The 288,358-nt window shown below is 41.7% G+C and overlaps 11 protein-coding genes across 28 annotated transcripts; 6 read left to right on the top strand and 5 right to left on the bottom strand.

The window, feature by feature from the left end:
* Window positions 1-7,790: 7,790 nt before the first annotated feature.
* On the top strand, window positions 7,791-20,543 carry LOC141793130 (UDP-N-acetylglucosamine--peptide N-acetylglucosaminyltransferase 110 kDa subunit). Of its 8 annotated transcripts, none has more exons than XM_074673543.1 (23): window positions 7,791-8,163; window positions 9,748-9,898; window positions 10,566-10,809; window positions 10,931-10,999; window positions 14,292-14,408; window positions 14,599-14,678; window positions 15,007-15,202; window positions 15,319-15,459; window positions 15,549-15,649; window positions 15,758-15,911; window positions 16,024-16,125; window positions 16,213-16,410; window positions 16,697-16,855; window positions 16,967-17,056; window positions 17,190-17,315; window positions 17,428-17,598; window positions 17,690-17,806; window positions 17,912-18,082; window positions 18,204-18,245; window positions 18,449-18,601; window positions 18,713-18,965; window positions 19,112-19,235; window positions 19,320-20,543. In XM_074673543.1, the coding sequence occupies exons 1-23, from the start codon at window positions 8,127-8,129 to the stop codon at window positions 19,492-19,494; spliced, it is 3,171 nt and encodes a 1,056-aa protein (XP_074529644.1). In that variant the 5' UTR covers window positions 7,791-8,126; the 3' UTR covers window positions 19,495-20,543. The 8 variants fall into 8 exon arrangements, with proteins under 8 accessions (XP_074529644.1, XP_074529641.1, XP_074529646.1 ...); XM_074673540.1 differs by having other exon boundaries at window positions 9,718-9,898; XM_074673545.1 differs by having other exon boundaries at window positions 7,792-8,163; window positions 16,213-16,392.
* Window positions 20,544-21,296: 753 nt separating this feature from the next.
* On the top strand, window positions 21,297-25,428 carry gcna (germ cell nuclear acidic peptidase). 3 transcript variants are annotated; one of them, XM_074674195.1, is made up of 14 exons: window positions 21,297-21,586; window positions 21,764-21,875; window positions 22,208-22,403; window positions 22,495-22,567; window positions 22,647-22,696; window positions 22,805-22,871; window positions 22,968-23,038; window positions 23,114-23,530; window positions 23,630-23,795; window positions 23,958-24,102; window positions 24,219-24,354; window positions 24,467-24,671; window positions 24,786-25,052; window positions 25,130-25,428. In XM_074674195.1, exons 2-13 carry the CDS (start codon window positions 21,780-21,782, stop codon window positions 25,015-25,017), a joined length of 1,854 nt encoding a protein of 617 aa, XP_074530296.1. In that variant the 5' UTR covers window positions 21,297-21,586; window positions 21,764-21,779; the 3' UTR covers window positions 25,018-25,052; window positions 25,130-25,428. The 3 variants fall into 3 exon arrangements, with proteins under 3 accessions (XP_074530296.1, XP_074530294.1, XP_074530295.1); XM_074674193.1 differs by having other exon boundaries at window positions 24,786-25,428; XM_074674194.1 differs by having other exon boundaries at window positions 21,299-21,402; window positions 24,786-25,428.
* A 1,029-nt stretch (window positions 25,429-26,457) lies between these two features.
* On the bottom strand, window positions 26,458-29,328 carry cetn2 (centrin, EF-hand protein, 2). Of its 2 annotated transcripts, XM_074674936.1 has the most exons (6): window positions 29,183-29,314; window positions 29,000-29,080; window positions 28,618-28,782; window positions 28,383-28,511; window positions 27,352-27,489; window positions 26,458-27,231 (listed from the first exon to the last, which is right to left on the bottom strand). In XM_074674936.1, exons 2-6 carry the CDS (start codon window positions 29,000-29,002, stop codon window positions 27,142-27,144), a joined length of 525 nt encoding a protein of 174 aa, XP_074531037.1. In that variant the 5' UTR covers window positions 29,003-29,080; window positions 29,183-29,314; the 3' UTR covers window positions 26,458-27,141. The 2 variants fall into 2 exon arrangements, with proteins under 2 accessions (XP_074531037.1, XP_074531036.1); XM_074674935.1 differs by having other exon boundaries at window positions 29,000-29,328.
* Window positions 29,329-31,068: 1,740 nt separating this feature from the next.
* On the top strand, window positions 31,069-34,201 carry nsdhl (NAD(P) dependent 3-beta-hydroxysteroid dehydrogenase NSDHL). Of its 3 annotated transcripts, none has more exons than XM_074674343.1 (8): window positions 31,069-31,176; window positions 31,330-31,366; window positions 31,450-31,611; window positions 31,853-31,999; window positions 32,096-32,224; window positions 32,547-32,689; window positions 32,880-32,982; window positions 33,097-34,201. In XM_074674343.1, the coding sequence occupies exons 2-8, from the start codon at window positions 31,346-31,348 to the stop codon at window positions 33,427-33,429; spliced, it is 1,038 nt and encodes a 345-aa protein (XP_074530444.1). In that variant the 5' UTR covers window positions 31,069-31,176; window positions 31,330-31,345; the 3' UTR covers window positions 33,430-34,201. The 3 variants fall into 3 exon arrangements, with proteins under 3 accessions (XP_074530444.1, XP_074530443.1, XP_074530442.1); XM_074674342.1 differs by having other exon boundaries at window positions 31,133-31,212; XM_074674341.1 differs by having other exon boundaries at window positions 31,164-31,366.
* Window positions 34,202-39,801: 5,600 nt separating this feature from the next.
* On the top strand, window positions 39,802-49,238 carry znf185 (zinc finger protein 185 with LIM domain). Its single transcript, XM_074673645.1, has 25 exons — window positions 39,802-39,881; window positions 39,966-40,543; window positions 40,605-40,950; window positions 41,818-41,883; window positions 41,999-42,070; window positions 42,209-42,283; window positions 42,526-42,600; window positions 42,812-42,892; window positions 43,227-43,286; window positions 43,426-43,479; window positions 43,721-43,783; window positions 44,273-44,323; window positions 44,438-44,482; window positions 44,703-44,750; window positions 45,259-45,324; window positions 45,464-45,535; window positions 45,662-45,724; window positions 45,993-46,082; window positions 46,309-46,356; window positions 46,664-46,699; window positions 47,451-47,519; window positions 47,612-47,686; window positions 47,780-47,836; window positions 48,711-48,816; window positions 49,123-49,238. Exons 1-25 carry the CDS (start codon window positions 39,802-39,804, stop codon window positions 49,222-49,224), a joined length of 2,478 nt encoding a protein of 825 aa, XP_074529746.1. The 3' UTR covers window positions 49,225-49,238.
* pofut4 (protein O-fucosyltransferase 4) lies at window positions 48,669-54,544 on the bottom strand. 2 transcript variants are annotated; one of them, XM_074674778.1, is made up of 6 exons: window positions 53,975-54,544; window positions 52,944-53,160; window positions 52,318-52,656; window positions 51,853-52,233; window positions 50,853-51,475; window positions 48,669-50,690 (listed from the first exon to the last, which is right to left on the bottom strand). In XM_074674778.1, exons 2-6 carry the CDS (start codon window positions 52,944-52,946, stop codon window positions 50,540-50,542), a joined length of 1,497 nt encoding a protein of 498 aa, XP_074530879.1. In that variant the 5' UTR covers window positions 52,947-53,160; window positions 53,975-54,544; the 3' UTR covers window positions 48,669-50,539. The 2 variants fall into 2 exon arrangements, with proteins under 2 accessions (XP_074530879.1, XP_074530880.1); XM_074674779.1 differs by having other exon boundaries at window positions 54,409-54,544.
* Window positions 54,001-58,317, top strand: rab9b (RAB9B, member RAS oncogene family). The gene is made up of 2 exons (XM_074674783.1): window positions 54,001-54,132; window positions 55,053-58,317. The coding sequence occupies exon 2, from the start codon at window positions 55,100-55,102 to the stop codon at window positions 55,709-55,711; it is 612 nt and encodes a 203-aa protein (XP_074530884.1). The 5' UTR covers window positions 54,001-54,132; window positions 55,053-55,099; the 3' UTR covers window positions 55,712-58,317.
* Window positions 58,318-58,366: 49 nt separating this feature from the next.
* Window positions 58,367-67,456, bottom strand: plp1a (proteolipid protein 1a). 3 transcript variants are annotated; one of them, XM_074674781.1, is made up of 7 exons: window positions 66,546-66,634; window positions 64,948-65,134; window positions 64,677-64,833; window positions 64,156-64,324; window positions 61,256-61,329; window positions 61,086-61,151; window positions 58,367-59,215 (listed from the first exon to the last, which is right to left on the bottom strand). In XM_074674781.1, the coding sequence occupies exons 2-7, from the start codon at window positions 65,115-65,117 to the stop codon at window positions 59,051-59,053; spliced, it is 801 nt and encodes a 266-aa protein (XP_074530882.1). In that variant the 5' UTR covers window positions 65,118-65,134; window positions 66,546-66,634; the 3' UTR covers window positions 58,367-59,050. The 3 variants fall into 3 exon arrangements, with proteins under 3 accessions (XP_074530882.1, XP_074530881.1, XP_074530883.1); XM_074674780.1 differs by lacking the exon at window positions 66,546-66,634 and adding an exon at window positions 67,082-67,456 and having other exon boundaries at window positions 58,383-59,215; XM_074674782.1 differs by lacking the exons at window positions 58,367-59,215; window positions 66,546-66,634 and adding exons at window positions 59,223-60,701; window positions 67,082-67,448.
* Window positions 67,457-70,024: 2,568 nt separating this feature from the next.
* On the bottom strand, window positions 70,025-73,112 carry pcdh20l (protocadherin 20-like). The gene is made up of 2 exons (XM_074674777.1): window positions 73,065-73,112; window positions 70,025-72,559 (listed from the first exon to the last, which is right to left on the bottom strand). Exons 1-2 carry the CDS (start codon window positions 73,110-73,112, stop codon window positions 70,025-70,027), a joined length of 2,583 nt encoding a protein of 860 aa, XP_074530878.1.
* A 1,528-nt stretch (window positions 73,113-74,640) lies between these two features.
* LOC141793650 (regulator of cell cycle RGCC) lies at window positions 74,641-78,294 on the top strand. The gene is made up of 5 exons (XM_074674463.1): window positions 74,641-74,766; window positions 75,592-75,756; window positions 76,343-76,423; window positions 77,099-77,161; window positions 77,703-78,294. Exons 1-5 carry the CDS (start codon window positions 74,745-74,747, stop codon window positions 77,708-77,710), a joined length of 339 nt encoding a protein of 112 aa, XP_074530564.1. The 5' UTR covers window positions 74,641-74,744; the 3' UTR covers window positions 77,711-78,294.
* A 10,106-nt stretch (window positions 78,295-88,400) lies between these two features.
* nlgn3a (neuroligin 3a) lies at window positions 88,401-253,027 on the bottom strand. 3 transcript variants are annotated; one of them, XM_074674908.1, is made up of 8 exons: window positions 252,687-253,027; window positions 219,653-220,363; window positions 218,521-218,580; window positions 203,361-203,420; window positions 193,135-193,284; window positions 150,483-150,668; window positions 106,075-106,864; window positions 88,401-93,573 (listed from the first exon to the last, which is right to left on the bottom strand). In XM_074674908.1, the coding sequence occupies exons 2-8, from the start codon at window positions 220,122-220,124 to the stop codon at window positions 92,715-92,717; spliced, it is 2,577 nt and encodes an 858-aa protein (XP_074531009.1). In that variant the 5' UTR covers window positions 220,125-220,363; window positions 252,687-253,027; the 3' UTR covers window positions 88,401-92,714. The 3 variants fall into 3 exon arrangements, with proteins under 3 accessions (XP_074531009.1, XP_074531010.1, XP_074531011.1); XM_074674909.1 differs by having other exon boundaries at window positions 252,691-253,027; XM_074674910.1 differs by lacking the exons at window positions 203,361-203,420; window positions 218,521-218,580 and having other exon boundaries at window positions 252,687-253,026.
* Between the last annotated feature and the right edge of the window lie 35,331 nt (window positions 253,028-288,358).

Raw genomic sequence — 288,358 nt, 5'->3', positions numbered from 1 at the left:
TTTATTCATCAGTCGATTATGTGCAATCATTTTTCACTAATGTGCAACTCATTTTACTTGTCTGACTGCTCTCACATATTTGTTCATTTATTTTATTAAGGAATTATTTTCTGGGTTTGATTTTACTTAGACACTTTGTTTTTCACTTATGTAATCAGACAGTTGCTTAATACTATATTTTTATTTATCTGTTTAATATTTTACCTACTAACAGTTGTAGTTTCGTACTTCTTAATTCTGCTTTCACTCATTTTGTACTCTGGCAAAACAATTTCCCTCGGGATTAATAAAGTTGGTCTCACCTAACATTATCGCATCTACATGAATGATGTGACACTTAACAACACCAATGTTGAATGTCAGTCAGCAGAAGTAAACATGTTGACGGCCTGGTACCAAAAGCAATTTGGCTCCAGATAGCCTATTTCACTATTCATACCCACTGTGCAAAGGAGTGAGGATGTTTTGACAGCTCATTTGTTTTGAAGGTTTCAAGGTTACAAGTTTTGCATATTCAAGAGAAGTAGGAGTATGCCTGACATGGCTAAAAGGTGGATCCTTGGTAGCTGTTAGTCAGCGGGACAAAAGGTCTGTCTTAATCCTGGCTCTTTGTCTCTTGATAGGTTGACTGAAAGTTTTGGTGAGTCAGATTTTCAAATGAGGCAACTGCCATGACTGAGCCTCAGAAAGTAACAGGTTACATCACTGGGCCTGCGTTTGTCCAAGAGCTATGTTCCATACAGGAGCGACCTGATTAAACAGATAATGCTAATGCTAATAATGGGTGTGTAATGTGCAGACAGTGAATGATGCTATGGTCACTGTACACACCTAAAAGCTTAATTTAAGAACAGGTTGTTTTCAGTGCAGCTTTGTTTTGACTAAAGTAAAAATGTCCTTAGCAGAGTAGTAGTTTTACACCAGTGATTACTTTCTATGTTTTCTTGTCCTCAGTCAAACCACAGTCATTACTCTGTGGATTCAGCCCAAAATTCACCCATCAGTTTTGTTTTGACATGACATTTTACAAGAGGAGGTCAGAGCACCTCCAATAATTCTCTGCTCTGTACTTTGTCATTATGGTTTTCCTACATGCATGTGTGTGTGGTGTGTGTGTGGGAGTGTTAAGTTGTCTCAAATGTGTTTTATTGCACCCGGTGGTGAGCACAGTGGATGTGGTGGTCGACAGGCAGCAGTCACGCCTTTTCCTCTGGTCTCCTTCACTATTCCTTCCACTGCTGCTGTGGTCCAACCCGTTTCCGACCTGTGCAGTGTACACACAGAACAAACACACACGATTAGGCCGACATGACTGCACATGTACACTGCAAAACACCATAACGCCCTATTAATCTCTTTAAGAACCAAACGTGCATGAGTAAAGATCGACTCGTGAGCCGAGTGTTTTTAGAGTGACAGTATTTACAAAATGCTTTCCTTCAGACGCACATTCAAATCAAGTGAGTATTGTATCTTGAAATAAGTCTAAGTTTCCGTGATATTTCCACAACTGTGTGTGTCATATAAACAGGATACCTAGAGAGGAAAAGAACAGGGTGGGAAAAGACGGGGACAGGCTGAGATTGGAGCTAAACTGTTGGGTAAAAAAAAAAACGTATGAACAAATGAGTGTACAGAATAGTGAATCACCAAAGCTGAAAAGAACAAACAAACTGATTCAAATGAGAAAAAGGACTCCACACTGAACTGCCTTACTTGTGCATTGTTGCTGGAAGTTCAAACCAGTGATGGTGAATGAGATTAAATATGAAACACAAACACATTAGAGTTCTGAAACCCCTCTCTGTGCTGCTGCTGCTGCTGCTTATTATTATTATGAAGCTTATCTCCTCAAAGTTGGTCTAATCCTTTATTGTGGCATAATGTGCAGTTACATAACTTGAATTGGCATCAGTGTGACAGAAGAGCAAAAGTTCTCACACAGAGAAGAAGACCACTGTAAGATGATGATGACGTCAAACGTGTAATGTGCAGGTGCAATAAGTCGAGTTCAAACACACAAGCTTCCTCTTTAGCTGCTAATAAGAAGAGAGCAAGTGGAGACCTTTGGTTTTTAGGGTGAACAGTGGTGTATTGTGCCCTAAGCCTGGTGATTTCTACACCCCGGTGGTGACCCTCTTTCCGGACAAAATGTTCTCCACACCATGACTGACTCACAAGGTACGGCTGATTATTATGCAACCAGTGGGAGGAGAGGGGCTACGAGAGGGAGTGGGGTTTGTGATGGATGATCCATTTTGCTGCATAAAAGGTTTTACAAAGTGGATGACTTCTGCGTGAGAATGGGACACAACACGAGTCCTATTTGCCCAAGGCTGGACACAGGTCAATTATGCTGTAACTGTCAGTGGTGGGGAAAGTCATTTGAAAGATGCAGAGGGACCAGGCGTGAAAGCAAAATACATAGAAACTGGCAAATGAGCGACACGGCTCCACTAGCGTAAAGAAAGTGGGCCATCGTATGGAACAGGAGTTAGTTTGTTTTCGTGGAATCGGGGTGTGTAAGTACATCAGGTCTGGAGAGGCATGCTGATCTCTCTACTTGTTCATCAACTGAAATCTCAGTGTTTACACTAGCTGTACAGCATGCAATTATAATTTAAGCCCTGATGGTTCATTCCTAAATTAAGGGATTTAAGTTTCCACCTCAGTTCAATCTTAGACAAACAAAGGGATGGGCAACAACAAGTGCTCTGTTTACAGTGGAAAAAGAGGACAGAAAAGTCACGTATGCATGTTCCAAGTGGAGACACCAGATTGGTGCCAGATCTTTTGAATAAAGAATAAAACATTAAAAGGGCTTTAAATGAATGATAAATCCCCAGAAGAATTACTTTGTAATGCTATAAAACAAACCAAAGATGAGGCATGGAGATATTTTTAAACGCAGTATTGAAGTGTTTTAACAAGCAAGTGAAAGCAAACGAAGCACTAATAAAACAGATGAAAACAAGCGTGAGAGAAAAGCTAGATGGAAAAGTAACCTGGTACATAAAAAGAATAAAGGACTCGAAAGACGAGGGATTTTAAAGAGCTAGTGATCATGCTGATTTGAAACTGTCTGATCTAAAGCGGCACACCATTTTACAGAGGGTAGAATCCAACAACATCAGAAGATCAACACGCTCATCCACATAGGCAAACAGGAGGGCCTCTCAGACAGCCCAGGACCCCAGCCAGTCAGCCAGGGGGAGTCTCCTCTAATCCTTCCCCACCCCAGACATCCCGTCTCTGGGATTGCACGCCACCCGATGCCCCCTCAGGTGGATCTAAATGAGATCTGGCAAAGCTGGGATCAGTGGAGTTTTCCACCCGAGGAAACTTTTTACATGGGGAATTTAGTCCAAACCCTGGGAGGAGGCATATATTCACCGTTAAATTGCAGCTTAAAATACAGCTCCAGTGACATCTTTGAAAAAAGTTTTCTCATTCATGTACCACTCCACTGGAAAAGGGGTGAAACTGCTCATTGGGGTGATGGGCCTTCATAGTTGGATAGAGATTCTCAGATGAGCAATACTGAAGTGGGTGTCACTCAGCCTGTGTAATTGATAGGAGAGACTGACAGCAGCTATCATGTGAGGTGTCACTAGGTCCTCCACTTTGCCACTCCCTCCTTGCAGAGGGAGGAGAGAGGAGGGACACAAGGAGAAGAGGAGCAGGCAGGGTGAACCTAAAGGGGTCAGAGGGATGACAGGTGATGAATGCAGAGATTTAAAGGAGGCACCAGGCAGGCCCTGACACCTTCACTGCCAACACCAGCCCTGACCTGTCCACTTTCTGCTCTCTGACACTGTGATGAACACAGAATCAGACAGGGTTAAAGTGTTAAGTAACCTTGTTTTCTGTTGGGTTTTTTCCACCTGGAGAGATGAGCATTAAAAGGTAACTTCAAACAGAATCAGAGAGTTTATAAGAGTGCATTTTTCTGCATAGTTGTGTTGTTCAGACACAACTTCCAACCACAAAATGTGTGGCTATAAAACATCAGTCGGCACCTGACATATGTCTTAAATAAAGGCCAGGAGCGTGAATCAAACTGCTCGTACCTGATGATTAACCCAGCACACAGCTAGAGATCCGAAATCTGCTTATACCTCTGTGTCTGTTTTCAGTTCACTCACTCTTCACACACTTCAATTATGTGACAACTCATCGAAGACAAAACAGGGACCGTAAAAACCCAACATCACTCTGATTTCCAGCTGCAAACATGGAAGAGTGACTCAGCTTTATCTCACTGTGTTAGTATGTCAACAGCCACAGTAGGAATGCCGACTAGCTTCAACAGAAAAGATGCTCTTGAGGAAATGCCTTTGTTGCCTCTGTTCTTTTTCTAACACAGTGGTAGATATAGTGACAAGTATGTGCACTGCTGCAGGCAATCTGCTGGCAAAGCAATAAAGAGTTTCACTCGTGCTGACAGGATGGTTGTATAATGTCTGCTTTTCTGACACCGATTTTAACCCAACCTAGTTTATTTTGTAACTAGTTCTTAGAGTAAAGCTGAAGATAGACAGGAAATGTGAGAGCATGAGGAAAACATTCAGTGATTGGTTGATTCCAGGAGTCGAACCAGTGACCTGCTGGTATGAGGACTACAGCCTCTGCACATGAGGTACACACTTAACTTGGCTTGATTTTAAAATTTCTTAAAAATAGAATAGTGTGTCCATACAAGAAACAAAATGAGTCAATTTTTTTTTTAACTGATTTTTTAACTCTTAAGGGATATTTCAGGTGTTACTTTTTGTCTTTTAACATATTGAATTAAGACATTTTCCTGGACTTGTCAGCAAATCATGTTGAGTCTAATAAGACTTTTTTCTTTTTGCTAATAATTTTTGCAGTGCTCTGCTTTCGATGTATCATCAGAAAATCCCCCTGGTGGATTATTTGTGTATTGTCTGTATCCAGATGTATTAGTTTAAGAAAAAAACAAACCACAGAAATGAAGAAGATGTATAAAAATTGATAACAAATGCACAAGTTGCTTTACAGGTTAAAGAGATAGTTCCACATTAAATTATTTATCTACAAACATGATATAATGTTGGGTTTTCAAGCTTTAGAAAACTCGGTCATCAGTCAGTCTGAAACCATAGGTGAATGCTGTGCCAAGGGTCCAGATGTGCGCAAGCAGAACTAAATTCATCCATCACAATGCAACACGTTATTCTGACCTCATAGTCTTAAAACACAAACACATTCTATCTGAGTCATTGAATGGAGCTGAAAAATTAAACTAATGAACTAAATAACTCCCTGTGTATGCCAAAACAGCCCCATTCAAGTTTCTAGGAGAGCATTCCAAAACATTACAATTAATGTGGGTCATCAATTTGAATTGGATCTTCTCCTAAAATAAATAGGCTGCAATAATTTAGGCCACTCATTTGGTAGCGGGATATTCAGATCAAGCAATTAAACGGCGACAACAAACTCCCGACATCTCCAGGCTATGCTGAGATTTTAATAGCGACTGGTCTAAATTGACCTGAGAGTGAATGAACCCCTTGCTCTCACGTGTTTCCTAAAATAGCTTGTGTGAAAGCAGGATTTGTTGTGGAGTGCTGTCACTGACCCTTTAGGCAGGGGAAGATGTGTTTGCCCTGACTGCCTTCCTAGTGACTGTGGCCTGCACAAAGATAAAGCATGTCAGATGTGATTGCCATAGACACACAGTGCCCCATGACATCATTCTGTGACCACTAAGCAGTGTGAAGAGTTAAGAGAGCAAAGTGTGGAAGAGTACACAAACCCTGCACCCTATGCATGCTTTGAGCACACAGAGCAATGCCAACATGGGCAATGATGTCAACCACTTTCCCATAGATGGACTATGGGAAAAAACTGGGGTGCAACAAGCAGAGCCCCCTTTTCAACATCTTCAGGGCAGAATGGCACGTTAATGACTGTCACTTTGTAGGCCACATCCTTCAAACTGAGTTCAACTTGAATGAATTGAAGGGATTCATTAGTTGAAGCGATATGTTGTGCAAAATGAGAAGAAAATGAAGGGTCTGTGTTTCCAGTAATTTAGACTTCCAGTGAATCAGAGTCAGAAGTTCTAACTGCAAAATAATACTGATTAATGTTTACATGTGTTTTTGTCCAGAAAGGAGAAGGTACTCTTCATTTGGCCAGATAAAACAAAAACCATAAAATATCTAAATTCAACAAATTTTCATTTGTAAGTCATTGTGCCTTATAAGACTAGGTGACTTTCACAAACAAGAGCCTAACCTAGTGCAAAATCATGTTGAAGGACTGTTCTCCACAGCACCAGAAAACCCTGCAAATGTCTTTTCTGAGGTTGCCCTCTGTTGGCGTTTATGTATATTGCACAAGGGCTAATGCACTTTCTTCCCATAAATGAACTGATTGATTATCCAAATTACAAATTCCATCCACTAATTTCTGAAATACATCAACTCAAATGCTCCACAATGTTGCATTCTTAAACAACATTTAAGAACAAGGTTTGGCACAATGCTGTGTTCACAATAAGCTTTTCTGGCTCGTTTTTTGTTGTCTTGCAGTCCTGGAGCTGATTCTGATCATAGGTAGTATTGGAATAATCACCAAAAAGCTATTCTTAATTTTTGGGTGCCCACTCTTTATAATATGCATGGTAAAATATGAGGAAGCTGTAATGGTGCATTTAATGCACTCAAGTTTCTACAATAAGTGTAAAAAGGGCATAAACCAAATTTTAAGATACAGAATGCTAAACGTAGTATTGGACACACTGTATGTTGAATCAACAGGAATAAAGTTTCTTTACTTTTTGTCCCTATACTTTGCTTAAACAGGAATAATTTGGTTGAAAAGCCAAAGTTTTAGAGTTTCCTTAGGTGGTACCTACAGAATACTATGAGTTGCCCCAAGCTACACCAATATCTTATATTAAAGTGTATGGAACCACATTCCACAAGCAGCTTCTCTGTTTTCTTGTCACATGAAAAGAGAAGCTCAGCTGTCATCCACAATTTTGGTTAAAGTTTTCCATGCCCCAGTCGAATTCCTGTTAAATTTAATATAGTGAATTTTATCAATATGCATATTAAGCAGATAACCACAGTCCACCACAAAGGGTGAGTGATAAACTTCTGTGCATCTTTTATAAAGTTATGGATTTTTTTTATTTGGGTTTTTTGTGTGCATTTACCCTTTGCACCCATAAAATGTGGATGCCAAGATATACTGTAACATATAATGTAGCTGCTAAAGGGGCCAGGAAGTCCTCTGCACAAATATAGGACTTTCAGTGTAAAGGCCTGTAACATTTTTTTTAAATATCACCTACAGTCCCACACAGAGGACAAAATGTGAATTTCTGGCTCAGGAGGCTATAAGCTTACACATAGGCGTAATTTTATCAACCTAATGATAAATTACTTGATTTTTCGCCTTATATTTACTGATTTGTTGCCTATCAGGCTGCATACTTTGGGTTGGTACCATTTTAAAGACTACATTGGAAAGTCATCATTAGAGTCTCGGGAGCACTGATTCTCGCTTCTCTTGGACACCATGACATCATTTGTGATTTGTCCCACTGCACCAGTGTGTTCTTCCGCGAAATCTCATTCGTAACCGGTGTAATTTAGGCAGTTAACCATAGTGTCAGATGACTTAACAGCATTTACTCCCTAGTTGCATCATACACAAGATAACCCGACTTATGCGACGTTTATTTCAATTTCACACGTTATCTCGCCATGGCGATGTTGGGATCTAGTTTCCTACAAAATGTAGTTCCACCCACTTCGCCATTTTATGGTCCATCCATAGCCGCTTTGTTGTGAAGAGAAGGCAGCTTGGATCATAAAACAGGGGCAGAACATGTGCCATTTATAATTTAGACTAGGCTAGCGGATGATTTATCCCCCAGCTACACACAAACCAATGCAAGAACGCAAGTAAACTCTATAAGGGGTGTGGGATATCCAAGATTAGGTTAGTCACATAGCTTGCCCGTGACGTGTTTGGAGGCTGCAGCCGACAAGAGGCGAGTGCTTATAGCACATTTTTTTCTCTGAAACTGTTATCAACCAGAAGACACATTGACGACCACCGTGCAAGACACCAAGACTGAGGAGATGGCGACCTCAGTGGGAAACGTGGCTGACAGCACAGGTTGGTTGCTCTTACTCGTGTCAATGGCAGATAACGTAGGACTGAAAGCCGTGATGGCGATTGCCTTTATCAGCGATAGCGGTTGGTAGCTTGTTAGCTTGACGCAGTTGAGCGAGGGGCTAACAAAATGCCAACGTTCAAGGGTGTGACAAAATAAAACTAACTGCATTGACTTTCGACAACCAAAGATTCTGCGCCGCGTTATAAAGCGGAGTTAATTTGGTAACTTTCGTTCTGGTCACGTTTCCTTGTCACGCTGTTCGTCCATACCGAGCTCATGAAAACGTGCCGTTAGCATCATGTGTAGTCGTTGGTTACTGTTGATCTACTTAATGTAGTTAACGTGTGTTGATTAGACAATATAATAACGTGACTGTGATGTATGAACATCAAAGTCACGTTTCCCCCTCGACCTGTCGGTGGCTCTGTTACGTAACGGCTCGATGTGTTGCCCAAGTTAGCTGAAGAAGGCTAGTATTGATGCCGGAGCGGTACCAAGATGTCGTTGTGTCTTGTAGCCTCGGAGTAAGCAGACAAAATGGCTTCCTCTGGCTAAAACGACACTGCCCTGGCTTCATCGCAACTGTCATTACTATAAATTTTAATGTACACAGTTCTCTGAGGCGTACAGCGGTGAAAAGGGGGCTCTGCCATCATGTTTGCTTGGAGCAGATGCTCAAGGTGAATGACAGTTTCTTTTCTGCTGACGTTGCTATCAACCAGAGAACAGGACGATCAGCTGTCGTGTTTGACATTAAATATTATCATTTCTGTGGATGAACGTAAAACAATTAATGATGGATGAACCTGATCTGTCTGATCTGACATTCAGGCATCAGATCAGGTTCAGTTGGGTGTGGGTTCATTTTCAACCAGTCAACATTTTCAGTAATCTCTCAGACCTCCTCCACCCTCTACACACCTACCAACATGCAAACCATGTTTGCCCTGCTCTGCTGATAGCAGCCTGACTAAACTGACCTCAAATAGCACTGCAGGTGCATCAGGATGTAACATTTAACTTGTGTGGATACATAGATTTCTAAAATATGGAAATTAATTCAATTGATGCATTATGTGTTTGAAAAAGTATGAAGTAAGTTGCCTACATAAAAAGAATAGAACAACAATGAGTCATAAAACATATTTTCCCTCTCAGCTGTAACCTTAGATATCTGCAGTGAGGACTCTGTATGGTATTCACATGTGATTTATGACATATCAGCACTTAAAGTGACATTTCAAGTTCTAGTTTCTGCCCGTGTGTTCTCCCCTTCTGTTTGGTTGTTCATCATGTGTCCCTGTGTTGCATTTTTTTCCCTTTTCTTTTGTAGATAAAACATACACATTACTATGTTTTATACAGGATTGTACAGTGTCAGTGAACCTTTAATCAAGCCCATCATTTGCTCCTTGTTGAGTTCAAATGTTAAGCCATTGTTTGTTGTTGACAGCTTCATCACTTTGTTTTTGGTTTTCATTGTCTGTTTTAAGTTCTTCCATCACCTCTAACATGTTGTTTCCCCCCCTCCTTGGGCTGTGTTGGTGCTCCAGAACCGACAAAACGTATGCTTTCCTTCCAAGGGTTGGCCGAGCTGGCGCACCGGGAGTATCAGTCAGGAGACTTTGAGGCAGCCGAGCGCCACTGCATGCAGCTATGGAGGCAGGAGCCTGATAACACAGGCGTGCTGCTGCTCCTGTCCTCCATCCACTTCCAGTGCCGAAGGCTTGACAGGTGAGGTGAGGGGAGGGGTGCTAACGGAGCACACTGAGCTTGTGGCGTGGAGGTGGCGGAGAGTAAAGGGTCTTCTGTGGCTTTCACTGCACACAGCTGCTTTCAGCAGTTAGACGCAACAACTGCACTGGCCTCTGGGAACCCTGCTGCTTATTCTAACACTATCTCAATCTTTTCCCTGGAGTCTCTAACAACCTTTTGGTGGTGGTTAAATCCTTGCTTTACAGGTGCCATGGTGAAGGACTTTGTTCTGTGTAGGTTCAGGTTTAAACTCACACTTTTTACTTTTTTTCTGTACTTTGTACCACTCTCGAAGCAGTTTCAGTGTTTGAATGTGAAATGGTTCTGATCAAGTAGATAAAGTAGCCACTTGACAACAGTTGGTGTATGATTCTAATGCTTTAAGTATGAAGACAGAATTTGTGATGTGTAACGGTCAAAACCAGATTACAGGTGTTGTGTACAAAATAATCCCACATCAGCTCAAGAGCTGTGTTGCCTGCCCTCAAATTAAGATTTTGTCCCATTCATGCTGATTAGCATTAATATCTTCCTTTTCGTGCTCCTAACGCTGCTGCCTTGCCTTAGTGCATTGAGCCACTAGTGCCAGGTGCTCTTTTTACCATTGTCACCATATAACATATAACAATCTTCTCTTGCCTTTCAGGTCTGCTCACTTCAGCACGTTGGCCATAAAACAGAACCCCATGTTGGCTGAGGCCTACTCCAACCTGGGAAATGTGTACAAGGAGCGCGGGCAGCTGCAGGAAGCCATCGAGCATTATCGTCACGCTCTGAGGCTAAAGCCAGATTTCATAGATGGGTACATCAACTTGGCAGCAGCTCTTGTGGCCGCAGGGGACATGGAGGGAGCAGTGCAGGCTTATGTCTCTGCATTACAGTATAACCCTGTAAGTGACCTTTATGTGCTTAAAGTAACTTAAATCCAACGTGGAAAATAAAACAAACTGTGCTTAAACTGTAACTGCCAAATACAGTTACATCAAATGACTAATGTCTTGTTTTTTCCAGGATCTTTACTGTGTGCGTAGTGACTTGGGCAACTTGCTTAAAGCTCTCGGGCGTTTGGAAGAGGCTAAGGTACGTATCGCTGGGTTGGCCTTTGTATAGATGTCTTGTTTGTCCTTTGTGTTATTTTGTTTTCTCCCCTTTATACAAACATTTTTTTTATTTTAGTCTCTTCCTTCCAAAAAGCCATAGATGGTGTTCCTTTTCCTTCCTTTTGACATTTTTCAGCCAATTTGAATCCTTTCCCTTCAGCCCCCTTGGCCAAGTAAAGGGAAGTGATTAGCTTTTGCTCATTTTTCAGAGCTTTAAGAAGTGATCTTTTCAGGCTGACTAAACACTTAAAAACTGTTTAACTTTATTCAGGTTTCTGTATTTTTTAAACCATTACAAAACTTTCTGTTGAATACTTTTTAGACAGCTTCATGCTTTTAGCACAATTTGTTTAATACATTTGTCCCCAACATGTTATCAGTCTTCGTCCTATTGTCCTTTGCATCACCTCGACCTTCATACCAGAGGTCAGCCCCTCCCCTTCCAGGAAGAAAGGCTGGAGTTATTAATTTGCTATTCTAAAACTGTAAAGTCATTTCAGGACCTAAGCCTATGCATTTTCATATAGTTGACTTTGGAGGGAAAATGCTGGCTCGGCCTTTGAAGAATACATGAACTGATGAGACACTAGTGAATCTTTGCAGTGCAAAAGATAAGATGGTTTCTAACCTAACCACTGAGCTCCAGTACTATCATTGAGCGCCCGATGACAAGCTTTTGGTGTCACTTCAATGTTAGTACGTTTACTGATAATGTGGGTGTTAGTTTTCTCTGTCAATTATTAATTTAAGTCTATTTTTGGGGGGGAGGGGACTTTCTGGGTTATGGGAAATCTGGAGAAGTGGAGTTGTCCCACTGGTTACAGGCCATCTTATTTTGTGCTTGAGGGGGGGTTAAGGAGTGGGGAGGAGCATCAGGGAGTCACAATCTCCCTGCTCTGTCGCTCCACCCCCCGCGCGCTTGCTGAGGATTGGTGGAGTGCGCGTGCTCAGAGCTGTTTTCCTGACCATTCAGTTAGTGTGAAACACGGGGCGCCTCGTGCACCTCTGCAATGCTTTTGTCTTTTGACAATTGTCAGGAGCTGCTTATCTATTCTGATACCCACTGTCATTGAACAGGGTCTTAATCTATTTTTAGGGGAGGGGGTTAAAATTATTAGTTACCAAGTGCCAGAAAATGGTCAAAGTTGTGTCAGGCAGACAGCTCACAATCTGCACCCCACCGCCTGCGTCAGATGCTGGGTTAGAAAGAAAGATGCACGCGCAGCAACAGCGATGACCTCTTTATTTCAGAGCTGTGGAGGCTTCTAGATCCCAATAATTACACCACAGACTTCTCTCCCTATCTCATTGGCCAGGACTCAAGAAAGCAGGCCAGGATAAAGAAATCAAAGCTTTAAAGATGAAAATGCTAAAAGATCAAAGAAGAAATGATTGATACGTCTTCCCTTTTATGTAATATCACTCCCAAAGAAATGGGATCAGTTCATTTGGGCAAGATCAAGCCAGTAACTGCCCTCCTGTAGATTGATATAAAAAACTGAATTGATGTACATCTAGATCCTAACCAACTGAAAACTGAACAAATCAAAGCCTTTCTTTCCTCCCAGTTGCCCTTAGTGCTTTTTTTTTCTTTTTCTTTTTTTGATGAAACATTCATTGCATGAATGAAAACAAAGAATATATTTTTTTGTGTGTTTGTTGTGATTTGGAAGAGCCTGTGTTAAATTCCATAATAAGAGAAGAATGTATTGTTTGAAAACTTTTACTAACGATCTTGTTTTCTGATTTTGTCTCTTTTGGTTTTTCCACAACTGATATTGTTATTTAGAAGGTTTCAGGTGGGTGACACTACTTCTGCCTAGGTGCCTGGCGGAAAGGAACACTAGGGCAGCCTCAATCCTCTCCTCTTCAGCCAGCCAGCTGCGGCCACCACTCTGACAAAGTCCAAAAATATGGTAACGGGTTTGTAAATGCCAACAAAAAAAAAAATCACCTCACTTCATGCTTGAGCTCCTCTATCTTGTGGCTTCCTTCTGAAGACCAACTGAAAAAAGTAACTAAACAATTTACAGTAAGCATTTCTCAAAGTATACTTTACTAATTACCCAGTTCTGTATTTTAAAAAAAGAAACTAGGATTTGGAAGCAATAATCATGAAAATCAAGTAAGAACCCTCTAACTCTTACATGTTGTTTATTTTTCCTATTTTGTTTTGTTTTTCCTTCTTTATTTGGAGTTGCAGCGTTCTGATGATGATGCAGATAGTGCGCTGTGAGTCTGCAGTAGCGCACGGGCTGCGCAGCGATTTCTCCAAGCTACCAAAAAGGCGGAACGCGCAAGCATGCGACACCCACCCCCCTTAATCCCTTTGGCCTGTTGGTTGCTGACCTCTCCCCACTCATAACCAGCCTCGCTCCTAAATGCCCCCAGATCTCAGACACAACTGACCTTCAAAAAAAAGCTTCATGTTTAATGCATACAGTAACAGCTTGACTGATTGGCTGATCAAAATGCCCCACATCTGAGCAGCACAGTGTTGCAGATGGTTTGTCCATCCATCTTCCAAAATTCCCCCCTTCCCTCTGAGACCCTCTGTGGGAGCGGAGTGTGTGCCAGTCTGGTGTTGCAGTTGTTCTGCCAGGGGTTGTTGGTCTGCAGCTGTCTCATTTGGCCATCCAGCGGGCGCAGCAGCAAAATTAATGATCTTTGCCAGGAGCAAGGTCACGCAAGCAGCGTTATGGTGCACTGTTGAAGTGGTGACAGCAGACAACCACCGCGCGCGCCAGCGTTTGTTGCGCATGCATTACAGGGACCGCCACATGCACGAACTGTCAAGCATCCTAGGTTGTGAGGTATAAATCACACATGAAATTTGTAGCATCAATGCTGTAGCGTGCATCTATCTATAACTATTTTTTGTACATGTTTTAAGTAATGGGCTTGGTTCTTGGTGGGCAGCAGTATGTACTTGTCATGGGACCACTACGCTTGCTCAAAGTGGTCATAACTGAAGGATGAGGGCGTTCGTGTGCGTGTTGGTTGGATCTGCGCAGCGTAGGAAAAAGCAATGCAGCTTAGCGCGGCAGACTTTTGCGCACGTAAGCCCATACTGCAGACTCACTTTTTGCTGTGATGGAGAACAGTTACTAATTTTGCTCTCTCTGCCCTTTTTGTTTTTTCTTACTTTTTTCTCAATCTTCTATTTGTTTTTTATTTTACAATCCCTGCCCTCCCCACCCCTCTACATACTATACCTCTCCTGCTCTACCTGTTCTCCTTTCCTGTGGTTTTTTATTATAAACCCACTAAAGGCTTGCTACCTGAAAGCCATTGAGACTCAACCCAACTTTGCAGTGGCTTGGAGCAACCTGGGCTGTGTGTTTAATGCCCAGGGAGAAATATGGTTGGCGATACACCATTTCGAAAAGGTTAGTTGCACTGTTTCCTTTTTTTCCACACCTTTCTAAGTCCTACCAGGGCTGGCCTCATGTTGAACAAATGCAAATATGAAACATGTTTGAAATGTATGGTCTCATGTCAGACTGTGACATAATACCCACAGTAACCAATGAGAGGAGCAGGCTGATCTAAACCTTATATTTTTTATTGTTTTTTAAGGCAGTAACTCTGGACCCAAATTTCCTTGATGCATACATTAATTTAGGAAACGTTTTGAAGGAGGCCCGAATCTTTGACAGGTGAGTCTGACATACCTGACTGTGTAATTCTAACAATGTTAAACCCATTGTCTTCGAAAACACAACCCTACCACACCCACAGTGGAAGTCAATGACTTGCTTGGTCACCTTCATTATTAACTTGTTGGTGTGGATCCTTTGGTTGTGTAATGGTATTGCAATATTTGGGCAGAGCATAAATGCTGCAGTCACAGGTCAGGCCTGTAGAGTGACTTTTTAAACAGGGTTTATTTTTAGCAGCGAACATACCCAGTTCTACGTTGGCTCTAATTTTACTAAGAATCGTCTTAGAGAGTAACTTATAGCTACATCTTCTGTGTCTTTTCAGAGCTGTGGCTGGATACCTGAGAGCTCTGAGTCTAAGCCCCAACCATGCCGTCGTGCATGGAAACCTGGCCTGTGTCTACTACGAACAAGGCCTCATTGACCTGGCGATTGACACCTACCGCCGTGCTATTGAATTGCAGCCCCATTTTCCTGACGCTTACTGCAACTTGGCAAATGCCCTGAAGGAGAAAGGCAATGTACGACCAGCCTTCCTTCATTTGCCCAGTTGATCGAAATGATCATAGCTTGAATAACTTTAAAGTTTCTGAAAATTAAAAAATGTTCTTCTTTGAAACACTTGTCTTTTTACCAGGTGTCTGAAGCAGAGGAGTGCTACAACACAGCCTTGCGTTTGTGTCCAACGCATGCAGACTCTCTCAACAACTTGGCCAATATCAAGCGTGAGCAGGGCAACATTGAGGAGGCAGTTCAGCTCTACAGGAAAGCCCTCGAGGTGACTTTTTTTTTTTTAACTTGGCATTGTTGACTTGTTTCCCCTCTTGCTCTGTTATTCCTTTATTAATTCATTAATTCATTCATCAGGTGTTCCCGGAGTTTGCCGCAGCTCACTCAAACCTGGCCAGTGTCCTACAGCAACAAGGCAAACTCCAGGAGGCCCTCATGCATTACAAGGAGGCAATAAGGTATATACAATTAAAACAAAGAATCTTGCATAACATCATATTGTAACATTACTCCCAGCCTCTCTTGAGTTTGTTGCAGTTGAATTAACAGTTTTCCCTTATTTTTAGAATCAGCCCCACATTCGCTGATGCTTACTCCAACATGGGAAACACTCTGAAGGAGATGCAAGATGTACAGGGAGCGCTCCAATGCTACACCCGTGCCATCCAGATCAACCCTGCCTTTGCTGATGCTCATAGCAATTTGGCCTCAATCCACAAGGTAAGAATTACTATTTTTCTTTGTACAGATTACAAACTTTTTGGATGTTCTGTTTTTTTTTGTGAGATAATTAATTTTATTTCAATGCTGTAATATTTCCCTCTGCCCTCAGGATTCTGGAAACATCCCAGAGGCGATTGCATCTTACCGCACAGCCTTGAAACTCAAGCCTGACTTCCCTGATGCTTACTGCAACCTGGCACATTGCCTGCAGGTTCATATATATTCATTATGATATCCATAAAGAAATTGCAGATCGCAGATGTTGAATGAGAAGTATAATAAATTATTATTTCTGCAGATCGTTTGTGACTGGACAGATTATGATGAGCGCATGAAGAAGCTTGTGAGCATCGTGGCCGACCAGCTGGATAAGAACCGCTTGCCATCAGTGCACCCACACCACAGCATGCTGTACCCACTCTCTCACGGTTTCCGTAAGGCCATTGCCGAACGCCACGGAAACCTTTGCCTGGACAAGGTACACGCAATGATCAAAGCAAGTAACCTTTAATTATTTTTTGGGGGGGTGGAAGGTGGCTGGTGAAGGCAGTGGCTCTCTGCGGGGATATGGGGAAGGTAAGGGATGGGGAAGATACTGGGTAGTTTTAGATTGAAAGAGAAACAGGTGAAAGCAGGTGGTGAGGTGGGCTGCTTGCAGGGGTTGAGGGTGTGGTGAAAAGCTGGACAGAGTGTAAATCAATCCATGCCTACTTTGCAAGTTGATTATGTGAATTACATCAAATGCTGTGGTCGTATTCTAACATAAACTGCTTCTTTAACAGATTAATGCACTGCACAAACCTGCTTTTGAGCATCCGAAGGATCTGAAGGCCAGTGGTGGACGTCTGCGTGTTGGCTACGTCAGCTCTGACTTCGGCAACCACCCTACTTCTCATCTGATGCAGTCTATTCCTGGAATGCACAATCCAGAGAAATTTGAGGCTAGTTGAACAATAATGTACAAATTGAAAATACTTAACCTGAGCAGTTTATGTTACCCTCACTTTTATTGCACAAAGTGTTAACATGCAGTGCTTTCTTTCTTTCCCTAGGTGTTCTGCTATGCACTCAGCCCTGATGATAGCACTAACTTCCGTGTGAAGGTGGTGGCTGAGGCACATCATTTCACAGACCTCTCACAGGTGATTGTTATAAGCTGGTCTAATTATTATTTTTAGGGTAGAGGATCCTTAACTGAGAGGGCATTGTTACTTGAATGCTTTCTTATGGGAAAATGAAAACTCAAAGTATCTTGAACTTTTCCCTCTCCTTAAGATTCCTTGCAATGGGAAGGCAGCTGATCGTATTCACCAGGATGGAGTCCACATCCTGGTCAACATGAACGGATACACAAAGGGGGCCAGGAATGAGCTGTTTGCTCTCCGCCCTGCCCCAATTCAGGTGAGGGTGTAAAATGAGATTGCACATCTACATTTATGCTCCTTTAACAACTGGGTCATTTCTGAACATAAAATGAAGAAAGCACAGGTAATCGTTTCTCTTTTTTAAACAGGCCATGTGGCTGGGTTACCCTGGAACCAGCGGGGCTCCCTTCATGGATTACATCATCTCTGACAAAGAGACGTCACCTCTGGAAGTAGCTGAGCAGTACTCTGAGAAACTGGCCTACATGCCCCATACTTTCTTCATTGGAGACCATGCCAACATGTTTCCTCACCTCAAGGTTTGTTAATCCTCACACTGCTGCCTCTTACGGACCAATGAAAACCTTTCGTATCAACCTGTTTCTAACGCTTTTCTGTCTGTATTCCCAGAAAAAGGCAGTGATTGACTTCAAGTCGAATGGACACATCTTTGACAACCGCATCGTTCTCAATGGTATTGATGTAAAAGCCTTCTTGGACAGTCTGCCAGATGTAAAAGTGATAAAGGTGAGATAAGTGAATCAAGTAACCTGCTGGTTCTGATGGATTGACTGGTGGTAAAATTATTAAAATGTCGGAATAACTGAGGTTAAAACTGATCTCTGTGGCCAGATGAAGTGTGACAACAACCAGGAGGCTGCTGGGGACACTAATGGAGCTCTTTCCATGCCTGTGATTCCAATGAACACAGCAGCTGAGGCAATCATCAACATGATCAATCAAGGCCAAATCCAAGTCACGATTAATGGATTCACAGTCAGCAATGGCCTGGCCACCACTCAGGTATGTCTTTAGCCCCACTTTTCCAAATTCATACAAGTCTAGAGGCTGTATGGCAGATATAAGACATCACAAAATGAAGAAATAGGGATTGAGTGATTGAGTTTGATATACTGCTTTTCAGATCACAGATGTGGTTGTAGTCTCAGAGACTCTATCTCTACAGGTATGAGGTTTTTAATAAAGTAGAAGGCACAGAGCGGTTGGTGGGGTGGTGGTAGCACAATGGATTGGCTATGAAATGTTACCCTGTTTTTATCACAAACATGCTCAGCACTGTCAAGTGGTTTGAGAAGAGTCTTCACAGCTCAGAGCTGAAGCACCTAGCTAGATGTGTTGCTAAACAAAACTGTTTGCCCTTCTCTTCAGATCAACAATAAAGCCGCCACTGGAGAAGAGGTGCCACGCACCATTGTGGTGACAACACGGTCCCAGTATGGCCTCCCAGAGGACTCCATCGTCTACTGCAACTTCAACCAGCTCTACAAGATTGACCCGCCCACGCTTCAGATGTGGGTCAATGTGAGTACATTTGATTGGTTGATCATCTGCTTGGAGTTTCTTCAATAGCTCACTTCCTAATAGTTCCCTTGCTTAATCTGTGCTTTGAATTACTTTGGAACCTTCCTGCAGATCCTAAAGCGTGTGCCAAACAGTGTGCTGTGGCTTCTTCGTTTCCCTGCCGTGGGTGAGCCCAACATCCAGCAGTATGCTCAGAACATGGGTCTTCCTGGGTCCCGCATCATCTTCTCTCCTGTGGCTCCAAAAGAGGAGCATGTCAGGAGGGGCCAGCTGGCTGATGTATGCCTAGACACTCCTCTATGCAACGGTCACACCACAGGCATGGACGTCCTCTGGGCTGGAACACCCATGGTCACCATGCCAGGTGAGGACAGCAGGGCACCAACACCTAAAACCCTTAGTTACTAATTGGCTGAAAGAATTTCAGTTGTCTTAACTGTAAAGTACAATCATCTCAGTATGAGCACATATGAGAATTTTTTTGATATATCTTAAAATATCCTTATGTAGGTGAGACCCTTGCCTCCCGAGTGGCTGCCTCACAACTCCGCTGTCTGGGCTGCCCTGAACTTATCGCTCACAGTCGCCAGGACTACGAGGACATTGCAGTCAAGCTGGGTTCAGACATGGAATAGTGAGTGATATACAGCTTTACAAGAAAAACTAATTGAAAATGAATGCAGACTGGAAAACTGACTGTTGTGTCTCTCTTCTTTAGCCTAAAGATGATGAGGGCCCGAGTTTGGAAGCAACGAATCTGCAGCCCTCTTTTCAACACCAAGCAGTACACAACGGACCTGGAGAGGCTCTATCTGCAGATGTGGGATCACTACAGCAATGGCAACAAGCCTGAGCCTCTGGTTCAAACAGTAGAAGCCAGTGAAAATTCCTGAACTGGAAGCAAAGTGATTTTTACAACTCCCCAATCCATATCCAGCCATCTTCCTCATCCTTTTTATTTTAAAACATTTTCTGAACCATATTCTGGAATGGTCAGTTCTTTCTCATCAGCCCTCTCCCTGAATGATAGTCTGCACCTCTCATTTAATGGAACTCTTTGTTTGTGAAAGAGCCAAAAGATGTACCACATTTCCCCCCAACACATCCATCATTTTATCACACACACCTGCATTTTTGAGCCAGGTAGAGCCTGAGTCTTTCAGGCAGCACATCTGAGACTCTCTAAAACAGTATATTTGGTGAGCATGAAAGGATTGTGAATGCCCTGCTTACCCCTTCACTTCTTGGATCAATGGATTTCTTTTTTCTCGTCAGTGTGCGACGAGACTTACTGCAGCTTGTGGAGAGAATGCCCCACCGTCATTACTTGTTGATCTATTTATAAATGGATTAAGAGTGTTGTGTTTTAAAAGGACAATGTTGCACCATGAAAATTGTAACTGACTTAAGTTTCATCAGCTTTAACGTGCAATTGTAAAACATAGGTTGCAACTGCTCTTTAGTTTGTCTTAAACTGTTATTAAATTACTCCAGTGATTAGATGTGCAAGTTTTGAGGAAAATGGTCTAGATGAAGATGTCTCCCTTCACCAAATGCCAGCTTTTTGGATTTTTTTTTGCTAAACAAGGAACATGTTCAGTAGCTGTTGTCCTGTTTGATGTCACACTAAGCTTGTAAACATTCTTGGACAAAGCTGGACAGGAGCTTCAATCCATTGTAAAGGGTCTAAGTCCCAGTTAAAGCCCTTTTTAAATTTCAGAGCTGCACACAAAAATTGATCTTGTTTTTTAATCACTTAAACCAGGATCGTTCTAGGTAAGTATTTTCTATGCGTTTTTCTTTTTGTATTGTCCGTTACCTGTATGCTGTCAGCAATGCCACAAGGCTCAAGATATTATAAAAAATAAAGAGATGGCAAACTCTGTATTGTCTACTGCACTCACTTGGTTTGATCATTGGTGATATCAATAAAGAACTCATGCACACAGCCTGCTTCTGTTTTTATATTTTTAAGTATGGGAAACGTGATCACTAGTTTTAGAAATTTGATTTAATGCCAAATCACAACACACTTGATAGAGACCAATATCAAGACGGGAAAAGGAGTCCGATCTCATCTTAACTTACTATGATACCATGAGCACAACACTGGTAATGAGTAATTTGCCTTTGCCATTTTCTGTATTTGCCTGAAGAAACAGAGAACAGACACACAGAGTGTACTTCGTCGTTGTAATGATGATGATGGTAAGACTATTAACTTGACTATGGCATGTCCACAGCAGCAGGCCATCTACAGCAATAATCTAGGCTCTAGAGTAGGTTCCTCTGCAAGAAAAGTTAAGGTACTTCTAGAAATATCTATCATCAGTAAATTTAACGAGTTAACAAGAAATGACTAGATTTTGCAAGGTGTGTTGGCATTTACTGGGTCCCTGAATAAGACAGTATTGTGTTCTCATGCCACTTTATATAAGGAAAAGAAACTTCTAGTCAAAGCTGGCATTAATTCTGTAAATAAAAGAGGCTTTTTTCAGTGTTACATTTATAAACACATCTCTTTATGAAAGTAGAAGAACTGAGTGGCGTTAAGAGTATTCACAAAATCAAAGTTTAACAGACTGATAAGTTCCTGTGCACTTGTAGAAGGTTAACATCTAAATATATCTACATCTGGCGACTTTATACTCCTTGATCTTCTCATGGCGTGGGGCAGTTATGTGCGTCACTTGAAATCAATCCTGATTGGTTGAATGTTCAGTTACAACTTCCGGAATCAAAGTCGTACACGGTTTGAATTTTTCTCCGCTCAGGACCCTGCACCTCCTGATTTGGATTTGGTAACCAAAATTCATGTGAAGAATGATTTTATATAATGTTTCCAGACATGATTGAAGACTAACCTAAATTTAGCCAGCGGAATAAACCATAAATCACTTCGGAAGATTGCGGCCGTCCAAACATAACGTTTACATCAGCTAGCCTGTTGCTAACTGCGACGCTAACGTTTCTACTACAATACATGTATGTAAGGGTCTATAGCCCCACATTTCCTGATAGCTTCAGCTGAAATACGAAATAACATTTAGGAAAACCCACTTGCCAATCACATTTGATGGTCTTAGTAATTAATTGGTACTGCGTTGGCGCTGGGCTTTAATCGTTAAAAGACTGCTATGTTGTTTGATGCACCATTTACAGAGGGCAGCGTTGAAACATGAATGATGAAAACCGCAAACTGTTCGAAAGAGTCTCTAAAAAGTTGGGTTGGGTGAAGGATGGCGATCTGGACCTGGACACAGCAGAAAAAAAGGTTTGGTTCACTTTTAAAGAATAGGCAGTAACATTAACATCTTATCCATGTACACAGTTTATCCCTCTGGTTCTTTGTTCACAAAAACATAAACAATGACAACATAAGAAATCCGTCATTGTGTTTGAGTGATCCATTAAGCATAAATTAAATGTTTCAGGGAAGAATCTGTGTTAGTTTTTTGTAATAATCTTTTCAAAACTCCATCTCTAAAATCAAAAACTTTCATTAGCAAATTTGTTAGAGATTAAATTACTCAGGTTACTTCTCTAGTTTGCCTTAAAGAGATGTAATAATGGTTCTAAAGTCAATCTTTTCTGTTGTTTGTCAAGCTGATGAGTGCAATTGGCAAGAGTCGTCATGCTGCAACCAGTGGTCATCAACCTGTGGATCCATCAGGCTCTCCTGGACAGTTTGCCCTCTCTGACAGTGATGCTGACTCAGACAAGGAGAACCAGCGCTGCATGGGCAACAATTACAGAACCAAGTCTTTGATCGAGTCCAGTGATGATGAGGAGTTTGAGCAGTGTGAGTAATCTTAAAATGAATTAATAGTTTCCATCACAATATGACTTCAAAGTCCAATTACTATTTTATTCTGTCATTTTATCCCCTAAAGTTCTTGTTGGGTTGGAAACACCAAAAACTAAAAAAAGCATACAGAAACCGCTGAGTACCGCCAAGAAAGAAAGGTAAACATGAAAAAGCTCAATTTGTTTCTGATTTTAGTTTGCAATTGGTATAATTGTTGTTGTTTTTTTTACTTACAAGTTCCAACATTCACGTGGTAAGCTCAGATGATGATGGCAGCTTTGAGACATGTAAGTGGCTTTTGTCTCCTCATTCTATCTGATGTTACCAGGAATATTTGAGTAAATAGAGAGAAGAAGACAGAAAAGATTTGACCTTCATTTATCTTTGTGTTAAAGTTCTGCAACGAGTGAAAACCCCTAAAGCAAAGCCTAAGGAATCATCAGAAAGTGCTAGTGAAGACAGGTGGGTCTTTATTTATTTTATTTTCTCTCCTCACATGTTTTTGCTGTATTGAGACTGAAGTTGTGAAATATGTTTATGCTCTCTTTGTTATTTAAGCATGAAAAACTTCATAGTGGATGATGTGTTATCAGATGATGACTTCATTGAGCCTAAACTATCTTTTAAAGGTCAGTTCATATGTCTTTATCATTAGTTCATTTTAGTTGAAGTCAGTATAATTAACCCAAGACTTTATTTTCCAGTGCCTAAGAAGAACACTCCAGCACCTCAGCATCTCCCGAGGAGGCCTGTGATTCAGTGTGACTCACCAGTTTTTGTTAGTGACAGTGATGAGGACGATGACAATATTGTGATTAAGAGCACATGGAGGACTCGTCACTCGAAACCGAAGCCCCCACAGAAAGCTAAAAGGAATGATACTGTGCTTTGTGAAGACGAAGACAGTTCCCCGTCACTGCCCCTGCCATCCAACCCTTCCCCTTTGACATTTCCCCCTCACAGAACTCCCACAGCACTGGCCTCCTCAAAACGCACACTTTCAGCACCATCTAAGCTGGAGGGGTCAGAGAGTTCAGAGGATGAGTTCACATCTTTGCTTGAGAGACTGAAAAGGAAAAACAAGCTCATAGGCACATCGTGCTCACCTCGGAACAGTAATGGTAAGAATTCAGATTTTAGCTTTACAACATAATCTAGCTATTGTTGTTGTGATGCTCCTGGGAGTAATAACTGTTTTCTTATTTCCCTTGTGAGTTTAGAATCCAGAAAGGAGCCCCCTGTGTTGGATCCTCCTGCGAAAGGGTTCAAAATACCAGCTCCTAAAACCTCAGTTGAATCACCTTTGCAAATGAAGACACCAGTAAAACACCCTGTCTTTAAGCCCACCATCAGTCAGACTGAGCCCAGGCCAGGTCCCACCAGCAGGTACAGCTGGAAGCCACTTTTTACAGTACGGACTTGAATGTTGAAACTTAAAAGAAAAAAAGTAATTTGATGACAAAAGCTTTTATTTTTCAATTTCTTTGTTTTTATTAAACATGCATTGACATTTGCCTCTTCTCATCCAACCTTTTCTTTTCCATCCAGGGTAGCATTATGTAAGACCCCAGGATGCTTCTTGGAGTCTTTATCAAACCCTGGGGCCAACTATGGTCGCAATTTCAAGCAGAACAAGGAAGAACTCACCAGCAAACTCTTCCTGCTGTACAACACCAGTGTGTTTGACAGTAAGGTGAAGAAAACCTTTTTTCTTTCACTATTCACATTTTAGAGAAGTCATGCTGTTTGTTATGTGTTTGAGCTTCGAAATATATGAAATGTCTGCTTTTTCCTTATCTCCACACGTAGCTCCCCGCCAATATGTCAGTCACCTGGAATAAGAAGATGCGTAAAACAGCTGGTTACTGTATCACAGGGCAGGAGAGAGGTGGGGGGAACCGCTACGCTCGCATCGAACTGTCAGAGAAAGTCTGTGATTCTGCAGGTAATGCTTTAACACATAAGATGGTTTGTTGCATGAAATGCTGACTGTCATTGTAAATACAGAATGTTATGTGAGAATTTAATCTCTTAACATTCTTCTTCTCCTCAAAAAGATCGTCTCAGGGACACCCTGGTTCATGAAATGTGTCACGCTGCCACCTGGCTCATTAATGGTGTAAGAGATGGGCATGGAAGCTTCTGGAAGCTGTATGCACGCAAGGCCACAGTGGCACACCCTGAGCTTCCCATGGTCACTCGCTGCCACAGTTATGACATCAAGTACAAATATCAGTACCAGTGTACCCGCTGCAAGAACACGTACGTAGACGCTCTTAGATTTAATTAAAATTATTAACACCACATTGTTCTCTCTCAATCACGTTCAATTGATGCACCATTTGTTTATCGCTCTAAAAGATTATTCTGTTACAGAATCGGGCGACATTCCAAGTCTTTGGACACGCAGAGGTTTGTGTGTGCTCTCTGCACAGGACAGCTCGTTTTACTGACGCCTTCCAAGCCTCGTGCCCCCACACCCTTTGCCAACTTTGTCAAAGAGAATTATGGGACTGTGCGTCAGGAGCTGGCTGGACAAAGCCACGCAGAAGTGATGCGTAAGCTAAGTGCAGACTTTGCCTCCAAGACTAAACTCAGTCAGAGTTGAAAAGAAAACCAGTTCTGATTCTCCAAATACCTCAGGTAACCAAGTCTTACATTGGTGAGCTGCTGTGATTGTTCTCATTCATTCTGTTCAATCTTTGTTTTGTTTTTGTCAGTATGTGATTACAGACTGGATTAGCTGCCTGCTGGATAATCTGAGCCTTGACAGCAAATTCAGGTTCCTAAACCTCTTAGTGTGTACTCAAAGTGTTTTTAACAGGGCATTTCAAGGGATGAAATTCATACAGCATGTTATTTCTGGCATCTTTCGTGCTTGAAATCAGTTTTAGAGGGAATTGTTATTTTCTGATGAAAATGTTTGATAAAGTCTGTGTTGTTTTTATTTGTATGTTTGTCTGGTTTTGTCATGAGCTTTATAAATAAAACTGAAATCAATCACTGCGACTAACCTTACCTGCTGGAAATTATACACCTAGGCCAACTTCTTTACAGATGTGTTGCTTGCCACAGTTAAATCATTAGTAAGCCACAGATGCCAGTAGAGTTTGTACCAAAAAGTCCTTGACATCACAGGTAACCCAACCCACCTATTGTACTCCCAGTTTAAATTGCCCCTGTCGGGTAAATTGGGAAAGACGCCAGCCTCGGGTGGCATCAGTTAAACCACTTTGGATTCAAAGCTCTATTTTTACCATCAAGTAATACTCAAGAGTCAGTATTAATGGTGTGTTTCATTTTTACTCGAAAGTCTGGATTCGCAAGTTCAGAGTGAGAAATTTCAACTGGAGCTCCCCCTAAGGTTGGAATTTCCTTCTGGGAAGTGGCAGATCCAAGCCGTCCCCTGAGTTTATAATCAAAGATGGCTGCCCTGGATGTAAACTGTAACAAAGCTCCTGTTATACTGTGTTTATTTTAGCATTTCTGACTTGTGTCCATCGAGATAAATCAGCCATATACGTACTACTGTTTGATGTTAAAATATAGAAATATTGCTGCTTTGGCAAGTTTTTCCAACTTGGGAACTGGAACGGTTTTGATTTAGAGATGATGTCTTTCCCACTTCCCAATTCTGATGTCAATGGAAGCACACCATAATGTTTCAGCAGCTCTGTCAGTTGGCATGCTCTTCTTTTAAATCCAGGGAGAGTTGAACATCTGTGACCCTTGGTCTGATATTCTGTGCTATCAAGGTATCGGTACATTTCTTTGGGCACATGTAGGTTTTACTGATACACCAGTCTTGACAGTCAGTTGTCGTTTGCTGTTCTCTTGAGGTTGAAAAGGCACTGATCATGTTTCAATCTATATCGATAAGAAATCAAGAGTAGCACAGCAAATCAGATTATAAACAAGACCTCACTGATGTCCATTAACTTGCTCTCGTGGTCTTAAATGTGAAAGCAAAATTCATTCACCTTCTTGTTTCCCAACCCCACTCAGAAAACCTACACACGGCGGAGACAGTAATGATAAAAGACAAGACTAAATGCTTCAAGATATTTAATCTGTACTTCAAACACATAAGCTCTGCATATCTGCTCTTTAAAGTCACTCTGTATTATACAAAACATTTAGAGGAAAAGTTACAATTAGCAGAGGGATAAATACTCATGCTACAAGAAAAAGAAGGTCGTGGAGGTTCAGGCTGCTTCCCTGATGTAATGATTCTCCCTTTAGAGAGGCACAGGCACAAATCCACAGGTAGCACTGAGGTGAGACGGCACTTCCAAACCATCAGTGCTGCTAATAAACGGCTTAAAATAAATACATCTGAAACTCCTGCAGATATGAACAAAAACAAAAAACCGTGTATGAACAAGGATAGAGCACAGTATACACACAAATGAACTTTAAAGCTCACACTGCTCTCTCCAAACAAAAGCAATGGAATGTATTGTTTGTCACTGAACTGACACAGGCACTGAGTATTTCATGGTGACTCACATTTTATCAGAAAGATTATCAATGTGCTCTTCATAACGGTACGAAGAAGTGTACTCTTGCTGTTCCAGTGAAGTATTTTGAACCTTGATCTGATGTAAAAACATATGGCACAACAATACGATGATGAGAAAACACAAATCTGTAGATAGAAGTAGATCTATATGAGCAGCATCACAAGTCGAACCAGCAGCAGCAGCAGCTCCCTGCATGTCATGCATTTCTATCAGTACAGGCAGGTTTTCTTCATGATTCGCAGAAACTCCTGCTGGTTCACTTCTCCGTCTCCATCCCTGTCTGCTTCATCAATCATTTCCTGTAGAAAACACCCCCAAAATGAGAGGAAATTAAGAGTCTTGAATGCTTAAAAAAGAAAAATAAGACTTCTTTGGAAGCATCAATGAGGATACTTGCATTGCTAAGTTAAGTGGTTTACCTGCAGCTCTTCATCTGTGAGGTTCTCTCCCAGTTCTTTAGCCACTCTCTTCAGATTCTTGAATGAGATCCTGCCCGTCTCGTCATCATCAAACAGGCGGAAAGCTTTCAGGATCTCTTCTTTGGAGTCTTTCTCAGCCTAGAATCGAAAAGGTTGGAGAGCAGTTTTATCAAAGTAAGTCTTACCCTCACTTTTGAATTCAGCTTAGAGAACAATTTATTGTACTCATGTTGTAGTGCCACAACACAAATTTGATTTGATTCTGTGAAGACATCAGTGGTCAATTTGACATATTTCCAAAGGCACAGAGTTCATGTCAAGTGAAGTCAACGAGCCTTGTGGGCAGGGCTCGACATTAACACCGGCCAACCGGCCAAATGCAGGTGGATTTCAGCAGTGGCTGGTAACACCGCCGCTCCCACTGGCCACTTTGGCGGTTTGAATTTTATTTCAATCATGGAGCAGAGAGATAAGCAAAAAGATGACTCTGAGGAAATTTAATTTACCTCTCCTTCATTGTCATTCTCATGAAAAAAGAAATGATTTTCTGACTACAATCCTTAATAAATATTTCAGCAGACAGTGTCTCTTGCTGAGTTTTTATCAGTTCAATTAATCCCCTTTACCATTTTATTATAAGCAATAACAAACTACTATTTTAATTACTATGTCTTAATAGACTACATATTTTCATATGAAAGGAGCACAATGTTACACACAACTTTATCAGAGCTGAATACCTGATTAAGGACCAGTGGATTTTAACACTGATGTAGTCTTGTTTTGAGTGTGCATAGGGGTCATTTACATTTAAAGAGGTTGTAAATCTTTTTTAAGTTAACTTTAGCATGTCATCATCGGCTTAAATCATATTGAACATAATTATCCAACAACAAATTGTGGCCAGTGAAAATACTGAGTGGCTAGTAACCCAGGGATACCACTAGCCACAGTGGCTGGTGAGCTAAAAAGTTAATGTCAAGCCCTGCTTGTGGGGCAGGAACGTTGTATTTCTTGACACAAATCCCCACCATTTTCTGTGTCATGACAGCAAGGAAATCAGCGAAGGATATCTTCCCTGTGCCGTCCTTATCCACCTCACCAATCATCTTCTTGATCTCCTCTTTCTTGGGTTCAAAACCCAGAGCTCTCATTGCAACCTGAAACGGTGGAGTGAAAGATGGAGAGTCACACACACACATACAAAATGTCACGTCTCTTTGCATTAGACACACATTGATTGGTATCCTTGTTTAATACTATTACCTTGAGCTCTTTGACATCAATGAATCCAGATCCATCAGTGTCAAACAACTCAAAGGCCTCCCTGATCTCCTGCTTCTGCTCCTCCGTCAGCTCTGGTTTAGGGGTTGTCTTCTTACGGGGAGGTGGGACGGGACCCTGTAGGGATGGTCTCTTGGCACTGGTTGCCTGGATGCGATATCAGAAAGGAGGCAGAGAGAGAGAGAAAAGCACTAAATGGCAGCAGAACAAAGAGTCACGACCTCCCTGTTGACGGCAGCCTATGGTCAGTTGTTCCACACCTATGAAGGGATGTTTCCCTCTAAAAGGAGGAACTGTCAAGAAATATTTGCTCAGATGCAACAGACATTCATACATTAAATCATTATTAAAATATCTTACTTACCATTCGTCTCTATGCAGTTGATGAAGATAAAAAAAAAATCTATTTTTAAATCAGTGGGTTTTCTCAGGCGATGCTGCCTCCCTATTATTTAGGGAGGGGAAAAGGTTCAAACGGTTTACACTTCGCATCAACTGCTCGCACTGGCCTTTTATTTACACTATTCGCGGTATATTTTTTGTTTACCCCAAGACTCGTGTCCTTCTTTGTCCCGGGGACATCCACAGATCCGTGCAAAAATAAGAAAACGTGATGATAACCTGATAGCATGCACAGGTTCTGCTGCTCTTCAAACAGCTGCTATCATGGAGTCAGGACGTTAGATATGTTTGCTCTTTGTGCCCGGAGCCGTGGGAGCACCGCCAGACTTGGAGGGAACTCGAATAACGGGACTAATGAGAATTGTATTCGAACGCACCAGTCGGGCAAAAAGCTGATTGGTGTCAGCACATCACGGGGTTTAGACACGATCAAAAATACTGAGTATTTAACTATAAAATCTTCACTAAAAATACTTGGTTAAAGAAAATATTCTCCTCAATATACAGCTTTTTTTATTTTTATAATTATTTTTTTTTTTTTAAAAAAATTTAAATTTTTTTTACCAGCGCTGCTTGTGCTCTTGTTACTCCGGAAAAAGCTCAAATACACCATCTAGTGTTAGAGGTCAAGAATGGTTCATATTCAACGTAGTGATAATAAAGATTAAGACTTTAATCGACTTTAATGTTTAATGAGACTTTAATCTTTGAATACAGTCTTCTTGCCTGCCTCAAATAGTGCACAGTTTATTTGTGCATCACATAAATTATAAGGTCTAAGGTGAACCTATCATAATTATCACGACCAGGGGAAATTTCAGAATCAGAATTCAGGGTTGTCCACTGCCCAACTCCAAGAGATTCGATCTACAACTTCAGGCAAAAGTTGAAACCTTCTGCTTAAAACAATTTATTCATTAAACATAAAAATTAAAACAATATATGTTCCTCAAGTTTATATTTGCAACATTATCACTCACCATAAGAGGGAGCATGCTGTTTTCAGAATCAGAAATGAATTCACTTATTACAGCTGCCCTTATACACAAAAAGGAAGAATATTGGAATAGTAATGAAAAGATAATAAAATCAAACCAGTTGTTATTTGTCCTCACCATTTCAAAAATGTCTGCCCTATTTTCTCTTAAAAAAGTTACTTTGGGTTTTTGTGATAGCATTTTTTTCTTTGTTTTGTTTTCTTCACATTTCTGTCTGTCCGTCTTTCTTTCTTTCTTTCTTTCTTTCTTTCTTTCTTTCTTTCTTTCTTTCTTTCTTTCTTTCTTTCTTTCTTTCTTTCTGTCTTGTGGTCGTTGTGTTTTCTACTGCAGGGCCACCACAGTGGGCACATATCTAGCGTTTTGAGGGCGTCTTATGCCCATACCCTGAGGGTCAAAAGCAGCTGGTGTTGGGCCGCTCACATTTTATAGTTCAACCAGCTTTGACATCAACACGTTTCTTGTTTAACTTGTTTGATATCAACATGTTTTTTGCTTACTTTCTTTAGTTTTGTAGTCATTATTATTATTCATTTATTTGACTATTAATTTTAACATTATTATTTTTGAAAAGATTTAGTTTGTTTGTTGTTGTTGTTGTTTTTTTAAAAATAGATTTTATTAACGTTTATTAATGTGTAATTTCTTGTGTTTTTATGTGATGTAATTTATTGTTTTATGTAATGTAGAAAGGCCCAACCAGGGACAGGAGTTGAGAATAAGCCTTGGCTATAAACTCCACTTGCATGGCATCAGCTGCAAATAGTTTCTTTTTTTGTGACTATGTATTATTGCAAGTCCATGCCAAATAAACGAATAAATAACATATTTTTTTCTCTCTTTTTTAGGTGAAGTCACACTTATCTCAGTCTCCATTCTTTCTCAATACTTTACACGAGTCACAGACAATCTATCCTTTACAAAATCAAATAGTTAACTGTTTCCTCCACTTTTCACTGGCTCACACAGGCTGCACATATAGAGGGCGGGGTCCTGGCACGAGAGACCGGTGGCATATCCGTATCCTCACTGATTGGTTAAGAGTGTGGCGTTCTTTGACGTATTCCAAGTTCTATTGGCTGTTCCCGGGCGTCACCTTTGTGGCCTGACCAATGACAGGAGACTTCTGCTCAGCTCATTGAAGGTTCGTACGCGGTTGAATTTCTCTCACCGTCTGCAGGTAAATAGTGTTGCATCTTGTCCTACATTTTTATCCCACGTTAGTACCACGTAACTTTCCACCATCAAAATTGTCAAAGTACACGAATCTGTTCTTAGAAGTTTCTTTAACCTGTAGGTTTATGTGACTCACCATGGCCACACGGGTTCGACCGGTGAGTTTTTGATGCGCAGATCTACTGAAGCTATCATTCTAACTGTTGCACTGTTAACACTTGCATTCCCGTGTGTTGCACAGAGTTGTAAGAGGTGTGCAGTCATCGGAGGGTCTGGTTTCCTGGGCAGACACTTGGTGGAGAAGCTGCTGGAGCGAGGATACTCTGTGTCCGTGTTTGACATCCGTCAGAGCTACGAGCTGCCAGGTGTCAACTTCCATCAAGGAGATCTCTGCGACAAACAGGTAAGACTCCCCTGCTGAGTATGTGTTACATCTGTTACTACTTTTCTACATGTTGCATAAGAGAATATTCTTATACGACCCCAAAGTTTATTTTGCAGTAAGCTCTTAAAAAACTTGCACCTGTTTTGCATGCTACTCATGAGCATTTAGACTTTCCCTTATGAATTATTCATGTCCTGGTCTGGACCAGTGACTCTTCTGATGCAGCTGTCATAAGTTGTGAGGTGTCTGTCCGCTCCAGGCTCTGCTGCCAGCTCTGAAGGATGTGTCCTTGGTCTTCCACTGTGCCTCCCCAGCCCCTGCCAGCGATGACCGTGGGCTGTTTGAGAGGGTCAACATTCAGGGCACACGCATCGTGATTCAGGCCTGCATCGAGGCTGGAGTTCAGGTGAGGCAGCCAAGGGGATAAGACAAGGCTTGAACCCTAGGATTTACTTTCTCAAGGATGACACTGAAGTTTTATTTGTCTGTTCCTTTTTGACAGAAACTTGTTCTCACAAGCAGTGCCAGCGTGGTGTTTGAAGGGACAGACATTAAGAATGGGAGGGAGGATCTACCTTATGCCAGGAAGCCCATCGACTATTACACAGAAACTAAGATTGAGCAGGAGAAGGTAGGAGGACAGTATTTGTAGCCTGGTTTTTTATCAGTCTACCTCACAGTTATTTTTAATTTCTTTGTGGTCAGTAATTATTCTATAAGCATTTATTTGTTTCTTTACCAAGTGAGCTACAGTTGAATAAAGCTGTAATTCTCTACATGCTGCATCCTAAGCATCACATAACAGCTAGGTATCATCCTCAGTAGTTGGTACATCTTTCTTGGACCCCTTTTTTTTCTCCCGTTAATCATCAGTCATGCCAAAGAGAAAGGAAATTGTGAAAGCACTTATACATCATCATCATCACCTTCTTTCTTTTGCCTCTGTGTTCCAGTTGGTCCTCAAGGCATGTGACAAGGAGAAGGGTTTCCTCACAGTTGCCATCAGGCCTCATGGCATCTTTGGCCCTCGGGACCCACAGCTGGTTCCTATCCTGGTGGACACAGCTCGTCGGGGTAAAATGAAGTTCATTATCGGGTAAGTCACAACAGTGTGAAGATAGATTTAGCTGTTTGGTCAATTTGACAGCTTACTGGATATACAGTTACTGTTCTTGTTCCAGCTGCACTCATCGTCAAAAATTTAAAATCATATTGATGGAGAGGGAGCCCACCTTTTTTTTTTTAAGCTTATTCTTCTGCAAGTTCACTATCTTTGTTTTCTTCAGTGATGGAACCAACTTGGTTGATTTCACCTATGTGGAGAATGTGGTTCATGGCCACATCCTGGCCGCTGAACGCCTCAGGGCGGACTCCCCCATATGTGGAAAAGTAAGTGAAAAACGAACAGATTTGACCCATGGGCATGGTCATGCAAAGATTCTGCTTTACAAGCTTAATTTTGTGATAGCCCAGCTGAACTCTTTATTCTTCTCTTGATTTCAGCCATATCACATCACCAACGATGAGCCGGTCAGATTCTGGGACTTTATGTCTGAGGTGCTGGTGGGTCTGGGATACGCTGCTCCTCGCTACCACCTCCCGTACTGTCTTGTGTACGGACTGGCTGTGCTCCTCTGGGTGCTGTCTCTGATTCTGCGACCTCTGTTCTCTTTCAAACCCACATTCACGCCGATGAGAGTGGCCTTGGCTGGAACCCATCACTACTACAACTGTGATCAGGCCAAGCAGGACCTGGGCTACAAACCGGTAGTGAGTCTGAAGGAGGCGATCACACGCACGGTGGAGAGCTATCCTCATCTCCGACAAGCAGCTTAATGGTAGATCAGAGGTGAAGACTGTTCAGACACATAAGCCTTAGTAAAAGATGGAGGGGTCATACTGAATGGGCAATTCAAAACTATGGGGGAAAACTCCTCGATGTAGAGCATTTGTGCCTTTTCTCAACAGTTATGTACTATTTTCCCCACCAGATGGCAGCATGGGGTCTTGGATTTTGTCAGCACACCTAGAGCCTGTTATATTTAACATGAGAACTTTGTAAAAGGGGCGATATACTGATCTGACACTGAAAACTACAAAGCTGTACAACACATTCCTCTTTGGTATTTGTGTTTACCTTTTGTTCTTGCCTAAATACCTTAATACATTCCATTTAATGTTGAAAAAACTGCTTTCTGGCCTTTGACTTGAACATGTCTGAAATAAACAAAGAATATACCCATCCAGAGATTTAAGATAAATAGATAGCAACCCCAGGCAGTTTTTTTTCTTCTCAGAACTCTGCAGTAAACTCCTGCAATTACACCACAAACATACTCTGTATTTGTCCATTAAAATGATTTTTTTGTCACTGTAATTTTCTATACTGAAACACTGTCACAAAAAATGCTCAGTTTTGTTATGTTTCACATCAACCAGCACTTAGCTACATAGTTTGCATTCCTCATACATAATTAAAGAGTCAGTCTTGTATCTTAATCAGCCTCCCTGGTCAGGTCTGTGAACACATCCATGGACTTTGGCTCTGTTTTGACATTGTTCATTCTACCCTATTTGCCCTTTGTTCTACTCACACATACAGTATTTATAGACCTGTAAATAAAGATATATGCATGGTTATGTAACAGGCTTCTTTATACTCATGAGGCAGGTGGATGTAACTTTTTATTGAATATGTAGAGCATGCCTGGATAGTGTGACAGCGAAGATGTTTATATAACACATTCAGGGTGTTTTCAGATAAAGTAATGCAGGCACAGTGGATATTTGTGTCACAGGAATTCTTCCTGACACATTTTGACTTGAATCAGGGTGACAGCCTGAGGGGAAAGAACTGTTCATTTGTGTGTCTGTTTGTGTGTGTGTGTTGCTTATAAAGCCCTGTACTGCCCACCAGAGGGAAGAAGTCAGAACAAGGTGTGTCCATGGTGCAGCGATGTTCCCTGCCTGTTCCTGACTCTGACCATGAGTGAGCCCTGGATGGAGGGAAGGTTGGTTCCAAACACACTTTATTCACTCACTCTGATTCTGTGGCGTCACTGGTTTTACAAAGTGGATGTCACTGGCATGGCATGTGTTTCTGTGAAACTGCTGAAATCCAAGGCCTGTCAGCCAAATGACAAATGGGATGGATAGTGACACATCATTGTACGATACAACACTTTTATTTCCTCTTCCCATCCGTCTCCTGCCATAAAAATGACAATCTTTCAAGACAATGGAGTGTCTAGATTTCAAAGTATGCTTGTTTAATGTATTAATTAGCTCTTACGCAGGTTTGACATTTCTAGGTGACACATTTTTGTCATTCCGTGTCTTGGTGTGGTGAAGACAAGGTGGAGGTTAAGTTTAGATACTTTGCATTCTCCTTTTATTCTGCACCAGCAGCACCCTAATGATTCACTACAAGAGTCAGCGCGATCGGGCAAGGCCGTCCGACTGGTTTCTTTAGGAGAGAGAAAGAGGGAGAGGGATTTGGGCAGATGAAAGGCCTCAGCGTTTACACTAGCAGAGTGAAACTTTGGCTCTTATGACTTGTTAATTTCCTGTCACTCCTCCTCTCAGCTGTGACATGTTGTGAAATCTACTCACACCCTTTTCTGATTTGAAAAGGATTTGTGGATCTATGCACAGGACAAATGTCAACTCTTGTTGTATTCAGAAACTGGTCAGCTGATGTTCTCTAAGGAAAGATATTAGAACTTTACACACTCTTTTTCCTACAATTAGTCAAGTCACAAAACATGAATATAGGCCATGATATGCCTTTAATCCACAGTGGATACTGTCAAAGCTTCAACCATGTCATAACCTCAGATTATTCATGATGTTGTTATGTATGTTAACCAGTTTTGAAATATTTCTTAATATAGAATCACATTTCAAGACATTTCTGTTTAAATGTTAAAATTGGATTCAACACAACTCTTATTGATCTTGGGGCAACTGTTTGACATCTAAGTTCTATGTGTGTTGGTCTTGATCTTATTTTTAATGATGTGCATGTTTACTTCCTGTATTTTCCTACCCAGAGAGCATGAAAGCTGCATTCCCACAGGAGCTGTTGCTGTGAGTTGCTTCATTTTCCCATGCCACCCATGTGCCCCTCATCTCCCCCGTCCTCCCTCTGCCTTTACTCTTTCTCAGGATCAATTCTCAGACACCTGCAGACAGGTATGTGCTTGCTAATGACCTCAAACAAAGCGGAGAGTAGTAAACAAATATGAGTTCTTAGCAACCTCTATCATGTACGCACGCATGCAGGGGCAAATGGGTAGACAAACACATTCGGCTCCACCCCGAATGCACCCTCAACGACTGGCTCAGCTTGTTAGAGCTCACGCCCGTACCTGTTCTCTGCCACAGACACCTGTCAGACAGAGAGGGACTTTCTCTCCGATCGCACCAGCCACACAAAGAGGGACGTTGTCACAGAGCTGACTGAACATTGCTTTAGTGGAGACAGGTATGTACTCTGGCAGGGTTGAGTAAATTGTAGAACCTCAGTTTACAGCAGCTGTAAAACGAGAAACTGTAAATGTTATCAATCGTTCTTCATAATCATTTTCTCAGAGTTGTGAAGTTGTGATTATCTGCTCGCCCTCTCATTGCTGTAGGTGTTTCCTCTTTACAATGATAGCTGCCTGTCCTGCTTCATGCTTGCTTTAACTATTACTGCTCTTCATTAATCATTTATCTTTGCTGGACGGATGGTAAGCCTTGGATAAATATGCTTTCTGAGCCCTTTGTGTATTTGCTCTGTCACAAATATGAAGGACAAATTCTTCAACAGAGGTTTGTAGACAACGTGGATTCACAGCCATGGGAGTTTCAAAATGTATATTTGCATTACAATTTGGTAGTACTCCTCAATTTTTGCACGAGCTGTAGCGTGTGCCTACTTACAGATAAAGGAACTCTCATCAGTGTTTCACCTGTGCTTTTTGTCCTCGTTTGTTCCCTCAGGGAAGTGAGTTTCCCTGTGAGCCTGAAATAACTGAAGGGCTGGCTGATTTAGATATATGTAGAAGCAATTTACATTTACCAAACCACATTTACTAGTCTGAGCTGCAATATTTTGAATCCATACGCAAAAAATAGATATATACATTTGAATGTGGACGTCCATTCATTTTTGGGTAACAGCAGAATTTTTTGGAAAGTGGTAGGACAGGATCATCTGCATGTCTGAAGGATGAGGCGGAGGAATGTTTCACAGAGCACATGTTCCTTATTGGGAGGGAGCATAGTGGGAAGGCCTTGTCTGAAACTGAGTGTGCCCTAACACATTGCTGTAAATTACGCTTCCCCTAACACAATCTCTGTCTTCATTTTGATTTAATGTTCAGGTATAGAAAAGTGAAGAAAAAAAGGGAGTGAAACCTCTGGAAGAAGTATGTCGAAAGGTAAGCTGGCTGACTGATCACATCTGAATGTGAGATGACGTGTTTCCTGCGCTGAAAGAAGAGGGCATCTGAGGGTGTGTCTCTGAGCCTGACTGATGACTCTGTAAATTCTGATCCACTGACACTGTCCCCATTTCAGTGCTTAATACAAATAATTGCTCATGTGGTGTGTGTGTGTGTGTGTGGGCCCAAAGGGGGCTAAATATTATGGATGCGCCGAAGCAGAGAGTGATTAAAGATGTCATTAAAATCCAGACCACCTTGTGTTTCATATCCCAGATGTTGTGTGATGTGTTTGTGTTTCAGAGGGGGATAAAGCAACTGTGTTTCGAACCACCAAAGTGCGAACCAAGCTGAGGGATGATGGCAGCTGGCTGCAGCGCCGCGCTGAACCCGAGGCTGAAACTGAGGAGGAGAAACCATGGTACACTATTCTTCCTCTGCTGTTCACATTTACCATAACTCAGTCAAGTGAATGGGAATAGAACAAAACTGTTTCTGTGAATCCATGCAGGCTGGCGGAAGTGAGAGCAGCCCGTGTCAATGGAGCTCCTATTGAGACCAGCCCAACGCCATCACCAACAAAACCCACCCCAGCACCCATAAAACCCACCCCAGCACCCATAAAACCCACCCCACCACCCACCAACTCAGAGACTCAAAAGTAAACACAAGTTTCTCATATCACAGTTGTTGAGATGAAATACTTTAAGGTTCCCAGTTAATGTAACTGTTCTGATGATAATTCTTTTCTTCCTCTAGAGCACCATCAGGGTACATGATCAGGTAAGAGTAGCATTTGCAAACTCAATCACAGAATTCAAAGCTACAGAAGTTGGGTTATTCGAATGCTGAAAACAGAAATGTACCATAGATTACATTAAGGAGAATTTTCATGCTTCATTTCTCTTTCAGAGGCGTTTTCATGAAACTAGATAAGCCTGAATCACCCACAAGCGCCCCCTCGACTAACGGCCCAAGGTAAAGCTTCTCTTATTTAAATACCGTAAAAAAGTTTGATGCACTTCTCTGGTTTACACTTTAATGTTCTCTATTTTTATAGCAGTGGAGCAACGCAGTTCACCAAAAAACCTTCAGAGAGCTACAAGAAGATGTGAGCACACAATGAACAGATTTGACTTAAGCTGCTGGCAGCTGAACGTATTGTTAAAGAAGTGTCTGTTTTTTTCCCCTGTTCATCAGAGCCCCTTACACTGTGAGGCCCAGTTTAGACAGCCAGGAGAGCCAGCTAAGCCCAGAGGAGCAGGAGAAACGGTAAGACTCTCCTTAAGAGGTGAACACCATCCAATTTGAGCTCACATACTCAAAGAAGAGATTGCATTAACATCATAATGATTCATTTTTACAGGACGGAGGCAGCCAGCAGTGTTCTGAGGAAATCTGCTGGACGGCAGCGCTCTTATGTGCTTTCTGCAGCTAAGAAATTTGAGTACGTGCGTTTTATGTTTTTTTTTTTTTAATTCTTCTATCTAAAAACTACTCTGAAAATTCTTTGTCATTAAAAACTAAGCTGGCATAACTAGGCTGGCATTAACACGTGATTATGAATGTCAGGTGTATTTCATGGGTTTAATACAGTTGTGTGTTTTAAAATCACAGGTCTCAAGCAGAAACACCTGAACCCTTACCCGTCAACGACAGCATTCTAGCATTTGTTGCTAAAAGGTAAACTCTTCCTCTGATCTTTGCCAAACTGAAGCAAAAAGAAAAGACCAAGAATTCAAGTGTGTGATCAATTTTTTCTCTGTGCTGGGCTGTGGAAATACAGGGTGGAGGTTACAGAAGATAATGAGAGTGCTGCAACTCCAGCACCTGCTGCAACACTAGCACCTGCTGCAACTCCAGCACCTGCTGTAACTCCGGCTCCTGCTGCAACTCCAGCACCTGCTGCAACTCTGGCACCTGCTGCAAAACCAGCACCTGCTTCAACTCCAGCACCTGCTGCAAAACCAGCACCCGCTGCAAAACCATCACCTGCTGCAACTCCAGCACCTGCTGCAACTCCGGCACCTGCTGCAAAACCATCACCTGCTGCAACTCCAGCACCTGCTGCAACACCAGCACCTGCTGCACCCACTGTAACGCCCACACCTGCTGCAACTCCAGCGCCTGATGCCTCTCTGCCTCCCAAACCAGTCACCCCCATCTCATCTGCTGCCTCTGCACCTCAGCCGAAACCACGAACACCGTAAGTCCTGCACTGTGTTTCTGATATCACCTCAACAACTGTCTCCTGTTCCCATGTTTTGTTCACTGTAAGTGTGGCCCGCAGAATCAGCACCTCTGTGAAGCCCAACGTGGATGTCACTGTTAATGAACCAGCAGCCCCAAAGGTGGAGGAGAAGATTGCCATCCCAGAGCCTACCAAGGAAGAACCCGCTCCAGTATCTGTGCCAGAAAAAGATCCTTTTGAAGGCATGACCCCAGGGTGCACTAAGGTGGCCACTCCTCTCCCTGAACTCATCCCCCAGCTTGTTGAAGCAGTCCACAAAGAACCAGAACCAGAACCAGAAGATACAAGGCTTGCAGGGAAAGTGGAAACACCTCTGGTTGACCTTGCCCCAGCATCCACAACCCCAGCATCACCTCCCCCAGCAACCACTGTCCCAACTTCAGCAGTCCCACTGTCACCGACTCCAGTCTCAACTACCCAAGCTCCAGGTCTCCCAAAGTGGCCCCCTCCTGTTTCTACTTCCCCAGAGCCTGAGGTCCCACTGTCTCCCACTCTAGCATCCGTGGCCCCGACTCCAGGTCTCCCGAAATGGCCTCCTGTGACCTCCCAAACCCCAGATCCAGTGGTCCCAATTTCTCCCACTCAAGCAACTGCTTCCCCCACTCCAGGTCTCCCAAAATGGCCCCCTGTAGATTCTTCCAAGCCAGATGCTGAAGTCCCACTTGCTCCAGCTCAAGTGTCCCCTACCCCAGCACCAGCAGTGCCACTGTCTCCCACTCCAGTGTCCCCTACCCCAGCACCAGCAGTGCCACTGTCTCCCACTCCAGTGTCCCCTACCCCAGCACCAGCAGTGCCACTGTCTCCCACTCCAGTGTCCCCTACCCCAGCACCAGCCATCCCACTTTCTCCCACTCCTGTGACCTCCCCTACCCCAGCACCAGCAGTCCCACTTTCTCCCACTCCTGTGACCTCCCCTACCCCAGCACCAGCAATCCCACTTTCTCCCACTTCAGTGTCCCCTACCCCAGCACCAGCAGTCCCACTTTCTCCCACTCCTGTGACCTCCCCTACCCCAGCACCAGCAATCCCACTTTCTCCCACTCCAGTGTCCCCTACCCCAGCACCAGCAGTCCCACTTTCTCCCACTCCAGTGTCCCCTACCCCAGCACCAGCAGTCCCACTTTCTCCCACTCCAGTGTCCCCTACCCCAGCACCAGCAGTCCCACTTTCTCCCACTCCAGTGTCCCCTACCCCAGCACCAGCAGTCCCACTTTCTCCCACTTTAGTGTCCCCTACCCCAGCACCAGCAATCCCACTTTCTCCCACTCCAGTGTCCCCTACCCCAGCACCAGTAGTCCCACTGTCTCCCACTCCAGTGTCCCCTACCCCAGCACCAGCCATCCCACTTTCTCCCACTCCAGTGTCCACTATCCCAGCACCAGCAATCCCACTTTCTCCCACTCCAGTGTCCCCTACCCCAGCACAAGCAATCCCACTTTCTCCCACCCCAGCCCCAGCTCCAGTAGTCCCACTTTCTCCCACAGCAGCATCCCCTGCCCCAGCTCCAACCCTCCCAAAGTCCCCTCCTCCTGCTTTACCCACTCTCCTTTCACCTGTCCCAATCTCACCAGTCCTTGTGTCTGCTGTATCAGAGATTACAGTAAATACAGAACCTGAACCAGAGCCTGAACCAGAGCCTGAACCAGAACAAATCCCAGAACAATCTCCAAAGCCAATGTAAGTTTTTCCCTACAAATTGTTCTTACATTTGATAATTGTGATTATTGCCACATATCATGGCACAGTTCACTTGAGGTGAATAATAACAGACTGAAGTATAGGTTCAGACACTTGTCATTTCCTCAAATGTTTTTTCATTATGTTTTTTGTACTTGTCCTGAAATCAAGCTGTGGGTAGTGAACTCAACCTCAAGATTCCTTGACCTCAAGTTCAGTATTGTGGCATTTTACAATAACTATTAATAATATTACACTTAATGGGACAATATGACACAGATTAATTTAAAGATTATGACGTGCAAAGACAAAGTGAAGTATCCACTTGTACTTTACTTTGATTAAGAGTAAATTAGTGTTCTGTTTCCTTTGATAATTTTTTGACTTTTTTGTCTTTTAGTGAAAAAGAGCATTTTATCATTTTAGAAAATTACAGAACATTGTGCCTTGTAATTGATAAAACCATTAAACGTTACATAAGTTGGTTTAAAAATCACCAGCCCAACTAACAGTAAAATACATTAGTTTGAATTTAAAAACAGTTATTTTTAAGTACATTTAGTGATTTTATCACTTCTAATTGTGTACACGTCAATACTTAGATCTGACCTCTTTGACATATAGAGAGGATCTGTAAACATCAGTGTGACTTGTCTGACATCGTGGTATAGATATATATAATTTTTTATAATGATTTTAATGTGAATATGTTTCATCAATGATCAGATATCATACCTCTTAATTTATTCTTGTGCTTTCAAACGTTTTTTCTGTATGTCAATGGTTTGTTTGCTCTTATTCTCTTTACATGTGTGATTGAATGCTGCTCTGGAATGTCATGTGTTTGCTCTCCATCTATTCTTACAGCTCCAGTGTTGACACTCTCACCACTTTGTCAGACACCCTCATTTCTTTCAACACAAGGTCAACCAGGTATTGGAAAAAAGATAAATGACACAAAATAAAGACAGAAAAACAAGATTATCATGTTATTGCCTCCAGCCATAGCAACAGACCATCTGATAATTAAAGTTACTCTCCTCCTCAGTTTGAGGGATGATGAGCCAAAGCTGGATCTGGGAAATGGAGGCCTCAGAGGCAGTCTCACCTCAAAGGATGGGTATGAAATGAACAACTTCTTCACTCATGTCAGACCAAAGTTAGCTAGAGAACAGGCAGCAGCAGGTGGGGTGTCAAGAATCAGACTGGATTAAATATGGTGATGTAATAAAGAGCTCATATTTGTTTTCTCACACAGTGATGAAGAGGAGCCAGCTCCAAAGACCAGTGACTGTATTCCAGTAACTGAAGATCTCCTTCCTCTCACTGACGGGTTTGTTATAAATAAAATCTTACCCTATTTGTGATTCTCATGTTTGAAAATCTACAAATTTTATCCACTAGGTGGCTCTGTTGTGCTTCTGATTATCTCCTCCCTCCACCTCAGTTGGCCTGTTCTTCTTCTGAAATCTCCTCTGAATCCTAAATCCCTTTTTGTTTAACACATTCTCCACTTCCTCCTCCTCCTCTCCTCTTTCCTCCCCCCTCCTCCCCCCTCCTCCTTTCCCCCTGCAGTCCCGAGGCGCCCGCAGAGCCTGTTCCCCCCAGCCCGGGACGCTGGAGTCAGGATCTGCTCAGTGGACTAGACAGGTATAAGAGAAGCTCTTTCCCACCCAAGCCCCAAGTACAGAGTTACCCAAAGAATTATCCTTTCATCAGTGGGAAATCAATAACTCCCTTGTCAGTAGCAAGCGCAGGCTTTACCTGAGCTCACCTCACTAGAGGTGGTGTTGCATTTTCAAGAGAGCTTACACACAGCCTCCTCTGCATTTGACTCTTGTTTCATGTCTGATGTTTGTAGAGACTCGAACCCAACAAAGACAAGTCGCACCCTGGGTCTCCTTGATGATGATGTCATAGTAAGGAGCACAGAGATACGCAGGTGAGACAGACGCACACCACTGCTCACCATCCTGCCTCTTTTTTCTATCATTCATTTTTATCCCCGAAGATGAAGGGGCCAAGCTTCCCTGAGGTGTAAGATTTTTAATAAATCCCATCCCGCCTCAGGTTTGATCCATAAATCAGGACTCCCCCACTTCTAGGATTCTATTTTAACCCACACTTCTTTTCAGATAGAAACAGAGTCACACTTCCCTGAATTGACCGAGTAATACTTTGAAACAGAAAGCCACGTCTTATCTGCGGCTCGACTGGAAATAGAAGAGAATGTTCTGTACTGATTAGTATTGCGGCTTTGTTTTTCTCTCCCCCAGCCTCAGCGTGCAGCCAGAGGAGGAGAAACCGACAGATGAGGCAGCCAAAGAAACACAAAGGTAGAAGGAGATGACAGGCTGATCTTAAACAATTATCCATCTATGCAGAGCTCTTCTTACACAGAAATGCCTTCGATTCAGATATGCCTTGTAATGATTTATACTAACTCTGCCCGTGCTGTTTCTCTATGCCCACCAGCTCCACAGAGACAGTCACTGTAACCACCAAAACTGTGATCATTACTGACAAAAGGTAGCATTACACACACACACACACACACTCACACAACCAGTCAGCTGTGTGCTGTATTCAGATGCTTTTCTTGCCCGTTAAATAGTTCAGTATGTTTCAAGATTTTCTAATGGACTGGTGTTTTAAATAGTTTATGAGAAGAACCACACTAACCTTTATTTGCCCTCTTTTTTTCTCTCCCAATGGTGCCATTCATCCGTACCACCCTCCGTACTTTCCTTTTTTTTCTGCCTCTGTGCAGTGAAGAGGACAGTGTGGATCCCTGGCGCTCGAGAGTGAAAACATCCAGAGTCACTGAATCAAGGTAGTTTATTTACTACTGTGTCCCATGGACCTTAGCTTCAAAACATGTACTAAGATGTAGTTTACCGCATTTGCTATTATTGAATTGTAGTTTTATGTGCTTCAAAAAGAGTTAAAAAATACAAGAGCTGTGTATAAAAAAGAGAAGGTTTCTTTATTTGTCAGTCACATATCTGAAAATGTACTTGATCTATTTTGGCATTCCATTTTAGTTTAAGTAGACTTAATGAAATCTGCGTTTATTTTGTGTGTTTACGTCATGAAGCATGCAGATTTTTTGCCATTCAGCTGCCAAAACGTCATTCCATTTGTCAAAGACACCCAGATTCTGACTTTGATTGAGTTCATCTCCGACTCCCTGCGTGTTTCTGTTTACCATTCAAACTGCATTAAATCTTTCCATTATGAGTCAATGTGATCAGAATTCCTCTGACACAAGATGGGCCGTGCTGACAATTGAGAGTGAAATCAGTGTGAAATTGTTTTTCAGCTCGGCTGATCCGTTTGATCCATATCCGATAGGGACCACATCCCTTAACAGGTAATCATATTGGTTTGGAGCTGTGACTGTTTTTTTTTCCCAGCCAGCCAGATAGCATCTCAGCATGCATAATGCAGAAGTGCCTGATTATGAGCCACTTTTCCTCCATTGCAGATCCTCTGACCTGCTCCAGCCTCTCAAAGATATTTCCATCAACAGGTACTGGAATGATAATGCAAATCCCCTCTTTTTCTATATCTTGGCTTCTGTTTATAGAGAAATACTGACGTGTTTCTGTGTCAGTATATTTTTACCACAACTCTCCAGTTTGTGAGCTGAATCTTTAATTAATTTTTAATTAGAAGCTCTTACATGAGATCTACTGAGTACTGCGCCTATGTCTCATTGTTGTGATTAATTCTGTGATATCATCTTTCAGATCATCAACTACTTACACTGAGAGGAAAGACCCAAGTCCAGACAAACCGTAAGTTACTCACACATCAAGTCACCTATTAAGTGAGATAGAGCTGTGGATAGCAATTTTCTGTGACTTACCTGATTTTTGAATCATTAATTTGCAATTAATGATTCAAAAATCCTTTTTGTTTTATGAATTATTTTGTCCATAAATTGCCAGAAAAAGAAGAGAGAATTGTCAATCCTTGAAATGCTCTGTTTATCTGATCAACAGCGTATAACTCAAACATACTCAGAATTATTTATGGTGAAATATGAAAAGGAAAACCAGGAAATTTTTTAGGTTTGAGGGACTAACATCACTGAAAGTTTGGCTTTTTGTGCTTCATCGAGTAGGTGATGTTTCAAACTAATTCATATTTTTTATTTCTAAGAAAATGCTGAAAAAATGGGTGTGGTAGCATGATTTAAAGTTTAACTCCTGGACTTAAACTGATGACATCACAGTGCTTCAAGACCTCCATTATCTTTTTAATCCTTACCTTTAAAAAAATCATTTCTTTTTTTTCCAACAGTATGAGCAGGTATGCACTGGAATCCCTTGCAGATGAAGTTATCCCCATCAACACAGGAGCTACCAGGTATTAAACTGTTTTTTTGTATGTAACTGTGTTCAGAGTATATAGTGAGAGATGGAGGAGAAAGAAAGACTGCGGTAATTCTCCGATCATGCACACTGCTGTCTGATATGCCTGATCTGTCATAACTTTGTTTCCTCAGCCTCAGCACTAATCGGTCATGGGCACGCTCATGGGAAACCACCACAACTCGGTCTTCTTACACAGAAGAGAGGTGCTGACACACTCTGACTCACTTTTACACTTCCACTCAATGTCCTGCACTCTTTCATCCATTCACATGCAGCCACCCATGTGCATTTTAAAGCTAAAAGCTTTTCAATGTATGTCCCCTTTTCAGCCAAGACACCAAACCAAGGATCCAAACAGAAGATGAAAACACAATGATCATGTTTGAGCGAAAGTAAGTCATGCTTTTATTAAAAGCTCAGAGTGCGTATCCTGTCCTTTTATCCCCATAACCTCCTTCCCTTTCACGATGGGAGAAGCTTTTGCTGCATCTGTTCAGTGAGCCAGAAAACATTGTGCAGTGGTGCTCATAAAAATAGGTCATATATATATATTTGTTACAACTTTAGCCCACAACTGGAGTAAGCAGATCCCCTCTCAGTCTATTTTCTTTACAAATTCAGTGAATTTGTCTCACCCTGTCATGTTTGGTTGTGCTCAAGGTCCAAGGAGAATGACTCCCCTTGGGACAGGTGGACATCACCCACAGTCTATACAATCCCAGGACAGGATGATGATGATGAGGAGGAAAGGTATCTTTGTTGTAGCTGGGCTCATTAAATGCATTGAATGCTTTATCTTTCCTTATTTTCAACAGATGTGTTTATAGCGTTGTAATTTAGTGCCTGCCATGCATGTTATTGAAGCTTAGTCTGCGAATAATCAGCTGCTTCCAAACTTGTACACTTTGATTTTTTATCATACCTCTGCCTGCTCCGTCTGACTTATTATAATGCAGGGATGTTTTCTGTTTTGCAGCGCCAAGGATACACAGACACAGACCGTCACAACCATCACCACCATCAGGTCAGAAAACATTTGTATTTTCAAATTTCGCGTCTTTAGATCAAAAACCAAGAGTTGGAAAGGAAATGTAGGTTAATGTTTACAATAAACAAACACGAGAGGCAGAGGATGAGGCGATGCTGCCTCAGGACAGAAACCAGAGCACACCTGGTCAATAAATCCCCACCCCTCTGGTGCTGTGAGTCAGAAAGATCAGCTTCATACACTTATAAAAACTGCTGAAATCTTGTTCACTGGATAGCATCCAGCTTATTGACTTCTACAGCCTACAGTAAAAAAGTCTAATACAGCCCTCCTTGCCTTCCAGGGAGAGACACAGCGAGCCAGAGCCGGTTATGGATCGGTAAGTTTATGATCTTGTTAACGTCAGACAGCATAATGCAAGAATAACTTCTCCAGAGTGTTATTTTCTACTATTTGGTCTGTTGATTTTCCTACTTTTGTGAAGACACTCTCCTCTTACCAGGGCTTTTTTTCTGTGATATGACTGATCATTTTTAGAAAGAACATGGTGATGCAGGGAAATTAAATTTTCCTGTGTTAATAAAGTGAATGTAATATGAATCTCATACAAAATACAAACCCTTGGAAAAAGAAGGCAATCCTGGCTTGTTACTCACTTTTAACTACCAGTTCTGTGTTTGTTTCCACATTTGTAACATTGTATTTTTACAAGAGGATGTGAGATTGAGGCCAAACCCTGTATGAGCACAGCTGCATCCCTCTTAAACTGCAGCTGAATCTAAAGTTACATGACCCTCTTGTATGATACCCACTGAAACCTACTCTTAGCCCAACTCTATTACTGAAATCAAATGACAAGATCTTCTCCCCCATTGTCTTTCAATCTGCCCTCATTTCCCTCCCTCTAATTATCAGTCTCCAGATGTCAGATTAATGATGTGTATTAGAGATGTCCTTTTGTCAAACCACCGCCTGCTAAGTGACGTGCCATTAACAAGCGATGGCAGAAAATGATTATCTCCTGAGTTACATTTGACAGATACGGAGCCCTCTGTGTAAGCAATCACATTGTCATGCTGTCGTCAGTGAGTGAGAGATGAGAATAACACTGCTACTGCTCTCTGTCTCAGATATAACACCTATACCAGGACTGTGGTGGAAGAACCTCGCGCCCCAACACCAGAGCCAGAGACTAAAAAGTGAGAGACGTGGCAAACCAGATATTTGCTGCCGAAAGTTGCTTTCTATATGCATTTTAACTCACTTTCACCTTTGTCTGCCTCTGCTTCAGGGGTTTTGTGTATTTGAAGGAGTACGTCAATGCAACAGAGCTGTCCCTGTATAATGCCAGAGACATGGCTGACAGGTAGGTCTGTCATATCATCAACATAATTAAATAACAGCATTGATTCAAATGTGCTGCTCCATTGTTGATCGATTCCCTGCTGGTTTTCCACAGTGGGTCAGATTATTTGACATCAACATCTGCAAATTACTCATACAGCACCCCCTCCAGGTAAGTCACAGGCCAGAAAGGTGTTTCATCCTGACCCTTCAGCTGCTTTAAGTCCTTCCTCTTTAAAGGAAAATTAAACTGCTTTCACTATTTAGAATCTAGAAGCTGAATTAAAACTGCATGTGCCTGTTTCCTCTCTACAGACTATTTAATGCTGCTTGGACCATCTCGTCAAATCCTTTCAGATATCAGATTATCAAAACTAACTATGAAAAACTGATTCTACGGCTCATTAATAGGCCACTTGAATTACTTTTAGTGTAAACAGTAAAGCCAGTACTAAATTAAAATGCTTAAGATACTTAATCCTTATCACTACATCACTTACATTTGACATTTTAACTCCTTTTAGCACTTTCCAGCACCACCTAGCACACTGTGACACTTCATTTACAGTTGTATCTCTAACAAGCTTAACATTTTTCAACAGTAATATTTGGGTTGAAACTGCCACTTCACACCTTTTGCAGCCTTTTCTTCGTAAAAACGACCTCATTTTCACAGTGGATCAAACATTTCTCCATATTTGACATCATAGTTGTCGATTCCTCTAATGGTGGCTCCCCCAATTAAAACTAGCAACATCACAACTCCCTAAACCCGTTTTAAAGCAGCTCTAAGCCTGACCCCTTCCCCTCTGCCTTATTATCTCCCGTTTTTAACGAAACCAGTGCAAGCAGCAGGGCAGAAATTCCAGCAAGCCTGCTCATTAGGAGGCTAAGTGGGGACATCAAAGGATTATTTACACTTATTAGGTTTCCTTGCACAGCACAGAAAGGACCGCAGGTTGTTCTTGCAAACAGAGCTGCAGCTGCATGAGAGCCGCTCGGGTCAGCGGCCAAACTAACTTGTCTCACTTGCTGTGTCTCCCCAGTGGCCCACTGTCATCCACCTGTAACTACTGTGGAAGGCCGGTCGGCAATGATGCCAAGATCTCCATCGAGCACCTCAATATCAACTGCCACCCTTCCTGCTTTGAGGTAACAACACATACTCAGCTCTGGGCATGGCACTATATTGCTTAGGAGATTTTTTTCTTGAAGGTGAAACATATTGAAAAAACATAGTTTCCACTTTTTTTTTATCTTGGACTTCAGTTAATGAATTTTGGGCACTCTCAAATACACAAATTAAACTCAGCTGTTGCATATTGCCCGCCTAGAGCTACAACCACCACTGTCCTGCGGTGTGATAAATAAGTACAAAAGGGCATTTCTTCAGAAACAACCCTGCCCTTTGCTGTTTTCTCAATAATTTGATTCACTAACACTCTTCTTGTTTTTCAGTGTGGCGTCTGTGGAAAGCCAATGGGAGACCTTCTGCACAGTATGTTCCTACACGGTGGGAAAGTCCACTGTGAGAGCTGCTACTCCAAAGCCTTTGACTGATTATAAGAGCCTTTCAGCAGCCTCTTATCCTCCTCCTTTTCACTTCGTGTTCATTTGCATACAAAGTGAGAACTGGTCAGTCACATAGTTTGGACTGCCCAGGTTTAAACTTAGCTTGAAGATGAGGTTAAGGACAATCAAAGACGCCACTATCATTATTTTACGTCAACTCTTACAAGAGGTGAAATTTCTAGTTTCTCACGCATACGAGCTTGTGATGTGTATTCCTGGTGGTGAAAGCTTTATCTGCCTCTGTAAACTATGAAGGATGTGTCTGTGCAACATGATGCGCTACATATAACAGAATAATACTGGAAAACGGGGTACTATATTATCATCTAGCAGCATTAGTTATGCAAGGACATGACTTTGTTACAAAATGTTTACTTTTTTTGTTCTTCATACAAAATATGTGATGTATGATGCTTTCCTAAGAAAATAAAACGATTTATAAAATCCTTGTACAAATATGTGGTACAAAATGGGTTGCTTGTTCAAACACATGGCTATCAGTTGAGTCTTCTGTAGTAACATGTTTTAAAAAAGCATAATAAAAAAAATATTGCACATAAACATGATCCGAATGTAACAGAAAACAGTTATGGGACATGTTTTAAGTGTTTGGCACACAGATTCATCAGATGAGCATTAGCACTGCTTTGCAATTACACTGGAGATTTTTCCACAGGGAGATGTGCTTAACTCTACATTTTCCTGTCTCCACTCCTCAGTGGAATCATATTTTCCTTCCATAGTCACTTAAAAAGCTGTGCAAATAAATGTGACTTTTAATGACCATTAGCAACCTGCAGAGTAACTGTACAGAAGCAAATGCAGCTCAGTGCCCACTGTCTTGATAGTCTTCACACACAGTTAGGCACAGCTCCCTTGATGCTAGGGACAAGTCTCTGGCTCTGCCACAGTCCAATGAAAAGCTGCCTCCCATGAGAAACTGCCGCTGTGGAACAACTGCAATACATGCAGTTAATGTTAACAATGTACAGCAGAACACGAGCCACAATGGCCCTTCAGTTCTAGTGACAAAATGACTTGGGAGTATTAGCATTTAGCGCTTTAAAACATTAGTTTCTCATTACTGGAGTTAGCATAAAGGACAAAACCATCATGTCAGCTCAATACAGTATCCAAATTCCTTAGTGTAACCAAACGGCATGTAAGGGTAAAAGAGGTTTGGCTCCAGTGCAGAAATATGAGTAATTTCTGCTTCATTCGTCTCATTTTAACAGTGTGGATGCATAAAACGGGACACTCCTGTAATCCTGGATGTATGCCATCCTCTGTTTCAAGGCCTGTGTCAGTGTTGTCCTCTGGCTCTGCTCACAGCAATGTTTTGGATGTGCTTCCACAGGAGTGAAGGGTCTGACTCGTTGTGTCTTATCAGGGACTCCAGCCCCTCTGCTTGGTCCAGGCTCTGCCAGTAATCCTGTGGCCATATTTGCAACCATCTGCAGACAGATAAACAGATTAGGCTCATGATAGAAGACATTTTAATTGGACAATTAAAACAGGTTGATAACCCTTCCCTCAGGACATTATTATTCAAATTAAACTTTAGAATGTAGAACTGTCCCACATGTAGCATGGTAAATGACTTCAGGCAGACTCACCCATCATCTGCAGGTAGATCTTGAACACTTCCGTACCCTGGACTAGGCAGGGGGCACCCCATGTGAGAGTTGTTGGCCATTTTGGGCTCAGGAGGTTTGTTCTTGGTAGGTGCTTTCCTATAGGCTCGTTCAGCTGCCAGTCTTGCATTCTCCTGATCACACACGTAACATTCAAATCCATTCAGGTAGTTGGGCTTACTCATGTCGTTAACGCCCCACTCGCGTGTCTCCAGATTCTCCAGCAAACGGGCATTAGTTATGCTTTTCACGTTCTTAAACTCCAAATATTTTGCATACTCGTCATCATTCTCATCTAGACGTCTGAGGAAGTCACCGAGAGCTTTGGGCGAGGGGAAGTTATCGATGATGATAGCAGAGTGGTCATTGGGCATCCAGTCTGACACTACAGACGAACCACGATAGACGGGCACGCAGCCTTGATGGAGGGGCCGCCACAGCTTCTCAGTCATGTAATCTGGACACAAGCCGTTCTCTAGTGCCAGGTGAAACTTGTAGCGAGCTACGAAATCCATGAAGGTGCGGTCTTCTCCGGTAGCTGTCGAAGTGTCCACCAGATGGTCAGGTAGAGGTTTGTTGTTCAGGCATTTACCGTAAGAGTCCACCTACCAAAAAACAAAAACAAACAAGGAGGGAAAAAATGATTTAGTTTGGACATAAATGACTGTTTATTTTGTTTGACTAAGGTCTTTGCATAAATAAATCTAATACCCCAGCTCTAGTTGAACCTTTATATTTCCTCCTTTATGGGATTGTTGTCATAGACGGCTATAGTTGGCATCCTTCAAAGAGCACAATTTCTACCTTCTAACCTGTGTGTTCATTTTTTCGTGCAACTAGTGACAAGGCAAACTTTTGGTGCCTGCAAGACTACTGATATTTAAAGTAATTATTGGTCATGGTCAGTGCTAAAATTTTAAGAACTTACTGAAAGTTTGGATTGAAATTTATGAAATATATACTGAACACTTTCATAATGTACCTGAATGTATTTCATTAGCTCCTGTACATATCTGTTTCTGTCCGACGGCACATCGCAGTGAGACTGCATATAAAGAACAGGAGCCAAGCCCTCTCTCCTCAACCGGTTCTTCTCCTCCAGGGTCACAGCCACAGGCTCCAGAAGATAGTCAAGAGATGGCAGCCACTGTAATGTCAATGGATAGTCTGACTCTCTCCGAAACGTGGCTGTGTAGTTGAACAGCCTAATTCCCGGGCCATGGGAGAGGAAGTAGTTATTCATAGGTGACTCTTCATGGAACAGTGCCCAGGTCTGGTGGCGGAGACGAGGGAGTGGAGCCTCATATGCCCTGAAGTCTGTTCCATAAAAGATGATGGATGCTGTCCGTTTGTACAGCTGGACCTTTCAAGATCAAACACAAGATTACTGCCAGAGCCATGTCAGATCATAATAAGTATAAATATGAGTGTCTTTCATCTGTGATACCTTGCGGTTGCTTGTGACCAGGCAGGATGATGTGGCACAGTCGATGCGTTCAGTGTCTCCGGGAAAATGTGGGAACAGTCCTGCACTCCACCAGAGGAGAATGGGCAGCTCTTTGTTGCTGCGACGGTCACTGTTGCCAGGTCCTGCGTATGAGCCGATGGAGGCAAACTCCATTTCTGATAGAACACTATGAGGCTGAAAGGCTCCTCGGTCCACTGCATCCCAGCCCTCGAGGGGAAGTTGTTCATCTGGAAAGGAGGCAAAGGAGACCCAGACCCAGCAAAGGACACCAAACAGTCCCAGACACACACAGGGCACCAGCCTGCCCCTGCCTGCCATCTGCAAGGAGGAAAGGCAAACAAAACAACGTCTTACAGAAGAACTGCCAAAACAGAAGTAGGTCAACATTCAAAGGGACAAACCAATTAGATTGTTTTTGCCAAAATGTAGACGTGATTCTCTAGACTTCAAATCAAGTCACTTCCTGTACAAAACACAGTGTCTTTATCACAGTGCTCTTGATGCGGTAAGTCATCTGGGCAAACAGGCAACAACAGATTTTAACACATACGTGTCAGTGGTTACTTAGCATGCACTTCTTTCGGGTCATATTAGTTGTTTCTCACCATCAATTCTGCAGCAAACACATGAAGGTGAGTTCTTCTTGATTCTTCACGCAAAAATCCCTCTGCTAGGTCCCACAGGGCTGGGTGTTAGATGAGTTGTGATAACCAGATGCTGTGTGACCATAAAACGGTTTACTGTGGATAACAGCCGGGTTCTTCTTCTACAGTTCTGGTCTTCTCAAGTTGTATACTGCCACCTGTCGGCACGGTGTGCATACTGCAGCACATGAAGACAAGTCGGATGCATAAACACAACATAATTGGAGTTAAGTGACTGAAGTATAACCAGATTAAAAGAGACAACATAATATCTCACGAATAATAGCTTAAAGTACCTATAAAGTCAACAGATTTTGTAAAATATTATTTTGCCGCTGAATTTTCTTCGATTGTGTAGTGCTCCAATAAAATTTCTTCACCCCCCTTTTTTAATACAGCCCTAGTCATGGGGTGGGATGGGCTGTTCTCCAGGGATTTTTTTAAATTAACTTTTATGTTTTTTTAGTTTGTAAATATAAATATGAATGTGAGTATCCATAAATGTTTATTTATATGTATTTACATGCATTACCAGTGTCTCGTGATTTAGAATGAATTGTGGTTGGCATATAGTGCATCTTCACAAAACGTTTGAATTTTATAGGAGAAATCCCCCAAAAAGTACAAATTACCACTAACACAATGGCAACAATTAAGAGGGCACAGCAGAGACTATTCCCTGAGACTCTTCACCAGCAACCACTAAATAAATAAATAAACCATAATAATAATAATAATAATAATAATAATAATAATAATAATAATAATAATAATAATAATAATAATAATAAAAATAATAATAATAATAATAAGACATCACGTTTGAACTATTATACAGATCTCATTTGAACTGATGCCCTGTGGCAGAAGATCCAGAACAATGTAAACATACTTCAGGGCATTTAAATTAACATTATTAACTATAATGTAAGGATAATCAATTTGAAATAGAACAAACACATGAAAATGTTATCACAGTAGCCTCAACTCACGTTTTGTTGACATGACGCATTGGACGGACTTTAGGACCATACTGCTCGATTGTGTGCACGTGCAGCCCCTTGATCGGGGCGCGCACGTCACGACACTCAATCTCAGTCAGATGTAGGGGAGCAGGGCAGACCACGCAAAATAAACCATCGGGAACAGGGTGAGTAACAATGCATATATTTGCATCTGTACGTAATGAATCATCCATAGATGTGTGAACTCTCTGAAATGTTAGCTCTCTAGCAGCTCAGAGCGCTGTCTGAAAACTGTTTAGATTAGTGAGCTGCACTGAGGCTAACGGCTAGCATGACCAAGGATGGAATGTCAACAAGCATCACTTTGGCTGGCTAGCTGCTAGTTTGGCGAGAGATTTGCTAAGCCGCTGCATAGAATAACAGCTCTGTGTTTCATTCGAGCTTTGTCAGAAGTCTATTACCTGTTTCGGTTCTTGTCTGCTCTGTAGTGCTTTACGAATAGTTTCTCAGATACTATCGACGAAGCAGCTCAAGCAGAGTTTCTTAGCCCCCAGCCACATTGACAACAAGCTGCTGCATGTTTGTGATCTGCGCAGGTGCAGTGGTCGTTTCAGAGCCACTTAACGATCGTGACTCGCCCTGTTGTCGTGGCTTAAGGCAGTTAGACATCACCTGTTATACATGCATGCAACACACAAATGACAAAACATGTCGCTACAGTGTTTTTATGGTTGTGACTGTGACTTGAAAGCCTAGCATTATGAGTTTGTTGCTGTGTCGTGTAGTAAATAAAACGCTGTAGTCAGCAAACCCAGAGCTGCTTCCAGAGACCTTTGGCAGACTTCTCGGTCGTCCACCCCAGCTATTATGCTTCTGAAACTAGTCAACCATTAAAAATCTCTCAGCCAGTGCTACGAAGGTTCATTTCGGGTGGAATTCAAATGTTGCTGGACTTGCAGACTTTCCCCAAAGTCTTCAGTTGTGAGTCATCAGAATATAATTCTCAGAAGTCAGTAGATTTAGTTTTGTGTTTCCCAGTGGTGTTTTGCATTTCCCTTGAAACAGTGCAGTGACTTTCGTTTTTTCTATTCCTTCCTCTTTTCAGGTTGAATACACCCTGGTCTGCCACCTGGTGAGGGGGTGGGAGGAAATATGATGAGCGGGAAGAGCCTGCTGCTGAAGGTGATCCTGCTGGGGGACGGTGGAGTGGGCAAGTCTTCCCTTATGAACCGGTATGTCACAGACCGTTTCGACTCTCAGTCCTTTCACACCATTGGCGTGGAGTTCCTAAACCGGGACCTGGAGGTGGACGGCCGCCTGGTCACTCTTCAGATCTGGGACACAGCTGGCCAGGAGCGCTTCAAATCCCTGCGCACGCCCTTCTACCGAGGCGCGGACTGCTGCCTGCTCACATTTGCAGTCAACGACTTGCAGAGCTTCCAAAACCTGGGCTGCTGGAAGAAGGAGTTCATGTTCTACTCAGACGTTAAAGACCCTGAGCGCTTCCCTTTTGTGGTGCTTGGCAACAAGGTGGACATGGAGCAGAGGGAAGTGGGTGCAGAGGAAGCTCGGGCATGGTGTGAAGAGAATGGCTGCTGCCCTTACTTTGAGACCAGTGCAAAGGATGACACTAATGTCACAGCTGCATTTGAGGCAGCGGTACGGGAGGTTTTGGCTGCTGAGGACCAGATTGACCACGCACTTCTGAGCAGTACTATCGATCTCCATGGAAACCGCAAAACTTCTCGCACATCCTGCTGCTGATTAGTCAGTTGTAATTCTGCCTTGTCTTATTCTGGCTTAATCTTGCACATGGCAGGTTTCAGGGCCAGTCAGATATAATTTATGGTACACAAACTGTAGGTACGAAGGCACAGAGTGCAGTATCACCTAGAGATAATGCGGATAAGATACAGCTGCTTCCAGGAGTGTGATGTCAAGGATACAGCTGGTATCTCCTATGTTGAGTAATGTCCTGACCACAGTACAGGAACACTGTAAGAGGCACACTCATCCTTAAAACTCCTTCTGCTTTGTTGGTGTTTTACAGAAACAGTTTTTACACAGCCTCAGCTTTGTTTGCCTGCCTTCCAGGAGCTCTTTCAAATAGTGTTTTAAAGCATTTATTTGACTGAAATTATTCAAACTAAAGTTCACACATTGCTCAAGAGGATTTGCCAATCCTCTCTCATATAGCACACTTTTACATTCAGCACAGTAAGCGTCGCTACTCCTCAGCACTCTGACCATGAACTGATTTTTTTCCCCAGGTTTTAGAGTGACTTTGAATACGACATGAAATTTTTCTGTTATCTGATATTTGAGCAGAAGTGGAGAGCTAATGTATTTCCTGGACCCAGAGGGTGTCTGAGAGTGACAGTGTTACCAACCCTGACAGATTAGAGGCTCAGGAACTCCCAGTATCGGTATGATGACTGATAAGTTTGAGGTACAAAGAAATCAAATGATTTCTGCATCAAAAAGGGAGATTATATTATTCATCAGATGAAAAGGGAATGAGGTTTAATTTAGCTGCTCTGACTGTTTGCTTTTGGTACAAGTTATTGTGGTTGTTTTGTTATATCTATTACCACTACACTGCAGTGTTGGTGGAGAAGTCAGGAATACGAGTTAGCCTTTAAAGGATCATTTGAATTATCAATGATTTATAGCTGTTGGCTTGATCACTGAGTGAGACTTTTCTAAAGTACAAAAATAATTCTGCTTTTTGCTGCTCTTGTTTATAAACTGCTGTTCATTTTTTAAAGTCATTTCCATTGGCCAGCATGTTATTTCTCTTACAGACGTGTGGTATTTGCTTGAGTGCGTCAGTGTACGATAAAGGGCTGATCAAAGTCTGCTTCCCTAATGTAAAGATGGAATTTTAATGATTTGAATTAACAATAATTCTCCTAATTATTTCATGTATGTAGTCTAATCTCTGCCTTGTTGATTGTGTAGCAGGCCTTAATATTCCAGTCCTTTACTTTTTCCATTTCTGTCTCTCCCTTGCTTTACTGAGATATTACATATGCCTTGCGCCGACAGTCTGCTTGGTCATGGTCTCGGCTGAATATGAAATAGCCCGAGCACAAGGATATGACTGTTTGGACTGCTAATGTGTGCATTGTGCATCACCTCTCCTCTCTGTTTATACAGTATTGAATGAAACTTACAACTGAGTATTCAGACAACCTAACAATGTGTGGTTGTAGCAGAGGGATGGTACTTCTTTTTTTGTTTGTTTCTTTTCATTGTTAATCACCACGATGTATTCCTGCTATCAGCCAGGGGGCAACGTTGTTTGCCTGAATATTTGAAGAAACTGTCTGAAACAAACTGAGGTACAAACGTACGAAATAACTCCCATCAGTGTTTATATTTCCAGACTCGTATTTTAAATCATATTTATTCAAACACATACGACTAAGTTTATTTAATCCAGCCTGATTTCTGAATGCACAAAGTTTCTATGGTTCACACTGTTCTTGCCCCTTTTTCTGTTTTGTTGGGAGTATTGTGTCTTTTCTAAGCTTGAGATCACATTGTTTGCCTTTAAAGTCAAAATGTGCATCTTTTGTCAGTCTGCGTGCCGACACATGGTGGATACTACAGGAGCTTCACTGTGAACGTTAGCCAAATCAAATCAGGTACAGACATATTTACTTTTAGAATGGGTCTCTGGTTTCATACAGGCTTCTGATAAATAGATATAATCACTGTTAGAGTTTTAACTGGTGGGTTGGGTACTTGAACTTATGTGAGATTCCATACTGTGAACAGAGTGGGGCATTTTAATGAAATGAAGCAGATCATTAACTCTAAAGAAAAACAGAAGGCTATTACTTTGTCAGTGTTTATAAAATCCAGATTATTCTCCTTTCTTTATTGTTTTAGTTTATCCTGTTCAGATAATGTAGCCTTCCAGACTGTTTACTATACACCTGACTTACCTAAGAATCAGAGGGTACTCACAAGCAAGGAGAATAATCCTGCAGTACATTGCTGTATTACACTCATTGCAACCCCAGCTAATATCAGTATTTTTTAATGTTATCATATTTATGAATGTAAAAACACATCTTTGGGCTGTCCATATTATTGGCTTATGTACATTGCAAAGGGCATTGCTTTTATAATGCAAAAAAAAAAAAAAAAGAGACACCGGACGTCTGTTTCACTCTCAGCGCTGAGTGATTAAAGCCGTGTGAAAGTTAGACTGTTCATCCTGATTATGTGTTGATCTAATGGACAACTTCCCTTAATCCTCTTTTTGCACTACGGAGGATGAGACTGGGTGTGCCAACATGCTGGCAAAGTGGTTAATACTCTCCAGTGCTTGGCTACGAATAAAACATGCAACAAACCAAACAGAGACTCTTATCATGTCTGTGGTCTTTGTGCTCGTGCTTTGAAAACTCATGAAAGTGTGTCGCTTCATATTGACTTTAATTGTTGGCTTGAATGGTAACCAAAGCTCTCCAACTATTTTTAAAACTAAAATAGGTCACTCAAACTTGTCAGTATACTTCAGCTGTCCACCTTCCTGCACTTATTTTTACCAGCAGGGAAAAGTTTGCAGAGTTGAAATTGAGCACAGCTCTAATCCTGAGTGAGATCCCAAACTGCAGCTCTCATGAATTTCATCACACAAGACCTTGAACGTCTTTGAATGACCAAGTATGTGTGGGAACCTGAGGGACAGTGAACACTGTTTATTTCCTCTTCATTAAAAAGGATAATAAGCATGCACCGCATACTGCCAAATTAGAGCCAGGCAGGAAAATAAACTTAATGTCACCTGCCAATGAAACTACACATCTTATTCCCTGTAAATAAAGTAATTATTTTATAGTCAGTGCTCACATGTAGGTTACAGAAAATGCCTGAAAAAATGAAAGTACTCAGTAAGAAAAAAAACATTTGCATCATTACAATTTTTAACTAAAGCACAACACAATCTGTATTTAGACATAAACAGCCTTAAATAACAAAGGCTACTAACTCAAATACTAAGTTGTACCAACAAATTCAAACACTTTCTAGCTCTGGTGTGATGTGAGTTTGTTGAAAGGAGCTCCTCCAGCAGCACTGGAGGCGCTGTCAGGAGGTGTCAGACATGTTCGCAGGGTACGGAGAGCACAGTGTCCCCCCTCTGTCTCTCTGCAGCCTCCCATACAGGTCGTAGCCTCTCCTCTCCTCTTTCGCCCTGTGCCTCAGCTTCCTCAGGTACACCTGGTTCAAAGCCAAGTGCAGGGAACAGTGCACCTGTGGACACAGGAAGGGAGAATACAAAACACCTTACAAAATACCTTGGCCCCCTGAATGTGGCGGGAAGCCAAGGCTGGAGAGTCAGTTAAACGCTGACACATTTAAAGACTACAAATAGTTATTTTCACAGGCACTCTGCACAAATGCTTAAAAGAACAACCTTTTATTATCAAACTGTAAACAACACCAAAAATAATCATGAAACAGCCAAATCTACCCCTCACAGCTTGATGGAGCTTCCACCAGATAGAAGGATCTAATTATAACATTGCTAAAATGTTTTATTAGTAATAAATCTAAGTAAAAGGATGTGTTATACAATAACTACAAAAAAATCTTAAAGCATTAGAGACAAACCAAAAGTGTCATATCTCTATAAAAATACCTCAGTCATGTATCAACAGCAGGAAGACTCGCATCTCAACATGTTTTTGGCTAAATAATAAGGCCACTTGGTAAATTAGCACCTAGTGCTTTTGCTATCTCAAAATTATGAGAAACATTTTCAGACCTTTTTAGATCAGACCTTAACCTAAATGTTCCTTTGTGGAAAGAAACTTTCAACCTACTCTAAATTCCTTCAGTAGTTTACTCTGAACCTATCGTTTCTGTATTCACAGGGAGGCGGTGTTCATGCAGCAGCATGTGGATGCAGTTGTGTGTGGTTTCCATCTCAGATGAGCTGCATTGAGGCCTCAGAGGGGTCTAACCCCTTCTTTGTCCTGAGGACCCTCTCCCTTGACATGTAATATAACCCTTGGCAGAGCCTTGTAATGCAGGTGGCCCCTGCAGCTGCCTCCCTATCGGCTGGCTTTTCAAAACAGGCCTGACTCCATTGTTGGGGTTTTTCTCTGGCTCGTGAGAAAAGTCCTGAGGTCAGCGTGAGGCTGCAAATGCATGCTTGTCTGCCACCATGGCAACCAGATGTGAGGAATGGTTGCCATGGTAACCTTTAATCCCTATTCTCAGTAACAGCTGCATCTAAACTTCCTTTTTTGCAAATTCATGTTTATTTCTCTCCTTGTGTTATTGTATTAGTGGTGCATTATTTGGATTTTGAGCACAACAAAAAGTAAAAATTAATTCTGGACACTAACACGGGCAACAAGAAAACAGAAATGATTTACAAATATTTTGGTCTTGTGGCTTTGAAAACATAGAAAAAGAACTTGCTGCATGTGTAATCAGCAGACAAACATCAGTACAATGTATAGTACAATTAAAAGAAAACATAAACAAAACTTTCCGAACAAGAAAAGTAAAAATATGAAGTCAACACTTAAAAGAGTCTGACATCAGGTGGTTCTGTGCTGATGATGTGGAAGGAGTGGATTGTTGTTGTCCATTTTTATCCCCATATTGTTGGCGAAGTAGTGACAGAACAGACAGGAAGCGGGTGAGCCTAACACCGTGCATTTATACCCTTTCTACCCAGATACCGCAGAACAGCAAAGTTATAGGTGGTTGACACAGTGTAGGTGAGCTATGGAAAGACAAGGAGAGACAGGGAGCGTTAAAACAGGAGTGAAGAGAAGAAAAATGACACCACAAGTAGGAAAAAATATGATAAACTGCTTATGACATTAATTTGATAGCAGATACCATCCACATAACAGCTTCTGTAATGGAGCATGCAAGTATAATGGCTGCACCATTTGGCTGGCTGGAAAACCACCAGACATTACAGCATTATTATGATGTTTGTGTCAGCTGAGAATGAGGAACAGAGAGCAATAGTACAAAAGTCATCAGTCATGGAGGCCTGAGATGCCTCACCGCCTACACTTTGAGCGTCACTGAGTCACATGAGCCATAGCACTATTGTTGATGCAGCCAAATTGGCCCCAGTTTAAGCATAATCACTCACCAGAGCCAAGAGAGTGATGCCCGCGCCGGCGAAGGCAGCAATGTAGAGGTCATAGGTCATCTGGTACTGTTAGGAGAGGATTTGCATTAGTGGAGAGAACATGTATTTACTCAATCTAAGACACAAACATGACAGCAGAGCTTGAAGTATTTTCTGTTTTTATTTCTCACCTCTCTGGTCTTGCAAATACTAGACAGAGTTATACCACAAGCTTTCCCTGGTACTGCGTTCCACGGCAGGAGCCCTGTTGAAAGTCACATTCTCTGTTTGACTCATTGTCTTAGGCAGTGGGACAATTAAAGGATCAAATTATTCAACATTACATCATTTTCTACTAATCATGAGGAAAAAAAAGAATTAACCATTTTCTGATTACCCTGTGGTGCTGAAAAGCTCACTGATTAACATTAAAGACTTTAACATTTAAAACAGGTCACAAACTCAAAGGTTCATTTTTATAAAGGCTTGAATAATTCCCTCAAACAGCTTGGCTTATTAAATTTAAGCCAAAGCTTCCAAAACCTGGGTAAATAGTGCATTAGTTGGAGCTGGGGATTTATACATATTTGATGAGCAAGTGGGTATTTGCATAGTTGGGACTGTGCACACTGGTTGATTCACAAATAACAGCACCCATGTTCACATTAAAAAGAAAAGAAGTCACCCAGTGCAACAGTTTGACTCACTATGCAACCAATTTGGTTTTAGTTACACTTCAGGGCTCTGAGTCTCAGTGGGTCTTTTAGTCACACAGAGAGAAATATTTATACCAGCTCTTGGCTGGTTTTCTACAAATTAAGACATTTGTGGTTAATAATCTCATAGTTCGTTACCCACACACTTTTCTTCAAGTGCTGTAAAACTGTAATTATTTTGTTCTCAGGCTGTCATGTGTGGACTGATTGTCACAAAAGTTGGTAAAACCATTTATAGTTTGACCAAAACTACAAACTTTGGTGCAGTTTTTCATCAAATACCCTACTTTCTTATGTCTCGCTTCCAGCATTAGCATGATTTTGCCTGCTAATTTATCAACATTGTTAGCATGCTAACAAAGTAAAGCAGTGGTAAGCATACTTAGCATTACTCTGCTCTACATCAGCCTTGTAATTATAGAGTGTTTGCACTGACGTCACGATTTGGGTATTTACCCGGATGTGCGGCCACATTGGAGGTACACAAGCCACCTGAAAAACACTAAGTTTCACTCATGAACTGCACTGCCTGGCCCAAAAAAAGTTGCCGCTGAAAAAAAAGGTCACACTCTAATACTTTGTTGGGCCGCCTTTAGCTTTGATTACAGCACACATTCCCTGTGGCGTTGTTTCGATGAGCTTCTGCAATGTCACAAGATTTATTTCCATCCAGAGTTCAATTAATTTTTCACCAAGATCTATCATTGATGATGGTAGAGTCTGACCGCTGCGCAAAGCCATCTCCAGCACACCCCAAAGATTCTCAATGGGGTTAAGGTCTGGACTCTGTGGTGGCCAATCCATGTGTGAGAATGATGTTTCATGCTCCCTGAACCAGTCTTTCATAATTTGAGCCAGATGAATCCTGGAATTGTCATCTTGGAATATGGCCGTGCCATCAGGGAAGAAAAACTCCACTGATGTAATAACCTGTTCATTCAGTATATTCAGGTAGTCAGCTGACTTCATTCTTTGAGCACAGACTGTTACTGAACCTAGACCTGACCAACTGCAGCAACCCCAGATCATAGCACTGCCCTCACATGCTTGGACAGTAGACACTAGACATGATGGGTGATCACTTCATCTGCCTCTCTTCTTACCCTGATGGCCCATCACTCTGGGACAGGATCAATCTGGACTCATCAGACCACATGACCTTCTTCCATTGTTCCAGAGTCCAATCTTTATGCTCCCTTGCAAATTGAAGCCTTTTATGCAGTTTGCCTCACTGATAAGTGGTTTTCTAAAGGCTACACAGCTGTTCAGTCCCAATTCCTTGAGTTCCCTTTGCACTGTGGGTGTGGAAATGCTCTTACTTTCACTTTTAAACACAGCCTGACTTTTCCTGTCATTTGTCTTCAATCTGACATCACCAATTGTTTAAATGATCACTGATCATGAGCATTCAGGATTTTTCCGGCCACGTCTTCCTCGAAAACAATTGGGTCCTCATCATCCTTTCAGTTTCTAATAATGCATTGGACAGTTCTTAACCCAATTTTAGAAGTTTCTGCTTTCTCCTTAGATGTTTTCTCTGCTTGATGCATGCCAATGATTTGACCCTTCTCAAACAGACTATCTTCTTTTCCATGAACACAGGATGTGTCTTTTGACATGGTTGTTTAAAAAATGAGAAGCAACTCATTGCACCAGTTAGGGTTAAATAACTTGTTGCCAGCTGAAAGATAATTGCCTATGCAGTCATTATCCAACAGGAGAGTATTACCTATTTGCTTAGTTAAATCCAGGTGGTGACTTTTGGGGGGTTAGGCAGTGTATTGCCCTGAATTACCTCTTAATCAAAGTTATATTCCGTCATAATATATATACTTAACTAAAGAGTGATTTTTATATGCTATGGACAGAGAACATGGCCTACATGACAGGAAATGCTGTGAACAGGGACAGACCAAAATATTGAGATTAATGACAGATCCTGGTGGAACTCAGCTAGCTACAATGTTCTCCGTTTGGACAATTGTTTGCACCCCTCACCCTGATTTGCTATCATTTTTGATAGTCAAAAGCATTTGAAACGTTTTTTCTGATTAAGCGCAGCCAAAGAAGCAGTGATTATTTACCATTTTGTGCGACAACAACCCTAGATACCTGCAAGCTCCATCTGTTCTGTTGTGAAAGTACCTCCAACATGGTCGAGCTCCATTTGGTTACGTCACAGGAAAAGACTCATTTGCATGTTAGCATCTCTTTTACTGTACATATTCTGAAATGACTGTACACTAGTCCTGTAAGTGTTACAGGGGGATCAATACAGCTTTTAATAGTATTAATTGAGGTAAACAAACATGCTATCATAGGGAGCTGGACTTAATTGTTGCTGTTGCTGTTGATGACTGCTGTTTTTTTCCTACCGTATTGCCTTGCATCCACACAGAGCTGGTTGATACTGGCTGGGGTCTCAGTCAGAACATCAATAGTGTGGCAGGTGGCGTCCATGTTGTAGAAGAAGTACACAGGCAGGGCTGAGAGGGCGAACACCAACAGCCACAGCACAGCTAGCACATATGTCATCACTATAAACTGTAGATGAGAGCAGAGCAAATGTTGGAGCACATCATTGTTATAAAATGATGCACATAAGTAATTTAAAAGAGTGGCTTTATGAGCAGTGACTCACTTAGTGACCACATTTACTTTTTCCCCTGATTAGCTTCACTTATTATCTCACTCTCTGTTCTCCTTCTTGTCTCCCAACCACTCAGCTTGTTCCCCATCCACTCAAACACACACTGTATGCTTATCTTTGCATGTCCCCAAAGGTTTTTAGCAGCTTTAAGATTTCCAGCTCAGCACCCACTAGGGAGTGATATGTGTATTAATCCCATCCAATCTCTCCAATCCCCTTTACTTGTCCCACTCTGGGCCCTCTCACCGAGGAGCTGAGGCAGCGGCCACACATGGTGCTCCTGAACTCTCCAAAGGTTTGCTTGGCAGCGCTCGTGGTGTAGAAGCCCTCAGCCAAGAGCACAATGCAGTAGACGAAGAAAAAGGAGGCCAGACCGTAGATGACATACTGGAAATACTGAATGCTAGAAAAGAATAAAAAGATGCAAAATTCAGGTTTTGAAAGAACCAAATAGGGATAGCAACTACTGCATGAAAATTCAGTAGGAATGATGTAAACACTCAAATTCAATGCTCACAGATAGGCGAGGGTGATGTAGTCCTGAAGATTACGGGCAAAGTAAGTCTCGATGAGTCTCTCTGTCTCTGTGAGTGCTTGGTGTCCACAACCACAGAAGAGGGCAATGCCAGAAAAGCACAGCAGCGTGGCAACCAGGGAGCAGTATGGCACCCCACCCAAACAGCGCATGCAGCAGTCATAGCAACCTGTTTATAAGGACACAGCACCGTAAGAGTCAGAGCTAATTATCAGCTAATGCAGTATGACAAAAGAAACACAAAGAAACTGTGCTGGAAAGCACAGATATTGCACAGTTGAACAAGGATAATTGCTCTCTATTTGACCATTTCTGTTATAATAAATTCACATGGACATATGCCTGTGCTTTTTTAAAGGTCACTTCCTAAAGTTTTAAAACAGGAGCAGAATAGAGAAACAAAAATACTCTTTAAGGAGCAAACTTCTGGGCATTCACGGGGCACATTTAAAAAAAAAATCTCTCTGTAGCATATTTTTTTTCATGGTGGGAAAATACCCGAGACTACTGATTGTATTCCTAAAAAAGTTTCTCTGATCTCTAGCTGGCACAATTTGTTGACAATTAATCCTCTAGGAATACAGACATCAATTTAGCAACTAATTGTTAAAAAAAACCTGTACTTTCCTGTTATATTAACAGGAAACCCAGCACAAGGGTCACAGGTAATCCAGGGTATCTGGCTCCTCAGTTTTTAGGGAGTAAATAAGTAGTTTAAGTGTAAACGAGGAATTCTACTCAATTGAAGGTGGCAGAAATCAGAATGATTTGCAGAAAATCTGGATTTTAATATTTGAAACACACTTTCAAAGAGCTAGCGTAACGTCTCAATAGGTTGTGCTGCATCTGTGAACATTTTGCTCCCTCAGTAAAGCATTGCATTCTAACAAATGGTCATGTGCTGTTTGAATGGATGCCAAGAGCCAAGGGCATGGGGATATGTCTGCGCTGACCCCCGCTCGCACCCTGCCTCCATTCAGCACCCTGCATGGAGAGTGTGAGAAAAAGGGGGAGGACAGAGAGGAGAGACAAAGTGAAAGAGAGAGAGAGGCTGCTTTTGTGACCGCAGAGACAACAGTCTTTGTCCCACAGCATCATGGGGGTACAAGGGCCACCAATGTCAAGCAAACAAAGACCAGAGGCACCTCTATGCCTTACACATACACACACGCCCACGCACACACAGTCCTCCTTCCTTCTGGGGAGACACAGGAACTAGAAAGTGACAGTGGGGATCTGTCTGTCTGTGCTGGAAGAGGATGGAGGCAAATCTAGAAACAAACAGTGCAACTGTGTGCATGTGTGCCATTACACGCTCGCATGCCTGCAGTCTCGTAAGCACATGCACACACAATGGAAGCAGACAGACTGTGGTTGGTACCATTACAGTAAACACAGATGGCAGGAGGGGCAAATAGATGGCTCTTTAATTGAACACACATCTCCACGGCTGTGCGCGAAAGTGTGTGAGGGAGCAAGAGGGGGAGACGGGCATAAGAAACAGTAGCGCAACAGAAGTAGAGTTCAAAACATTAGGTATTCTATTATTATAGTCACATGTTGTTTTAAAAGGGGTTTACCTTTACGTCTCAATTTCCTCTAAAACTCGATAATTCTGTTTTCTGTAGCACCCTGACACCGTCACGTGACGAAGACCAGCCCTTATCCCCCGCGTGCCTCCACACACACCTGGAACCAGTTAGCTAATTAATGACATCACTAACAACTGCGAAACCCACGCTGTCCACCGTCCCGAGCCTTGTCTCTACCATAATAATACAGGCCTGGCTCCAGTGAAAAAAATTGCAAAGCCGAGGCCAAGTTCGCCTCTTTAAAAACTGAGAAAGATTGCGACTGAAAGCAAATGCGACAGGGCTGTTCTGAAAGCAGTCCAGCCATCTCAAGCATGAAATAAATCTCATAATATCAGTGGAGCATCAGCCGGTGAGTAGCCGACCACTACAGTGACAAAATACTTAATAAGTTCTGATGCCCTCTCACACCCTCATTCACACCAGCCTGCTATCACATAAAATAAAATGCAGATTTGATATAATGAAGTATCCCGTCTGTTAAAAGCTAATAAAGGTGGATTAAAGGTGCTGGAGTTTCTTACCCATGTCTGGAAGGATGCGTTCAGGACTCGTTGGAAACTGCTGCTGCCGCTGCTGTCTGCTCTGCAGCTGGTCTGATGATGATATGCACAACTTGTCTTCGGCCCCCGTATATCAATCTCAACTCGCTTTCTGTTCTCACAACAATGCACAGAGCTGCTGATGGCTGCAAGTGCAATCTTAAAGAAACAATGTCGCTTTTCAATGAACTTCAAGGCGGAGTATAATGAAGAGGTCAAGGTTCTTACGCTTTCAGAAAGTTTAGTTCATTGTTTTCATGCAAATAGCAGGGAGGTTTTTTTTTCAATCCCAGAGTTGTCTTCTTTCTCTTGTGGTTCAATACTAAAACTCATGAGTAGTCCTGGGCTCATCAAGATGAGAAGGTGTGAGATGTGTTGTTTTCTCATCCGGTGGATGATCACAAATAAGTGTTGTACACCTCAAATAAACAAAAATGATCAGCATCCATGTACTCTCTGGTATCTACTAATCACACTTCATGTACTCAAAGTACTTAGCTCCTGAGAGGGACTTTCTGTTTCAATTTGGCCTTCCCTTTGCTGTTTTTCTTTTTGTTCATTTGAGTACAAATATTTGCTTTAAAAAATTATATAAAATCTATTTTTAACATTATGTATCAGTCTAATATCCTCGCTGAGAGAAACTGGCTGATGGCTGCTTCTGTAGTATTCTATGAAAAACTGCTTCTGACACCTGACGCATAACAGCAATTTCAGGCATTACAAATGATTGTAGAGAAACAACAGTCGTTATGCTGCTGGCAATATTTGCTTTTGTGTCTTTGACTAAAAGCATAAGTATTGAGCAGAATATGTTTCAAAAACTCCTCACATGAGAATTAAATGTCAAACATGAATATTCTTGTACAAATTAACAGATAAAGTACTTACAAAGGAAGAATGTGCCACAGGTCTGTTGCAACACAATCCAAACAGCTGATTTTGACTCCCACCAATCACAAGACTTTGAGATTCTTTGAAGCAGGGTCCAGGCCACCCATTGGATCTGCCCCTGTAGCTTCCACAGACCAGGATTAGCAGGTAAACCAACTTTTGATAAGTCAGATGGTTGTTGATATACAACAAGCTCCTGGGTCAAAAAAACATCACTTTAGTACTGATTATTTAGGGTTGTTATGTCATTTGTAGCGTTAAACATCCTGATGTGTGTCACAAGAATTGTCTACTGGATATTTTAGAAAGGCGTTTGTGTCTTTGTTCAAAAAACTCTTTACTCCACAATCAAATGTTCCACTTGTGGGGAAAAATATTAAAATGAGAATCACTGTGAGTAAAGGCGAGCAGCAGGAAGCAGGGAAGCATCACTGATCTCAGTCGACCTGACTGTGGCAGAGTGAGACATGGTCCTCTGATTCATCTCCACCCTCTGGCCAAAACATCAGAAGGGAAAAAAGTCACATTTTAGTCTGTGTCCAGCAGATGGCAGGCTTTCTCCTACTACAGCGTTTACACAGAGGCAGGCACATGAGAGTTTTATCCGTCTCAAACAAATTAACATGATGCATGAAATACAGTCAGTACCATAATTAGATGAATTGTCATCCAGGTCATAAGTGTACCTCTGGAACTACAAGAGGCCTGCTTTGATATTTATTCGTCCATTTTTTAATCTAATGGAATCTGTTGTTCCTTCTTTAATATGTAATTTTGTTATGGGCCTCTTTATTCCCTCTCAGCTAATGTACTTAGCCTCACAGTACAACCATGTTAGATTATTTAATTTTTCAGCCGCTAGCTCTGAAATCCTGGGAGAAACACCTCTCATGATGTACAAGCCGTGTTCTTCACTAACCAGATTGTTGTACATTGTGTTTAACAGGCTCCTGGCTCCTGGCTCTCTTCTCTTCTAGGACAGGTGTATCTTAAAAGGGTTGTTCAATAGTTTATGATGTAAAGGCAAAGAAAAGGGATTTCTTTTGCTGAAGCTAACACCATTAGCCTGGCTTCTCAGAGCATGTGTACGTTAATAGATTTGTAAACACATTTTACCCAGACTCATTCATATTTTATGCATCACTTAACCTGATTTAATATCTCAATCGTTCCCCTTCATGCATATCAATGTACCAGTAACACACGAGAGCAACTTCCTTTTGTAAAGATTTCTATGAACACAGTATGATTTAACTACGAACATCTGTCATAACAAGAAGAAGCCTGTTGGGTTACTTCAGACTGTACAGTTTTTCTCTCTCCTGCCTTTTGGGTGCCACACAGGGTTGCGGTTGAATCGCAGCGCTATCGGGTAACAGGTGTGAAGCTGTGACTTGAGACGGCAGTGTTCCTTCTCCCTGCTGCCTCTCACCTGTCCACAGCACATCTCTGCCTCCTGTGGTTTGTCTCGGAGCTGCTTCTTGAGAGACTTTCATCACCTCCCCACAGCAGGAACATTAAACCCTTTTGTGCGTCTAAACACTTTGGACTCCCCATCACTTAGAGTGGGAAATCTGAGTATGGCCCAATCAGCTTAGTGGACCATTACCTCAATCTTCTTCTTCTTGCTGCAGGGGTTACAGAAAATAATCCTTGCAGACGATGACTAAAACTGGTATTTTTGGAACGCATTGCCATGTAATGCTTGGATAGTGTGCACATCACCTGTTTTAACTCCCTGTCAAACACATGAAAAAAACTCCTTGATGATAACATCACATACTTTAGTCATCAGATCACATTTTATGCATCACTGGGAGCGTAAGCGTTCATGAATCAACTTTATTTCCACAGAATTTTTGCAAAATAACTGTTGACAAATGTTGGGTACACTGGATCAGAATAATTCAACAGTAATGATTATTAATATGCAAGGAGCCTTCCACAAATACTCCTATCTTTAATTCAGAGGCTGATTCCATCCTTGAAACAGTGTGAGTGAGGATTATACACTTCGCTCGCTTCATTCTGTTAGTCTTCAGAGTAATATTTGTTTTTGAGCCTGAGTGGAATCTCATTCTCCTCGCTGTGCCCCCTCTTCCTCTGTCGCAGACTTCCTCTCCTCTGTTTCAGGTACAAAACAGCCGACACCACCAGCAAACATGTGGACGCCAGTATCATACAAAGACCTACGAAGAGAATCAACTGACCTGATCTGGCATCCTCAGCCTCACAGATGGGGGCCTTTGAAGGGGTTTGACCCAAGTCAGGTGTTCCCATCCAAGTGGGTGCTCTGTCCAAATGGCAGGGCTCCATGCTGTCATTGACCAGCAGATTAACCCACACAGTTGTGTAAAGTGGAGCTGGTTTCCCTCCATCTCTGACTACAACAAACAGGTGATGCATTCCCAGGTCTTTTTGTAGAAGTTTCTGTGCTACAGTGATGTTCCCAGACCTTGAATCGACCTGAAATGGGCTGTGATTCTGCACTGTTTCCGGCGCCGCTATGGTGTATGTAATCTCAGAATTTAGCCCTGAGTCCTCGTCAATTGCGTAGATCTTTGTTATCATGGTGCCCGCGATTGTTGCTGGAGATACAGTCAGGCATGAGAAGTTGCTGCTGGGAAGAATCACCAAAGGCTGGTTGTCATTGATGTCCTCTACAAAGATAGTCACTCTGGCAGTGGATGTCAGAGTGACCGGGTGGCCGTGATCGCTGGCCAGCAGGTAGAGTTCATAGCGATCCTGTGTCTCGCGGTCCAAGTTGGTGGTGGTGCGAAGCGTCCCGTGGGTGTTATCCACAACAAAGGGTCCACTGCTGTTAACAACATGCAACTCTGTGTTTCCGTTCTTCCCTTCATCTGGGTCTGTCACCCCTACACCTCCCACCTGGGTGAGCTGTGGAACATTCTCAGGGATGAAAAAGATAAAGTGAGGGGTTAGAAACACAGGTGCATTGTCATTCTGGTCCAGAACACGGATGGATACCGTGGCCGCCGACTCCAATGGAGGAGAGCCACTATCTCGTGCAAACACGGTGAGTCTGTGCTCACCCTGCTGCTCTCTATCCAGAGAGGCGGACACAGACAGTTGACCTGTCACCGAGTCAATGTTAAAGATGGTGGGTGTGTGTTTGCCCAGCCTGTAGGTCACCCTCCCATTGTGTCCGCTGTCTGCATCCAAAGCTGAGACCTGTAGTAGTAGCATTCCAGGCTGGTTGTTTTCCTCCACCTCCAGCTGATACTGAGACTGGAGGAATTGTGGAGTGTTATCATTGACATCTGCCACCATCACCCTGATCACACGCCTGGAAGCAACGATCACAGACCCTTTGGCGGATCTCTCATGCACTACCACAGAAATATGGTGTTCTCTTTTCATCTCATAGTCTAAGGGCTTTGATGTGGAAAGCAGATATTTACCATTCTGCGGGTTCAAAGTGAAAGGCACCTCGCTCTCAATGGAAAGAGATGAGCCTTTAAAGCTGCTGTCACCCTCCAGCTCTAAAACAGCTAAGACAGTGGGGGGCTGGTTCTCTTGTAACACCAGAGTTTGGTTTTGATGCTCAGCTATGAACCTGATCTTGATCGTCAGCTCTTGGTGCGCCTTAGGGAGCATGGTTACAGTTACCTGAGTGTCTGCTGGGGGGCAGTGACGGCTGCTTGCTAACACTTTCAGCAGCAGCTCCTCTGAGTTGTCACATTGGAGGTCCTGTGTCAGTCTGATGGACCCTGTGAGGCTGTCAAGGCTAAAGAGCTCCTTGGCCCGCTCTGAGACTTTGGGACTAAGGGAGTACATGATGGCAGCGTTAAGTCCTAAATCTGGGTCTGATGCTCTGACCTGAGCAACCAGGGTGTTCTTCGGGGCGTCCCCAGGGATGGTGACGTTGCGTGGACTGTCAGGGCTAAAGCTTGGACAGTTGTCATTAACATCTGTCACTATGACTACAAAAGTTGCTGTAGCACTCAAAGGGTCTGAGCCGCAGTCAGAGGCCACCAGCGCCATCTGATACAGGTCCCGAGTCTCTCTATCCAGAGCTGTTTGCACAACCAGCATGATGGCTGAGCCGTCGCCTTCCACTTTTAAACTGAACGCTCCATCAGAGTCTTCCAGGTGGTAATGCAGCTCACTGTTATATCCAGCATCCCTGTCCTGAGCTGTGTCATCCAGTAAGAAACTGGTCCCCACTGTGACATCCTCAGAAACCCTGAGGTAGATTTCACCATTTTCAAAATGAGGTGCATTGTCGTTGATGTCCTCTATGATCACAGGGAACTGAATGAGGTCTCCTGAGGGCCCCACAATGGCATTGTGTAAAATAATGCATTCCTCAGCCTTCGTCTCCTGGGGGCACAAGGCCTCACGATCCATCTTTTGCTCAGTGGTGTAGAAATTCCCTGTGTTTTTGTCCATCCACAGATACTCCTGGGTCAGGAGCTGGTACGGGGGTGGATAGTGTTCACTAAGTGACCCGGCCAGAGCACCAGGCTCCTGTTCCTCTGGGACAGAAAACCAGACTGAGGAATCGCATGTGATCTGCCGGAGATGGAGCACAAGCAGCAGATTCTGACAGGAAGAAACAAAGTGTGAGCAGTTGTTAAAGCACCATTTTGATCTCAGTTATGATTTCACACCCGTTTTTTTCTTGCACTTGAGACTGACAGAGTCTAGAGGTTTTCCCTGGTGGTGATAAGGTTTAAACTTCATGCTTCGGTGAGCTCTTTTAGCAAAAGCAGACAGCAGCACAATGTAGGTAATGTGAGGCCCCTTTCTTATCTCCAGCCAATTACTTTCATACACAACACAAACAACTAAAAAACAAAGCAAATAGCAAAGCATGAAATTGGCATAACAAAGTAAAATATAATTTGCATATATTTAGCATTTTTATCAATATTTGGCAGTAATCAGTTTTTATTTTAATCTTTAAGAGGCTCTGAATATTTTTTCATGTCTCTAAACTCATACTTCATACAAAAGAAAAATATAAATTTCTCAGCTTTTCACTCAATCAGAAACACTGAAAAAACAGCCGAACGGATCGTCCTCACTCTGCTTTCGACCTACTGACCTGCAGCAGTCCAGCCCAGTTCATATTATCAAGAGTCCCATGGCCCATCGCCCTCAAACATGTTACCCAAGATCCCCGGCAGCAAATGAGCTGGAAGGACAGAAGCTGCAACCTAAACCTGCACAGCTGAGGCAGAATTCATCACATGCCCCTCCTACAGCACTTACCTTGCGTGTCAGAGTGACACAGGAGAAGCCTGAGGAACAACAGGTTTACCTGCATGAGTGGAGCACATGCTTTCTTTTCCTTTTTTTATGTTATTCATGCGATGCCAAAGGATAAAACAAATGAGTAGGCATGTAGATAATACATATCTTTCTACTAAACTGTACTGGATAGGATTAATGTGCAAATGCCTAATGTGCTTACACACCTGTTTTTATTAGCACACCTGCTGTCAGCTGTTTATTTTGCTACTTCATAATCTTTTTTGGAGAGCATCTGAATCATTGTTCTCCCACATATTTATCATCTGGTCGTGTTTGCTTTGTTACAAATCTCAAGAGTGGTTTCTATAACCCCGCATATCAAGTTTCTGTGAATGACACATGTGTAAACTGTGCTTAGATTAATTACTGCTTCTCCAAATAGCTTTGTGTTTACATTAATGGATTCAAGCCAGGAAATATGAGCAATCTGATGAACTGAAAAAGTACATTGGATTGGAAATGATAATTATTCAAACCTCAGTCAGCTTCAACACTGGAATTAAAAAGACTTTTGCATAAATAAACATCAGCTCCATTATATAATACCATAACACTGTGAAAGGGGCTGCAGTGTGATATTTACACATGATACATTACGTATTCGGTACGTTTAATAATTTTACACAGTGAAATATGTATCAAAAAAGGAGGGCTTAACAGGAAAACATGCATCACCACTTCTGTGAAAATTACATAATAAGAGCCACAGGGTTGAACAGCTGTTCCACAGGGATTTAAACTGACATTTCACTCCAGCGACCCCTACTGATGGAGGAGGGTACGACATATATGACAGGAAGACTACAGACGATCTAAGTTTTTCATTTAACACAGCGACGAGCACTTTCTGTACAGGCTAAGCTCTCCTCTCTTGGTCTGGGGTTGAGGAAGAAATTTATGTGAAAGCCGTGTACTGTGGTACTAACCAAGAAAAAATGTCGTGAATTTTTAAAGATAATTTTAGGATAATTTGACAATCATTTCCCAGTGAGCCAAGCCTCTCAGGAAGCACGTCCGTTGGACCATCATCACAGTTTATTATACTAAAATAAAGTTTCATTCAAACTCAGAGCGACTCTTCGAGGTCCTCAGTAAAATCTTAATGCAGCAAGCTCTCTGTGCCAGAAACAGAAAACATCCTTATGAATACTAAACGAGTAACTGTAGGAGTCCGCACACACTCTCTCCTTTTAATTTGAAAGCATGGGAAACGCTGAAAAGTCTCGACCTGAGTTACGTAACGGTTTATTTCAGTCTGTCTCATTTGCGTGATGGTTTTCCTTTCAACTTTCCGCCCACTTTTTCCAGCTTCAGCAGACGCTGAGGTTTTCTCTGCGACATGATTGGCTGCTCCTGTCCGCGAGCTTAACGGATGTGGAGGGCTTTGTATAAAAAACACTACAGTGCTACTCGCCAGCTTTAAACTGTCGTAAACTTTCCCAGACACACAGCTAAACTTCACTGCTTCAGTATGTCCTCAGACTTAAACACAGGTGAGTCCAGAATTACTCCTTACTGGTGTTTCTCAGATTTTTAACCAGGTTGTGACTAAGTGCCAACTAATAACTCACTAGACTGCTGGGCGAGGTATTTACCTATACTTAACGTGTTCCTTCAAGTCTCAGACCTTTTCTACAGGCCACATTAAAGTTATTTTAACAGTTCATTTAAATTCACCCCCTTGATTAACATTTTGTATAGGATTCATAACCTATCAAAGAAATGTTTTGTGCCTGAGTTGTGCTGTATCCTGGTAATGTTTTCTTGTCTCCTGTTGCCTCATAATTTCCAAAGGGAGCTGTTTGTCATGTACATGTTAGTATCAAAAATTTAATTGTGATAAAACTGTCTGTCCGTCCCATCCTGCAATCTGTTGTTTTATGGCAATGTGGTTTTATTGAAGAAAATATTTTCTCTCAGCCTAAAGCGTAGAACTTGGAGTTAAAATGTAATATTTGTTTATCACAGTTTGCAGACCAGTTGTTTTACAGGCTGTTCGATGTTTTATATGCCTTATGGGCTGTTAGTTTTATATTCACACGTCAAGTTATCGGATACAACCCACTGACATAAACGCCGACTGCAGGCTTTTGCATTTAGTTTTTTTTATGTAATCTAATTTTTCACCCAGAAGATATTTTACATTAAGATCCATTTGCTTTCTTTCAGAAATAAACATCTTACATTTAATCAGGGCTCATAAATGTTATTTTGATGCTCATCTGCCCTCGCTCTCTAAAATATCCTAGGACCATATGAGCATTTTCTTTCAGTGAAGTAATGTGATTTTCCTCCAACTGCTGTCACATTTTCCACAGGCTTGGAGCTGGAGCTGGACGAGCTGCTGCAGGAGTTCCAGGATGTGGTGGAGGAGCTGAAGGCCCCGTCCCACAGCAGAGCTCATGTGTACCAGCGTGTCCTTCAAGAGGCCAAAAGCCGCACAGGGCTGGCAGACGACAGCGGGGTCGATGACTCAGACTATGGTGCGTTAATGTTCAGCCTGACACAATGTTACTGTTATTGAGGTAGTGTAAGTGTGGTGTTAGGAAGGAGCCTGAGTACTGGTTGGGCTCCTTTATCAGCCTGAACAACTGCAGCTCGACTCTTCTCATTTGCATGAATTTAGCAGCACGAGGGCACTTCCTCCGCTGCTTTTCCCACAACAATATTGTAGCTGTGTACGGAAATGAACTGCAAGTGTGGGTAACCTGTCTTCTGTAATTGTCTGATTTTCTTTTTTGTTGTTGTTGTTGCCGAGTTGTTGACAGTTATGAGATAAAAGAGCTCTTTCTCTTTCCCATGTGTCATCATTATTGAAAGTATTTACCTCCCTAACATTTCAACAAGCAAACCATTTAAAAAAAAAAAAAGACACCTGGGAGGCACTAACAGTGAACATGAGTTTACCTATTTTATATTTAACGTTATTTATCATTTGCATCCCTGCATTGTGTTAAATTTGTTTTTATTGATCATTTTCGCTTCATTGCTTGTCTTCTGTTTATCTGCTGTAACTCCCCCCTCCCTCCCCTCTGCCTCCCCCTCTCCCTCCCCTCTGTGTCCCCCCAGGCAGTGAAGCTTCTTTGGGAAACAGTCTGAACACCAGCGAGGAGGAGCTTCACACAGCAGGCATCACGCTGGCACCGAAAGGTACTCGAGGCCCCCATCAGCTCCATCTCCATCCAGATAGCCCCTTGTTCTTACAGTGATTGCTATCGCTTTCTCTCTGATCACTATCACAGCCACACAAAAACTCCACATTAGCCTGGGAGCTCTTTTGTTTTTGCACAACAAAGCTTTGCTGCTGTGACTGTGACGTCTCGCCCCCCCCAAAAAAACTCCTGCAGGGGTTATTTGTGCTCTAATGTAGTGGTAAAAGTGGCTCAGGTGTGTGCAAATGAACAAGAGTGGGTGTGCTTTTGTTGCATGCAGACACACAGACTACTGTTAAATCCTGAAAAGATAAAACAAGAGGGCGACCAGAGGTTGCTTTCTCTCAGTCAGTGTTTACACTGAATACCTTAAGATGTTTACAACAAAGATTCTGCTTTAATGCATCAAGCTGTCAAGTTTTCTTTCCTTTTTCTGTGCTCAAGATCAGCTATTATCTCGGTTTGAAGGAAGGAAGCTGAAAATGTTTTTACCCGCTCAAAAGCAGTTTGCTTCATATGTAATTCTGGGACTTGGATTAGTTTTCAGCTACTGGTCCAAAGGAAATACCATGGCACTGAGCCGTATTCCTCCACAAAAATGTTCCACTGCTGTTTTTCTTTTTTCTGTAATATAGTTTCTCAAATTCCATTTCTCTCTGTCATCTGTCTGCAGCCAAGCTGGGAGACACGAGAGAGCTGGAGAGTTTTATCAACATGTTGGACCAGGAACTTGCAGGTAAGTCTTTAAGAGAATTACAGCCCATATCACTCAATCTGCCCTTTATTCCTTTTCCACTTAAGCTGACAAGGCAGCAGGCTACAGTGTGTAGTGGTGGAGGAGAGACTGAGTGCTTTTCACACAGTGAAACACACGGTGTGATGTGGTTGCCACTTTGTTTTTACCTTGTACTACAACCTCCCCATTACCACGTTTATCTCTGAGCACCTCTTATGTGTAAATGCCATGTCTAGGGATTCAGGTGGGCTATCTACACGACCTTTAGTAAAAAAAAAAGCATGCTTGACTACATGAGCATCATGAGCCCATTATCAGCACTAAAGTAGTTGTGTGGACCACTCGTGCATGGCCCTGAGTTCATACACAAACCACACTACAAAACAAATCCACTGATCTCTGAATGGAAAGAGAATGAATGCTCCTAATAAATCATAACCCTTTGCATCTTTATGCAGCTAGTAACATCATGTATATGTTTGTCAGGTGCTTTTTCTCTTAGTCCCATACCTGACTTTACAAGTTCTTTCTTCCTTTACAGAGATGTGAACGCAGCAAGTGAATGAGCCCTTCACATGGACAAGTGGGAGAGAAAGAGGCCGAGGGCGACACAGCCGAGCAGACCGTCAGATCGACACCAGAGCAGATCTGAGGGAGCAAACGCTCCCCAGGCTGCTGCAGGGGGGAAAAGGTTAACATCAGAAAATTAAAAGGGCACTCCATTTTCAAAAATTCAAGACCACCATCAGACCCTCGGCGATGCTGCGCCCATCCGGCAAGGCAACGTCCCTGCAGCATCCAATCCAAGATGTTCGGCTGACTCCCTCAACTAGCGAAGCTTCCATCTGTCCGGGAAGAGAAAGAAAACACTGCCTGGAGTGCAGAAATCACGTTCATGCCACATTTAAAATTCCCACAAGAACTTTGCCAGTAAAGGGCCCCAAAGCATCTGTGCCATATTTTATAAGAAGGCAGATCTTTGTTTTGCTCTAAATTACAAATGGCACTTTAAATTCTAACTTATTGCAAGTCCAAAGAGATGAAATCTGCTTATCAGTTGGTGTCTCCGGTGTACAGTTCTTGTTGATATCATTTTTTAAATATAAGTTGTTGTACAGAAGACTGTGTATTTGAATAAAGCAAAGTTTTTTGATATAATTTTGTTGCACTTTTCATTTTTGATTTATAAAACCACAGATTCGGTGCAGAGAAACTGGCGCTCTAACAGCCACATTTGATTCCATACTCTCACACACGTTGTTAAAAGCCTTTCACTTTCCTAAAGCCCACTCCTGACGGTCCTGACAAGAAATTATCCTCAGCGTGCCTGCACCTCCACTGTGCCCTAAAATGACTTCTGCTACTTTCCTGTCACATGTCTGAGGAGCCCTTCACCCATTCCTCTTTGTTTGTACCGCTGCTTCCTGTCTGCCTGCTCTGATCAAGCTGAGTTTCACTTCTACACTTGAATCAGCTAAACCACAACTTTAGCTGAAACGCTATATGTAGACAGCCGAAAGCAGAAGCACGCCTGAGCAATGAACAATGATGATTTAGACCATGTGCTGATTCTTTGACTCTTAGTTATTTTATTCACTCCAATCAAAGCTTTGAACAGAAGGTGGACAGCTGCACGGTTTGAATGTCTTAAATCGTTGCAGTTACCAAGCTGCCTGAGTGTCCATCATGTCTGTGTTTATACTCTGCTGTCATTTCACACCACTTTAGGTCCACCCAGTCCAATCCACTGAAAGACGTCTCCTCCTTTTTATAAGCAGCACTGCTGAGAAACCCTAACAGACAGGCTTGAGGTGAATTTTGTGGTTGTAACATGTGATTTTTCACTTGTGACTTATTTTACATTGACTGACATCAGCTGCATAATCCAGCTGAAGTATGCAAAATTATTTTTAGCGTGCTGAAGAGCTGTCAGACTTGAGTTGCGTATGAGGTTAGACGAGGACCTACAAGCCAGAGTCGGGAATCTCTGAAATATTTAGCTACACTTTATTGTAAGCACACACACGACTGTGGTTCAGGGGTGATGTAAGCCAAGGAAAAGTTTTGCCTCCTTTGAAACAGACTTGTCAGGGATTGGCAGGTTATTGAATTGACATTGTTTTCTCCTTAAAAATCCTCAGACAGCTGTCTGATATGACCCGTCACCTGTACCACCAGCCTCTGTAATATATCATAGACAGACTGCTTGGGTGGAGCCGCTTTTTGACATCCAGTCATTCACAGCAGCCAAAGGAAGGAAGTCCAGACATTCACGGCTCTGTTCCTTGTCTGTTTATGTCTCATTAAAGGACACTTTGTTCAGAAAGTTCACTGTTCTGAACCCTGGCCAAGTGTTTAACCCCGCTGACTGGGACGAGAGCAGCCCCCTGGTCCGTGGAGAAAATGGGGATATAGTGAGAGTAAATGAGCTTAAAATTTGACGAAACTGCACAGCCCAGAGGAACAGAGGGAGCAGAAAGAGACCAAAAGGAAAAACCGAGAGTGTTCAAACAATGGGAAAATCCACAGAGGAGGGGTGTAGAGTAACCTGCTCCTCCTGTGTTGTCTGTTCCATTTAGAGAAAGGCGAAGATGACTGATTGAGGCCACAGCTGTTCAGGATAGTAACAAACAAAGTTGGCTTTGACATGATGGAACTTCCTTCACAAACGAAGGGCACATCCTGTTTTCTGAGACCGTAGGTGAGGAATTGCAGCAATGCAGGAAATGTGACGGTGGAGTAGAGATGAAACAGAAAGGCATATGATTAGAAATCTCCCTTATGTGTGAGTCCCATGGTGGTTTTGTCACAATATGTTTCAAATCCTGTTTGGCACTTGACATTGCTGCCACACTTACCTGCTCTAATCTACATTGTCATTTCATCGTACACAAAAAGCCACCAGCTGCTAATTATGCTGTATGATTCTTATTAGATTGCTCTTCAGCGGGGTCTTGGTGTAATATATCAGTTTGTCTTACGGGAACACCTCCTCATTGTTTAGCTAATTACTATGAGACCAGTATTTGATTGGCATCGCACCAAAGTAGGAGGCCAATATGTCAGCCATTCGCCTTGTTTAGATAACAGACAGCGTAAATGATGAATGAACTGGCTTCATTAGCTGGTAAATTAGAATGAATAGATGTTATGATGAGAGAGTGAACGTTCTTGAGATTTGAAGACTTAATAAATTTGTTGCGCCCCTTTTGGCCGTCACCTATAGGCTCAGCCATTGTGGTAATAAATGTCACAAGGACTTAAAATCTCTCCACACAATGCTGGTTTGTTTTAAGCGAGTTAGAAAGCTAATGAAGATGTAATTGAGTATTGCAGGAAGGAGACCCTTGTTATTATCAGACGATGAGTAAATGAAGCAGAGATATGGCCTGTGCAGTGAGGCTATCATGGCCGAGTTGAGTTGCAGCATGCAGAGCACGCAGTCTTCTGTCGTCTGCCTGATGAGAGAACAGAGCGACGCCTCTCCCCCGAGAGCTCCCCAAATGGTCCAGGCTAACAACGCTCACCCAAGGAATGAGCTGGCTCAGCCACCACACACAGACACACAGACACACAGACACACACACAAAGCAACAACACAACCCAACACACACAAATAGGCACTCAAATTGACAGATTCTGGCTGGGTCTTACATAACTGAGGCCTATCCCTGAGCCCAGATCAAGGACTCAGATCACTGCTTTGTTATTCTTGCAGAACTCGCTAAAGGCAGAGCGAAGAGCCTGGACCATAAAAGGCGTTAGTGTGCGCATTATGAAATAAAATCTCTCCTTCGACAACACTTAAAGGCTGTGTGCGATTTTTCAGTTGCTTTGATGTTGTGACATTAGCCATGCTATGCTAGCAGCTTTCATCTAAGAGGGCAACATGAATATTGTTCTGACTTTGCTGAAATTGAAAAAGCAACATTACATGGCTGATATTAGACTCATACCCACCTGTGATTCAATGTCCTTTTCTCTATGAGCATCACATATGGCATTTTAATGACTGGGGACCCTGAACTTCTAAAGATGGTCCACAAGATACCTGTCCAACCACATGGAAATGAAAAAAATGTCAAAACTAAGTCTTTTTCAGAAGCTCTGTGTGGTTGATAAGCAAATGTTAACAAGCTAGCACTCTAAACTGATGGTTAGATGCACATTTCTAAGAATTTTTTCAAAACCAGGCCCTTAATTACCATTTTTCATGAATTTGTATCAGATTTTAAACCACCTTTCTCCCACTTTGGCAGCATAGTACACCCAACGTATCATCTAGTAGTTGGACTACAGATGGATTGTAGCTTTTGGCTAATTCTGGTGCGTCCGTCTCTTTGTTTATTGCAAACATGTAAGTGCACATTGTCCTTCTAAATGAACAAACTAAATTAAGTAGCACAGAGGCCTCACATTGACTAGCTTCCGGTTTGATCAGCCAATTGAAATGCAGCAACTGGCCGCAAACCATAGTTTACAGTCCATCAGTACCTCTGGAAAGCTGGGTTGGCATAGAGAGGGGATGCTCCTGGGATGCTTGGAGTCAATTTGGATGTGGGAATAAAAGACCAAAAATTGAAAATGTCCTAGAAATGTGAGGACAAAGGGCTGTGGGAACACAGTGCTATCCCGCTAAATGTAGCCTGCCAGCTACATAAACAGTACTACTCTCTGTGTGTGGTAAATTAATGAATGCTAACTAGCTTAAGTGAAGAGCCATATTAAAACATGATAAACAATAACCCTTTAAATACCTGTTATATAGCATGATAGGTGCGAGCCCAGCATGCTAATGTTACCTCAAAGTGCTGCTGTGTTTTCAAACAGAGCTGCTACCATGTCTGGTAAACTGAGGCAACACTGAAGCACGAGTTAAACATTATTACTAAACATATTACTATAGACTAGCCTTTTATTTTTATTTTTTTTCCACCAGTCAACTTTTTTAAGTTAAGCCCTTTTACCTGTGTTAATTTTTCTATCATGTTTACAGAAACTGTTTAAAGTAATCCATTTCATGGCATCAAAAAATGTCATTTCAAGCACTTTGTGGTTTTATTGTAAATACTTGGCTCACTCAGAGATGAGGGATGAAATAACCTCATATTTTCAAGTCATTACAACGAAGGAAACATTTATATGTCTATGGGTTTTTGAGGTTGTTGACGTACATCCAAGTCTCAACCTATAACCATGTCATTTCCTGTTTTGCTCCCTGACTCTCCAGGCCTCATTGTATGGGAGAGGAAACCATTGCAATTACTTTCAGAGGAGTTCATTCCCAAAGAATGTGACTCATCCAGCCTTCCCTGGACTTCAAATGAGCCATTACATCACTGCTGACTGGGGATTTCTTGACGCCACTTCACCCTTCCTCTTTCAAGTCCGACAGGCAATTTACGAGAATTCATTACTGAAACTCAAGCAAATAATGTATAACAAATCAAAGGGCTCAAATATATCCAGAACTCCAGTTTTGCATTGGCACTGTATTTTAAATTATGTTCAAATTAGAGCCTGGTTATAGGCTGGGAAATACAACCTGTGAGGAGATGTAGATGCTTGAATAGGAGTGACAGTGAACATAGCTAGAGCAAATGCCATGGGCTACCCAATGGGCATGAAAAGCTGGGTTTTAATGTTGCTGGGTGAAGAGCTGTCTTTCACACCAGGAGGTTTCAGCGCATCTTTACTACTGTGAGTGTTCAGGGGTGACAGTGCTCTAACAGACTCAGTGAAACTTCTGTGTTTCAGTGACATGAAGCACTTTTGCTACAACTATTATAGAAGCCCTGAATGTGATGCAGAGCTGGGTGTATGAAAAGGCAACAGTCTGACCATAATTTGAACTCTGCATTACCACTGACAGCTGGATAGCCTGGGATTCTGTAATAGTTTGAATTCCCAATAGTAAAAGAAATAATATATAAGGACTTTTGGAGAAACGTATAAGAGGTTAAACATTTATTAAATTTTGAATTCAATATTAACATCATGGGTCTTTGTGAGCAAAAACTCTGATGCAAACATGTTCACTTACTGAGAAAATTGGAGAATTCGCTGTACAGGACTAACATTTAGGCCTCGCTGACAAATGAACATCTCTGCCTCTCGGGGTAAAAAATAGGCTTAACTTCAAAGGATGTTTCAGGAGGAAAAAAATAGTGCATATTTTTTTTGGAGTGAGCTCAGATATTGAAGTCAAACTCGCAGTGTATTTGATCTGAAAGATCTGTGAAAAAGCCTGGTGGCCTGGATTAGCACTTAAGATCAAATTGGTGCCACTGAGAGTCATTGTAATGTGATCTAAGCGATAAGATACTTTGGTGGAAGTCCTCTGGGAGTCTTCCGCAGTCTGTGCTGCAGCAGTAGCAGTGTAGGCCAGCAAGTTCAGACACCAAAGATCCACTGACGCAACCCCTCCCCTGCCACCCGTAACCCACATCTGAGAAAGGCATTAGTGGACTGCCATCTGATGGTGAACTCAAGCTGATGCAACTGGGAGATAGCGCCCAGCTTGGTCTCAGCCGGTGAGGAACGACTCTGCAAAATAGCTCTGAATCTGCAAGATAACACTGTGAATTATATGGGACTTAGAGCACAAAAAAAGCATTGTGAAACTTTTTGACTATCACACTTAGAAGTGGACCAACCCGCAGGAAAAAATGAGCAGTCAACCAACGTCTAGTGGTAACAGGGCTTTCTGGACGGGAAACAGGACAGATACAGTGTTAAGTCTCAGAATTTTCTTGTTTCCTGCTGTTGTAACTCCCTCACACACACTGGGAGCATACACACTTTGGTCTCAGCAGCCTCAGTGGTATCTCCAGGCCATCCATCTTACACAGGCTGGATCATTATGTAGTCGACAAGCAGCTTTGGGCTGGGGCAAGTGGGACTGCTTGTACTAGATGAACTATAGGCTGCTACTGTTCTTTAGAGGACCTCCATAAAGCCAAACAAGCATCCTTTACTGTTGAATAGTGCATTACACTTGAGCTTAGTCTATTCTTGCAGTGCTACAAGAGTTTGTTACACCCAAAGCAGCATTTAAGAATAGGTCTGGTGTTATTTTATCTTTTGATTTTTACCAACAAATCCCATTTAAAGCCCCAAACAGCAAAGAATTTATCCAGCTAACAAGAGCTGCCTGAGTAACCACAGCTTGCAGTTCCTGCCTTTTTGTGCCGCAGAAGTCACTCAGCCTCCAGAAACCATTAAAAACATATAAAACAAACTCAACCATTGGGTGATACTTGAGTTTATTTTAGAGGCAACTCTGCAGTAGTGTTTTCTCTGGACAGCAGCTTCATGATGAGTGAAAGTCAGTGAGCATGCTGTGGGATACGACTCCCTGCTTTGCTGGTTTGACGAGCTATGAGTGAAACTGTCTGTCCGTTGTAATTAAAGAACATGTCACCCAATGTGCCAGTGAGGCTCTTATTTGGCTCTATTTCCTGTGTTTGTAATGGTTCTGGGATGGCTGTGAGTTCATCAGCGCAGGCATATGCTACATCTGGCGGTGGCTCCGCAGTCATCACTTGTTAGCAGGAGAAATTCATTGTTGTTTTTGGCTCTCTTTGGAGCATTTGTTGATAGTAACAATGAAAAAATGAAAATATGTCCGAATTATCATTTTGTGCAAAATCTGCATCTGTGTTTTTCTTTTTTCTTTTTCTTTTTTTATTTTAAGAGCAGAGGACTCAAACATAGCACTTACAAAGATGCTCTCAGATTGCACTGCTCTCTCTGTAATCATTCTGTAGGATGAAAAATGAACAAAACACTACTATCAGCACCAAACATGTTGGTCGTTTGCCAACAGAAAAATGAATGTCATGCTCTATATTCATGAGAAGCACAATAAGATACAGAAAGAATAGATATTTTATTTTGTTGACTCCAGTTCTCGCGATTATAAATACATTCTATGGACATAAACATAGAAGTAACAGGGCATCTTTAGTAATCTGTACAATAACACTGAAATAACAGAGATTTGCCAGGATGTATTTTAGCTCAGAGAACATTGTTTTGTTAAATTCAGTCCTAGGTTCTGGTGAAAAATGAGTTACAGTATCTGGGTTTGATGCAGCCGTAAAAGCTCCAGTGCATGATGCTCCTCTTTAGGAAAAAACCTGAAAAAATATGCCAGCGATTTGTCAAAGCTCTGAGGGAACTGAAGAAAACTGTCAAGAGTGTTTTTCACATGGAAATGACTGATTATTGATGTTTTGTTGAAATGCAGAATGATTTCCCTTTAGAGAAAAACAGGCCATTTGAATTCAACTAAAAGAGTTTTTGGTTCAGTGATTGGCTGTACTCTATAAGTGATGTCAATTAGCCTCTTATTCAGCAGAGGAATGTAGTAACTCAGGAAAATTAGACCCTAAATAAGTGGAAATGAGCAACTAGTCCAGATTATGGCACTTACAAAGCAGCAGAGGGAGAAAATGGGCGAGTCATGTCCATGCGAGACAGAGTAATAGCTGGTCAGATTGCGTTCTGGGAGGATAAGAAGATGGCATAAAACAGACACAGAAGAAGAAAAGATGATGAAAATGAGATACAAGAAGAGAGGGATGAAGGTGAAGCCATGTTGGTAAGAACACGTTCACAGCAGAAGAAATAAAACACTTAATATCTGCAACACACGGACACCCTCAAACACACTAACGCACACACTCTGCTGCAGCTCTCTCCCAGCGGGTGGCACTGTGTAATTTGGCACATCCATTTCCTACTCTGGGTTTGTCTTCAGTGCTGTCGAGGCAGTAGCAAACCCCTCTGGGATATTCCAGTCAATCCTTGAATGATGTCACGAGAGACTCACTCACTGAACTGCAAACAACTGGAGTGTGGAAAAATGTCCGGCTCCTAACTGTTCCATTTTTCTCCTGGTGGCGAGGCTTGTCAAAAGAAGTTTGGACTAATTTAATCAAGCCTACATGAGCCTGATTGCTGAAGAAGTCCTGACCCTGTTTTCTCTCACTGTACTTTCTTGGTCATCCCCTTTGGTCTGGGTCTTAATTATGTGGCTCTTCACAGACCCCTGTGCATCTCAAACTGTGTCCCCGGGGCTAGACCGTCTCTCCCTGCCAGCTCTCGGTGACATCTGCTCTGCTTTAACAGCATATGGGAAAATTACATGGCAAAAAACAAGTTGCCCTCCCATGACATTTCTTCCCTTTGATAGTTCACTCTCAACTGCAGCACTCAATTTTAGCTCAGTGCTGCTCTATATTTATGTGTGTGTGTGTGCGTGTGTGTGTCAGAGCCAGCGGACACTGACCTTCCACCACTGCAGATGTGTGAAACGAGGGGACAGTCTACTTTGATTCATATCAATTTTAAAGAGATGCTTCCCCCACGTTACCTTAAAAAAGGACAATAAAGTGAAAAAGTTAGACCCTCCTTTTTTAGCCCTTCCTGATTTATTTATGCATTTTTTTGTTTATTTATGTAATCTTTCATTCATATAGAAACCATGTACAATATAAATTGCTTATGTTGTTAAAAGCTATTTTACATCTGCAGTCCTATGGCAGGTCACAATTAAAACAATAAATGTATCTGGAGGTGCTAGAGCAGGGGTGGCCAACCTGCGGCTTGTGAGCCACATGTGGCTCTTTGCCTTTCGGTCTGCAGCTCTTCTATCCATTATATAGTCAGTGTATGAGTAACAGTGTGCAGATCAATCTAAAATATTGATATACTGATGCCAAAGCTGGGCTCAGTATTGATCCGATTGATACTTGGGTGATGAGATTGATACTTAAGTATCAGTTTCTCTTCTCTACATGTGCTCCTCTCAATAGCTCATGTGCTCATATCTATCTATCTATCTATCTATCTATCTATCTATCTATCTATCTATCTATCTATCTATCTATCTGTCTATCTGTCTATCTGTCTATCTGTCTATCTATCTATCTATCTATCTATCTATCTATCTATCTATCTATCTATCTATCTATCAAAGACTATTTAACGATAGATAGATAGATAGATAGATAGATAGATAGATAGATAGATAGATAGATTAATAGATAGATAGATAGATTAATAGATAGATAGATAGATAGATAGATAGATAGATAGATAGATAGATAGATAGATAGATAGATAGATAGATAGATAGATAGATAGATGGATGGATGGATAGATAGATAGATAGATAGATAGATAGATAGATAGATAGATAGATAGATAGATAGATAGACAGACAGACAGACAGACAGACAGACAGACAGATAGATAGATAGATAGATAGATAGATAGATAGATAGATAGATAGATAGATAGATAGATAGATAGATAGATAGATAGATAGATAGATAGATAGATAGATAGATAGATAGATAGATAGATAGATAGATAGCTCTGAATGCAAATTTAAACACTTACAAATGCAATTCATCTCACTTTGAAAATTGGAAAGTTATTGATTTTTCATTTTATGTCATTTCATATATATTTGTGGGAGGAAGTGTGTTTGTACGACCACGTGTGTGATGTGGCTCTTTGTAGTACCATGGTGATTTTTGTGGCTCTTGGTTTCTGACTGGTTGGCCACCCCTGTGCTAAAGAATAACTCACATTAACTAAAACTTAATAATGTACATTCAAAAAATGGACACATTATTGTTGATTGTGCTAAAAGAAGTAGAATACAGACATTTCAACATGTATTTATAACTAAAACAAATTCCATAATTTCTTGGTTTATTTCATTCCTGTTTCTCTGGTTTGTCTCAGTTTCACTGTAAGTAGTTGCTCATTCAGAGGCTCCACTCTGATTTGTTGCAATCATCTGGTCTTAAACTCAAGAAACAACACCCTGTATCAAAGTTTGAGGAGTTAAAATTAGCATTTCTTTAAAGAAGAAAACTATTTAAGTTTAATAAATGGAGGTTGCTTCGATGACATCTGATGCATTCTGGGAAATCTGCAAATGTAAATCCAGATTGGCCTTGAGATTTCTTTCTCTTTACAGTCTGCTGAAATGTAATTGATGCACACTACAGCCAGAGCTACATTTCTGTGTCAGTTCTTTAAACAGAGATAAACCTATATGCAAACAGCTGCCTATAGACAAACACAACAGGTTTATTTTCTGTCAAGAATGTTGACACCTCATGGCGTCAAATATAAACAGCAATTGTTGCTGTTGTCCACCAGCTCCCATGGAAATATCACAACTCCTGTTGATCCAATGTTCTAATCAGACTCCAGCTGTTTTTGACTGCTATGAGGTATATCAACACTAACTTGGGTTGTTTTGGAAATGATGCAAAGAACAATTAAAGGAACCAAAAATAAGAAAAAAAAACTTCCAAAGCTGAGTAGAGCTGCAGAACCAAGTGATAAATATCCTCAGTGTAATCCCTGTGAGCTTATCAAGTCACTGATTAATGCAGCTACAAGGAATTTAGCAGGCAATTGTTTTATTTTACTTTTTACTCAAAGAATGATCCTGCTTTTCTTATTCTTTAACCTTGCTGTGAAAATTTCTTACTGGAACTCCTCTATGCCAAAAAAAAAATAAAGAAAAAACAGAAACGTCCCTGAAACTGTTGCTCTGTTAGAGAAATGTGTGCTGTGGATTATCTATGCTGGAAAACAAAATATTTTATTTCTTGAAATTAGATGTCACAATTTTTTTTTCAACCTAGAGAAATACCACATTTCACCTTTGTTAGCTTCAAGAACAAATTCCAGTTGCTTCCTTTGTGTTGGGGATGACTGAGTGAGGGCATGAATTTTATAGAACCTTGAGAAATAAAATCGAAGTTAAGCTTTTAAAAAATGGATGTGTAGCAGAAAGAGACAGGCAAACTGATACTTTCTCTTCACGTTAAATTATTTTGTGGAAATACAGCTGCCACAAAACATCTCTCTACAGCTGCTGTGTGTGTTTTGTCCATTCTGGATAACCACTGCCCCTGAAAGATACTGACTCGAGCGATCAGAGGGGATGACCAAGAGTCTGCTTGCTTTTGACAGCCTGATCCCTGCATTCCTGTCATTTAGCAGCACTGGTGTATGCAAAGAAGTGCAACAGCAACATCAACAGACAGGCACAGCAACAACGAGGAAGTTGTGGCCTATAAACTGTAAAAATCGAGTTTCAAAACGACCCTTCAGTGTTCGCAGTCTGCAAAGTTATTACCTGGGCATCAAATCATCCACAGGGGTCTCCTCTTCAAAACAAAGAGGTCTGATACGTTTCTAACCGGTAACAAGCTGAAGGAAAGGGTTTTATGTTAAATCAATGTTTCTCGTATGCTCCTCTGTGGACGGGGGAAGTCAGCAGCAAACTTACACATGCTTGTTAGAAAAGGCTCAGCTCATTTTCAGGTGAGGAGTCCTTGAGAGTTCATCTAGACGTGTTTTTTTACTGGAGCCGAATGATCCACTGAGGCTTTCTCCTCACCAGAACAAATGGACCTGGTTACTAAAACCAGTGAAAGCACTGCATAAAGCAGCTCAGATTAAAAATCAGTGTTTCTCTAATGCTCTTTGGAGGATTTGGATGCCCTCTGCAGCTGCTACGTGCTGGGCAGTTGCAAGCTAACTAAATTCCTTTATCTATTAAATTAAATTTCGAAGATGAAAGTGGCATGAAACACTGAGGAAGGAAGGAGTTGGTTGGAAATGTGTTAAGTCTGGCTGGAAGCAGCAGTGGACAAGTAAAAAAGGTGATGCTTAAAAACACGAGTCAAGAAAGCTGAGTTACTTACTATCTAAATGTTACACAGCTGTCCTTTCAGTCGTCTGGATGATTCTAATCCTCGAGCACAGCTACCCGTAAGAAAGTTTCACATATATTTTTCAGTCAAGGGAATTTTTCTGCTACAACACATTTGACTATTTGTATAGTCTCCTCAGAACATGAGCAGCAGCAGCACAGACATTATTCGATGTTTCTGTATGTATGAGACAGCACCAGGTAGAAACCGACTGCTTATTTCTTTCTCTGCGGCTCAGCTGAAGACGGTGGCTGGCTGATTATGAGGTGAGCCCCATGTATGGCAGGAAGAGCGAAAACAAGATGACTCATATAGATCAGTCTCCAAACCGTTCCCCTCAAATAACCCTTTTCTCCTCCTGCTGGTGGCAGCAGCAGTGATGAGCTGACCAGACTGTGCTTCTCACTCTGCTGCGGCTCCATTCTCTAAATACCAAAGGAAACTCTAATGAGATCATTTATAAAAACATTGAGGTTTATGTGCACAAGGTGTCTAAATTTTGCAACATTTTTCTCAAATAGCAGGTCAGGTTGCATTACCGCTCGTTGCTGTAACACTAGAAACAATCTGTGCTATGCCAAGATGCATAATGAAAATTGTCAGCTTTACTCGCAGAATCAATAACTCCAGTTTTCTCCCCGAGAATAACATATAATAGGATGCAATGTGAGTACATCAAGGCAATCTTTTCACAATCTCCCATCGCTGCAGCACTACTTTGCATGAATTACAGTAAAATCTGGAGTTATGCACGCAGATAGGCCCCAAGCTGTTAGCCTGTTTTTCTCAAAGGTTTCAGTGAGACAGAGAAAAGGAGGGAGGGAACAGGAGGAGGAGGAAAGAGGAGGAAAGAGGGAAGGAGGAAGTCCTGGGGGGAGACTTGCACTCGCTGCAAGAGTCTTTTCTTTTTTTTTTTTTTAAAGTCATTCAAAATGGAAATAATAGAAAGTCATAAAAAGGTGGAAAAGAACTTTGATCAAGAGAGAGAAAAAGTTTTGTGAAACTTTATATTCTTAATTTTTACAGTTTTAATTTGGCACATGGCACAATCAGCATGTATGCATCTGGTATACATAAATAAATATTAAATATTTTATACATAAATATACATATAGAGCTCTTACAAAGACACCAGGGGCGGTTTTGGCTGAGGATGTTTTTCAAATGATTACATTACACAGGTTTTCTTTCTTTATTTTTTTTGAAGTCTGTAGATTTTTTTTTCATTTTTTTTTAAGTGGGAGTGATATCTCCATAGAAGCCCTATACATATATGTATGTATGCCCATATTTATATATATATTCAAAGAAATACAGGTGTGCACTGATGTAGGTTTATCAGTGCAAACAGGCCACTGTCTGCTTTTGAGGAGGAACTCTTACAAAGTCAATGGAATCATGTCAGTTAGTTCAGTTGAATCTTTAGCTATTTTTTTTTCTCTTACACGTAAAATAATAGATTTTTATTTCGTAATCTTTAAGCAAAATTAGACATATATAACTTTGAAAATAACAAAAGTGCTATTTCGCAAAGACAGACACCCAGAGACGCAGCAGAAACACTACTGGTGGTGAACCAAATTCAACAACATGAGAAAGTACTCAGCTCCCAACCCCCCCCCTGAAACCACATTATACAACCTACAAACAAAAAAACAGGTGCACGGACACACACACACACACACACATTCACACACACATTCACACACACACTCACCCATACGCACACTTTTTCCTCATGTGCTCTCACACATACCGTCTCAGTCACTCACCGCTCTTGCTTTTGCAAGTTCCGACAATGTGTCTCTTCCTTCATCTCAGCCTCTTAGCCACTCTTGCACGCAGGGAACTGGAAATCATTTTCTCATGCACACAAACACACCGGTGCTCTAAGCAGCATGTGTACGTGCACACTTTGTGGAGATAATATCAGATAGCTTAACAGAGAAGTTGGCTGTAAAAGATGCACTTTTTTCTTAACAAAACAATCACAGTAACATAGTATTTATCTCTGCCCTCTCATCTCCCGGCAGGAGCTGTCCCAGACAAATTCTTCTTTACGAGATTAAAAAAAAAATAAGATAACACCATTTGTGTTGCTTTTGTGTTGGTATGCAACAAAAAGAAAAAAAAAAAGAGTTGCCCATAACGTTTTTTTAAAAATCTCTACATCTGCATATCCTCCCGTTTCCCTTCCTGGTCTCAGTCTCTCATCTTTGAGTCTCATCTGTTTGTAACACACTCCACTTGGAATAGTCTCAGGGAATAGAAATCATGACAAAAAAGAACAAGCTTTGTAAGGCATTGAAACGTAAAACAAAACAAAGAAGCAATTAAAAACATTTTGCGAATATTGACGTAGAGGCCATTGTTCGAGATGTGTCTCCCGCAGGAGGAAGGGATGGGAAATAAAAAGCACTTCTCTTTGTTTTTGTTATGAATTCAAGAAAAAAAGTGTTGATATCTCCTCAGTCTGCTTAAAAAGGCTTTTAAAATGATTACTTTAGAAAAGAACACTGCAGAAAGACCCCCTCCCCTGATAAGGAGGAGGCAAGCAGTTTGATTTTGGCAGCTCTGCACAACTTGACATCCATAGAGAGCTCTCAGCAACTCTCCTCGTAGTAAAAGTCTAGTTAAATCTCTTCACGTTTTAATCCGACTCATGCCCTTCCCCTCCCCTCCCCCTGTGGCCCTCCCCCTCCCTGTGATATTTATAAAACACAATCCTCTCCTCCGTTCGTTCATCCTCCCGCTCCTCCTCCCCCGCCTGCGCTGGCTGGCCCCTGGCCTCCTTAAAGCTATACGCGGGTGGTTGAGTGGGAGTGCGGCAGGCCGGTGGAGTTGAAGCCGGTCGTGAAAGTGTTGTAGGGGTGCAGGTTGGGCATGCCCACTAGAGAGTTGGGGATCATGGTGATGGTGTTGGGGGTCATGAGGGGTATGTCGTCTGGAGAGCGCCGCAGTGTGAGTGTGTAGTCTGGCAGCGAAGCTAAACGCAGAGCGCCCTCGTTGCTGTTCCCCGCCTCACACTCATGGTGTGTCTGGTTCATCTGCAGCGACATGATCTCCTCCTCGGGCGCGTGATGGCCGATATCGTTGGATGTGGTCTGGCGCTGTGGGCTGGGCTGCCCGTGCCCGGAGTCCTGCCGCCGCTTGTCCTTCCGGTAGTAAAGCGCAGCAAAGGCCAGCACGTTGAGAAACAGAAGTGAAGCTCCCACGGCGATGGTGACGCTGAGCTCTGTGGAGTAATCCCGTGGGTTCTCCACCACCAGCGGCCCTGTCTCCTCATCATCGCTCCATGAGTCCTTGTCCTCGCTGTTGTAAGCCGGCGATATAGGGGGCCGCTTTGTGTTGAACGGCCAGTTGGTTTTCCCGTTGGGCCTCTTGGTGGACAGGGTGTTCTGGGTGGTCTCCGGCGGGGGCACTTTGGTGGTGGTGGAGGTGTAGTGGAACATGTCGTGGAGGTTGTACAAGTGGGGCACGAGGTGTTTCCAGAAGGCCACTTTGGTGGCACGGTAGTGGTCTCGCACTCGCGGCTTCAGGCCGATGTGCAGGTACAACTGATCCTGAGGGTTGTACTTGGACCAGGCCACCTCCTCAAAGCGGTTCGCCTTGGTGTGGATGAACTTTGTGTCTTGTGGAACTGGTTTGTTGGGATCACTACAGAGGAGAGACAGACATAATAGAGTGTTAAATTTGATTCTGGCAGTACATTTAATAATTCATGCTCCCACATTCATGGAGGGATAGAAAAAATAAAAGTGCTGAAAAGGAAACATAACAGTATCAGTCACAGCTTATACTTTGGCATGAAAAGGGTTCAGCCACTACAGGAGAAATTATTAATCTTGCTTGGCGAATCCACCAAACAGACAAATCCACAACAACAACAACAAACAGGCTGCAAATAATTGATCTAGGTGGATGTGGTTGGAAATGAATTTCTACCGCTACATTTCCGGACTCTGATTCATCCAATCAATTCACTCACATTTCTATTTTCACCAAAAACATCTCCACATCTCTCTCAGCCCCCTCTGTGTTGTCATATTGTGCCTCATCCCCTCCTCTGCTCTGTCCCCAGATGTTGCTCCTAATTCAGTTCAGATGCAGCCCACCCACAAAAACCAGGGCACAGGCTTTTAAAGTAAACACATATGAATAAGTCAGCAGGCTTTAGGGCTCGCGTCAGGAGGCATCTTGTTGTTGATAATCCGACGCTGGTGGAGCCCCCTCCGCTAATTGCTCAGGGAAGGCAGCACAGTGTGCATCGGCTTCCAGCGTACTGATGTAAAGTGGACCATATTAATCAAGACAGGAAGAGGAAACCACAGAGCCATGTGCATGTATGTGAGTGCTTGGACATGAGGATGTTTGTGTGTGTGTGTGTGCCTGAGACTGAAAGCAGGAGACAAAAAAAGGATGTGTGAGACACAGAGTCTCAGGATGCAGTTCCTCTTTTAATCTACAGAGTTCACTGTTCCACTTTTCCTCAACACCAGATGGTTGACCATTTCAATTACAGTGAAGCTATTGATTTATTGAACAAATTAACATATAGCAATCACACAACTCCTTGTTGCCTTCTTGCCCTACAATGTCAAGAATGGCAGCTGTGCAGCCCGTGGTGTTGCTTTTGTTCCTGATGAAATGACTTTCTGCAGAGGAACCCGAAGAATCGCGCCACAGCCTTGAAAAACACAATAAATGATGTTAGAGCTGAGGAGTTGAAAAAAATGTGTTGTTGCAAGACGGGCAGGCTCTGTGCGACATTTCTCTAAATGTCAGGAAATATCCCCTTTGTGGGTCTGAGTGTGATGCCAGTTGTAAGCAAAGTTCACATTTAGGGATATAGCTGCTACAATGATTTTTTTATTTTTTTTCCCCTTTTTGGCCCGTGCTGAAAAAACTCCAAACACGGCCAAGAGAATTAAAAGCCGTGCCAGAAGAATTCACCCTCCTGTTCGTTCCTCTGCTGTCAATTTTTCTTTTTCAGGTCAGTGCTTCTGGGAGAGGTGAGAGGGAGAGGGAGAAGGAGAAGGAGAGAAAGGAGGGAGGTGAAGCAAATTGAGATGGCTGGAGCTGAATCCCTGGACCTGGGCTGGTGTCAGCAGAGCAGCCCGTAAATAACCTCTTTTATTAGGCCCGTAATGATCCCCAATGAATATTGACAGCCAGACTATGATGACTTTGTAGCTGAATATCAGTAATTAAGTTTCAAAGGAGTGGGTGGTGGAGGTAAGGTCATATTGATCTCCCCGTGCACAACATGCCAGAGAACAGGATGTCAATGGAGCAGCCTGAGACGTGGTTGTCTGCAGCCTGCGTGCCTCATGAATCTTCATAGCGGGAATGTTTGTGCCGTCACACGCATACACACACATTTTCTGCCCCCCTCCACCATCTCTCTTTCTCACACATGTATGAATACACGCACGACAACAATAGCTGAGGTTGCTGCAATCTGAGTTAATGGGAATTCCGGGCATTTCCATAACACTGCAAATGCTCTCTTTTCAGGAGGGTCAATTTGCTGAATTGATGTGGTGAAATATTGAAAAGGTACTCGGACAGATCTCACTAAACAAACGATGTGTGTGTGTGTGTGTGTGTGTGTGTGTGTGGGTGCGTACAGGGAGCAGAGAGGTTAGAAAAGCTCTTTTGTGGCTGGCTGGCTGGTTCAGTGCAAGTGAAGATGAATAATTTAGGGAACACAAAGAAATCAATGTGGCATCTTTAGTTAATTTGATTTGCCGCATTAGAGAACAACTGGCTGCCTTATCTAATTACACACACATATGCTTGGGTAATTGTTGCAAAGTCAATAGTAAACAGGCAACATTCCTTTGAACAGTTTCTACCACCGCTGCTCAACTTTGGGCTGCACGCTGGCTTTGAAGTGCTGCCCTGAGCTGTGGAGTCTGAACGAATGATCTGAGCTCGGTGTGTTTGCTGCTCAGCGTGGTGAGGGCTTCTAGGTTACCCTGCTCTATTTGTACTGGGGGCGTACTGGGTACTGTGTGATGCAATGTAGTCAGATCCACTTTATAATATTTCCTGAGTTTCTCTGGTGTGTTTTTACTCCTGAAGACTGGAAAAAAGAGCAGAAGTTTTGTCCAGATTTTGTAGGAGAAATACAGGTAGTTAACTTAAAACCCTTGCATGACCCAACACGGTGGGGATGAGCTCCATCCTTAACACGTTTCTCAGCCTGGCTCTATACTTTGTAACATCCCTCAACAGACTCTTCTTGTGTTGTTTACTCTTCAACTCTTCTCTATCTTCAGGACTATGAGGGAGCAGGGGGAGGTAGAGCATACAGGCTGACCTAACAGAACTCTTCGCTATTTTCTCTCTTCACTTTATTCTGTCATATCATTATAAAGGGGGAGTCGTGGTAGTTAGAGTGTACAGGCTAACCAGGTGATCAGCTCAAGCCCAGACAAGCTCCTCCTTCTGGCTTTGTCTTCCTTATCCACATTACAAATTATCTCTTCACACTTCCCTGAAGGTTCCTATCGCTTCACACCTCTCTTTTATAACTAAGGGCGCAGTTGCACTGGTCATCCAAACCGTGCCATACTCACGCCCCCTCAGCACCATCCCCTGACGACTCACAAATGGACCAAAGTCATGCATGATTGCCTCTTGTACATACCTCATCATGTCGTAATACAACATAAGCATATCCCGCATACACTTTCATGAAGTGACAATGTGATCTTATCAGAGTCAGCACAATGGAAAACACAGAGAATATGACCTAAGTTACTTTTTGACTTGTGTTTGTTGTGGGGCCGTTTACACGACAACAGCTTAGGTTGAAACGCAAAAGTATTGTTGTGTTACAGCCTCGGGTGAACACAGAAACGTTTTAGCTGACATAAATTGCAAGCTTTTGAAAACGGCCACCAGAGTGGGTTTTTTGCTGAAACACAGCTGACACCTGGCCAAGCAAACAGTAAGCCAGCGTTCTCAGTGGAAAAGCTGACGTCATGCTCTGCTTCACGCAAGTGCATACAACAGTACAACAGTACCGTTGTTACCATCGTCACGGACTACCATGTTGTGCTGTTCAATCTGCTGACTGTCTTTCAAAAAAATGTGCATCTGTTGCTTCACTTCTGTACCCAGAATTTGCCAATACACCAGATGATCGGCCCAATTCTACTTCGGTGGAGATCCCCCAAAAGCGCCTTCTTGATAAGACAGTGGTAGTGCGAACTACAGGCCTGGCATGCAATTGCTCACCAAAGCGTTTTTGCGTAAACTTAGATTTTTCAATGCATTTTTACTGTGTTTTAGCGTTTGATATGCATTAAGTGTACAGAGCCAAAGCACACCTCTCTGAAGTGTGCCAAAGCCAAAGCAGTGTACTGTTCTTGAGCACGGTACAGAGCAAACAAACTAGACTTTATGGTTGAATGGTGCTTGGGTACGGTACAGATGGCCAGTGTGACCCCGCCCTAAAACAGAGGAATAGGGATTCAGGTAGGGTGTACTGTTAAAATGGGAAGAGGTGAGCTCAAACCCAGAGAAGCTCCTCATCCAGACTGTATCCTTTGAAACATTTGTCTACAGACTCAGCCTATGTTTCCTCTAAACTCCTCTCCTCCTTTGTAAAAATGGATCTTCAGGGGGAGGTCGGGCATACAGTCCAATCAAGTGTCTCACTCTGGCCCTGTCTCAACAGACTGTTCTCCTGGGTTTCGCTTTCTTAAGGCTTCTCTTTTATACTAAAACAGGAGAATAGGGGGAGGTAGGGTGTTCAGGCTGTAACCACTAGATGAGCTCCAGCACAATCGGGGTGAGAACCCTTCCTGTGTTTATTTGAAAATGAGTAGTTTTCTCTTTGATTTGTCAACACTTGTGATCAAATACCAGGAAAAAAATGAATGAATTGGTTTTAAACATCAGAAAAGCAGACAGTTACAATCTCCAAAACAAAAGATTACAAGGCTTTAAAAATAAGATGGTCCCCTTTGGTAGATGACAGATAAACAGAGTTTGAAGTTTTCCACCAGCACCGTGCAGTGTTTTAATCTCTACAGTCACCTCCAAGTGTGTGTGAACAGAGACAGTGTTTTGGCTGCTTGCTCTTATTATTGGATTGCATGTGAAACAATATAATGACAATGAAGTCAGCTGAGACCAGTCACAGCTGAACACTCTGCGATACAGGCTGAACAAAACAGAATTAAACAGGCGGGGAAAAAGGCAACTTGACGACAAGATATCAACAGCTGGCTGATCTCGATGGGCTGAAGAGTTTCTCCATGAAGCCACTGCACAGTGGAGTCTTTTTCAATAGAGATTAAAAAATTAAAACCATAAAATAAAAAAATAAAAACTCTGAAGAACTGTCGGAAAAGCTGAAGAGCTACAAGAAGTGTGTAGGGCTTCTAAAAAATTAGCTCTGCCTGCTCATGTGTTTGCCCAAAATCAAAGCTGACACTTGCACTCAACCCTCATGGTCATGAAATCATTTCTCGTCCAAATATTGTGACAGTTCAGTGATAAATTAGCAAAAGTTTCCAACTGAGCTTGCTGTATATGTTCAGCCCGTGATGACTTGTGTGAACAGTCCTGGCTGTAACATGATGTTTGTGGCCCTGTCGGGCTCCTGTAGCTCCCCCTGCATTAGCTGATAGCCTGCCTCCTGTCAGGCCTCCCACTTAATCCCGGCGGTCATTGGAGCCGTGGCTGGCCTCCCAGGCAGAGAGGAGGGATTATTACACCCATAAAAGCGGGCGTTTTAATAGCCTTTCAGATTTCCTCTGATGTGTTCATATGGCTGTGTGGTGCCATAAACCACCGCCTTCATCTCCTCTTCAGCCTCCTCCCTCAGCCTCCTCCTCATGATGACCTGCTGACCCCCCCTAACCTTGGCTCCCCATGCGTGCTAAAGTGCTCCTGTATGTTTGTGTCTGGCATCGACTGGGAGTTCTTGTGTGCGTGCTTCATCTCCTGTCACATTGTGTACCTGTGAGTGTGTGTGTGTCTGAATTCGAGACGCATCATGGTTGCGATGGCCTCTGGGGCCACACAAGTGCTTCACTTGAACGCAAAGCATGTCACATTTCACAAAGCGGTACATGCTGTGCAGTGATGACGACGAGCCTCTCCAGGCTGATAAAAGACATGCTTTGTGTAACTGTAAGTCTTCTATGTAAGACGCTGCGCCACCCGGATGACAGACACACACTCCCAGCTCTACCTACAACACCGAGGGGGAACAAGACCTGAGCTCATTACCTATTCCAGCCCTATCTGCAAGCACCGATGTAAAAGGTAGATAAGGGGGAGAATGAATATCATTTTCTTTCTTTTTTCCATTTCCCATGTACCTCCTTCCCCTTTTCATCCTGATGTAATTTGAAGCGCTTGAATGATCATAGACCTAGCCATCACCAAATCTGAAAAGACACGTTTAGGTGCCCTTAGGCTGGAAGACAAGAATCTATTTTCACTACACTCAAGGTCTGTGGATCCTGGGCTGAGTATAGCGTCTCCGCATAAAACAAGGAACAGGCATTAATTCAGTGGCACTGATGCTCCTTTCGCTAAGCTGCTAAAATATGCAAAGTTGGAACCTGTTTCCTATTTTAGAGTTATTGTTCACACTGTTGTGAGACAAATTCATCCCCTGCAGTTGTTTATCTACTTACCAGGTAACACAAAGTAAGCAGCTAATTGTGATTTTTAACTCTGACAGAAGGTTTGCGACACCTTCCCTCGCTTTTCTGTGTAAATTTTTTATAAACACTCAATCTTAATGCGTTTGTGGAGCGTATCGGCGTAGGCGCAGGGGGCCAACTTCCGCACTGAGCGGGCAAATGATCAGGCTGTGCTCCTTTACCCTTCATGTGGTCTCACGCTGGGGCAGAGGGCTGAGTGATGCGTGGCTCATATCTAATGGCAGCCTTCGGTCCAGCGAGCTAAGTGATGCAGGGCGAGGCGCGGTGACTTTGGGGCGTGCAGAAGTGTTGGAGGACACGGCTCTTGGACCACTCCTTATTATAGACGCTATTGATTTGTTTGATTAGATGAGTGACAGCAAACACAACACCCTCTACTCCCCCATTCACCTTCCCTTCATTCACTTTCTCCTCTTTAAGCCAAATAAAAGCTTTCTATAAGCTCTAAATTGCTCTTTTGTAGCATTTGACGAGGATGATTCTCCTCTTTTCCCCTGTTTCTAACCAAAAGTCACTCACTTTTAGATGTACACATGCAGATCTGCTTCCTTTCCCTCTCCTCCCCCCTGCTGTCCTCGTCTCATTACATTCAGCACACAGCATGGACGCCGATCAATTGCATCCAGGCCCCTTAACAAGCCACACCACTTCCTTACCTTCTCTAATGCAAATCAGGATATTGGCTACAAATCTCCCATCAAGTGAGTGCCCATTTAATGGAGTAGGAAGGTGGCTGTGCTGTTGCACAATGCCGAGCTTTCACACACTCCTGGTGCAGGTTGAGTTGGCCTTAACGAAGGAGGCTGAAGGGAACAAGGGGAGGAATAATCCAGGGAAAGGACAAGTAGGGGCATTGAGGGATGAGTGATGTAACCGCGAGACAGCTGTGGTGAAAAAAAAAAAATACAAACAGGTTGAATCGGAGCGTGAATGAGGTCAGACGGGAGAAACTGTGGATGTATACGCGCTGTTAAGCCTACAGAGAGTTGCTCGATTGACATGTGGGAGGGAGACGAGAGAAAAAAAATCAACGAGGAGGGTTGTAAATCAAAGCGCCTGCTGTTAAACTGCGCTATAGACACACTGTAGTTACTCCCATCTACATTTGTTTGGTCTGCAGCCATTGTCACATAAGACAAAGCAATCAATACTGCATATTTTAGCCTATGTTGTGAATGTAAAACATGGACAGACTGTTTTCTATTTTTTTCAAGTCCAGAATAATGAGACAGAGAGCAGTGGATGTGAATGCAGAAAGAAAATTCAACACATGACAGCGCTCTACTCTGCTCCCTAACTACCTAGCAAAGCCCTGCACAGCATGTGGTCCAGCTAACTCACTGCACAGTGGAAATAAACATCAGCCAGCATGGAAAAAAAGAAAGATGGACCAACATATTTACAGCACTAATGATATAGAATGATTGATCTTTTCTTGGCTTTCATCATCTGCCCTTTCTGAAGTGCCCTGCCACTTGTTTGTGTGCTCAGCCCTGCTTGGAACGTGTGGACGCCACATGTGGCAAAAGTTTTTGGAGAAATGTTTCAGGAGAAGTTATTGTGGCAGTGAAGTGCAGGACAATTTTGCCTGTCAATAGTAAAACAAATATTGCAGCCAGAAAAATAACTCTGAGCTGAGTAAATCCCCGGCTTCTGAAACATCCTTAACTCTCAGCAAAGAACAGCCTCATGGTGTAAACGCACACTCTCACAATCGCTCTTGCACACATGCGCACATGCACACTAAGAAGATTTGACAGCGTGCACTCTCTGTATGCTTTTATGCTTCACTGACACTGATGGAGGAAGAAAAAAAAAAGGCGCATGGGCTGGGATTTGCCCTGTAAAGATGACACATGAGAGCCAGGGACAGGGAGAGCTTTGGGGGGAACGCTGCTATGATACACACTGTTGACATGCAGCCCAAGTGTCTCAACATCGTGTCACACATGTTAGTACAACCGATTTAGAGAGGGGGCAGGAAGTGCAATCTGGGTCAGCTCATTATGAACATCTGGAGGGGGAGCGAGAGCCGCTGCTTTACAGATACGAGGAAAGACGGCTGTTGGACTGGGCCAAGAAGGCAAAGAGAATCCAACAGTGTCTTAATTAAAGGATGTCCTCCAGAGCCAGATTGGGTTGGCTGGTGTTGGAGGAGAGATCTATATCCCCTCTTGCAGTGTAAATGAGGAGGGTGAACTTCAGAATCTATGGGAAATAGCTCATCCTCCTCCCCAGGGAGTCGATGCAGAGCCGTTGTCTTGCACTGGGGTAAAATTACCCTTTGGAGCGGCATACTGAGTTTTCTATTATCCTGGCATCTAATCCTTTGCCTTTTACCATCTGAGTGCCTAATTGCGGCCTGCATGTAATCCCTCAATCTGGAGTAACGCCAAAGCGAAACACCATAGGATGGATGCTACCCACACCACGGCGAGAGAAGATCTGCATCCAGTTGACTCTCTCAGCGCTCTGCTCTTATTCACGATCAATCAGTGGTGCAGAAATCTACAAAACTGACATGGGGTCAGCAGCAAAGTGCAATCTGTTATTTCAACTTCTGCTGCCTTGCCAGGGTGAAGGCCAGGTTAGAAAAACAGCAGGCTCACTGCCTTTGGTGCTGTGAGTTATATCTGAGCTCTGGTAGGTAAGATGGGCAGGCTGTCATCGTCAATCAGGATTAATTTCACTGACAATGCTAGATCCAAATTAAAAGTGAGTCAGTACATAAGCAGTGTACGCTTTTCAGCCCCAGGCGTCAAAGTCTTCCTGGAAATCAAATAAAGTCTTTCTTCTGTTATTACAGAAGATAGTATTCATTAAAAGAAGAATAAAAAATACATCTGAATCTATGAAGCTTTCCTTTGTGTGTGTTGACACAAGATGGCTGCCAGGCAGCAGAGACAGCTGTTTTTGGATCCAAGCACTACCAGTAGACCTCGATGGTTTCCTTGAGGAGACAGCACAGCCGACATCAGTCCATCTGCACCACTGTGCCATTAGCAGTTCAAGGATCTCACAGAGCCCTCTGGTATTAGCCTATCAGCCAGACGACTGGATGTAAATGCCACCTGATTGGACAGATGATGATTTAGAGGTAGATAAAAAAAGACACACACACACACACACACACACACAACAAGATGTCAGGCTGCATCCCGTCCAGGAAAGGATCAATACCTCTCTGGTTACAGGGATTGTCAAATTAAATTTCAGTTGTAAGAAATGGTTACTAGTAGTCATACAAAGCGGTCCAGCTTTGTGATGGGTGGGGGTGGAATTGAGCATTGTGGGGGGCGCGAGTCACCCAGGGCACAAGTGATCGACTTGGTCCACGCCAAGGGAATCGATACTGCCGAGGGCAAGAGTTTGATATGTCTGCCTGATAAGTCTGTGTCTTTGGGCCTCGGTATAATAGAGCATAGATAGTATTTCCAGCCAAACACACAAGCATACACACACAGAGAAGCATACAGAGAGGCAGGCAGCCATGCACACATACTCAACCCAAACAGGCAGCCAAGCACAAAAAGCACAGCACACATTCTGGGGGAACATTTAATCTTCCTCAGATTCAATATGTCTCAGGTTTTCAGACTGGGGCCCAGGAAGTCCGGGCGAAAAACACCTCTGAAAAAAAATGTCTTTGTTGAAAAATGCCTTTTCTGTCCTATACTATCCATTGTGGAGCTTCTTTTTCCCCTGCAGCTTCTTTTCTTCGACAAAGAAGTCTCTCTAATAGGACTGAGATAGGATTCCTTTCTTTGACTTTCTATTAGTACTGTGTTTGTTGTTAGCTGTTTACCTAATTTAAAAGACAAATGACCAACATATGTCGGTATGTTGTGCTGCAATGACAATTAGACCAAAGATAGAAAACAATCATTTAACTGATCTGAACAGGGATTAAAGATTGATACAAAGGACTGGCCCTAAATTGGTAATGATTGGTTCCTGATTGGTCGGAATCTTTATGCTCTTCAGACCTTGCTGCAGTAAGTAGTGTTATCAGTATCTAGATCAGAGTCATTCATTAATCCAAGTATTTGAAGTCTGCTTTAAAGTGATACTCCGGGATGGAACAAGTTGGGTCCTATCACAAGGTTAAGGGCAGAAATTACCCCTACAGCAGAGTTTTTGTGCAGCAGAATCCCAGAGCGCACATCAAACCCCCCCCCCCCCCCCCCGCTCCTCTGCTGGTTTCCTCTGCACTCAGGACCAAAAACACAAATAAACAGACTTCCACCGAAAAAATCTGATATCGGTCTGCATTCACGCTTTATTTAGAGAATTTTCAGCGCGTTACTTTCACACAAAAACACCACTAAATAAGGCTCTAGTTCTCATCGTGTCGTAAAACGGCGCTACCTCCGCTGCAGAGCCACAGCTGGCAACGAGACGCTTGCCGCTTAGTGTATCAGTCCGCGCGCGCCGTGCCAGATATATCAAGTAAAATTGGCCCCATCTGTATTCATAGGAAACCGGCAGACGAACAGGGAGGGGGTCTTTGGTGCGAGTGCCCTGGGCTTCTGCTGCACAAAAACTCTGCTGTAGGGGTAATTTCTGCCCTAAACCTTGTGATAGGACCCAACTTGTTCCATCCCAGAGTATCACTTTAAGGTCTGCTCATAATCATGTTTGTCTTTGCATTGGATGACTGTTATTCTCATGGCTAAGCTTACATGCTGTGGATTGTTTTTTTTATTTTTGCTTCGATGCTTGGTTAAAGATAGAGTCTGCAGGATTTTTCTAAAAAATAAAATGTCAACTTATACGGGAAAAACTCGGCTCAACTGTCTCCTTTAGGCCTCTATACATGCCTGTCACTGTCTCTGTCTGCCTCAACCCTTTCCTCTGCCTGTACATTTATGTCTTAGTTGTATCCGTATCCAGAAACTAGGAGTGGTCACCTAAACTAATCACAGCATGCCCAGTGTGCATGTGAGCTGCGCATTGAGGAGCAAGTGGAAGAAGCTATCCTAAGCAGCTACGAAAGTAGGCGTAGCACGGAGAAAGAAAAACACAACCAAAGAGAAACAAAACGCCAAACAGATGAAGCTTTTTACTGAACAAGAGTGAAGCTTGGCTCAACTTTCACTCACTTTCTGACACTTGCAGAGCAGCACAGGACGAAGAGCGTCACAAGTTGGCTTTCTATTGAGCAGGTTTGTGTCAGATAACCCAGTGATTAGCTTGGGCTAGCATGCCAAGTCAGGGGCATGACTCTCAAGTTTCTTCCTCGTAGAAACAGGAAGCTAAAGGTGGTTGCTAGGCTAGTGAGATTGTTCAGGCTGGAGGTTGGAGGCAGTGGGTGTGCGCTGCAGCTGGCACTGAGCCAAGGAGACAAGTTTGAATGCTGTGTTTACTAACAAGTAACGAAAATTCCTGCAGACCCTACTCTTGATGGAAAATAAGTTGATTTGTAAATGGTGAATAAACCATAGACTGTATAAAACATGGACGTAGCAAAACTAGCATTTCAGACCCCAGACGTTTTTCAACCAGGCTGTAAATGTGCTTTTTAATGCCTAAAAGTCTGTTTTTTTTGGTTGGGTGTGTTCATGGTTTCTGGTCTTTCTGCAGCCAGCCTCAAGCAGATTCTTGATAAACAGCAATTTAATGCACTTCTGTGTAGACTCCATTTTATTAAACTGGACATTGCCCCTTGGTGTAAACACCATATGATTTAGTCAGACTGTTTTTAGCTTGCAGAGTGCCACTTGATCTCACATATTTACAGGTTTATTTAAAAAAGTAGGAGCTCTAAGAAATGCCTTGTTGCAGATACTGATTGGCACAAACAGCAGCAGTTGTACTGGAGCGCACACTGACTACTGGTCAGTACCTGGCAGAAATCAAAACCACATGGACCAACTTTGAGTACCTACCAAACACCTAGAAACATGCATCTGCAGAAGAAGTGTGTGAAAACTAATGTGTGTTAAATAATTAAACTAAATGAAACATTTACATTGTTTTGTGGGAATTCTAAAGAGCAACATTCACTGAAATGGTTTGAAGCAATTTCTCCACTCATGCTCTGTATTTCAGAAGCTCATTTGTACTTAATGTGTTTTCCCAACAACCAGTACATCAGCGATCTCAAAATGTGAATGAGACACATTTTTTCTGTACCACACATTTGAGAAGCTTTAATCTTTCTTGGATTTAGTATGCCATCAGTACCAGCATTCAGTCTAAATCTTGAACACTGATATCACAACCAAATCTCCTTATTCACTCTCAGAGATGAATTATTAAATTAAAACCATAACTCAAGGAGAAAGTAGATATATGTATGCTGGATTAATTAGCTGGAATCTCAGTTATTATGTATTGAGTAGTATCAATTACAGATGTATAAGATGTATGTATTTAATACTACAAGTAGAAGACATCACAATAAAATCCATCCTGACTTATGTTAACTGAGACATGAGAAGAAAAAGGTCGATTGCCTCACCCTGTTTTGGCGAAGTTTGTCCAGTAGGTCATGACCACAGCACTGAGCATGACGTCATTCTTGGAGAAGTTACAGGGGAAAAGGTCGGTGGGACCGATCATAGGGATTCCAAAAACATAGGGCACCTCGTCCCCATGGGCGGCGTCTGACCAGGCCGGCTTCATCAGGCTCTGGCAGTGATGGTAGAAGGCGTAGAAGTATGTGGGCGAGCCGTAGCGAGCGTGGAGATCGGCCGTAACCACAGACGGCTCCACCCACTGGTGGTCCGTAAACAGAGCCACAAGCGTCTTTCTCCTGGTCTCGGGATTGTCTCTGTCTGCCCAGTCTGTGTACATAAACTTAATGGTCTCCCTCAGTGTGTCCTTCCCCTCTGGGTACCCGTACAGACTGTCCACAAAGTCTGACACAGAGAAGTCAAAGTCATTCCCAGAGACGCCGTCCTCTGAGTCCACCACGTTCTCCACAAAACGCAGCCCCTCGCCCTGGTTCACCCCCAGCATGATGTCATAGTTGAGGAACTCGCCCTGTTCCATCAGGATCTCGGGGTCGTCAGGGATGACATCACCGTCGATCACAGGTCCGAAGGCCACGTGGTACCTCGCTGGTTGGATGTCCTGCTCCACCAGCTCCCTGGAGCTCTTCTTCCTCAGGCAGTCCACCATATCCAAGGTGTCCAGAACGTTACAGCCCACCTTCTCTGCCAGCAGACGTGTGTACTTGACCGGCTGGTAGTTCACTGCCCAGCTAGAGAGGGCTGAGCCACTCTGAATGATGGCTCTGTGGAAGAGACCTGCACAGGGAAGCAGGAGACAGAGACAGGAAGATGTTAGTGTGTCACTATTACAGAGAATAATTCAGTTATGTGCTATACTACATGATAGTTTTTAATTTTGTTGCTGACACGATCAAAAGGGTGCTGTCGGCTCCACAGCCGATAAGAATAACAAAGGCCAGACAGAACAAGTCCTTGTTGCCACACGAGACAATAATGGAATCATGACTGTGATAATGAATGTGCAGATGGCCCGGTCTCACAGACAGCTCGTAGACAGAGGAGCAAATCAGCGCTCTGTCTGTCAGCTTGTCTTCTTCCATCCATCTCTATGCGCTCTCTCTGTAATAATCTCTGTATGTTTGTCAGGAGCAGATGCTGCCAATATGGCTCTGTGGGCTTGTTGCAAATGCATCAAAACTAGCGAACAGGACTCTACCTTACCCAAGGAAACATTTTACTGGTATGAATTTCAGATATGTGAGAAGAGTTGCTGAGAGTGTGAGCCTTGTGCATATGCCCTCCACCTGCTAATGCATATTTCAAGGTAGCTTAAATTATATGAACCTCAAACACAGCAATTACAGACACAGATGCTCCTCTTTGCACTCATTACACACAAACACACACGCACAGGCACAGTCTGTCTGCATCAGTTACACCTTGCTTGAATAAAAGTCTTTTTTTCTTTTACCTGAAAGATCACTAAATTCTACAGGAGTTTGTGGGCGGATTGCTATAAATAAAACTTGACTCCTACTCTCTACGTTTGCAGGAAGAACAGACCTGCACATTATCCCCCACTGATAGCCTACAATGCAACATGGTGGCACACAATGAAAGAAGACCAAGCAGAACAGAAAAACATGGTCTCCTGCTTGTTATACACAGAAATAGAGACCAAGAGTCAACAGACCATCCATTATGTGAATCAACATTGGAGTTTTGTGAGCGTGTGTGTGATTGTGTGTGTGTGTGTGTGGGCAGGCTTTCAAAGGGGGAGGAGGGGGTTCAGAAACCTAGGCGAACAAATCTACAGTCTCATGGGGTGCTCTCTCTCACAAATTAGATTACATTTTAGTTGCAGAGCAGTATGAAGGAAATCTAAAATGACTTTTCAGCACAAGGAACAGATCCCAAATAACAAACATCATTTCCTCAGATATAATTGAATCGCGTCATCTTTGAAAGATTTTTTTTTCCCATGCAGACAGCAGAGTGAAGGTGACATGACATCCTCTCCGTCTCGGGTACACCCTCACATCATCGCCGATGCCTCACAGCAACGCTCATCCATCCTCATAATACAGTTTCTTTCCTCAAAGCAACAAGAACTGTTTTGCAAATCTAAGGAAGAATGAGGCAAAACTCCAGCATCTAGACCACGAGGCTACGCTCCTTATTTCCTGCAAAAGTCGAGGATTGCTGCTGAACTCACAGTGCTGAAAGCCACAGTGGATGAAACGTACCAAAAAAGGCATCCATTAGAAAGAAAATTCATTAAATGATTTCCCATTTTAAGCTACAAAGACTTGCGGAGAAATGCTCACGCACGCAAACTCAGTTTGTGGTATTTCAGCAACAGTGTGGGTGGCAGTGCTGAAGTCTTTGTGTTTATGAGGTAAACAGCAGTCTTAAGTGCCAGATATATCACTTTGGTAGTCTTAATCAGAGGCGGCGGGGGGCTTATTTCTTCTTGGCGAAGATGAAGTGTTTATTTACAGAGCTATTTACATTTATTTGTTCGCAAGTAGTAAGCAGAATTAATGTGTCTGGGTGAGTGAACTGTGAAATGTTTCTGTGGTGAGTGTTTACCAGCATAAGCCACAGTTTCTGTGCTTGAACATTGATTTTACTTTTGAATGCAGCTGTTGGCCGCATGGATTTCAGTGCATGGCTTAAAAGTAAGTTTTTGATTTAATTACTTGAGATCTAATTTCTTTCTTTCTGTCTTTCTTTACTTTACTTTATTTTCTATTTTTCCAGCATAAATTTCATGTGTGCATAAATTTCAGTCTATGTGCCAGCTTTCTGCAGATGCTGCCATTACAGCTGCCTGGTATGCACGACCTTCTCCCCACTCATCTGTGTCAGTAGATTTAAATCAGACAAGCTGGACACAAATTTATAAAACTAAAAAAAATATTAGTGGGAAGAGAAAACATTCTATGCTAATTTGACAAATGAGATGATTTCTTGTCTTTTTATGCCTCAAAATGCCAGAGTGAATGATAATCTGTGCCCTTTAATGAAACCACGTCCCCTTGCCCCATAACTTTTTTTCTTTTTTTTAAAAAGGAGATACGGAGCACTGAGATGCAGATTCTTGTCTGCTTTTCTATTCGTGTTTTAAGAAAATTCAAAATGTAATAAAAAAAGTGCAAAATTATTTTTTTCTACAAACTTTTTCACAGGGTTGTATTTAATAATTTTTTTTGTATGTGGTAAACTCTGGGGCAGTATGGATGTCTGACCACACCTGGCATCAAACCTGCCATTTTTCGGCAGTTTGTTTGTACATTTACTCGCCAAAAACAAGACTTTTGGAAGTTTTAAATCGAGAGAAACAAACTTTCAAAACTGTGGCCCTTAAGTCTAAGATGTTGAGTTAAACTGAAGCTTCAAGGTAACTCCACATGTTGCAATCATGTAGTGTTCATGTACAACATGAAGTGAGTGGGAAGAGTAGATTTTGCTTCAAGTACACTCATACAACTTTAATGTTTAATTTTCAGTTCACACAAGACTTAGAAAGACATGGCAGAGTTTACTAAAATAAAAGGAAGAGTGTTTGAACTATAGACTGTGTTCAATTCAATTCAATTCAATTCAGTTCAATTCAATTCAATTCAATTCAATTCAGTTCAATTCAGTTCAGATCAATTCAGTTCAATTCAGTTCAGTTCAGTTCAGTTCAGTTCAGTTCAATTCAATTCAGTTCAGTTCAATTCAGTTCAGTTCAATTCAGTTCAGTTCAATTCAATTCAATTCAGTTCAATTCAATTCAGTTCAGTTCAATTCAGTTCAGTTCAGTTCAATTCAGTTCAGTTCAGTTCAGTTCAGTTCAATCTATCCCAGAGAGACAGTTAAAGGCAGCAAACAATGACAACAACAGAAGACAAAGGTGAAAGCAGCAAACAGCACAGACAGTGTAGCACATTAGATTTAAAATTAGTGTACTGTTTAAAATGCTAAAATACTAAATCCAGGAAAATAAAAAAGGTAGAAAACAATTGCTTAGATTAAGATAAAATGCTGAGAATACTGAAATACTAAATGTTAAAAAACTAATTAAATACTAAATAACACCCACTTAATACTAAGTAAAATAGCAAAAAACAAAAAACAAAAAAAACTTGAGATAGGAGACCAACATGATGTGTGTAAAATAGCATGAGGTGTAGAGCAAAAAGTAGTTGCTACAAGTGTTCTTGGCCTGTGGAGCTAAATCGTTTGGAGCGCCCCCTGATGACAGAGTGGAGAAAAGATTGTGAACCCCCCCTTCATGTTTACACATAGAACAACAATCTTTAAAAATAAAACACACAAAGATTACTTTTAATTAGCTCTCTGATGTTAATTTGATGATTGATTAATGAACAGCTCAGCTGATGGATGTGGGCTCTTCTTTCTTCCAGTCAAAGTAAAGGGGGAGCAGGCAGGTAAAACGTAACCAACACAAACACAAGGACCGTTGCCCTTTTATGAATGCGAGTGTTTGCTCCTAACCAACGCTGGAATCTGCTCTGCTGTGGGCTGTACCCACATGAGGGACCTTTAAAGCTTTATCTGTGAGTCCTTTACCCAGTCCTGCGGCTTCCACAGCCACATCACTTCAGCACCAGCCTCGGCTCTGTTAGCTTCAAATATCAGATAAAAAGTATTTTAGGTTAACATCTCACAATAGGCTTGGCTGCATTATTTATTTGGGTGTGAAAGCTGGTTACAGACAAATATTGATGGGAGAGAGTAAGCAGCAAAGAGCTGTGGTGAAGAGTCTTAGCAGCGGCTACTTTAAAGAGGACTGTGTACATGGGGTGCACGCTTCAGCCACTGAGCTGAACAGCTGGTCATGCTGTTTTTGATTTTAAAGCCCTCAATCAACTTTTGTTGTTTAAATGAAAAATGTTTGACTTGGTTGAATTGCTCTGGAGTAGACCTGCTGAAGACCAAAGTGCTGCTGTAACTCTGTTTTTCTTAAAGTTAGAGCCCAGAATTGTCCTTTCTTCCCTCGATTTCTGGTTCTGCAACACGTGTCTCATTCTACACGGGAGAGATCATCAACTTCCTGTGGCCTTGCCCTGACGCTGCCCTTGGATCTGTCCTGTGGTGGTGCTTCTCTGCAGGATGGTGGCCTGTGCCGCATCCCAGGGAGCGGAAGCAGATGTCGAGGGTTTCACCCACTTGAAAGCATCAGAGGGGCAGCCGCGAGATGAAAGATGGCCGCTCAGAGGCAGCGAGGAGGAGGAGGAAGAGGAGGGGGTTCTGAGGCTTATTCCTCCCCTTTTCCTCCTACTCCCCATCCTCTCCTTCTCTCCCCCTCCCCTCCTCACTCTTTAGCAGTTTTGCCTCTCTTCACATCTCGCCTCAGATTGCGCTGTGCAAACAGAGCCAGTCATGGTGCAGCAAGTCTGTCCTGAATCCCAATGCCGCCAGCCATGCCACTGCCACTTTCTGAATGTCTTTGATCATAAGTTTGCCAGAGAAAAAAACATTCGCCAGCAGAGCAGCCCCGCTGATTGCCACCACCATTTGAAAGATATACGTGTATCAAATCCGTTTGCTGTAATTGAGAAGAGTGGCTCCGATGTGACAAGGCTCCATCAACCTCTCTATCTGCACCCAAAACCCACAGATGGCCCACTGCCGAGGAGCCAGGGTGACACTTCCAGATTTATCTCCTGCTCTGCCTGATGAAGGAGAGTAAGAGTGACCGTGGCTTCGCTATTGTTTGTCGAGAAACATATAAATCCAGCATGCATGAGCTGTCACCTGACCGATAAATATGTATTAAAGCTGTGTGTGATGAGTGCTGCTGTGGAAAGGAGCTCACAGGGGAAGGTCAAAGAGGGAGAAACAGAAGAGCAGGGCCTTGATAGCCCACTGAGGGAATCCACTAATTATCCACACAGGGAGGCTTTTTATGTGTGTGTGTGTGTGTGTGTGTGTGTGTGTGTGTGTGTGTGTGTGTGTGTGTGTGTGTGTGTGTGTGTGTGTATTTGTGCTGACTTTGATTGATCTGGCACCACGATGATGAATAGACCAACGGACAGACGGAGGTTAACCATTTGTGACATTGTTTTGTCTTCAGTATCTACTCTGACATCTAAACAGTGAACGATTCCTCGCTCAACATCCTGCCAAATTAAACAGAAAGCAAACGATGCAAAACAGCCAACACGTGTGTCACATTCATATCTGGAGTGTTCTCACTTAGTTAAAGCAACAGATAGCCCTGAAATTATCTGCCAGTGTTTGACATGCGAGCACCCGACACCCAAACTGTGAGCAGATCCATCAAGCCGTAGCGTTGCTGGCAGATTGAGGTCACGCTGAATTATGACTGGAGCTGCGAGGTAATCACTCATTGGGCGCCTGCTAAAATGCTGTCGCGTCGCTCTGCGGCCGTCCGCGTGTGCTGTGGCTTGTCGACCTCGACCGGGCTGCTCCCCTTCCTGCTAGACGCCCACTAGATGGGTGTGCGGTTCAGGTTCAGGTGGAGTGGCCTGAGGAGATAATTCACCACTGATAGGAAAAAAAAAAAAAAAAGAGTCTGACCTTGGGGGTATGATGACCGGCGTTGGTTAGAGAGCCACAAACCACAGATAAATGCGCACACACAAACACACACACACACACATGGGTAGGCTAAAGTTTAAGCTGTGTTTTGACAACAACACTATGGCTGCTGCACAACCGGAAAGAGGGACAGAGGGAGGGTAACATGATGTGGCTTTGTTTTGGCTCACCGCTGATGTATTACGTGGCATCTATGAGCCCGTGTGAGTGTTGAGTCTGTGTTAATGGACGAGGATGTTCTGTTTGTGGTGATGCCAGAAAACATCATAAATAACTGTACTTTGTAATCTGAAACAGCTGGCAAAAACCACTGAGGCATCAGCATTGAGGTTTATCAGCCTGACTAGGAGATAAATGTGACTTTCAAGAGCATCCTGCAAATTCACAACATCAACTGTGTCATCCCACTGACTGTATTTAAAGATGTGTCTCCTCCGGTTGTATAAAAGCAAAGCCAAATTACTTCCTGTGACGGGGAGGCAGAGAGGCGGGCATTTAGCCTCTTTGTAAACAGCTACAGCTTGACTGCCTGTCAGTCAAAGCAGCCATTAACTTAAAGGTAGCGTAGACTAAACTAGGAAAAATTAAAACATGATCATCATGATAAGAACTAAATTAAGCATAGTAATAGTTCAGGCCAGCTGTGAAGTCAAGTTCAACCCAAGGAACATCAGCTGCTGTCATCTCCAGCACTAATCAACTGACAGAGAAGCAGTCATTTCAGCTGGAAATAAAATCATGCCTGTAAAGCCTGATACATTAAAAAAAAAAACTATTGCTATTGCTATATCATTTTTAAAATAATTTATTTATTTCTATCCCATTTGACACTTTGTGTGGTTTTGGCAACCTTCTTAATAATGTTTTTAGTAAATATTCATTTGACGCAAAGAGTACTAATAAAAAAAAAAAAGAGTCACAATTTAGACGTTATTACCACAACTTCTTAAAAATTATCAACACACCTCGTTTTGGTCGTTCTTTGGCCTCGTTGACACAACAACGTTTCACCTGAGGACCAGTCCATGGGGACTTGGGTTTATAACTGGAGGGACACTGGTTCAAGTGCTGGCATGGGACAAAATTGGGACATAATTTCCTGAGCACTGTCAAGTGCCCTTAAGCAAGGTATCATACCCCCCAACTGCTCAAGGTTGTACGTCGCTTTGGACAAAAGCATTTGTTAAGTGATACTGTAAATAAAAAATGCAGAGTAAAAAGTCTGCATTTTCACAGAAATGCTGAAAACACTGTAGTATGCATACTAGGCCTGTAGTTGGCGATCTAACTGTAGAGATACACCCCTCCATAGACAAGAAGAAGTCTAGCGGTCTAACGCTGTTTTCCAAACCGCCTACTACATACTACGCGTGAATGTAGAATGTAGTAGGCACTGCATACTGCTGACTGCTTTTGCATGTAGTATGTAGTGTGACTGTTCTGTTGGGTCTTTTTTGTAGTATACTGCTCTGGTTTTCAGTTTCGGAAGGCGGAGCTACAGCTGATGATTTTTTTTTTAACCTTTATTAAAAATGCACAAAACAAACTATAGTTAGATCATGACATTTTAGTTATTTTGTTAATCATATAACAACAGAATCATCATATTTGATTTTTAATCTTACAAAGTTATATCATTTATCAAAAAAAATCTGGGAGGGATTGACTTTTTGTTTTTTACAGCTGATGGAAAAACCACTTCTATATAATCCATGTATAGTAAAAAAAAAAAAAAAGGTATATATTGGTTTATATGGGCTTTAATGAATTTGTACAAGTAAACACTTTTTTTAAAACTGGAAGTGACAAGATTTACCGGTGTTTGTCTCATCATTTCACCTCTATCTCTCTGAACTTTTTAATGTTAGTGTTGTTATATTGTAGTTATTATGACGACTTATTCCAGTAGATGGTGGTAATTAACCGAAACCTGCCACCCAAACAGTGTCAGTGCAGTGCATTGTGGTAAACAGTATGCCAGGTAGATGGATCCACTGCATACTGAGAAATTTTCCTGGATCAGTAGGACAAGGAAAGTTTTGCATACTGCAGATTTTGCAAGTTTTTGCATACCGTCTACTACATACTGAATTTCAGCCAAAATAGTAGGTACTGCTTGTGTAGTAGGCAGTTTGGAAAACAGCCCAAGTGGTGCAACAGATGCACATTATGTTAAAAGGCAGTCAGCAGATTCAGCAGCACAAACACAACACTGTAGTCCGCCATTGTTACCATTGTCTGGTTCGTGCATGGCAACTTGAGTTGCCACAGTGAAAGTGTAACACGCAACTGAGCAGTTTTCCAAAGGTTTTGTTTTAGGTTGGCTAAAACACAGTTTACATGTTGGGAGAGGCCAAAATGCAACAATACTTTTGAGTTTCAGCCTAAAACCATTGTCATGTCAACGGCCCCTTTGAGGGAGCTGTTTAGTCTTTCATGATGCCACTAAACACTCAACACCTGCTGTGTTATCTGGAACAGCTGAAGCACCAGTGGTGAGTTTCACTAGCCTGACTGTAAAAAAAAAAGTGACTTGAAAGTGTATCCTGCCAATCTCAAACAGCCTCAACACTGTCATCCCAATTTAAAAAATGACTTAACAAAGACAGAGGCGGTGTTACCACGACATCTCTGAGATGACCTCAAAAGTTTGAATTGGCCAACTCTTATTTTATAGGTCACTGATTCATTTTCTTAACAATCTTCCACATGACTTTAAGAGCTAATAGGGGTAAAAATATGTAAAGCAGCAAAATCTTATCAAAATTCCTCTCATACACATAAAAGCCACCGCAAGAGAGGAATAACGTGGCCACAGGGATGTGTCTTTCTCTCCCTTTTCTTTCCCTCTCCTGAACTCCTGCTAGATCTTGTTCTTCCTTGCCTTCAATCTTCCCTCCGCTCTGTTTTTTTTTTGGTCTTTCTCTTTCCTCACATTCTCTCCTTTTTTTTCTGAGGGACCATGCTGAGTCCCTCCCTGCTGATTATTAGACATGAGCCTGCGTTCAGCGGAGCCTGAATCCTCTGAGCCATCTTACCTCCACCATCTCTTCAGTGTAAGCAAATCTCCACAGACCCATGGACTGTGCAGGGCCCCCCCTCTGATGCAAACATTCCTCCCCGTCTACAGTGGAACTAGGCTAGCACTCAGTTGGACACACTCGATAAATGTTGCTCTGCCTCTTTTGCTGCATTTCACTCAGGGCGGCTCTTTTCTTTCTTTCTTTTGCATTCTTCTTCAACTCTTGTCTTCACTTATAAATCGTATTTTTCTTCCAAAGATAAAGATATATGAAGCAACTTATTCCTAAAATATTTAAGGCCAGTGGGGAAATGAATTCTTCAAAACCTGCCTAATTGTACATCGCTGGTTCTTTAATAACACAGGGTAACCGCTGCTGTCTCCATGACTACAGCCGACAATACCACAGGCTGCATCCACTTAAACTCAAGTAGCTCTGGTTCTGATCATGCATTAGTCCGTGGATAATTTCACACTGGTCCAGCAGTTCTGAGAGGGCACCTACATTTTTTTGTTCTGTTAAAACAACCCCCAAGCCTCGAAATCCTCAAAACTAACAGATTAAAAAATGACAAGGTGAGACTTTGTGCGAGAGTTGTCATTAAATACACTCTCATGTTTCCCTCAGGCTGCATGTTCGACACAAAACCGTCCAAACTACACCATGTGAGTGGGCATTAATCTGAGCAACATTGCTTTTTGTAGTACTTGTACGCTCTAACATGAAAAAAAAACATGACATGCAACGACACAAATCAAACTTGGGATTCAGGCATGCTCGATTTGTTTTCGCGCTCACCGGTAACCTGCCTTTAAACCAGATTTATTTAAAAATGATTTCTTAACAGATGATCAAATGGGACAGCTGCCAAAGAAGAAAGAAGATGCGTTCTCTGTTTTGTGTTTGCATGGATCAGAACAAAGAAACACACTGTTGCCTAATTCTTACAAACCTTAAGTCTGTCTGCCATCCCAGGAGGTGTTGTAGTAAATTCAAGTGAAGAGAAGTGGGCTTTGAAACAGAAGGACTGCGCTGCTCATGTTTCATCATGTCCATACAGAGGCAGAGTCTGAGGGGGCAGTGTGTTTTCATCTATCAGTGTGAGACATGCTTCATGCCAGCCCTATATAACGTTGTTTGAAGCTGTTGGTCTGCTGCTCCAGCCTCTGTAGAGACTGCCTGCCTGCCTGCGGGCTGTGGCTTAGGCCAGATAAAGAGTTTGATCCACGAGGGTGGATGGATGGATGAAGGGAGGGGATGGAGAGGCAGAACAGAGGAGAGACAGGAAAGAAAAAGAGACAAAAAAGATAGAGTGAGTGAAGGTACATGTGAAGGAGAAGAAGAGGAAGGGGAAACGGTGAGAGGTAAAAACAGGAGGAGGAAGTCAGAGGAGGATAAAAATGACCCCATTGACAGGCTGCACCCAGGATCCAGGATCGATGTGCATCCGAGCCCTGGCGAGTGTGATATCTCCTACTAATCACGACGTGACATCCACTGGTCAATACCACACACTCCAGGCCTCATCATCGCACACCGATGGCCTCCCTCCGTCTGCACGCACAGCTCACCAGGGCCACTGCTCCTCCTTGAACTCATCAATCTGGCGGCTAATCACAGGCGCGCACAGCACACCTGAGTCAAACGCTAATTGTGGACTAATTCACCGAATTTATTTCAGCCTAGATATTGGCGAGTGCTGGCTTTTTGGTACACTGGGAGATCTCAGATTAGTGGATGTTACCATTTGCAGCAAAGCAGATTAGACTGACATTTAGAGAACTTCCCTGTTTAATCGTCCAACGCAAAAAAATTAAAGCTGGCAATCATGCAAGGATAACACTGCACCGTCTTCTGGTTAAAGTGTCCACAAACATTTTCACAAGCATAAACTTCAAGGTACACACTTGAACTCACTTTATAATACATTTACTACAGAAGTGATGAGAGTAGCTTCTAAGAACGCAACAGTGTTTGAGAGATGAAAGAATAAAGGAGGCACATACTCTCACATTCCTTTGACTAACAAGGTCATTCTTTGTGCTGTCTGAAACAACAAAACAAAGACGTAAAGTTTAAGCCTTTGAAAAGAAAATATTCTCATGTAAGATAAAGTTCAACAAAGAAAGTGAGAGTGATTTTTAACGTTTTTCAACATTTATCCATCTAAATGGTCAGAAAAACTTTGTGTTATTTGATTAAAGGTCCCATATTATGCAAAAATCACTTTATTAAGTCTTTTTGTGAAATTTGTGTGTCTTTGGCTTTCTTCTCAGCACACAAAATGTGATATTTAATGACAAAACCTGTACTTATTAGTGCTTGTGAATGTACAATCCTGACCTTAAACGAGCTGTTTGGATTTTGGGGATTTGCCAACGTCAGCGATTCCCTCTTTTGATCAATCAGGAGCAAGTCTGACCTGATTGGTCCACTGGAACAGATAACCCCAAACCCCCTCCCCACCCACTCCCTCCCTGCTGTTGGAGAGAAATCTCTCCAGCAGTGGGGAGGCAAATGCCAAAGTTGAAGGGCCATCACTGCTTTGTTTTTGGCTGTAAACAGCCACATATTTCCATGCACAAGCTTCCCATCTCAGAAGAAAAGACTAAATGGCTAGAGTTCATTTATCAAGGAAATGTGCCAGCTACACTCAGTAAAACTGTGCATGTGTGTGCTAGTCACTTCATGGCCGACTGCTTTTCCAACTTTGGACAGTACAACAGAGGGCTAGTGAATAGACTGGTCCTGAATCCAGGCGCATTATCAACCATCTGCCAACAAACCTCGGACCCTGGAAATGTGAGTATTTTAAATGCTGTGTGCTGTGGAGCAGATGTAAGAGCTTTTCCTCAGTGTCCCCCCTGTCTCTGTGTTAGCTTCAGGATGCTAACTGTAGCTGCAGTTAGTCTGTTGTTTTAGCCTGTAATGATACGGTAAACAAGCTTAGCTGTTTTCTAAACATTGTGCACTTGGAGCTCGTGGCGCCGCTCTCAGTGACGTGGAAGAGCGGGGCGGTATCAGTGGTGGCTCATTTACATATGAAGGCCACGCCCACTAAATCAGACCGTTCTCAACAGAGGGGCTATGAGAGCCTGGAAACAATGCTGCTGTGCTTGATTTATTGGCTTTTTGGACCAAAACATGTTATTACCATTTCATGAAGACATCAATGATCCATATTAAACTGCAGAAAAGGAGCATAATATGGAATGTTTTATTTATCCTGTGTCAGTCTCATGACCGCACATGTTGTTAGCGTACAGCACATATGATCTCACAGGACAGCACAGGATTCCATCCTCCTAGCCTCTCTTCCAAAACTGAGAAAAACAGAGAGCCTCTGCTGTGAATTTTTCCATTTGCACTCACGCATGTGTCAGTAGTGCTGCAGCCTCTGTAACGCAGAGAAAAGCCATCTCCATGTCCTTCTGTTGCTAACTCGCTTTGTGCTGTGGCATTCACCGAGCTCAATCCACAGAGCTGCTGCAGTGCCTAGATTGGCCTGATAGCTGTGTATGCACAACAACAACACGCGGTGCCAGTGAGCCCTGACTAGGCGTTGATGCTGAAATGGGAGGAATAATGAGTTATTACAGGGTTATCTGTGTGTATCTCCATGTCATGACTGTGTAAGCGGCTCTGCTAATCTCATTAGATGGGACAAGTTGTTAAAGATGTTTTCTGATTTCCTCTCTCCTCTCCTACTGCGTCCACAAATAGATTTTAGATCAGAGTGCTGAGGGGAAATGATTAGTGTCTTTAGCTGCCTCACACACTGGTTTTCATGGGAGGATCCTGAAAGTGACTGCTGTGTAGAAACGATGCAAACATACATATCCTGTTGTTTCTAAATATACACTGATCATATTTCTCCCCACATCTGCATTGTGTAGCAGTCCCAACTTATTTTTATGTATGCAGCCAGTAGTGACAGCAAAAGACAAAGAGTGCACTCACATCAGGGAAGCGAAGCTCCCTAAGTACAAATCAGATGTAAAGTATGTCTAGCATGGGCAGGTCAAAGATATAAGTCACACACAAATATGACAATCCAGCCATGAAATGTGGACGGATGGGAAGCTTCTATTCTTGGCGACATCTTGCCTGTGACAGCCAGATGGGATAGCTGAAACTCATTTTTTGGGCCAGGGAAAGCCGAGGAGAGGGCGCAGTCGCATTTGTGACAAATTGTCGCAAGGGGTGTACACTCCCCCAGGGGGAATCAGAGGGATTCAGAGCAAAGAGGGAAAGAAAGAGTGACAGCAAGGAGAAGAGAGAGGGAGAGGAGAACAGAGGGAGGGAGAGAAAGAGACCTCAGTCTAAGTGCCCAAGTCTTGCAGAAACAAATTAGCTGTGAGCTGTGGGGGTACGGGAGGTGAAACTGAGATGGATACGCACATGCTGGCTAAAAGCAGAAGGTGGGTGGAAGCTTACTGCTTCGCCTGGCCCTTTTCACAGCCTTCCAGTGCGGCAGATCTCGAGCTTACAAGCCTTTGAGTCCGCTTGAGAAAAAGGATATGTCCCCGATTACATCTGATTGTTGAAAGCAAACAATGCGTGTTGAGTGTTCATGCGCCCACAGTGTGTAAAGATGTTGGCTTAGCTTCACATGAGCATCCTTTAAACATCAAGTAATTCTTCAGGGAAGTCCAATCCTATTTTAGCTGCACTGAAAATACCTACAGGCGACTTCTAATATATGTATCCTATACACAAGCCACATAAAAGCTACCTGCACACACTCATACACACACATACACACACTCATATAATTCAGGAAGCTCATTAAGCGCCACACGCAGAGCTCCTGGTAGGCAGAGACCTTTTTTCTCTGACCAAGAACATCAACAACTCTTTTAATCTAAACCTCCATTAATGAAGCGTAACCAGAGGAGACATTGAGGAAAAAAAAAAAAAAAAAACACTCCCCTGGATGCACTTTAATTCCTGTGCCCCACTCCAAATTATAGAGCTCTGCCTATTAAAGAGAGCCCCCCTGTTACCAACGCCTTTCAGGGTCAGCGGTCACACCAGCAGCGGCGTCCGAGCCGATTAACTATCGTAGTGAGCATGAACGTGTCAGGCTGGGCGCAGGGCTCCAGCAGCGTAAACATATTCTCCTAGCTGTGCCTATGTCACTCTGTGTGCTCCTCTCTGCCTGCGTCTGACACCACTGTTCGCTGCTCGGCCCATTGTGCCAGCAGCCCCTGCAGCCAGGAGCCGCCGCACAAGCTCGGTCTAATTCAAGGCGGCACACCATGCAAACAGCGGACCAAAATAGGATGGATATGTGTTGCCCCACGCCTCGGCCTCCATCTCACACACATATTAAAGATTGAGAGCCCAGGCTCCTCGCTGAGGATGGGACGCCAGATCTGTACGTGATCCCAACACCAGACTGTGGAATTACCTGCTGCTATGTTTGTGCGTTTACTGAGCGTGCGTGCATGTTTACCTCTGCTTGTGTGTGTGTGTTTGTGTGTGTGTGTGTGGCCCTGTGTGGCCTTGTGTACCCTATGCTGAGAGATAGCAGCACTGTCACAACAGCACATCCCCGGAGAGAACTGTGTCTGCCTGCCTCTGCCTCATGCTTCAAACTGTAAACTCCCATTGAGTCAATTACAGTCCCAGAGTCTTTAGCCACCATAGCCACTTACTGTAAGTGGACACACAGACAATTGGGTTATGACATGTCCTGCTGTACATCTATTGGCAGCAGCAGCAGCAGCGGCAGCAGCTCCCTGAAAATCAAGTCAACTGGAAATCCCAACAATTAAGAGCTATTTGTGCAGCCTCCTGAACTCAGCATTCAGTCGCCGGGCATCGATTTGCTGCAAAACTGAATCAATCCGTTCAAATGTTTTTATTTTGATTAGGAAACACAGAGTCGCTGAGATGTTGACTTTTGTAATAGAGATTAAAAGTGTGTCCACCAAAGTGTTCATCAGTCTGAGATTCTTCATTTCTGCCTCCTCAAACAAAAGCAGACTGACTGCCCATTTATCAGCGCTTCAAACTAGAAGATTTATCTTAGCAAGACAAACACCATCATATGGATGAAGTAAGCTGCCGACATCTATTCTCATTGTGTCAAAGACGCAGAGAGGAGGGGAACAAAGGGGGGTCATGGGAGGATAGAGCAGAGAGGAGGGGACAGAAAATAAAAGCAAAACGCTAGACGACTATAAAAATTCCTCAGTGGGTGCTTTTGTCCCTGGAGAGTATTCACGGCAGGCAGAGGCTCTCTGCATAGGGAAATGGCACTCGGCATGCTAACTGTGACTTTGCATTCATTGAGAGGAAGACACAGGCATCTCAATGCATTTGGTGACTCATGCAAACCATTTCCAATATGCGCAGTTCGCCTGCTCTTTGAAAAGATTTCAGTGTGCTATAGCTAAATTAAATTTCCTTAACACCACACAGGATATTTCTATACAGGTCAGATTCATCACCGGAACTATAGACAACTTTTTCCTCCTGCTGTCAGAATTATTCAACCTTCAACCAGATTTCTATTGAAGGGAAGACAATGAGAAAACATAAAATGCTCATCCGCCAGGCGGCTTCTATACTTTATGACAGCTTAAACCCATGTTATGGAAAAACAACGACCCTCCGAGCTTGACCACAGCTAAGAGGCTTCACTGGCTTTAGGAACAGTTTGCTCAAAGCATTTTCATTTAACTGTATTTTGCACAGCTCGGCTGCCCATCTATAGGGTCATATTGGCTTATGATGCTGTGCAACTGTGAGTAAATATAAGCCTGTGTATTAGATTTGGCGGCCTCAGATGAAATCTAATTTCTGCAAGGCTATGTGGAGAGAGATTGCTTGCTGATACACATCCACACATCCAAGGCCACATCTGGCAGGGCCTATCAAATATACATGAACCTCAGGAGATGATGATATGGCTGCACAAACCTAAAATTTACCTCAAGCCCACAACACAATCCCGTTACTTGTAACCCTTCAATCCCTACACCTCAATTTACACACTTTGGTTTTAACCACAGGGAAGACGGCAGTAATAGATTATTTTAGTAATCTACTAATCTATTAATTATTCCTGGGATAAATTGACTGATTTATTAAATTATTCAATATGTTGCTACCATTACCATTTTAACTATGCAGATGATCCTGTTGTAAGAATATAAGGGCTTTTCTGTTCTTTCTGGTAAGACCATAGACTAAAAAAATGGACGTCCACTTGCTCGGCTAGAAGTGAGGTCTCCACAAAAACTGCTCCCCCTGGTGGCTGGCTGCAGTATGGGTTAAAAAATCAGTCTTTCCAGCCATTCCAGATGGGCTGTGGTCAAACTTTAAAAATTAATACACCTCGTTGAAATGTTTCTCACGTCCGATTGTTGTGGTGATTTGAAGATATCATTTGGCTGTCTTGTATTCAAGTCCTCTTTTTTTCTGAATAGTTTCGTTTTCATTGGTTATACAAGGTTAAAAATGAGGCTTTACGTAATGTTTAACGATGATTGACAGCCACCGTTCTCGTGTATTTTTTTTCGGGGATTGTAAAATATGTTTAGAGGTAGTGTCAAGAAGTGATTAGACTCTTGAAAAAAAAACATTATTATTTTTGTCACCCAGCTCCACTCAGATTCTCCCAGAATCCTCCATTGTCTCTACTGCGCAGACTCTGGCTGCAATTGCTGCCAATGGCTGCACCTGCGACGGGGGTTTTTTGGCTTCAAAACCGTACAATGATAAATGGTGGAGCCACACTGTCCACTCTATATACAGTCTATGGGTAAGACTAACCTGTTTTGGGGCCATTAACAAGTCTCTGGTTAGAACCAGGGCCTGTATGCACATAGCATAAGCTGCATGCGTGACTGCAAATAACTGGCTGGTTAACTAGCTACAGTGTGAAAGTGAGGCAGGTACAGAACATCATCTGTTGGGAGGAACCTCTTGTATCACAGATAAACATGGTAACCTGTAAAAATGTGACTGATAGAGAATAAAGAAAAATCATATATTCAGCAGAAGAATTGACAGTTTTATCACAAGAATATAGAATGTACAAACAGCTGTCATCAGATGGTCAATCAGGCAATAAACAAAGAGAAAGGCTAAGTTGGCTAAAGCAGTCATTCCCAAAGTCTGGGTCCTGACCTAAAAGTGGGTCGCCAGAGATTTTTTATTGGTCATCAATTTAGTTTTCAAAATGTTTACACAAAATTACTTCTTTCCTTTACCAGGAGAAGTCTCCCCTCACTGATTTGTTTACTGATGATTGGCTCCTCACACTTTCATAGCTTGTTATATTTTCATTTTTTTGAAGGGTCATCGCCACAATGTTTACTGAAACATATAACTGTTTTTCAAAAGTCTGAAGCCATTAGCTGGCGCTACTCAACCAAAGCCAAGCCATCGTATGTTTCCTACTGCTTTACAGCACTCAGAGGAAAACGCTGTCACTGTGTCACCATCACATATGAAAAGCTGACCCATTGATTACTTTGATTGTTAGTTTCCAAAAGAAAGATCTGAAGTCCGACTCAAAACCCCTTTGAGTTTGAAAGTCCAAAGTCACTGCTGGATCTTGGACGAGCACCAGCTGCAGAAACGGGGCTGTCACAGCTTGTTACAGCAGTACAGGGACCTCATGCTAAAAAAGAGGCATGGACGAATGCTGTTACCTTTATTCTGGATGAACATCGCATCTTAATATCTTGTCCTGAATGTCACATGACTGGGATGCAATTCTGAAAAGCAAGCAGGCTAACTTGTCACAGTAAAAATGCAAGTATTTTCAGAGTGTAAGCCTAACAAGGTTGTAATGCATTTGTCAAATATGTTGGGCCTGTTAGCTGGTACAAAAGATGAAAGATGATGCAGAAACATGGTTAAAGAACCATTTATTTTTTTTTTTATCTTTGCACAGTTATCTTGTCAATTAGTTTAAGATTGGACATATTTTGGATTCGGTCGCTGCGGCTCGTTTCCCCCAAAATGTGGGCTAAAGACCCTGATCAGGGTAAATGCATGTGGTGTTTCCGAGCACACTCACAAGACCTCACGTAAAAGCTGCCCCAGTTACTCCATGAATAACTCTGCATAATAATAGTCTAAAATGGATGTGCTGCTTGTTCGCAAAGTGTCTGTAAACAGTCTTTTAAATAGTATATAGCTCTGCTATATACGTCATTGTTTATTTATCTACACTTTTATATTCCTGTTTTATTTATTATCTATCACATCTTTTGCACTAAGAGGAGAGCTGTGCACTAATTTCGTTGTGCGTACATACTCTGTACTAATGTTCAATGACAATAAAGACTCTAATCTAATCTAACAAGCAGTTGTTTGATGGACTCAACAACTCACCACACACATCTTGGAATGACCTGGACGCATAAAATCAAAGAGCCAAAAAAAAACTTGCTCAACTGATAGGAGTGAGCCTTGCTGGTTGTGTTTCCTAAATCTAAATTTGCTGTGCACATCGTTAGACTTTTCCAAAAGATTCGTTCAATCTTTGAATATTCGTCCGCTTTGCAAATTACATCTTAAACAGTAGTGCAGAGCAAAATGTCTGCCTCTTCTAAACAAAATAAATTTGACGCTCTGTCAGGGTGTTAATCTGGCTCATGCATACTGCTTCTTATTGAAAACAGCCTGTTTTCATCGATAATGGCTGGACGTGCATACGGGCCGAGATGATCAGAGTTTCAGCTTTAAATTAGATGAGGTACTCTGTCATGAGCTCTGCCTGTTGTGAACAGTTAACATCCTCAACTAAAATAATATGCATTTATAATTTTTCTAAATCATCTAGGGTGGCCACTCTCATTTCACAGAGGGCCTGTACCGTCCCTATGGACCCGCCGCTGGCTGTGACATCTATTTTTGAGGTCGTAGCGCCCACTGATGTCTTGATTACCATCAGATCTCATGAGGACACCATTAAGGAACTGAATATTGTAATGAAGGCAATCAAGCACAGAGATGGCTTGGCTGATATTGAGAAGTGACAGTCCATTTGAATCATCGATGTCGCTGTCTGATAACAGATTGACAGTGTCACAAACTGTAACAGACAAGTAATTAATAACCATTGCACCGACTCTATTAAGATCACTAATGTATCATATTGAGTTTCAGGTGAAACAAAAAAGAAAGAAAGGAGCGACAGAAAGCATCTCAGTGTCTGGCACCGTGTCAACCTCATTTCAGAGAAGCCGGCCTAATAACGAGGACTATATACATTCCCCTTTCACAGCCGCACTCCAGCCGTTTTCAATTTTTGGCAGACAGAATGCAGTGTATTTTTACCTCCGGTCCTCTCTGTCAAGCTCTGAAAAGGCCAAATGGGTAGTGGAGGACAGTTTCTTCACCACCTCAATACCCAGAATTGTGTTGGCTGCTTACAGTGGAGTGCTGGTGCAGGGAGTAAAACGCGGAGTGACAGGCCGGGGTCCCAACACAAGGGCAGAGAGCTGTGAGCTGAGCTATGCTGAGGAGGAACACCGCCCTGGCATCCTCATCACTATTTATTTGTCCTCCTGTATGTGTGTGTAAGCATTATTCTGTTTGCTTATGCTATATTGTGAGCGTATACACAAGTCTGCATTATAGTGAATTCTGGTGAGTGATGTGCCCGTCTTTCTGAGGCACAAAAAAAAGCTTTTCAATAGTTGCCTTTCTGCCTCAGCGGTCACACTTCAGATTATCAGTCTTTTACATTCAAACCAGGCTGTAGGCTTTAGGGGAGAGAAATAAAAAGCAGAGAGAAATATCACAGCTGCATGAGGGAAAGTGAGGGTGAAAGAGGGAGAGTGCATCGGTCTGTTTCTCATGTTTTTGTGCTCTCTTCCATGGTAACATCATGCCTTTCATTGCGAGCTGTCCATTTCCATATCCTCCTCTATACTCTCTCCTCTCTGTTGTGTCTGCTGCTGCCAGAGCCAGTAGGCACACAGCTGTAGCTGTATGAAATCCCCTCGAGTGGGAGACTATGTGGACTTACATGACCACATGGACTCTGTGTGCATCTGTGTGTGTGTGTGCTTGCATGTGTGCTTGCATGTGTGCAAAGCTGAGCTGAGGTGGATCTAGCATTGCAGGCCTGGAGTGTGTGTGTATGTGTGAGAGAGATTAGGTACAGCAGTGTTTGTGCTCAGAGGTATATGTTTGTGCAGTATCATTCAAGCACACAGATGACTTATGCGTGCGTATGTGAGTGTGTGTGTGTGTGTGTGTGTCAGTGTGCTCGTCCATCAGTCCAGCTGCATGCTGGCACACTCCACTCTCTCAATGTCAAGCTAACACATATTCAACAGCCACTAATGTCACAACACTTGACACATATCTCACCCAGCAACATTCTTTTGCAGCACACATTCAAAGTGGCATTGTAAGCCTATCACCATTACTATAGAGTGAGTCATTGTCAGCTTCCATCAGCACATAAAGAAGTGACACACAGCACAGGTCCTGACTGTACAGAGCATGAATGAACACTTCAAGTCTCAAAGGCTCTTAGGTTTGAAAATATCATGACTGCAGCTAGTGAGGTTGATTTCTCTATACCACTACTGTAATTTAGTTATTAGGTTAAATACTACAATAATTATACCCTTTTAACTTAATTTAACACTGTCTGACAATTTTTCCTTCTCCCCTGAAAGGGAAGCAATGACTGTGAAAATTCTGATGTATTCAAATTGTTTCTGGTTGTTCCTCTTCTGAAAATGTCACAGGAACATATCGTACAAACTGCATGTCACTGATCTTTCCCGGAGATGGTGTAATACTCCCACGCTGCTGACATTTTCTTTCACGTTTAGCTTAAAAAACCCATCAGTTTGTCCAACAGATGGACTCTTCTGCCCAATAAAAAACTCTTTCTCAGTCAGCAGTTAGGTACACTATGCCAGCTTTTGATCGATGCAGTAAGGATAAAGTGAAAGATGAAGATAAGGAGAAAGTTCAAGATAATGAAGAAGTGAAAGTGCAGTGGATTATCATTAGTGAGCAGGTGGTTATGGGAAGAAGAATCTCAGGGTGAGCAATGCTTACACCACCACAACTACCTGAATGTCATTGAGATTTTGACCAATCTGAATCAAACATTTAACACAGCTGGGTAAAAAATTATGTAAAAAACACCAACAACCGTCATCAGTGAATTTCTGGTTATTTGCTTTAAAACTGGTGCCAGTAATTGGTTGATACAGATGAATCATACATCAGAGTATGATTCATCTGTATCAACCTTGGCTCTAGGGGGTTACAACAAGCCTTGTTCTGTATTTGTGCACACATCTTGTTGCATTGTGTTGATTCACTTTTACCTAACTGACAATAAAAGAAGGTCTTTTGCCCTCCTTGAAAATTGATATAATTTTAAATTTGTAGACAGGAAGTTTTGTACTTCTTCAGTCTTTTCAATGCGTCTCTTTCTTTGTTGTAGAAAAGTGGGGGACAATTTCGATTCAAATCAATCAGCTTCTTTCTGAGTTTAGATGACGGCAACCAAACAAACAAACTGTCATTCAACCAAGAGCGCAGCCATTAGTCATCACTGTTAAAAAAATGGGGATAGAATCAGAAGCTTACTAACTGGCTCCCATCCTTGCTTTCTGTGTGGTGTGCTGCAAAACAGCAACTAGGGTATAACGGGTGAACGCCATATAGCAAAAAGTCCCGTGCCATTGCAAGACCATGGTGTCCAAAGTAACAGTTCAAATTTACAAACACACTGAATAAGTTTTCTCTTGTTGATATTTTCAGCTGCAAATAGGGTTTAAAAGAACAATGTTTGAAATCTGACATCTCCGTGAAGCCATAAAATTACCGTACAGTTCATTATCCAATTAGAGGATTGATTGTTGTAATAATCATCGACTACTGGACATCAAAAAAGTTATTGGTTGCAGGTGAAACTGTTTTTGTTCAAAATTAAGCCTCTTGCAGCTCTAACTCCATTATGAGCTGTTGTACGACTGAAAGCTCCTTTAAAGCTCATCAAGTGAACCTTCGCGTTGGTTTAGTAAGATACTGGCTTCAGTGCTGCAAAGGTAACTAAATTAACAAAATCCCTCCATCTCCATGTACACTTTAGTGTACACTAACTGTATTTTATTGATTTAAATACTTATGTATACATGTTAAGGTACATTTCTTAAGCACTGCATTAGAAAGTGTAGGCGTGGCTTTAGCGTGAGTGACAGGGACAGACACAAACATATATAAATATGACGGGGGGGTTGGGTGTTGGTGCTGGAACTCGGGTGCTAATTATCAAACTGGCTGCACCTGTGGAGAGGAGGCCTGGGTGTCCAGCATTTGGCGTCTGGCTGGAGAAGAGACAAGCTCCACCACAGAAGAAATGGACAAACTATGAACATTTACTGTCTAAGGAGCGGACTGGCCAGGAAAAGGACTGATGTGGAGGCGAGAGCGACAGACGGGTTGGTAACAGGTTGGTTGCAGAGTGAGAGGGCGGCTGGGGTGAGTCATGGCACACACAAACCCCCTCCAGAGCAGGGAAACTCTGCGCTCACTTAGGGAAGTGCAGTCATCAAGCCCACGTTTATTGCAACACGTATGGAAAACAAGAGGTGGGGTTACCCGCTAGGCTAGCTGTGGATTTGTAAAGCTCGGTAAACCGTGTAGCCTGATGAGGTAACAACTAGTGCTGCACGATTTGGGGAAAAGGTGCAATTTGCGATTAGGTGGACAATATTGCGATTGCGATTGTGCTTGCGATTTAATAAAAAAAGTTGTGTCATGATGAGTCTACAGACTTGTTTGGTTATCATGGAGAAAAATCTGAATTGCATGTGCTGACATTGCGATTGCGATTGCGATTGCGATTGCGATAATCGTGCAGCCCTAGTAACAACGCACATTCAAATTTTGATTTGGATAAAACCTCCTCTCACAATTGATATTGTTTCTGTCCGGCCACTTATCGATGCTGATGCTGATTAAGGACATTTTAAAAACCAGCACAGAAACTGTGAAAAATCAAATAGCCAGGCAGGAATGTTCATTTCTGACAAATCCTGTTAACTACCTGTCAAATCAAAGCACTTCATCACAGTGATGCAAAAATTAAATAAAAATCCAACTTGACAGAAAACATTTCCTGCTTATTGATTTCTCTAAATTGTCTGTGATGGTTCAATTCCAGGAAACAATGTGTGACAATTCTGCATATCAGTTCATAATGTAAGTCATTCTGTTCTCCAACCTTCATGAAAAAACATTAAAGAAATTAAAATGTATCAGCATCATCTCAGTGAGCATACATTATGCATTCTGTCACAAACTCACAAAGAATTGGTTGTTGCTGCTAAAAGCACCATGAATAGTTGATGACTTACAACCTCTATCTGCCTGTTTCAAGGTCCAATTCACAAAAGAGAAGCACTCATGGTATTACAGCATAAATATTGTCCTATTTAAATATTCTGCAGCGTAGTGTCATGTGCACACCTGTCATGTTAAAGCGTTTGCTTGGCTATGATCACTAATGCAACAATCACTGAACCGTCAGCGTACGACACTCCTTCAGTTACTAACAAATCCCTACATGCTCATAACGCTGTACTCTTATCAGACATGGATATCATGTGGTGCATTGTAAACATGTTTTTTTGGCAGAGTGATAAACTGCAAAGAAAGAGGGCAGCATTTGCACAAACTGCATGCATTTTAACCAATTAAAATTGACCCAGTATGACTTTAAATGTGATTTTCTGGGGTTTCCTTCATTTCATTTATGTAGGTTAGGCTGTTCTAACATTTTTGCAAACTGTTACTGATTTCTTTGTCCCCCTTGAACACAATTCCCTGGAACATTTTCACCCGACAGTGGAATCTGCAGCTGCAGTCGTGTATAGTAAAAAGCTTGCAGCCTATCATTTCTACCACAAACTGCCTCCCCTCATGTCCCTGTGCACGTTGCACGTTGTTTGGCCAGGTTTTTGCATGGGGAACGTTAGCAACTGGCCCGTGTTGATTCAATGAAGCACTTCCATGGTTACATGTTTTCCTGTTTGAATTTTAATCAAACACGGGCCACCCTTTTTCCAGCCAGGGATGTGTTTTGGCTGTGACGGGGGGGTGCAGTGTCTTTGGCTGTGATCTGAGGCTGTTCCCATGAACACCATCAGATATTCACAGTGCCATCTCTGATGTCGCAGCTTTCCCTCCTCCTCCTCCGCCAGCTTCATCAGGTTTGACACAGAGAGAAATATACTTCTGCTTTTGGGTTCCTGACAAATTACGGCAGCACAATCTACAGTGTTTGAATAATTTAACACCACGCCGCTTGGGGGAAATTTTCAAAAAATAAAAAAGAGAGGAAAAAAAAGACACCTACACAGCAAGCTAACCTCGTCTTTCTGCAGGGCTCTGAGCAGAAGGCATCATCTGTCTCTCCTCTGGGATTCTCAAATCTTGTGTCTTCCAGTATCTTTGCAAGTGAGTAGCATGTTTTGGTATCACAGAGGCTGCGAGACATCTCAGAGGAGAACTCAGATACCCATACACCCCCTGTCTATCCCGGGGGTCAGGATGAGGGGTCAAAACAGGCTGTATAGGTAGTTGGTCCACAGAGGGAGTGTTCACTCTGTACGGCTCTTTAATAGAGACCAGAGGGAGAGGAGGAGGAAGGAGGCAGGTCGGTTTGTAGCACAGTGGCGCTGTTTCCCATCGAGTCTCCCTCCCCTCTCCTAATGAGCTTTCTATTAGCAGCTAGGGGACGGATTTAGGCAGTTAGGCATACGGAGAAGGCTGGCTAACAATGCAAGTGGTTAGCTAAACAGCTGTTCTCTCTCTGCTGCCACCTCCCATCCCCGGCTAATGAAGCCCTCACCGATGAGCAGGAGTCCCGGGACATGCCTGCAAACAGCCACAGACAGCCAGGCGGGGAATCTTGGAAACTCACAGGCCTCATAAAACAGTCTGTGAGGAGGATAACTTCACCAATAGGACAACCAAGGCTCCAATTAGACAGTGGCTCTGAGGGGAGCCCTAAGAATAGCACACTGGGTGAGCGTAGACGTCTTTATAAGCGTTCTTTGCAGCTCTGCTTTTGGAAAGTAAACACTTCTTTTATATTGTTTTTCTGAGTGGAAAGCAGCAGAAGTCCTGATGCTTTTCATAATGGATTATAAACAGATCAGTGTGAGCGTTTTTGGGAAATGTTGTGCTGCTACTTTTCATTATCCTCTACAGCGTGAGTGGTGTTCACAGTGGTGGGCATCGATCAAGATTAGTGGTGTGCCATATGGGTTTGTCAACATCTGAAATACGGCAAAGGATGCATGCTCTCCGAGCAGCCTTTACTGAAACACGAAGAAATGTCTCAGAAGTGACGCCTATTTTTCATTCTTATACAGACATGACACAGCATTATGTTTTGGCTAGCAAAAAGCAGCATTTGTTTTCGTTAAGTGTTGAGTCTGTCAAAGGCTCGACTGGGTCACCTTCAGTGAAACACTAGTTAAGATTTACTTTTATTTGTCTTCTTGAACAGTCACTTTAGCTGTCAAGGCTTTAAATGAAAGGCTGTTCTGAATGTGAGACTGCATCAGAGCGAGAGCAGGAGATTCTTCAAGTCTGCGCTTACATTTTGCAGCAATTAGCCAGGTGTGCTAAGGTGTGAAATAGGCAGAGTTTCGAGTACTCTGCAATACCTTCTTGTGTTCATTCTCCACACAGCTATGTCTGCCTCTGTGTTGAATACTAAACTGCTCATCATGAGGAGCTTTGAGAAAAAACTTTGCTTTTAGTGTTTGCTTTAATCTGCATTTGTTAGCTCTTGGATATTGTAGGAGTCGCACTGGGAGTTTCATTTCACTCCTACAATCCTGTTCCCTCTTTTCATCTACAGATAGGAGCCTTACTGGTTTCTGATCCACTTCACTGGCGTGCTTTGTCAGCAAACGCTTCTTCAGCACTTCCTGCAGCTGCTTCACAATAAAAGCCTTCAGGGGGCATGATCAAATTTAGTGGGCGAAACTATGGGTGCCTTCAAAAATCATATTCCTCTACTGTTTAATATGTCATATAAAATATGAATGTGTCCCCAGACATTTGAATTAAATTAAGTATGTTATAAAAAAAAGAAATACTTAAATGTAACAAGAATATTTATCATACGTCAGCTTTTTTTATTCTTCTGACCTACAATCCACACCACAGTGCAAGATGCATCACACCAACCAGGCTGCAGAAAGAGCACACCGGTATCAAACAGGCTGCAACAGATGAAACTATGTAATATGTATCAAACTTTACAGCAGCGAGTTCAATTTGGGAAACAAACAAAGTGAAAGAAACTGCAGTTTGCTCTATGGAGAGTGCAAAAAGTCATTTTCTGTAAACTAAGCAAGATAATAGGAAAGTTCAGCATAACAACTTGAAGCCAGATGCTGAAATACCTGAAACTGGCTGAAAACAAAATGCTTGCAACTTTCCTCATTCAATTATCATTCATATCACTCTATATTTCTCTATCCCCCTCTCAATTGCTGCCAGCATTTCTCGTCATGGGATCATTGGTGTTGACTCTTCCAAGTATTCACCAATCAGTCTTTACCACGGCCTCTATCAACCAATCACTCCTCTGCTGCTGAACTTTAAACCTGTTCTCATCTCTGTTCCTCAGACAGTGACAAATAAGAGTTGGTAGCAAAAATATGCTTTAAACTTGTAAAAACAAAATGTTAGATGTTTGTTTGTATGTGTTGTTAGCATTTCTTTTGGTTTCATTGTATTTTATATGACATTTCTACCATTTGTAACCAATTAAAGAAGATAGAAGTTATTCAAGTGTTCTGATGAAATAAGGGATTTTTTTATGAAGTATCATCTCAAAGTGTATTTAAAATATTTCACGAACAAACATAATGTAATAATATGGGCTTTGTTGTACTGAGGAAGTCATTGTACTGTAGACATCAATGTTGACTCTCTATTCTTGGGTCAGTTGGTATAAAATCAGTATAATTTTCATTTTTTACAGTGTAGCAGGCTGCTTAAATCATATTCATAGGAAGTTTTTTTTTTTTTTTTTCAAATATCAGATTTTTGTATGAGAAACATTGTTTACACCAATTGTTTACATTTATCAGTTTCACCAACTGACCACATCTTTCACCCTCCTCCAGTTTGACATCACAGCTTGTGATGCTGTCCACCCCATTATCAGTCTAAGGTCAAAGCTTGATCCTAAAGTCACAGTGGGGGATCTAGACTTGCCTTCATACATGCAGAAAAGAGAATCAGACTTCTGGCTGATACTGCTGTGATAGGCAGCGCCATGTCCTTCACTGATAAGCAAAGCTGCATGTGTATTAGGGATGTACTGATATGAAAATTTTTGCAAAAAACAAAAACAATCTCAGATGAAGTTCTCAAGGTAGTTCAGAGAGAAAGAGTGAAACAGTCGTGAGAAAAGGCAACCATGGAGAGGATCGAAGGATGTAGCGCCCAAGATGAACGCAATCAAAAATTGTGTTTTGTCTGTTTTTGGATCAAAAGCAGGAAGAGAGACATAAAAGAAGAGAATCCACTCTTCTTAGGTAGTTTTGGTGTTTACATAGACATAGAAAACAATATTATTTGGGTCCTGAAAAAAGATTGTTCAAGATGCTCTGAAAATGGCTGGCAGCTAATGAATATATATTGGCCCATTTTTACACATTAGCCGATACCGATATGTTAAAAAAATAACCAACATCAGGCAATACCAACGTTGATACCGGTAGATCGTGATTACTAACGTGCATCAAACTAGCTTTGAAATGAAGCACCATCCTAAAGATGATGGCGGAGATGGATGCCGTTTTTTGTCTCTCGTTGTTTCTGTTTTTTATACATTGCCCTCTATTGCACTGGTGTTTATTTGTTCCATTTGAGTGTAGCGACTTGATTTGTCATGGTCATCTACTTCCTCTTCTAGGCAAAACTTGCTCATGCTAAATGTCGTGGCGTACCAAGACCTGCTGAGTCCTGTCAAATCCAACCGCAGTCCAACAGAATGTGTACATGCACATTTGAATGGGATGGCAGCTGCACTATCCATGTGTGTCGATCGAGCTGTGCGAGTACGTTCTTCGCCTGACTTATCAGACAGCCTGCATGTGAAGGGGTGCACCCATCACAATTTTCTGGCCGATCACAGATCTTTAAAAAGCCTGACCTGCCAATACCGATTTGGGCCGATACTGATTTTTTAATTTTTATAACTGACAGCATATACCTTCAATGTTCCAATCTTTATTCTATTGAAAATCATTGAACAATACCTGTGAAACAATAAAATCTTTATGTTTTAACGTAAACAACCGATTAAGTGTCCTGAGTTTTAGGTCTCAGAACAAAAAGCAACAATTGTTGGCTGTCAGACCTTACTGGAGGTATTTAAGATCAGTTTCATATGTAAGGATGGGCCGATCACCGATCACCCAAAATTAAGGAAATTGGCATCGATCAATCGGTGCATGTCTGGCACTGCGTGTTAAAGCTTAGTTCTTCAAATGGCCACCCCTCATCACGTTCTGCATCCTTATTCATCTAGACCACCACTGCTGGCTTCTAGGCTCCATGTGGGAGCTATCGTACAGCAGTCAGCTACATCACCCCTTTGAAGACATAAAGACATCTTGATGAGGTCTAATTGCTGAAGGCATTAAACATATGACGTCTTTTTCTGAATCTAACTAAATTCTGTTAACTGGTAGGGAGGCATCCTCCCCTGATGGAAATAATGGGTTGTGAAGTTAGTTTAAGAATGTATGGTCTGCAGACAGCAGCTACCATATGTCGACATCAGCCTTAAACTAGCTTTAATGCAGTGCTAAACCTGGTGTGAGAGCAGTGATTAGTTGCTGCGTTAATGAGCCGTGGAGATTCACTCAATGCATGTAAAAACTGCTCGTCCTCTCCTTGAAGCGAGGTGTGCAGTGCCTTTAAAACGGGTCGTATGTATCGATATCTCAAGGAATATTTGCACTTTGTGAGAAACAGAACTCCCCCCTCTTTTCTCCTTGACTTGTTTTCCTATTTATTTTGTCAGTGCCAGCTGATGGCTGCCTCAATGTCACTCAGCTCTAGTGATTTTATCCTTCAGGATACTTTAATCTTCAGCTGTACACTCATCTATATCACACAAACTGCGTTTTGCAGTAAGTAAACACAAGCTCGCCTTTTGTTTTGTCCTTGACTCAAATACCAGGTGCATTATATATACCCACATCAGCTGTAAACACTCACTGCATGTTACCCGTTTGCTGTGGCTGCAGCTGTAATGTAAAAGATCTTTGCTTGGGCAGATTTCAGCAAATATAAAATGAACCACAGAATAATTTTGTTTTTTTGAAATGTTTTATGCTCTTAAGTGAGTCACAGCTGATAAAACTGTCTCAATTAGGAGTAAAGAAGGTCAAGGGTGCATGACATTGAGATATGAATGGTACAGTAGTGTAAAAATTACTGTTGAAGCTGCACTTTTAACACTTCTTATTTAATCTTAAAAGTGAGCTGATTCATAAACAAGGAGGCAACCGGCATAATGCAGTAAGATGCAGAGCGGGGTAATTTTTTGTGTTTTGTTATTTCACACAGAAGAAAGTGCTTGGAGAAGTGAAGGAACCACTTCAATGCGCAAAGCCTGCTGGGTAAACATAGCAAGGCAGATAATGAGGCGTGAATAGGTAGCAGGTGGTGGGCTCAGCCTGACCGCACAACTACCAAGGCTGAGCTCAACAACTGAACCAGAAACTGGAAGGGTAAAGGTCACAGAGGGTTAAAAACAAAAAACAAAAAAACTACACATGTTCACAGAAACAGCACATTTCTGAATGCAACAGTGAGACTTATTATACGGGTAGTGAGATGCAGGGTGACAATCATTGATCATAAGGTAATCAGAAACCATGATATAGTCCAAACCACACTTCTTGCTGATGAGGCTGCTACATGTATTGAGCTGAAAAGACAAGTTCTTAACATTTAAAGAACTAGTTAAAGCGTTTCCTATTTGGGATACACCAATATGCAGATTTTGTCTGATACCGATATCCAACATTAATATTGCGGTTCTGGCTGATAACGGATATTAAACAATATCAATATTGTTGATCGTAAATTTTGCAAAAATCACTTTATTTAGTCTTTTAGTGAAATTCGTGGGTCTTTGGCTTTCCTCCCAGCCCACAAAATGTGATATGTAATGACAAAACCTGTACTGAGTAGTGCTTGTGAATGTAAAATCCTGACCTAAAACGAGCTGTTTGGATTTTGGGGATTTGCTGACGTCAGCGATTCCCTTTTTTGACCAATCAGGAGCAAGTCTGACCTGATTGGTCCACCAGAGCACATACCCCTGAACCTCCTCCCCGCCCACTTATCCCCCCACTGCTGGATGGGAGGAGAATGCCAAAGTTGAAGAGCCATCACTGCTCTGTGTGTCTGTGTGTGTGCTAGTCACTTCACGGCCGACTGCTTTTCCAACTTTGGACTGTACAACAGAGGGCTAGTGAATAGACTGGTCCTGAATCCAAGCGCATTATCAACCATCTGCCAACAAACCTCGGACCCTGGAAATGTGAGTGTTTTAAATGCTGTATGTGGAGCAGATGTAAGAGCTTTTCCTCAGTGTCCCCCCTGTCTCTGTGTTAGCTTCAGGATGCTAACTTTAGCTGCAGTTAGCCTTTTGTTTTAGCCTGTAATGTTACAGTAAACGAGCTTAGCTGTTTTCTAAACATTGTGCACTCGGAGCTCATGGCGCCGCTCTCAGTGACGCTGAAGAGCGGGACGGTATCAGCGGTGACTCATTTGCATATGAAGGTCACGCCCACTAAATCAGACCGTTCTGAACAGAGGGGCTATGAGAGCCTGGAAACAATGCTGCTGTGCTTGATTTATTGGCTTTTTGGACCAAAACCTGTTACTACCATTTCATTAAGACATCATTGATCCTTATTCAACTGCAGAAAAGGAGCATAATATGGGACCTTAAAATAAAAAAAAAAAAAAAATAAATCTTGGCCCAGACGATGTGTTGAGGTAGTTCAGAGAGAAAGAACGGCGCGATCGTGAGAAAAGGCGACCATGGAGAGGATCAAAGGATGGAGCACCTGATATAAACGTGATCAAAAAAATATGTTTTGTCTTGTTTTTTGGGATCAAAAATGTGGGTAGAGAGACAATCATTACCTGGATAACTGTAAACCTTTACAGACAGGAAGTCTACATTGTAGGTCTGCCTCATTGTTCCTTCTAACTTTGCTTTTAATGGATAAATGAGCCTCAAAACTGAAATTACTACATCTTTTTTTGACTCAACACCAATCCTGAAGTGTGCCTTGGAGTGCTTGTTGAAGGGAAGTCGCACTTCTGATTTCTGACTGAGTTCACTTGTGACCCATTTGAAGTGGGGAGGATTCAAAGAGCACCTTTATGTGATTGATACAGAGAGACAGAGAAGTGAAAACAGCGCTTCCACGTCCTCTCCATCTCACTGCTGCAGGTTGCAGATGTTTAACCAAGTGAGCTCATCACCACACAGAGCAAACCAGACACCACATGGCCTAGCTTCAACCTCTTCAGGTTGTCTGGCCAAATTAGTTAGAGTCAGAATATTATAGTTTCCACATGTCGTCTGATGCCCCATGACTCTGAGCTAACACACAATCTTTGTCCTCTTGAATGATTCAAGGCTTTTTATGTTAATCGGCTAGAAAAACACAGTCCTAGATTCTTTACCCATCAGTAGTACATCCCTTCAAAAATAGCTAGCACACAGAAGTGACAAGAAGGCTCCTTGACGTCATGCAGAGATAGCAAAAGAGCCATGAATTGTTTTCCTCTCCAGTGTGGGTGGGACTCAGACTGGCCCTGTCTCTTCATTGTAGTAAAAAGAAAAGGATGATATTTTAAACGCTTTTTTCTTTGCTCTATTGATGCATGAGTGTCCTTTTGTATGTGTCACCCTGTTTTTTTAGATGAAATCCTGCAGGACCAAAATGCTTTAGAAACATTAAAACCTGAGGTGACCTGTGCTTAGATTTCCACTGTGATAATTCTTGTTTGTTTGTTGACAATAAAAAAATCTCAGTGGCCAATGGAAAAACAGAACCCTACTTGTAATCGAACTGGAACATTTCTTAGCTGGAGAAACACTCCTGCTAAAATAAAAAAAGCCCCACAATCACATTCCCCTTTCTCCTATAAATAGTACCAAATTACATAAATCTTTCCAAGAACTTCACAGTAAATTATGGACCCCAAAAATGGAGCGTTTCTGTTTTATCTCCCGACATGAAAGTCTGACTCCTCTTTCAAAGCCCTCTTCCTGCTGCCAGAAACAAAATTCAGGAAAAGTGACGCTGATTACTTCTTTTTCATTAGAATAAGCCTGTCAGACAGCCAACATACATCCTTTTTTGACAGTACAGTGGGTACTCCCACTGGCTTACAAAAACCTGAAGATAAACTGAAAAATACAAGGACATGAACATGTATTTCTCAATGGCTGCTGTAGCCAAATACCAAAGACTTTGAAATCCTACACATGAGGGCTTTATGTGTCCTTGTAAGGCTTTCTTTATGTCATGCAGCTGAATCAAGTGTTGAATTGTGGCTCCAAGGTTAGCTGCAGTCTGCTAATCTTGTTCTGGGGTTAATGTTGTAGGAGTTGGAGCTTTGCTGATACATTTCTTTGTGGACAGATTGTTCTGAAATCCATATCTAACCAGAAAAACACAACATACCCAAATCTCCAACAGTAACCTCAGAGCTGTTCAGACTCATTAAATTTGCTTTTTATAATCCGGCTCTCTGTGTCACACAGCTTCTCACCCCTCCTTCCATCTAACCAGTCTGGAAAAGGTGTGAATGATTCGCTGTCACGTGTGGTTGGATGATATTTTCCACAAGCTGGTTTATTAAAAGGAAGCCGCAGCCTTTCATCTGGAATCAAATTTGATTTGTGAAATGAAGAAGCTATTTGAAAATACAGTCCATGTGTCAAACTGCATTTTTGTTCTGTAGTTCTTCAGGCTGCAGCAACAGGCACCCCCTTATCCAGATATTAGAATAATACCAAAAGAAAGTAGAAAAGGAAACTGTCTTAGAAATTTCAAGATAGTGCTGTGGTAATATCATTCCCTGACAGTGGCATTCGATTCAGTGATTCTTTCTCTTTTACCTCTGAAAAGGATCTATAGCTTATGTTACCTCTCTAAGCTAAAATCTATTGCAGCCTTGTGGGCCTGAAAGCTAAAGATTTAGTCTTTTTGTCAGGTTGCACAATGTCAGCCCTCTCTAGTCGAGCTTTCTGCTCGTCAGCAACTTACTCTCATTGGGGATTTTCTTTGTGCTCAGACTATGCAAATTTCATAGCTAGGGCTAATGTGATTGCACTGCCCAGAAATAAAAGTCTTGGTAGACTACGTCTTGTGACTGCACGTGTTCACACCCAAAGTGGACACTTGCAGCACATGATGTAAGTGATATGGATCCAGACAGCAACATCCCTTTACATCCCATTGTTTCAGGCTCCCACCGAGAAAGTACTGCTGCTTTAGTCCTACAGCAAAGTAATGGGACTGATATGTTTCCTACGCTACACTTCTTATCACACACTGAAAAAAAAACAATTTTCTTTCCAAATTGTTCTGTCTGTGAGCACAGACTGTGGTGAGCAGGCTCTGTGTAAACAGAATGATATATTCCTGGATGCCTATAATCATCCAGTAAACAAGTATTTTTCCTCTCTGTGCAGATGAAGCCGTTATGCCAGAATTAAGTAAGCACAAAGTGCTACATTTCCCATTTCAAAATAATTTACAAGTTTCAAAAAAACATCACCTGAAACAGTTTGAAACACCTGGTAATTTTGTTTTCCCGCCGCAGAAGATGTATATAAATCACATGTTATGCAAAGCGTTGAAATTGATGAGGACTGTGAAGGTGCTCTCAAGCATGGCATAGCAGCTCCACGGTGTGCTCCTGTTTTTCATGCAGAGACGCGGCATGTTTTCTCTCTCTGCAGAAACAAACAGATGTATGGACTCTGAAGGAGTGACCTAGCCAGCCGTAGAGGTGAGCTGTCAGCAACAACAAGCAAACACAGAGCCCTCATGGTCATCACCCAAGGGCAAAGGTCAGCTAATTACACCTTAGTTGTTCATCTGGCAGACAAACGCAGGAACAACAGTCTATTTAGCAACACTTGGGCCGCCGTGTTGCCTAGCGAGGGATGCTTAATGAATAAACCTTTGTACAATGTTGGGCAAAAAGTAGAAACAAACAAGAATGTGCAGTGAAAAGGATGAAAAGAGAGAACAGATAGTGCAAAAGGAGAAAAAAGATGGCTGGACATAATGAAATGTGAAAATAGCGTAAGGGAAACCAGAGTGGTGTTGCAGAAATTGGGCCAATGTGTGGAACAACAGGGAATAAAGAGGGAGGGCTGAGGGAGACAGGGAGAAGGTGCGAGAGAAGGAGGAGGAGGAGGAGGAAGAGGAGGGGGGAGGTCAGTAGAGATGTGGAGATGGGCGGTGGAGGAGGGGGAGGAGGAGGAGGGGAGATGAGCCCCCAGTGCTCAGCTGTCAGTGCTTCCTCTGCAGGTGGGGCAGGAAGAGTGCCAAGTCTCCCTCTCTGCGCTCACACAGACACCCATGCATCACTCTATAATGGATGCTTTACACTGGTGCCAGGGAGAGAAGGAGTGAGGCAGAGGGAGCAAGTAAGCAAGCAAGGGAGACATGGTGAGAAGACGCACAGAGAGAGACACGAGGGAGGGTGGGAAAAGAAAGAAACGGCTATGGGGTACAGGGAAAAGAAAAGCCTCTGAGATGAAGGCGGCGGAGCTGAGGCTGCAGACAGACAAACAGACAGAAACCTCCATCAAGTCATTAGACCAATCAAGGGAGGAAACAGACGAGACAGTCTGGGAGCAATATGATGCAGCTATTGGTTTAATTGATCCAAAGCCTAACAGGATCAAAGAGCTGAGGGGCACAGCCGGGAGCTGCAGCCAGCCAGCTTTCCCCCTCCACCCGCCACCGCTGCTCCTGTCACTGTCCATTAGGAGGTGTATGAATGCGCCCTTGACAATGATTTATCAGGAATGATTCATAGATGGCATCAACCTGAACTAATGACTCACCAGCGTCTTCACTGGGGATTGTGGGTCGTCAACAGATGACATATTCTGTAGTCACCTCGTTCATCAGCTGCGATTAGATTCCAAAAGCAATCTCAGCCATACATCAGCAGACGGGTCTCGTTGTATTGTCTCGGAGAGTTTCGCAGAGACGGGTCATGGTTGCCACATGTCGCTCAAGCTGCCCAAGAACATCAGTACAGACTGGGATTTGAGGCTACAGGTAGATGCAATGCTGTGAGCTATTACCTTGGTTGACGGAGGCATGGATTTACTAAAGTACTCAATTATCCCCTGCCTCTTTTTCTGACCCGCTGCTCGGCTCTTTAACACCTATAACTCCATGCTTTATAGGCTCAACTACCTGCTGCAAGCGGAGACAGACTGATGGCCAGGCTACCTGAATGAACTGCCTTCACCGTTTTGGGCCCATTTGTCAAATCTTCATTCCTCCTCACTCTTCTGGCGAGGGATAGGTAAAGCTGTCTCACTCTGATGGACAACCTGACTGGTTATTATTTTCTGGAGTGTTACTGCAAACTGGCCATCTGACCTCAGCGGAGTCATCTTTAGCCTAATAACACCCCTCACACCTTACATTACTCAGCGGGGGCCTCCTCTTTTCCTCGGCTCAATACGACTTTGGCTTCATTTTCTCTTTGCAACGTGAGTAGTGCAGACAAAAGGAAACCCATTTTCTGCCTGAATTAGGCTGTTTCCCATTTCTTTTGAGTTCAAAGGACAGTAATACTCCTTAGCTGCTGAATATGTCTACATTTTGTTTGGTAAAAATAAAGCAATTTTGCCCTGGTATACAAAGTCAAAGTCATTGCAGCTCTAAGACCGACTGAAAAATGGCACATAGGCCACTTGTTAAAAGCAGTTTGCTTTTTGCACACAGTGACGGCCACACTATATGGCAGACAACAAAGCCATGTCGTCAGCGCAAATAAATACAAGCATTGGTGCTCTGCAGAGATGGCATCCCCCTGGTTTAATTATCGCTCCTGTCAATCGAGGTGGAAGAATACAGCACCTGACAAGGCGCGTCCTCATTCTCTCATCTCGCGTAGGTCTTTTTCACACCCTGAGATGCACAGACACCCTTCAGCAAACAGCCGAATCAAACCTAGAGATGGAGGCATTCTGTTGCCCCAAACACCCAGGTAACTTTACAGTGTCGACTCGCTGAATGCCCCCGACACCTCAGAAATGGGTCTATTCAACTTTGACAATCATGCCTGGTTTTTCTCAAGTGCAAAGCATTTGCACAACAATAGCAGCTGCATCGCCTATGAATAACATCCCAGAGATGTGGTTATGCAGCTATCTTTCCAATGACTCCAAATCACATTCCTGCTCTTGCGAGGAGCCTGTTTGTGATGCTTTAACTCCACAGGCTGCTGCAGGATACCTGAGCACACAGAAATGAAGTCGACACTGAGCGGGGATGGATAGCACCCCCGGATCTGTGCAGGGAAAGCTCAGCTCAGGGACATTATAGAGTGGGGGTGTGCAGACCTGTAGGCCATTCCACAAGGAGAACCTCCCATGGGTCTCATTTCAGAGAGGAAACCCACACGCGTTATTTCCAAAGGTCAGAGCCAGATGTAACATTACGGTTAAAGCAGTGATGGAGTGTAACACTCACACACTCTCCATCGATACAGCCTCTTGGCCTCCTTCACCACTCTGTAAGACAGGGTAATTTGGAGCAGCATTTATATTAGCTTTAGATTACGTGTCGATATCTCTGGATAGAGCAATGAATGAGATCAGAAATTCTTAAGGCTCAGCAAATCCTCACAGTACCCAGCAGCTACACCACCACAGTGTTTGTTCTTTCCCTCAGAGGAGCCTGCTTGTTCATACACGGCAGTCACAGCAGAGGTTAGGTGTTCATGACAACACAGGAATCCAATCCCAACATCACACCACTGTAAAAGAAAGACTGACAGAGGCAGATTGATTTGATGTCAGTCTCATTTCCTTACTCCATCAGTGCACAAGTTAAATACATGCCAGAGACAGCAAAGCGGTCATTTGCAATGATTTGTGCAGTGAAATTACAAGATGTCCCAGACGAGACCTTGAAAGAGGTTCATCCAACCTGCAGAGCTGGGTGAGTCACATGTAATGCCATTACAACCTAAAATATGAAGAGAATCCAAATGGATTCATGAAAAATGATCTCAAACTCAACCCACCACGTAGTGTATAAAGACAGTTAGACATATCGTGCTGCAGTCAGCAGAAGTTGCAACTTTAAATTTATGTGTCCATAAAATTTTGGATTGTTCGACGCTATAAATATTTTTTCTTTTGTAAAATGTTGATTGACTTTTATTAATCCAGACAAAAGGAACAAATCTGAAGACATTAGTTTTGCTACTACAGAAAAAAACCTGACTGTTTCTTTACTGTACAGAGGCAGAGATCTGTCTTCCATGAGGATGATGATAGTAAGAGAGAAAAGGTGTTTTAACATAAATAAAGCTGCGAGGAGAGTTGCAGTTTTACACTGAAACACTTCCCTAAAGCCAAGTGAATTTTCAAACTCAGCAGTATGTATTAATGCAGTCTGAGCATGAATCAGTTAATGTAAAATCCAGAATAAAAGCCGCTCTGGTACATAAGATGCAGTGCTACTGCCATCTGTATCAGCCACGTGGGGTTTACAATCCTTACCTAAGCCACCAGCTGTGAGGTGCAGACCCAGTACTTTTGACAAATTTTGCCTACAGATGTGCTTCCCGCCGCTCTGTAAGGAAGAGACTGCATACTTTCTCTCAGTAAACCAGCACCACACAGGGTTTACTGACTTTTCAGATTACCACTGTGTGCTTAAAATGACCAAAAACCTGTCACAAAGTGACGCCAGTATGGGTTCACATTTTACCATGCATCCCAGAAAGCTTTGTGCAGCTCCTTGAAACGGCTTGTTAGGGGTAAATACTTTTCCTTCTCGTGACGTCAGGGAGACTACATCCATGTTTTATACAGTCTTTGGTCACAACAGCAGCCAGTTTCTTTGAACATGTGTCTCATACACCAATCTTATTGGTAATGGAATCAAACTTAATTTTGCTTTTGTTAATTAAGTCTTTGTTGAAATAGTGTTTCTGCAGGAACAAACTCTCTGCAACTTGTAGTGTCAGCTTGTGATCCACTGCTACACTCTAAAAACAGCTGGTTTATTTTATTAACTCAATGGGACGTTTTACCTATGATGGGTTATTTATATGGGATTTAGGTTATTTTTCACAACTCAAGTGCTGATTTAAAAATTCATCAACCCAACACACATCCCTTGACTCAACACCTGGGTTGTTTGTAATTTTAACGTCATCATGTCATCACATTGACCTACGAGCTCCACCAATCAGACACAGCGTTAGGCTTCATGCACTGAGCAGTCTTGAAGATTATCACCATTAAATTAAACATTACATATTAGTTTGTAACCAAACTTCAAATAACTGCTTTACATTAATATAACTGCTCCTTTACATTTTTAAGACATCGTTTTTAGCAAAGTAATTTTTGTTTTGACAGTGTTTTGAAACCATGAGTAAGAAGAAACACATTGAATATGAAGCCCTGCTGTATGTCACATTGATGCGCGTACAGACTGTATCCACCACTGTTGGTATGGGTTAACTGTCTGAACACTGACTGGAAGACTGCCTGTCAGTGCTCCATGACTTTATCAAATATGTCTTAAATGAAGCTGAATTGAACCACCCTTTTTTATGTGTGTATTGCTTCAGATATATGTGGTTGAAAAAACTCTGAGTTATAATTAATTTGACCCAGAATTTGGGTAGAATACTTAACTCATCTGTAGGGTCAAATGGACCAATCTATCTTGCTGGGTCAAATTAACTGCTGCTAGGCTACTGATATAATGATCCAGCAGTTGGGTTATAAAACAACTAAAATTGGGTTATTTTTTATTTTAATCATAGTTTTTTTAGTTAATAGGTTTTGTTGTAAAATCCGTATTTTATTTTATTTTATTTTATTTTATTTTATTTTATTTTATTTTATTTTATTTTATTTTATTAAATTAAATTGTATTCTTATTTATCATATTTTACTTGTAGGGGGGTGATGTTACATTTTTTTTTTTTTTTTTATTGCATTTGATGCAGCTAGAGTCAACTTGAAGCTAATCTCCATCTGCAGTCCCTTGGCAGGTTGCAATTAAAACATCAAATGGTTGTAAGACATCATTAACACAGAGGAGTGCATTACAAACACAAGGGCACACACACACAAGGGCACACACACACACACACACGCACTTGATCCTGTTATTCAAAAGCAACGGTTTGGTTATCAAAGGTCTTTTCTCCAACAGCCATTTCGCCCTCAGATGACTCACTGCTGGCTAAAATTTGACCATAAAGGACACGGCAGTCTGTGTCAGAGCAAAATCATTACCTCTCTGTCACAGCCTCTAATTCACCATCCAATCAGCAGAAGAAATGTGTACAGTAATACATCAGATTCTTGGTCACAACCTTTCAAAGACTGAATGAATCATAAATTCTAGTCAGGAAACCCTCAGCAGGTAGTTCACTACGTGGGAGAGCCACTGAGTTCATATTTCAGGTTTGATTTGAGAAATGTGTCCAGCCACAGCATCTGATTTTTCAACTGCTCTGATCTCTGGTTCCTACACATACCATGATACATTTCTTCCCTTAATCAACCTCCATGGTTTCAACATAAAGGAGACTTTATGTTGAAACCAAGCCCTGCCCCCTTCATACTGATGGCTGGAGGGGTTTCGGTGTTTGCTGGGTGGTGTCTCATGTTAAAAAGCCTTGGTACTCATTGCGCTGCTGTAATAAAACCTGAGCGTTTAACATGCACATTTATGGTCCTCAATAACCCAGAAGTCTTAATAAAAATGAGAGCTGACATTGGCATGAAGGATCCTCCACACTAGCTGTCTTTAATGTCCAAGACGTTCCATTAAAAGGGGAGCACTTCCTCAGAAGCGGGGCTTTTATCCTGATTGCTTACAGGAAGGGAGGAAAAAAAAAAGAGAAACTGAACGACCTTCAGTGGCTCTATAACTAGCTGCTTCTCATAGTTGCTCAGTGAATGGCCATGACTGCATGCACACACGTGGACAGCTAAGTAACATGCATTGACGCAGACAGATGTGCGTAGGTATGCAGAAAGATTCCTGCAAGATCTGAAAGTAGAAAGAGACATATTGACTCTTTCATACAAGCTGAGAAACACGCTCAAATAATTTTGTTTCAGGCTACTTGGTATTCTGCTCACGCACAGACAAGCCTTCTCACTTCTTTTTTTTTTTACATCATAATGATTATTAGCAGATAGGGAAAAAGCTAAATCTGCATGTTCAATTAGTGCTTGTGCGATGCCAGAGAGATAATACATGGGACTGGCTAATGTCCTTGCTTCTGAACTGCTTCAGCCGCTTTTCGTTTGAAGCCAGAGAAAAAGAAGATGGGGACGGAGAGATTTCCCTCAGTGGGTGCACAACTGTTGAGCTACATTTAATAAGCCGGTCAAAAACACTCTCCTGCCGAGAGAGAGATGGCGCTTTTAATGACCATTCCGCTTCCAAAGTCTCAGATGTGCGGCTAGATTGCTTGCCACATCGCAGACAAGGCAGCCATCTTATTAATAGCAACGCACCACACAAGCTGCAGACTCAGGAGCACAAATCCAGGGAGGGAGAGACAGGAGAGAGACACAGGCACATGGAGGGAGAGCGTGTGTCCCCTCGCATGCTTTTACTGTGTGTGAAGGCAGGGAGACAGATGGGTGCAGTGAGGAGGAGATTAGACGGAGGAGGCAGGGCAGGGACCGGGTCTGGAAAATCCAGACCTCACGAGAGGACGTCCATGCAGGCCCAGAGTGGAGTGAAGTGGAGTGGAGGGCAAGAGCGGGTGAGGGGGGGCTTGGTGATGGATGTACCCTGTGACTGGAGCCCTCGGCACGCCCACATGGAGATGACACCAAGGCCAGGCTGGAGGAGCATGCAATCAGAGAGTGAGGCCGGAGGGCTGGGATGATATAGGAGGATCCAGCTTATTAAATAGGCTTCAGGAAGAGCATGGAGCATCTGAAGTAAGTTGTCACTCTGCCACCAACAGGCATAAAAGGAGAGTCTGTGTTCGATGGAGAGTGTATGCACTGTAGGCAGTGATGACAGACTGTGTACAGTGAGAGTGGGAATACGGTCATTAAACACAGCGACACACAGGGGAGCTTCAGAACAGTGTGTCATCGCTGATTTACTTTTGCTTTTTTTACCTGCATGGGCCTCGTTATCCTGCTTCTGAGCTGCAGGTGGAGAAGGGTGTTTGCGTGTGAGTGTGGCGTGTGTGTGTGTGTATGTAGACATGTGAATAACATCTTGCCTTATGCAGCACCTAAATTAAGCACAACACATTTATTGTGGTAACTCTGTTATTCAGTAGCACAGTCAGATAATAAGTTGAATATAAGGTGACACGGGCGCGGCAGTGGTGCTGTTTTTGAAATTTTATGTCCTGACTTTGTTTCTGTATAAAACGGTAAACAGTGACCAGCATCACTCATAAAGCACTTTTCTTGTCTACCCTCAAAATGCTCTCACTCTGCATGATGCATTCAGCTGTTCACACATACAAACACAAACATACATTCACATTCATCCAGCTGTTTGGGACTGAGTGTGACATCAACCTTTTCCTTAAAGGGGCCAACTGACTAGTCCACTTAGACTAGGACGCGGTCTCAAACTCAATTTAGGGCCCTCTTCCGCAGAGTCAATGCACTTCATTTGATTAAGATTTTATTTCTATAATTTTACTCCAACTCTTTGATTTTCCTCTTGTTTATTGCGTTGTCCTAGCAACAAAGACAACCTTCAAGTTCCTATTCCACAGTAGAGACTATAGGAGAGGAGAAGGATGCAGAGAGGAGGAGGAGGAGGAGGGAGGGCTGCGAAAGCAGGTGCAAAACGACATTTCTTCACTTAGATTTCCTGTCACATCTCGCAGCCCACTCCAGTCCTAAACTTTATATAATTACAACAATCTGTGCTCTGAGAGAGGCTGTGTGAAATCTGATTGCCATTGGTAACATTCGCAGCAAGAGTCCTGGCGTGATAGAAGGCTTCCTGTTTCAATTTCCTAGGATCCCTCAAGTTTTACTGGCTCCTTTTTTTTTTTAACATCCCATCAGTGGGGCATACATTTCCATTCAGGGGAAAAAACAGAGCCGGTAATATCCAATTTACTAGGAGGCAGAGGAGATGGTTTCACTGGCAGTATAATAACACGCTACATGGAGCGTAGCATTATGGAGTATGAATGAAAAAGGCATTTATGGTAAAAATTCAATCCGAACGCAGTCATCATTCATCGGAGGAAATCAAGGCAATTAGTAACACTTTAATGCAAATTGGAGAATGCAAAACACATCACAAATCCTTGGCAGCGTAATAGGGACAGAAGAAGAGCGGCGCAAATGACCTCTTATGAAAGCACTCTGGAGAGTTCCCTCTGCCGAGTGACAAGACAAAAAGTTGTATCTGTGAGCGTTTGTGTGTGTGCGTGAGACAGAGGGAGGTAGTTTGCTTCCTCACTACAATATTGCCTTAGACCAATCATCTATTAAATGCAAGAGTGATCTCTTTAATGTAATTTACTTCCATGTAATATACAGTAAAAGCCTGTTACACTTCCAGCCATGTGTGTCTGAAGCAGCATGTTTGTGGCTTGTTAACATCTTCAAAGCATGGCGTGATCTGGAGATTTCTCATTTGGATAATACCAACAAACAAACAGTGTGGAGTAACAATATCCTGGTAATCTGTCATGTACACAACACAGTCACAATTAAAAGCACGCAGCCGGCCTCTAAATGCATTTTCAAGTACGTGACTCACTGCAATATTTCCGGGATAAAGATGAGGTGTCATCTGTATGGCTCTGCAGGGGGCACTTTATGTAAGAAGCTCAACGATACAGTGCATTCACATGAGCAGAAGCACTACCTGCCTGGAACTCACCTATAATACTCCATCTTAATTCAGTGATGCATTAGAGGAGCAGCAGCATGAGGGATGTTTATTGCATGTCCAGGTTAAGCACACACGGTGCATTTAGAATTAAAGACATGGCCAACATGGGCGGTAAATCATCATGAAGTAGCATTAAGGTAGCCAGCAGATAAACAACACAGCTTACAAACAGAGCAGTGTGTATGCGTGTGTGTCATTTATTGTGACTGTGTCTGCCATTGAAAAGCTCTCACTGGTACACCGTGTCCTTTTTTATCCTGCCAACAGAGACACAGTATACCTTCATGTTTATTTCTGACACACAGAGGGGAAACTAGCACACCGGGCGAGAACGTCACATGTGGTTAGAAATCTGCCATGGAGTTTCAATTTCCGCATGGGAATGAACATCTCAGTCATTTAAATGCAAACACCTGCTTCTTAAAACATTTGTTACGCTGTATGATACAGTGGAATACATTACTCAATAACTCACGGGCTGCATCGCCAGTTTTCTAATATCAAGCAGCCCACACACCAGCAGGTATGAGCCCCACAGCTGTGCCCCCCTTCCATCCACCCCCCACCCACACCCACTGTACTGTACTTCACCTTCAGAGTGGTGGGAGAGAGTGAGCAGGCTGACACATGAAGCTCCAATCCCAGAACCGAACACAGTGATGCGGTTTGAGTCTCCTCCGAAGAAGCCAATGTTCTCACTGATCCACCTCAGAGCCTGGATCTGGTCCAGGAGCCCGTAGTTCCCTTTAGCAGCCTGGTCACCGGTACTGAGGAAGCCTTTAACACAAACGCAAAACAAGGAGATTAAAAAACATAGTGTCAGTTAATCAAATTTAAACTCATTGTTACAAATGCAGAGATATGAATTTGTCAACAACAAAAATAAAATGTCAGAGTTTTTCGCACAAAAAAGTTGGAGCCATTTCTTTTCTTGAAGGGTAAAAGGTTGGAGGGAAAGGATGACCACACCCTGATTTTGTCAGAGGAACCTTTGCACCGGATGACAACCGCAGTGAAAACATGACTTATTGCATGAAATGGCTGTTGGTAAAATAGGAGTGCGTGTGACCGCATGTCATCTGCACCTTATGGAAAATCAATGGCACGTCTCCCAGGGTGAACACCCATCATCAGATATATCGAGCTGCCCTGATGAAAACCTTACGAATCTATGAGAAACTCCGCACACAGAGGGAGAGAAAGACGTGATAATAAGATTTACACTAATCCTGCTCCTTTAAAACCCTCCATATGGACTGCGACCTCATTATATCAGAGTTAGCATCTTCCTCTGACATATTTCGATCCTCTCACACACTCTAAACACTCACAACAGGCGCTCTCCGGGCACATTTTCCTCCATGTCTGTGTAATCTGCTATATGATGTCTGAGTCGGACACTGAGTCTCTCTCGGGCACATCAGAGCTCATGTTAACACACCACCCTCTCCCAGCTGCTCTCCAGGGCCTAAGCCCTGCTGAATGATGGGTAATCGAGAGTCGTGGGAGAAGATCAAAGGCAAGCAATCCCTGAAGTCCCCACGGTGGACTCAGTGTCCATCAAACCCCTGAGCATGCATGTGAGGTGACAGCCAGGAGACGTGTGGAAAGTGAGACCCCCCCCCTCCTTCCTTCTCTTTAGCGGCAACACCGCCCAACATTTCACAAGCAATAAATGTGTTGATGCTGAGTGCTTCCAGCCTCCAGTGATGGTCCTTCAGCATCTCAACATTATTTTTTAACATCTATTTCATGGTTTATGCCTCCATATGATGACATTCTCTTTGTGTTTTGCTCCTAAGGGAGGTAAAGGGAGAACTTTTGATATCACCATTGAAAAAAAAGAGATGTGTTTTTTTTTTGTTTTGTTTAACTCTGGTCAGGCTGGTGATGCTCACTTTTAAATAAACACATCAGAAATCAGCTGCTCTAAATCCATTAGCTGTTTAAAATATGTATGTATTAAAAAAATGCTTGTCTGCCAGTTCCTATTCCCTCTCTTTGTGTGAATCCGAGGCTTTGGAGGCCACAACCTCCTGCTCAGTCCCCCTCCAAACGCAAACCCTCCTCGCCCGGAGAGTCTGTTGGCAGCAACAAAGAGGGTGGGCGCAGGAAAGGCCAGGCCTGATCATCGGTGTGAGGGAGGCGGTGGCACAGGAAGCAAAGCAGGAGACAAATGGATCAACAGATGGTCTCCTTCAGACGCATCCCCGAGGATGACAGAGCAGCAGGGCACATGCAAAGAGAGAGACAGTGAAAGAGACAGGCAGAGGAACAGAGACGGACACAGACAGAGAGTGAGGGAGAGGAGGGAGAGGAGGGAGGAGAGGAGAGGAGAGAGGAGAGAGGAGGACTCCAATTGAAGAGCTTTTCCCTTTTTCTTTCTCTCTTGCGGCTCCTCCTCACGATCCGACATAACTAAAGGACAACAGCTTTTACAAGCCTCTCCCGGGTGCTGTGGAGGGAGAGGAGACGTGCCTCTCCCAGAATAACCCTCATTTGTGAAATGGTTCACACTCCACCAAGTGTGCAGTATGTCAGATGGGTTAAGAAATGTCAGGAGACTGGCAGGTGAAGAGGAGTATGTGCATGTATTTGCAAAATCGATAAGATCCGCTAAACATTAACACATAAACGTAAATCATAAGAAATGTATGCCTTGGTATAGCATGCCTCGACGCTCAGGTCCTCTGTGACTTTTTTTTTGCTTCACTTGGGTGATTTCACTGCATCTCAAAATGAAACTGGCCATTAAAATGTAGAGGTGGAATCCAATATCTTAGACAACAAGACATGCTGCAGGCACCATTTAAAAATACATCTAATATGGCTGCTGGTTATGTTTTAATTGGAAAGGTGTCAGAAAGTATTTTCTTTGCAAAAACAATTAAGATAGCAAAGTAATTGTTTTTTTAACACTGCTATTTCTATTCTTATATTTAAACCACACTATTGTGTTGATGCTTTTGTTTTGGAGCTGTATAGTCTTTTTTGTCCTACTTCTTTACCTCTGTCACATATAGTTTAACTTGGATAAGGTACAGGAACTATTTAATTTCACTTCTTGCTGCATGTAGTTTACTTTCATCACTAAATTTTCTTTCCTCAACAGGGATTGAATTATAGATTTGCAGATCTAGCAGATGATCGGGTATCATCAGCACTGCGTGGGCTTTGGCTGAACATGAACCGTGATGTGCAGTGCACACTGTTCACAGCTCACTCCTACACAGGACCCTGGGATTCTGGGCTGAAAACCAGTGTTTCTGAACTATCTGGTTAGGCTGGTTATCCACTTGTCTGCACTACTACTAAACATGGCATACAATGGTGATTTAATGCACACTATGGTGCCACTCAACATGATAATCTCAATATATCTATCTTTGTAAGCTGCTTGACTTCAGATTAAAATGCAAATTGTTCCTTAAATGATTGTATCAATTAAGTTTGCTTGAAACAGTATGCACTATGTCAATTCAACTGACATCAAAACATCATTAACGTGAATACAGTTCAAGTTGATCCGGTGCTTTCAAAATAAAGTGCATAACAATTAATCTGCACTAATTTAATTTTCTCTGTGGCATTATCAATCTTGCTTGTTGTGAGTTCAGCAGCAAAGTGAAGAATAAATACAATCTTTTTTAGAGTCAAGTCCGATACCTCCAGGCTGACAATCTGAATACATTTTTTTTTCTTTCATAGCAATTTTTTTCCTACAAAACAAGATATTGCTTTGTACTGAAAGCATAACTGCCAGGGTAGATAATGTTTTGTTTAGACAAAGGAACTGCACAGACCAAGAAAAAGAAAATGCCTTGAGGTTGCAAATATGCTCAGGTAAAGAATTCACAAAACTTATTTTATTTAAGAAAACCTCCTTCAATTATAAATATGAAAACAACTGACTTGGGAGGTCATGCTTACCAATAACATCCAATGTTTCAATGCCTAAAACAAATATTCAGAAAACTGGAATTTAACCTGTCGGTTGTATACAACATGAACTCTTGATAGCTCCTCATTCATTGACTATATGCTTTATGTGTTAATAAGATATTTTGAGCTCTTCTCTGCATGTTCAACCCTCAGCTGAATGATTACATGATATTTTTTGTATCATGTCTCAGAGTTGCTCTTCCCTGACAGGGATGTGGTGAATTTATGATGTGGAAGAGCTGGTATTTTCTCCTCTTGTGACACAGAGTCAGAGATTCAGTCCTGATCTCAGCTGGACTGGCAGCAGCATTGGCGGCCTGGCTGCAGCCAGGTCAGGCCACACCTGTCACCTTACATTCCCCTTTGCCAGACAAAACCATGTGTATACTACTGATCCCCGATGAGAAACTTAGTCATCTTAACATGCCTAGAGGGTCGGTTTATGTACACAGCGCGACAGCATCCCCCCTCTGCTGTGTTTAAGGAGCTGCCGTATTGCTGGAGGGGATACATGAGTCGCAATCCTTGATGTTTAGTGACCAGTATACAGCTGTTTTTCTTTGACATGATTCCTCAAGTTATAACAAATGGTGCTACAGTAGTGAGCTGCTGTGTTCTTGGTTGCAATTGTTCAAGGGTAGAGTCTGTCAAATCTGTCCTTTACTTGTCTCAATTGTCTAGCAACTAAAAAGACTGTAGAGACAGTGGAAATAAGAAGAGTTTTCAGGAATTATTTTAAAAGTACGACATCCACGCTACTTCAAACTTAACCACTTTATATTATACAGTACTAGAGGAACATCCTATTTGATGTTGCTAACAGTAATGGCAGCAAAAACTTGACATTTCTTGTGGAGCTTTTTACTCTAAGCAGAGCTAACATTTCAAGTGCTTAATGCAATGTTAGCAAAGTTGCTACATCTCTTATTTTGTAGATTTAGGTTACAGTAGGCTTAAACATTAAAATAGTCAACATAGTTAGCAAGCTAATATGTAAGCAGTAGCACATAAATGAGCTTACTAGAAATATATGCCTTGTCTTTTATTTTGTGTTATAAGAATGTTAAAAAAAATAATGTTAGCTATGGTGTGGCTAAATGCTAATGTCAGTTCATGTATAGCATCTGCGAGACAAACTATAGAATACTAAAAGGTATTGCTAACTGAGATTAAGCTGGGCAGCTATACATAGCACTTGTGTAGCATTAGTTAGACTATAAAAAAAGTATTTGACATTGTTAGTTAGGACGAGACGAATACTAATGTCAGCTCTTGTCTAGCAATACAGCGACAGGTTATCGCCTATTGTATACAAATATTGTCACTTTAGATGTCAGGATGAAGCTAAATGCTGAGATGTGCTCTTACGTTTGCTAATGAGTTAGCAAACATGTTGTTTAACTTGAAGTAGGAGTCAATTCTCCCACAAATTTTAACTATCTATTAATTTGGCAGTTGATAAACACAGAAGAAATAAAGCAAAGATATTATATTATCTATTGTTTGAAACAACAAAGAGTGCAACCATCAAAGCTTTCCATCTGGCAACCTACAGAGACACACAGACACACAAATGTAAACACACAAACACGCAGGTCCCTATCACTTCATCACCTGAAAATCAGTGACTTTATTTACAAAAGAAGAAAGAAAAAAAACAGTCAGCCTGGAGCGTGATGCCACATAATGCATTCTGTGTCCTGATCATATTTTATCAATAAGCACGCGCCTCTATCTCAGCTCTCTCAGCTCCCTTCTGAGCTGCGGCACTGATTTCCTTTAGCCATGCCTCTCAGCATTGATATTGCTCTATTGATTATGATTTAAATGTCTGTTTCCTATACGCTGGGCCATAACTCACAGTGTAGCGGAAAGAGGTGATGATTATGATCGCTCCGACCCCAGACATCTCTCTTAGCCTGGTCTCCAGGATAATGGAATGTGTGTGAAGTAATGGCGAAGAGAGGGGGTGAGAAGGGGGTGAGGAAGGTTGAGGGGGAGGGCAAAAGCTTGTTATTGAGCTGAGGAGCGGGCTTACACAGGGACAGATGGAGGGAGCGGATAGGGAGGAGTGGAGGAAAAGAGGAGGAGGTGGATGGGAATAACAGCGGTGACGTAACTGAGGGGTCGTTTTTTGGTTTTCTTGCTTTTACTTTGCCTTCTTCCCTGTTTCCTTCTCCCTCTCATCCTCTCCCTCTTTCTGGGCGCTGGTTAACAAGGCTGTCTGTGTCCAAACTCTCCTTTGGTACTCCCCCTCCCTCAACCCCCTCGTCTCCCTCTTGCCCTCTCTCTCGAGCTTCACCCTCCTCTTTCTCTTCTCTAGGGAAAGAAAGGCCCACACAGTCGCAGCCTTGACAGCCTCCCCTAAGAATCCCCAACTACAAAAGAGGTCCAACTTCCCCCCCAGGCAGGCCGGGGCTGAATGGGAGCCTCTGGGGTGTGGATGAGGAGCAGAGGAGGGAAGGGGGCCACCCTCCACACAGACACATAAAGGGCCTGTGTGTCTGGATCTCGATGAGTAGGGGACATACCCAGCAGATCAACCTCCACAGAGGGAGTCATTCCCACAAGATTTCTCATCCTCTTTCCTCAAAGAGGGTGAAGATTTCAGCATGCAGACAACTGTCATTATGAAAAAAAGATGGGGTAGGTTAAGAGGGGGCGTAAGCTTGAATGAAGGTGACTGCCACTTGGATCAGAGCACTGCTCCTGTTTACAGCTCACTGCCCAATAGTATGACCGGACAAGTCTGATCTCAGAGAGGGAAAGTGAAAGAGATAGAGAGACGGGGAAAGAGGGAGAGCGGGAAATAGAAAGACAGAAGGGCAGGCAAGCAAAAGAAAGCCTCTTTATGGCAGCCTGAACACTGAAAGCCATTTACCCAACACCACTTTCTTGTTTCCGGTGGTGAGGAGAATAAAGCTTTGAGACAAAAATACTCCCCTTGTTTTTGATTGTCACTGCTACAAATTACAAGTTCCATATAAATGAATACAACACGACAGCAGAGTCAAACTATCAACAGTACGAAAGAATTTATGTATGAGCTCCTGACTCCTGCTAACCTCATTATGAATCAATAATTAAAGAAAATATCAGCCCGTCTTGGATAGCAACAACGACTTTGGATGTTTCAGGGGCCTGGCCCCAACACAGGGCGAGTTCAGACTGAATGAAAACAACCTCACTGATCTGAAGGTCTCTGCTGGATATATGAACTGACTGGTGCCTAACAGAAACTTAAACAGTTCAGCTGGAACATTAGTCTCAGTTGCACACCATGTCATAGATAGATGCCGTGTGTGAAGCAACGCCGCAGCCGTTCCGTGTGCTGAAAGGTGGCTGCATGGTCTGATGCATGATGCTGAAGATAGATAGAGCATCACGCATACTGTGCTGCTGCTCCTGCTGTGTATAGACTGAGCCACTCAAATGGAAAATGTGGTTTGTGTGCAACAAAGCGCTGAAAAAAAAGGAAAGACAACAAAATGTCAAGAGGGAAAAAAAAATCTGCAGCGCACAAACACCAAAGCTCATCTGACACATATCTGAGCCTCTAAAACCCAGATCTCTTACAGACCGACAGACGAGGGTTTGTGACAGCAACAAGGATGGAAAACTGATACTGTAAGTTGCCATTGGTCGTGCACGTGGCAGCTGTTGCTCGTCCAGCATGTGACTTCAGGGCTGCTTAATCTGACTGTGTGATGTGTCCCGGTGGTCAGGCAACACTATTCAAGGGCTCTGGTGAACAGCAGCGCTGGCAGCTACTACAAATGAGCAGTTTGCATATGTATGACCCCTGGCATCTGAACGCCACTCAATCAATCACCCATAGGCTACAGCGGCTGTCAGCTTTTAGTTTTGTTGTTCCTTTTCTGCTTTCAACCTCCTCCTCCTGGTGTCCTCGTCATGTTCCCTGTCTGCCTTTGCTCTCTGTACTTTCCACTTTTCTCTCCCACTACCTATCCATTTCTCTCTTCTTGGTATCTCCCAACATCTTCCCCTTTTCCTCTGAATAGCACCGAGTGGATTCTCAAAGACAGCAAAATGCTTTTACATTAAGGGACGCTTTTGCATCTCACAGCTGGTGCGTAGGCAGGCCAGCACGCTCCCACAGAGGGAGAGGGGGAGACTGGTGTTGGAGATGCACAACTGTGAGGTTAAGCAGCGCTTTGGTTCCACTTGGAGGGGCATGCATTGCAGGGAGATATTTCATGAACCATTTGCTCTTACTGTAGTTGTATATTAAAAAGAAAACCTTCTTGCATTATGCTCTCCATCCTTTGTTCAAACAATGCATGCAGAGTGCTGTGACTCATTCTTGTGGCTCATGGCAGTACGAGTTCAAAGGCCTGGTGTAAAACATGACATCAAGCCTGGGTGATGTAATTCAAAGGCGTGGTGAGAAAGTAAAGCACCACCCAGCTGCAGGAATGTGTGCGGCAGCGATGAGCCATGATACCTCACAGGAGATCAGAGTCTGGCTTATCAAGGCACATCACTGGAGCAGGGCAGGAGAGAAAGGTCATCATTTAGAGGATCTTCAAAGCTCCCCAGGTTAGAGTAGCTCTGATAGCCGACTATAATGAGCTCAGCTTGGTTGACCCCTCCCCTCAGCAGCACCTGTGAAACCAGCCCAGGCAGCCTACACATTTGCTCCTGATAAAGTTATACTCCTTCATTGTTCACTTGAAAAACCTGCCAACTTCAATTGTAAATCAATGACAGCCGTTTAAACGAACATCTGTTTTGCTGAGGTTTAGCACTGGTTTGTACTGTATGACTGCTGCTGTATTTGTCTTTGGAAGGGTATTATATTTTTGGCTCTAAAAAGCAGATCTACTGCCAGTGGGGTTGTTTTCTGATTTAGAACAGGCTCCAAATTTACAAGATGAAAAAATTCATCAGAAAATACCCAACTTGAGTCTGCTTCTCATAAACCAAAAGCAAAGTTTACTCTGCTTTTATCTAGATTGCCAGCCAGTAATATATATATATATATATATATATATAAATATATATATATATATATATATATATATATATATATATATATATATATATATATATATATATATATATATATATATATATATATATATATATATATATATATATATATATATATATGTAAATGAATGCATTTAGTGTTCATCTCAAGCTGGACCATAATAAGTGCTCGAACATAAGAGGGATGGATCTGGCTGCATTTTTCATATTCTTAACTCTAGTGTTTAAGAATATGAAAGTTTTCATCTGTGACCCATATTCAAGGATTCACTGGTTCAATAGCTATGAGTCAGCTCAGTGTTTGAACAGAGACAACAAAAACACCTGGGCTTGTTTAAAAGAATCACGTCAGAGATTTTATTATAAGGATTGTAAAAAAGAAAAAGTGCTAAGACTTCATTTTGACATTTTAAAAATTCTCAAGGCTTTTTAAAAAATAATATTTTCATTTATTTATTTATTTTTAAGAACAGTAGTCAAAAAACATAAAATAAAAGAACTGCCAAACCAAAAATAATGAAACTCTATGAGGGCTTTCAGCACAACCATGTCCAGTGGAATAAACAAGTTTTTAAATTTAAGTGTCAGCTTTCATCAACTGTGTTTGATTTTGTCCCTTTCACAACACTGTAGTTAAGCTGCTGCAGCATCTTCCTGCTTCCTGCAACCTCTGTGGTGGAAATATTGTGTGGCCTCTGCACTCTTTGAATGGCACATTTTACTTTAACTAAACTAAGTAAACTAACTTTAACTAAGTTGACAAGCCAAAAACGAACTTACACTTTGTGTCAGATTCAGAAATATCACTTAAGTATTTTGAGTTTAGCTACCCTCTAAGAGCGAAGCACACAGAGCCAATCAGACTGATGTCAGCAACTACAGCACCAAAGTGTTAACTCAACTTGTAGGTCAAATTGAATTAAAGATGTTAACTACAGCACCTGATAAACGGGTACTAACTGGCTGCAGATTGGTCAACATTGTGAAAGACCAAACTGCATTTATTTGATTAGCCAATCAAGACACTGGGAAGAATTGCACATTTTGTAATACCGAGGACTTCTGAAGTGCAAAATGTAACAATATATAGCATGCTACTCAAAAAGTGGTTAATTAACATGAACTCAAAATTTGTCTAAACTGGGACTTAAACAAAATTACAGCTGTAATTTTTGTTTTAGCGGTAAATTATTGCAGGAAAAGTTTTTAAATCAACTTGAATGCGTTTAAACATCCATCATTGTAATATTCTAACAGCTTATGCTCAAGAAATTGCAACCAAGGAGGTGTAGCCTGTGGGAAACAAATGAGCATCTAAATTATTCCAAATGTCATCACTTCTCTGACCTACAGTAGTCTTTATATAAGAAAAATGGTATTTATCCTATTAATGTTTGGTTTCTTTACTTACTTATAAAACTAAAACAGGAAATAAGAACCAGTAGGATTAAAATCTTTACGCTGCCATGTCCCACCAGAGAGCAAGGACAGTGCATGCTGGGTACAATTAGGAAGTTTATGTGTGTGACCAGTCAGCCTCTGGGCTCCAGCCATGTGTGTATGAGAGAGTAAATGGGAGCACTGTGACACCGAGTGTGGGTGAGTGCGCAGCCAACGTGTGCATAAGTGAAGAGGAGGGCTTCCAGCAGTGTGTGTACGAATATTTGTTTGTTTGTGGGAGAGCATGTGAGGAGCAGCGGCGGTGTGCGAGTTGCTCTGAGGGGGGGAGTGTATGCAGCGTGGCGAGGGAGGTATGGATATTAATCACCAGGAGGAGCATGGCTCTGTGGCGCCGGGCGGAGATGGATGGGGTGTGAGTGCAGTGATGTCACCCTGACAAATGGACCGGCCATGTTGGCTGAGACTCGCACATCGCCTCTCATTTCAATTAGTTCCTCTAACAACAACCCACCTTACCCACAATCTGCAGGTTACACACGCAAAAACACATACACCTTGGCCACAAACACCCCCCCTCCAGAGCTCCCAACAAGATGCACTGATCTGTAAGACTACAGTGGAGTTACTTTAATCAATCTAACTCAACTATGACAGCACTTTTGCTTCCAATCCAAGCAGCGAGTCACTCATTCTCATTCATATAAGCAGCCAAGTGCACTGACGAGGTCTACGGCCGGTACACAAGCCAGTGGGAGCTGGCAGAGAGTCCGGGTGTGTTTACGAACTAAAGGCTGGGCACTGCCCGCGTGTTTTCCCACAATATCAATTTGATGAAGTGCCGGAACGATGGCAATGTGAGCATTTGCTTGAGCCAATGGTAATGGCATGCATTTACTCTCTGATGTGGAAAAAAGGTATAAGGTCGGTACCACGGAGAGCAGCAGTTCAGACAAATTGAGTTCAGGTATAAACGGTCTAACCTTCTCACCAGCTGTTTATAGCCTTGGTCTTAAAAGCCTAACATCACTAACTAAAAGGCTGTTGAAGTGTGTGTCACCGATAAAAGAAGTGTTAAGCCCCATTTTCAAAGGGGCTGATGCCACAAAACAGAAAAGGAAAGAGTACTTTCCTCCTCTGCTTTGTCTCGAGTGAACTTTGACTCAGTGGGTCTTCACTTCACAGTGGACCCTCCCTGTTAAACCATCTCTCAATCACCATGTTCCTTCTCCAGATTTCTGCTACCACCCTCTGCTCTTCTCTGCTGTGATCCTCCCCCCTTTTTCACACCAGGAGGGTGGAGCAGGAGGATCACTTTAGAGTAAGCTGGGGCAGACAGGGCCATGTGAGGCTGAATTGTGCTGGTTGATGCACAGTGGAGCGCTAAGTTGTTGGATTGATCAGAGTCTCCTGGGGGCTCCGGCTTCAGTTCCAGCTTAATATCTGCACTGAGTATCTCTTCATCTGCCCTAGAAAACAGGAGGTTAATACCCTATGGAAGCAAGGGAGAAGCGGGGGAGGCACTGCATGATGTCACTGAAATAATTGTCACTCCTGATTCCTCTCTGTTTAGCCACTTAAGAGATTCATTTGAACAGAAGGTGGAGGAAAAAAGGCAATGTGATAAGTGTACATATCCTCATCATTCATTAAAAAGAAGACACATATCAGAAGAGTCAAATGCACTCGAAAGGGAATCAAGGTTGATGACATCAGTGTATGAATCTGTGGTTGTACAATTTGTTGGAACAACCACTGACACAGATCGGATTTGATGAGTTGGTATTTGCATTTTCTGCTCCATTCAAACTGAAGCCCTTTGGTTCAACTCTACAGATTCCTTTGTTGATGAAACATACCTTTCTCTAACCCTAAGAACTGTGGGAAATAAAAAATGAATGACAAGCTTCTGAGACAGAGCTGCTTGTCAAGTATTGTTGCAGGTAACACAAAGTGTTTGCCCTCTACAAAGACACTCATACCACTGGCCTACAAAGGATGGTGATATCTTATACTTGCCTTATTTCCTTCCTTTTCCATTGATATTGAAGGCCTGGATCTCGTCCTTCCAAAAGCTGAAGTGATTTCTTTTTCATTTCACTTCACTGCTCTTCCTTTTAATCTAGCTGCACTAAAGAACAAGGTTCCAGCAACAACAAAAAGGTTAGATTTCGCTTTCTGTTTCATCTTGGCCTCCTGCAATCCCAGGAGGGCGCCTCTGCGCTCGTCCGCACGGCTCAGCGACGGGAGATTGTGCCAGGGCCTTGGTTTGTTTGGCTTTCTTCCCCCCTCCTCATCGCGTTGAAATCTGCCTGACAGTTCGACAGCATGGCTCAGGCCCCACAGGAGCTACCGTCAGATAAAATGTCACCGTGGCTTTGTTCCACGCGCCCTATAGGCTGGCCAGATGCACTGTACACCTGAGAGCCTGAAGGCCAAAGCGCAGAGTGGGATTACGGTGAAAGAGGCATGCTTATTGTGCTGCAGGTGCCACATTTCGTTAACTGCCTGCGTTTTATCTTCATTGACGAAATCAGCTTTGATAGACAATTAGATAAGACGCTTTAACCTTACAGCTATTTGATTAAACCACAAATAAATCATATATGGTTGATAGACGGCGCTAATGCTGCATCCCTCTACATCCCAGGGAGATGTGATTGGATAATAGCCCTCTATCCTCGCAAACGCTTAACATAACAGCTTCTGAGCATCAAACTCTTGACACAGACAGTCAAACCTGATCCTTTTCTCTCAGCAGCAACAGCAGCGGCAGACCCTCAAATGACTCTTCTCACCCTCTCCCTAACGAGGCTCGAGCTTAAAAAGCAAACTGGTCCTCTTACAGCCGAGCACCGGGGCGGTTGCTACTGTCAGCTCCTGTTAGCTCAACCCCTCTCTCTGGTTCACGTTTCATGAAGCACGAACACACTCATCCCAGAGGAGCTCATCTATGCGCCTTCACCCATCCAAACCCCCTCCTCCGTCACCGCCCCAATAAATTAATAAAAGAAGGAGCAGCTCCTGCAGGTAATTTGATTAAATACGACATCCCCGCTTAAAAGAGCATGCTGACCGAGCAGAAAGAAGACGGGACATTGTTGGGAGAAATTGTCACTGTACACGCACCTGACCTCCTGCCCTGCTAGCTACACTCCCATCTCTCTCTATCAGCCTGGCATTGGCACGTTCTCCATTTTCCAAGGACATCTCTGATGAAAAATGCTATATGCTCCAGATTACTTGGCTTGTCAGTCACCTAATTTGATGCAATCCCCACCAGATCTCTCCCCTTAATTGAGTTTCCTTTTCTTTATTTGATAGCAGATGTTTATGAGTTAATATGTTTGAACCGTGGCTGCTTGCTGCATGAGCCTATGGGCTTATCTAGGGCACATGCTCATTCTTTTCAAAACAGACGTAGTGTAAACAACAACACACGCTCAGACATTTGTTATACACCAAGGACGGGAATAAGTGTAACCAATTTCTGCCAAATGTGCTGAGGGAATTGTATTAGCATTCTTGAAGAAGAAAAAGAGCAGAATACAAGGATAGAGGCGCTAAATTCTTGCATTTTAGTTAACATGGTTTCTCTGTAATTGCAGTATTATTATCAAAGAAACTGTATCAATGTGATAATTTATTCCTTTCATTCTACAGTGTATATTCCCTTTTCCCCTGGTGCACGCTCACTCACTGTTTTCTTCTCCTCTCCCCTCAGGCTGCAGAGAGCTGGCTAGTGCTGGGAAGGATGTATCGAGCTACGACGTATGAAGAGAATGACAAGCCACCCCAGACGAAGGGGAAACCACTCATTATACAGATTGCTTTGTAGTGTTTCTGGGCAGCCAAGGCCAATGCTGCATCTTCTCGGGTCTGGCCTCATCCATAAACGGACGTGGCTGCTCGTCTCGTGTCCCTCGCTTTCCATCTCAGAGCTGACACACTTTTTGTTATCTCCGAATCCTCCAGAGTCGGCTTGCCGAGAGGTTACGAGTGAGGATTACTGACCCAACAACAATACCAATAAAGGGAGGGAAACAGACATGTCCTAATGGAAGGGAAGGGCTCTGAATCTTATTAGCAGGACATCTTGTTTCAGTCATTGTTCCAGCGGGCCTCTCTGGCTCAGAGATAGCATCAGCAGCAAACAGCTAGCAGGTGCAGAACGGAAATAAAGCCAATTGTGTTGATCGAATCATCCCCTTGTCTACAAGCCCACATCTATTCCTTCACTCCAGCGTCCACTAACTGGCTGCGCTACGGGTAGCAGCTCTTTAATGCCTATTAATGCTCTCTGCGGTGCTATCAAGACATATGCTGATGACAATGCTTTCTCCCTCTCTTATAGGTTAACTACACAGCAATGGCTCCCATGTTGGGAAACAGGTGGTTAACTGCTCCTCCTGTCTCTAGCTGTGGATAACTGGAGCAGACTGTGTTGTGGCTCACTGTCAGTAACAGCCCTACCTGTGGATGGAAATCCGTACTACCTGTGGCAGCCTGTGCAATAGAGGCAGGTAACTCAGCTCTTGAGTCGAGTCTTATCTCACCCTCCACGATTCTGTCCCCAGGATTGGCATGGAGAACAGCGTTGAGTGGCAGGCTCCTGCTACTAATTAAACCAGCAGAAGCATTAGTCCCGCTTGTGAGCAGTGTGAGAGTTTTCATAATTACCCGAGCAATTCATTCATTATTTAACTTAACGAGGTAGCTCGGTGGCCAAACATACAGTGCATTGGAGGCCTAATTTGGGAAAAATGCCACAAAGATATTGGATACCTGAGGTTTCTTTTTGCTGGGGATACTTGAAAGCTTCTGGATGATGAGGGATCAAGAGTAATGACTGAATATTTAGTCCTGTTAACTTTGAAAGTGTCAGCCTGTGATGTCTGCAAACACAGAAAAGTCCTCTTATTGCAATGTCTATTAAGTTCAAATGAAATGTAAGTATGACCTTTCTAAGCTCCTTAATTCAGCTAAATTGGCTCCAGAGGAGGCTAATTTAGCCTTTTACAACATGGGGGGAAATGGGCATTAGAGCAGTGGTGCCACCAGCAAATAGCATTGGACCTTGACTTGTTTGCACAGAAAAATGTGTTAGCTTTCTGTCTCAAAAAAAAAAAAACCCTTTTGTGTTTTAAGAGCCTTTTAAGCCTCCCTTTTCCCTCCAAACTATTATTCTCACCCAAATGCTGGTATTACCATTATAATTTTGACCACAGCGGTATTGTTAGCAAATGTAAATGGGGGGTTTACATTAAAATGCAAATACAGAGCTTCAAAGCATACAGTCAGCATTTTGTTATCCTCCCTGACAAATGTTACCTTAGCAACGGGTGCATTTAGATGCTAGAATTAGGAAAATCATACAAGCTGTACTTAAAAATCAAACTGTTTGAGCTGGGGAGATAATTGAAATGTGTTTCATGTTTAAAAGGATGGAGGTGGATGATCAAGTTAGACCAGTGTGATACAACCCTGCAAAATTATTTAGTCAGTGGATAATCTGTTTTGATGCTGGTTTTATAACACTTTTGATTCTTACACATACACAGCAGCTGCGGCCACAGATCAGAGGGACACCTCACTTATGCCTTCACTGCAGCTCCTTGTGTTATGCTATGTCTGATTTTAACAGTGTCATATGTAATGTCACAGGCTACGTTTACATGCAGTCATTAACTGTTTCATATTTGGAATATTAGCAATAACCCAAAACGAAATCACTCCATATTCACTACATAGCGCACTATGTAGTGAATACGCCATTTTGTTGTGCTGTCCGAAATCTGAGTGAGCATGGTCATTCACTATGTAGTCCACTCAATGTATCCCACAATGCATTTTGAAAAAGTATTATATGAGCAATGCTCACAATATTAGCAATATATACCATCATGCATTGCAGTTAAAACAGAAGAAATGGCTGATTACATGATTAGTGATTACTGATAACATGAAACAACAACCAAACCGTTCATCACGGGCGATGCATTCACTGGACCTTGTTATTCTCAAACCCAGCATAAGTTCTGCGCATATGCATGGTTTATTCAGTTAGAAAATAACGTGTAATGCATGTTTCTATTGTATTTGGCTGTTGCTGAAAATAAGCTAAGTATAATATTAGTTATTAGGGGTGGGCATATCGATCAAAAATATTGGTAGTATCGATACCAAGATGAGTATTGGTATTGTATCTATACTGCAGTTTCTCTCATGTCGTCCAGCAATTTACTTTACTTTCCTCCATCTCCTGCTTCTCTGTGCAAATGTGAGGGACCTTTTAGTTATTTGGCACTTGTGATTTTTTTTCCTAAAACAGTTGTGGTAGTAGAATAATTATTTTGTTACTTTTATACGGTTAAAATGTTGTTCTATTGTTGGGGTCAGTCAACAAAAAGCATTTTTATTGCCTAAAATCTTTGTGCTGTGTTTTAACATATTCATAATCAAAATCAACCAACTCAAGGCAAAATCACAAAATTTCTTAATGATCATTACATTTCATGTAAAAAGTATTGGTATCGGTATCAGTATTGGCGATACTAGTCCTGTATTTACTTGGTATCGGATTGATACCGAAATTCCCAGTGTTACCCACCCCTATTAGTTATCACTGGAATAGTAATAAATAATAAATACCGTTTTGTAGTATTTGAGAAAAGTTATAACTGTAAATCCCCAGCCGTCCGTGAGCGACACGTCAGTAATAACACTGTCACTGTCAGCGGCTTGCCAATGTGTGAGTAGTGTCCTAAATGTTGTTTAAATTTAGCCAATTGAGTGGCCTTTATAATCCACTAGATCTAATTCACTCTATAGTGAGTAGTGAGTAGGGGATTAGTTAATGATTTCGGACACAACCTTGGTCTTTTGAGTACAGGAAGTCCTGCAATTTTCTGCTGTGCTGCTGTAACTGTTGTTGCTGCTGTTGCTATGGATACAGGAAGAAGAAGCGGAAATGACGCACATTGTGTCATGATGTTTCCGTGCATTGCTGTTTTGATTGGCATGTTTGCTCATGCAAACCAGAATATTGACCCTAACCCGAATACTGATTGCACTTAAACGTTGCCAATGATGCTCACTCTGTCCTGCACCCAGGGGATCTTTGCAGGTGCTGCTTTCCCTGCCTTGGCTTTTCGTGTATACACCTGAATGGGAGAGGAGATGTGCTCTACCCACCTCAGGCTTTGGCATTCCTCATAGGCAGGTAGAAGGGCAGGGAGCTTCCATAACAGAATCAGATTTCTTGTTCAAGCAGATAGTAAAGACAGAGAGGGCAAACTGTCATAAATCTGCATGTAACACAGGGAGGTGGAGGACCCAAAAGCAGACTGAATAAATCCAAAAATCCAAAAACCAAGTCCCTTGAAAAAACTTACAAGAAGACCAAGAAGCAGTAGGACCAGACACATAGGAACTCCAACACACAACAAGTGACAAAGAACTCATAAAACATAGATACTATGTAGACACAGGGACAATCAGCCCAGGTGTGAAACACATGAGGAACATTCAACCAGGACGGAAGCACAAGCAGAACTAAACAAAACATTAAGAAACACAAGACAAGGTGCACAGAACACAACCCCAAAAAACAAATCATGACACAAACACTACTAACATGTTTGTGCAGACAGATACCCTGTCCACCCCTAACTATGTTGGTTTCCCATTTGGGCCAGCCCAGTCAAAAAAGTGTCGACAGGCTCCTCGTAACACTTTCTCTTAATGTTGTCGTCAAATGAAAACTTTTTTAATCCAATTCACGGTAGGTGAATGGATTTAGAAATTACACAATTATTCAGCTACAACCATCAATTATTTTCATTTTCTGGATAAGCCAATTAGTTCTTTGGTCCATAAAATGTAAGAAAAAATGTCAATTAGTGTTTCCACAAGAAAAAAAAAAGAAAAGCCTAAAATGCTTTCTTTGTTTAGAAAAACCTGGAAAGTAGTTATTGAACTGTTGTAAAAGAAGAAGGAAATGTAAATAACCTACAGCTTGAACCTGAGAACTTGGACTACTGCCCTCAGAAAAAAAGACCAAAATGGAAAGAGTCAAAACACTCTATTGTCAAAAGAGTTAACAATTATTTATTTATTATGGTTCCAGCTCTATATTTTCTTGTATGAGGTATTAAAATGCTATTCAAAGTCTGCATTAAGCGTGCATGCCCTGACACTTTAAATCGTTCTAATATGATCTGTGTCATTGGATTTCTGCCGCTAAGAAATCCATATGCCTTTTAATCCCTGTCAAGCGTTGTTAACTTGTTTACTGCTATATTAAACACCAGATATGCTGCCTCAGAGAGAGGTATATAGCCCGTGGCAGTTTGCTACCAATGAAAGCATTAGGCTCACAGCAGTGTAACAGAAACAATGAATTCAATTACATATGTGTTCTGGTGTAGTCTGTAGACCCTGCATTTTTGATTTCATCTAATATTTATGGAACACTGAGGCCTATTTTCTTGGAAATATTACCTCCATTGGTACAAGCTGTACTGTGCGTGTGTGAAATGATGGCCATGTTTACATTAGGCTTAGCTTACTTGTTGCTGGGTTACTGCTCATGCATTTGTATCGACACCGCAGTGTTTGCAGCACAGCTTGCTGTGGACTTAAAGACTACTGACTTTGGGAGAGCAAGCTTAGGATATACAGCATAAAGTAAAAGCTTGGGAATCTATGGCATTGTTGCAAGTGTAAGCCTCTTCAAACAAAGCAGCATGCGTGGTGTTTCCAGCACTAAGATATCGCAGCACGAATCAGACCAAAGCCAAAGCAAAGCAACTTCCTCACACTCCACTGTCAGGGAGGAGAACAGCATAACCAGCCTTGTAACTGTGCTCCAGTGACCCAGAAACACATATTTCTAATTGTTCTAGCTGGCCTCTGGGGCTTCCTTCACAGAGATATGACCCTTTTACAATCAGACCACAGCACACAAACCATCAGCACCCAAAGGGGAGCACGACTCAGCATGATCCCCTCAGGCATGGGAGTCCTTCCCCACACAGATGACTCCAAATGCCACCCCTATGTTTGTCTGTCTGTGAGCCACGTTTATGTGGTTGCACAGACACCACCGTCTGCACATCAAACACACATTTGCACCCACACACACAAAAGTCAAACACCCCCGGACAGCTTTATTTGTGCTCCCTATCCCCTTGAAAGTGCACCAAAGACCAAGCGAAGGCGAGATGGACTGTGTGTGCTTTTTCAACCTTTTCTCCTTCCTGGACAATCTAATAACATCAAACCGCGGTGATGCAGCAAGGTCCGCCCTGGTCCAAGGTCACTCTCTGCTGGGTCTACAGCTGGGGCAGGGAGGGGAGGGGGAGCAGCAAACATGCCAAGCCAGTTAGATGAGATCTGAACCCTAGATCCAAGCCTCCCTCCGAATACAGCAAGTAACACATGTATAATTAAGAGTGCTAAGGTCTGTGCCATTTTAAAAAGGTTACAAGTGTGCTGTTGATAATTAGCAACCCTGGAGAACAGGGGGGCTGCTTTTTCGCAGTTACAGCTAGAAGCGTGGGGCCTGTGATGTGGTCCTTGCTGATGTGGACAAAATAAAAGCCACCTAAACAGTTTAAAAATGAAGAATTAAGCGCTTATCTACTACGATCTTATCAGCGCTCAAGTATGATTTGAAAACTGAGTCACAGCTCCTCCTGCCATGCTGTTTCAGGCCTTTGAAACAATGATCTCTATACTTTGGAATAACCCACTTGAGTTCCCTCCATTTTTTTTTCTTGGGGACATGTCAAGGGCTAATTGTTAGGAATTGAGTTATTGAGCTAGATGCCCTTCTCCACCCCTGAAGGACTAACACTAATACAAATAGCTCCCAAACACCATTGGAATTCCACTGGAGTGGCCCAGACCTGCCCCAGCCATAATATTGTTCTAATAATTGGAGCTCGCAGGCCATTAAATATCATGCCGGTTTGTTCAATTGATTCAGACAGGCTAAAGGAGGGGGGAAAAACATGCATTTGCAAAATTCCCATTTGTAATCTGAATAGCATCTCTCTGCTTTGCCTATAATGATGGAAAATTTTGCGAGGAGAAAGCATTTTGTAATTTGTCCTCTGGCTAACTTGCATGTGATGTTGTGTGCAGTGGTGTTCAGGCTTTGACAGGACTACAAACAGCACATGCAAACAGTATGCACAACTAAGCCGTGACATTTGGCTGCAAGAACAGAGGTTATATTCCTGCCATAGACATGGAAATGAAGCGATGATAGATGCAGGGAAAGTGTAATTGGATATAAATCAGGTAATTTGAAGCGATTTATTCTGATAGTGTTGCGTTTAAAGTGGGGTGTCAACTGCCACATTTTCCAGGTTTTGAAGCCGTCTCAGCAGCACTGAAAGGATGAGAGCTGTATCACAGCCCATCAGTAAAATCACTGGATTACTTTTTGTGGGAGACTGCTGACTTGACACGCAGCAGAATGAGGTTGAGTGAAGGCAAGTGGCAGAGCGGGATGATAATGAAAATAGCTGTGATAAAGATGTAATAGATGTGGGATGGGGGTAAAAAACATTCATGAATAATATCAGGGGAAGGTAGGTTTGTGTGTGCGCGCACGTGTGTGTATGTGTGACTTGGATCGGCTCGGTTCTGATGACACGCAGACAATCTGCACTTTAAAATCCATCCAATGACTTCTGCACACGCTGCTCTTATCACCTGCGAGCAGGACCGAGGCGGCAATGCGGCCTATCAAGCAGTTGTCGTTCAGGAGTGTTTGAACATGTTTTAAAGCATTTCAAGTGCAAACTGGGTTTAATTAGAGCGGCTGCTGATTAACGCCGCTGCACATAAAGACGAGCGGCGAAAGAATATCAACACGGCCTCAGACACAGTGTCAGACTGGGCTGCAAACATTAAAGTCAGAAATAGATGAAATGCTGCTGAACGAATGAAAAATATCCAACTAATCAATAAAAAGTGAAATACAAGCATTGATAATCATTTAGTTTAGTTTAATTAGACATTTGTATGGACTCCAAGCATGCTTGTTCCAAGTTAGTGTATGCAAATGTGTACCAGGCAGAAATGGGTTTGTGTGCTTGAAAGAAAAAGTAAGGAAGCGTATTTTCTTGATGCTGTATTTCTGTTTGTATGAGATTGGAGCGTAAACCATTTATGTATTCCTCTGTAAATGTATTTGTTGGTTCCTCTCAGCAGCAGCCAAGTGCTATAATTGCAGAATATGACTGTGCTAACTAGCTCTGCATCTCCGCTCCCTGCTCTCCCGGTATACAATATACCCAAAGGGAAGCGTGAATAATAAAGACTTCAAATGACAGGCACGCAGCGGGGTTAATGATAAAGGTCAACTTGCCAGTGTGCAGCCAGTGAGTGTAAAGGACAAGTGGCATGGGGTCACAACTCACACAGGCTCCTGGCCAATATAAGAGAGCAAGACCCAGGCTTCTGCAGAACCAGAGCCGCTGCTCTGCACTGAGCCGTCCCCAAGCGGCTGCCATGTGCCGCGCTCTTCACTGATGCTTTTATTAGCCTGCTACCTCGTGTTAGCGATGACAGAATCTAATACAGTTTGATATGGAGGAAAACACAGCAAGGCTCATATCTGTGTAAACAAACAGGAACAGGTGATACCTCTGAATATGAGCAGGGGGGATCTTGGTACTGTATGCTAGTGAGGTTCTGAGTTTTCAGTATTACACTCACATTGCATGAGAGGAGCAGGATATTCAAGTGCAGCGACTGTGCTATTGAAAAAAATATCAGGAGGAGAGAGACAGGAACAGAGTTCCAGAGGCCCAGGCGTCGGTTTGACTGGCAGCTCCACGGAGAGAATGTCAGCCAACACCTGAAGCCACGTAGCTCCAACAAGACATTGAGGATTTATCAACACATTTCACCGCTATTATTCAGTAAAAAAACTGACTCTCTGCAGCACCTGACGCTCACTACAGTCCTGCATGATATTTACAAGAGTCCCTTGAACTTTTTTTTTGCCTGCAAGGGACAAAGTCTCTCTGTTTTAAACACTAATCTCAATTAAGCTTGGCTGTTGATTAGGTACCTGGTGCACAGCTTTTGAACAGCAGTACAAAATGGGCACTGAAAAAAAGGCTGAATCCAACAGAGTGAAGCTATTCCCCTTGTCTTTCTTTTGGCATTAAAATCAAATTAAACCTCCATAAGCTACTTTTTCAAATTGTATTTAAATTTTTATTTCATTGAGATGTTCACACATTTTCAATTTTCATCAAATTATCCCTCATCATTACATTCTTTTATTTTGAAGATATTTATTGATTCGCAGAAAAAAAATCTACAGTTTAATTTGAGGTACGTGTTGATTCCCTTGTATCCTCTAGAACACAGGAGGTAATTGACTGAGATGTGCATACTGAAAGAACCAGAAGCTTCTGAACGTCATTTTCGAATTTAATTTGTTATTTGCAGGTACATCATGTCAGACTTGCTCTGTGCCTATGTCATTTTCAAATGAATTGTTCGATACCGGCCATCTGCACCCCTCTTCTTCTTCTGTAAGCTGCTTTGTCATGTTATAAATTCATTTCTCCCCTGCAGGCTGCTGTCTGTACATAACTTTCTTTTTGTTGTGTGCTCACAGCACAGCATAGCAAAGAGTGTCAGAAGAAAACTGTGGGAGAAGACTTAGATGCAATGTCTTCTAAATACATTTGGTGTTGGTCTCCTGTTTATGGCAAGTACAGAATAGAATAGAATAGAATGGAATAGAATAGAATAGAATAGAATAGAATAGAATAGAATAGAATAGAATAGAATTACTTTATTGTTCCCAAACTGGGAAATTGTGGTGTTTAAATTTTTTTGAAAAATGAATAAAACTTTAACTTAGACAAGTATTTAGTAATGCCAAACATTAAATGCTCCTGTATTCTGTTTGGCTGGTCACGAGGTGTACCGACTAACTAACTAGTTAAAAGATAGAAAAACACTGAAAACATAAAAAAGAGGCTTGATATCTGTCTCCATGGCTAAATTAAGGGTAAGCAATGTTTCAGTGGTATCATAAGTGTGGCTAGCAGAAGCAGAGCTAGCGTCAAATCAATTTTGCAACCTTAAGAAACAAAAGTGAGGTTCTCAACAACACCCAGCCCTAATCACAATTAATACTTTTACCCATACAACCTACAAAAGCAAAAGAGAACATCAGAATCTTTCTTTTTTTGTTAATAATTATTGGCAATTAGGAGCATATTTCCAAAGTTTGTTTTCAAGAGGCAAAGACAGATGGTGTGATGTGTGGTACTTGGCCTCACAGGGCTTTTCCAAGTGTGACCCAAACATAATGATCCTTTTGCCTTTAACAAGAATCTAGTTCAACTTATCTAAGAAAGCAACCTTGTTGTTTACCTGTCTGTCTTCTTTTAATGAAAGCACAGTTTCTGAGCTCAAGTGGAGCCACCTTTTTGTAGGAGTAACATCACTGAGTGCCATGTCTGCTGTCCATGGTGCTGAATCTGGGGCTGTCCTGGCTGTTTCAGGACATTCCCTCTGAATGGCAGGGTTCCTGTTGGCTCAGACTGATAGCTCATAATTTGACTGATCGGCATCACTTTTCCTTCCTGTGCCAAGCTCACAATATACATACTTTGTTGATCTACTTCCTAACCACTGAGTCTCCGAGACGCCGGTGCCCAGCTCCCTCCACTGTAGTCTGTTCTGCCTCATTAAGAGGGTTTTTCAGCTATTCCCATCCCCTTTGTCTCTGGCCACTTGGGTTAGTTTAGGGTCCATTCTGGCAGAACATGTCCTTGTTTTGAGGGGAGAAAAAGAAACATGAAGGCTGTGTGTGGTTTGGATAAAAAGACTGGTGGTGTGTTCCCTGTACTCGGACTTAGTTAAGAGATATTGGACTAAAACGACACACAGGCTATTATTGTTAAAACAGACTGAACCCTTAACACACAAGCCTGTCCAAATCTGACAACAACAAACAACTCTTGACTTTCCTTTGCTCAGTGTTCTTGTATAACATACATTTCCTTTCCCAGTGAAGCATTCAAGTCAAGTCTTTACTTTTAAAATATATTGGCAACATTTTATTTTTACTTTTTAAACTTGTCACAATAATAACATTCTAATTTTGAATTGAGCCTGAAGAAAAGCTTTGTCACTTAAACAGCAATTAAAGCTTGATTTCTTCTAAATTAATCCAAATCTGAATAATGCAATCATTTTTTTCCTTTTACATCAGAAAGGTCCTGCTGAAAAGGTTTTTTTTTTAATTTCAAATAAAATATTTTTTAGAGTTATTTTCAGGGCTTTTCATGCCTTTAATGAGACAGGAGAGGATAGTGGATGAAGCAGGAAAAGGGCCGAGAAAGGGGGTGACATGCCAGGGTGAACCTCACAGGCCTGACCTAGACAAAAAGGCCATCTGTGCTGCCCTGTGAAGAGTGTGAAGCAGGTTATGACTTGGACTGATTCACCTCTCAGTGAGCTATGAGAACATCAGCAACATAACGATGGTCAACATTTCTATACAATCATTTTAAATACTTGTATCCACTCGTGGTGTGGGACAACATATCATCTGCATGCTGCAAAAACTGCTATTTTTAAGTCTTCAAAGGCAAAGCACTCTACATGTTAGAAGTTAAAAAAAAAAGATGGATGGCATTAATCCACCTAAAACTGCACATTTTAGCCTGACTGAACTCTCTTAAAGTCAGGGGAATAACATGCCAAGACAAAAAACATGCCAAGACATGCAGATAGGGATTGGTTTGCTCTTGCATAGATACACTTCGGTAGGATCAAAGCTGGAATAGGCATTCAGCCCATGCTCCACAGCTTGCATGCTTGCCTATGACCCAGAAGTCAAATAAGCACAAAGAAGGAGGCATATTAGTTATAAACAAATGATAAACATTCAAAGAGTAAATCAAACAAGCCAAAGGTATTGTAACATACCAAGTGTATCATGCTTTTAAGTTTCCCATGTTTTACTGTTAGACATAGAACCAGTGAGCCTGTAGCTAACTTGCTTGTCGATTGTTGCGTTGGTCAATGACCTAACTAGCCAACTGAGTGAGGGTCCGATTGCAGCAGCTGGAAGGAGGCATGCTGCTCACTAAAGTGGAGGCGGACATACTTCTGTCAATAAATCGTTTCTTGTCTGGTGCTTGCACACTCGGACAAGGACAATAGTCCAATTAAATTGCTTAATCAATCTATAACTGTAGCTTGACCTAACTGTGCATTGAAATGTAGTGATCTCTGACTGTTTAAGAACATCAGGGTGAAAGTTTTGTTAAAGGCACTGTGAGGAGTCACTTATTCTAAAAAATGTGTCACTCATTTTGTGATGTCTCTGTATCAGCAACTTATTAAAATATGATAACCAGGACCAAGCTTGGTAATTCTTAACACTGGATTTTAGTGCCTACGTTCATGTCAGATCTCCCACAGAGACGCTGTGGTCAGTCCTCACCTAGGAGAGTCTATGTTTAGATCTCTGCTGGTAATGTCTGGGAGCAAGATGTACATTAGCAAGCAGGAGCACTTAATTTTCTCTTGCTGTAATATTTTTTCACAGCATGTTTTCTTCTTATGGCTGAAATTGAATTGGACACAATATTAAGGTTTTCTGCTGAGGCATTGTTTGGACAGGGGAACTTTAAAATCATAAATTTTAAAATAGCAAAACACCTACTAACAGGATTTAATCATGTGAATGATTCAGTGTCCTGCAGAAAAGAAAAGTTAAACTGTGTGCATATTCACATTTTCTGCACATACTGAAAACTAAAAGGTTTTGTCAGTAAAATCACAGGTAGCTTCTACATCCTGCAAAAAGTTGTTGTTAACAAATAGTTAAAATAGTTTTTTTTAATGTATTCAATTTGTTTGGGCCAATAGGAAATTCACAGTAGAGTGTGCAAGATTTTCTTAAAAGATAAAACGTACATTTTTACAGGAATAATCCTGCTCAATCGTCTCTTCTGGCCCTCTGTGCATGTCTCTCAGTACCTGTGTCTGCCTCAAACCCTCTCCTCAGCCTGTATTTTGATGTTTTGGTTATATCTGGATGTTTCTGGGCTGAACGTATGTGTGGTTACACCAGCAAATTACATCACACTCAGTGTGCAAGTGACTTTGCATGTTGATAATAGCAAGTGGAAGAAGCTATCCTGAGCGGCTACGACAGTGGACGTAGCAGGGAGCAAGAAAAACACAACCAAACAAAACTGCAAACAGATGAAGCTTTTAACTTAATGAGTGTGAAGCTTGGCTCAACTTTCACTCGCTTTCAGGAACTTTGAGAGCAGCTTGGGATGAAGAGTGACACAAACTGGGTTTCTGCTAACCAGGTATGTGTCAAATACCCATTGGCTTGTGCTGACATGCCAAGTCAGGTGCACAGCTCTCGAATCTCTCCCTCATAGAAATGTGATGCTGCAGGTGGTTACTGGGCTCGTGAGCATGTTCGAGCAGTCATGGTCGTAGGCAGTGGGTTTGCCCCGCTGCTAGCTGATGGTGCTCACAGGAAAATTTGTTTTCATTTAGGAAAAACACAACTGATTTCCACCCGAGCATGTACATGACAAAATCAGCAATGCATTGAGAGCAACTCTTTTGGCCATAGGGGGCGCCAAATCAACAAATGCATAAAGTTGATTAGAGAAAAAAAAGCAAATTCATTGGATCATCATCATTAAATGTCATGCCTTTTCACTGCAACATGATTTCATAGCCCTGATTTCTGTGAAAATAATCCATTTTCCCAGCTCGTTGTGGGAACAAGGTTCTCTGTCTTATTCTATTTCCACAAAAGACTTAAAAAAAAAAAAGCTCATATAATAACACCTACACAAAGACTCAGAGTATGGGCCATACCCCCCTCCCCTACTTGAAATTATCGCAAAAGTTATATAAGCAGAAGGCAGTCAGTCAAAGGGTGCCAGCAGAACGTCTTGTATGCTGGCTTACTACAACAAAGCCTATCCTGTGTGCTCTAATTCTCAACATTTCCCTTCAGAGTATCTCCTCCTTTATGGGCCTGAAAAAGACTGTACGGGTAAAGAAAAAAATCAGGAGATGGTGGAAAATCCCACTTGGATCAATTCTATACCATTCAGGGCTCCTAAATAGTGAGGGAGATGAAGTTAGACCAAGTTGGACAGCAGCCACGACTCAGTTCACCACAGCGTGCAAGGATATATTGCACCTTTGTTTCCCACAGCAGCAGAAAGTGACTGTATTTCCTAGAGTGGAAATGCGCTCCCACACATTTTGATAGACCTCATTGGGGTTAAAACACATTCAAAACCACATATGACCCCATAAAAATAGCTCTCATAAGAGGGAGATACTACTATCCTGATGTGCAATATAACCTGCCATAGATATACTGCCACCAATTTGCTTACAATCACCCTTATGTGGATACTTTGTTCTAAGTATGAGCACTATGCAGGAGATTTGCTGTGTATTCTGCTAAATTACCACCACCTTTATCACGTGGCATCTTTTTCAGAGCTGCAGGCAGTCACGATTCTCCCTGAACGAGCATAATTCTCACCTCTGTCCTATTTTAATAATACCTAACTCCTACTCAGGAGGTGTGATTAAAAGCATTGTGACCAGACTTTTCTCACGCGCTGTCCCTCCCCAACCTGCCTCCCTCTGATTGGTGCAGTTCCACCCACTGTACTAGTGCATAACACTCTGCTATTTTGCCCCCACTTCAATCCATTATCCCAAAATGTCCACCCACCTTTGCTTAGCAATCTCCTTCACTAACCCCTCAAGTGCTACTCTTTACCTGCCACACCCCCCTGGGTCATCACTTATCCAACCTTATTCTCTCTCCTCTTTTCCTCCTCCTACTTTCACCTTGTGGATTCAACACCCTGCTCCTCACTTCTTCAGACTCCTGCCTCCCGCCTTGGTGAGCCTCTCTGCAGCGGTGCTTTGTGGTGGCAGCCGTGGAGAGTGCCTCCCACACATGCAAGGACTGCTGACCTTGGCGGTTAGGCCCGGCCGCTGCTATGATTAATGCCTCTACAAGACAAGAAGCAAGTACCTCTACCTGCCTGGACAATATATATATCTCCTTACACACATCATTCCTGTCTCAGGGTGCTCCTGATGATAGACATACGTTAACCTCCATCCTTCCTCTCGTGTGCGCCTCCAACCTCTTTCCTTTTCACCCTGCTGCAAAGGAGTAAGGAATATTCCCACACCTTTATTTACTGCTTTAAATGATCAAGCATACAGCGCCTGGCTCATCTGGAAGGCGTACAAGCTGGCTTCCGTTCGATAAGGCTGTTACCTGTATGTATTTTTTTGCCCTGAGGAAGAAGAAGCGTCTGTGTGTTTTTTTGGCAGTGAAGTTAAAAATCCCTCAAGGACAAATGCGCTAAGAAGAAAAGCCGTGCTGCCATTAGGAGCCCCACACTCCCCTCCTAGAGCCGCGTACAAAGCAAAAACAAAGCATTCAACCAATGAATCACTGCAGATAGATCTTTCAGGCACCATAAACAAAAAGCCCAATACGAGCTGGGAATAGACTCAAGTTGTAAAAAGTCTCAGAAATACAAATATTCACCTTCGGGTGTAAGATATATCTTGCTTGTGCCATCATCTGACAGAGTGATATTTGTTCAAAGACTTCATACGATGATATACTGTTTTCATTTAATTGATTTTCCATCCCCGCCTCAATATCTCAGTGGAGAGACAAAACAGTAATTTGCAGTTCCCATTACCCAGACTGCATTGTGTTTTTTCTCTGTGGCATTTTTGTTCCCCTCAATGTACTTTGGTTTTGTAAAGGTAATGATTTTGCATTATTTAGTGCTACAGTCAGACCCATTAAGGTTTTATTAGCCTGTAGAAGATTCTGGAAATGTTCAGAAATCTCAGCTCAGTATCTACACAGTTTAGTATGACCCAGAAGTCTGAAAACACATAAATTATAACCGGTTCCCACAGCACAGTGGTGATGTTATGTAGCTGATATCCTGCGCAATGACACATTAAAGGTTGCAGGGACCTTCAATTTACATCCTTGAGAAGCTGAGGTGATTTTGAAATGACTGGGCAATAAACCAGCCCCAAAACTCCCAAGTCAAACAGGTCGGACAAAAGCTCCTGTTGGTGTGAATATATTTTGGGATTTACTGGTGTGGCCATTAAAAGGGCATCTGGCTCTGAAAGCAAAGACGAAGGCCAGCCAGGGGATTCACACCTAACTCTAAAATGTCTATTTGTGCTAGTTAATAGCCTCTGCCACAAAAAGCAAAGGTGAAAGACTAGCTTAATCACTGCATTGGCAACACCTGCCTCTGTGCATGCATTGCATTATGAATCATCTATTGGGCACTTTATTTGAGTCTCACACTCAATTTAAGGACCACTTGAAAATATGAAAAAAAAAAAAAACAACTTTTGGCAGCGAGTGGCGTACCTGAAAATAGCAGCTCTGCTCGTGAATCAGTATTAAGTCAGATTGAGTTGAGGTGGAAATGGAAATGCCATCTTTTGTTACTCCACCCTGCCATGTCAGTGTGAGCAAGATAGTAGCTCAGCAAATATTAGTCTCCTGTCTTCCAGGAGCCACTCACAACTCCACCTGCCAAACTCTAATTTTAGCTTGCCACAAGACTAGAAAGGGATAATGTTTGCTAATGTTCAGGGATGCAAACCAAAGTTTCATAAGAGGCACAAATCTTCCATCAGCAGCAGAAAAGGTCAAACATGCATCAATAAAGCATCTCAACCACAAACAGTGACACTGGGCTGACATTTTCCTCCAGTGAACCGCCTATCTGTCTGTGCACTTTATGTTGCCATCTTTGGGTGAAGTGCTCCGTTTTCACATGAGACGCTGCACACAACCCCTTGACCAGATGAAAGCAATTGTTGGGCGAGCTCTTTGATGTCTTTGTAATGCATATTTACTGTTTCGGTGAAAGTACTGCGTTCATGGAAACATGTTTTCATCTCAGGGCAGAGCTACAGCAAAGCCTGTTTTGAATAGTAAAAAAGCACTACTGTACCATGGAAATTGATTTCTTAATGTCACAGTTTTCTCAAATGTCATGCTTATGAAATATAATGAGCTTTGTTCCTGCTTCCATTTGTTGTAAGATGAAAAAAGAGGGACAAAGTCTCATTAAAAATACATCAGCGAACTGAGTGCAAGTCACAACAGAGAGGCTAAGTTCCTTGTTCGTTTATTGTAGATCTATTGTAGAACATCTTTACACAATACTGGTGATTGCAGGTGGTTAGACTTAAAGGAACAGCACCTCACAACATTCTTAAAGGAATTTAAATATGTTAGCAGACTTTTAAAATATCACAGCTAAGATTTAAACTAATTAGGTATATCTAAAAAACAAATCTCTGGATTGAAGATTTTATAAGCAGACACTAAAAGTTACAGGAGATGGAAAGCCAAACATTAATTTATCATTGTATCTATCAGGAGTGTTGGGCTGAACATCTTGAAGTATTCATAAAAATCAGACCAAATCCAACTTTCCAGCGGTGATCAAAGGTTAAAAAAAAGGAAAGAAAAAAGATACATTTATAAAATTTTGCTGCCTTCCTCTGTTCACTCCCTGCTTAAAAAACAGTGATAATACAGCAGATCTACTTTTTGTCTTAAAACAATCCAATTGGCTGAGTCATCAAAACTTGGTGCAGATTTTATGAGCACAGACATGAAGTAGAAAGGAATAATATCTTTTTGTAGCAGACTTTAAATGTGTTTATTTCTCCTTTAAAGATGGATATTTTAATACAGGCTTGCATGCGGTCTCTGCTTTTGCGGGCAGCGTCAAGTGGACACTTAAATGACTGCAGGTTTTTGCACTTCAGCTTTGGTCTCATATCAACACCAGGGTGCTGCTTTGCCCTGACATTGAAGATGTTTCATTTCTTGTGGGCGCTTACATAACATGCCACTGTGCTATTTTTTTTCTTACTATAGCGGCTGCAAGAAATCTTTATTTCCCTAGCAGAACAATAAAACTGAGCAAACATCAGTATCAAGGTTTTGCTTATACTTGTTCTCTCGAAGGTTTCATCAGACAGTTTAAGTCAGGTTTACACATCCATTCTTCATCCTCAGAAATCTTAGAGGCCATGGTCTTAGACAACAAATGCCATTTTCTTGTCAGCAAAGCTCTTTCCAGTTTCGCCAAATCAGCAGAGATAGTTCCGTGTAAAGGCACGAGACTTCACCATCAGAATTGATCAGATAAGTGCAGAGGCAGTTTTCAAAACACTGTTGGAGAAACAAATGGGTTACCTACAATACATTAATACATGTGTTATACAGCCAGTGGTATCATTATATAAACTGTCGTTGGTATTATTAGCTGATGTAAGCTTGGACCTGCTTGTTTGGTGTTCTGAGTCCCATGCTGCCGACACACATGGCCTGTGAAGCTGAGGCTGAGGGCGTGTCGAGACGTAGCCAGGTATCTGGGAAACCTCATATTGTTATACGTTTGGGCCTATCATTCATACAACACCACAGTTTTATGTCAATGAAAACAATGTTTTCTGAAAACTCTGCCAAAGCGAACATTTGGGTAAACTCTGGTTCAATGGTTTCATGCAGGGAAATAGAGTTTTTGGTTGTCAAACGTCAAGGCTGAACGACAGGGGTCTCATTCTGACTGGCTGGCACGCGTTTCAGGTCTGAAAAACACTGCCAAATATGGGTTTGGCATGCTTCAAGCTGCACTTATTGGCAGATTTGTCCGCTACGTATGGACAAAGGCTTTTTAAAATACCAGTTACATGTACAAGGCCTGATTCTGATCTGTTTTTGATATTTCCTAACAACCTTACTTAGCTCATGAGATAATATTCATAATGTACAATCTGACGGGGCAAACCGAACATTGCATGTTTTAAATTAAAGTTGACTATTTGATATTCTTTATTCATGAAAATTCAGGGGAAAAAAACAAAACAAAAATAAATAAAAAAATAACATGTATAAAATTGCTGTTGATTGAGGTCAGATTTGATTCTTGGCCAGGAATAGGAACAAATCCTCCATACGTAAATGTTTGTCCATGTGAGAAACCCTTTTGAGAATGCAGTTAAACATTGGTTTTAGGAAAAAAAAATGTTTCAACCAAGGCTTGTTTGGTGAATAAAGACATTTGGTTTCACTGCAGGGGGGTAAACGGTAGGCCTTCAAACACTGAACCTAGGTAATATGATAGGATTTGCAATGGTTTAGATGTGAGGGTAAGTCATGAGAAAAGATGGGCTCACCGCTCATGATACAAAAATTTCAAATACATGCATCTGATTTTGTAAAAAAAGAACAAGAAAAATAGGATTTTGACTTTAAACTATTTGATTTTGCTCTGCAGGCCAAAATGGGATTTCAAGAGTATTCTTTGATGTTAGTCTGGGTTTAAATGCATGAGAGCCACTGTGTGCAAAACCACAAGAGGTTTAAGATTTCGGACTCGTGAAGCACAATAAGTCTTGATTGGCTCCACCTTTGCAACAGCTGTCAAACTTTTGTAAATTTTGAGAGGTTTCTTGCATTTCAAGTGACCCACAAACACACAGTCAATGCTGTGAGACTGGGACAATCAGCATCTCAAAGCCAGTGCTGTGGCTGCAGAGGGAACGTACTTCTTAAAATTAAGAAAGAATAACAGGGATGATTTTAATAAAGCACAAAAGTTAAAAATATGACACCTTTAAGTGTTTAAGCCAGGCTAATTTTAGAAATCACTCGACATGACCGAGACTGTGGGTCCTGCTGAGTAAGAGCAGTTTGCAGCATCATTTCTGCAGACAGACTCCTTCTCAGCATTAATCCCTTTCAGTTTTAATCAATACTGCTCAAGAGTCCTTAGATAGAAAGGAAGCATCTTCTTGGGGACACTGAAAAGCCAAGCACTGAGAAACAAAAGGGACCTGTCATCATGGCCCTGTCTTGCAGTGCCAGATATTAGTTGCAGTGTGTCTGGCAAAAAGCGGCTTAAGAGTTAATTTCCTGGCAGTGATTTGTAGTGGAGCAGCATCAACAAGCAGCAGCAGACTGGAGCATGAAAACCATTACTTCAATCCCTCACTCCCTGACATTAATAGGATGAATAAATGTTTTTGTTCTCTGCTTAATTTGGATGAATTCATCCAAATGGCCATGAAAACAAGTAAATATCCATCTCAGCTCTCCTCCTGATAATAGAAGACAAAGAGAACTCACTCTCCCTTCACTTTCTCTTCAACCTAGCATTAGAAAATCCTTTGCTCTGTGCCGGGCTCATATATATCAGATGATAACTGAAATGACTGAGAGCAGGAACACATACTGAGGGAGGCTCTTTATTCTAAGTCGATTCACCCTCGCCACACAGGAGGCTGTCATGTCAAATTTTATCCTGTAGTAACTCAGGGAGTGATTTTTGTGATCCCAGACATCCGATGTGACAAATGAGGTGCACCCAGACAGATTATATCCTGCGCATGAACACGGAGAAAAGAAAAAGGAAAAAAAAGGAGTCATTTTCACACTCATCACTTTATAACAGCAGTGCAGGGATACAATAAAACCATGAAGGTGGAGCAGAGTATTTTGCATCAAGGAGGAGACATATAACACTTAGTCACTTCATGTTTCCTGACAATGTGTAAAATCATCCAGGAAGCATTCAGAAGGAATTAAACCACGATGCTTCCAGACTGTTGCTGAGAGGGTGAAGGTATATCTTTACGTGGTGAATACAAATTTTCTACATTCTCGCCAATATGTAGAGCCAGGTTAGAGGGGTCTCAGGTCTACTGAATAAAAATGGTACAAATACTTGACTATTGCTGAGTAAATGCAGCAAACACAGGACCAAAATAACTTCAACAATCACTCATGTGAGCATACAAACACTAACAGACAGAAATCTGCACTTATGATGAAAAGCTTCATCTAAAAATATTCTCCAGCATTGAATTACTGACTTACATAGAACTAAATGAAAAAACTGTACTCCACCAATGAAAGCATACACAAATTCAGGTTTAAAAGGAAGAAAATCAAAAATAAACATGGGAAATCCACAGGCCTCAACCCTAGAACACTAATGAAACACAAAGAAACACCATCACTGACGCCAGGTATATTTCACTTGATATAATTCCCAATAAGAAAATATTTCTCATCAAAAAATATTTTCTTCCTTTGTACACATATTTTCTTTCTTTATCAGTAATTATTATTGATAAATAGTCATAAAAAATGTCACCATTCAATCACTAACATTGAGTGAAAATCACCTAAACACGTGCCTGTTGAAAGCCAAGGTCGAGAAGAGGGAAACAAGCTGACTTTTGATGATGTCAGAGAGCACTCTGAAGCTACCCAAGGACTCACGCAGCTCAGACAACAGCAACATAATAGAAATCACATTGCCATTGTGTAGGTGAAAATCACTGGATGTTAATGCTCTAGGGTAGGGGTCTCCAAACTTTTTCCCGTCAGGGCCAAACAACTTTTCCCTTCTCTGATGGGGGTCAGGGTCAGTTTGAAAAAAAAAAAGTGTGACAATAGCAGAGGTGTCCAAACCCAAATATTTATTGTTTCCCAGAAAGCCACATATAACCAAATATTAATAACCCTTTTCTGGGATCTTGACAGGAAAAAAAATCAGAAAATAAATTATAACACTATTAATTAAATATCTAAATCTATTTATGCAATAAACAATAACTAAATAAACCTTTTCAGGTTTTTCACAGAAAAAAAGACCATGAAATATTAACTTTCTTGTAGACACCACTGTTTGCAGCTCTCTTTCATTAACTTCACTGTGAAAACCAGAAAGCAAGCAGGCTAAGAAACCGAACTAAGTGATACAACACCTACCAACACAATACATTTCACTACCAGTATGGTTGTATAACAGGATTTTTTATTTATTTATTTATTCTAAGGGAGGGGTTTCAGAGAGGGCATAAACTGCAGAAAGGTGGAATAGAAAGTTACGTACTGTGCATGTGTAAGTCTCGATCTTGTGGCCAGACTGCAAAAAAAAATCATAATGTGCCTCTCGTATTGTTCAGGGGCCGGGCAAAATGTGGAGGCGGGCCGTATACGGCCCCCAGGCCATAGTTTGGGGACCACTGCTCTAGGGTTAAAAGTTTAGAAATACACATATTACTGTAAGCTGTTGACTTAATATTTGGCTAAAGTGCCTGACTTTCCACTAACAATTAGACAGGTTATGCTATAAATAAGCTCATATTTCACTTATTTGCATTTACTGTTTATGCAGTAACAGAAGGTGCTCATGGGAAATGCAGTCTTCATTTGTCTGATCTTTAGCAGGAGTACCAGTTCATTGAGTTACAGCTGCAGAGACAGTTGTTTCATAAGAATAGTCTCTTATTATCTAAACGACTCACCATGTATTTGTGTTTTCATTAGCTTGCTAGCTGTTAATGCTAACTTCTCATTTATGTAAAAAATCTACTTCGGAGCCCATACTGTTCTTTTTCTGGTCTCTTTAGCAGTTGCAAAACAGCTATGGTTGTTTTTTTACAACCTGCTGGACTGAAGGAGGCCTGACCCCGATTTCCTGTAGCCCAGGAGAATGGAGGAGGATTGCAGATATTGTACTCTGCAGGATGTAGTTGAAGAAGTAATACAGGTCATCTAAGATGTCATCTGGATACTTCCTGCCTGAGGTCTGAAACCATTTACACTTACCACTTCAAGTGTCTTATGCCTGGATAAGGTCCTGATGTGATTTAATACACCGTCATATACACTTAGCCACATTCGGGTCAGGGGGCCTTGAGCACAGTGGGAGCACTTGGACTCTCAGTGGAGCTCAGCAGTCCTGCTGCAGTGAAAAACAAATAACAAACGTGTGACTCTTTTGCTCTGTGATATTGTTCACACACAGCCACATATATCCTCTGCTCCCTAAATCCCTGGCTGAATTACCCACAGTCCTCTTCTCTAGTTTAGCAGGGGGATGTTAGACAGACAGGCAGACTCACTTACCACACACAGAATGACTCTGGGACACCTGCACTGCTGCTTCAGCGCAGCAGCTCTTACAGTAGACTGAGGTTATTTTGATTGGATCTAAAACTATTCTTTTGAAGGCCTGAATAACTCAGGTGAATTGAGGTGACGGTCCATTGCGGGGACAGTCCCACTGCAAAATAGCAGCGATCAGAGAGATACCTGAGATAGACATCAAAGGTCACAAATATACCTTGTCAGAGGTGAAATCACTCTGGAAGAACACACTGTACTTGACCATTCTGAGTTCTATTTTTTTTTTAGATCAGTTGGCTGAAGAGGAAGGATCTCACCTTGAGTTTTGGCAAGAGAGGCAGCCTTTGTTAATTTTTAATGCATTTGGAAACTAGTAATTAAGTCCCTCCCCCCCAATGGACTAGGAAATTGACATGCTCTGGAGAGCCAGTGAGTAATTATATTTGTAAAGAGCAGTGATACAAGATACTCCCCTCTGACTGGGACTCATTACACATCATTAGAGAGGCGCAGCAACTCGACACACGCATGCGCTCTACGTGCACGGGCCACACACAACACAATGCACTTGGGCAAACAAGTCGCACACTTTGACACAAAACAGTGTCTCTCTTTCTGTCTTCCTCTCTTTCTCTCTCTCTCACACACACATGCAGATCAATGAGCAGAGATCTCTTTGGTAAGCAGTCTGCTCCTCAGGTCGCTGACATGTCCTAACAGGACAATCTGGACGCCATAAACTATTCTGCAAGTCTGATCCTCTGATAATGGCACAGCAGTGGGTCAATAAGTAATTAAAGATTAAATCTGATATGAATTCTCATTCATCTAAATAGTGAAAGGTTGAGATATGAAAGTTTCCAAATGGGGCCTCAGGAGGATTGTGGTCCACTCTTTGAAGCAATAATTACCATTACAGCGGCGTAGGGCGAAGAGCTGTAGGGGGGTGATAGAACAGCACTGGAAACTTAGCGAACTCCTTTTTAATTGGAACAGGAGTGGCAGCGGCTCAACATCAGATTCACCGAATAGAATTTGTACAACTCTCCTCGTATTACCTCTTCTTAATGCAGTATTTTCCCTCACATCGCTCCTCAGTCTGTGCCTCTCTTCTTTTTCTTTCTGAGAGTGCGTTAACAGTTTGTGCTTGGCTTGAGAATCAGCAGCTGTCGTGCATATATTATAAATCCACGCTGAAATATAGACTAAACCCACTGCGGCCTGTCTTTTGAAAAACACCAAACAAGTGCTCAATCTATATTTCATTACAAACTGAGCTCTGACTTTCAATTATTTTGTTCCTTTTAAGTAAAATGTGGAAATAATTTTGCTTCAATAACAGTGTAAGGAGAAAGGCACTAATGCAAAGCATTGATAAAACATTTACTACTGAAGTTTGCTGAGGTCTTGAGCTGTCCAATTTGCTGCTAAAAAATGTTTTACATTCTCCCCACATCAGGATGCTTTCGGTACAGATTGGTGCCGCGTCTGTTGTTGCCTAATAGTTTAGTCCTATTATTTCTGTGAAAGGAGTTAAATATTCAGATTGTTGTGTGTATTTCAAAGGTGTTTACTGCATTATTAATGTTGTATTCAGATTGTGCAGTGACGGCGGGAGAGCTGTATTAGTGTCAGGAAGCAGAGTTTTCAGTTGCCTTGTCTGCTTTCACTTTAAACTCATTATCTTGTCTAATTCTCTCTGCCTCCATTATTCCCTCATCCCTTTAAGCAGCCTAATTAAAAGAGCTTTCATTTTTTCATTAATATTCATTTATTTATTTATTTCCCATTTTGCTCCAAACTGCAGTAGCCACCGTAGAATCTAAATTACTGATTTTTATTTTTTCATTATATGAAGGGAGTCCTGCTGCACAGTACTTGAGATGAATCCACAGAAGAAGAAGAGGAAAAGTTGAAAATTAGAATATTTACTCTCATGTAGCCGTCACATGACCGTATGCTAAACTGCAGGAGTAAAGCTTTTAACTTTGTGTGCGGCACCTAATGCACAGCGTCCAAACACTTATCTTCTCCACTTAATAGCGTGTGAACTAGATTAGCATTGAAACTGTTAGCGACACCATTATTCAATAAAAATCTACAAACAAATATAAAATGAAGACATGTCGTTACGATTTCTCATGTTTTGAGTGTTACACTTTATGACTGAAAATCTTCAGCCAGCTTAGTGTTAATTGGCCCATCATGGTCTGATTTCTCTCTGGTCTGGGTTTTATTTGGCTTATATATGAGTGTGTCTGTAATAACAGTTTAAAGCCGTACCATGGGGAGATTATCAGACCATGCTACAGCGGCGGACATTATCGCTCAACTACATGCATCACTTCGTCTCTGTTCATTTCTCAGAACGGCTGCAGGGGAGCTCACCAAGAGAGCTGCTTTGTAAACTGTGCATGTGTGCGTGCATGTGAGATGCCCGCATCTGTATACGTGCATGGATTGTTTTTGCTGGTGTGTGTATTTGTGTGTGTGTGTGCATGTGTGTGTGTGGGTCAGATGTTCCTAGTACTCATATGTGCTGTTTAAGGGGGCGTGTGCATGCATGTAGAATGACATTTAGTGAAATGTGGCAGTGAGAGAAGAAACATCTGACTCATAATTGAAGTGCCATGAAAGAAATATGATCATGAATCTGTATTAGGTCCTACGTGCTGGGCTGTAAACGCGGCAGGAGCACGAGGCGACGCGGTACCTTGCCACCCTGAAGGCTGATTACAACACTCAGAATGATACTCCACAAAAATGACAGAGGAAAACACAGCGCGTTCACGCCGAGCAACTCTGATGACAAAATCGATAGACTGTAGCGCTCTCATCTCCATCAAAAAGAGAGGCTCAGGATGAATGCGGTCGTGTCTGTGAGATTCAACCACAGCAGCCATGGGATGACCTGAAGGATAAAGCAGCAGCACTCCTCTGTCACCCTCCTGCTCTTGACATGTGGAGTTCTCTGAGCAGCAAGGTGAGGCAGATCGACGGCTCCTTTAAGGATAAAGCAGCTGATGTTCTCAGCAAATGCCATAAAAGACCAAAGTTAGCCGCTGATTTAATCTGTACCATCAGGCAGCTAAAGCCAAAACAGTGTAGTCACCCTCAACCTTTTGCTTTTTAACAGTTTAAACCAAAGCGTGTCTAGCTATGACCCCTCGCCATGGATTGTATCTTCCACAAATTTTCCAATTTAAATCTGTTTCATGTGAATACATTTTAGAGGTTCTAATGGTAAAACTATTCAACCAATAACAAACAGAGATTCAAGATTGGATAAAGACTGAGAAATACAGCGCAATGATTTTATGAAGCAGGAAATCTGTCTTCTTTCATGTCTTGTTAATCATCCTGTAACTGTTCAGATTTAGAGAGCAATTATTGAGAATAGCCAGACCCCTGGAGTTCATCAGAGCCCCCCTCATGTTAAGAAACCATTAAAAACACATAAGACATACTGTTGCACTGAGTTACTGGCATTTGTAGTTTAATCAAGAAAATTCTGCATCCATTACCCTGCTTCTGCTGAAAATACTTGTAACTATATGAAAGAGAACAGCAACAGTTGTTACAATAAGGATGCCAGAATCAGAAAGGCTTTAGAAAATGCTGCATAGGAAGCTGTAAGTTAATAACTGATCTCATAGAATAATTGATAAGCACTTTCAAAGTCTGCTCGTTTGTTCTGCTCTGAAGCAACGCCTACACGGCAGTAACTCATATTATAGCTGCCACAATTAACTTTCATTTTCAAGCATGATGGAAGAATGGATTTTAGTTATTGTGAAGCTCCTGTTAGGACTTTGTAGCTGGTTATGAATGAGACAAAATGAAAAATGATGCCTCTTTTTGACCTAAAAAAAGCCAACAATGCCATCAAAATGAAGTTTGACTGGTGGCATGGATTAATTACACACCAAAACAACATTTTTACATACTTCATTTTCCATGGCAAAGACTTCTGACCTGATAAGTAAGATCATCTAAGTGTCAAAGTAAAGAAAGGTAAGATAACGAGGTAAGAAAACAACTGAAACATACACAGGAGAACTACATAGATTGTGTATGTGCTGGGAGAGTTCAACATATGTGAAATGCTGTCTCAACCCAACTTTTGATCAACCAAGAAGGAGACATAAAGGTGGCGCTGATGAGGGTTTTTAGTAGGGCTGCAACGATGGATCGATAAAAACGATAAAGGTCGATTAGTAAAACCGTTGACAATGTAAATGTAGCAAAAATTGATGCACTGTGCTGCGCCTTTACTGTATTAGTTTGTCTTAAGTTTAATTTGTCTTCTTCCTTTTTGTCGGATTATTTAGTGGTTGGTAACTAGCTGAAGGTGCAATACCGCCACCTACTTGACTGGAGTATAGATTATCTGGGCTGTATGCATCACATGTGAGCAAATCAGCGTGGTGGAGGAGAAGCCGAGCAGGCAGGTGAGGGAAACCAGTAAACACGCAAATAATGGCAGAGCCGGAGAAGCCGTTCATCCAAAAAAAATCCTGAGTTTGGAAGTATTTAACACAGAGTAAAAACGCACAGCCTGTCAATTGTAAAAATGACCCACCGCAGTACGACTGCAGTGATCTAGCACTTAAAACACAAACACGATGGGCCCATCAAATACGAGCCGTGGAGCTCAACAGCCAGGTGAGAAGCTACACAATTCTTCATACACTCCTTTAATATGTTGTGAAATGGTATGTCTTTTATGACTTGTTTTGTCTTTTGATTAAATTGTCACCCCCCTTGAAAACCACGAAGAGTTCATTAAACTAATGTTAGCATTAGCGTTAACTGCTACAGATTGTGGTAGGTCAGATGAGGTGTACTGTTTGACCTGCAGGTGGAAAGATTGAGGACAAATTTTTGTTTGTTTGCCTTTTTGGCCCACTGAGTTCTCAATCTGATGACATAAAAATATATTTTCCCATACTGTTGGTTCTTTAAGTGAAAATACATTCATATCATTTGATATACTTTATAAATGTTGCATCTTTTATGTTCAAATATGTTGTTTCTTCGTATATTTCATTAAGCAAACTATTGTCATTAATTAGAGCACATTTGATTTAGCGAATTTTACTATTATGATTCTCATCCTTTTTTTTCGGTTCATCGATTAATCATGAATATAATTATCAGAGTAATCGATTACTAAAATAATTGATACAAAACAGCTACAACACACCTGCTTACCCTGCAACTTAGCTGTGCCCCAAGTATGCAAATTGTATCAATTTACTTATTTACCTTTTGATTATTTACAGCAGGGCAGAACTTGAAGATAAACAGGAAACTTTGGGAGAGTGAGGACCGGCATGCACCAAAACCTGATTTTGAACCAACCTGTGACTAATGTGATAAGGACTGTGGCATCTGGATAATGGATGCCTGCTTTATCATCTGAGATAACTGGCACACCGAAAACATGTTTGCTTATTCATTTCTTTATCTATTTTCATAGAACCCAAACAGATTCCTTGATTTTTGCAGCCAGCCTCAAGTGGACACTCAAGGAACAGCTACTTTTTTCACTCCCACATTGGCCTTGTGGATCAAAAACAGAAGTGGTGTTGGTACAAAATTAGCAATAAATGGTAACAAGTACTGCATTGTCCACAGGGGGCGCCAAAATCAACACACACTCAAAGTTCTTTGCAGGAGTTTTAACTTGCGACTAACACAGACCTCACAGTGCTTCCTCAAGCTTTTCCCTAAAAAAAATACAAAGTTGACATTAACTTTGAATTCTAATGTGAATATAATTAATTCTGGTGACCAGACAGAATAATCTTGTTTTTACAGGACATACAGAATCTCAGCAGGTCAATGTTTCATCATGATGGCATCTGAGAAACTGCAAAAAAATCAAATTCTTTTTTAAAGCATTACTGTCAGAAATAAAAAACAAAAACAAAAACATAGGTCTGAACTTCTGTTGACACGTCAGACTAAGAAAGTCATTTTCATATTTCATTTTTGTTAGGAAGTTATAGAACAACAAAAGCCACATCCTTCATATTGACAGCAGCTAATATTGGTCCAGATCCAGGACCATATTTAAAACAATCACCACTGATACTTCACTGAATGTTCAAGGCGTTTGCAGGCAGTAAAGAAGCACTCTAAATGTAAAAAAATGTGAGAGGGGGAAATCAGCTGTGTCAGAGAGATGGATGGAGAAGGTACAAAGCTCGGGTAGTGTGCTAACAAACTCCATTTTGTGTTGCTGCAGCTGTTTCCATGGAGCTCTCTTACTCTCTCTCTTCTCGTGCTCTCTTTCTCACACACGCATACACACACACACACACACACACACACACACACACACACACACACACACACACACACACACACACACACACACACACACACACACACACACACACACACACACACACACACACACACAAGTGTCTGAAAGAGGAGTCGGCTGTATAAGTCAATCTGCAACCACAACTCAGAGAGAGGGAGACTCTTCTCTCCTCCACCTTTCCAGCATCACGCCCATCTCATCAATTTTTTCAAGCTCATTAAAATAATTTCTTCATTTATTCCAAACCCCAGTCACAACAACAAACCTACATCCTGCTCAATTACTGTGAGTCTGACACACATGCTCCACATCCACACACAGCACAGGAACCAGTCTGTGTGCCTCACAGTGCCACCCCTTTCTCCCTCCACCTTCTTTGGAGTGGCTGTAGCAATCACCAGCGCTCATTACACCTCGCTGCCCTACAAAGATGGCCCAGAAAAATGCCCTTGAAGGAGAAGAGAAAAGGAAGTAGTAAAGGAAAAGATGCTTACCGAGGACGCCGACACGGTAGTTGAGAGTGATAACGATGACATTTCCGTAGCTTGCCAGGACGCTTCCATCTATCATGTTGCCTGTCCCCTCCATGTAGGATCCTCCGTGGATGTAGACCATCACAGGCTTGGCCCCGGTGTCTCGTATGTCTGCAAGAGCGGCCATCATTAACACATTCACTAAGCCGTCCACCCACTCCGATCAAAAGGGTTCAGCTCAGATTCAGATACAGCAAGATGGTGGCCACAAACAGACAAGCTGACGGTCACCTCTCAGATACCAGCTTAATGCAATCTGCTACCCTTGAAATAAAATGTCAACACTACTTCATCAAATCTGCTCTCTGAAAAACAAAAAAAAACATTATCTCAAGTTAAAATAATTGGCCATCTCAGCTGAAAATGTAGCTTCTAATTTATTCATCATGAACTAAACTATTAGGGTTGTGTTTGGTTTTGTGGTGCCTTCCAGGAGGCAGACTCACATCCCAATATAGACACACAGGGAGCCATTAGGGAGAAAAAAGAGAGAGGTACGCTGACACATCTCCTAACCAGGGAGAAGGCTAATCTGGCTTGACAGTGATAGGAGGACAACGCGCTGCCTAATTACACAACACCACCAAGAGCCTCCTCTTTCTGAAACCCAGGGCTTTCTCTGTCCAGCAATTTATTTGCATGCTGTTGCTCGGTAGCTTAAGTTGTGCCTCAGTTTTGGTAAAATGTTGTTTATTCTATTCCCGACTAGGGCTTGATACCCAGCTGGAGCGACACTCCAGCCAGATAAAGCACATCCAGAGGTAGAGGGGAAGAAAAAAGCCTCTGTCTGAGGGAATAGACTGAATTACTGGCTGGCTAGCTTGAGCTGGGAGACAAGACAAGAAACTCTCTCTCATTTTCACTCCCTCCCACCTCCTCCCTGCGTTCTCTGTAGCTCCTCGCCTTCCCCTCCCTCATTTTGTATCGCTTTCACTCACAGACTCTCCCCTGTCTCTCTCCCCCGCCTTCCCTCCGACTCTGTCCAACTCCCTGCCTTTCTCTCCTTCCCTCTCTCTGCTTTTTTCCCCCAAAGCCTCGAGAGTGGTGAGAATGAAAGAGGGTGGGAGGGCAGGGGAGTGAGGAAGAGACAGAGTGGGGATAACACAAAGATAGACCAGAAGGATAGAGAGAAGGGAGGAAAATAAAAAAGGAAAGCAGAAACAACAAAAAAGGAAGACAGAAAAGAGGGAAAAAGAAGCGATACATTCAGATTCAAAAGAGTGGTATTGTATTTGAGTTGCTATGGTGACTAAGAGCCAAATTCAAAATCCTTAAAAACGGCTAATCGCAGACCACATCCTGCACCGCTCAATCTGCATCCATCTGCAGGCTCTGTTCAGCGTCGCATTAGCAGAGCACCACGCCAAGGACAACAACTTAAATGCATTTTGTAAAGACACGGTCTCCCTGTAAAGCCTATAGCTGTGCTCAGCCTTGATTCACAAGTTTTTTTCCCCCATCATTCCCCTGGTTATTCACGGCCCCGTTACGTTTAAAAGCAAAGCAATAACTTGTACATGATGCAGCTTTATTTATGGCTGGCTTTATCTCGCTGGTATCTGAGAAGGCTACACAGTGAAATGTGATTTATAGCTGACACTTCTCTATGCACACACTTATCTTATAGACAAGAGGAGGAGGAGGATGCATGGGGCGAGGAAGCATGATGTCAGAGAGAGAAGGGGGGGGGGCTTGGACAGCAAAACAACATCCTGCACAAGCTAGTTAAAGAAATGGGCCACAGATACAACAAGAATGGCAAAGAGGAAGAAGGGGACAGGGGGCAGAAATCAGAAAAAGAGATTAGTCATGTCAGTGTTATCAGCCACCTCTTTTGTTGATTCACATCAAGTCTCCATCACAAAGACATCCATTCTGTGAAATCCCTTTGGGGGGATTGGAATAAGACATTGACGCTCCACTCGGCCTAATCTGTTTATTGACTTGATCTGATGTGATTTGTGTTAGAGGGAAATATACATGCAACAGATCCCGATTGGACTTTTGGTTTACAGGGAGGAAAAATAATCCTCTCTGGCTTCATCCACATCTGCACAGCATGGCGTGGACATAATGAGGTGGGCAGCTCTTCGTAAACCAATCATATCAGAGCTTTGGTGGCTACTGTTGGATGCCTAATCTGGTGACACAGGTGACTAAGTGGCTACCCCCCCTGAAAATAAATAAATGAATGAATAAATAAAAGCTGCTTTCTGATTCACTCCCATCCCGGAGGCAAACACATCGTTACATCAAAAACATATTCATAGCATCAGAAGGCAGCACAGAGCTCTGTGCTGGAAAAGAAACAGAGATAGGTTCATTAATGCACACATATTGCAATAAAAACTCCATGCACAGTGAGTTGGTTATAAAAAAAAGAAGAAAAATAAATAAACTTTTTTTTCAGAAAATATATGTGCATGATAGAAATGTAGATGAAAGCCAATGTGGGATGGAGTGAGCCAACAGAAAAATAATTTATATAACACATCATTTTCTCACATCTTTCTCTCAATCACACAAGTTGAGTCATGCAGCGTCTACAGCGACAAAAACCAACAGCAAAACTTCTATCACAGTATGGAAAATAAATGAAAAACTGACCATAAATGGATACATAAATCAAAGGGTTGTTACTCGGTGGACTTTTCTCTAGCTTAATAGAACAGTTGAGGGAAGTAACACCTACAAATACATCACAGGACTGCAATTTCAGTAGAGCTAGAGGAGCACAACCTTCCTCAGGTGCGTCACAGTGCCTGTGGACTGATTGGAGAGTCAGTGGGAGGCAGAATTCAGGCCTGAGCCGAGTCTTTAAGTGTTTCTGCTGCAAGTGATACCCACCAGGAGGGCCAGCAGCAGCTCCTTCCTCCTCTATCTTCTTTTCTCTCTCTTTCCTTCCTGCACTTTTTTCCTCCTTTGCCTCTTCCCCCATTGAAAACAGTCCATCATATATATCTGACACTAAGCGCCCCAGAAGCAGCCTTGACACTCTGGGATCGGGACAGGACACAAAAGGCAAGTGGAGATAAGTGTCGGTGGCATTCACTGTGTCAACACTTTGTGAAACATGGTGGCTGTCAGCGGCTATCAGCGAGGTCTGAGGTGGGGTGGAGGGAAGGGGGCTTGTGGTGGTGGGGGAACGGGTGACAATGTCCTGATGTGGCAGGACATGACATGCACCCTACTGTAGAGCTCTCGTCATGCCAGGCTTCACGCCTCACTCATGACAAGTCCATTACAAGACATGTTCACGTTTCGGAGCAGGGTTTTGGTTTAACCGGGAAGCTGCTTGCAGAACAGGCAGTGTAATTACACTGAATTATACAGCAGTATGTGCTGACAGCACTCTGAATGTCACTGAATGTCCACCTAATATTCTCTGTATTCTGAATCGAATGAAGTGGCACTGAGTGTGACTGGGCCTCAGAGGGGAAAGGCGGATAAAGTAAAGGAACACAGAGACAAATTTTTTTTGGACTCCAAAAACAGGCGAAAGGGACCAGAGAAACTGTTGAGTGGCTGACAGTGTGGGAAATGCGAGACAAACACCAGATACTGATGAAAAGGGACGACTGAAGGACACCCTGCTCCACACACATCCACACGCAGCAAGTACCACACTGATAAGTTACATATCCAATCAAATGGCCCTTAAAGCCTCTTTCCACAGACCCAGTCACCTGTTATGCAACTTCTGGGTGTTAAAAAAACAGATACCACTTGACCCCTTACAATTCCCACACTTCAGCTATGATACTATGGGCACTGAGCGCAAAGTCATCAAAGTTTGCACCACTTTTCAGCAGTAAGGTACCGAGTTAGTCTAACAACAAGGAGAGTAGGGCTAAGATGAGAACCATATTTGAGATGGAGCTCACCCCTGATGGGCGAAGCTTGGTTCTGCATTGACTCAACACCATAGCCAAGCTGTAGTGGCCAAAGCTGGAGCGTCTGCATTGCTCTATGCACACTATGCCGAAACACTAGATGGATGTGCTAGGTGTGTATACCAGTGATATTAAACAAACAACAGCTCTCCAAATGTCCTTCACTACTTTCAATCTTGATAAAGTGGAGCAAACAGACATGTTTTAGCACAAAGCCTTCTTCAGCACTGCTTTGTTTTAAAAGTTGTGAAAGGACATTAAGTGTTACCTTCAATAGCCTCCTGTAGTCGCACACTTCAAGAAGACTTTAGTTTGAGTGTGCTCCTTTTCTGCTTTTATGCTAGTCATATTGCCAGTTCTGCACAGGAAACCATGGTGACAGAATTTGAGCATATTATGCTAAGGTCAGAGCTGATGAATGTAGAGTAGCAGTTCATCATACTGCAATGATTCCAGAGTCAAAAATAAGAGATTTCGCAAGGGGATCAAATGTATGGCTGTGGAATCCCTGTGCATCATATTTTCTAAATGCAGGAAATCTGATGGACCAATCACAGCGCTTGCAATCTGCATCGTTTCAATACACAGTTATATTTCTGAGAGAGTGCAGGATAGGATACCTAAGCCTCTGTGTGGGTACAGGCTAAGAAAACCTACAGCAAAGGTTCAACGCAAAAGTATAAATCAGGCTTCAGGCTGCACACTCTTCCTTTCTTTGTGGTTCCACTTCAATGAGAGGAGAAGGGAGAGACAAAAGGGTGAGGGAACAGTTTCCTCTCAACTTTGCTCTTACCCCAACTGGCAAATGTCTAAAAAAGACCCCTTTTTAAAAAAAGTATAAACCTCTATATCTTCTATTCATACAAATAGATTGAACCCCCTCAGTTGGACTGAGCAACAAGACATCTTGCAACATCACCAAAGACAGAAAAAACATTGAAGACAGGAGTAAAACAGACAAGTTCCCCTTCCAGATGAAGGCTGGACTTGACAAAGGTCAGTGTCATTTACAAAAGACATAGTGGTCTATAACACAGACAATGTTGCCAGAAATCAAGTTTTCTGACATTTATGTATACCTCATCGCAAAGCGGGTCAGCAAACACAAGCTTGGCTGAACCTCAAGGTAGAAATTTGGGGGAAATGTAAGCAATGAGCACATCAGTTCAATATCTGGCCAACCATATGTTTGCTTTGTGTTGTACTACCAGGAAAACTAAGTTGGTCTAGGCACAAACATACATCTCAATCTTAGACATTTTTACGTTTCTATAAAAGCTGACAAATACTCAGTAATGCAGGATTTAATGAAAGACGCTGGGTATTTTAGAAAGCACTACAATACTAATACGATTGCACCCAAAATTGCAACACTCATGACACGAAATGGAAATCGTAAATCCAAGGCATTCATGCCGTTTCTCCAAATAGAAGAGATCGATCAGCTTCTCTTTTCTTAAGCTTACAGCAGTCAGGAAAATGATAGCTCCTTTTGGAACTCGGTTGAGTAATCAATGGCACAAAAATTCTTTCCAATTTTTGAGTTGTTTTCAGTGTTTTTTCCAGCAGTCAGGCTGCAGGCTGGCAGTGCCACTCAGTACGTGCTCTCTGCCACTCAGTGGGTGTAACCGCAGGAACTTCCGCCTACGACGACTGTATGTGCATGGCCTTTACGGTCAGAGCAGTTCAGACTTCACCCTATTCTCCATATCACTTACTATATATTACTTATTTTCATTATCATTATTTAGCTTTGACTGCTATTTTTCATCCTATTTCTAATCCATTACTGCTATAATTTGCACTGGAACCACAAATCTATTGTGTTTGCTGTTCTTGTTTTTTGTTTCTGCTGCTGCTGTCTCTTTTTTTCTCACATTTTTAGCTGTCCTGACACAGCAGCAGATCTTCACCTATAACTCTGTTTGTTGCCTATTTTAAGGAAGTTTTTTGTCACTGAGGTAGCTTTTGCTGGTTGAAAAGCCTGAGGTCCATTCGTATATTTGTAAGCGCTGTAAAAAGGTGATTAACTGATTTATTAGATGTGATATTTAGTATCTGAAGGTTGTCTTATGTACACACAGGAGGTGAAGGAGTGTTTTCGCCTCTACCTTGAGTCTTGACATCACTACAGCTAATGTAATGGGAGGGATAACCTTTGTGTGAAGGTGACTTTTTACCTTCCAGCCAGTGTGTGTTTGTGTGTTTAAATATGATGTAGGAAACAAGGTGGGCAGAGAGAAGAGTGTATATAAGGATAAAGGAAAGGTGAGAAACAGGGATAAAACAAAATAAAGGGCAGACATGGTGAAAAAGCCTATGAGGCTATTAGCCAAAGCCCCCTACAGCTGGCCTGGATCGAGATGAGAGGCTGAGGCTGTAGAGGTGCTGTCAGCCCTGAGACTCACAGACATCACTTTGCTCTTTGAGTGCACGAAGACTAAAACCTCTAGTCTTTCAGGGAATCCTGCTGCCCTTGTTGAGAACCACAAAAGCTGACATTACAATGTAAAAAAAAGAAAAAAAAAACGCAGAAAACAAAGACCTGATGTGGAGCTGCATTAAGAGGAGTGAAAGTGCCTTGCTGAACTAATTCAAAGCTAATCTTCACTCTTGTTCCATTCTCCAGATTTTTCAAAAGCCGGCTGATATTGCATGTTTTTGCCTTACCAATTATATCATGCCACTCAAGAGTAAAGGACAAAAAGGGAAAAAAAATAGATGACAGCAACCGCCTTGCTCTCCTCTCCTTTGAAATAGCTTAAATGATGCCCTTGTGGATCAGCCATTAGCAGCAATGCTTATCTTGGACAGACGCTGAGCAACAGCATCCCAAATATCTCTGCATAAATGGGCTTCAAGGGGGCACGAGTCCTCATCCCTGCCACATCAGAGAGAATAGGATAGTGGCAGAATGGAGAGAATGGTGTGAGAATCGCCCCCACTGTCAATTCACCAGTCTCCAGCCTGCATGAGCTGAGCTGAGGGCTTTGCTGGATGGGGATCCAGTCAGGCCTGTGCGATGGAATTAATGGTAATACCCAGGCAGGTGGAGCTCAGCTCTGCTCTCTGGCACAGCAACGATTGAGAGGGGGGTTGGTGGGTGTATGTGTGTGTCGCTTTCTTTATTTCTGCTTCTAGAGCTTGGATGCAAGCATTGTGTCTGTGTATGTGTGTGAGGTGTGTGTGTGTGTGTGTGTGTGTGGAAGTGGGTTCCATTGTGTATGCTTCAGTGATTTAATGGGTGTGGATGTACATGTCTAAGTATGTGCACACTCACACTGGATGGAAGCATTCCTCCTGATTAGAGCTAGAGTCTCTAAGTGCCAAATTGTACTCACACACACAAACACACACAAAATACACACGTATTTATTTTTCATCAGTGGGAGAGGGTTGAAGCAGCAGTGGCGCGAGACACACCAGAGTCAGAGTGGGGACGGCTGCCTCTCCCCTCCTCACACTGGGCACAGTACCTCTGCACCGCTGCCATGTTCCACCCAGGAGATTTAGCTCCTACACAGCCTCACTTCCTCTGTTTACATGCCCACCTTTATCTAACGACAGCAGGTAGGTGATTGAAAGCGTGCGCTTGCTTTTACAGTGCAATAACAGCCTGTGTAAAAAATTGAGACTTGATTGTGGGCCGATGTAAATCGTTGCAACTTGGCCCACACGCTTGTGTGGCTGGAGGGAGTGTTGCGTAGAATTTGAATGCACTTTGGAGGGAGCCAGGGGGTTGACTGTTGCTCAGATGGACAGGCGGACACACAAAGGGACAGATGGAAGCGACACAGAGATAGAAGAAGGATAAAAAATAGCCTTATAGTAAAGAAAACATCTTTTTTTATCCTTGCTACATGTTCTATTTTGCATATCTCCTCCCAGCTGAGTTTTTTTTACAAGCTTTTCCACTGTTTTTTTTTTATTGTGAACTAAAATATTAGTTTTTAATTACATATGTTACTTACATTTCTTTGGGAATATGAGAACCCTTTTTATAATCCAATGAAAGTCATTTAAAATAGAATTTAAGAGCCTGTCTGGAGGGTTACAGCAGGCAGAAGGGCAGCTCAAATGTGGAGAAGGGAGGGGGGAATTATCCCAGGATAGTCAGAGTGCCAACTGAGACAGCATGGTAATGTTGAGATGAACAGACTGAAAGATGGAGGGGGTTACACTGGGTAAAAAAAAAAAAAAAAAGAAAGAAAAAAGGAAAGACAGCAGCTCTCTGGGCTGAATGAGAATATGTGGATGAGAGTTGCATCAGCTGAGGAGTGACAGAGTGGAAGTTGTGCTTGTGTTTTCACTCTGCCTGCCCTTGAACTTGATTTTCATTGCTAATGCAGCCTGTATATCTGCTGAAGATCACTATTACCAGCAATAATAGCACAGCCACTTGTGAGAGCAGCAGTATGTAAGACAGCTTACAAGGACTGTGCTGTTTTTGCAGTGCACTCAGCCATCCCTGGCTGAGGAGAGGAGTCTTTTTATCACTGAGGTAACATGGGAGAATTACACAGAAACAAACGGGTGTCCCTGAACACTGGTTTCATATGTCGGGCCATGACACATCATAACAGACACAGTCACCAGAACAATGAGAATCTTCTGGATCATACTTAGGGATTGATGGCTGCCTCTGTCACACATGCATTAGTTACAGTGCTGTGGCAGAGATTCTGCTGGGACCGTATTGTGCTGCTACGGTGATGCTCTGTAAATAGCATTAGTCGCGCTCAGTAAAGAATAGACTTGTCACATTTTCAGTGAGGCTAGTCTTTCACAACAGCTTGGAGACCAAGCCACTGTGTGCGCACGCAAAGACCTGCCAGACAAAGGGATCGGCACTTGACAGCAATTTTGAACGGACTTAGGGCTACATGTGGGTTTGCTTGAGGGGAGACAAACATACACATGCATGCAAAGTCAAGCAAGGAAACTGAAGGCAATTTGGCTTCAGATGCAACAGTTCGCCCTGGGCTTGAATGAAGGAACACTTGTGTGTGTCAAAGTGGTGCCATGGCAACGCTTCCTATTCTGTGATCAAGGCCAGCATGAGGATTCTGTCTGAGAGAGGAGCCCACTGGCAAAGAGGAAAGAGATTCACTACAAACCCTTAAACATCTGGACGGAGCCCTTACGAGTGGGCTTCAGCTGGGATTAATATCCGGCACAGGACCCACAGCAAAGCAGTCCCAAAACTCAAGACTAATGGTTCAAAGAAGGCGGCAACACGGGGCGATATTTCTGCCAAGTGAAAGGGCGAAATGCCCGAAACATTCACTAAGGTCTTAATCAGGCAGACACTTGTGTGCCTGTGTATAAAAAACAGTGCAGAAATTCATTCTGTGAATAAAAAATCAAAAGCTGTTTAAGTCAAGGGCTTTACCTTGATACCCAGCATCATGCTTGCATCACCTTCCTGACTGTTGCAAAAGGAAGACAAGGGCGGGGCTATATCAAGGGTTTGATTTAGATTCAGAGACTTAAGCCGTTTCTGTTGCAGCACAAGAATCGTCTCTCATTCTAATCTCGGCAGAGATCCACCCTGAGCCAGGAATATCCCAAGATAAATATGGAAAGTGAACAATGCGATTGCTGAGCAGCAACTTCCCATTTTCTACACCTCTCGCCTCTAATCCTCTCCAGCAGCACTCCTGAACTGCCGCTCCTCATCTAAATCTGCTGGCAGGCCGGGTGAACAGGCTGATATTACACCGCTGCTTCACTTTCCCTCTGCCATTATCACCACACATACAGCTGCTGGCCACACCTCCACCACTCACTCTGCCTTTTCAGTCACAGTTAGTCCAGTTACCATGAGCGATTAAAATAAGTCCACTCGTTCTGGTTATCTCCACAGCTACTCATTCCCATCTGACTCTGAAGCTTAACACTCCTCTTATCAGCTGAATTTAGACGCTCAGGACCTGGCTCACACTACCCCTCTCTTGCTCTCTGTCTCACACACACACACACACACACACACACACACACACACACACACACACACACACACACACACACACACACACACACACACACACACACACACACACACACACACACACACACACACACACACACACTTGATCACAGACATTACTCTACAGGCTGTAATGTGACAGGGGTGCATGATGATTGCATTTGTGATTAAAAAAAAAAAGAAAGAAAGAAAAGAAAAAAAGGAAAAAAAAAACAAAACAAAACATAAATTTTTAGAAAACTGACATTTTCAGAAAAAAAAAAAAAAAAAAAACATGCATCATCTTTGTTCACCATGGAAAATACCTTCGTCTTCATCACCGTCGTTTTCCGATAAATCCTCACCCTGTTTTTTTGCATGGGCCCCTGTTGTTGAAGCAGGGAGAGACATAGAGAGGCACAGGGACATTCAAAATAACACATTTGGTAACACACAGATGGGAAAGAAGCAATTCAATAACAAGCAGTTCTAAAGAGTGTGACAATGTTCATTGAATACACATCTTAATCAAACAGTTAGTCAAGGCCATTTCTGGTTAACAGTCACAGATTATACAATTAGAGAAAAACAAGCATTTTTAATAACACTGAAGAAAACAAAATACAAAAAAAAATCAAAGCACACCTTGGAAAAGGTTGTTTTTTTTTTATCAGAAGTCTTTTGTGATAGCATGTTTGGAGAAGAGTCATACACACTGGCAGTTCAGAAAACAGCATTAAAAAAAAAAAAAATCCAACAGTATAATTTGGTGTAACAGTGCCCTAGTCTTAAAGGATTATCTTCAGTTTATCAACTCAAAACCTTTTCAAAAAGGCCTACAACATGTGACCTCCACTCCCATCTTTACCTGTTTTGCACAACATGTCAAGCATCTTTGAGTATTCAGAGCGCTGTGTGATCAATTAGTATCATTATAGAGCCTTCAATCTGGTTTGAAGTTTTGAATCTAATTGCAGAAATGACTCTTGAGCATAGATTTTACAACATACAAAACTTAACTCAAGCTTTCTGACGCTTTTATGATTTCGGCGTCTATTGTCAGAGACCAGGAGACCAATAAGCATTAATGTACTATGTGGTTACTGCTAAGATAGTCAATATAAAATGATGATGCTGAAAACCGTGGGGAGAACAGGGTTCACTGTACAAGCAGAAGCACGTGCAGGAACACTGGGTTGAATCTACCCTTGAGGTGGTGAGATCTGAATAAATCACAAGATAGCGTGTATCATGTAAACTCAGTGATGTGTGCACCCATTTTAGCTTGTTTCTTTTGCCCTAAACAATAAGCAATATGCTGTTGTCCTTGTGCTACATGTGATGAAGTAAAAATACCTGGCCCTCCAGGGTGCCTGCACACCATGTAACATTGTAATGTACAAGTTATCTCTTGACCTTCCACTCACACAGGGCTATCAGTGTTTGGCATCCTCGTATAATCACATCTTGTTGCCCACAGCAGCAGGGAAGCCGATGCAGATTCATAGTCAGGAGGTCAATCCATCCGTCAATTCATTTAACAGTCTATCATCTCCTAACAAGCAAAGAAATATGTTGTTTTTGGAGAATTTTGTAATTTTGGTGGTGAACTGACCTTTCATCAAGCACCACTGAATTCAGATTTGCTCCAGAGAAAAGCCTGATACTGAAAATCAAATGTTTGTAGTGACCTCTGCCTTTTTTCTTCATTTCAATCACCATAAGCATGAATACAAATTATTAACTGATTCCAAGGGCTGTTAGATAGATAGATAGATAGATAGATAGATAGATAGATAGATAGATAGATAGATAGATAGATAGATAGATAGATAGATAGATAGATAGATAGATAGATAGATAGATAGATAGATAGATAGATAGATAGAATACTTTATTAATCCCCAAAGGGAAACTCATGTAGTTTGGGCTCATCTTCGTTAAAAGTGTAATTCAACAAACTGTTGTGATTTCCAAAGATCTCTAGCTTGTCACACACTTTTAACACAAGGATGTGACATTTGCCTCATTACCATGAATAAAATGTCACTTTATTTTATGACATTAATTGTGTATGATGTGGAACCTAGATCTTTAAAATAAAACGAGCGTTCATTTCTAACAGAAGCCGTTTATTTAAAGATGCTGTGAGGAGGATCTGTTTTGATTGCACTCCCTTGCTACCTTGTGGCCTGGAGTCACCGCACACTGTTGTAAATTACTTTTAGCGAGGCCTGTGTTTGTTTTGGAATCAAATGGAGATTGGATTTTCTTTGTTCAAAACAACTTTTTACTGGATACGGCGCGCGGAGGTAAGGTATTTATCAGTACAGTTACAAAGCACTGGGGTTTGAAACGTGACATCAAGCAGATGTTGTAGCAGCAGGCTATATGTTAGCCCGGTGCGCTGACGTATCTGTAGGCTAACATGACAACAAGTAAACAGTTTGTAAGTAGTTAAGTAGCCGTTTATATTTAGCGCAGCTGACAGCTCGGTGCTCTGAGACATGTCCGTAATGTGTAACGTTAGTAAATACAGGTTACCTATGTCCTGCCAGTCATCTACCAAGCAGAGCTAACGTAACCTCACTCTTCATTTTATTGATAGACTCTCAAGTTTGAACAGACCACTGCAGAATAACTGCTGTATGTGGGTTGGAATGAACATTATCACGAACAGTTTAGCCCCTGTGTTACAGAGTGATGCAGCCCGAGCTAAGGGCTAATTAGCCTTTAGCTCGGGCTGTATCACTCTCTCGTTTAGCTTTCTTCTGCTCTTCTGTCCTTTTTCTGTCTGACAGTTAGGCTCCAGCATCCACCATCACAACAAAATTAGTCATAGAAATCGTTTTTAGCAGAGAAAAACACAGATATCTGTGATTTATCTCTCCTCACTTCTGAACTTCGTCAGCCGGTGTGGTGTTGTCATAGTGACCTAGATGTGCTACAGATCAATCCGGTCCTGGACGACCCGAACTGGAAGCTAAGAAGTAGCAATTTAAAATAACCTGTAACCAGCAATATTGGCGCTGATAATCTCATTTTTAAGTGTGCGTTACGATTAAGCATATATCTAGAAGTGGGCCTTTTTCAAGATCCCTTTCAAACTCCTCACAGCCTCTTTAACAAGTGTGGCTCTTGTTTAAACTAACACATATGACATGTTCAACTGAAGCTCCTCAGAAAGCTTTGTTGGTGTCCAGTTTGAACCTGACCCCAGATAAACAATGAAATTCCTTGACATGATGCTACTCCAGTAGCTGGATCACTACAGTGTTTTAACGATTACAAAAGTTCAAAGTGCTCCATCTTTAACAAGAATTGGAGCTGATATTGTGATAGCTTAGATTCACACTACAACCAAAACACAACTATGATTAATTACCAAACAGAAGCACCTTACACCTTACTTTCCCCTAAGTCTCAGCACCATCAATGAGTCTTTAAAATATTATTTTTCCTATTCATGTCACAGAGTCAGTCATCCTAAAAAAGCCAGAGAAAGAGCTATACATGCGCAAAGCAGAGCCGGGAAGATAGAAGCATAACAAACCCCTCTGACTCAGGCACAAGTTAAACAGTTTCTATTTAAATGAATGCACCACTGTGTCTCCATACCTCATCCATTGTTAATTGATAGATTGAATATACTGCATAATGTAAGAGGCTGAGTGTTGTGACATTTACTGAGCACATTCCAGCTCTCAAAGCAGAGAAGCCTTTAGAGCTTGTTGGTTCATGTCTATGCTGTGACCTTGTTCAGTTCAACAACTACATTTAGACAGTGGTGGACAAAGTACACTACCTCATTATGGAAACCAAAGTGCAGGTACTCCAGGTCAAATATTAGGGAAATTTTTCAATATATTTTTTACTCAATTTAGAGTGCAAGAGTGCTTACCTTTAAAAACATCTATTTTGTCCCTTTTTTCAATAAAATCTCCAGGTACATTCTGCTACGCTATGATTATTCAGAATTCAATATTCACATACTTTCTCCAATTTTTGTAAGCTGTGTTGAAGTTTGTGTGCAGTAATCAGAGAAAACTTTAAAAAAGAATTGGAATCAAAAACAAACAAACAAAAAAGTGGGCTCAGTGGGAAAACTTTTTTTTTATCCTTCTCTTTCGAAACCCATTGTAACTACCACTAAATAAAATTACTGATCTGAGTAATATAAGCTATGAATTTTCTTTACATTCAACCATGGTGAAGCACACTGTACAGGTGTGGCAACACTCTTTAGACAAACCAAATTCAGAAATACAGGAGTACAGTCTATGGTCTGCAGTATTCTGTTTTCATTTTAAATGTAGAGTAAAACAACAAGTTCCTCCAAAAAGTAGGGCTCAATTAGAAACACACAAAAACTGTACTTAAGTACAATTGACAAGTAAATCTAAGTCACAGTTGATCCACTGGATTTTTTATATGACGAAAATGGAAAGTGGAGTTTAAATGAGCAGCTATGAGTCTGTAGCTTCAAGGAAGCATTCACACTCACAACTACAACAAGTTTAACCTTCTTGTAACCTTATTCATACCTTATGTCACCTCCCTGGTACAAGTTTCTGGAAAAATCTCTGAGTATTAGTAAAGAAAAAGGTACAGGCTTATAATGCTTTGTGAAGCATCAGAAAGGATACGATGAATCAACCTTCCTTACGAGTTGCTGGCTAATGTAATGAAATGGATAAGTCATTAAACAAGTCTCAAACATACATCCTTAAACCAAATTAAGCCAAAACAGTGTGGAAATCTATCATGTGGCCTTTGGGGTGGTTAAATTGGTCTTTTGCTGCATTTCTACCTCTACTTAAAAACTATCCTTCATAAAGCACCTGAGGCAGCGTTATTTCCAAAGCCCTCTGCATTTGCACGACCAAAACTGTAATCTCATTTAGCTGAATGTTACTGTTGAATGTCTGCGTGTTCCAACATCTGTCTAGAAAAGGATTTGCTTTCATGCCTTTATTTTCCACACAAGTCACCAAGCAACAAAAATGAAGGGTCACTTAAACACTGATGTTGTGTTTGAAGGGGGGGGGGTGCCTCTGGGGGTGACTATGCGTAAACAAAACATTGAAACTTGAACAAAGACACAACTCAAAAATGAGTTCTTTGACTTTCAAATCATATTGAATCTGAATATATTCTTTCTTTTTCACTCTGAAGTCCTTTAGCAGCCGGACCAGTAACGACCAGATGTACAGTTAACATGCTGACCTTGAAACGTCTAACAGTTGCTAATTGTAGCCTGTGTTAGCAAGCCACAGAAACTCAGTTTTTTTTGCACAGCTAGCAGTCTGATTGACTCTACCTAGTTTTGATCTTTTTGCTTCTTTCAGCACAGAAGCTATGAAACGCAGGGTTGTAAAGCCTTGGTACAAGGCCATGAATCTCTACTAGATGAATTGTTTTTAAAAAAAGAGGCTAGGGAATGAAAAAAGTATCACTGTTTATTACTTCACTACTTAACTGAAGTGTTGACTACTAAGATTTGAGCTGTAATGTCTGTGTGAGGCACCTGCTTTTAGCTTTGTGGCACCAACTTCTATTGAAAAAGACTGTTTTTCTTTTTTTTTTGTTCTTTGTTACTGAAAGTCTTAACGTATCTTTAGAGTTTGTCAGGTTGAGCACTTTAAAGCTAAGTCAATTTGATAGCAGCAGCAGCAGCAGCATTTCTCAGTCAGGAGCATCTACCCTGTGTAGGAAGTAACTGTCATTAAAACATTAGATGTCACGTCTCTCTAATGCAGGCTTCTGGGGAAGCTACAAAGATGTTAAGCAGAATAAAAGCAAGAACCCAAACAAAGGGGTTTCATCTGTTTCCTCTGCCTTCTCCATGGCTTGTTAACGTTAACGGTTATTTTAGCGCTCACTGTGCGGGTGACATGGTAAAACAGTGAGGTTATTGAGTGATAATGCTTCAGACAGGCATAGATTGGATGGCAGGTGTCAACAGGGAGGCTCTGTCACTTTGAATTGTGTTGTCTTTGAGCCTGTGTGTCAAATGCTGGATCTATAACAGGAGCTGCAAACATGTGACATCTGCAGTGACTCAGCAAGAGAGCCTATATTTGACCTTGGATCTTTTAAAGTGATGCCGCAGAGCAAGAGGGTGAAATTATGATGGAACTACAAAGAATTAATGAGTCTCTGTGCATGGTCGGCCTCTGGGAGCCGACATTTGCATTGCTTCAAAACAGACGGCATCAAGAATAACAGCTTTTATTCATGTTCTTTGACAAGCAGAATAGAAACCTGTCGCATTTATCAAATCAGGTTCAAAGAAAACACATTTGATGGGCTCACTTGTTACACAAAGGGTATTGAAATTTAACATTTCAGGAGGATTGTGTTGCAAACAAAGGACGCTATGGTAGCTGACTGTAGATCTTGACAAGAATAGACTTCAGCACACGTATGTAACTCACACACATACGGATAGCGAGCGCAGCTATTCTCAGGCTCTAGAGACTTCTTGACTGAATCCAGAATTCACTCAATACAACGTGAAGGGCTAAATGTTAACTGCCTTTCCTTTGCAGGAAAAAAGGTTCGCTGACAATGGATGGGCCTTGGAGTTAAATATCAGAAAGGTCACAATGTGGAAAGGGACTTAGTGAAATGTGAAATGTTGCCGCCTTGACAATTTGGAGCAGTTATATTCAGTCTCTAATCCTCAGGTGGCCATTTTTCTCTTTCAGAGAGCCAGGATCTGTCGCTCCTCCTGTCTGTCTGCTCTCCCTATCTCATCTTCTCTTTTTTCACTCTCTCTGTCTGTCTCCTCTTCTCTCAATCTGTCTCCCTGTGTAGAGGTTAAGGAACAGCTTGGGAGGGACACATAAGAGAGAATGATGGAGAATGCAGCTAAAAGGTTAAGGAAGCTGTAATCCTGCGGTAAAGGACAGCCAAAACTCACACTGTGCGTCAGCTGTTCCCTAAAATAAAAAAATAAAAAAAACTAAACAAATAAAAGGCAGCCAAGTTGTCCTTCTGCCTGTCTACAGTCTGATAACAGAAAGAGACGTGTTTACAGAGGCTGCAGGATTGTGGGTATGGTGACAAGCTAACACAGTGAGGTCTCCTACCTCTTCTCTTTATCCCAAACAAACCATTTGTTTCCAATAATGGGGGCAAAACGATAACCCGCATCCAAGAAAATGAAATCTCAGGGCTCCAGGCTAATTAATAATTGCTGTTAGGCCACAGTTGAACATGCACTGTTACTGATTTCAGAGAGATAAAGTAAAGCAGGTATGAAGTCTGCCACACTGATTCCGAGTGAAAATGATCCTGCATAATGTTTACACTGTTTATGAAGGAATGTATTTATAAGTGGTTGCCTTAATTTGTTTGTATGCATAGGAGCAAACAGACAGCACGATTAACATCCTGCTGTTGGTTTCCCACTGTTTCAACAGGAAATGTGGCAAAGCACCAACAAAGGCCGTGAAGAGAAGGGATGCACAGAACTGAACATGGATACAAACAATGCTCGAATAGAAAACATATTTTGAAAGAGTTGGATTTGAAAAGAAAAATTGAGAATGTTTTTCATCTTGATATAAGAAGCAGTTATTTTTCTAACAGTGTGTTAGCCGTTAAAGGAAAAGACTGCGTCAGCCAGATAATGTTCAGCATATGTTGCTTAAATTTATGGCAAACTCAGGCTTTATTCACACGGGGTTGGTATTGGCTTGGGACCTCTGATAATTTGCAATAATTGCAGTGGGGGCTGAGTTTTAAATCCTGTGTGGATCGACCATGTCTGTAACTTATTCAATCAAAATTTTCGGACAAATTTGGTACCATTTGTCAGGACATACAGAAGTCCTCCGATGATATTAATCTGGTTTGAATGAGTAACACAATGATTTGGGTCAGAAGTTTATTTTTAAAGAAAGTCTTAGCAATTTCCTGCACCATAAAGATGGAGACTGGACATTTTAAGACATGGTTTTGACCGGACAAATTCAGCTGGGTTATCTATATATATTCAGTTTACTTGATATCACACTATAGGCTATTAAACCAAATAAAATACACAGAGAATTGCTTCACTAGCTAACTCTCTAACTCTAGGTCTGGTGCAGTATGATATTGACATGGGTTGGTAAATGTGGGTGACAGGGCGGTTAGATGGAGATTCAGATCAGATTGTTTTCTATATTGACAGGAATCTAGAATATTATTAGTTGCCAGGAAAAAAAAGCTCTCTTTAACACTTTGATAGCGACCTGTTCACAGTGAGTGCTTACTCAAATTGATCCAAAGATCCAGAAGTGTAAAAAAATTAATCAGAGGGAAGACTGGTTTTTCAGCATTCATTTGGGGACATTTTATATTGTTTTTAAAATGAGCAGTGTGATGACCTTTGTTGTGCTAACAGTGAGTTCACATTAAAGCAGTGATGCTTATTCACATATGAGGCACCATGTTGTACAGAATGTCAAACTGACTGAGCCTGATTCAAACTGCTATTTAGTGTGGTAGCTTACAAGCTTTATGTGACAAAAACTTATAAGCGTTCTATGGTATGTTCTCAAGTTTTAAATGCATTTTTTTTAGTGGATGTTTATTGGATGTTCTTTGTATAAATTCCCTGCAGGCTGTATGTTATGAAGTGTGATTCTTTCTGCCAGAGACAAGCTGGATCTCATGCAATGTCTCTCTGTTTCCGATCAGGACAGTCAGCCAAATTAAAGACTTTTGCTGAAGAGGAAGCCTCAACAAACCCTGACTTTAGGGGATAACGTACACCAAACAGAAGTTCCCAGGTAATACCTATCCAGTGAAAATAGTGCATATAGTAAGACTTTTTTTTTTAACTGCGCAAAATTTTTACTTGTGTGATGTAAAAGTCCCCTGACTCAAACATCATGAACCTAAATAGCTGAAGAGCATGTTGCAAGTGAAGTAAAACTACTGTTTTGTGTGAAACAGCCATGAAACATTAAAGCCTTTAAGGGTGAGGATTTTATAGTAATTCAGGTTTAAATACTTCCATTCTAAGCTAACACAAACACAGGAGACAACAAATAAATGATATTTCCTCTTTAACAGGGCATTAGGACTCCACAGGCTGTGTCCTCTCCTTTCAGATTGGGGTAAACAAAGAACAGAACAGTGATATTGAGCCTTGGATTGACTGGGGAAGCTGGACAGCACAGCAGCAGGAGGCCTCTGAATGGGAACTTCCTGCTTGGGTTGTGTCTTGCATCTCAAGTCAGTGTGGCTGGATGTGCTGCTGTCTGATTGCAGCCTCCTCTCACTCGGGTCATCCACAGTCGCTGATAGACGATCATAAGCGATTATAGAAGAAATTTTCTGTGGGAAAAAAGTGGACATCTGCTCTGTTTTCAAAATCGCTCAAGCCAATATTTGTTCTTGTCTTCTTGGAAAGTTTTTGTGCTGTCTGCTTGGCGAACAGATTTCCTCGGCAGCACTCAGGGAGTAGCCCCTCCTTCCCCAAGGCAGGGTTGAGTCGGCCAACGAACGGGATTAGCATGGTGTGTTACTGTCTGCAAAGGCCCAGACGCAGTCTAACTAGGATTGGGGCTCTTTTGCAGTTTTTACAGCTCTCTAGCATCTGGAGGTCATCTGGTAAGAGGAAAATATGTCCAATGTTTCTGCTGGGGTAGTTAATCTACAGGTTTGGCAACCGATCGGGCTGTTCAGCACTGGCACCGGGCTGTGTAACACATGGCAGCCTGCTGCCTGTGAGGGCTGCATAAGAATGATAGTCGAGTGGTCCAAATCAAGCCAAAATGTATAACAGATTTCTGCACACTTATCTCAAATAGACTCATGATGAGGGATGAATTTAGGGAGTCAGGAAGGTTGATCTCAGAGCGCTTTCAGAACCTGTTTTATTCAGTGAGACCAGTATGAAGGACTCTGAGGACAAGCTTTACAAGCGAGCTACAAGCAGTGAAAGACATGCAGTAAAACCCTGTAGAAATGATGTGCATATTGTATACACAGGCAGCACGCAGCACACTGAGTGCAGCGTATCATCAAAGCTGCCTCGATGAAGATCCCATCAAAAGGATGTGATTTAACTGATCTCTTATAAAGATTGTCAATCAATTTAACAATGTAAACCTCTCTTAAAGATAAAGATTGACCTCATCAGGGTTTGTCCTCACAAAATTGACCCATCTCCAGCTAGTCTAGCACTCTGAGGTTGAATAGTGCTTTGCTGTGTCCCTGCACATCATTACCCCCCTCTTCACTTCATTCACTCTGACTCAGAGCAGAGAAAATGACTGAGAGTTAGAGCCAAGGCATCAGCCCCTGCATCTCCAACACTACTCTGTATGTGTGCTCCACAGAGAGACAGATCAGCCACAATGCTGATCTCACACATCTGACCACCTCCACGGGACCTCACTCATAGGACATATTGGACATAGACATAAAAAGGACTGGATTTAAATAACAGTCTAGTCAGTGAAAATCTGACTAGACCACACAGAGAAAGACTATCTACATTCTGTCTGAGGCCGCTGGTTTCTTTTTGAAAGAGTCTTTTTTATTTGTCAGGGTAACGTGTGTGATTTAAAGGCTTTCCTCTAATAAAACAGCAGAAGACGAGTCTTGTCTCTGTAACAGCAAATTATGGGGTTTCTCGACACAATGCCAAGCAGGATCCATAGACAAAACTATAACCTTAAAGCTACAGTGAGAAGTTTCTGGCATGCTAAAAAAATAGACTGGAATTAATACCAATTGCTTTTATGACTCACAAAGGAAAACCAGACCATAAGCCATGAGAGTAAAACTTCAGTACAGTAAATTTTGGTCCTTGGACGTGGTACTGGGTAGGTGTCAGATAACACTGTTAATGGCAAACTACTGAGACAGCTTCTGTTAAGATTCTGTACACCAATGATTTCAACTGATTGATTATTAAAACCTTGACTCTTCCTAGATTTGTCTAATTTAAGATGAGGTAAAGAGGTGGAGTTGAGGCTTTTAGCTTTTGCAAATTACCCTCAGTGCTTAACTGTCAAGCGTCAGCCATGCCCTTACATAGATAAGACAAAATAAGATAAGACAAGGCTTCCTATCTTGTCTTGATGTTTGGTGTCTAAGATTTTACTAGCGTCAATGGGTCTAGACCTGTTGATGTTTTTGGAAAGTGTCTTGAAATAAGGTTTGCTTTGTTTTGTAGCTACAAAAATAAAGATTGATTCATTAATTGATTGATTCATTGATTGATTCATTGATTGAATGAATGAGTGCCGGACTGATGAGGGAAATTAAGTTGAAAAGAACCAGCAGAAAACTATCAAACTATTTACGTGGTATTGCTGGTATTACCCATTGACCATATAATCAATGCACACAGTTTCCTTGATGTCACCCGTCTGTTTCTGAAATGGATTTTTGAGGCTGTCACAGCCATTTTGCAAGAGACACAGGCTTCGAGTATCTACGTAGGACACCCATCAGTCACGTGAGCTGAACTGTGATTGGGTGAACTCTCAATCTTAGTAACCTATAAACTGCAGAATTAGAACAAAACTCAGCCCCCTTTACAGTGTGTGCTGATGGTGAATCTAGCAATTCAGACAGGAGATCTTTTCTTTTTTTAACCAGGCTGTAAACATGTTTATTTCTGCCATGAAAACAGCTTTTTTTTTGGCTTGGTGTGTATGTGGCGTCCGGTATTTCTGGAGCCAGCCTCAAGCGGACACTCCAGAAACAGGAGCTTTTAGCACTTCCGCATTGTCTGATATTTTTAGACCCGAGGTTGCTGCTTGGTATTATCATATAATCATTTTCAGTGTGATATCAACATTTCATTTCCTCTAAAGGCAGTTATTGTCAATACACGTTATTGTGACAGCTTGAGTCTGGTAATAAGCAGGATAATGAGCTGACCTTTTGCATGTTACATCACAACACCCAACACCTGGATGGATGTTACTTACTGGATGTTGGTGCTAAGTAAATGACTTTTACCCACAAATCCCTATGGTTAACTGTAATCTGTTTTCAACCATGGTTATCTCCTGCTGTACAGTGGAGTGTACCAATAGGCAAGGCTAGGCTAATAAAGCCCTCAATCATATGCTAAAACAAATGGAAAGAAGGCAGAGTAAGGAACAGTTATTTCTGCTGTACTTACTTCTATGTTAACCGTGAGGTGCTAGTGGGCAGAACAATGTTTATCAAAGCTGGAAAATTGCACTGAATACATGTTTTTCTCTACATGTAAATGACTGTGGCGCACAAAATAAAAGCCGTCATGCCTTCAGAAGTATGATCTTTTTTTTTCCCAAATGTTTCCTGTACAGGGCTTTTGTACATGAAACCAAAACTGCCTTGACTTAAACTCACACTCATGGTAGGATCATATCATGGTCAAAACCAATAAGAGACACAGCTCAGGCAGGTCTTTGGAGTTTACAATTCTCAGCTCTCTCTGATGCTCACATAAGACACACAGTTTGTGGAGAAAATCGATCACCCCCTTACTTTGATCATTGATCAGTGTTTACAGATACATGTTATCATCTAGCTCTGTGCTTTATATGCTGTAATGATGCAAGTCACACCAGAAATATTCTGTGAGTCGCAGAGTACAGAGTAAACTTTTGTTTTCTTCGTTGCATCACAATGTTTATATCTGTGTATAAAGTCAGCATGAGCGGTAGTTCCCCCTGTCACTCTGTGTGGTTTATATTTACTTTAAGCCTCATCCTGATCAGTTTGTGTAGACTGTAATGACAATCAGCACTGTGAATCCAGTGGCACACTTTACGCACCAGCTGATCATTAATCCTCCTCCCACTCCAACAGGAGTCACCTTTCTGCTCTCTTTGGAGCAGACATTGCAGTTTGTCTATCTCTTCCTTCATTCTTAAAAATTCAACAGAGGAGTTTTCCTTTAGCTTCTGTTGAACAAACCTGAGAGTCTGTTAGCTTTATTACCACTATTACCAGTGTTGCTATATGCCTCTGTGCAGGGGCGTGTCCAGACTTTCAGAATGGGGTGCCACAATGAGGGCAGTGACATAGGTAAGGGTGACCAGAGTGTGCATCATTACAAATGATCACCATTTATCTTCTTTAACTTCACTTTCTACTTTAACCACTATGAGTGAATATGATTGTTTCACTATTACACTCCAGTGTATAATTTTTGGTATAAAAATGTAGTATGTGTATCAGCCTGATAAATGAATTTAATAAAAAAAATAGAGCTCAGCACGGCTGCGAAGCATGGCTTGTCTTTAGATATAGCTAAATTATTTTTGTGCTGAATAAATAATTTATAAAAGTCTAAGGTTTCAAAAAAACCTGGGGGAAACCCTTAATAATATGTTTTAAAATGCAAAGTTTCTTGTCTTCCACCAAGACTCAAGTCAACCAATTTGTATCAGAGAAAAAAATAAAAGCAGAAAATCTCCTGTAAGTGTATGGTGCAATACTTCTTTTACCCTGAAGTGCAGAATGTCTTTCATATTTGCTCTACGCTGCACAAATCATCACACAGTAACATCTTGTCTCATAAAACAGAAGAATCTCACTAAGATCAGGTGTGATTCATTTGACGGGGGTTGATGGGTGATGCATTTTTCCTCACTTGATAGGTATCACAATTGCAACAAAGGTGCTTCGAGCAAGCTAAGAGGCCCATTTACTCTGCCTCTGACACACAGCTGCATACTGTTGCCTGGCAACAATCATGCAACCATTTCATCAAGAGTCAAATACTATACTTTCTGAAAATTAATCACTCCTTTCCTCCAGAGGAACCACATTCATACAGATAGAGATTGTAAAATTGGAAGCGGAGGTGTTATTGTTACTGAATAAGCTCAGTGTGTATGACTCTACTGAATTATACAGGTCTCATTTCAAAAGCTGGAACACACATTTCCTGTTAGTACAAACAGTTTTACAGCACAGATCCCAAAAATGAAACAACACTTATTAAAACCTTTGAGATGAGAGGGCTGATGAACTGTTAAACTGTTTTACAGTTCGCTCTGAATAAGCAATACAAGACTTTTACCTCAGAGCTGGAAACATTTAAGCATACACAAAGTATGCTTCAGAGGTTGCTTTCTACATTGCCTAAGAAGGATAAATTATGCTTCATTTGCACTGCTAATTCAACATAAGCCAAGATTAGGAGAAGCAGTGCAATTGAAATAAAAAGAGCCAGCGAGTCTGAAAATTGCAACCTTTGTGTTTAGAGCAACAGAGGAACTATGCAACATTCATCTCTCTGCACAATAATGTGTAACAAAACCAACATATGAAAGTTATGATAAACCATTTTCTCATTACCAAACATGGGGAAGATAATTGAAAAATTCCAAGTGGAAGGGGAATATTAAAGAGATATTTCTGTGTGTATTCCACAACTGGGACTAATTCAGAAGCAGAAGTGCCTTGAGGGCCAGTCTGTCTCGAACAAAATTGGTTTACCAAAGCCGAATGTGTGAGTGCGCAGAGAGAGGCCAATAGCTGCCTTCTGCCTCCGTGGAAATCAACAGCAGAGGTCTCCAAGCTGAAGCAGAATCTTAACTGTGCAGCGAGATATGCGCCGGATCAGGCTCGAGGCGACTCACGAGGTCCTCTAGTGCCTTCCGGGGTGTTTGGAAAAATTAGCGCTTCGTTGTGAGATTTTAACGGCTGCTAATGAAATTGCCCCATGTTTCTCTGTGGCTGTGGGTTTTATCATTAACCACATGGATAGATGAAAGCTGTCATTCCAATAAAATACACCCACCATCCTTTGTTTGAACCGTTCTGAATAATAAATTTAGGAGAGAGATAGGCGGCCCGTCACTTTTTAGTGTAAATTTAATCAACGTCTGAGGCTCAGACGCTTTCAGGTGTCGGGTTTGACAAATATTTCTAATAAGCTGCCGTCTCAAGTGCCGTCAGAGCAGCAAAGTTCTTTGCATACAAAGTCTAGCAGTTTTATGTTCAAGCAGCACTTGTGCGTCTGATTTAATCAGCAGATGTGTTTAAATCAAAGAGTATTGCACATGATATGAAAAGAAGCCATACAATTATGTAAAATGAAATAACATAGATAGCACTCTACTGCTCCACAAAACATCATTATTTATTCAGGGACTTGCATCTCATCTCCCTGTCATAGAACAACCACACTTCAGCTCTCAGACACACACATACACCACACACTCACACACACACACACACACACACACACACACACACACACACACGCTCACACACACGTTCATGCATACAACACATCAAACCTACTCACTCTTCTTTCTCACTCATGTCAAGGTTGATCTGAGTCACAAGTCCCACGTTCATTCCAATTAGCACTCTGATTCAGGAGTTGATAGGTGATGATATTGGCAGCTTTGGAAGGATGCACCCATCACTCTCCTCTCTCTTTCACTCTTTCATTTCCTCTCTCTCGTTCCAGTGTTGGTTTTTCTTTTCTTTTCTTTGCATTCACTTTGTTTTGTTACATACCTCCTTTTCTACACATTTTCTTGTTGGGTTTCCTGGCACATTCCTTGGATATTCTTTTGACTGTAAAATGAATGGAAAAACTACAAAATAACAGAGAGCTCTGGAAAAAAGATCGCATGTAACATGCAACAACTCAAGACTGAGTCAGTCCCCCTTCTTCACCCTCTTTCCCTGCTCCTCCTCCTCCTTCTCCTCATCCTCCCGCCCTCCCAGTCATCATAAACAACAAGAACAACAGAGGACCTGTTGAGAGAGTAACTGGGGTGTTGCTGCAGAAATATTCCAAAATGGTGGAATGAATTTGCTGCATCCTGGGACACAGGAAGCCCATATTCACATGCACTTCTATTTAAGACCCATTACAGCCACACAGAAGGCAGAGAGGCAAGATTCCCAAAGTTTTGTAATCGGATGAATGAAAGTGTTATTTACAGTCTCAGAGCCTGTTTTCCTGTGTGGGTCTCCTTCAAGTGGTGAAACAATGGGCTTATTTATAAAAGTCAATATCTGGTAATTTAAAACTCGTGATGTATTTCGCCATGGTAGAGCCCAATCTGTGTCTGCCTTTTGCACAAAGCCTGGTCTTGTTTTTTAGGCTTCATGCAAGGACACACATATGAAAAAGAAAAGGAGAGTAAAGGGTCTTACATAGGTCAGGCTGATGCCACAGGCCTCTCGTGTACCAGACAGAATATTTCACCAACCCTACAGTCGTATTTCATTCACTTATGAGGCAGGCTGCTAATTGCAAATAGCTAATATCCCCAGAACAGTCAAGACAGTGAGGGTAGGAAGGTGCACCGAGTATTTCCAATCTGCTCGTTGTCTGATTAGATTTTTTTGTAATTTGTGTTCAGTCCCATTAATAGATCATTTAGTCATCAAAAGAGGAACCTCTAACAGTGGCATGGAAGGGGAGAGTTGATGAAAAGGCTAAAATGGGAGATCAAGTCAAGATGGGAAGTTGAGATGATGGACACGGACACAGCATGCGCCAGACAACAGGTCATGCTCCGCGCAAAAACACAGAGGTGACATAAAATTTAAGAGAAAAGACAGAAAGGCAGAGAGAAGAGGAAGACAGAGAGATCAGGAGAGTTTGGTTTCCATCCTGTTTACTCCACACACTCACCATCCTCAGTGGGAACATAGATGTTTAGATAAAGACAATCCTCGTGTTGATCCTGAATGTATGTGGTAACTATATCCAGGTTGAAGGTGAACCATATTGGCATCATGATCTCTGGCACAGCATTGTGGATGTTTTGCGGGCACACGGGAGCAAAGTGAGTGGCGTTCTTGATCCCTGACCAGGAGGACGGAGGTTCAGGGGGCATGAAGCGTTTTTCTCCCACCGGGGAGGCCGCATAAGGAACCCCAAGATACTGATCCACCGGGCCCAGAATCTCACTAGGGAGTGGCACCCTCACCCCTCGGAGTTTCCCGTACTGTGTGTTCACAGTGGGGTGGAAGTTCTGACCTCTGAGGGCCGCGAAGCACCAGCAAAAGCTTAATACCCACAAGGACACGCTGAAATCAGTGCAACAGTGGGCACCGTGCCAGTTCTGCGAGGAGGGGCAACTTCTCCTTGGGGAAAACCACATGGTCCTTGTGAGCGTGTGCAACTGCAAGTGACCAACATACACGCAGGGACTCCCCCCACAGCAAACACACACACGAAGGCCTCCCGCTCAGCCCTGCAGTCCAAACACCTCTGGGACAGTCATCAGCTGGGATAGTGGAGCCTGTCGGCCTACAGGCGAGGAGAAACAGCCACAGAGATGTGCCTCCTTTCTGCAGTGAGGTCCTTACTCAGCGTCCTCGTCAGATCCTCTATCCCGTGCTGCAAGAGAAAAAAGAAGAGGACAGGAAAATTAATGATATTTCCCTGACAGCACACCAGTTTGCTCCCGTTTTTACTCCGTCATTTTTATTGACTTGTGGAGTCCTTTTCTGCCGTGACATAAAACAGCCCACATAAACATGACAGAGCTCTCAGGAGGATCATCAATCCACATATTCAGAACCTGCCTTTGACTTGGATATTGTAATTAATTGTTGGGCAACTTATCAAGATATGCCTAATAATGCTAATAAGAAGTGCAATGTGCTTAACATCATCTGTCAGGAGGTAATTGGTCTCTCGTTTAAAGAATAGTAAATGCATTAATGGTAAAAAGACGTTAGATTTTTCAAGTCTGTGTTATAAAAAGGGTTTTATGATAAAACAGTTTTGCTTGTTCATCCCATTGCTTCTGTTCAAACCAGCCTCTTTAAAAATCCCTTTCACATAAACTCCAATCCAAGAGACAGGGGACCAAATCAACTGTCCTCATTCAATCAAGTATGCACTGGAAAGTTTATCAGAAGCTCGTAAAAGTTTTCTGCTGCCTGAATCAGACAAATGAAGTTTAAATGGCTTAAAATTTCCTCCCTGCGCAGACGAGGAAAAGTAAGAAGAAGAGAGGAATTTTGTATATAAGAGGCAGAAAGTTCGGAAGACATCACTTTCTCAGACTGGAACGACATAATAACTTCAGAATGACTTCTGAATGTAGTTTTTTTTTTAAAGAAAGAGGGATTTGGTTTTCCATCACTACGTTTAAAAAGTGAGGGAGACAGAAACCAGAAGCCTGTATGAGTAGAGGGATTTATTATGGAGACAAAGACCTATTTCCATGTTCAAATGAAAAGCCAAATTTACAGGTGAAGCACTTGTGAAACAGAGAGAAAGAAATGTAGCAAGGACATGTCATATAATGATAAAAAAGAGCCCTTTTAATGTCTTGCAGTATTTTGCTTTCATTTTCCTTTGGAGCAAAGTAGTTTTTATATAAAATTTTCTCTCTTTTACATCCAATAACAGATCACAGTCTGGAATCAACAGAGGCAAGATGAAGCCACAGGAGGCCTCTCGTGTCACCTCTGTAAATGCTAATCAACAGTCCCTAGGTAGAGCTCTGGTGCCAGTGACAACACCTTCACACACTGCCTGATCAATTTTCAATTTCTGTGGCTTAGGGTCCCCCTCAGCCTTGTGCGCCTGCTGCAGTATTCGCTCTAATAACAATGGAGAAGAAAAGCCAGCATTTAGAGGAGGATATTGCATTCCAAAATGACTGTGTAAATGATTTATAATGTATCAGCAGCCGTCAGCGGGCCACTAACCACTGAGAGAAAGCAATCCTGACGTTCCTGGAGGTGCTGTTATCGCTTGGCAGCTATTCCCCTTTGCTGCAGCCTCGCATCAGAGCAGAGAGACTTATCGTACATGGAGACCCTCACTTTATATCAGAAACACATCCAGACGTATTGTAAATACTGCACATGAGCCCACCCTCACTGATACATGTGTGAATGAAGTGTGTGGTGCTGTGTAATTCAGCTCAGAGACTTTAGCACACCAAGCACCTGCTAAGTGATAATACATGAAAAACCATCCATATCCAATCTGGGGAGTAAAAAGCATGCATTGCTGGGGGGCCAAGGGCTGGCGAAGGCTTTGATATGCTGGAAGAAGTCATACTGACAAAGTCCCTTCCCTGCTTACCGGGATCTCTGAAAAGCTGGCATATATATTACTGCCACATGCACACATGTAAAGAAACTATATTGATAAAAGTGTTTCCTTCCTGTTTGCTTTTGATACCAGAACAAGTGCACAGTATCGACAACAGCATGTTTAGCCTCAGCATGAGTGAAAAACTTGAACTCAGCTTGACCTCTTTACTGTAAGAAAACACACAGCTGAAGGAGGAAAACATTGACAAACACCACAAAATACAAGCCCTTACATAACATGCTCAGCTGCTTGGTTCTAAGCATCACCTAGCTAAAAATTAATACTGTGTAATGCCACATCATTGCAATAAATCCTACCAGCACAAGGTTTTTATGTTCAGCTATTATAGGGGTGTTGATTAAATGCTAGGGTCATTTAATGGGCTGCAGTTTACCACGCTGTTTTAAAGGTGCTGGAGACTTGTTTACACATATCTGCTCAATTTGTCTGGATGCTGCCACAACTATTTACAGTTTATCTGTGATTAAATGTTGGGAAGACTTCTTAATATGATACAAAAAATTTAACAAACTTTAAATCTGTACAGTAGTTATACCTGTGAATCAAAGAAATGTAAAATATTTGAGAAAAAGGAGAGCCTTTGGGAGTGGAAGGAGCTGGGTGCAGAAGTAGGTAGATGTTGTTGTCTTTGTCAGAAAGCAGTCAAACCAAGCACCATTCTTTTAACACAGCTAAACTCAACACTAGAGTGTCTACAGTGAACAATGGTGATCAGCTCATCCTTACTTATGAAACTGGTCTGATATGCCTTCAGGAAGGTCTGCCAGCCAGCCATTGTTGCTTTTTGCTCTGAGACCTACAACTCAGGACACTTTATTGGTTAGGTTAAAACATAAAGATTGTATTGTGTCACAGGTATTGTTTAATGATTTTCAATGAAATAAGATTGGAACATTGAGGGAATATGCTGTCAGTTATAAAAATAAAAAATGAAAATTGGTATCGGCAGGTCAGGCTTTTTAAAGATCGGTTATCAGCCAGAAAATTGTGATCGGTGCACCCCTAGTCAAACGTCACATTTTGCTATATGTGGCCAAAGCTTGGTCCTCCTCGCAGGTTTATATCCACCTGCTTGTGCTGGTTAGGGATGGGCACTGAATTTGATACTTTTATAGGTACCGACCGAATTCCATCTGTAATACCAAGTATCAATTAGGGATGCACCAATACCGATCGGTGGTTTCGGTTATTGGTGTATCAGTGCCCCTCAAAGCTGGATCAGTATCGATGGGAAGAGAGCCATGTTGCCTATCCAGGCAAACTGCTCTATGCCTTTTTTTTTCTGTACCATTGCTCTTGGCTCCTTGATTTGAAATGTTGCCTCTGATGCACTTGCTTTATTTTTTGCTGCATTACCAGTCAACAGGGTATAAAATTTTACATTTGAGAATAACTTGTGTACATTTTGAAGATTTTTTGCTGGTAAACATAAATTTCACAGTTTAAATAAATATTAATTTCAGTAATTCTAAACACTCATTTTTTGCCTTTTACCCAAAACATTACCAGTCTTACCCCATAGTAGGGCATGCAGGTTATCAATTTACACTGGTATCGGTATGGGTTGATACCAAAGCCCAGGAATTGGTATCGGTATCGGTATCGGTATCGGTATTGGACAAAAGTTGGATCGTCGCATCCCTAGTATTAATCCATGTAAAATCAATGGTTGGTTGTAATTTAAGATGCTATATAACGGTGCTTTGAGTGGTCAAGAGAGAAATAGAAAAGGCAAAATAAAACAGCCCACCACTCAAACATTACCCAGAATATCAAAAAACAAATGGTTAAAAACTGTACTGTGAATCTGGCATCCCATGGTGGATTACATGATATGGCATAGTATGTATGAATATATTGCTATGTCCTTGTCAAGGCAGAGTGCCTAAAACTTGCCTCTTTTCCCTGTTCACAGCCTTGACGCTTGGGATATTAAAGGGCAACTCCGTTTTTTTCACCTGGGTCTTATATATAGGTGTGTGCATGCTCATATACTCACTCATACAAACATCGTGCAGCTCGGAGTCCTTCAGAAGTTATTTAGATCCAACCGATTTAAGCCGCACTTAGCGGGGGCCACGGCAAGGGAGCTTCAGCGCGGGACATAATCTCTGCAAAATCGCTAATTTCGGCTATATTTTATCAACCATCGCCAATGTTATCATAAAGTCAGCTTGTCTATCGTCTTCAGGTGGGTCAGCTGATCCAGAGCTGACCTGGTAAACAAACGTTTGACGGTTGTCCATACCGGTTTGAGCCTGAGTACACGGACGAGGAGCTCCATGAAAAAAGGATGCAGAGGGAGAGAGACGAAGAGCTGGCTCGAGTACAACAAACAGGAGCACGTCCACGACTCAATGCAAACTGGTGGTGTGCTTGTGGACAGTGTTCGCCTATGGCACCAGAAGAGGACTGTGTTTGTGATAATGATGGTTAGTGATGGATGAAAAAATATAGCCGAAATGAGCGATTTTGCAGAGATTATGTCCCGCGCTGAAGCTCCCTTGCCGTGGCCCCTGCTAAGTGCGGCTGAAATCGGTTGGATCTAAATAACTTCTGAAGGACTCCGAGCTGCACGATGTTTGTCTGAGTGAGTATATGAGCATGCACACACCAATAAATAAGGTCCAGGTGTCAAAAAAATGGAGTTTCCCTTTAAGTATTCTGCCCTGTAGAAGAAAAAATCTAAGAGTCTGGACAGTCTCTCTTAGCTGTTTTTATATTCAAACTTTGGGCAGTAAAAGAAACCCATGAGGTGATTACATTATCTGTCTTTTGTTTCCATATTTACTAACAATTGGGATACAGAGAAATAAAATGAGAGCACAGACTGGGGAAACACTCCCTTTGAACTTTACAACTCTATCACATTCATTAATCTTGTATTCATTGCAGATCTCTTCAACTGGAACAAATTAACTCTGCTTTACTATTTAAACCGGAAACCCGGTTAAATTACCACAGGACTAAAAAAGGCCCCCGGTGACCAACAACCACTTTGTGATCCCTTTTCAGAAATACTGTTCCCACTTAATTAGAAATTTTATTTTCCATTATGACTTCTGCTGGTGAAAAGTTCTGCATATTGATCCTCCAGACAAAGAAAGCCATCGGCCCACTGGATGGTAAGAAGGGGGCCTTCCCCCACAGACACACAAACATGCAACAAGAAATTTAATCTACATTCCGACTGAAGCCGGTCCTGTTTAGATCTGTGCACACGCTGTCGGAAAACACTAATTCTAGCCAAGATAAAATGCATCAGGTCAAACTTTCTAATCAGGACATAGCAAGGACATGGGACAGTGTGATGGAGTGTGTGTGTTTAGAGGACACGCGGCGCAGAGGACTTCATCAGTCTCCCCTCCAACAGCATCTCAGAGGTCCTCTCTGCTTTGATCTCTCTACCTGCTGAAGCACTGCCAAGGGAGGAACAGAGGGAGAGAGATATTGCATGAGTTCTCCCTCATCATCCCAGAAATATTGATCGTCTCATCACCGTGGCCTTGCAGCCCATAATAAATACAACTGGAGTGATGGAGGTGGGAGGGAGAAGGAGGAGGGTGAAGGAGGAAGGGGGGAGGAGGGGGGCTGTTGCTGTGAGTCTAAGGGAGGTTATTAGCCCGTAATGCAAGACGGCAATCCACCAAGTACACGCCATTAAACACCCTCCTCCCCAATTTTCCGCTCCCTGATTAATCGGACATACAGGTACAATCACAACCCATTAATATTCAAAAGTTTGTCTAGGCACAGATCCCATATTTAGAGGAAATCACACAGATTTATTCTGCTTTATTTTTGTCCTTTACTGTAGAGCCCTCTTTGTTCTCCTACAGCAAAGAGATCTCTGCATTGCAATAAAAGTCTAAGCTCAGAGCCAAATGTACTCCTACGCCCTGACATCCCTTAGAGAGAGGCTGAATGGACTCTGATAAAAAAGGAACCAATAAGAGTTCTGAGTGGATGGAGCTTCTGACTCTCTCTCCACTCTGTTATTATAGTAGCCAGTCTGCAACAAAGGCATTCACAGAGCTGCATTAGTCCTGCGCAACATCTAACTCCAAATGAAGTGAGCCGTCCTGACCTGAGACAGTGTAATCACTGATTACAAATGCTTCTGCTGCTGGTACATTATAACACAGGCTGAATGTGCCATTATAGAGACAATAAGAGACAGGAAGCAGAAGACAGAAACTTATGTACCCGGGCTGTTACCTTGCCTGAACTCATTAAAATGTGAGAGCCGGCGGCAAAAACTTCATTTAGTCCTTACGTTCTAGAAAGAAGGCTCCATTTTGAGATGAGCACAGCTTGTGATAGGATTGCTCTTTGGTTCTGCGTGTGTCAATAATGTGAAAAGAATAGATCTGTAATTGTCTGCTTACACGTGTTTATTTCAAATAGCCAAACATGGATTCCAACAAGCAAAATCAATAAAGAACGTGCTCACACACTGCTGGTCTCCTCTCACAGGCACGCTCCTCTTATGAGCTCCTCTGCTCCATGAACAACAGCACGCCGTATCAAATCAAGGAGATTGACATGTTTCAGAAACTGCATTCACTAAATGTCAAAACTGAACCAAGGCTTCATAAGGCTCCTGCTGGGAACCAGTGCAAAGATAACAGCCAGGGATGAGGGCCCACTCTTCCTCTCCTTTTGCGTTGCTTTCTTCCATCAGACACAGAAGCCTGTGCAGTCGTCATTACTTAGGAGATTTGGCTTTAAATCAAGGACAAAGACGCAGCACATTCTGACTGCTAATCACCACGGTGATGCTGACATATTTTTTAAAGAAAGACGGCGAGAAAAGATGGTGGGCGCTGCTGCTGCGTCCGCCTGCTAAGCTCCGTGTCTCCACCTCTTCTCCTGGCTGCCGGATGAGTGCCGCCTCGAGTATCATTACCAGGCAAACGGCCGAGGAAACAAGGCGAGGTGAGCGGGGCAGGCCAAATAAAGACAGATTCCAGGTGAGCGCATGTTGAGATGAATTCTTTGGCTGCACAGCAAATAAATAATGGCTATTCTCTTAACTGCTGACGGTGCTTGAAACAACTGTTTGCTCTTCAGGAGTAAAATGATAGGGACAGATTTGATCTAAGAGTCTTAAAGCTGCAAGTCGAAGCACTGGAGCCTTTCTTAAATCCATTCTGCCTCTCCTTCTCTTGACTGGGTGAGCATGCCTCAGAGTGTCAGATAGAGTTAAGCCACTAATACGATGTGTGAAACAATACGTGGGGGTACGAGGATATTAATCAAAGCTAACTGACTTAATTAGATAAGAAAGGAATGAGTAGGTTACATTTAAGAAATGATAAATAAAGAAATTTCCCCAACAGTTCATCATCTTAACTCTTATTGATCCACTGCACAGTCCCACTAGACACTCCCACAGAAAAAAAAAAAAAAAAACTCAAAGTAGCTAATCACTCAAGCAGCCCACAGGGATTCTTTGAGAAACCGCAGGGCCAAGTATTGGGTCCGTCTCTAATCTAGCCGTATGTAAACACATTAAGGCTTTACACATGGCATACTCATTATCTAGCCTCCCACAGATGCCGTTTGCAGGGTGGGATCTGTTCTCTTGACAGTGTTTGGTGTGTGATTTCTATCACCCTGCCAACGCAGCCCTGAAGTGATGCTGAGGAAAGAACAAGATGAAGATGCCTTTTGTTGTGTTTTTAATGTGATCACATGGCTGACCATGACGCAAATAAACAGACTACATCTCACTGGATTAATATTTTATATTTTCTTTATATTTTATAAATGGTAAAAAAAGCAAATAAATAAATTATGAACTGTAACATTTTCACACTAGCAGCATTATTCCAGTAGTGGCTTGGTCAGTGGTTTCAACTGGTCCGTACAAACCCTGACACACTTAAAACAAAGACAAATATGAAAATAAAAAAAATATCTGGACAGCATGGTATGCAATAAAATTGGGTGAAGACTTTTCCTTTATTGAGTGTAATCACTGTTTTGTAGAAATATCTAGAATTTAAAAATGACCATCTCGGTTTTTTCAGCGTGTCAAACTAAAAAAGAAAGCAAAACTAAGTAGATGAGGCACCAAAAACCCTAAATGTCATCTTTGTTAGCTAGGTAGCATGCTTGCAAGTCTTCAACTTGAAACTGATGCACTTTAGCTCAACCTCAAAGAGCTGCTAGCATGGCAGCAAGATCTGCCTGTAACCTCCTTCATCTCTGAAAACATGAGAATAAGACTGTGGCTTTTTTATAGGGCTGAACAATAGTGAAAAATAATCTAATTGTGATAGTTTTGAACCAATAATGCAATTACGATTTAACATGCAATTTTTCAGGGGGAACTTTTATCTTTTGCATTATTCACTGAACAGAAGCACTAAGTCATTCTATAGAATGACCAACATGACAAATGATACCATCAACATATAAACAATTCTGTCCTGCACTTTTTAATTAAAAAAGGAAAAAAGCACTCAGAAATACTCTACTGTACAGATCTATGTAGCTCAATGGTTTTTCTGCCAGACAAAAAAGCATATTGACTTTTGCTGGTTTTCAGGAAGAACAAGTACAAGTAACTTTATTCCCTTCAGGTCTGTGTACATGAAACTTTTTTTTTTTAAATTAAATTGCAGCCTCTGTGATTTGAAAATTGTTTTCTATCATATTGGGATGTCAGTTTCAATTCGACTGATTCTTCAGGCCGACTTTTTAATGTTGTTATTCAGGTGATAAGAGAGCAGATAGAGTAGCAAACAGGAAAGAAAGAGTGAGATATGACCTGATGCACCCACTTTTAAAACAAGGTCCTGTACATGAGGCACACAGTTTAATTCCCGATCTAAGATGGCTCTGTGTGACGTCACTAGGCCATTGCAGGCCTAATCAACTAATCATCTTTGAGATCAACCAGTTTGTTTAATCTGCAGTAAATAGGCTGGAAAACTGGATTAACACAAATAGAGTAAAAAAGAAAGAGGCGGAGGAACATGTAAGTGTTTCCAAAAATAGTGTCAAAACAGGCTCTCTGACGAAAAAGAAGAGCTTCTCAGTCTCATAAACACTTTCACGAAGAGGAATGAAAATCTATTTTCTTTCTTTAGGTTTATGAGCTCTACTGGCTCTACAGTCAGATGAGTTTTAAGTCTTTCACGATTAGTTAAGGGGCACATTCATTCCTTTTTTTTCTTTCAACCACTACATTAAATAACGTCTGTTTTAACGTAGATTTAGACAATACAGTTGCTAATAGGACACACAGTGGTAACTGGAACTGGAAAGTCTAAATACTATTATGCTTTAATCTGCATGAGAACAACATTAAAATAATTGCTCTGTGGATTCTTGGGCCTTTAGGGCTGAAACCAGGGATGTCCTGATGAGCATTTTCAGTCCACAATCTCTATATGTTATTTTTTTCTATTGGAAATCTGCTGATACCAAGTCTTGATCCATTATTCCTGTGCAGCTGGTGTTTCACATTAATGTACTATTTGTTATTCTGTCATTTTCTCATAAAGTTTACGAGGTTGGGCAAACAGCAGAAAATGTGCTCTGAAACTGAAAACGTGAATGACTGGAGGAGATGATCACCAATCAATCAATAAATGCCCCAGGGTGGCTTTGATTCAATACATGAGATCGACAGGTATCGAGATATCTCAAGCTGAACATTTTTTTCTTTCCAAAAGACCCCAAAAAAGTGCAGCATTGCCAGTTGAGGCTTGAAGACAAAAGATTAATGCAGGACGAGATATTAGCTGTAACTACAATAAACCCAAGGTCCAATTCCAAAACTGTTCAACGTGAGTCTGAGTACCTTTGCACCATCTGCTACACAGAAGTTTAACTTAGCCTGATTTTTTTTAACATTTTGCAATCAAGGATGGAGTTAAGGCACTATTTACATTTAGGGGTTGCACCAACTGAAGCATAGGTTTGACACATAGCTCTGAGTTGGTGTAAAGTCCTCTTTAAAACACAGTTTTAGCAGGTGTTTCAGCACATAAGTGTAAGTAATGGATTGAAGCAGGTGTTTCATGTATTCATTAACATCAAGGATGTGTTTCCCAATACTCTGATCCAAGCTGATGGTTGAATCCTCCCATACCTGCGCGGGAGCGCATCCAACAGATTTGATTAGACCTGGTCAACATACCTGAAACATGATTGAATTCCTAGAGAGAGTATACACTGAGGTTTACCGAGGAGAATTCAGCAGATATTTCAAACACCTCCTCTCATCTCCTCCACTGTGAGGATAGCACGTATAACATGGCAGCACTAACATCAATTTCTGGCTTACAGTGGAAAGAAGGATGGATTTTTAGCCTTCTGGGATGCATCCCTAATAAAATTCAGGCAAGTGCAAGGAACCTGAACAGCGCTGGCATGCCACTACGTATATAAAGCAAATCAAAGTTTATGACAATCACTTCAAGGAGCTGCTGTGTGTTAGTCCTGCTGCTCTCTTTGCTCTAAATGCTGGCTGTCATGGAGCTCTGGGACAGTTATCAGAGTTACTGTCGGGGAAGAAAGCTCACTCACTTTTACACTGATTGATTGTGCTTTAAGATTAATGAGGGTATCATTCGGTATAAATAGGTTATTTCCTTTTTAAACTCTGTATTGAATGCATAATGTTTGTCATTTAAAGTAATGTATCCAACAATATGCCGTGCATTGAATATTGATCTGAGGGGATTAACTGCACCCAAGAATTGACAGAGGAGGCAGTGGGGGAAACATTTCTCTTAGAGCAGCTATTAACACTTCACAAACATATAGAGTTGAACTGAGGGTTTACTGTGAGTTAATTGAGGTCTGGGTGGTAATTACAACAGGGAGTCGATCCCTCACAATCAGGGCTCCAAGTTCATTGGCACTGCATTATAAAATCTAAGACAGATCAGCTCCTATGGCTAGTATTGACTCTTCTGCTCTGGGTTAAAGAGAGCATACAGGCGTCCTTGGCCTGAGTCACTATTTGCAGAGCCAGAATTAAACGTAGAAATACAACTAAGTGTAACCCACATTGCTGAGTAATTATTTAAAAAGAACAAAATGTTCCTCTAAGCAAGAGTTATTCTGACAATTACAAGATTTAGCAAGATTTAGATTGTCTTTGCAATGAATCTTGTAGAGTATACATCTTACAATGGGATTATGAGGGTAATTTAGCATGCAGTAACGTCTACAATTTGGCGGACATTCTCTTTTAAAGGGATAAAGAAAATTAGTTATTTTGGTTGTCGTGTCCCCGCCACACACCAACCTCCCATTAGAGATGCTAGAACACAAACAGAAGTATCCTCATAAAGCATACAAAGCCAGGCCTTTGAAGAGCTGATCATCCTGAGGACAACACTTAGCTATGCACCATTTCAAAAAGCAATGAAGCCCCGCTCTCAGTGCATTTAATTCACCGCTTTCATCCACTGCATTTTGAAATATGTTTTTCTGCAGACCGAGATTAAAAATTCAGATCAACTTGTCCAGAAGAATGTGACGTTAATTAATTTTTTTTTTTCCCCAAGAATAAAATGAGTGCTGTCGGGCTTGGGCTGTGAAAAGTAATAGCCTTGTGCATTCGTATGTGTACGAGTATGTGCTTGCTGTTCTACGATTCACTGTAAGTGTGCTGAGAAAATGAATCTTCCCATGGCCTAATAAGCTAAATAACAGCTTTAATTCAAGGTAAGTAGGCTGCAGTTCTCAGAGAAAATTGAAAGGTCAGCTTTATCATTGGGTGTGAAAGAGCTGCATAGAACCACACGTACATATAGCAAGCAGAGACGTGACCCAGATGCTGCCTGTAAAATTAATGAGGTAATAATGCACTGGGTTCCTTAGCATTTGCAGCAGTTACAGTAATGTGCAAACACAGAGAAACTCCACATTCAGGTAAAATATGGAGTAAGACTGCTAGTTTAATGTCACAACAGGAAGTAATGAATTTGTCCTGAACTAAAAGTATCACAGTGTGCTTTTTTGGTGTCTTTGCTGCTTTGGTAACTTCACCTTCCCCCGAGACTTTGAAATGCTGCATGTACACTCAAAACCATCCTTTAGCATATGTCTGAGTGTCTCTTAATTCTGATGGATGATCAATTAAGTCAACAGGATGTTTTTTGGGAGAAAATAACATGTTAATGAATGAAGCAACGCCCAACACATTATTCTGATGTTTTCTTTTCAAAGACGCTGACTAGCTGGCTTCCTCACCGGGTATTCACAAATGCCAAAAGCACAGTGGTAGAATGATGCCATTGACATGCAAATGCCGGGTAGTTGCAGAGAAGTGAGAGGTGCCAAAGTGTATTGTTGTGTGACAAGCAGAATTTCTGAATACACAGCTGAAAAACGAGATGTACACGAGTGCGCTTGACACAGAAAAAAACCCACAGCATCTTTTTTTATATGAGAATGAAGACATAATGGATTCATGAGCATTATGTTGTGAGTCCCATTTACAGCATGAGCACAGGGTTACTATAGCCTAATGACAACAGATTAAATGTGCTCTGTCCACTGTACATGCTGCCTGCAGTCTTATAGAAGCATAATTAAGTTTTGAACCGACCCGACAGTGATGTGCTTTTAACTAAAGGTCAGCAGTAAACAGCGATGCGAGCCACACTTGATTACTATGTATATCACAACATCAAAAAAAGATGCTGCTGCGCTAATGAGGGGGTGACCTTCATCGTCAGCGTAAACAAAGACCAAGCAAACACATGTTGTGCCACATGGCCTTCATCAGCCCTTAATACGGGGTGTTAAAGTCATTAATAGGGCTTTAATATTCAGAAGGACTCTACGACATGAGACCTTTGACATTTCAGAATAAGAGTATGCTGAAACATTTGTTTTGGCCTGTAACATGGGTTTATTTTGGACAAGGCCTGTTTTTTCTAAGGTACCATGTTTACATAAAGCAGATCAAAATTAACAGCAGAACAATTAGAACATTTTATTAAGCTGAATCAAAGCAGGAACCTCAGATAGGGATGCACCGATCCAACTTTTCTGGTTGAGGTACCGATACTGATACCAAGGCTTTGGGTATAGACCGATACTGATACCAATCCGATAGGAATGTTAAATAATAACCTATATGCTCTAGTGTGGTATAAGACCATAGGCTGTATTAAAAAAAAAAAAAAAAAAAAAGGGACGTCAGCTTGCTCAGCTCGAAGTGAGGTCTCCACAGAGACTGCTCCCCCTGGTGGCTGGCTGCAGTATAGATTAAAAAATCCAGCTTTCCAGACTTTCCATATGGGCTGTGGTCAAACTTTAAAAAATTAATACTCCTCGTAGAAATGTTTCTCATCTCTGATTGTTGTGGTGATTTGAAGATATCATTTGGCTGTCTTGTATTCAAGTACTCTTTTTTTCTGAAAAGATTTGTTTCCATTAGTTATACAAGGTTAAAAACTAGGCTTTACATAAGGTTTAACAATGATTGACAGCTGCCGTTCTCGTGTATTTTTTTCGGGGATTGTGAAATATGTCGGGAGGTAGAGTCAGGAAGTGATTAGACTCTCAAAAAAAAAAAATATTACTATTATTATGATTTTTGTCCACTCAGATCCTCCCAGAATCCCTCATCGTCTCTACTGCACGGACTCTGACTGCAACTGCTACCAATAGCTGCGCCTGTGACGGGAGTATTTTGGCTTCAAAACCGTACAATGATAAATGGCGGAGCCACCCTGTCCACTCTATATACAGTCTATGGGTAAGACTTGTAATATTTTGGGTAAAAGAAAAAAATGAATATAAAAATTGCTGAAGTTAATATGTATTTAAGCTATGAAATATTTGAATGTTTACCAGCAGTTTAGCAAAAAAAATACTTCAGAATATACAGAAATTACTATTCATCTGTAAACTTTTATACCCTGTCATTGGTAATGCAGCATAAAATATGAAAAAAAAAAAAAAAAAAAAAGAAAGAAAGTGCATCAGAGGTAACATTCCCAGTCAAGTAGCCAGGAACGCCAGTAAAAAAAAAAAAAAAATCAAAGAGCAGGTGGCCTAGATCGGCACCATGGATTGGCCTCTTCCCACCAATACAAGGTACAGCTTTGAGGGGCTGGATCAGATCGATACCTGATGTGAAAAAATCAAGCTGAGACTAAAGAGCATAAAGCTGCAGTTCCTCGAGTGTCCACTTGAGGCTGACTGCTAAAGCAAAGAAGCTCCCATAAGAGCCCAAATCATCACATGAAAATATTTTATTTAACTTTACAGAAAGTTCCCTCTTCCTTCTTGGATATAAAATGTTTAAGCCTCATATTTAATCTGTATTTTTAATGTTTGGATTAAATCGTTCGCTGGACTTGGATGGTGGCGACCCTTTCCATGACAAGAGGAACAGGGTGGACTATCGAGCCTTTAACAGGTTTTAACACAAATCATTTTTCATTCCATTCATTTTAAAAAAGGTTTTCTGGACATGTAATATTGCTTGTCAAATTTTAGAAGAACTGACTTTGATGCTGGTTGGTTTTCTCTGCCATGGAAACTGGCACCTTCTCCATAACCAGATCCAGTGTAACAGCACCTGTGAAGTGTTAATGTCTGTCGCTTTCAATGCTGTTTTTGGCAGCCCAGACAAAGGCTTCAGTGAGTCCATGCTGCCATGGGACCCTACCCTGTAGGGGGCAGCAGCTTTTTTCTTTGTCTCAATAGCTGGTACCTTTATGAGACCTCAAATTTGACCCTTCCTTGTGACAGGGATAGGCTTGCTAATTTCTCAGTAACTCATTTTATCCAGGACATCCCTAAAGACCTCCGGGGGGGATTTGTTGTGGATACTAGTGATGCACACCCACAACTGCCTCCAACAACTACAGATTCTAAAAAAAGATGTACATGTAACAGAAATGCACATACCAAAGTAAATCACAAACAACATTGATGGTTCTTTAACCATATTGGCCAAAATCTGTCCTTTACACAATTACTTGCATCATGAAAGCTTGACCACAGGTATTTGCATGTCAAAAGCAACAGAGTATCATAAAAGCATAATCCTGACTGCTTCCAGTGGATGGGATTTGGCCCAAAAATACATAATCTACATTTAAACATATGACAATCTGGAATGTAAATATGGGGCATTAACATCTTAATTCATCACATTACAGGCTCATTCAGAGCTCCAGCCAGGTGGATTTAGAGGAGATGTACAGGGATTAGTGAGGTGATATCAATCACCACAGTTGAACCACCCCCTTATCCGGCACCATCACAGCCCCTGGCTGCCTTCCCCATTGATCCCGCTCAGGCTGCAGGGGTGGAGCAAAAGGCCTAGATTTTCTCTTCAGGGGATCTGAAAGCTTTGGAAAAAAAGCTGTTTTCATTTCAAAATTTGAGGATAGAGCCAGATTTATCCCTAAATTGGACAAAGATTGGTGACCACTTGCTACAAAGTGTGGAAGATTAGATAACAAGGGTAAATTTGTGTAGCTAGGTAACAAAAAGACCACAGAAATGTCCTGGAGGGAAATGAAAGCAGCTGCTTTTCCTCCAGTGACACTCTCGATCGTCTGTTTAGCAAAGCAGTCATCCCGTTTTGCTCGTCGCATGCTCACATTGATATTCAAGATATTATTAGACAGGCCAGAGAATCCAGATGATGATGATGAGCTCCGAGGGACATTTTAAATGACAGTGCCCTTTCTTGAAGGGAGAGGGTAAACAGCAGAGGCACCAAACACTGAGTCGTTACAAACACTCATCTGCATTCTCTGAAGAAGAAAAAAGAGTAACTATGGGGCAAGGCCAGAGAGAAAGACAGAATGTGACTTTCCAAATATGAAAGAGGGGGGGCAGAAAGAGGAAGGGACGTGCCTCAATATCACACATGGAGGGAGGAAAAGTGTCCCCTGACAACGGTCCTTTCGGCTCGCCCTGGCTGATATGTCTCCTCTCCATTCACTATTTCTAATCCTGTCTGAAAGCCTATCTTGAATGTCAGGCTTCTTCCTAAATTGGCTCGTGTTCTTAGTGATTGATTAAAGTACTGTAACCCAGCTTTATCAGACCGCCCTGAACTCTGTATTTCTGCCAAATCTATTAGGTAATGCATCCTATGTTATTGCACCCGTTGGTCTTTTTTCTTTTTTTATCTCGCTGCCTGTCTTTGGGAAATGCAAGGATTGAGCCATATGTGGCTGTATGATGGCATAGCAGCTTTATGATCAAACAGGGGAGCTGCCTCAAACTGTCTGAGACAAAAGCTGCTCTTTAATCCAATACAGTATTATCCCTTAAATTTTCTTAAATTTACCCAAAACAGTGTACACAGGATCTAAAATATTTCTAACTCTGTGTCTCTGGCTCTGCCTTTTCTCTGAAGCTGCGAGGGTACCACAAGCACGCCCGACATCCCCTGACATTGAGCGAACAATATGGCCATAATTCATGCGTTCTAATGCTGTAATATCCCCATGCCATTGCACACAGAGGAGAGAGGGAGGGAGAGGAGAGGTTGCCCTGATATTACTGCTGACGCCTGAGTCCTAGACGTTGCACTTAGAGTGTCTCCTGCAGGACATTATTCAAACACACACACAGGCATTACCAAGTCCATGAGACAAGTGTGAACCACCACGGTACTGAGCACACACATGGTCAGACACTGCGGCTCATTGCGGGTTAGTCAAGGTTAAAAAGCAAGGCGCCTCACATATGGGTTGCAACCACTTTGGTGAAATTCACAATATTTTACACAAAGTTTTGCATTCATTCTGACATCAATAATGCTGCAGTTAGCACAGAGACTCTGCAAAAGGAAAGCTCTGGATGAATTAAAATCCACTTTATGTAGTTAAAACAGAGAAGAGCACCACATTAATGTCTGCACACATAGAAGTAGGTCATGTCCAAACACTGCAGGCAAATTTGGCCTAGGGTTGTCTGTACTTCCTCAAAATCTGCACACAACTTGCTCAGTAAGGTACTTCATCTGGCTTCCCAGAGCATTGACAACACATACTGTAGATAGTGTACACACACAGTTTGTGATGATGCATCCGGATTTACACTCCCTTCAACATTTCTAGATCATTCCCCCTCATCTGTCTCCTTTAAACTGTCTTTCTGTCGCTGAAACGACTGCAAACATCTTCCCTACTCCATGTTGCATTAGTAACCTGAGGGAGAAAAAATGCTTTTCCTCCAACATCTGGATGTTAGCTAGCTTGAGTGAAAAGTCAGATCAGATCAGATCCTGCAACATCAAATGAAACTTGAGGGCACATTATTTATTCATTTAGCTGCTGACATCCAAACCATGCCCTAAACGGTGACACTTTGAAAACTATTCCTCTGTGCCTGAACTGTGCCGATACGACTGCAGCTAGCAGGGGCTCGCAGAGGGAGCACAGTTTTATGTTCTTTTTAGCAGGCATGAACTTAGATGAGACGGAACAGCGGGGCTATTGTTGGGTGTTTTAGCCTTGGAGCTTCAGCAAAGAGCAAACACAAAAAAAATGAAAATGCCTCCATGACAGCTGTAAAATTTCATGCGACAAGGCCCCACAGCATACGCAAATAGCCCTAAAAGCCACAATGGCACATAACCTATTACCAATATTTACCCCTGTGCTGAGCAGAAAGCCTGGTTAGCATCAGTGCTTGGCGGGAAGGCGTGTCTCACTTTATGGTTATGTGCGTGGGAGGATGTTTTGTGTTGGGCTTTTCATGCTTTATGAGTTGGCAGTAAAAAAAAAAAAAAAAAAAAAAAAAAAAGATAAATCCAGAGAAAATTTACACATGGCAGAAATAAAATCATGCTTTTACTTTAGGATTGCTGATATGACAACAACAAACCACAACAATTTAAATCAGAACCATTCAGAGGCTTGTCCTAAGGTTGAATTGGGCCATTTGACTCCTAAAATCTGGTCCTTTAGTCATTTATAAGCCCTCATAAATATAACCAAGCATTACAAATTCTGTGTGAAAGTCATAAATATCAGAGGCATCACTCTCACACTGTTAATGCAGAGTAGTATTGTTTGAGGTTCATCATTTTATTGGCAGATTAGTCAGTCCAGTCATGTCTGTTGCTGCTGCTGAGTAAGTGGAGGGGACTCAACTCGGTTAAGCCCTGTTTCCTGAACAATTAATCAGTTTTTAAACCGACATCGCAATGTAATAGAATGCAATTTTCAAATCGCAAAGGCTAGAATTAGAAAAAAAAAAAGTTTCATGTACACAGATCTGGAGGGAATACAGTAACTTATACTTGTTCTCCCTTAAAACCATCAAAAGTCAAAATGCTGTTTCTTTTTTGGGCAAAAAAACCCCCTGTAAGCTACAAAGATCCATCCAGTAGATTGCATACCCCTTGATAACTTTATTCTGTATGGTTTGTTACCCTAACTGACAACTGGAGGTTGGTAAATTTTAGAGTGTTCCTTTTTCTTTTTCAATTAAGAAATGTAAAAAAAGACTTGTTTAGATGTTAACAATATCTTTTGTTGTGCTAGTCATACTATAAAATGACTTAAAACTTGTGTTAAGTGAACAATGCAGAAGAAAAACATCCCTCCTAAAATTGTATGCTAAATCACAATCGCAATATTGGTTTAAAAGAATCGCAATTAGACTATTTTCCAAAATCGTTCAGCCCTAGTTTCCACTGAGCGGTCCAGTTTGGATCAGTACAGTTTGGCATGGGTTGGATCGGTAAAGCCTGATCATGTATGTGTTTTCAAAGCCAACCATGCGGTAGGCAGTGTATAAGCCAGATGCTGATAGCTGCATCACTTCCGTAGCAGAGCGACACAATGTACCCTGAAAATAAATAAAAATGTGGCACAGGAAACAAAGAGCAAAAATGAGAGATATCCAGCTATTCATGTTCTTTGTGATTTCCATGTGGCTCTTTGTTAAAAAGTGCAATCAAGCTTTGTTTTAGAGAAGGCTGTGTGCTGCGAGGAGAAATACACGGCACTAACACAGAAAGTAACGATTCTTTGACTAATCAATAGTCTGTAGTGCTGAGCTCCACTTTTTGGGATTGGTTTGGTTTAGTCAGACACCCCAATGTAAGGGTCCCAAAAAATAGTCATTTAGGGATCTGTCCTTGGATTAGTCAAAAAATATGTGCCATACCCAGATGAACCAAACTGAAACACTTGGTGGAAAATGTGTATGAGTTGGTCTAGCTCAGTTGGTGGAGTCCCCACTAAATCTTAATGAGATTTCACTCTCTGATCCTTGACCCTCAGCCCTTTGGTGCCTGTTTCCTGCTCTCCTCTTAATTACATATATATATATATATATATATATATATATATATATATATATATATATATATATATATATATATATATAGAAAATTGAAAATAAAAATGCATTTACACATTTCAACTCCTATTTTTGAAAGTCAAAAAGAAGTTTACTCGCACCGGCCCCTTGGCAGCTTTAGCTTTTCTACAAAAGAAACACAACTCACCTGCTTCTAAGTTGTTTTTTGGACAAAGACATTCGTCAAAACAACTAATACTCCTTTTTTCCCAAAGCAACATTTTTCCATTTCTGTCTTTACAGATTTCTGTTTTACCCTCTGAATAACTGAAAAGTATTTGCCTTCGCAACCTTGCAGTAACCAAAAGAGTGTTGTGATGTCGAAGACGCCCCGCTCACTCCAAAGGTAACTTTGTATGCAGACAAACTCCACGCAGGAAATCCATACGTGATAGATACAAAGCGAAGGTTTCAGAGGAAGAGCGGAGCTGCCGGTGTGCAGGATTAAGTGCTTTAGATCTAATGATGAGAGGGGGGCTGTTTTTATTTGTTTTCAAACAGGTATTTTGCTCTTGATGGAATAGCGGCTGTGTTCTGTCTCTGGAGGCTACAAATGCTCATCAAAGCCCAGGCTTTGTCAAACAATCCATAAACTCTTAATGCCACGTAGCAGCAAATACACGACAGACAAGTTCAGAGAAAGAGAGGAAAATCAATGAGAAACAATTTCTCTTAATTTAAAGTATGATTACAGCACATAACAGTTGATATCATACACTTTTGGTGTTTGATTCAGAATCATTTAGGGACAGCTCATGTTTTCGCAGAGTGAGTCCCTCCAGCTCTGAATTCCTCGGTGGGATCCTCTCTCTCTGCCCGTCAATATCTGCGGCAGTGGATGCCAGAAGATTTGGTAGCTGTGGATGCTCGGGGCTGTAAATCTGGGCCAGGGGTTGTGTGGGATTCTCAGATAAATGGGTTGAGCTTTGTTTTATTGTAACACTGCATGTCTTAACTTTCAGTGTCTACCAGGGATTTAGAAAATTTGCTACTGTCCTTGGGCCTCTCTCTGCAACAGCAGCTCTGAGTCGGGTTTGAGTCAGCCCTGGTGCCCCCAGATTACATAAATATCCTCCATGAGCCATTCAAAACTATATCCATGCTCGACTGTTTTGGTCTTATCTTTAGCAGCTTTTGTTTTGCGCTGGTACAGGGTGCAAGTCCCGGATTAAAAGGGAAACTGAGGATCTTCATTTAACCCAATTGGATGAGTTCTTCTCATTCTGTGCCGAACAATCCAACGCAGAAGTGTAAACATTTCATCAATGGCGTCTCTCAAGTTCTCTGCTCTAATGGATTCAACTGAAAAGACCTTCCCATGTGATGCAGCTGTTTGCTATTCGTGTGCACCAAAGCATCAATATGGAGGAAAAGTGGGCCACCAACACACAAAGCACAAATATCCCCGAGGAAATATGTCACATTTCCGACGTCTTTTGTGATAAGGTTTCCTCATTGGTGCTTCTTAATGTCTCCCTTTGAACAAAGCACAGTAGGACACAAAAGCAGAATTACGGCTTAATAGGTCAATTCTGGAGCCCCTTTTTTACACGCTGATCATGGATCTGCTGGATAAATCACATGGGTATCATTAGAATGAACCCTGAGGAGTCTCTGGGTGCAGTTGGGAGAGTGTGTGCACTGTACTTCTGCTAATGACATTCCTTTAGGTAATTTTTCAACATTAGTCCCGCACCAATCCAGTTAAATTATGTGCACCCATTTAGAAGACCTCCTGAAATTTATCTCACAGTTCTGATGCCTTTTGCCAGTGAAATACACAATTCTTTTCCTTTCAACTTCTCATTTCAGATTCAGGAGATATGAACCAAGAAAAAGCTGAAGAATTTAAATTCAATACGCAGTTTGGTAAAATTGCTATTCTTCGGCTGCAACAGCAAATAACTGCATTAGACACCCCATTAGTTAACATATTACTCTGTGCCAGGCTTCCAAAAGGCTTCAACAATAAATGCTTATTGTCACTGTTTGCTTTGGAGTTAGGGCTTCAGTAGAATTTCAAATGCATGCGATGTGTGTGAAGCAGGTTTGGACTGAAAGAGGATGTGATTAAAGAGAATAAGAGATGAGAATGCCTGTAAATTCTGGAGTGTCAGAAAACGTTGAATCATTTAGTAATTTTCAACATGGCAGAGAGCTCTGGCTCCATCAAAAAAAAAAAAAAAAAAAAGAAAACTTCACATAAAAGCAGGAAAGCAGAAAAACTCTGGGATACAACTGTGCGTTATTTGTATTCTGCCTGTTGTTTGCGCACGGCTGTGAAAAATAGATAGTAGAGCTGTAGTTGTCCACAGCATGAATAAAACAAACTTAGCAGATTCCCCTTCTTTTTTTTGACTGGCTTTTGCCCAGCCCAGAGCTCAGTTGTCAAAAGGCTTATCCAGGCTTACCTTTCTCCAACGTAACCATTTTCCTCTTGTTTCTTTTCAATCTCACCTCTTCCTCTGTCCTTGCTCTTATCCTCTCTGATCCCCCTCTCCATTCCTGCTACTCTCACAGAACCATTTTGATCCAACAGCATCATTTCACTCTTCAGCTTCAGGAACCCAACTGCCCACCACTATTATGTCATTCAACACCTGTACTTAAACCGGGCTGAAGCTCACTGTGGGCGCAGACTGAAAGGACCGGGAGGAAAGGCTACAACTCTGGAGTCTCTCATCACAAATCCACCTTCCTCTTGTAGTGACTCAAGAGATGAGGCACTTTAAATGGGCTAAAATGTCCCTTCAAGCACACAGAAACACAGAATATTAATAATCAGAGTTCAAACTGCATCCTACATAAATGCATCACCCTTGAAATTACATACGATTATGGATTTTGGAGGAAATAATTTGGGCAGTCATAGCAAAACCCTTAAATCTGTGCTACTTAAAGGATCAGAAAAGCGCCTAGAGGTAGCCTCTGGTCTTATGTGTTCACCCACATCAACAAACTCTCTGGAAAATAAACTTTTCCTGGTTCAAAAACCAAGAAGATAAAACTCCAATCCCTCTCTTCTTCCAACATTTTTACCCCTTAACCATTGTCATACTGACCTACAGCCGCCAATTCATCAGAGCTGCCATCTTGGGAGAGTTAGCAACACAGCTATTTCTGTAATGACCTAGATTTTCAGGTGAATCTGGATCTGTATCAATGTAATGAGCCGCGGAAACTCAAAGAGAATGCATCAAGTCAAAACCTGTTTGGATTTGGAGGCTTAAAATGTACAGTCACGGGATATTTCAAAGAATCAATAAGCGAAATGTTGTGTTGTTCAGGTTTTAAGAGGGATGTTAAGTGTGCATCTCGCCTTTAAAACACAATCAGTTTCAGAGAAAATTCCCCCACTCTAATTTCCTTTCTTGGTAATTCTGTCAGATTAATATCAAGTCAATTTCCTGGAGCCTGTTCTTACACAGAGTGATGGCACGATGATGGTATCGTTGGAAGAAAGCTCTAATTGTGGAGGACGGCTCCTTTTGGGAGGAATATGGGCACAGATGGGCCCTGAGCTTGATGGAGGAATTTCTCTGTCCTCAAAGGCTATCAGGAAGTAATGCCAAGCTGGCAAAGATATAAATAGACTGCAGTCAGGAGCAGGTCCACATGTAAGCACCAAAACCAACCAGTCCTAAAGCGAGCACTGTCTTTTTAAGGTTTACAGTATCTTCAGGGAACGTTTAAGAAGCCTCCACACTTTCAATCACCAAACTATAAATTGATTATATTTGGCTGCTTTCTATTTACTGAGCCGTATTCTGCTTTACTCGTATGTTACCGCTAAGGTGACTGAAGCTACGACAGGACATTCATCAAAAGGCATACACACATCTTTTCACACTCACTTTCATACCTACAGGCAACTCCGAGTCAGTCGACCTGATTTGCATGTGCATGGGATGTGGAAGGCAGAAAACGTGAGCATCAGAGAAGAAAGAGACTGATCTGACTCTAAAGAAATGAGGACAAGTCTTTGCCAGTGTTTGAATGTTTGGGGGTTTAAATGGCCTCTCCTCTCCTGGTCAGTGAAATCTCTCAATTAGAATTAAAACACTCATTTCACTGCATTATTTGGCTGTTTTTGAGAGAAAATCTTCCAAACCTGTACTTTTTAGGCCAAACAAACAAAGGCTTAAAAAGAAGGGGATTTAGTTTTTTCTGTCTTGTATCCCTGGCAGGGCAGAGAAGATTTTGGAACAGATTTAAAGAGATAAAAATCCACGGAATAAATATAAACACAAGCAGGAACAAATAAAGGATATATCATTTGCTTTTATGAAGAGCTTGTCAAATATCTAGCGGGACGGGGCTGCAGAGGCAGAATTTGGACGACAGTATCTCAAAAATTCTATCAAAAAGAAAAATGTAGTCAACACATGGACAAAACAAGCATCTTTTTTACCCTCAATCCAGTGCTTTGCGTTTATAGTACACATAATGTTTCCTTTGTTCTGCAGGATTCGCAGCAGGCAAAATACTGTGCTGAAAAATAAAATCTAAACAAGCGATACCTCAGCCAGCCAGAGCTTAGAATAACTCACATCTGTGCCTAATGCCTTCTCTGTGTACTGTGACAAATACATGCGAAAAGTCTGGGAGAGTCTGCCTAAAAACAGATTTTTAAAAAGGTTATAAATAAACGCTTCTACATTATTTACAACTTGCCTTGAGAAAGGAAGAAAAAAGAAGCAGCATGACACCGTAGCTAGACTCAATGTCAGCCCTGATTTGGTTAAAGAGCAAAGAGGAGACGATACAAAAGAGTATGAAGCAGCTGTAATTTGAAACAAGAGTACAAAGGTCTGTGAGGATACATCAGTCGACCGATAGCAGTGGAGTGTGTGTGTGTGTGTGTGTGTGTGTGTTTGAGTGAGAAAGAGAGGAAGGATCTCTATTAATCTCCTGCATTACGGCAGTCATTTCCACTCTCTTCATCATCACCAGCAGCATGTGCTCCATGAGATTTAAAATATTTAAATCTGTAATCTGTCAGTATTATGAGGTTAACACACACACACACACACACACACACACACACACACACAAGGCTGGTGTCCTATCCGTCACCATGCTTTCCACTTCACACAGCCTCACATACATCACAGGGCGCCTGTCATGGCCTTTTGTAGTCCTGGCTGGAAGAGACTCTGTGGCTGGTGTCTGTAATTTCTCAACAGGCGGCGCGGACATGCTGCTGGACCCCAGAGAAAAATTAACAAAATGCGTGCAGCTCAGAAAAAAAAAGAAAAGAAAGCTGCGGATCTGTGCAGCGTGAGGAAGCCTCTAATTGTTTCCCCAGCGTATGGTGACCCAGTGACTCTGGAGGAGTTCTTTCTTGTTCTTTTACTATGCGTAAACTAGCATTCATTATTGATTTGGGGGCATACACTCATACACAACATGCTCTTATGAGTGGGCCTCAGTGTTGTGTCAGCCTGCTTTGCAGCCTCACTAATAAACAGTCTCTTTCACCTTTCGACAACACAGAGTCGTATTTTCCTCAAACCCTGAATTAATAACCAAGACTGAATAAATTGAATGGGATTAAAGCTTGAACGACAGTGACCCACACACTGTACGAATATTAGGTTGATGGAAGACACTCCAACGTAGCCCATTTAGCCAGCTCCATGTCATGTCTTCATACGACAGGCTTTTACTAAGCTCCTTAAGAGCCTGCCCCGAGGGATCTATGGGAGGCTGGAGGTACTGACTCAGGCCTTATCTCCACTAATTTACCCCATGAATTAGGCGGGCCTTTGCCTCTGTGTCCTGCCAGACCCACACAATGCTCGCTCCATGTTAAGAAAATGAGGAGAGAAAGGGGTTTAGTGATGGCTAAGTTGGATAAGAAGCTGTGGAATCGACGGGGGAAAGGCGCACACTCACACACACACACACACACACACACACACACACACACACACACACACACACACACACACACACACACACACACACACACACACACACGCGCACACACACACGTACACACACACGCTCCCTCTCTCTGCAGCATTAACTTTACCTGGACAGCAACGTTCATCCCTGGGATTTAAAAAGTGTTGATTCCCTGTCACTTGTCTGTATATTCTCAGGGTGGATTAAGCTGAATAAAATGCAATTTGAATCATAAGGATTAAGGTGGAAAACAAACAGGCAGGGCCTCACCCTTGTCACACACAAAGTGAGGACAGAATGACTGTTTCTTTGTTCATTTCACACTTTCTTTAAATGATTTTTGACAGACGTTTTGAAATTCAAATGAGCTGGCACACTGCAGACTTTTAGAGGGCGGACAGTGCAGGGCATAGGAAATCTATAAGTGCCTTACGTAGTTTGTAATTTTATGGGAAGCACACAACACAGAAATACTTCAAAGAGTGATATCTCTTCCTTTCTTGAGTTTTCCTCCTGTGTTTGTATTCTTACTTGAATTTATTATCCTCAAATAAAACGCTACAGTCCTTCTGTAACGTACCATCAAACGTTGCATGTAGCTCTGCAATTTTTATTTGATGGATAAATATCATCACTGTAAAATCATTCTTCAAACATATAAACCTAAGAAGCTGGGTTATGGTGGAGTGAGGTTAGATTATATTGAGGTTAGGTTGAGTTAGGTTAGGTTAAAGCTATTTGGGTTATAGTGACATTGAGTTATGGTTATAGACTGTAGAATATATGGAAGCAGTGTCCATGGAGTGTTGAAGCAAAGTACTGGCGGAAGCCATATTGGAAATTTGAGTTCTGAGCCTTGTCACGAACCACTACAGAATGCCCACCTGTCAGTCAGCTGAGCTGTGCCTCTGGTTGTGTAAACATCTTCGAATAAGAACTATCATAAATTATATTTGCGGGTAACTTAAAAAAAAAAAAAAATGGACGTCATCTTGCTAGGCATGAGGTCGCCAAAAAAACGTCTCCCCCTGGTGGCTAGCTACAGTACAGGTCAAAAAATTAATCTCCCCAATCATTCCAGATAGGCTGTGGTCAAATTTTAAAAAATGAATATACTTTGTAGAAATGTTTTTCACAAGTCCTCTTTTTCTGAAAAGTTTAATTTTCATATGTTATCAGAGGTTAAAAATTGGGCTTTAGGTCATGTGTAATACTTATTCACAGCTGCCGTTCTTGTGTTTTTTTTTAGGGTGTAAAATATGTCAGTTGGGGGAGCCAAGAAAAGATAAGACTTTTAAAAAATTAAAAATAAAAACATAATCTCACCGGGCTCCACTCAGATTCTCTTTGAGTCCTTCATAGCCTCTAAAGCGAAGACTCTGGCTGCACAATGGCGGCACCTCTGACGGAGGTAGTTTGGCTTCACAGCTGTACAATGACAACAGGTGGATCCATGCTGTCCAATCTTTAAACAGTCAGTGAGTATAAACTGGTTTCCAGGGCCAGCAGTTTTTCCCATTTTTTTCATTACTCACAGCTGGAGGGTGCTGCTTGATTATGGTTAGGTTCAGTAAGTTTATGGTTGTGATTAAGTTGGATTGGGTTACAACGGGGAACAATTTGAAAAAAAATTTGGTTGACGTAGATTTTTATGCTGATTTAAACTAAAATTGGCATGCTGGTTCCAAAATTACAGTCTGTTTATTTTTCTAGCGCGTCAATTCTTTTCTGCACAGCTTACCCTCCAGATAAGCAAAATTCCACTTTTTAGCTATGGTAAGACTTGCCAGCTGATAACAATTGAACTCATCTACAGCTACATGGCAACTTGTTTATGCAGTCACAATGGAGACAGTGCGGTGAGAGGTGTGTGCAGCTCCCAATAGGTCAGTGCTATCAATATCTGTAAACAGAAAGCTAGGTAGGAAAGCGTAGTAGGAAAGAAGAGGATCTGTGCCGGCTTTTCTCTTAACCTTGTGACCATGGGCATGCCGTTGTAAGCTCTATTTTGTTTTATGCTGTTTTTTAGTTTTCAAATCTTGTAGCTATTGCATCTAGGGATGTGCCGATCCAGGCAAACAGCTCTATGACTTTTGGTTTGTTTGTTTTGTTTTGTTATTTTTTTTCTAGTGCTCTTTGCTACTTGATTTGAAATGCTGCCTCTGATGCACTTCCTTTGTTTTCAGCTTCAAAAGGTAAACATTCAAATGTTTCCTATTTTAGATAAATATTAACTTCAGTAATCCCATCTACTCATTTTTTTTTTTTTTTGCCTTTTACCCAAAACTTTACCAGTCTTAGCCCACAGTAGGGCATGTAGGTTATTATTTAACACTGGTATCAAATCGGTATGGGTATCAGCTGATACCAAAGCCCAGGTATCGGTATCGAAACCAGAAAAGCTGGATCAAAGCATCCCTAATTCCATCTTACTGTTTTATTTATATAGGTATACCTTTATTTCAGATCATGTCTGCTCCTGTAGCTCCCCCAGTAGCCATATAAACTAACATATATTAAACAAACATTGCTGTTGTGCCTGTTTCTTTCATATTTCATTGTATGTTAATATTTGAATATTTTTTTAAAACAAACAAATATCTGTTAAGAAAGAATTTTTAAACATTTTTTTAAGAAAATGGGGATCTTGTAGTTCAAAAACTTGACGTGATAGAGAAAAACTGAGAACAGTTTTGGATTTTGCACCCAAAAATTAGTTAAAAACAGCTGTCAGGCCTGACTCAACAAAAATTGTGTTCCCCAGTGTGATGTTTTACTTAGATTTGGTCAGGGTTTCATTCTTGCCTACACTAAGTTGCATGTGTTAAATGTAACAAATGAAAAATAATCTGTGTCAGGGCTGTCCAGCACTTGGGTGTATAGCACAAAAGTAACAATCAGGTTCTGTAAAATACATTGATCTCTGCAGTCAAATGAGTGGGTTGTAAACATGTGAAGTAGATTGATTCCTTTATACAGAGTTGAAAAGGTCATTTATGTTGCATGTATGTTCCACATGAATTGAACAAACTGAGCTTCTCCCCAGTCTGAGCTTATGCAAGTCTTAAAGTACAGCTTTGAATCCCAGCGCCTGCCTGTCTGACAGTGTCTTACCCCCCACCTCTCCCCGTCTCACTGTCTCTCTTTCTCTCCATGTGATGCATTTTTTAAAAAGTCTCCCTTAAAAAAAGCAAATAAATAAATAAATAAGAAAAAGCTCCTCACTGCTGCCACATTTTTGGTCAGATCCCTGATTTTGACTCAGCGGGCCTTGTCCTCGGTCTGCGTATTATTGAGTGTAAATTGTCTAATTAATAATTAAATAATAAGGAGATAACTTCTGGCAGACAGTAAGTGGAGACATACTGCGTGACATCTGCTTTGTAGTTAGAACGGCGATGTCCAAAAGAATCTTGTTTACTAAGCAGACATTGGTCTTTGGCAGAAAAACCTGTTAGTCAAGGGAGATGTTTTTGGGCCATGAACAATGTAAAATCTCTGTTAAATATGTTATGTGCAGCAGTCTTGAGGCGTATCTTAGCGCCTCAGGCCAAAAACCATTTTGTTAGTCAAACAAAGACTCTTTCATCTTTTCACAGATTTAACAAATACGCTTTTTTCATTCTTAAAAACCAATGTGACACAAATGTATCTAGTGAATTACACCTCGGTTTGAATACTGCTGAAAAAGACACACACACACAAATAAAGAAAAAAAGAAAAACAATCAGGGAGCTTTTTGACATGGCTGTCATCAAAGGTGTGATTTAATGATAATAAAGTGATTCCCGTGAGAAAACAAGAGACAAGGTTATTCTCTTACATAAGTCCGTGTATATTCTTTTTTATCTGTCAATGGGTAGTCTGGATATCAAAGAGCTCAGCTGACATGTCATAAAACACAGTTCAACTTGGGTTTTAAATATTTTGCTGCTTTTTACAGCTCTCAGCCAGACAGCTATGTGTGAGGTTATCAAAACCTGAAGGACCTTTACCGGTCATTAATTAAAAACTAACACTTTTTCCCTGTTATTTTTTCTTTCTTTTTTTCTTGTACTGACAGACAGGGGTGATTCCAGGCATGTGGTACAGGCCCCATAAAACCTGATTTCAACACCTTCATAACCAAACCTTACAATACTAATAACTATTTGATTTACTAGAGGTAGGACTTGTGTTTAAAACAACTATTAGCTCTGTGCTGCAAAAGACTGCTAGTGGCTTTCTTTGCATTCCAGCTAGAGCTGGGCGATTAATCAAAAAATAATCGAAACCAACAATTGGAGCTCCCAATGGACGTAAAACTGCTGTTACGATTATTTCGATTATACCCCCACTATTATTCCTTCTCTAAATTTGATTTGTTTTTTACCCCCACAATTTCCATTCTAGCTGATGAGTGATTTCAATTCCATTGCTTCAATAAATAACCTCTAATTTTTTGTCAGTAACTTGTTTCAAAATTACAGAATGAACTGAGTTGAGAATAGGATAATTGTGAATTAACTGAAATCAAGTTAGAAGGTTCAATTAATCATGATATTAATTCTTGCCATAATCCCCCAGCCCTAATTTCAATATTTGGCTCGTACTTTGAATTCTACCATTTTCTGAGCCCTAAGTTATCTTCATTGCCTTTAAAGTTAAAATACATACTGACAGATATATATGTGTTTTGATGTAAGAAATCTAAGTAGATATGATGAGAAGAGACAGAAAGGGTAAGTAAAACTAGTCATTTCTGTGTGTGCACACATGCTTAATTCCCCTTCACCTCTGCCTAGGCTGGTGCCCTGGTGGGCCTACCTGTTCATAAGGGTCTGAAAAAGCTGATAAGATATGTTAGAGAAGTCTTTGTACGTTTATTCAAGCATGAACCATCAAGGCACAAGCACTCATCTTATTTGCTGAGTAAGTGTGTTAAAATTAATCTGCATTAAATCCCAAGTTCTCTGGAACTGTCTCTTCCTTTCTGTGTGAATGACATTGCAAAGTTTTGAAAACAGTGCCAGAACAATGACTGGCTTTTCCTGATCTGACAGATAGGTGGTAATAGGACATATTTTCAGAAGGTCAGGGAGTATCCATTTGGGAAATAATTCAGCTCCTGCTCCTACTGCTTCGAGACAGCATGCCAAACACCATAAAGAGTACTGGAGAAACACAGATAGCCTTTAGCAGGCCAAACAGCGCACCTCTGCATACACACTGAGGGGTACATGGGCCCGCACACCTCGGTCTACATGTCTGGAAGCCATAACGAGGAAGCAAAAGGAAGGCTTAAGAACAAGAGGCCTCCAGGGCCAGAGACCAATGAGTGGCACATCCATGTTAAGTCAGGCCAGGGCGGGCTCAGGTGTATTCACTGAACAGTTAGGACGGAGCCTCGCTGACCTTTGCAGCAGACAGGGAGGCTCATGAAGCTTTTCTCCAGCAGTCCTGAGACTTGCAGGGTAAACAACACACTCAGTGCTGCACTTTGAAAAATGTGTGTGTGTGTGTTTGTGGGTGTGTTTAGAAGTGTCTAAATGTCTGTCAGTTATCACATTAACCACGTCTTGATTTCTTGATGCTTCCAGGCTAATATGTGTAAGACATGAAAACCTGTGGCGGGCAGAGGTCTCACTAATATGTCCTCAGACAACGCTTGTTTTTAAAAAAAAAAAAAAAAAATTAAGCTGCCCTGGTTGTTACACAGCTTGAGCACAGCCAAGAAAAATTCTGGGGAAAAAAAGGTGAAGAATGGATATTAAAACAGCAGGGAACTTGAAAAATAGCTCTTTGCTGGACTGGAATACAAACACTACAGGGCCAGAGAGAGAATTCAAAAACAGCAGCGGCAGGATGCATAATCCTTCACTTGATATCAAAGACATACTGCACATACAAAATGAATGAATTCAACATCCTCGCAAATTAAATCCAAATGTTTCCAATGGTTTAATGGGGTGATTTCTTTTATTTGTCTGTGATATTATAGCCAATTAAAGGCTTGGTCTGCATGAAAATAAATGCCTGGATCATCTGCTGAATTCTTAGCTTTCAGGGGAACATGCAACCAATCACCATGACAACTCCTGCTTGACATCAATACTAACCATCTTTCCTTTTTTGGTGAGAATTTCACTCAAAAAAATGCCTTATTCTGTCCACTATTCACCACAATGTGGCTATTTATTTGCTAAGTTTCAACCATGCATCCAGGAAATGTAGATGTCAGAAGGAGAAAAGCAGGCACGTGAGGCCATCAGGGTCATTACTGAACTCTAAATGTGAGCTCAAACTCTCTCCTTCCGTGAGAAATTTGTGTATTTGTGTATTGCTTTGCAGCTTTCAGAGAAATGATAAATCTGTAAAGTGAGTCACGATAGAGCCAAAAGATCAATCCTGTTTTATCATGGAAAGAGGTCAAATTATGTGCTGCAACATCAGGAAGAATTTCAGTGATGAGAGGGCATGGAAACAACATAAAAGAGCTTTATTTCAGCTCACTCTGTCACTCTGAACGACAGAGAAAAATAACCCTTAATTAGCCAGCAAGCTCACATCACAAGCTACCTTTTCATCCCAATCAAATCAATTCATGAGCAGAAGTTAAAATCTTCAAAAATGAGGAGCAAAATGGGGATCCCCACATATGCTAGTGGCAGATTATGCTGCTCCTCTCCACAACAGATGGAGGTGCACAGCCTGCTACAAAACTGGTGGCGGATCCCACTCGCATTAGACAACCTTTGATCTGATGTCATCCTGAGCGATTTCATTCACCAGTTCTTCGTTTAATTTCCGTCAAACTTTGGAGCTTGCAATTCCATTTGCCTAAAGCCTAGAGTCACAGGGGGATATTTCTTTTTTGGTGTTATCTGTAGAGGGGAATGGGGAAAAGAGAGAGGGGGGAGAAAGGGAGTGCGCGTCACTGCTCCATCACGCACGCAAGATGTCTTTATGGCCAAGTAACAAGTGCCCTGAACAATTAGGATATTCATTTTTAAGTATAACTTGGTACATTAGGCGTTCCGGGAGGAATGCGCACATCGGTATTATGCATCCTAGCCCCTTCCTCAAATAGAAGCCCCGAGAGTCCGTTAAAGTCATAACATCCAAATGCGTTTTTTTTAAGTCTACGTGCTTCGTGCTTGATTTACTGCTCTGCGTCGATGGAACATCACCAAATAATTTTCTTTATCTTTACAGGGCAAACATAAAGTCGCATGATGCGAGTCCAAGTCCCCGATGTGCCCACTCCCCCTGCTGCATCCCTCCTAATTCTCTCCCCACGCACAGTCACAGCCTAAAGATTTCTCCCTCACAGTCACAGCTGCTCGTCAAGTTACATGAAATGACTCACCTGCCTTGTCGAGACGTAAATCCCCCCATGCCTTGCTTTGTGGAGAGTAAAGGGGGGAAAAAAAGCCGGGACAATGTTTCACTGTTGCGGGGTCTTCACTTAGGCGGCTATGTCCAAATATCCGTCCAGTCTGCGCACTGCTTCTGTTTCCCTTAATGACCTTCCCTTGAAGCGATAACAGCTGTTTGTATCCTCTCTCCGCCTGTTTTTCAAGACACCTCTCCCATATTCTTCTGCTTCTTCCTCTTCTTCAGCGGGATTCTCTCCTCCTGCTCCTGGCGCGTTTGGATGCTGCTGCCTTCACTCTCCGGCTCAACACGAGCTCTGGCGGGAGCGCGCAGCGCGGTCACAGGCTAGTTCACTCGGGAGCGCCGATTGGAGACGGAGAGGAGAGTTACTAAGGTAACCAAGGGCACACGCATCATACATGAAAAGGAGCGCGGGCAGGATTGATGCCCTCCAAGTCTGCTCTGCCCTTCTGCTCGGCCGTCTCTGACAGGTCATCAAATATGTCTTTCTTCATGTTCCTCTGATGGCAAGTGTCTCTGACAGAAAGACACAGCAGCATCAAAGGATTAGCAATCCTGTAGGTCAAGCTGGTCCTGTAGGTTTAATCTTTAATTCTCATTAAGTTTCCAGGTTTTTACATCGATAGAATCTTACTAGAGATAAGCTATTCACAAAGATAACAAACTCTTGATGTTAATGAGTGAAAACGAGGCAGAGTTAAAGTTACTTAAATGCTGAATAGGCTGATCAGAAGCAGAATAAGCACAGATGTGGTTGATTTCGCTTTCCTGACTCAGTAATTTCACTTCAGGCTATTAAAGCTTCTCACAGACTTTGTTTCGTTTCCATACTCATCGTTACAAGCCAATAAAGTAAAAAAAGGGGAATATTTGAGCAGTATCCTTGGCGTGACATTACAGTCATCCTTTCTTGTTTTTTTTTAATGTGAGAAAACTGTGGAGTCAGATTTCTTAGAAAAACAAGAGATATTTTGGTTTATGGAACTACCCACAAACTTTACTGTCTGTAAATACAAATACTCCAGGATCCTTTCCAGATAAAAGGGAGTTCTAAACTTCTAATTGATCAGGACTTGCCCTTTAACTCTCACAGTCAACAAATTTCAAGAGAAACCTTACAATAAAAAAAAAGAAAAAGAAAGAAAGAAAAGAAAATTAGTCACATCTTGTTGTTACCCCTAGGTTGGATTACTAAGTCTATAAAAAAAACTCTCGGCTTGTTTAAACTGCTACAGCTTGAGTACTGACAAGAACTAGGATGAGAGAGCACATCCCCGTAAAATCTAGAATAAATTCAAAAGTCCTTCTTCTGACTTACAAAGCTCTTTATGGTAATGAAACATCTTATCTTAAAAGTAGAGTCTGCAGGATTTCCTAAAAAATTAGATGTCACATTTTGCAGGAATCCTGCTCATTCGTCACTTCTGGGCCTCTACGCATGCATCACTGTGTCTGTGTATGCTTCGAACCCTCTCCTCTGCCTGTATGTTGATGTTTTGGTTGTATCAGGAAGTTTCTGGGCGGAGAGTAAGTATAGTTACATCCGCATATGTTTCAAATACCATACCCGTGATTAGCTTGTGCCAACATGCCAAGTAAAAACGTGATGCTGCAGGTGGTTACTGGGCTAGTGAATGTGTTTACGTGGTCATGGTAGAAGCTGTGGGTGTGCTCTGCCACTGGCACTGAGCCAAGGAGGAGGAGTTTGAATTTCTGTTTATAAGTCACGAAAATTCCTGCAGACCATACATCTGAAGAGCTCATAGTGCCATCTTACTCCTCTTGATCACTGCTCCCAGCATGCAGGCCTTCTTGTTGTAGCAACAGTCTCTAAAAGCAGTACAGAAGGTTGAGCCTCCACTTATCAGGCTCCTCTCCTTTTCTAATCATCTACCAGTCAGGGTCCAGGAGGCAGACACCCTCTCTATTTTAAAGAGTCAAGAGGAACTTAGCTTTTTTAAAAATATCTTTAGAGCTGGCTCAGAACTGGACCAGCTTTTAGTTATGCCACTTCACAAATGTGACGCGCGGAAATGAGACGTGTGGAATCAGCTCGAGAGAACGCGTGTGGCTCTTGTACTTTCTAACACTCCACGCTGCATCCAGGATGTGTTGGCCACACAGTTATCATGGTGATCTCTGTGTGATGAATCATATAAATGCAGGTATTTCTTGCACTTAGGAGACTAGGAACTCCTGTTTGTCAACGCATCTCCATGCAGAAGTAAGAAATTTGCGGATGTGTTTTAGTTTAGTTTAGTTTATTTGTTTATTGTTACGTGGACAGTCCCCTTTAGTTTACTCTACAGTGAAAGAGCCAGATTTAGCCTTTACAGCTTATTTCCAGCTAAATTATATTGTTGTTGTCACCGTTTCTTATGTTTATCTGTTGGTCCTCATATAAATCACTTCAGTTTTCATGTTTGTATGATTAATAAATTGATAAATTAAGTAAGGGCTGGAAAAATGAATGATCATCTGAGAGCCACTTCACTGAGATGTGGTTTCCTTTGCTTGAGTACTTAAGTGACAAATTAACTTAAGCTGGTATTGAGGGCCCAAAACTCCATTTCTCTAAAACTGTAGGTAAAATAAATGACTAAAAGTGTTTGAAAAAAGGAGGGAAATAATTTTATACTGCAACCTGAAATGCTTAAAGACAACCTTTAAAAGTAACTAAGGACTTTACCTCCAACAAGTTGTAGCAGCTCTGCATCAGTGCAACCACAGCTCCCTCCTAACCTTTTTTATTTTCAGATTTTCTGATAAGTTTCCAATAATCACAGCTGAAGCTGCCTCCTGCTCTAGTATGTGTTTAAATTTGGATTAACTGTGTGTTTATTGAAATAATCTGGGAATAGAACCATCTGAATGAGCCGCAGTAGCTGCATGATGCTACAGCACATTTGATCCCCTCGCACTGACAACTTTTGAATCCCGGTTGCATCTCCTGTCCTTGGCCTTTAAATCCAATTGGAATCAATACTGCATCATCACTGCTTTGACCTTCCATGTCACTCCTAAATTGTCCTTGTGCCACTGCTCCAGAGATGTCTGTGTTTTCTGTAGTCGGACAGCACTTTATCAATTATTCGTCTTAAATGGTAAACAAGGCTGACGTTCCTTGTTATCAGAAAAGCTTCTCTGTTTCATGATTTATTACAATTTATGATAATCACAATGCGTGGTTGTCAATAAACACTGAAATAATCTGATTTTATCAAAGAGAAAAAAAACATCGTGAAAGATTAACTAATAAACCACTCCCACTCGGTTATGTACAATTTACCTCCGGGGCAGGGTAAAAAGCCTATGCTTACACACCATTTAATACAGTCAGATGGAGTTCCAGCAGCACTCCAGTTGTGCCAGTTATGTGATGAAAATGTTGAGAGAGATTTACCCATAGTTTTTTCATAAGCAAACTTAAACAGGAGGAATTTTGCTTTTTTTTCCTATCCCTCTGATACCCCTGTAATAGTTTTACACTTAAAATAACGCCTGTTTTTCTCACTAATTTTAGAAAACCCTTTGTCAGCCTCTGAAACGCTTTGATTAAGCTGCTGTCTCATTAAGGCTCCACACTCCAGAAACCCTCTCCCCACTGATTGGCCAGCCTTCGAGAGGCCTGTCAGGGGCAGGGCTATGGGCGGACCTTGTTGTTTGAGGCTCGCCACTGCAATGTGTCATGAAGGTGTAAGGAGGTCTTTGTGCGATGACGTCATTATCTGAACAACTCTGGTGCTTTACAAAAGTTATGATAGGCTAACTGTTTGGCAAAGGTGAATTAGTCAAAAATCTTTACTAGTGATAACAGTTACACACATTTTCACATTGATTGATAAACAGTACACATAAAATTGTTGGCTAGTTTACTTGCAGCCATCAAATTGCCCAAAGTAACTATACTGTTGTTGTTGTAGTTCTTTATTTTATAAAATGTATTTATTTTCAGTGTTTCTCTATTATAGTCTTATTGTTCTGTTATTCTGAGATTCTGATTTTGCACTATCCGAATATTTTCAAAATTTCTGCAGCTTTTTCAGCTTTTTACAGCACAGGGACTTTTGCATTTGCTTTTGGATTTGCATTTGCAAAACTGTGTCAATCACCCTGGCTGTTGATGTCTTGTTTTAATTATTCGAGTACATTCTAGCACATTCACTAAAATGTACTACTATCCATCAGTATTTAAATTTCACATCTGTTTCAGGTTTAACTTTATAATTCAACCACTTTGGTGTAAACGCAGCTAAAGGAAATATTCTAGGTGCTTCTACATATCTTTGCAATGCAGCAGTTACAGGTCAAAACACAAGTACTTCTCTCCTTTTCAAGTTCAACTAACTGATCATTGATATTAAATACAGCGTCTAGAACAGATACCAGCATATGGCTATTCATTACACTCAATGTAGAGACTGCTTAATTATATACAGCACAAGGATTCTGTGTTAACAAGTGTCACAACTGAAGAGCAAGAGCTGCTATCAGTTCCTGCCATTTCACATGCTGTAGAAAAAAAAGCCAGTCAGAATGAAAGACACTCTATCACTATGACACATCTTTTTTTTCTGCACTTAAAGTTTATCCGTATTCTTCCAGAGTTACTGAACAAACAGACCTCCAAAGAGAAGTAAACAAACCCTGCAGGATCTGTGGCCTTTAATGGCTGATGCTGAGTGGCACCGACCGACATGTGGGGAGTGTTGAAGTTTTACAGGTGAAAACTGGCCACTCATTCATGCTCACAAGGACTTTATTTTTTCTCTCAAGGAAAGTGTCAACAGTGTCACAGATAGATGAATGTTGTGCCTGGGGCATCGGGATGGGTTAGTTCAAAAAACATGCCAGAGAATAATATTTATGCCTGAGGAGCCAGTGTGTGCGACAATGTCAAAATGCAGGGACGTCAGCTATCCATTAGCTGTCCCTCAACTTGTGAGGCATCAATACTGACACTCAGTATTTAAATATGAGAAATTTCAAACCACGAATGATGTTTCAGGACACAAGGAAACAAAAGTACCTGGAGAAAAACACACGCTGCATGCAAACTCCACTCAAACAGGCACCTGCCCACCTGCAGATTCAAACCCATTTAAGTCAGCAATGACCAACACGCCACCATATGCCCTTTTATATGCCTTTAGTGGTGAAAGGGGTGGGTGCTAATGCTAGCTGCAGCTATTGCTGCTTCAGATTTCTTCAGTCTTTATGGCAATGATAACTTTTCAGGTGAATCAGCAGATCTATGGTGTTAAAACTTGAGGACTTTTTTTTTTTAATCTCGTGAAGCATTGAGACTCATCCACTCTGATGTCACAGTTTTTACTCTCATGCCAGGCTGTTGAGGCTGCACTTGTTATTTTTCTCCTTATACTGGTGGATGACACATCGCCACCTACTGCTTTGAGATTTGTAGGCTTGATGGTGTGTGAAGACTAAATAAACAAGATAGCTTTTATGACTTGTGTTTCATGGATGTAACTGTACCAACAGTAAAAGATAATGACCAATGTTGGGCAATAATGTCAGTACAAATAGCAAACAGTAGTCGTTAAACTTCATTTCTCATTTTGCAATGACGTGGTAGTGATGTAAACAAAATCAAATAACGATTCATAACTTAGCTGAATTATTGGTTATGTAGTTCAGGAGCAAACACAAAAGCTTCATTTTACCAAACATTTTAAAATGACTGAATCATGATCATGTCACACATCAATCGTTGAGCTGTTGCCTGGGACTTAACTGCATTCAGGCATTCACTTCACCGAGAGATGGAAGAGGAAAAGGAGCTTTTACCAGAGGAGTCACCATGGCTCTGCCTCCTTAGTCACTTTAGTTTTTGTAAAACAGTGGAGAAAAACTACGTGTTCAGGTGCTTACTGTGCCAACTCATTGCAAAGTTTCTGTCCACTTCCAAGACATCCAACACAAGTTTGAGAACCCATCTCCAACTGATTCCTAAATATGCACAACCAGCAATTGAGCTAACCACCTCCTCAACTCAAATAAGTTACTTTTCATCAGAGAACATTTTGCATTGCTATAAATAAACGAATTACGCTTGAGATGGTGTGGAGAAAAATACTCACTTAGTTGTATTGAGCTACTTTGCCATATTGCTGCCACTTAGCTTACTACATTTCTGTGGATCATAGCTTCAATGTAGTGCAGCTTGATTTAACAGAGTAACGGGTAGCTTAGTTCACCACATTTACCAAGTAGCTTGCCCAACACTGATAATAATTCAATATTCTCTTTGTCATGCTGATTACTTCAAATCCAGCTCCTGCAGTCATATGCCAAAGTGTCTTTGAGCAAGACACTGAACCCCATATTGTTCTTGCTGTTGTTGAAAGCTGTTCCCCAGCCACTGGGGGTCACGAACATCCTCATTTGTGCTGGTCACGAGTCCTGATAAATGGTGAGGGTTGCAACAGGAAGGGCATCTTCTGTCAAACTGTGCCAGATGAAAATGCAGAACACAGATCGGAAAGAGCGATCCACTGTATCAAATTAATCTCCTCTTGCCTTTTCCTGCATTTACCCTCTGATAATTTAAAAACAACATTCAAATTGGCAAAGACTGCCAGGAACATTATTTCTTTCCTGTAGAAGAAGAATTCCAAATTTGGATGTGATTTCTTATCTGCAGGCCATTAATAAACCATAAAAATGCAAATGAGTCAGAGATACTTTAAACCTCAGTATTATATCCTTTCAGATGACTGTGTTCAGATGTTGAAAGCACATTAATACAACCTGTGTTTGAAATGAAAACAGCACAAGCATGAAGGTACATCATAGTAACAGAGGCTGCAGCATGCACAGAAAAGTAGAAGGGCAGAACATGAAGAAACAACAAACTCTGACCTGTCAAATAGTGTACAGTCAAGATTAAGGGAAAAATGTCAGGCAGGAGACGCAAGAAGGAAAAGATAAATAAACACGACAGGCCAGCGGGACATGAGCGTCAGCAGAACAGAGAGGGGGAGAGCTGACATTCTGATGACCATGACTGTATATCAATGAAAACACACACACACACAAATCACAAATATTCAGGACAATATTCAGCTGCTCTCGTAACAGTACGGGACAAATTTTATCTCTGCAACAGCTTTACTGTTTCTTTTAAAGGGGGCCATCCAAAAACACTGTCAATGATTTCCACTAATAATGATATTGGTATGTCCATCTGGGAACAAATTCACCCTTGGCCTGTGACACCAGTGTGTTTGGTCGGGGTGTGAAGACAACACTGAACTCGAGGTTAAAACTGCACCATGACAACAATACTTTATAAGGACCTCACAGACAGGTGAAGGGGAGAACTTGTGCTCATATCGAATCTATCTCTGGTGTGACCCCTAAAATGTTGCCCCAAACTCACACATTTGCTTGGGGATCATGGTGCTGTTTTGCTTTTGTCAGACGAAGCACACTCATGTACACTGGTTCCTGTCTGCAGTGAAGCGCAGCGCACTCCATAGCAGTTGGATACGCTAGGTCACAAGATCCGGGAGAACCACATGTGCCCATGGGAAAAAAGCTTCACCAATTTCATTCCATTTTTTTCTTTCCTGGGGGTTCCTTTTTCACAGAAAAGATGTCTTATGCCATAAGTATGAAGTTTTCCAACTTCAAGATTAACTTTTCCTCACTTACTACATTGTGTTTTACGATATAGCTTAAAAATATCAAGACATTGATTTTAGGCCATATCGTGCAGCCCTACAGCTAATATGTTCATTTTGTTAAAGTTAGTATTTCAACAGGTTTGTGCACTTCCCCTAAGGTTTCACTTTTTAACATCACAGATTGCCCTGTGATCTGTGGAGTGATGGTGGGAAACTGATGCTCTGCAACATGAAGTGTGATAACTCAGAGAGCTGGCTGAGGAAAACTTCAAGTGTTCTGATGTAGACACCAAAACCTTACGGTGAATTTTTCAGCTAAACAGAGATGTAGTTTGCTTCTACCTGAAGCCTGGTCAGCCATGTGACAATTGCTTTCTCCTTCAGTCCACAGTTTGTTTTACCTCCGTCAAACATTGGGGATCATTATACCATCGCCTCAGCAGTGGCACAATCATGTGAAAGGAAAACTGTGAAAGCCTTATAAAATGATCACAAGCTGTGGTCAAGTATGTGCTATTTGTTGGAGGCTTGTTTTATAGAAAGAGTGGGCCTGTTCCTCTGACATTTATTATATCTGTGATGAATTATTGTGGGAAGCAGAGTGATTCCAGTGCTGTATTTTTTTTACAGTGCCCACTGCTCCAGGCTTCTTGTCACTTTAATGTGAGCACAGTGCCTTCATCCGTATCACAGTCCTGCTGGAATTATTAAGTTTTCACAGAGAAATAATGGGTTAGAAAGAAGCTTCTCCTTAATTTTCATCTCTGGTTTACCTCACCCTCACAGACTGGAAGCAGGTTTGTCTCAGACGCTAAAATAATCCTTCAACTAACTGTTATTCGGGCACCACTTAAAACACACTCAATCTACTCCATTAAAATTTCAGCTCACTCGGTTCTTGGGGCTACTGTGTTAATGTGTTTGCATTTTGAGATAAGCAGGTACTGAGTTTACTCTTTTAATCTAGCAAAAGATTGTTTTTTTCCACCGCTAGTGCCTGGGTCCTGACAAACCTTTTGCTTTTAGTAAACCATTTACTTCTTAATATATGACACTTCCCCCAAGTGTACTTCTGTGCTGATTCCTCTGTTCTACTTTATGATTTTTATGTGAATTTTAAGCACTTTCATGCTTTCTTTTATACGACTAATAAATTCAGGAATTGTGTTGCTGTAAAACTGTTAAAATAATAATAAACTTTAGAAAAATGGCATAACAAATGATAAAAACATACGCTGGCCCCTGGTGTGTCTGTGATTTTGTTTCTGTGAAACTGCTTTTTCACTTAAGCCAGTTGTGCAACCACTCAAATGACTAAGTAATGAGAAATCATGCATTTGATAATGGATTGTTATTAAGAAACAGGATAATGCATCTCTAAACCACCAGTGATCACAAACAGAGGCCTTGCTGTTGGACAGTCAGGTGCCTTCAAAGAAGATGCATTAATGTGTTCCTAAAATCACAGAGTGTTTTGGGTCCCCAAAGACAAAGAGCGGCTCTGTGTTTGGATAAAAGCAGTGAAAAGAGACAAGGGGTCTGGGAGGTGACACATTTACACTTTAACACTTTCACTGCAAAAATAAGGGGCTGTGACCTGACTACAGCACTTCATAGCTGTGTACAATGTTCTGCTTTTGTCACTTTGGACACAGACTAGATCCACAGTCTGATAAATCCTGAATAAGACATGGTCAGTTTGTTTTTAGCCACATGTGATCACAGATGATAGTCTGATCAAAAGAATATTTCTGATGAAAACAACTTAAGACAAGTCTGCTGCACTGAGCCTGAGGCGTACAATGTCAAAGAAAGAAAAATCTGACCCGTGACTCCTTTTCCATTTATGGCTCTTAACCCTGCTTTCATAAAGTTACAGACTACACAGTATCCTGAGAGGAGGGCCATCTTTTCCATCTGCACACCAGATTTTCATCACATTACCACACTGTATGCACTGTCATTCCAACTTTATTTTTCACACAGTTTATTGTTGTTTAATGCCAGATGTGAGTTGCACTGTGGAGAGTGATGTTTTAAGCCTAAAGTCAAAGTTTAAAAATAATAAGTAAGTATATACATTAAATGGAATTTTAGAAAATTAAAGTCATAAATTTATGACAAAACAGTCATATTTCAGGCTATGATTGAGTTGCATTATTTTGATGAAGAATTTCAGAAAAGCAGCCAGCAGCAAGCACTGAGATGAGGCAAGTAGAGCATCCTCTGGAGTTATGCCCCATTGTTAGTAATAACAGGATTCTGGAGAAATTGTGCAAGAAACTAAGTGGATTGTGAGAAAGAACAAGCTCCATGCTTCAGAAACCTTCAAGAGCTGGCACCTCACTTCAGATATCTCTCTGTGTGTAATTTTACATTGTGACTTTTCATGGCCTGTGTTAAACACTCACCAGCCACTTTATTAGACACAACTGTCCAACTGCTCATTTACTCAAGTTTCCAATCAGCCAATCATATGGCAGCAACTCAAAGCATTTAGGCATGTAGACATGGTCAAGATGATCTGCTGCAGTTCAAACCAAGCATCAGAATGGGGAAGAATTTAAGTGACTTTAAGTGTGGCATGGTTGTTGGTGCCAGACGGGCTGGTCTGAGTATTTCAGAAACGACTGATCTACTGGGATTTTCATGCACAACCATCTCCAGGGTTTACAGAGAATGGTCCCAAAAAGAGAAAATATCCAGTGAGCGGTAGTTCTGTGGGACAAAATGCCTTATTGATGCCAGAGGAGGTCAGAGGAAAATGGACGGACTGGTTGGAGCTGATACAAAGGCAACAGTAACTCAAATAAACACTGGTTACAACCGAGGTCTGCAGAAGAGCATCTCTGAATGCACAACACATCCAACCTTGTGGCAGATGGGCTACAGCAGCAGAAGACCACACCGCGTGACCCTCCTGTCAGCTAAGAACAGGAAACTGAGGTTACAATTCACACAGGCTCAACGAAATGGGACAATAGAAGATATAACTACATTTAGATGAAAGTCAGAATTTGGCGTCAACAACATGAAAGCATGGATCCATCCTGCCTTGTATCAATGGTTCAGGATGCTGGTGGTGGTGTAATGGTGTGGGGGATATTTTCTTGGCACACTTTGGGCCCCTTAGTACCAATTGAGCGTGGTTTAAAGTCCACAGCCTACCTGAGTATTGTTGCTGACCATGTCCTTCCCTTTATGACCACAGTGTACCCATCTTCTGATGGCTACTTCCAGCAGGATAACGCTCCATGTCATAAAGCTGGAATCATCTCAGACTGGTTTCCTGAACATGACAATGAGTTCACTGTACTCCAATGGCCTCTTGTTCATTCAGTATTGTTAGATGTCTATTTTTTGTGTGTTTTAATGATAAATCTCCTTTTTTAATTGTTCAAGGTGTTTTCCTGTGTTTTTATATGGATCATTTATGGATTGTTTTAAGCCACATAGGGCCACTCTTCAGTTAGGGTATAACATATTGTACACATAGTCTATTTATGAATGATCTTATTTATCAGCTGTTAGTTGTATTGAATTACTGAGTCTTGGATGTGTAAAACACATTTTTTATCTATCTGGAACATGACAAATGGAGGTTTCTGAAATCTTACCCTCAGTTGTAGTATCTGACATTGACAAATGCCACAACTGACATCATTTAAAAGTAGGCATGCATTTTCCTTAATTTTGGGGGATCTGTGATCAGTGATCAGGGATTGGTGATCGGCCCATTCTTACTTAAAAAAACTGATCTTATATACCTCCGGGAAGGTCTAACAGTCAGCCATTGTTGCTTTTTGCTCTGAGACCTAAAACTCAGGATACTTCATTGGTTGTTTAAAATAAACATAAAGATCTTATTGTTTCACATGTATTGTTCAATGATTTTCAATAAAATAAGATTGGAACATTGAGGGTACATGCTGTCAGTTATGAAAAATAAAAATTGGTATCGGCCCAAATCGGTATCAGCAAGTCAAGCTTTTTAAAGATCCATGATCGGCCAGAAAATTGTGATCAGTGCACCCCTATTTAAAAGGGATCATTTAAGGAGCTGCTACACGAGATGCAGAGTGGAAAATGATCTTGTTACTTATACATCAACAGAAAACATTTTTAATTGTAGCTGTGAATCAGGAGCTTCTGATCTGTTCATCTGAAAGAACAGTCAGTTGGTTATATGTCACAGCTCTCACATGGGCAGTATAAAAATACATACTCTGTTTATTTTCCTTATTTATTTCTTAAAAGTAAATACACAGTCGGATCTACCAAAAAGAGCAAAACTGTAATCTCAGTCAGAGCCTGACCAACTTAGTCAGCAACTCTCGTGACCTTTGACCTTTGTGCTGCACAGTGAATATTAAAAATACAGAAGGAAGAGAGAGCAGATGTGACCGTGACATGAATCCAAGCCCATAGAGCTCTGTTCATATTACACTATGTTAAACCAGCTTTGACTGTTTAAATGAGATCTCCTAACATATCGAGAATAACCATTTAATGTTGGTGTTTATTTACCCCTTCGGCTGTGAAACGACTAAGTGAACTCCCAGACACAGACACAGAGGACCCTTCTCTTAAAAAATAAGATTAAAGGATCTATTTACAGTTCAGAGAAGAGGAGCATGATTCAGACTGTGTGATAACAGGCAGTCACGAGGTGACTGAAACCCCAAATTATCTTTAATATAACACGGTCAGGGGGATGAATCAACACTGGTCTAATGAATAAAATCTTGTGCAGAGATAGTTGTTTCCTCTTTTAATCTGACTGGAGAGTCCGCTCTGCAAGTTAACAAATTCAGCTTTTTAGCCCTGAGACTTTAAAGGATTCTGATTGTGTAAAACTTTCATGCTTTTACTCACACTTCATGTCCACAGTCAACTCAAAGTAATCCCTCTGTAAATTGTACAAACCCCTTTCATCCCTCCTCCTCGTAAACATCCATTTTCAGCTTGGTTGAACTGCTCTTTATGGTTTCCAAACACATTTATGATATTTTCAGACAGAGATTGGCTCTCAGGCTGAGGCAGATTACAGCACCCCAATTCAAGCATCAGCCATTGAAATCAGGAGATCTCTCCCATACCCCAAACAGTGATGGAAACAAGGAGTGTTAATCAAGCTGGACATGCTTTTTAAACTGATGCTTTCATTTGGCACTTTTCACTGGTTTTATATTTACTACCACATTGTCGTTATTAGGACACGCTTCTATGTGCAATAATCTCACCGGCATTATGACAGCGTTAGTCACAGCATGTGTCACTGCCCAGGGTGGGAAAGGGGATTTAGGGATATTTTTGTGCCAAACGCCAAGGGCTCTGCTGGTCTTTCCCGTACACAAGTCCTTTAAAAAATCTAAATCTAACATGCAAAAGGAATTGTGCTCAGATTTCACTGCCTCCTGTGCTGCATATACCACTGAAAACAAATTGCCAGAGGGTCAGGGCAGTGCAAATTGGGAAAGCTTAATTATCATGTGTTAAATGATCATGTTGAAGTTAACAGTTGCCAGTTGCAAAAGCTCCAATCTTTCTGTTTGCTATCAGTCTGTTTATGCTGAAGTGATACTTGACTAAACTGTGCAATAGGCAAAAAGCAGCTAGACAAGAGCTTGGCTCTCATGCTCAGATTTCCATATTTATTGCCTGAAATCCTGCAGGGAGTTCAACTGAATGCCAATCGTAGAGCTGACTCACTGAAACAAATATGCATCTACAGCCTGCACACTACGACACGGAGCGCACACGGTATGACGTTTGATTGATTAAAATCTACCTGCTCAAGCTAAATGTTAGAAGTATAAGTAGCTCACCGTGTCAGCTCTGAAACTGGGATAAAAACCCGCTGGCTGACGTTCTTTTCTGGATCGTATCAGTGACAACAATAATATCATTCTCTGTCTGCAGAATATTTTTCAAAATAGAAATTCAACACTGATTCCACAAGTCAGGAAATTGTAAGTCATTAAGTTATTAAATCTTTGCAGCTTATAACTCATAAAAACAGATAAAATCCATTACAGGGGCGCGACAAGATACATAAGTAAAGAAGGAGGAGGAGAAGACGAGGAAGGAGGAAAAGACAAAAGGCAAGGGAAAATGAGAACATGAAGGAGATAAAGGAACAAGGAGAGGAAGGAAGAAAGAAAAGGAAATGGAAGAAGGAAGAAAAAGGGAAAAGGAACTAGGAAAAGAAAAAATAAAGAGAAGGAAACAGGAATGAAGGAGATAAGAATTCACAAACATATGCAATCAGGATCCTGTTGACATGTGCTAAAGAAGAGATGTCACATTGAAGGCATAAAACACAGTGCAGAGAGCATTTGGGGTTCGGTGCCTTGCTCAAGGGCACATCAACACTTGAACAAGAAGTGAGCTGGCACCAGTTTAACTACCATGGTCTGTAACCTGGTTTAATCCATGACCTGCTGCTGCATCCTATTAGCCACAACTATAATGTAGCATTATAAGATGCGGTTACTTAACCTGTCAGCAGTATGAGTTTTTACCAATATACCTTAATCTAAAGTAAATCTCAATTATCTCTATAAAAGACCATTTGAATATGTTTATTTATTAGACTGAAATAAGGTTTTTATTTTTACAGCTCCTGTGAGGAACGCTGGATTTGTGTTGACTTTGGCGCCCCCTTTAGACCTAGCAATGAACTCAATCTATTTGATGATTTTGTGCTTTATTTGAATATGCTATACCACAGTATTTAAAATGTACCACAACTAAAAAATCTTTGACATCCCATGTTTTAGTTAGGCTGTTTTTGCAGCTCTCTGTTGATTAACTAGTACAACACCTACACACTGGCAGAGATGGCGGGTACATAAAGTAAGTCAAGAGAAAACATCAGTCCCTGGTGGTCTTGTTAGCTTGTTTTAGGTCAAAACAAAAGCATAAGTGTTGACTTTAGTCTGTTTTATGACCAGATAAAAACTCCTCATGGGAGTTTAAAGCAACAGCCTATTTACAGTGTTTGATACAAATGTCTCCAAACAAAGGCCTTGTTATGTATCAGTTTAAAATTCAATTTTTTGTCAGTTTGTTGGCCTGAACATCAGGTGGAAAACACACAGGTCACAAAGCCCTTTCATTCCCCTTTCAGTCCCAACAACAAGGTTATAACCCAAAATGAAGTGGTGGTGCAGCAGAGGGTTACAAGGTTACTCAACCCTCAAATTACAGAGCAAGTTTTTTCAGGCAGACACTAGATCACTGTCTGGCTGCCTTTCCTGAGTTCACAACAGATCCACCTAGCAGTTTATGATACATTTAAACCTATGACTAAAGGAAGGGAGGTTTTGATCTTAATTTAAGTGCATCTGTTGCACAAGCTTGTTTACATCCTGCTAGTAGAACATCACAACATTACAGAAGCTGTCATTAGACTGAGTTTTTGTCTCAACCAGTGACCGGTGGCCATGTTACCAACATATGGCTAGCATTTAGGGCCAAAAAGTAATGATTTTAAAACGAATAGGTAGTTTGGCTAACTAATAATTCAAGTGTTGGATGGTGAGGTTGAAATCTGTCCTTGTTAAGATAAAAATAAGCACATCCCTGGTAAAAGAACAAATGCTTCATAGTTGATGTGCTGTTTTCTCATACTGTGAAAGTGATAAAACTGCTATTTATTCTTCTGCTGGAAAGTTTTTTTTTACACCTAGAGGAGTCATCAGAGAAGCATGGGTAGCTAAAATGAGAATTATAAAAGCAAGTTGAAAAGTTATTCTGCACAAAGTGAAGCTTAATTCTTGTAAAATGCATCTATTCTCATGCATTCATGGGTTTTCTTTGCAACATTATTTTAAATGACAGACACGTAGGGCAGGGGTGGCGTCATGGGTGGGCCCAATGGTCCAAGGCCCACCCACTTACTGAGAGGCCCACCTCAAACTTTTCTTTGAAAAAAATAATTTTTCTGTTTTTATTTTTTAAAAAAATTGGTCCTGAAGAAGGATATAAAAAAATCACTCACTTTACGCTTGTTTTGTTATTGTTAGATGCCCTGTCTTTATAAAATGAGCCAAGTTTGACAATCTTTTAGCCTTTTCAGGTAAAAAAAAATATGAATCATTCAGCATCATGTTATACCAGATGGACTAGATAATTATTTTATGAAATATTGTAGGTTTTTGTCTTTTATTTTACTGTGGTTAATGATGTTGCTCTAACAGCCTATGATATATGGAAAGTTGAGGCTGCAAAGCTTATTGGTGCATTAGACCACTACTCTTTGGTCAATACCATTAAGAGCCGTCTGATGCACTAAAATGTTGTAAAAAAATTTTTTTCAATATTAAAGGATCAAAGCAACCTAATCTGCTTTAAAACATACATAGTGCCAGTACGGAATCTATATCTATATCCATATCTTTATATATATCTATATCCATATCCATATCAATATTGTAATAGTTATTTACTAACTTTTGTAATAACAGGCCCACCCAGAATTGGTTCGGCCCAACCAAAATTGAAATCCTGGCTCCGTCCCTGACGTAGGGGAAAACTGTTAAAGTTTTGGTTGACATGCAGCAGGAATTCAAAGAGAGAGTGTTTCCAGAGCTAAAAGGCCAAAAAAGGCTGAAAATCACAAACTAAACATTATTTTGTTTCATGTTTGATTTCACTTCATACAGGCTCTTTTATCTTGCAACGAAACCAAACACAGGAGCAGAAAAACAGTGGGTGAAAAAAAAAAAAAAAAAAAAAATCATGTGTCGTAAATCAAACAGCCACATGACTAAGCAAGCTACAACAAACATGTTGAACCTTATCTGGGTTAGCAGCTCTGCAGACTTACAGAAGAAACTCAAAGCAAACTCAGATCCACCCTCAACGCTGCATGAGGGAGGCATCATCTTTGGGCTTCATACCTGCACGCTCCGGCACATTCACCAACACACACTCTGAGACACACGTTAGTGCACAGAAACATTTAAATCTATCTGATGCAAATGTATGCATTTCCATGAACTATGAGTCAAATACAGTATAATGCCATGCGTATTCTGCACAGGCTGGAGGTGGAGGCACCTCAAGACATTAGTATGCCAGTGTGTTTAAAGGGCAATTTCACCCTGCATGCCTCTGGAACAAAACCCTCAAAGAATTTGCATTTCAACAGAATATCACTTTTCACTGCCTGTTTTTGAATCTGCGTCCCAATGGTGCTCCCTATTTCACATTTCTTAGCCTGGATGCATAATCACTTTTGTGTCAAATTGTCTTCACTAAGTTATAATAAGCAGGAAAAGATGCCACAGGACCCTTTTTTTCTTTATCTTACATCCTATTATCTTGCTGAGGATTGGTGTTCCTGCTTCTTGTGGGGATTTCCTTGAGTGTATGATGTGCTTTGGCTTTTTAGATTGCATTAAAATCCTCATTAAACACAAGGCAACAGGACTAAAAAGCAAGCGTTTATCGCTCTGTGGGCTTAAATACAGGTCTGCTCATGCTGCAGGAGGAATCATTGTAAAACTCAATCATATGGTTCACACTACTTAGAATGGATTCTCGACTCTTCTCGTATAAAAGGACAAATTAGAGCATCGTATCCCCCGTGCGGCCCTCCATCTTCCTCCCCTTTATCATTGCTGGTAATGACAGCTTTACAGAGGGAACTAATTAGCAGGTTTCCTGTCACCGCTGCCAGCAGATGAGCATAAGCAAGGTCTCACAGGTGGAGAAAAGAAAGCAAAAGATTTTTTTTCTTCCTCTATATTTGCACTCTCACGCTTCCCAGATTACTTTATTATTTTAATTGTGCATTCAGTTAAAAAGGAAGGTTTTATTATCCTTTGAGGAGTTAAACGCAGCTAACAGCAAAACAAACCTGTACAAATATACTCACGCTCGTGTTGCGTGCACAGTGTAAAACTGATTTATCCTGCAGGGACAGACTTTTAATAATAGATGGAACAGATTCTCCTGCAGACTTTGAAGCCATAATGCTATTTTAAAAAAGAGTGAAATCTAAACATTTCAAAGACTGAACTCCAATTCTTTGAAACTGTTTGTGCAGCTTGTGTGTGTCAAGTAGTTCTATTAAAATTACAGCACATGGCAGAGCCAAAAAAGAAAAGGAAATTTCCAAAAAGACAATTTCTCACTTTGAAATGTTTCTTGCCTGAAGCTTACAATAAATGAGACTCCCGTGAGCAGGCAATGACTGTATTCAACAGTACACTAAATGTTATGAGTTGCAGATGTGCAGTGTGTGGGTTAACAACTACTCATGAAACAAGCACATGAAACAGCTTTGAGCTGACAAAGAAAGCATTGTATCAAAAACAAAAAGAAGCAAAAGGAAGGCACTTATTGGCTGTTTGCTTTGTAAATTTGCAAAACTCGTGTCACCAGGTGCCCAATTTGTGCTTTATTGTTTACCCCTCTTATTCTGAAAATGAAATATTGATTGCATTTTATGTGAATATTAAATTAAAAAAGGCTGTCACCATGAAATCAATGACTGTATTAAGGTGCACTCCAAACTCAGCAGGAGGGGAGTGTTATGTGTGCCGACTTTTTGCTCAGTGGAAAAAAAAAAAAAAAAAGCATTAAAGTACATATCAAAGAGAAGAGCATGTCAATTATTTATCATAGTGAGGGGAAAAAAAATCACAAGGGCAGATGGGTAAACAAAGGTAGGGTTCTGCAGGATGGAGCAGGAAACAGGAAAGGACAGGACGAATGGAGGTCAACACAACAACAGTAAATATATTTGCGATACATTAGATATCAAACTTCAGTTCATTTTGAGCAGAGCTAAGATTATTCCTCTTCCTTTTGTTTGTTTAGCCACACACTCCTGCCAGAGGCATCACAGTTTGTGTATGTACGTACAGACTTCAAGTGTTCCTTGTGACCCGTAAAAGCTGCGGGGTGTAAAGAACCTGCAGCATAAGAAGCTTTGTTTTTTTGCAGGGAAAGGTCAGGGTTTGCACATCTACAATGTCTCTGGTATTTACCTCAATTTGCAAACATTTGTAAGCACATGTGCACATGCTGTCAAACTTGATTGCATTCACTGTGCCTCATTATGAGTGAGCCCAGGCATGTGTTTCCATGCAGAGGATTCAATCTACATATAATTCACATATAAACACTCACGCTCATGTTCTTTAAGTACATATACAAAACCTGAAATCCCGATGAAGAGCATTATCATCTATTCTACTAAACACACTGGCCAAATCATCGAACCATGAACTTGGTTAGCATCGCCATCGCAGGTCCATTTATCACCCTCCATTCTGTGATATTAGGAACCCCTGAGCGGCTGGATATAAGCAGCAGACGTACAGCTCCTCCTCTCCACGCCACCACCCAGAACAGAAGCCCGATCTCCCACCTGCAAAGGCTCCATCTGCTCCCCCTACACCCCAAAACAACAAAAAAAATACTCTCCAACCTGACACACAGTCAAGCCAACCTTGAGTGTAATAGTCCATGACAGTTTGTATCTGACACAGGAATATCCGCTCAATGCTTCGCGGTGATTTTCAGTAGCTAGAATAAATGCATCGGAGGTGCTTGAAGATATTTTTCTGTCTTCCCAAATTACATCCTGTGCTGCGTTCCTACATTGTATCACAGCTCTCAGAGCTGTGCAGTGCATCAATGGTGCAGCACCTCGAGAGGAGAGAGGGTGAGTGTAGTGTTTGGTGTTAGTTATTCATGTGTGTCCGCCCTGAAGACCAAAAGAACAACCTAGCCACAATCCCTGTGTAGCAAAAAGCAGCAACACAGACCCCCACAACCTCCACAGAGGAGATTTATGGGGCCTCCATGAAGTGAATCTTCCAGAGGTGATGGAGGAATGAGGCCACTTTAAATCCCATTACTAAGTGATCAGAAGTTGTTTCTCATTCCGGATTATCCCAGAGAGAAGGCACAGACGGGATCCCGTAAAGGCCACCGCTGAAATCCTGAGAGGTAGAGTATCGGTGGGTTACAATGGCGAGAGCGTGTGGGCCACATATTTCTCGTCATTAAGCGATCAATAATGCAGGGGGAATCATATGAATAATTTTCTCCCTAATGGATATTGCATGCTGAGAAAGGATTTCCAGTTCCAGTTTTTAAAAATTTAGCATGTGAAATGATGCGTCGCTATGTGACAAAGTGATTTTTCGGGGCAAGAGGAGAGTAGCGCAAATGCATCAGAAAGCTTTAGAATAAAGAGAAAAAAGAGAGAGACGAGAGAAAGATGAAGAGCGATAGAGAAGAAAAGAAAAAGGGCAAAAAGTTTTCTCATTGAGTTCGACAGCATCAAATGACTTCTCCCCCATCAGGCCTCCCCTCAGATATACTGGTAAACACCAATATATTTGATCTAATTGTTCTACATTAGGGCTGCTATAAATCATCTCTGTACTGCTCTACTTTCTCTCCACTCCGGGAAATCTACAGCCCTGCACCACTGAAACTCACTCTCACACCTTTTTATTTTTATAGCTCTCACTTCACATTGCTTTACATTTTTCCTCCTCCCTTTGTTCTTGTATCGATTTGGTTTGTGCTGAAAGCTTGTTCTTAAGGCTGAGCTTGTGGGTTGTGTTGGACTGCCGTGAATGAATCCTGAACTCTTCTACACTCTGAAGAACCTTGGAGATGCAACCAGTTTCATTAGAAAGTCTCTTACTCATAAAATCCAAAAGCTCGATCTTTGATTAGAAATCAATACTGAAAATGCTGAACATATGGTTGTTGAATAAGGAAATTGCATTTGCCATCTGTCTGAATGTGTGATTCCTCATACTTTATTCTGTTCGTCAAAACTGTGAGATGGCATATCGCAGATTGCATGTACATTGGAAATGCAGCCTGTCATCACTGGATAGGAAAGGGAGCATGACAAGCTGTGGAAATTCAAATAGCATATCCGATAAAGCACGCAGCCTCTTTCATAACGGTGTGATCGGTTGGATGGATGAGTTTTAACATCACAATAAAATGCCTCTTCTTGCTGTCACAGTGTTTCATAACTCTCAGTGACACATCTGTATGGAGATGAAGGAAGCAGCAGACACAGATGACAGATTACAAAGCCCGGGCATAAAGGATGTGGACTTCTTTCAGACTTTTTCAACCCTTCTGATGCTACCTGCATCCAGCAGCATGACATACAATATGCATATGTTATCAAAGTAAAAATCGTGCATGAAACTTTAATGAACGCAGGAACAGAGGGAGCAAAGAGAAGCCGGGTTGCTGAAGGCGATGTGGAATTGTTTTAGTGAAGCGTAGCGGACAAGAGGAAGGAAACCTGGGAGAAGAAGAAGAACAATGGCTATAGGCGTTTGCATTTCATGTGTGAGTGTGAGAGCCACCTCTGCAATTATACATACCACTGAGGAAGGACATGGCTTCTCTCCACAAAGCAAATTTTCATGCTTTGAACAGAACCATTGCTTGCCTGGGGACTTTGCAGCTCAGGTGGCAAGCATAGTTAATTTACCATTTGGGAGAACTTGTGAGCTTAAGCCTCCACTGTCTGCAGCTCAACGTAACTTTCTCATCACTAGATGTTATCTGATTAGTCGTCCTTGGACTGAAGTCTGTTAAGCCGACTCTAATCACAACACACTTCCCTCAGTGACTTACACTCTTTGTTTCTCAAGACAGAAACAGCACAACAAGAATCCGACGATAGTTGAGGAGAAACTGTCCTGGAGCATCAGCCAAGTTTGACCCCCGCCTACATGCAACCTATTTTGAAATCAGATTGCCCCCCGATTTACCTCCACACACCAGACAGCATTAGTCCGCACCAGGGCTGGAGTTGCTAGGCAACTGAAGACACTTGCTGCAGACTGAAATGATTCTTTGATTCAAGGAAAGATCTTATATAATGCATTACAGGGGAGAAATTTGATTTAATTGCATAAAAATGGTCTTGGAAATTAGAATTATTGAAATGTAACGTTGGTTGGTAAGACATTCTGAAGAGCAGCAGGAGTTGACTCAGTATCAAGCAGACATCATTAAAACAGGGTTTTCTTTCAAGTCAGCTTAGATCTAGAAGTTGGTCTGTCGTGAAGAGGGACTGAGAATAAAACAATCCATCTCTGACGTCTAAATGCTGGGTGATGATTCACAGGATGTTATGTTAGCTAAATGAGCTAGTACTATGTTATTACTATGTATCAAAAGATACATCACACAGATTATAGAAAATCACCGATTATAGAAGAAAAGGTGAATGTTGTATTTAAAAGCAGCTGAAATTAAAGGTGAGAGGAAAATCTAATGTTCGACCCATCTATGGTCCATAATTTTAATGAACTGTCTGATTCTCTCTATGATTCCTCACTGTTTAAATTTCAACAGAGAGTTAATCTGACGCACGCTGTCATTCTTAGTCGTATTGTTCTCCTATGTTAAAAATCTACTGCAGTGCAGCACTGCACCAGCAATCCACTGTGCAAGACATGAGACTATTCCGGTAATATGTTAATTGTGATTCATCTAGTTAACATAATATGTGGGTAGTCTGAGACACCAGTAAATTTCCATATTCTATATGCTTCTACGTGCTGCAGGGACCTCTGGGAAATTACTGGGGTTAAAGGTCGAGTAGTGAGAGCGCCATGCTGTGGGTGACCTTACGGAAGCTTCCTGGAAATGAAGGCAAAGTGGCTGCAGGAGAATACGTTACTTGTATGTGCTCAGATTATCTCAGTCATGAGTGAAGAAGCTCATAAATATGCATATTCATTATCCAGAGCTGCATCCCTCTCACTGAATCTATCATGAAGATTAATGAATATTATTCAGTCATTCATGACTTCACACTAAGCAGCAGTTTAAATGTGATCACACAGCACCACCTAATGGTGAGATGAAGTACTCAACAAGGACACACTCCTTATACAGCAAATATTCTTTAAGGAATTTCCCACAGCTCCATGATGCTGTAATGTATGTTTAAGATGCTATTTTCTATACATCATTTTTAAATCCTTAAGGTCATATATACTATTCTGATCAGAGGGTGAAAAAAATGATTTTGCTTAATTTTACTGGAACTGCTGCTGATCTAAGATGAATGCAGTCTTGACTATCTTCACTAGATGTCACTGCACAACCACTGGTCCAGTGTTGGAGTTTCTTTAGTATGCCTGTTGAGTCCAGTGGATATAAATCATAAATAAATGATAATGTTTTTCTGCCGCATATGAAGCACAACGACTCAGAAATATTGATCCCACAAGGGCAGGCAGTGAAGCTGCTCTCTGTGCAGCTCTAAAGGATATAGTTTTACAGTACATTCTAAAGTCACCTCACACACTTGTGAATATATGACAAGACAAAACATCATACTTAAGTTTTTTTTTCTTTTTAATATATATTTATCTTCTGTAACATTGAACCACTTCAAAGGCATAAAGCAAATTTGCAAATAAAAGTAATCATGTTTGTCAGTAAACAGACTAATCCTACCACAGAAAGCTATTTTATTATTGATATTTATTTATTTTTTTTATAATCTTAAACAGTAAAAACAAATCATCACAAACTTTCATCTTATGAATTAGAGCTGAAAGGTGTCAGTTTCTTCATTTGTCAGGTTCTTGTCCTGGTCGTACGTCTTGCTGATGGATGTTTTTCCTTCATACTGGTTGGAAGGTTTGCGCTGCAGCAGCAGCAAACATTGGTTCCTCAGCTCTTTGTTCATACAGAGCAGGATTATAGGGCTAGAGAGTAAAGGTAGATCCAGCAGTAGATCTCTGACCATCTCCTGACACACAGATGGATGTTCCATCAGTCCAAACACAGCACCTACAGAACACAGAGTGGAGTATTGGTAAATGTTACAGTACGCGTGAATGCTTGGCATACATATATTTAAATATCAAACATGGATTCATACACTACAAATACATTTCATCACTTCTCTCAAAGGGTAAAATTAAGGAAGTGACCATCACTTATCCAAAAAGAATTACATCAAAGTTAAAGGGGGGTATTGTCCTCCTCTGTTACTGGTCGTAGCTTCACATGGGTTACAGCTCAAAAAGAGTTCATGTTAGGAGGTTATACAGAAGGTAGTTCCATAAATGTATATTCTTTACTATCATTTAAACAAACGCTTAAAATATAGTTCTCACCCAAAAAATTCAATATCTCAATATAAAATGTAAAAATTTGATCATATGACGATATTTTATATAATGTCTCAATGCAGTAACTCTTCAACCCAAGCTCGCGTACATCTTTCTGAAACAGTAGTTGCATTTCCATTCCACCTTTTCGCAAAATAAAAGTGATATTTCTGAAGTTTTGATAAAGTACAATTGCCCCTTGCTGGTGTATCCATTACAACTAGTATTGTGCACAACCAAAGTAATGCGTAACGTCCATGCGGACGCAGCACTGATGATGATGCTGATTTACGAACATCAATGTTTTCGAAACATTGAAGTAAAATCATCATCTCCAGCTCGCCTTCTCTCCCACTCACACACACACGTACACCTCCGCCTCTCCCTCCTGCTGCACTCTGACCCACTCACAGCCTTCCTGATGCATTCACTACCTACAGTCAGAAACACAAACATCTGCACTGAACACAGAACCAACAGCAGAGCTGTTACAGTATGAACAGCAGAGTCCATATGTGTGGCAGTGGACACAAACGAGGAGGTGAGGGAGGTGCGTTGTTATGACAACATGGTGTGTTTTTATTTATTTTATTATTGTTTTATTGTGAAATTAAGGTTTTGCGCAACTCTAGTTGTAATGGAAATGCAGCCAGTGTCATCTATTAACCTATCTAGAAACTCAGCTTGGATCCTGTTAATTTTGATAGAATAGTATATACATTTCTGCATTAATATACTCCAGTGTTTTTTTTTAATTTATTTATTTATTTTTTCTGTCGATTTTTTTAATTTTTTTTCACCTTGAACAACAATGCTGCACTGCTTTCTCATCACAGGACAGCCAAGGTCACAGAACATGTGTGTATGCATTGATCACACATTAAAATAAATAAATAAATAAATAAATAAATAAATAAAATAAAAATGAATATTTGTTGACTTCATAAAGATTAACTTCAAAAGCTGTTTAACACATACATGTTTATATTTAGCTTCATCCTCATATCACTGCAATACTTCAAAATTTATATATGAGATCAATGAGAACAAATTCTTTGATAAGTCATACTAGTTAGTCAAAGCAAATAAATCATTTAAATTGATTTAAAAAACATGATGTTACATCTACTTACCAGGTACATGTGCAGCGAAGGTGATCAGAGAAATGAGGCTGAACACCTTTGCCAGGTGGATGTTGACTCTCTGACTCCTGTGTAAAACCTTGGCGCTCTGGACGATGGTGTGAAGAACATGAGCGTAGAAATACAAACTTAACGGCAGAAACAGGACCATCTTCACCATCAGAAGCACTCTCATTATTCTGTCATTGATGAAGGAGAAGCAGGTGAGCTTGACTGGATCCAGGTGACCCACATGGAGGCCAAGGATCCACAGGGTGAGCTCCTTCAGCCCCACAGGAAGGAGAGGAAACAGGAGCTGCAGGGCCAGGAACACCCTGCTGTTCACCAGGTGTCTGCAGCCACACACCACCGTCAGGTAGATGGAGAAGGTGATGAAGGAGACATAGTGGTAGGACGCAGAGCTGGTCAGGTGTTTGGCACTCACCATGACTTCACACATGCGTGAGCCCAGCAGCCAGCGCCCATGCTGCTTCCAGTAAATTGTCATGGGCCACAGGCTCAGGTTGACCAGGTTGCAGCAGGTGCTTCCCAGGATGAACATAGCCACATTGCCTCTTATCTTTCTCTGCTTGTTGAGCAGACAAGACACCAGGGAGGCCAGGATGAAGATGTTCAAGCCAAAGCCGGGGACCAGGAGCAGGACTTTGGAGGATGCACAAATGTTCAGGTAGTCAGAGACAGTGCACTCGGAGGATGTTTCATTCATGGCTAACAGCGACAGACAACTGTCCAGAAAGGTGCAGGGAGTGACTGATTTTACTCTGATTGGAATCCATAAAGGATCCATGCTGTAATACTCTAGGGTAACAAGCTCAGAAAAACAGTTTCTGTAACATGTGAAATGCAGCATCATCTCTAAATTATAGAAACATGTTTGTGTCTTCGGTCTCCTTCCTCTGCATCCAATCACCTCGACTTTTCCTCCCTCTGAAGTTTATTGTTTCTAAGACTTTTGCCCAGTGGACCTAATTACAAAGGATTCTGTTCATAATCCTCTTCCTCTAGTTTTAAGCCTCTCATAAAACTGAAAATCTTTAGCTACTGCGCACCAACTTGACAAATTGATGCGGGGTGACCTTATATTCCTCCTCCACTTTCCCACATATTTCACAGCAATTTCCTCTGCATTGATCAGACGTCAATGACGGCAACATAACACATTTTATTTACTTACTTGTGCATTGCTCAACATTAGTGGCCATTTGTGTTTTTTTCACAGGTGATTATTCATCATTACCCTCAGCCCTCATCACCTCCTTATTTGTTCATTACTATCTACATACAAGGTGCTTTTTGCTGGGATACGCATTCATGCTCCAGTCATATTTTTCTGTCCATGAAATATCGAGGGTTTGTTAATTCTTGGCTGTGTCTAATTTATTACCTTGTGATCTGCACGTCATTACCCAGCAGCTTCCTCCCGCTCTACCAGTGCGGAAATCATCCTAATGAGAGCTGAAAACGTATTTGTTTACTTCTCTGGGGCTTTATTAATGTGACACAGAGCCTGGTTGATTAAGTAGCTAACTACTCTGACATTACCCAAAAGCAACTTATGAAAACAGCCTCCATTACATGAGCAGAGAGATATTCAAATGTGGGATTCAGAGTTTGTATGAATGTTTTATTACTGCGTGATGTTACCATCATGAAAAAGCAGGCATGTATTTGAATATTTGTAATTCAGCATCTTGAAGTCAGATTAGAGCATTTACATGATATTTAAGCACGTAAGGAAATACTGGATGAATCTTCACAGATAGCAGAGGTAACCAGAGAATGGATGCTACTGCTCAAGGTTGCCCTGACTGAGATATCCAACCATTAGTTTAAAGTTTAAGTTTTCTTTTAAAGGGACTGTGAGGAGTTTGAATGTGATCTTGAAAAAGTCTCCCTTCTAGATATATGCCTGATCGTAACCCACACTTTAAAACAAGATTATCAGCGCCAATGTTACTAGTTAGAGGTTATTTTAAATTGCTACTTGTTAGCTTTTAGTTCGGGTTGGGCAGGACAGGATTAATTCACGGCATGTCTAGGTCTCTGTGACAACATGCTGACGCAGTTTAGTAGTGAGAAGAGATAAAACACAGGGATCTGTGTTTTCTCGGCTGAAAACGATATATGTGATTAATTTTGTAGTGATGGTGGATACCGGAGCCTTACTGTCAGACAGAAAAAGGACAGAAATGCAGAAGAAAGCTTAACGGGAAAGTGATACAGCCCAAGCTCTGTAACACAGGGGCTATGCTGTTTGTGATAATGTTCATTCCAACCCACAGTCAGCAGTTATTCTGCAGTGGTCTGTTCAAACTTGAGAGTCTATCAATAAAATGAAGGGTGAGGTTATGTTAGCTCTGCTTGGTAGATGACTGGCAGGACATAACCAGGATTTACTGACGTTACACATTACAGACATGTCTAAGTGCACTAGGCTGTCAGCTGCGCTAAATATAAACGGCTCCTGAACTACTTACAAACTGACGGTGTTTACCTGTTGTCAGCCTACAGATGCGTCAGAGTACCGGGCTGCTGATGTAGCTAACATATAGCTGGCTGCTAAAACATGTGCTTGATGTCATGTGTCAAACCGTAGCACTATGTAACTGTACTGATAAGTCCCTTACCTCAGCGCGTTGTATCCAGTAAAAAGTTGTCGTTGAAAAATTTTTTTTTTTCAATCCGATCTCCATTTAAGTTAAATAAATAAGTTAAGTTAAATAAGAGTTAAATAAGATAAGATAAAGTAAGATAAGTCATAATAAAGTATGACTTATCTTACTTTATCTTATCTTATTTAACTCCGAAACAAACACACGCCTCACTAAAAGTAATTTACAACAGTGTGTAAAGACTCCAGGACACAAGGTGGCAAGGGGAGTGCAATTAAAACAGATCCTTCTCATAGCATCTTCAACTTTGGCTTGGACAACTTAGATAAAAACAGATAATATTTCAAACAGCCTCATTTACACTTCCATAAAGCCTGCTTGTTCTCGTTTTAGAGTCATGGTTTCCAGTCAGGTGACTAGCTCAGTAAAAGTCAGTAAAATGGCAGCCTCTGCCTTGAACACTTTACAGAGCTGCACTACAGGCTCTATCTGTCTCTTTAAAATGCAGTGTGTTTATGTCATATTTATTTCTTTATATTCATATACATCTGTATTTATTTTTGATCCAGCTCGGTCAACAGCTCTGCAGCCTTTGCCGTGGGAGATAAGAAATTCTTTGTCATCAAAGCTAAGGATGTGATATCATTCATGCAAATGATAAACCCTCTCTCCCTCTTAAAGTTCACCATCAAGCCTTGACACTAGTACTGCCCTATAATCCAGTATTTTTCATACGTACAAATAAGCAAAAATACGAGCTAATTAAAGCTGGTTGGGTCAGCCCAGTCTGGAGTCTGGACATGCCCATGCTTATCCACTTGGCAGGTACGTTATGTTCATTCCAGTCTGGGCTTACATATTCAATTGTACAATGACTCTATTTTTTTTTTTTTTTACAGTTTTTAAACTGGTAGTTAGCAGCAGAGTTCAGTGATTTCCTCACAGCATACACCAGTGGGAAGCCTTTCTTGCCCTCAAGGATGGTGGGTCTATAAGCGTGCCATGTCACAGTGCTTGGCTTTTCTATACAGACAATACTTATTCTGACAAAATATATTTTCAAGAATAATGCTGATCATTTTTCATTTTACTCCATACAAGGTCACCATTTGTGATTTATTATGTATCAGATCTTCTTAGGCTTCCTGACCTTTGCATCTCCTACAACCTGTAGAAACCCACACATGCTCCGTGATCGGAGAGAGAAAGAGGTCCTTCAATACGTTGCTGTTTAAATTCTCTATCTGGGTTGCTCCTGCCGGTGTCATTCTGCACTAACAGAGTTTTAAATCATTGTTAAACACTGCGTCATCAACAAGCGACATCTGATCCCTTGTTATGATAATGGAACTTTGACCACAACATTTTTCAAGTCCGAGTTGTTCTCTGTGTATCTTTAAAATGCTCTACTGATGAATAATATCAAAAGTGTAAGCATACAGATACAAAGAAAATATGGAAGGAGAGCCACTTTGTGCGTGAGGAGAAGAGAAACTTAGGGGTGATCAATTTTGGATGACCCAGAATGCTTTGCTCAAGCCTTCTCACTGTATTTACTGTTGGTGATCAGCAAAGGGGTTGCTAATGTGCTAGATAAAGAAGATGAAGAATGCACATCTGCTAAATGACATCATGTCAGGACAATAACCATATTTTTTAACAGGTTTAATCTTTGTTAAACTGGTTTTAACGTTAAATTTCACATAAACTTTTTTTTGCACTTGTCACGAGCACTTGCATGCACAGTTTGTGAATCTCCTCATCATGTTGTGCTTTTATTTGAAATTCTCTCTCTCTCTTCTGGGTCTCATCAGGGTCGGTTTGTTTGTTTGTTTACTTGGCATCGTTGCCTGACTGATTCCAGCAGGCGATCTGGTATAATTGGTCAGCATGACCGGGCTTGTCTAATGCATCAAAGGCCACCGTGCTGTTCACATGCCATCTAATCAGGCTGCAGGAGAGATGTGGTCACTGAGCAGACAGAGCCGAGCTCTGATGACACTTTACATCACAAGCACTGAAAAGTGGATGAATGCTTCAGACACACATGGGTGCATTCCTTTTATAAAATGAGCACTGAGACACCACTTCCTTTGCTTTTAGTTGTGTTTTCTTCCACCTTACAAATCGGATATACAGTGTGCTTAATATAGCAGTGAGGGGGAGGAGGACTGGCAGTGGTCTTTGAGTGTTTTTCAGACTCGTATGTAAATGGTGAATGCTATCACTTTGTGTCCCTGATGGGTTCTGTGCTCCCTCCCTCCAGCAGTGGGTGCTCTGAAGACTGACAGACAGGCAGGCAGGCAGACAACACTGAGAGGTGCTGTTCCTGAAATTGATTGAAAATCAGAGATGCTTGCCGGAGCAGTTTGATCCAAACAGACTGCAGAGCAAGAGGCTGAAGTGATAGAAAAAAAGGAGATAGAGTAGGAGATCCAGAGAGAAAGAAAGAGGAAGGCAGAGAGAAAAGGAGCGCTGTCAGTCAGTCGCGAGAACAGATCGGCCTCAAGGTGACAACTCCTTCCATGAGAAGCTTTTCCACCCCTGGTAATGGAGCTTGGGTCGTGTCTCGCAAAAAGCAATTTATAGCCAAGCCAACTGAGGTCTAAGAGCTTCAGAAAAGCATAGTATCAAATATTTTCAGCTACAAATTGTGCTGTGTTAGGCCTGTAGACGTCTACATGAGACCCATGAAAACATGCAACCTGCACAAGTTCAGGCTCTAAGAAGCTGAAGTAGGCAAACTGTGATAAACTGTGGTAAACAAGGATTAAAAAAACAAAAAACATTGCTTCTTCAGTCAGCTCTGTTATAACAATGGGTGGGGCTCTGGATGACTCATGACATGATACGATGGCTTGAATGAAACAATGCACGTTACATTCATCACCATATCAATAACTACAGCTGGATCTTTTTTCTGTCAGCCTCCACAGCCTTCAGTATTATGCTGGATGAGCACCATGTATCACACAGGTTTATTAAATTATATCATGGGAATACATTTCCCACTTAGTCAACACAGTGGTCAGTATTTATCACACAAGACTCAACAGATGGTGAAGACCACCCATGGAGGTGCATGTCTCTGTAGACTTATTTCACTCTTTCCCTCAGGAGAAAGAGTGGGTAGCTTTCTCTCTTCTCTCTGTTGGGAAAGTGTCTAGCCTATTCTATACCTCCTTTCACTTCTGCCTGACATTATTCCACTGTCTTTTTCTATTGTGCATCATATTTGGCCACTTGGCTGCTGTTCACGTTACCCTGATTCATGTAGGACATCAGGTAGATGTGCCATTTGCAATTACAATCATACACCGCGTTATTCTTGTTTTTGTCTTGGGCGTGGTTGTATTATATTGTTCTGTATTGTTCTGTATTGTAGAATGCTGAATGGTTATATGGTGATTTCTGCATTTGGATACAATTTTGTACATTTACATTGCCAGGTCAATCAATGTGCACTTTCCCCTATGATAAATAAATATAATTATTTGCTCAAGTGAGTTACATGTGAGGTCAACTGAAATACATAAGTAGATGACATATCTTGGTGCAATTACAAGAATTGAGTTATATATGGGAAATAGCAAAGAATTTGTGACACGTTCAAAGCCCCAGTTACATCATAAGCTTTTTACCCAGAATAAAAAATCTCAGGCATCATATTAAGCGCAACATTTCTAAATCAATTAAACCTCCTCAAAGTGGCTTCAAGTACATTTACCTCTGAATGGATTATTCCGCCAAATTAACTCTGAAAGACCACAGAAGGCAAACCAGGCAATAGTAAACAACAGTGTGCTTTTCTCATGTAAGGCCCCAGCACTGTATGCATTTTGTGCCATCTGGTGTGGCTGGTACATTAAATCTAACGTTTGATGAGGAGATTATTGTCTCACACCTTAAAACTGCCTGGCAGCCAGCCAGAAAATCCTGATGAAAGTTTCAACTGGGCTCTTTCCAAATTCCTATTTGGATGGAAATCCAAAAAATATGTCTGGCCTGGGTGAGCGCAATTTAATTCCTCACAAAGAGCTGTTTTGCTTTAAAGTTAAGCAAAAATCTCATTTAAAGCCATCCTGAGACCTCTGCTGATCTACTCTCTATTCTTATCCCACCAGAAAAGATGCACAGCAAGACGTCCAGTCCAAACGCAGACTTCTGGACTAATATCGGATCAGACCAAATCCGGAGGTCTGAACCCAATCCGGACCATAATCAGACCAGACCCAATCCTGACCTAATCTGGAGGTGTGGACAGGACCCAATCCGGACAAATCCCGACCTAATCTGGAGGTCTGGATCCAATCTGGACCTAATTCAGACATCCAAACCAGACCCAATCCTGAGCTAGTCGGAAGTTCTTGAACTGACCCTATCTGGATCCAATCCAAATGTTTGGTCCAAACCCAATCAGGACCTAATCCAAGTGTCCGCTCAGAACTCATTTCGACCCAAGACAGGAGGACCACACCAATCCAACCTAATACAGACGTCCAGACAGTCCGGATGTCAGGATGGGACCCATTCTGAACCTAATCTGGACGTCCTGATACACACACACACACACACACACACACGCACGCACACGCGCGCACACACACACACACACACACACACACACACACACACACACACACACACACACACACACACACACACACACACACACACACACACACACACACACAAACTCTCCAGATTACATGTTGGTTGTGGGAAACATTTTTTGGACATTTTGGTATTTTTATGGCAGCTATTCATGTTAACCACTATGATGAGACATTTTTTACAGCTCAGAGTGTTGGTTGGATAAAAATTTGGTGATGATTAATAGTTTTTGTGTTAAATTAAGAGCAGTCAAAACAGACCGGTCAAATTTGACAGCTAACTAAAGTTAAAGGTGGTGGATGAACACGACACGAGGGTTGATGTTACTTCCAGGAGATGTTTTTGGATATTTCTCAAGCATACATTCTACTGTCCAAATCATAGACTTCAGTCTTTGATCTCTATTCCAGTTTCCTGAGCTTCTGTTTTCAATCTAAAAATGCACAATGTGTATGAAATTTCACATGGGCTTAGGATGGTAGTTAACTCCAGAGAGCTCTGGTATACAATGATTTGCCTAAAGTGAAGCAATGTCAATAAACCAGTGAGTGGACCAAATTATATGTGTCTGTGAGTGAAACAAAAGGGGGTACTAAGTTGTTAAGTGCTCTCTGCAGGTATAAATTCACACCTGAGAAACAATTTATAACTGAAATGTAGAATAGTATTGTGCATTAGAGTATATATATTGTGATTATAATACCCTTTCCTTTGCCTTTATCTCCTGTCCCAGTGGAGGACCTAATTACCGGACAGGAGAGTCTTAGCTCTGTCTCTCAGTAATTACCAGCAACAGCTCATGTATAGGTGCTGTTACAGACTTCACTGCAGGTTCACATGTTGAAAACTATCTTGCAACTCTGCCCTTACAGCAGATTTAGTGTGGCACAGTTCTCATTTGACCTTCAGTCTATTTTCATCAGTGTCCCTATAGTAGCTTAAGCCTGGCATGTAAATTCTTATAGATTCAGACTCTGGGGTGTCTGCCTGCGTGGGCTGACAGTTAAGCCTGTGGAGAAACTCAAGGACAAAAGCAGGTAAAACAAACTGAGGCCTCTCATTTTAATAATCATCTCTTAAGCGTACCAGCATAGACAGAGAATTTGTTTGGTGTGAAGATCAAGTCGGTGACAAACGAGGAGCAGCAGGCTAAACTCACATCTTATTAAACCATCTTCCCAGATTTGAGACACCCTCGACAATTTTCTATGGCTACTCTACACTGAAATAATGATGCGTGGTCTGTAGAGATAGTGCTGCTTTAATAAGTAAACAAAGGCAATCACATCAAGTTTACTTTGAGCAAGGGTTAAACTAACCAATCCAAGTGCCTTAGTTTCTCTCCTTAAACTACATAAGAAAAAAAATAAAACTTTTCATTTGCAAACACTCTTTTAAGGTGTTTTGTCATGATGTACCAATATTGTGCCATTTCTGCTCTTATAACTAGATCTAAGGATATGTACATTATAGCAAGTTTTCATGGACTTTGGTCTTTTGTTTTAAATTTTGAAGATGAAAGTCTTCATCAGTGGCAGGTCTGTCTGGAAAGGTACATACGTTTTTGCAATTGTAGGCATCTGCCTGAAAACTAATGATTAGGAAAAAAAAAAGAAAATCTTAGAATAAACAAGAAAGTCTTGCAGGTAGACTTGAAAATGTCAGTGTCACCTTTGATTATATCAGGAAAAGGAGTGGATGATCTCAACTCAGCAGCTGAGGGTTGCAAGCTGACGTTTTTCTGGGAATCCACATCAAAAGCATCAGAAGTGTTCGACCCGATCAATACGCACTGACTGTGACCTCAGCTCAGCAGTCTCTGTACAAAGAACAATCTGTTGCTCTGTCAGCAGCAGCTGCTGAAGAACTGAGGACAGCAAAACTGCCATGTTGGCTCTGCAGCGAGAAATCAGCATCTTTTTCATATTGATTGGACTGATAGATTTTATACACCTAACCAAAGTAGATGATGGGATAGGCCCACCCAGTGCTGGTAATTGCAAGGCAAAATAAGTTAATGAAAATTTACACAATGCAAACAAAAAACAACCATGCTAAAAGATTGACGTATTGATATTCTCTGTGAGCCAGGCCAACACTGAGTCAAAAGGACCAATAGAATTGCACAAACTGATGTGAACTATAACTTTCTTGTAGTAGTAGATGAATTCTTCTGTCAGCACTGATGCTTTATTTTTAGTTTCAGAGTTGTAAGTATATATAATTGAGGAAGTTCTTTAACTTGTTGAGTCAGTATTATGGTTGTTAAATTTTTCATGTTTCAGCAATCCGTTAACTTCAAATTTTGGTGAACAACAGCTTTTAAGGTTTATCAGGAAACTTAGCTTGATATCTTATTCAACATTAATTTTATAGCTGCAGGACAGCAATGTTGCTTCCCCTGCTATCAACACTCCATCTCTTGGTTGTTGATCCACATAGTATATACTATCCAACTCCCATAAGTATAAGCACACCAGAGTAACTCAGACAGATCAGTAACTGAACTTTGGCCGATGAATGCTAATCTTAGCCAAACTAAACAATGAACGTAGCAAGTGTTGTGTTATTTTTAGCTGGTTGATTGAGAGATGGTGTTAAACGTGCTAAACTTCCCCAAGAAGCCTACATCCACAGGCATCAAGGCAAAATACACTGGATGTATCTCAGCTCTACCATAGAGATCACAAAGATAAGCAACCCTTTGATTTTTGCCAGATGCTATGGCGCAAAGGGATGGGTACTGAAATAAGGTTCTTTAATAGGTACCAACCAAATTCTGTCAAGAGTACAGGGTACCGATTCACGTAGAACCAAAAGGTTCCATGTTTAGGTCCCTAAATGCATCCTTGTGACTGTGAGGGAGTGGATGAGTGGGCAATTTTTGGACACGAACACAGCCTTGCAAGGTTAAATATTATAGAGTAAATATTTCAAATTGAAAAACTTTCATTTTTTATTATTGAATAAATTGATATTTATTACCACATAATCACAAAACAGTACCGGAAATGGGTACCTTTGAGTACCGATACTGATTGCCATGTACCATTGGTACTGTATTGGTTCAAATGTGAAAGGTACACATCCCTAATGATGCGTCACTGGGGATGTAACAGTCAATGAAAATTACCAAACTGTTCAGTTTACCTTACTCTGTTCAGGGCTCACGTGTCATTTGTTTCCCGTATTTTTTTCTTCGTTTTACCACTTAGTTAGGTAGCACACGCAACGTGAGGTGAAGGAGAACAGTAGGATAGTTGTGGAGAGAGGCCTGGTGGTTCTGCTGTAAAGGAGCACTTTAGATTTAGTGTGAGCTCTGATGACAGTGACGGTGGCGGTGGATAAAACCCAGACTGAGTGTTGCCAACTTGGCAGCTTTGTCACGATATTTAGAGACTTTTCAGACCTCTATAAAGACTTTTTTTTAAAAAGGAGTGAGAAGTGTGGAAACTCCTCAGTCTTGCTACTCCAGCTGTCTAGT

The sequence above is a fragment of the Halichoeres trimaculatus genome, unplaced genomic scaffold (genome assembly GCF_033239565.1).
Source record: "Halichoeres trimaculatus isolate MK-OKI-2021-1 unplaced genomic scaffold, fHalTri1.1 fHalTri1_scaffold_7, whole genome shotgun sequence".
Lineage (NCBI taxonomy): Eukaryota > Metazoa > Chordata > Actinopteri > Labriformes > Labridae > Halichoeres > Halichoeres trimaculatus.
Note: the sequence above shows the minus strand (reverse complement) of the source record. Positions and strands in the feature narration are given on the sequence as shown.

Coding starts and splice junctions, on each gene's coding strand:
- nsdhl (XM_074674343.1), top strand. CDS start 31,346: ATGGCCACACGGGTTCGACCG. Junction 31,367..31,449: donor TGGCCACACGGGTTCGACCG/GTGAGTTTTTGA, acceptor TGTGTTGCACAG/AGTTGTAAGAGGTGTGCAGT. Junction 32,983..33,096: donor ACTCCCCCATATGTGGAAAA/GTAAGTGAAAAA, acceptor TCTTGATTTCAG/CCATATCACATCACCAACGA.
- pcdh20l (XM_074674777.1), bottom strand. CDS start 73,112: ATGGGCCATGGGACTCTTGATAATATGAACTGGGCTGGACTGCTGCAG. Junction 72,560..73,064: donor ACTGGGCTGGACTGCTGCAG/GTCAGTAGGTCG, acceptor TCTTCCTGTCAG/AATCTGCTGCTTGTGCTCCA.
- cetn2 (XM_074674935.1), bottom strand. Junction 28,512..28,617: donor TTGATGTCAAAGAGCTCAAG/GTAATAGTATTA, acceptor CCACCGTTTCAG/GTTGCAATGAGAGCTCTGGG. Junction 27,232..27,351: donor TCACAGATGAAGAGCTGCAG/GTAAACCACTTA, acceptor TGTTTTCTACAG/GAAATGATTGATGAAGCAGA.
- nlgn3a (XM_074674908.1), bottom strand. CDS start 220,124: ATGTGGTTTTCCCCAAGGAGAAGTTGCCCCTCCTCGCAGAACTGGCAC. Junction 193,285..203,360: donor CGACGGTGATGAAGACGAAG/GTATTTTCCATG, acceptor CCGCTCTTGCAG/ACATACGAGACACCGGGGCC. Junction 150,669..193,134: donor CTACCGTGTCGGCGTCCTCG/GTAAGCATCTTT, acceptor TTTGTGTTAAAG/GCTTCCTCAGTACCGGTGAC.
- LOC141793130 (XM_074673540.1), top strand. CDS start 8,127: ATGGCGACCTCAGTGGGAAACGTGGCTGACAGCACAG. Junction 16,856..16,966: donor ACAATCCAGAGAAATTTGAG/GCTAGTTGAACA, acceptor TTCTTTCCCTAG/GTGTTCTGCTATGCACTCAG. Junction 18,083..18,203: donor ATGGCCTGGCCACCACTCAG/GTATGTCTTTAG, acceptor ACTGCTTTTCAG/ATCACAGATGTGGTTGTAGT.
- LOC141793650 (XM_074674463.1), top strand. CDS start 74,745: ATGTCCTCAGACTTAAACACAG. Junction 74,767..75,591: donor GTCCTCAGACTTAAACACAG/GTGAGTCCAGAA, acceptor CATTTTCCACAG/GCTTGGAGCTGGAGCTGGAC. Junction 75,757..76,342: donor GGTCGATGACTCAGACTATG/GTGCGTTAATGT, acceptor GTGTCCCCCCAG/GCAGTGAAGCTTCTTTGGGA.
- plp1a (XM_074674780.1), bottom strand. Junction 61,330..64,155: donor TGTGGATGCAAGGCAATACG/GTAGGAAAAAAA, acceptor GACTTTCAACAG/GGCTCCTGCCGTGGAACGCA. Junction 61,152..61,255: donor GTATTTGCAAGACCAGAGAG/GTGAGAAATAAA, acceptor CTCTCCTAACAG/TACCAGATGACCTATGACCT.
- znf185 (XM_074673645.1), top strand. CDS start 39,802: ATGGCCTCCTGTGACCTCCCAAACCCCAGATCCAGTGGTCCCAATTTC. Junction 44,483..44,702: donor AAAGATATTTCCATCAACAG/GTACTGGAATGA, acceptor ATCATCTTTCAG/ATCATCAACTACTTACACTG. Junction 47,520..47,611: donor CCAGAGCCAGAGACTAAAAA/GTGAGAGACGTG, acceptor CCTCTGCTTCAG/GGGTTTTGTGTATTTGAAGG.
- rab9b (XM_074674783.1), top strand. CDS start 55,100: ATGATGAGCGGGAAGAGCCTGCTGCTGAAGGTGATCCTGCTGGGGGAC.
- gcna (XM_074674195.1), top strand. CDS start 21,780: ATGAATGATGAAAACCGCAAACTGTTCGAAAGAGTCTCTAAAAAGTTG. Junction 21,876..22,207: donor TGGACACAGCAGAAAAAAAG/GTTTGGTTCACT, acceptor TTGTTTGTCAAG/CTGATGAGTGCAATTGGCAA. Junction 24,103..24,218: donor CCAGTGTGTTTGACAGTAAG/GTGAAGAAAACC, acceptor CTCCACACGTAG/CTCCCCGCCAATATGTCAGT.
- pofut4 (XM_074674778.1), bottom strand. Junction 52,234..52,317: donor TGGTCACAAGCAACCGCAAG/GTATCACAGATG, acceptor TGATCTTGAAAG/GTCCAGCTGTACAAACGGAC. Junction 51,476..51,852: donor AGCTAATGAAATACATTCAG/GTACATTATGAA, acceptor GTTTTTTGGTAG/GTGGACTCTTACGGTAAATG.